General features: G+C 38.2%; 8 protein-coding genes and 1 non-coding gene across 9 annotated transcripts; 3 read left to right on the top strand and 6 right to left on the bottom strand.

The window, feature by feature from the left end:
• Nucleotides 1-8,392: 8,392 nt before the first annotated feature.
• DR1 (down-regulator of transcription 1) lies at nt 8,393-19,863 on the bottom strand. Its single transcript, XM_066325215.1, has 3 exons — nt 19,255-19,863; nt 13,705-13,868; nt 8,393-10,516 (listed from the first exon to the last, which is right to left on the bottom strand). Exons 1-3 carry the CDS (start codon nt 19,472-19,474, stop codon nt 10,370-10,372), a joined length of 531 nt encoding a protein of 176 aa, XP_066181312.1. The 5' UTR covers nt 19,475-19,863; the 3' UTR covers nt 8,393-10,369.
• A 2,052-nt stretch (nt 19,864-21,915) lies between these two features.
• LOC136364981 (retinol dehydrogenase 8-like) lies at nt 21,916-30,656 on the bottom strand. The gene is given in 6 exon segments (XM_066325214.1): nt 21,916-22,506; nt 23,408-23,591; nt 25,327-25,420; nt 26,480-26,655; nt 27,904-28,069; nt 29,197-30,656. Coding segments are annotated over 6 exon segments (951 nt in total). The 5' UTR covers nt 29,294-30,656; the 3' UTR covers nt 21,916-22,272.
• Nucleotides 30,657-31,837: 1,181 nt separating this feature from the next.
• Nucleotides 31,838-54,179, bottom strand: CCDC18 (coiled-coil domain containing 18). Its single transcript, XM_066325213.1, has 25 exons — nt 53,646-54,179; nt 53,370-53,517; nt 53,026-53,176; nt 52,301-52,468; nt 51,277-51,386; nt 50,369-50,497; nt 48,732-48,828; nt 47,887-48,008; nt 46,822-47,131; nt 46,535-46,638; nt 46,265-46,425; nt 45,531-45,751; nt 44,660-44,770; nt 43,913-44,044; nt 43,028-43,162; nt 42,372-42,449; nt 41,093-41,209; nt 39,589-39,756; nt 38,986-39,128; nt 38,364-38,527; nt 37,400-37,613; nt 36,770-36,869; nt 35,641-35,757; nt 35,056-35,201; nt 31,838-32,263 (listed from the first exon to the last, which is right to left on the bottom strand). The coding sequence occupies exons 1-24, from the start codon at nt 53,725-53,727 to the stop codon at nt 35,070-35,072; spliced, it is 3,414 nt and encodes a 1,137-aa protein (XP_066181310.1). The 5' UTR covers nt 53,728-54,179; the 3' UTR covers nt 31,838-32,263; nt 35,056-35,069.
• Nucleotides 54,180-54,314: 135 nt separating this feature from the next.
• Nucleotides 54,315-62,951, top strand: TMED5 (transmembrane p24 trafficking protein 5). The gene is made up of 4 exons (XM_066325212.1): nt 54,315-54,570; nt 56,783-56,880; nt 57,555-57,738; nt 60,059-62,951. The coding sequence occupies exons 1-4, from the start codon at nt 54,388-54,390 to the stop codon at nt 60,275-60,277; spliced, it is 684 nt and encodes a 227-aa protein (XP_066181309.1). The 5' UTR covers nt 54,315-54,387; the 3' UTR covers nt 60,278-62,951.
• Nucleotides 62,952-66,564: 3,613 nt separating this feature from the next.
• Nucleotides 66,565-90,959, bottom strand: MTF2 (metal response element binding transcription factor 2). Its single transcript, XM_066325211.1, has 15 exons — nt 90,743-90,959; nt 81,305-81,503; nt 81,056-81,137; nt 79,423-79,518; nt 78,953-79,053; nt 78,483-78,631; nt 77,212-77,307; nt 76,266-76,334; nt 75,324-75,447; nt 72,047-72,114; nt 71,495-71,665; nt 70,749-70,857; nt 70,525-70,583; nt 70,283-70,387; nt 66,565-69,461 (listed from the first exon to the last, which is right to left on the bottom strand). The coding sequence occupies exons 1-15, from the start codon at nt 90,745-90,747 to the stop codon at nt 69,107-69,109; spliced, it is 1,788 nt and encodes a 595-aa protein (XP_066181308.1). The 5' UTR covers nt 90,748-90,959; the 3' UTR covers nt 66,565-69,106.
• Nucleotides 90,960-108,048: 17,089 nt separating this feature from the next.
• DIPK1A (divergent protein kinase domain 1A) lies at nt 108,049-118,038 on the top strand. Its single transcript, XM_066325209.1, is given in 9 exon segments — nt 108,049-108,216; nt 108,219-108,366; nt 108,368-108,505; nt 108,507-108,536; nt 108,538-108,730; nt 114,367-114,501; nt 114,773-114,880; nt 115,581-115,757; nt 116,685-118,038. Coding segments are annotated over 9 exon segments (1,869 nt in total). The 5' UTR covers nt 108,049-108,089; the 3' UTR covers nt 117,498-118,038.
• A 3,248-nt stretch (nt 118,039-121,286) lies between these two features.
• On the bottom strand, nt 121,287-127,677 carry RPL5 (ribosomal protein L5). The gene is made up of 8 exons (XM_066325210.1): nt 127,549-127,677; nt 126,796-126,865; nt 126,584-126,699; nt 125,038-125,172; nt 124,282-124,484; nt 123,280-123,457; nt 122,055-122,143; nt 121,287-121,450 (listed from the first exon to the last, which is right to left on the bottom strand). Exons 1-8 carry the CDS (start codon nt 127,549-127,551, stop codon nt 121,351-121,353), a joined length of 894 nt encoding a protein of 297 aa, XP_066181307.1. The 5' UTR covers nt 127,552-127,677; the 3' UTR covers nt 121,287-121,350.
• On the bottom strand, nt 123,580-123,676 carry LOC136365261 (small nucleolar RNA SNORD21). Its single transcript, XR_010744317.1, has one exon. It is a non-coding gene; the product is annotated as a small nucleolar RNA SNORD21 (small nucleolar RNA).
• Nucleotides 127,678-131,056: 3,379 nt separating the features above from the next.
• On the top strand, nt 131,057-203,642 carry EVI5 (ecotropic viral integration site 5). Its single transcript, XM_066325208.1, is given in 22 exon segments — nt 131,057-131,179; nt 143,800-144,029; nt 147,964-148,153; nt 151,040-151,264; nt 152,205-152,279; nt 152,945-153,070; nt 153,776-153,919; nt 154,923-155,012; nt 155,120-155,217; nt 156,785-156,845; nt 158,762-158,815; nt 161,156-161,188; nt 161,749-161,895; nt 168,081-168,215; nt 170,274-170,414; nt 170,934-171,092; nt 172,662-172,808; nt 175,586-175,681; nt 185,501-185,596; nt 202,377-202,410; nt 202,413-202,603; nt 202,606-203,642. Coding segments are annotated over 21 exon segments (2,469 nt in total). The 5' UTR covers nt 131,057-131,179; nt 143,800-143,880; the 3' UTR covers nt 202,684-203,642.
• The last annotated feature ends 2,116 nt before the right edge of the window (nt 203,643-205,758 follow it).

Below are 205,758 nucleotides of genomic sequence, written 5' to 3'. Positions count from 1 at the left end.
CCCAACATATTTCACTAGTTTTATTAGTGTTTGAATTTAAATATGGGCACAACTATTTTCAAGATTGCTCTCTGATTTTTACTTTGCTTTTAACGCATACTTCTTCCAAAAGTAGAAGCAAATATATGTATCAGGTACATACATAGAGATGTGCATTTCACCTTTACATAAAAAAAAGTCAATCAGTAAAGATCATAGATCACAATTAGCTACACAGGTAATTGATTTGAAGTCAAGAGACAAAAAACATTTATACAAATTATTGCAAAATTTCGAATTCATGCACTGTATATTAAGACCATATTACTGAAACAAATTTTAATTTATTAAAAATAAAGCAGAAGTCCGAGCAGCATAATACTTACCACTTCAGCTTAGTGAGAAATCTGACATCAGTCACTGTCACCCCCTTTTCCTGCTTCAGCACACTCTTCCCATATAAATCCTGAGCCATGCTCTCCTCCAGTTTAGCAGCTGAGGATGTGAAATGACCAAGCTGTAAGACAAGGGGAAGAGTCTCCCCCATCTCTGTGGGATATTGCCGGATATGTTAAAATTAATCACTTAGAATTTTGACATTGTTTCCATTATCAGGGAATGCAACTGGCCCTAAGCCTAGAAATAATTAAACAAATATTGCCCTAAAGATTTTTATTTTTCTAGTCACATCCTTGAAATCATCAGTTGGAGGAGGGAATGCAACTAAAGGGACTCAAGAACATATTAAAGACATATTCAAGTAATTTTACATGCAGCAAAGGCTTCATGATAGATTGCATTGTTCTAGTATCCTTGTAAACCACTAGCAGCTTCTGGCAGATGATAACAATTTATTTTTAGCACAGAAAATTTACTTTTAGATTTAGCTGTTTCCCCATCATTGACTCATGAACGCAGGCTTTAAAAGAAAACTGCCCAATTCTGCTTTTGGACTGAATCCACACAATTCTAATTATTACTGTAGTTGTGTATTTTGTTAATTCTGTTCACTTTTCAACAGAATCTACTTGAGTTTCCAAGTGTACCTAAGGATATTATCTTGGCAGAAAAACAATCTGAATCATTAATTTGGAGTGGCAGAAAAGCTGTCTGGCACTCCCTGTGGGCACACTTTCTGTAGACAGAAGCAGCTTAGCTTTCCACTGCCACAAAACTCAGCAGGACCAAACAAATTACTTCCAAATATCTCTGTCTCAGTGTGAGATGCTATTAATCCTTTTCTCTGCTGGCTAGCAGTCTCTTTGTCATATTAATATTGGATTTTTATACCACCACCACCAAAAAAAAAAATTACTTTCAGCTTCAAAACCAGAAAAATTCAGCTCCCTCCTTCCTTTACACATGTATTTCCCCCATCACCAGCACTCTAAGTGCTCTAATTTTAAAAAAATATTAATGTTCATAACACTTCCATGTGGTGAGTGGGTAATCATTACTTCACAGCTCGGGGAATACTTTGAGACAAAAGAAGAAGTGTCTTGACACTTCAGCTTGTGCCGAGCTGCCCACAGCCTTCCCGTGTCTCCTAGAGGCTGGTTAACCATAACCAGCAGTATGCAAAGTGTTGGGAGCTCTGCATCTGCCCAGAGACTTCATTCCACTCAGTTCCTATTTCAACTATTAGGCAAAACAGACTTACGGTTTTACTCTGAGTACTGATTTGTTTTTGATTTAAAGCAGAAAATTACCAGGAAACTATATTAGTCCACTCCTGCTTCAAGGCAGAAGGAAAACTTCATTTATTAGTGCAAACTCAGCCACTGCTTGGAATGACCTAATTCTAATTTTTCTCCTATCTCTGAATTTTTGTGGGAAGAACTGTACTTTTACTATCTTTTCCAGTCCAGTTCCTGTACTGAAATGAATTTTATATATCAAAAGGAAGGCTTGTTTCTTTTTTTGCCCCTCTCATCTCAGCAAACAGAAATACATCAACAGTCATTGGATAACAGAACTGAATGGACACTACAAACACAAGCTATAAATAGGAGGAAAATGAGAACTTCCATCTGCTTTTACCAAATATCCTGTGCTCACTTTTTTTGCCTGCACTATAGCCAAGAGCACATCTTTCCATGCCATATATAGCAGAGAAAATGTGTTGTCAATCAGCATCAACTAGCAATATTATAAGTTATTATTTTTATATTTTATTAAACAGCCTTATTTCACAGGAATTTACTTTTTTTTCCCCAGTGAAACAAGACTATCACACGACAATTCAGCATTTCCTTTTGATAATATAAACTACCCCAACCTGCAGGCTGGACAACTACAAAATATCAGGGAACACCCAAAATTTGTTACTTTAAAATATGATTTTCAAATCTCTAATGCTTGCATTGCCTGCTTGAATACAATTAATCCATTTGCTTCCACTGTACATCCCTTCAGAATCATATCAAAACATAGCCATAAATGGCTTTGCTACCTTAATTTCTGTTACCTCCAGTTCACCTAACCCATTCTCCCATCAACCCCTTCCATGCATGGTACTTTAAATTAAAAGAACATCAAGCTGTATCTAATGTGCAGAGTTAAGTATGGCCATGGTGAATTCTGATATTCAAATTTTTTTCATTACCTATTATCTATAGGCATAAAGATTATTAGCTTTTAGATAATAACCAAAAACTTGAACAGTCACTGCTCTCAGCATCAATGGCATCTTTGGCACATACAAGCAGAGTGTATGGATTGACATATGTATCAATAATGAAAGATGGAGACTCTGTCATGGTACTAATTCAAGCTGTAGGAAAACAAATAGTGAATGTGTAGCAAAGGATCAGCAGCACCCATTTTAAGACTTGTTAAGAAATGTTTTACTATCATCTGACTTTGAATTACAATCAGAAACAAATATATGTGCAGTTGTGCAAAATCTGCTTTAACATTTGAACACGCTCGGTATCCTAGGTTACTGTTTAGTCTCCCTTGCGCGTTTAATGTAGAACTGGTTCACACATTATCAGCACAGAGAGGCTCAGGTCGGCCTTAGTTTGGGCACACGCAGCCCAAAGCCATTTCCTGGGCTCGACAGCCGCCTGCCGGCAGGGCCAGCCCCGGCAGCGACACGGGCACGGCACCGCCTGCTGCTGCTGCACTGCCGAGCTGCTGTGCTCTGCTGCTGCTGCACTGCCGAGCTGCTGTGCTCTGCTGCTGCTGCTGTGCTGCTGCTGCACTGCCGAGCTGCTGTGCTCTGCTGCTGCTGCTGTGCTCTGCTGCTGCTGCTGTGCTCTGCTGCTGCTGCACTGCCGAGCTGCTGCGCTGTGCTGTGCTGCTGCTGTGCTGTCGAGCTGCACTGCTGAGCTGCTGTGCTGTTGTGTTGTGCTGTGCTGCTGCACTGCCGAGCTGCTGTGCTGTCGAGCTGCACTGCTGAGCTGCTGTGCTGTTGTGTTGTGCTGCTGCTGCACTGCTGCTGCTCCAGCCGGTCCCGTGCCACTGAACGCCGTGCGAGTTACATCAGTGGGAAACCGAGAAGGCCAACGACCCCTTGATTGTCCTACCTTCCATGCAACTGCAGGTCGTCACTTCTCTCCCTTTAGAGGATTTCATTTCAGTGGCCAGGGGTTAATTTCACGTGTCCTTCCCTTATTTCACATCTGGGGTGGTTCTTCCTTCTTTCATGAGAAAGCTGATGTCCACTGCATAATACCACATTTAAATGATGCATGGAAAAAATTCCAAAGGATCACAATCTGTAAGGAAACTCAAAAGTTATTCACGCCAAAGAAAACTGTCTCCTTCCCATTATTAATCATATTAAAAGAATAGAAATCAGGAAATAAATCGACAATGGGAATGAGAACAGTATGCAGTGCATAGAATAGATATCCCACTAAGCAAATAATTTATCTTTCTATGTCTCCATCTCACATTCATAAAGATAGCTACAACTCAGTTTATCATTTTTATTTCTTGCAAGTGAGATTCTGATCAGAGACTAACTGCAGAAACTTCCAAATAATCCAAGAGGAACAAAACCAAAAATAAAGAAATCACTTATGAAAGAATTTTGGTTTTGTGACATTGCACTTTTGAAGCTCTATTTAACTAAATTCAAAGTGCAATGCTTGCTCTTTGGATTTCAAAGGCAGATCAAAATCAACAGGTAACCAATTGCATCCTAGTAAGAGACTTTTCCTCCACATCCCTTTGTCTTTGTACATTTTTCCCTTTGAGATGAGGTTACATGCAAAGGGAATATACACAACTTATTAAGACTGTTCTTTTCCCTCCCTAACACGCTCATCTTCTAGTAGCCAAGGTTTTTCTCTTTGGATTTACCAGTATCTTGAGAACCCTCCTGTTTAGATCTCATCAGCAGATAAATTTCCAAAAACCAAATACACAGAACATAAGGGTTGAGTTGCGTTGCTACTTTGTGTCCTTAATACCTGACCCACAAAAAGAAATTATGTCACTATTTCCTATGTCCTTTTTTCACATTAAAATATGCACTATTTTCAGCACCAAATAAAAAATTTACTCAATTTGAGGAATAAATTGCCCCTCTTGGGGTGGAATTCCCTCTTGGCTTGGAATATAGAGGCCACTGAGGCAGGTTACAAAAACACATCTCAACAGAGATATGTTTGAAAACTCTCAGCATTCAGAAGCTTTATCCTGCGTCCACAAAGGAGAAACTTTTAATTATGCTGTTGTAATAGTCAATTCTAGAGATTTCATTTTAGGGAAACGGGCAATTCTCAATCCCTTTTGCACACGCGTAAATGAAAACCACAGTTCAAGCAATCAGTGAAATGTCCTCCCTCCAGGCTTGCCTGCTCCTGCAGTTCTTCCCACAGCACCGTGATTCATGCCCCAGATCCTTCATCTTTGGAAGGGACACCTGCCAGCCCATCATCTTCCTGAGAACAAAGTCAGAAGGGTGATTTTACCTCAGAACATCCACTAGCACTTTTTAAAAAAGGTAAAACAATACTTAATTTTTTTTACATATTTTGGAAAAGATAAGTCACTAACAGAAGTGACATTGAGTTTAGACCCATTTTCACATCCTGCAGACAGGATAAATACCTTTTCCTATTCACTCAAAAACTGTCCCTTCATTTTAATGATATCATGTATCAAGATGAAATAAATTTTGTCTGTAACATTTTATTTTGTTCACATTTTTAGAACTATATATATATATATTTTAAATAAAGGCATTTTAAAAACTAAATTTTTTGTAGAAATGAAAATATTATTTTTCCAACATTAGAACATATTGAAAAAAACCCAAGTTATTAATGATTTAAAGGTATTGAATAGAATAGCTAATCTATCAGATAATATAAAAATATATGTAAGTACATACTTAATAAGCAACTGTATTTAAAATCTGATTTTTACCTGCTTGAATATTAATTGTCTATGTGCGAAAATGGCACCAGTTAGGTGTTTACATTACAGTAGAATAAAAAAAAATATTGGCCACAATACTCCATACCTATTTTTTAACATTTTTAGAGAGTGTCTCCTTTATTGCAGGCTGGGATGGTGAAGACTGTCAGATTTTTCTTTACTAACACTGCCACTGCCCTGACAAATTTACTTCTCTTCCATGGATTACACTGCTGCCTAACTGAGAAAAGAAACTACCTGAAACTAAAACAAGACTGAATTTGATTTCTAATTCAGCTTGGATTTTCACTCTGAGCTTTCAGAATGACACTTGAACACATTAATGAAACCAAATCCTAGTCCACAACCAGCAATCCCAAGCCCAATGCTATTACAAATAAATGCTTTCATCTCTGACAATTACTTTTACAAGTCTGTTTTCCCAATTATTTGCTCTCTAGATGATTCACCCTACCATGAAGATAACATCTTTATTGTCTGCATAGTGCACCACCTTTTAGTTCTCTAGTATGTGAAAGTGTTAACTTCAAAGCACAGTGTAACTTTGCACACACCTAATTAATACTTGTATCATGCTTTGAAGATGTAAAAGTTTACAATTACTGAATAGTAAGTTTTGAACTAATACCAAAACTGGATTAATACTACTGAAATGAGTGTGGAAATCAAAGTTACACCATGCAAGATTACTACTGCAATGTTAGTCACCCTGGGTGGGGGCTGAGGGAAAAATCAATTATTTCCTTTGAAACAAGATAATAACAATCTGACGTGTTACAAAAATGAACCACATGAACATTCAGCCTTAAAATTAGGTGCAATCTTTACATAGTTTAGTATACCTCTTATAAATCTTCACCCCAGGTATGTAAAGCATAGTAGCTGTTCCCATTTAAAATGCAGGGAAAAAACCCTAACTGGTTGTAACAAATATGGTCCATCCTTACCTGAACTTTGGTTCAAGCTGTGGGATAGAAATCTTCATGTGTTCCTGCAGTTGATGCAACAAGAAATCATGGCCATGAAGAATTAAAATGAAACGCCTCTTTCCCCAATACATGCAGGAGCATCATCTATTACAGATTTCCAGATTACTGAAATTGCTGCTAGGCTCATCCACACAGCAAAACCTATGTTTACTGGATTTATCCATGACTGATGTATGGGATTAGGTGTATCTAATTGGATTCACTGTCTAATTATTTTGTTGCAAAACCTTCACTCCCCAGGTGTTGGCTTCAGTTGCATTACAGCACAGTACCACAGAACAGAACATTTTCCCTCAATCTGTTTCTTTCCAGAAATGCACAGCTTTAGCACATTTGTTGCCCCACATACCCAAGAACTGGAGTAAGTACTTCCAAAGCTGTTATTAAATTCTCAAAAATCCCTGATTTCTGTAGCAATGGTGGCATGGAATCAAAACAAAAAGCATTCATTTAAATCAGGAAAAAAATTCAAACTAAGCACAAACATATTTTGAAAAGGAACCCACCCATTGGTCCTGATTGCCAGCAAACCTTGATGGGCCAACAGCAAGGCTCACAGACACTCCTCTTCATCACTGAGCTGCACCCACACAGCATCCTTTAGTGTCCTTTTAACAAGTCTGAGGGCTCAAAGAGCTAGTACTGACTGTAAGCAAAATCCATCTGAACACTGGCCAGCATCCCACTGATGTGCTCTCACTGTAAAGCTGCGGAGTAAAATTTTTCCATGTCAGACAGGTAAATAGTGTAATACCAAAAGTAAATTTAACCACGACATGCTTTATCTTTCATATTACACTTGGCTTCCTCCTCCTTCCACATTATTGTGTACATGGTTTAACACAAAGTCACAATTCAACCCTAGGAAACTAAAATGAGGTACACATTTCAGAGTAAGGGTTTGGCTGTTCCACAATGATCATTAGGTCACGACACTTGGCATTGTTTCAAATGCCAAGTCACCTTTACTTGGCTTTGTTTCAAATGAAAACAATCTTCCCGTACAAAATGATCAACCAAGCATTATTACACACAGGCCTCCTCTGTGGTGGTACTTTTAAAAATCTGAGGAACATCATTTATAGTTGTGGCTTTCAGGGATATTTTCTTTTGTGGCAGAAATTCCAGTGTTTCAAAACATAGCTCAATTAGCCACGTGCAAATACTGAAATTCAAATACCATTTTAGGCATTTGATGTTTAGAATCCCTAAAGACACTTCTTTAAAAGTACCTCAGTGTAGTAAATACAACTATATTCATTATCCATAATGTCATGCAGATGTGAACTTTATTAAACAGAATAGAAAGAATTTCATATGAAAGTCACTTGAGCACTCTGAAACACTGTCAGAGTAATTATGGAAAACCCACAGATAATCTCATTAACTCAGTATTTAATAAACAGACACATCCTTATATATGTTTCTTGTGAGACAAAGCAACAATACATTCATTAATCAAACTTTATGCTCTATGTACCTGGTGTACCAAAATCATGAGGGGTACCATAAATTCAGAAATCTGTCTTCATTGAGCAGCTCCTGCATGGAAGCACAACAGCAAAGCAGTACAAAATTTTGTTGAAAGATCAGTGAAGATTCTCCCTGAAAGTGCCAGAGTTTATTTTCATACTTGGGGAAGAATGGCTGAATAAGTGATCTCTAATCAGGACTATCTACATGAAATTAAGGTCTTACTATCTCAGCCTCTGCTTGTGACCTTTTACGTTATGAAAGTATTTCAGCAGCTGGTATACAATCTACAGGGCTTTTGTGCAACTCCTCAGGTGCAGAATGTCAGGTTATAAAAATACATACATACTAAATGCAATTCCCAAAAGGAAAGATAGCAGGTCAAGCCCAGAAATATTGTTTGCAAGCAATAACAACCACAGTGCACAGCAATGCTATCCAACAGCACAAAAAGGTGTTCAGCAAGCCAAAATAAAACCCGGGTTTAAGTAGTTTTTTTTTTTTTTTCTTTATAAAGGAAATGAAGAAGACAGACTGTTCATTAAATATAAAAGCAATTTTATAAAAACACATCAGAATTTTATTGCTTGAAGAATACAGCATATGAAAAAGCACAAGAATGTCCAAAATGAAAGGTCACAAAAATTCAAACATTACATCATACATACCAGATGCAGTAAAATGTTAACCTGATTTCTGCATCAGAAAAGAAAGATGTGAAAAATACCTAGTATTATTTAGAAGGAAAAGACTCATTTAAAATAGAAAGTGTGAAGGTGTTACAGTACAAATTAGAAAAGCCAACACTGCACATTAACATTGTATCACTAGACTAGATTTTCTACCTTTGGTACTTAAACCTTTACAGAAAACCACTTCCTCAGTCAAACCTTGCCTAACATATTTTATATAGTATCCAGGAATTTTTTTTTCTTTTTTTTAAACTTAAACATTCAAACAAATACTCTTCTGAGTTTTCACTGCATTACTGCTTTTAAAGACATGTTCATATTTATTCAATATGCAACTTAACACATGTCAAATTTAAATCAAAAGTCACCATGTGACTGAGATCTGAATACAGGCCAATTGTATCTTGTTCAGATATTTATGTAAAAATGGGCCCACCATTTGCTGTTTCCATCCTTCAGTAAACAGACTGCTGCAGCCCTCCTCAAGAATTCTAACCAGAGCAACTCACTGAGGGTGTAAATTGATAAAACTATCTACCCTGTTAGAGAGCTATGGAGTCATCTACAGCAGCATGCAAGTGGCTTTTCCAGTCTGCTCAGATTAGTGTACCAGAAGATATGCCAGTATTACTTCAAGTAACACATTAAAACTCAGCAATGGACACTACTGTGCTTTATTTCAACACAAAGGACAGCTTCTCATCCATCAAATCAACAGAACTATCCAAAGGACAAGTACATCATTTCTGCTTCATGTATTGCTGCTGTTCACTCTTGGGGAACAGTTTATCAGAAACCTACAAACCAATTTGAGTGAAGAAAATGTTGTCTCCCATCAAGGTATCTTGTTCAATCCAGTGGCAATCTAGTCGGGAGAATGTTAGCATTATGCTGAGAATGACTAATCAAGGTTAAATAAATTCTCTTTTATGACAAACCCGCTGTTAGGGTCAGCTTTTGCCTTCTTGGGCTTGAATACTGAATCACTCCCTTGTCACATCAGCAGAACAAACAATTTTGTTTCTTTAAGTTCCAGCTTTATATTTCAACAATATGAATAAATCTGGACTACAAAATACCATTAACAACAGTTAACATGAAACTGGAGTGAAGTAATAGAAGAGTTAGTTCTTCAAACCAGGCAGTCTTTGAAGTGAAATAATCAGTTAGGACTGTCAAAAGGATGTCATAATAAAACCATGGGTTTATTTTTTTTCACCTCTATACAAAAAAAAATTACTGAATTTGTACAACTCCTATTAAACATACCTTTTCTTAGCTTGGTGAAAATGTTTTATTTTCAAATTTTTAACAAGTGTGATATTTGAGCATATATAATATTTATTGCCATATACATCCTCATTTTAAAAAGAACTAAGAATTCAGACTCTTCTATGCTGAACTCTACTTTTTTCCTGTTAACAGATTATGTCTACTGTACCACTCCCCCAAAAAAACAATTAAAAATTCTAAGTAATATTTCATAGTTTAGTTAAAAGGGAAGAAATGCAAATGTGGATTTAGAGCTTTTTGTATAAATCTCACTATATTTTATAAACATGTTGTTTATTGTAACACTGTTTATTGATCAAATAAATGATGCACTGCTATCTAAAATTTCCATATACACCATTAAAAATCCAAAGTTGATATGATACTGAACCTTAAATCTTCAAGAGTTCAAAAAAGACAGTTTATACATGTACAGCACACAACAGCAGACACCCCTAGAATACCAACTGCCAGTCCACGATGCATACAAACTTACAGGTAAGCATTCATTTCACTGTTTTTGTTGTGCAGGGAAAGTATTTCTTAGTAAGACAACTCAGCTGGTGATTTTCAGATATCATCTTCATCATCCTCATCCTGAGAAGATCCTGCCTGATTGGATGCGCTGGCTGAGGCAGCAGCGAGCTGTGCCTGTTGGGCTGCTTGTTGCATCTGTAGCCACTCTTGCTGTGCCAGTTCTGCTTGCTGTTGTCTAGCCTAGAGACATGAATTTAATTGTTAAGGCCATACATAGCTTGTGAAGAATCTCTAGAACACATTCTCTTTAAACACATTTTTATCTGTACCTCTAGATTCCTTTTTCATATTTTTTTATTAATTGCATATGCAAAACCACATTGAGAAGTACCTTAACTTTTTTGTACCAAAAAGTTTAGATATATTCTCTCTTCTCTGAACGCACCACTGTTTGGAGGCCTTACATTTATAAACAACAGACAGAAACTAGTGTACTTAGGTTCTACTGTAACGACTGCTGAACCACTAACTAATGAAAAATTTAACTGAGGCAAAGCAAAGGAAACTTTAGACACCAGTTTCAAGGGATCTTAACATTTAATCACAGTTCAGAGATGAGAACAGCATTGCTTTCTTGATTACAAATAACAAAACTTCCAATTATGAAATCATCCAACTGAACCACAGAGGCACACACACATTCTCACAAAAACAAAGCAAGCAATTATCTTAGTTTGCTAAGCAATCTTTGCAAAACAGAGCAAGGCAAGATCTTCTCAAATTCAGGTACAGCAACTGAGGATAGCTTTGCTACAGAAATGACTTCTACTGAAGAAGAGATTCTACCACAGCATTTCAAATAGTTCACCTGGTGAATCTTCCTTTTTCTGTCCAGGGTTTTCACTTTTTTCCCGTTGATTTCAGCAATATACTAATTGATTGTGTTAAAGTTTCAAATTTAATTTCTATTTTGAGTGAATATTAAGAAAAAGTTCTCAAAACAAAAAACTTTCCATCTTTTTACTCTTCCAGTTTTACAAGTCATCACTAAGACTATTATAATTTCCTTTCTAGTCTTACTGCACTCACTAAATTTTCCTTTTTTTCCAAATCATCCATGTTTTTCTGTTTTGCAAACTGTAAGATGCCAAAAGATAATATTTAGAGAACAATCAAACCCTGTTTTTCGACTTAACAATGTGAAAAAAGGGGAGTGTTCCCTTATTATTACAAAGTGTCATATTTTCCTCTGTTCTAGCAGTAAAAAAAAATACTTTACAGAAGTAGAAATCTCTTCTCAGTGAAAACTTTTCAGTATTTCAGACTTCAAGTGGCAGCACAATAACCAGGGCTGGAAAACAATTTAAGACGTCATAGAGTTTTAAAGGAAAGGCAGCAGCATCTGCCCACATAGGAAGGCAGCAATATTTATCAGACAGGAGATAACAACAGGGCTCCCTCCTGACCCTGGCCAGGGAAGTCTGCTGTACACAGCTGATACACGTGCATGCTCCAGGAAACACAGCCTCACTTCACACTGGATGTCAGTGCCCACCCTCACTGCCACACCTGCAATGATAACACTTGACCATTTCAGAAATGGGAAGAGAAAACACCCACAGACTGAAGAATTCCATTGAGCTGCATTGACCAAGAAGCTCTATAAACATCTGGTAAACTTAACTCATTTACTGCACAACTCCAGTGAGGAAGCCTCAAAAAAACACCCCAAATCTATGAAGACTCTTGTCTTGCACAAAAACTTAGACATGAATATTGGGATAAGACATTCCCCTGACTTCAAATATTTACAATCATCCAAGCCAGAGGTGTCAAATATTCATAACATTAACAGGCAGGCATTTTAAAAATAGGGCAAGTCAGCATTAGTGTCATGCTCTAGAATATTAAAAAGATTAACACAAATAAATAAGCATGAATAAGCATGCACTTGTGTAACTATTTTTAAGACTAATTACAGTATCTCCAACAGTACATCACAGCTACTATTTTTGAAAAATGAGACTGTCATTCTTGAATCTAAGCAAACATTTTCCATATTACCAAACACTATTTTTAAAAAGCATTTGTACAATCTTGTCAAGCTGGCATGAGTTGTCTTAAATTAGAAGTTAAGGCACAGTAACAGAATTTTAAAAGAATATTCTTCAAGTTGTCATTCCTTAGACAAAGTGCGGTTTGCATAAGGAGGTTTCGGCAATTTTGTTTGGGGTTTGGTTTTTTTTTTCAGTGAGACTCTAGAGTTAGTACTCCCTTAATACACCTTGGTTTTGCTGCTATTTTGTTTTGTGTATCACACTGAATTAATTGCACAAAATGCTAAGCAAAAACAGGTATCAAACTGCCTATCTATAAATCTTCCCCAAAATCCAGAAGCAGCCATATTGGTCTTTCTAATTTAGTACAGTCAAACAAGAGTTAAGCACACATGACTTGATTACAGCTATTTCACTGCAAGAGCTACATAGTATACTGAAACTTTAAATGCCTTAAAATTCATCATGCAAAAAAGATTAAAGTAGTTGGCATGTTATAAGATGAAAAACAACAGTTTCAACAAGATACTAAGGGGAGAGAAGGTCACAGTAATCAGACATTACTGAATAAGCATTCTCATCAGAGCAAATCAAAGTAAGCAAAGAGACAAAATAAGACTCTGGCTTTGGTTAAGAGAAGAGAGAAATATCAGATAACTTTCTCACCTCTTAGTTTAGAGAACAGTCTTGCCAAATTAAGAGAGTAGAGGAGAGAAAGATGATGGAGAAAGATAAATAAATAAAATCGTGTTTTAGTTGAACTGGGAGACATTGAACTATCTGGGAAAGATGGAAGGGGATAAGGGATGAAGGAGAATGTGTGTGTTCATACACTGTTTGCAGACAAATGCTTTTTCTATGCCTCAATGGCCTCTTTAAAAATTTATGCATGAATTCACTCAATTATAGTCTTGCCAAGAATAAAGTTTCTTTCCAAGTATGAGAAATAACATTTGTGCACTGATGGTCAGAAACAGAAAAGCTATTTTCGCTTTTTAATGCTTCAAAATGGGTAATTTCCTATAAACCAGCTGTTATTTTTTTACTTCCTCAACTAATTCTTAATGTATTCTCCATGATAGACTGGAAATACCCAACTAGCAGCAAAACCCCATGCTTTTTAAAGCTAGAATATGAAATATGTTCACCTACAAAGTCCTATAGGTCAAATCACAAAAGTATCAAGTAGCAGTCCTTTATCTGTTGACTTCACATTCCCCAGTTTAAATGGGCCCAGGTCAACAGCACTGTAGACGCCACATCAATTCACATGGAAGGGGATATTCCTTCAGGTGTGCACATGTTCATGTGGCCCTAGACCTACAGCATTAATTATTCCAACCTCATCAGGACATGTATTGCTTCACTTACTTGTGCAAATAATTCCTGTTGCTGCCTTAGTAGCTCTTCTTCCGGAATGCCGAGGTTCTCCAAGCGTGAACTGGCCTTTCTTCTCTTTAGTGCTACTGTTTTGCATTCTTGTAAGACTTCTTTTACTTCACTGATATAGGAGCCAAACCCCAAACTTTCTAGTGCTAGAAAGAAACAGAAAAAGAGAAAAGGCATTGTTTACCTTTTACAAAGCTTCTGATAATAGATATTGATTTGTTTCCTTAAAAGAAAAAAAAAATAAAACTTTTGGTAACTTTCCTATTATCTGGTGACAAAAATCTCTATTCTTAAAAAGATTTGACATCTATTTTCCCTCTCTCTTCTGCTATGTCCTTTAGGAATACACATTTTTGGGCTAAAAAAAATTAAGGTCCATCAAGTACAACTGAAGAAGCTTGCATTTGCAGAGGATTCGGGGCTTTCAGACACACTTTGCTAGGTAGTCATTATTCTCCAGAAGACCTCTCTTTCCCTTCTTTTCTATATCAGAATTGGCATAACTTATACAACTAAGAAGTCTTTCCTTTTTGGATTTCTATCTGAATTTTCTCTCACAGATTCTACCTTTCCAGTTTTTGCAAGTCTTCAGTAGAAGGTAAATTAGCAATCTGTAACAGAGCAGAAGTGATGCATGTAAAATAATCACAGATCCTTCAAAAAGGCAGAAATAAATAATATGTTGGGTTGCTGAATTTTAACTTTTGTCTTTTAGTATCTAAATTCCTATTTATAAAATGCATAGTTCACATATATAAAGCTCATTATTGTTTTATTTCTCAACAGAGCCCCTTCTATTCATCTCCACATTAAAATGTATTCAGAAGCTAAAATCTTGCACCTTTTATCTGCCCCAAGAAATTGGCAAAGCAGCTGTATCCTGCAACAAGTTTCCTTAAAGAATGCCAAGGTAGCATGAAAGGATTATAAAAACCCAGGTAGCACATGTGACAAAAGGCACAGTTCCCTCATGCACCATTTACCATGACATGCCTTCACACACTCTCAAAGTGAGCCTATTACAGAATATACTGCAAACATTACATAAACAGCAATTATACTAGAAACAAGTATCAGTTTAATAAAAATCATGGTCAATTTCCAGCATTTACACAATTCAGAGTTTACAGTACAAGAGTCGTTTTAACCTTTATCTTAGTTTCAAACTTTTGTGACAAGCTATTTCTTAAATAGCACTAAACTGCACAACAGCACTCAACTTGTTATAAAGGAGATCTTACAGTAACTCGGACAATATTCTAACACCACTTTTGTAAACAACATTTTCCTAGCCATAATTATAGCAGCGTGTCATTGTATCATAACCTAAACAATAACCCAAAGGCATTCTCTCTTCTCTCATCAGTTTTCAGCTTCCAGCTTGTGCTAAGGTAGACAACTCACACACTGTCTTCTTCAGCAGGGCTCTGAGTGCTGCTCTCCAGTCGGACAGCACTACCTCCCCCTTTAACAGAGAACATCTGGCAAAGGAACCCACATAACACTTACTTCTTTAAAAAACAGAAGTTAAAAGACAAACCGATTTAGAGATAATCAAATTACTTCAGAGACAGTATGCCAGTTCAGCCTCAGCCCACACACAGACACTGGAAACACTTCTTCCAATTAGTCCACAGTTTCTAGGAGAATTACCAAAAAACTTCAGAAACTTGTTTCATCCAGCCTCAGCAGAAAGGAGGCAAATCCATGTCTCATAGTCCAGAACCGGCTATCTTAATACTCTACAGATATTTAAGAACTCATTCAATTTTAAAATGTAAACAGTACATTTTTAGTCATACTTTTTTAACCAAACTGAAGAAATCTACAAGTGTAACATCACTAAGACAAAAACCAGGGCAAAACCAGAGGTGTTTGTCAAAAGACCAGGGTTGGCAATCTGCTGCATCAGAGTATGAACAACTGCTGAGTCCGAAGTTAGCAGCAAGATGTGTTTTTACAGAAATTTTACATGGTCTTGAAAAGAAAATAAATTAATGGAAAGAACTTAAAACTGTGTATTGAATATAGCACAGACACACAAAAAATAAATTTCAAAACCCCCATGTGATACAACCAAGACAGATTTTTACAATTATTCAAATAACAAAGCTATGAAGAACTATACATGCATGCTAAGTCTACTGCATCAAAATTCTACTGCCTGTGAAACAATGTACAAAGTTTACCACCGTCCTGAAGCACATCAAGGCTTACAGCACACATGAAGGGAAGGAATAGGAATCCCTTTACACCAGCATGGTGCTAAAATGCGGGACAAGTGATTACTGCTCTATCAGAGCTGCTATTTCATCAAAACTCAAAGGATTTCTATTTTTTGAGTCTTAAACATACCATCCTACCCAGACTGGTGAAAATTCAGTATCTTCCTGAAGCTAGAATTATCCCACCAAATGTAAACAGCTGAATTCCAAAAGATAGCATTTGGGGGGATAACACAACACATATTTACAAACACCAGATCACAATTATCCTTTCCCCAGTTTCCTCCTACTCTCAATGACTGCATGAAGGTGAAGGTCTCTAGTAATCAGTGACACATAGCACTACTTTTATTTAAAAAAATCAAGTCATTAATATCTGAGGCTTTTAAATTGTTATGCTCCTTTCAAAGAAAACAAGAACTTCCAAAATACAAACCCAAACATGAACTGTTGTGTGGGACTTGTTTAAAATTAAGTGATAATATACACAGACAGTTTCCTAACACAAAAAGAAGTTACAAGATTTGACACCAATCCAGAACCTACCTTACTGCACAACAGTGCCATGTAGGCCAAGTAATCAGAGTAATTGACATCATAAAAAAGGTGATTTTTACAAGCCATCATTTTCAGAATTCAATGAAAATTTAGTTTCTCATAGAAAGCCTACTTTTTATGAGAAATTAGATAGTCATATAACACTCAAATAATTCTATTTTCTGTTCCAGGATGGAAGAACAGTCATTTGCTTACCAGAGCTGCAAATTCACAGCTGGGTTCCTGATGGTGGAATTGAACAGTAGACATGGAGATCTCCACTTACAACTATTACATATCCTTGATGCCTTTGGGTACTCTCCAAGAAAGCTGTCTTGCATTTTGTTACCAGCAGTGAGTGTTGGCATAGTCTGAGAACATTTATCCAATCAGATCTCTGATGGGATGCAAGCAGCCTCTGCTTTCCCTTCCCTATGCTGTTGACAGCACTGTGCCAGTGCTACCACAAAAAAAAAAAACACAGCAAGGACCTCATCTATCTGAAGCATAACGCAAGGGTAGAGAGAGAGTTCTTACTCAGCACACAGCCACACAAGCCCTTTAACAGTGCAGCCGAGGAAGGGGAGTCCCAAGCACCTCTGTGCCAAACACCCAAGCACAGGGACAAAGCACAGCTTCACCTCACCCCTAGCACAGGCCAATGCAGAGTGTCACCAAGTGCAGAGTGCCTCTTCCCCTCCTCCTGGCCCAGCAAAATACCCTTCCTGCTTCTTGCTCCCAAGCTAAGAACTTCCTGTTTACAGCCCCAGTCAGCCAGCAAACTCACCTGAGAGGAAACCCTGCTCTGCCCTAAATTCTCAAAAGCCACAGGGGCAGTTGTATCTACAATTGCCAGATGCAGCTCTCAGAGGGTATGAGAAGACTCCTCTTGGCAGCACCTTGAGCTCACGCTGGACCAGGTGTGATGTGATGGCCATTAGCCTCATTCGACTTCCAAGCATTCAGAAGGAAAAAGATCCATGGATGACCACAACAAACAGATTTTAACTGCCTCATTTAATAGCATCATTGCCTTGAAGCTGCATTAAGAGGCATTCAAAATAGCAAGTATCTAGAATGGATGAAGTTGGATGAAAATGCTGACATACTCTACCTACACATACACACACACAATGACTGCTTCTAAAACTGGCAACCAAAACCCTCAAACCTCACAGAGGGATCAGCTGCCAACTGACCAGCATCTGAAAGCAGCTAACAGCAATTACAGCTTCCTTAAACACAAGCACAACAGAAAATCCATTCCACCTCTAGAACATGACCAAAATGGATACATTGCAATGTTTTATTAGAAAGTAGAGCTTTAATTTGAAAGTAACTTTTTCTAACTCTAAGATGTGATAACACAAGGACATAGAACCCAGGAAGATACTTGGCATGGGACCATCTGCTGATGTTATGCACGCTCACTTTAGTTTCAATTTCTTTTCCAAAAAACCCAGACTAAGCCTAGGACAGCGACAGGTGAAACCTTTTCTATGGACCACCACTACTGGGCACAAAATAGTTTCATACATAAACCCTTTATTGCCCTCAGCCTTAAAGATCATGTCTCTTCCCATGTTAAGAACTAACCTCAAACGTTTTTTGTGGTGACTTGAAGAAACTATCCATGTATTAAAGAGCACCACACCTAAAGTATGCTTCCAGGTTTTATTTTGCAAGCACAGGTTTTATTTTACAACCTAGGCTTCTGTGATGGACCTACTTTGCTAAACTTTCAAGCTTACATATATTTTATTTAACATTAAAGCTCATAAATGCTGCATACTTTCTTTTGCTGTTCATGACCCAGTCAAGTACTTGAACCTCTTCTGGTGAGCAAGCTAATAAATTTCAAGCAAACCATTTTGTTGTTGTTCCTTCAAAACGCAAATATTGCTAAAAAAATCATGCAATGACAACATTTTTAAACTAACTGGATACCATCACAGCCCTGAAAACAGCTCTACTACAATGCTGCTGTTAATATCTCTACTAGGCAATCGAGTGAAGTACTCTTTTACTGCTGCTATTAATTTGTTTGCAGCAGACACTGGTTTCAACAACCCTGGCTTAAAAAGCAAAGCAAATTAATTCTGACAAAAGATGCCTAATGCAGACTTCAGGATGAGGCAATAAAACTCCTTATTTGCGACAGAATTTAAAGAAAAAACAAACGAGACAGAGAACTCGCCTCTTATTCAAGCAAGCAGAAGTGCAAGTCAACAGCACAGAAAGATACAAGGGCATAGGGCACGCTTAAATGCTTTCTGCAACAGATACGAAGATCCAACATTAAACAATGACACTGTAAAGCCCAAAAGAAATACAGCCTTTAGAGATTCCAGACAAGACTAGCATGGAATAAAGCCTGGGCCCCACATAATCAATCTCCAACAAGAAAGACATTTACTACATTCAGAATCTTAAAACACGCTGCATAGCCATTCGAAAAAGCAGAACTCGTTTCACAGGTACGAGGAAGAGATTCGGTGACTTCACTCAGAGCATCACAGGCTTCTCTGAAGCACAAAACCAGAGCTGGTCCTGAGCACAGCCAGCAGCAGCTCTAAGCACACAAAGACAACCTCTCTCGCAGTGCGACTGGCAAGCTGGACAACACACGCTTCTCCTCCACACCCTTACGAGCCCCTGCCTTTTGTGCTCCACGTAGCCACAAGAAACCGGAGAGGAAAAGGCGGCAGCGGGACAGGAGCGGCTCACAGGTGCCCGAGCCGGCAGCGGCACAGCGCCCGCGGAACCTCACCTTGTATGACGTGCTCCGGGGAGATAGTTTTCTTCTCCGATTTGTTGCAGATCTCGTTGGCCTCGGAGGAGATGAGGTGGATGAATTCAGTGCAGCAGTTGACCACCAGCTCCCGGGCGTCGTTCGCCACGCGGACGTTGGGCAGCGTCTCTTTGATCATCTTGTTGATGGCAGCCCTGGGGATGGTGAGGTCGTCGTCGTTGCCGGACGACGAGGCCATCCTGGCTGCGCTCGGCTCACGGGCTGCGCTCAGCGCCCGCGGCGGGCTCCAGGGCGCGGGGACCCGGCGGGAGCGGGCGGGGCCGCGGGGGGCGACGTCGAGGAGGGGCGGGGGGCGGCGGGGGCCGGACCCGGGGGTCGCTGCCGGGCCGGGGGGGGTGGCGGCGGGGCCGGGAAAGCGCTGCTCGGGCTCAGGGCTCCCTCGGCCGCGGCGCCTGCCACTGCCGCCTCCGCCACATCCTTCGGCCGCCGGCGCCGCTGCCTTATGACCAGCCTGAGGGGAGGCGAGCGGCGGAACGCCCCGCGCGCGGCGCGGCTCGGCTGGGCTGGCCCCGGCCGTGCGGCGGCCGCGAGGCGGAAACGCTCCGACTCCGGCTGAGCCTGCGAGGGACGGCGCTTCCGCCGGAAGCCGGAACAGCTTCCGCCGCCGGGAGCGCCGGAAAGGCCGCGGCGCCACGTGCGGGCGGCGGCGGCGGCGGCGGTGGGGCCTCCTTTAGCCGCCCCCTCGCGCCCTCCCCTCCGTTCCGGCGGTAGCAGGGCATCTGACAGCCCCGGCAAGCTTGGCCCCGAAGCCGGACGGGCTCGGTGCTTCATCCGCAGATTATTCACGACTTGCAGGCAGGGCTAGTTTTTCTCGGCAGCCATCTATGTATTTTACTATGTACTGTATTTTCTGCTTTCACTCACTCCATAACCCGTAGTGTGAGGGTTGTACGAGACAGAATTAGCCAGACCACGATAGTGTTTGTGTAAGGCCCGTTAAACCCACAGCTCTGATCTTGCCTTGCTGTGTGCAAAGGAAAACCCTGCCCGGGAATGCAGCCAGAGACAACCACCGCTGAGGGACACTGGGGGTCCTGACAGACCCGGCCCTTCTGTGGGTGTCTCTGTCCAGTTCCCTGTTCTGACTCTCAGTAGGTGGCGATGGGATCTGGGGCTGCAGCGGCGCGAGTTGCCAGGCTCCCTTCAGCCTCAGCAGCACTCTGCTGACATTTAATTCCTTCCTTCTCCTTTTTGGCCTCGCTGTTCTTCTCACCTCTGTGCCATCTGCCTCTCTGCCCGTTTATGCTGGACTCCAGGCACCCGGTGTGTTTGCAGGGGGTGTGAGTTAGAAATGTACTTGGGGCTTCCAGCTGTGCACAGGGGCTGCTGCAGATGTCCCCTCTTGTCCCCTCAGTCCCCTGCCTGCACGCCCCTGCACCTTGGGCCCCCACCAAAAGGGTCACAACTGCAGAGCAAGCCCTGCTTTAGCTGCAGTGCTTTAGCTGCAGTGTCAATTCTGGTACCTGCAGGTTTGAGCTCCTTTGGGGAGAGGCAGGGCAGGGCCGCTGCAAGTCCCAGCACTGAATCAGTTGGCTTACTGGGACAGTATTGAAGGAGAGAGTAGGACAGTTCCTGCATGGTGAGTGAGCTGCAGCTGGGCTCTGTGGGTGAAACAAAGACAGCTGCTGGAATGTGCTGAGAAACCGAGGCCCCAGGGACTCCCGGCCTTTGCCCCAGTGCGGGGCAGCACCGGCAGGGCTGGAGGTCAGGACCAGCAGTGCCAGAGAGGAACAGCAGGGCCAGGCAGGACCAGCAGTGCCAGACAGTGCCAGCAGTGCCAGAGAGTGCCAGCAGTGCCAGACAGTGCCAGCAGTGCCAGAGAGTGCCAGCAGTGCCAGACAGGGCCAGCAGTGCCAGATAGGAACAGCAGGGCCAGGCAGGACCAGCAGTGCCCGACAAAACCAGCAGTGCCAGGCAGGACCAGCAGTGCCAGACAGGACCAGCAGGGCCAGATAGGAACAGCAGGGCCAGCAGTGCCAGACAGGACCAGCAGTGCCAGATAAAACCAGCAGTGCCAGGCAGGAACAGCAGTGCCAGGCAGAACAGCAGTGCCAGACAGGACCAGCAGTGCCAGATAAAACAAGCAGTGCCAGGCAGAACAGCAGTGCCAGGCAGGAATACCACTGCAGCCCGGGCACCCTGCCTGGCCTCAGCCCACTTGCAGGACCAGACTGAGAAACAGCAAGGGAAAAGACCTGCTCTACATGGTAGAACTTTGTTTTAACACACACTTACTAGGATAGCTTGGAACAAGAGGGCTCTGTATCAGATACTGAAGATATTTAGTGGATTGAGATTTCTTGTTACTGACAATGATTTGTTTTCAAAAAGTAGTACCCAGAGAGTAAGAAGATTTTTAAGATGCTTTAAATAACATTTTATTGTTCACTAACTATGCAATATGCTAGTAACCATTTCATATAAAGGAAGCATTCAAAATATTATTATTAGTATAGATGAATAATAAATATTCTACTTGTTACATTTTAAGATTGATGAGACTTTCTCTTATGTTGCTGATAGATAGATCTGATTTCTGGAAATGAGAATGCTGTTGTGATTGAGGAATTACTATACTGATTCTATTCTATTAAGTAAAAATGTATTTTTATCATACTAAGAATCTAAATAGTTTGCATACTGTACACCTCTCAGTGTGTATTATATTCAAGGGAAGGGGGTCAGGTTAATAGTGAATACACAAATATCAGTCAGTGTTCATGTTCCTAAGAAAACATCTCCGGAAAAAGCAAATACTAAACAGAATAAAACTATAGTCAGAGGATTTTTATTGCAAGGTTCTGCAAATTGTAACATTCAAGAGATACACATTGAAATGAATATATCTTAGCTAAGCTCAAACAAACATCTTGCATGCCTTTTCATAATTACAGAGCAAAGGCATTTGAATAACAACATACTGTGTCATGAGTAGCTACAAGAAGTAATTCCAATTTGCACTATATAATCTCACACTTATTGTGTGGGTTTTCCCAGGTCAAAGCTCTTTCTGCTTCTCCACCGTAGCAATTTGATGAAGTTGAGGCTTGCACTGAAGATTTTGTCATGCTGAAAAACCATTTTGTAGAATATGTCAATGGGTAGATCTCCATTTGGATCTGCATACTTCAGAGTTGTCATTGGAGTATACAAGGTGTTGGTCTGATGGCGAAAAGGTGGATTTTCTGCAAGAATTATTTTTACTGTATGCTGTAGAGAAGGAAAAATAGAATTTTTAGAGAACCTTTACCAAGATAGTAAAGTAAAATCCCAATTTTCAGTTAAACTGTGGAAAAGTAGAAGAATAAAGTGCTAGAATCATATAAAACTCTGTATATAGTTTTATTAGAACATCATTAGAAATTCTTCTTGAAATATTTAAAGGCCATAAGAAGTATTTTTCATTTATTCTTAGTTCTGTCTCGGTTTCTCTGTGCCATGGTGATAGCATCTGACACCTTGGAAAACTGAGTAGTCTTCCAAATTATCATGGGCTTATAATATGCCCACGGTAGGTAGATCCTCTCTTTTGCAGTTCACTGGGAAAGGATCAGGACAGTGCCTTTTGCAGCAAGATCTGGGAATGTTCAGTTGACACTGAAACTATTCCTTACCAGCAAACACCTGAAATCATCATCCCCTCCCACAGCTTGCCTAAACTTGTCTTCCTGCAGGAAGCTCCAAACACCAGAAACATCCGTGTTTCTTTTATTGTGCCTTGGTGGCCTGGGGTGGCTGAGTGAGCTTCCCTTAGTGGTGGGATTGTGAGTGAGATGGAAAGGACAGAGCTTTTACCAGGGTTGGGAACCCCGGGTGGGTGTATGGGAACAATGCAGAATATTCAGACTTCACCAGAGGATGTAAAGGGCATATAATATCTCAGTGGTATTTAAATTACAATTCATAGTTGTCTTCAATGCTTCAAAATGAACATTGCTTTAGGATTTTGTAGACTTTTGCTTAAAACTCTGAAATTTCTTTTGAATTTTTTTAAAGAAATTTTTAATTGTGTGTATTATATTTAATTAAATTCAATGCTTCTGCCGGAAAAACCCACCAACCAACCACTGCATTCATAAACTACAAAGGAAAAAAAAATTTAATGAGTTACCTCTGCAACATCTTCAGCACTTTGTCCCAGGCTCTGGAAAATTTGTTTGTAATTTTTTAGGTAAATATTAGTAAACATCTCAGCTGTTTCTTCATCTGCAGCTGAAAGATCCATTTTCATTCCATCTTCAAACACTTTTCTTTCAAACTCTGTAACCACTGGGCCTGGTTAAATAAAAATTAACCTTTTAAAAAAAAAAAAAAAAAAAAAAAAAAAAAGTTAACTGATTGTTGACTGTCCTCCACGGAAAATACACCCCTTAATTCTTCTCCAAAAGGAACACTGAAGATTTGCACTAGCAAACAGTATATAACAGTACCTTCTGTAAAGGAATCCATACTGCATTACTGCTGTCCTGCTCCTCCTACCCATCCATATACAGCAGTGGAAATTTGTATAGTTTAGTTGTCAGACAAGTGCTGTAAGTTAATTCATGACATTAAGTAAGTGCAATTGTTACCTGCTGTCTCGCAGCTCTGGAATCAAAGGGTGGTTTATTCACAAGGACTTACCAGATATTAAGAAAAATAATGGATGGTAAAAGAATTCATTACTTTCTAGACCAAATCCTACGTAGGTTTCTATGTTTCTCATGGTAGTACTAGAAATAGCTGAAAGAGATGGGGGAATTGGCCAAACATGGATTTTCTTTGTCAGGCTCTTAGTGTTACATAATTTAAGATCCCACCACTATATAATAATACAATACAAAATAGAGATTTTTACTGTGGGTGGACAGATTCTGGCTGCTGCTGTATCTGAAAATTTTTGTTTTGCCCAGTAGCAGATTATAGCAAATCACTGAAATACAGTTACTGGTCAGATTTTTCCTGGTTCTTTTCTCAGGCAGTAATAACTCCCAGCCAATGTGTTTATCAAAACAATCTGTGGGATTTAGCCTCTTATTAGACTTGAGTTCTTCAGGGAATGTTCTAAAGGCTCTTCTTTAGAACTAAATCAAGCTATTGATATTCACAGCTGAATTCCAGCTACTGCTGGAATTAAAGCCTTTTCTCTTGTGTCATTCTTCCCATTAGACCTTGAATTTTTCCTATTATGCTTCCTTTTATAACCTCCTTTTTGCTATGTCTTATACTCTTGAAATCTCATTATGAATTCTGGTATATCCTGTGTATCATTACATTTGTTTTAAATCCCCCCAAACTTTGCAGAGCAATATGCAGAATCACAGTTCCATCTCTGAAATTCCACAACAGCAGGTCTCTTCTTTTTCCACAAGGCCTAAATGCTTAGACACACAGAGATGCAATGGACATTTACCAGTTATTGGAGTTTGCATGAAGAATAGTAGCAGAATTACATGGGTGTGAATATACGTGTGACAGATCAAACCTGATGTCTCACAGATGAGAGATACCCTTAAATACTGTCTACGATATTAGGAATAGTACTCCACACTTCTGACTTTCCTCCCACCTCCCTTCATTACAGGTATCTCACCCTGTGTAACATTCTGATGGATTTGCACTTGCTCAGTGTCTCTGATGAGCCCTTGAACTTTTTATGAATTGCCGAAGAAGGCCAGCATCCTTTCTAAGGGGAAAGGCCACAGGTCAAGGTTACAATTTTATTCCTGTGATACTGTATGTAAGGGTCTGCTTCCAGAAGCATTGCATGAACTGTATTTTATCCAAAGCAAAGTGGCCTTTAACTGTTCAAGAGAATGAGTTCATTTGATCAAGATCTTTTTATCTGCTTTTATATTGCGAGGAGTGTGGGCATTCCTATGCCTTTTGTAGTTTTCAAGGGCTTCTCAGTCTGTTTAGCAGCAAGTTTTAAAGATTTTCTTCCTACCTCTGAATATATTTTAAGCTGTCTAAAATAGGATTGACACCAGTGGATCGATGCCATTTACACCAGTGGATCAATGCCATTTACACCAGTGGATCAATACTTACTGCAGTTTGAACTTGAGTGCTTGTATGGCTAAACTCTCGCAGAATCCTTCCACAGCAAACTTGGATGCAGCATAAACATCATTAAATAAGATGCCTGATGATACAAACAAAACATCCTGAGAATGGGATTTTATCCAACAGACTAATAGTTTGATTTTAAAAACTCATGTGTTTACCCAAAATTTCTAGAGTCTTGCTGCGAAAACGTAAGAAAAGTCCTTGTGCATACTGAATCTAAATACTAATGCTTGCCTATGTTCTCAAAATTGTTTAGTCTAGCAAAGATGCTTGACTAATGCTTTTCCTCCCCCTAGCTGATGCTGTGGTCTCCTTGGATGATATTATTTTGTAGTCTCAGATATGAAAGTGTCTGTACATATAATACCATCTGCCTTATTTATCAGCAAGACTTTAATAGGCTCTAGATGAACACAGAGGCTGAGTGTAATGCAGGAGATACAATTATGCAAGAGATCCAGCTTGCATCTGAGTGATTTAGAAGAAGCACTACATCAACCCATTGAGGTGGAGGGTAAGTGCTGTATTAAGAAAACAATTCTTGGAGTTTGATGGAGGATCCTTGCTCACTAGAATAATCTAGGTAAGATCAATGTCACATTTGTAATAAATGAAAAAAACCCAGCTAGACAGGGTGGGACATGAGGGTAGGAATATCATTGTCTGTCACTAAAATTTGAGTTTGAATGTTGTGAGATGAGAAATTTTACAAAAAGGTGGTGCAGTTGTCCAGGGTTGGATTTTATTCCATTATTATTGTGCAGACTGTAGTAAGCATGTTTGTCTGTTCCCATAATTTTTTTCCAAGTGGAAAGAGAAAAGTAATGCTAAGCCCTATTTTCCAGGTAATAAAAAATTCAATAATATAATTTTAAAAAATTATAGAGCTTAAGTTAAAACTCTAAAAAAATTTACCCTTCAGGTTTTGTTGATAAAATGCTTTGAGAGTAGTTGTGTAACAGACTACTTGAAAGCATAAAGCCCACCAGGTGCTTTTTATAGTTGGAACTTCAGCATTATAAAGCACAAGAGTCAGATATGCTAGCTCCTGCCTTTTTTTTTTCCCCTAAAAAGAGGAACTTTGGATTTTGAACACTGAACTCATAGTTCAAGCAAACAGAAAACCCGACTTTACCTTGTATTCCCATAACACTGCTTATTATAACTATATGCCCACTCTTTCTCCTCTTCATGTCAGGCAAGATCTCCTTCAGGAGTCGGACCAGGCCAAAGAAGTTGGTGTCCATCACAGTTTTCATTTCCTCGATGGTCTGACATTCAATAGGTCCAATGAGCCCCATTCCAGCATTGCTCACTGCACAAAATGGGAAACAAAAGCAAGCAAAACCCTCCATAAACATCAACTTGTAATCGTTACTGGAAAGCATTTGAAAAGAATGTGAAGATTAAGGGTTAAATAATCCTAAATAATTCTTAAAGAAAGAATTAAAATATGTTAATTACTAGAGCTTTCCAAATACATTTGACATTTCCATACATCTTTACTTTTAATTGTGCTTTTATGAAATTTAATTATCTGCTCTTTTGTATTTTAACTAATTTATTTCTAATTAGTCCTTTTTGAAAAGTATAAATGGATTATAGGAAAATTAGTCAAGAATTACTTTTATTTTTTTATAATTCAGTATTAAAAATTGGAAGCTACAGTCAATACCCATAAGAATGAATAGAAATCTTCAAAAAGTGATGAACCAAGCCATACTTTGGTCTGCTTTTTGTTTTATTAACATTCATGTATCTTCAAGAGGATGTAACCCCCCAACAAAGTAAACAAAGCACACAAGTACATTGATTTTTTTTTTTTTTTTGCCTCTTGGATATTTCTAAGTGGGGAATGATGATAGGACTGTCATTCTGCTCTACAAGTAGTATTTCAAATTAGAGTATAATAAATTTTGCAGAAATAGTTGTTAAGTACTGCTTTAATAATTAATCAGTAAAAAGGCAGGTCCATAATTTTCTAGTAGGTAAGATTTAATAGCTGATGGTGTAAGCATTTCCACTAAGATACTTATTTTTAGCAAAACAATATGAAAACACTTCTTGCTGAATGATTTGTAAAGTACAATTTCAATTCTCAATACAAAATGGATATATCCTTTTTTGTTTGTTTGTTTGTTTTTTGGCATTTGTTCTTTTACTTGCTGATTTCCAATGCTGTTGCTTTCTTAGTACAGACAGATGTTAATTGTAAAAAGGGCTATGCTTCATCAATAGGGTGGAAAGCCCTGCTTTTGAAGGTGCTGGTTTAGGCAAAAATTTTCACATTTACTAAAAAAGTATTGTTTTATCCATGACCTTATGTGATCAAGCTTCTCCTTTGTAAACAGAGAACATGAGCTTCCCTACTTCCTGGAAGCAGGGTGAGATTTAATCCATTTATATCTGCATGAAGTCTTAAGAATCTTGAACCAAATATACTATGTAATTATTATTACTTTGATAATTTAAAATATACACTAATGAAACTTCTCCAGAGTACTTGAGACAGTATTTTATAGAAATCTGGTATCTGCTCATAGCACACACATCCTGTACTTGCCTAGGACATCAATCCTTCTGTCAGGGATACTATTCACACAGGTTTTGATGGACTGTTCATCACAGACATCCAGTTGTTTAATTTCGAGGGTTTTGCCCAGCCTGTGACCTGCAGCTTCCTCCAGTGGCTGTTTCTTGGCCAGGTTCCGCATTGTGGCGAACACTGCAACACCACAGACAACAACAATCCTCACTGTGGCAGTCTTACTGAGGAGTATTAAAGAACAGTGCTGTTACATCTGGGTCTTAAGTATCAGTGATAGAAACCAGAGGAAAAACTGAACGTTAAAAGATTGTATTTTCAACATATATTGTCAGTAATTTCCTGGCCTGGTTCTGAAATCTTCATGAAATTCAAAAGAAGAGTTAAACCTCTATGCATAATGAAGAACATGCAGTGTATAAAGATAATACTATCACCAAAATATTAAAAACCAGGTATCAAATTATGCCACTGGATTGTTTTTAGGTACCCAAAACCTAATTCTGGATTCCAGATTTCCCTTTTCTTTCTTTCTTTCTTTTTTTTTTTTTTTTTAATCACCACTACAATATTTATCAGGACAACCATCATTTTATTAAAAAGTGGAAGACACACACCCTTAGGTTGAAAAAATACCTGGTTTTGTAAGCTACTTCTCAAAATTGAAAATTAGTTATTATTGTAGCCTGATTGCTCAGAAAGTCTAGGTATGCATCTAGTCAGTCAGCAGTAAAATACTGTGAGTGACTGAATTGCCACAGATGGCTGCATTCACCTTACCATCCATTTTCAATGGTAGCAAATACCCTGCTTTGCAGCAATAAGACAAATCCCAGCCCGTTTTTCATCTGCCTACACAGGCTTGAAATAATGAAACGTGGTTTCAGGAAAAAATTGCAAATTTAGAAACTGTTTACCTAAATTCATTGCTTTGGTCTTCAAATGGGCATGGGCCTGTATATGCACAGATTTTAGTAGCCAGAAGCAAAGCTAAGCACAGCTGTGATATACTCAGAGCAGCATAATACTACAGATATTTTCAGCTATTTGTTCTGTGCTACAGCCTTTTTTCATTGTGTGTGTGTACACTATTCAGTTCCAATCGTTGTTCCATGTCAATAAAGGTACAGAAATATCAACTGCTTACAGAAAACAGTATATTTTCACTGTATTTTCTTGACAGTAGAAGAGAAAAATGAAACAGAAACAAATCACCAAACTGAATACAACCACTTGTAAAATCACAGAGAAAAAAAAATCTCGAATAGCATGTTTTTGATAAAAATAAAGAACAGATAGATTGTTACCTTTAAATCTTTTCTGTTCATCTTTTGCCATTTTTACAGCTAATGCCAGTCCAATTCCTGAGGAACAACCTGTAATGAGGACATTTCTTCTTGCCATTCTCTTCACTGAGTGGTTCAGTTCTTCAGAGGAGCAACATAAATGTAACTACAGCATAAAGGGACTGGCCTTTAATATTATCTCCACTCTCCCTGAGTCAACAAATCTGAAAATGCACACCTGGACCTTGCAATATTAAGGGATAATCTCCAACTAAACAAAATAGAAGCAGATGCTCCTACATGTGCCTATAATCTGCATTATCAAAAGTGATTAATACAGAATTTGATTTATCTATAAACTGAGGCATTTGTAAACTACATGGATTTTTTTTTGTTTTTAAATGGAATAACCAGCTTGCACAGTACTGGCAGGAAAAGTCTTGGCACAGTTACACTTGGTCTGTAGTGCTAAGTCCTCCACTCACATCAATAGAAAATACACTTCACCCAGAGTAGGATCCCTCTTCTAAAGGTGTTCAGAATTCCTACACTTACAGCACCCTCCTGGTTCTTTTGCAACAGACTGAGGAATGGATTTCTTCCCTGATGCCTTACTGTTGTAAGACTCCTGATAGGCATTATGGAAAAAAAAAAAAAACAAAATTGCAAAATGGGATGTGGATTCTGAGACAAGCTGTTGAATAACTTCCTTTTGGCAGTGTTCCCAATCAAGAACTGAGAAAGTAGATATATATGCTGCAGTGAAGAACTGACAGGCAATGCTGAACAGACCAGATTCACTACATTCCTGCTAAGACTGAAATCTCTTTCAACAGTTTTGATTCTGCAAATTGACACGTCAGAAATTTTAAAAAATAAGAACTAGCCTGACGCTTAGGTTTTGGAGAAAATATTTTTCATATAAACTGTGGATTAAAGAGAGGAGCATTTAAGCTGGCAATTCAGTGCAATTCATGTTGAACATACAATAACTGTAGGCATACTGCATTCAGGGAGAAAGTCAGTCCCTTGTTTCTGTCCTGAGTGACAGGAAAAAGAAACACATTAATAAGCAATTAGCCTTATGAGCAGCATTCAGCTAATTGCAACACCATTATACACAGTAAAATGTTTTCCAAGACTCAACAACCCCATGTAAATGCAACACACTTCAGAAGAATGAACTTAGTGTTCCAGTATTTGCATAGATGCAAACTGGTTAGTAACTCAAGAAAAGTAGGACACTACTTTTAATAAATAGAAATATTAAGTAGAATTTAATTAATTTTAATTAATTCATTTATTAAATAGAAACATTTAACTGAAATTATGTTTTTAAAAACTCAATCCTTTCCAGAAGAAATAAATTGGCTTGAACAGTATAGGTGGAATCATTAACTTCTCAGATAAGCAACAAAATAACAAAACATCTAAAGATAAAATATAATTATGATTCTACTTATTTATCAGGTTTGACCCACAGTTTACAGACATACATACAGACAAAATTTTAGTGCAAATGCTATTTAGCTGATTCAGAGATTAGCAAACTGCTTTTGCTGCTCATGCACTTTTATATTTAGTGCATGTAGGAGGAGCAAATGAGGCTTTATATAATGCTAGTTAGTGGAATTCCACTAGTGTTGTGATGCAGCTGTAATTAAAGATTGGTTATATTTTCCACTTGAAATTCTGGTTTGAAGGGTTTATATATTCCACTGCTTTAAAAAAATCTGTCTGAAATTTGATGCATACACTTCTAGGCTGAAGGCAAAGTAATGTGCATAAAGAGTTAAAAAATAAAAGTAGTTTATTTTGCAATGACTGCACTAGTCAGCCTAATTCTAAGGTTTTCCCTTTACAGATATGTAGAGAAGTAGCTTGATTTAAAACACACAATATATTTATTTCTGTAAGTAACAGTGGTTTTTGTCACATCATAATTTTCATGATAGCAGAATAAACTATCTGAAACTGCAGAAATGATGAGTGTATCTGTATCTTGACTTGTCAATAGTAGCAGAATGTGTGGCTGGTTTTGTAGAACCATTTAACGTAGAACATGTGGCATTGTGGAACGTGTTTACATAAAGTGAAAGAGCCAGTACTGCCCAAGGAGTTTAACAAACTGCCACTTGCAGAGTTTCTGGAATACCCTGGATAGGTTTGTTGGCTAAGATACACTTTCAATATTCAAAACACATTTAACTGAGGCCTGGTATTTAAACTGAAATATATTCAATTCTTTTCCTCTTCTTTACATTAAATTACTTCATTAACTCGATTTCTGAGGTATGAATCACATGTCTTAATGCACACAAATCATGTGTGCATTAATCAGTCTTAGACTGAGGCCTCAAAAGCATATTTGCAGTTTCTGATGCTTATGCAAATATAAAAGTGGGGCCACTAGCCATCCGTACCAGCTAAATTGTGTAGTACTTTTGGAAACCTGAAAATAAATGTTTTAGAATACATAGTTATGATGTAAATTTAATCAATGGGATTTTTTGTATGGATTTTTATTTGATTAAAAATGTCAAAAGAAACAAACTCAACCTTTATGGCCCTGTCCCAGAACCCTGTGCATCTTAAAAACACTGCTTGGAGAAAAGCAAGCAGATTTTTCCAGCGTCTGTGATCAATTCAGTGTCCCAAAACATCCTACAAACAGATCAACTTTAATAAGATGTTGTGTCTGCAACACTGCATGCACACAAAAAAGGATAAAATATTCCCAAACAAAAATTGCTAATAAGATAGTACCATTGTGCTTTTAATTAGAAGTGAGATATTAAACAAGCACACAATTTAAAAACCTTGGAAAAAGATGACAGCTGCAATTATCCCTACAACTTAAAATACATTTTATTCTGAAGTATAAAAGATAAATTAATATGTTATTATATGAAGGCAATAATCTCAGTTGGAAAAACAAGAAGGTTGTCATCTGCTTCAGTACAAATAATTACATTCCTTATTTAGAAATACAACTTCAAAGTGTCCTCTGTGACTGCACAGTTATGGTGCCAGCAACAGCATTCCTGTCCAATGGGCAGCAGCAGTCATTTCTTCACAGTTCCTGCCCCTGAAACAAAAAATCTGATTACCATATCTAAATCAATTTGGACCAAGATGTTACTTTTCATTATTAAATTTTATCTTACAAATTCTAGAAAACTAACTGCCATCTCAAATGCTGATTTATGTTATTAATGCATTTTTGTTCCAGCAGATATGAAGGAAAACATTATGCAGAATATTTCTGAGAAGAAATCTTCATATGCAAATCCCTGTAAAAATTATGCAGTTTAAATGAGCACTGTCTTTTGAAATAACTCCTCTGCATGAAGCTGAAGGTTTAACATTGGATTGCATTGTTGTTCTTAAGTTGCTAACAGTTCAGGAAGTCTCTGTAAAAACCCCAACAACAGTATCAAGGATCAAGAGGGGAAAAGCCTATGATGTCCACCAAACCCGAGCAAGAAAAATACAACATGACTGTAAGCTGTATACAGAAATGAATGCAGCCAAACACAGCATGTTTGAGGTTAGGGGTTTTTTGGTTAGTTTCTAGGCTTTACTACTCCTACCCCTCCTTTAAAAAAAAAAAAAAAAAAAAAGTGTATATTCTGGATCTAATTATACAACAGTTCATTTATAGAAAAAAACAGAGTTTGGGTGTCTTTAGTATAGGATACGCAGCAGCCATGTTTACATTAGCTAGTGTTGGAGCACCACAAGAGACTCTATCAGCCTCTACTATTTCACATCATATTATACTGAGGTTCCTGTTAATTAGAAACTTAAATAGAGCTTATGTTGGCTCTCTGTTTATCTATCCATGCTTAGCTAGGTGCTTCTTCTTTATGAGGAATGCTGTACTGTACAGAAACACTTGGAAGTAACATAGAAGCAGCTTACAGCTAACAAATGAAAGATTGTTACAGTAATTCCTAATTTCTTTTATGCTATGCACGATTTTTCAAAAACATTGTAAAATCACTTTTTTGAAAAGTCAATCATTGTAAGCACTAATTTTTTCTTACTTACCATTTTAATACAATTTTACTTCTCATTTCAAAAGGAATTATGGTCACAAAATATTAGTTTGCTGTAAGTCCAATCTGCATTCTTTTTAAATAAAGAAAATTACTTCAATTTCCCAGAAAGATGAAAAAGCCATTTTTAATGTTCAGCAAGATATTTTCAGTTCCTTTATTTGGACTATTTACAATTTCTAAGGGTAGCTGAGTGCTGTATTGTTACAAAATCTTTACTGCAGATTGAAGCAGAATAAGAACAAAGAATGATTCAACTGAAAACTCTATGACCTGGTTATTTTATGAGTCCCAAAGGGACAGAGTGGACCAGAACACAAATTAACCCTCCTAGCAATTCCTTCCCTGAACTAATATATTTTTTGTAATAAGCAAGGAAGGCAATGTATTAAGAAAACAAAGAGTGAGACAGACTGTACCCCTGGGCAAGATATACACACTGCCTCTCCACCCCTTTGCCCTAGATAGATTAGGCAATTTATTTTTTATAACCAGGACAGAAAATTTCTGTGGAAGACTGGTCAATCAATCTGCATTGTGTTACTAATGGATAAAGCGTTTTCTTACATTATGTTAATATACTCAATTTTTAAACAAAGAAGGAACTATACAATATTCTAAGTTGAGCCAGAAGCCCTCTGCAAATGTATTTCATGTTTTACACAGAATGCTTCCAAAATCCAGGCAGTTTTAATCTACTTCACGGCAATGGAAATAAAATTTCATTTCCTTATCCCAAGTCTTGGAAGGAACACGACCAGAGTAGGTCTATTTTCAAAGCCTTTTTATATCATTCTTAGGCCTCTTCCTACCTGGTATTCCTTAGAAAAAACAAGATAATTTGTCTGGAAAGAAAGAGTCTAGTCAGCAATTGTACAGGGGTTAGCTAGGAAATTTTTCCTTTCAGAATCACCCCTTAGGAAAAGTTGGAAATTGTTAATTATATGTGTGAAAGGTAGCAGCAGTCACTTTCCTGTTCTTGAGGTTATTGATGAATAACCTAACAGAATTCAAGATGCAAGTGCTGACATTGCTTTAATTTGCAGTGAAACAAGCTTCATATTCAGCTGTGACACAGCTAAGCCCTCATGACCTGGAATACAGGCCAAACACCTTTGGTGTTTACACAGAAATGAGGCTCCTCTGATATCTCATCCTAGGGAAAACAAACACAAAAATGCAGCACAACCAAAGTGGCAGAGGCCATCTTGGCTTTGGTGTTTAGCTCTAGCTTGGAATCATCCTTGACTGAACTTATTTCTGCAAGAAAAGTCTTATCTCGGATCCCATTTGTACTTGTAGAAATGGATTCATGGACCAAAGCAAAGACTTGTATAATTCACAGTTAGCTGTCTTCTCGACTCCCTCCACACACTCCCATTCACTAGGCCAAAAAGTTCTCACTTCTCATTCCTCCAAGCATGCTAGAGCTCACTCAGTGGTCTTTGATGCAATAATTTCCACCGGATAGGCACCTAAGTGATAAGAAACTCTCATCATACAGCATATTGCCTTGTTTTGTTTCAAGGAAGACTGTATCATCCATAGCCAGAAAATCAGGTCCCTAAAGATAATTGGTAATCAGATTTCTCCACAGAAAGCCGACAATTAAGAGTGTGCCATTAAATTTGTAATTTTAAATAATTGAACTAGTTTCACTTTAGGAGATTAAGATTCAGCAAACACTAGGATATAAAATACAATGATTCTGGGGGAAGAATTGACACTTACACTAACGAGACAACATATAATTTCCTCTAGGCAGTACAGTAATGGCATTAAAATTTGATAATTTGCTGTCTATCCAGGTATGTTTTACCTTTCCAAGAGCTTCTATGCTATGCTGTTTTCTTTCATTATTCTTTTCTTCAACTGATTAATTTCCTGATCTCTCTGGATCAATTCAAACTCTTTTTTACGAAGCTCATCTTTAGAATGCTGGAGTTTCTTCTCTAAGCTCTCAATCTGAACAGAAAATGCAATTAAATCAGAACCAATATTTTACCAAAGTCAGAACAATTTTATTTTAAAAAAAACCCAAACACACACACACACACAAACCAAAGAAAACGCACAAATACTGTTAGCATTAACCCTGACTTTGGATTCCTCTGTCAATTTTTTTATTTTGTCTACATTTTCCTTTATTAAAAGAGCAGTTTTGGAGTGGTATCATATCAAGTGAAAAATAGGTTTTCGTTTTTGCACTGTTATAGCCTTGCAAAATTTATAGCTTTAATTGACAAACATCTATTTTTATTGGTACATTCCTTCGCTGTCACTACAATAAAAAAGTTTTTATCTTCTAGATTAAATCTGGCTAGCTGTTGTGTCAGGACCAGGCTTTCTCATAGAATTAGCTGCCTTTTGTTAGGGAAATTGTGGTTTTGATATGAAGAATTACCTGTTTATTGCATTCCTTAATTTCCAACTCTGACTTCTCTAAACTGCACTGTAATTGAATTATTTGTTGCTCCATTTCTCCCTTATGCTCACGAACTGTCATATCCAATTGTGTAATCTAGAGGTAAAAAAGGAAGACAAGGAAATATTTTAATTTGAACTAATATGCAGATTCTAAGAAACTATATTACAAATTATGAGAGCAAAGTGAATGAAATTAATCCTTTGTAACTTCAAGAGTATTCTCTTGAGTAGTCAATATAAAGCTACACGCTAGCTATTTCATTTACATAGTGGCCAAGTGTAGAAAGAAAAGGGGAAAATGGGGAAAATGTCCATGACTGAATATGTTAGGTCCTCACATACACACAATGCAAACCTAGTTCTCCTTTAAAAGAAATTTGTGTAGTTTATTATACTAATCCACCTTGTTAGGAAGTGCCAAATTTTGCCAAACCAAAAAAATTCAATTTGTCAAACGCTTTGATGATTTCCTGGGGCAGTTCACACGGTACTGTGGCAAAAATACATTGTAAGATCTGACCTCCTTACAGTGTCAGTTCTTTAAACAGATTTATTCAAATCCCCACTCCTTCTCTCTGAACCTCAAATATTCTTAAATACAAAGACTGGTAACTCCTTCAGGAAGAGGCTTATAATAAAGTGACAGAAGCAGAACTTTCCCACGATCGGAATCAAATCCTGAAGCCAGACCAAAAGACTAAAAATATTTCAATCGAGCTACAGAAATCTATTCATAACAAAGATACCATTTCATATTTAGAGGCTGCTTTAATATGAATCAAATATGCTCAAGTGCAAACAAGGAAAGGAATCTATCATCTCCGAGCACCCTTCAGCACAGATCTTTCCTTCCTTTTAGCAAGCATCAAGATGAGAACAGCTGTCCCATAACTTTATCACTCATGAAGAATCCTGGGACAGGTTATGGCAATAAGGCTTCTGATTTTCCTGCTACAGAAGGCTTCAGCAACATACAGCTGGTCTGAGGCTGGCACTGTGACTGTAGTAACCAGTACAGTTTAAGAAAATACATCAAAGTAAACAAACCTACCACGCTTTTTATAAGTTACCTATCATTATAACAGGAATATTAAAAATTATCTGACCTGAGCTACTCTTTGTTTCAGTTCCCAATTCCTTTCTTTCAGGGCTTGGTCCATATCAAGAAGTTCCTGCTTTTTGTCTTCAATTTCATCCTTGCAATACCTGAAATTCTCATACTTTTAAGTGTTTAATGCACATTTAGCTGCTTAGCTTCAAATATCCAGCTTGAAAATCATGAGATCTATTACCTACTTAAAGCATATTACCCTAAAAGTGAATTGATTGCAAGGAAACAAACCCAAATAGACTTATTCTTTTAATTATATTCCAGGTGGGGAATTCCTAATAACTTCATTATTCAAGTTATTTAATTTGTTATATCAGGATTCTTTAAAAAGAAAGCATCATTCATTTGTGATCAGAAAGACTATTCTTATTACTTCACAGCTTTAGGATTCAGAAAATAATTTCAGCAGATTTTAAAATAGAATTCCCCAGAAAGAATTCAGCACCACTTGTAGAACTTAAAAATGAGCCAAGGATCTCAAGTATCAAGTTATCTGATGGCCACAAACCACCTAAAATTTTTCAAGAGCTGCTAAGAACATTAAAAATCCCATCCAAACTACTTGCTGTTCTTAAGGAATAACCAACATAACTAAGTTTTCATGATGGAAAAGATACCAGCTCACCTGAGCTCAGTAGTCAGATCCCTGATAGCAATGTTCTTCTCCTCCAAAGAGGACTGTGCCTTCTGCAACGCATCTTGCAACTCCTGAAGCTGTGTTAAAGTGATTTTTAATTCTCCACAGGCATTCTGTAATGCAGATTCCAGTTCTGCTTTTTTCTGTAAGGCTTTCCTGTAGCAAGTCTCAGTTTGCAGCATCTTATCTTTGAAATCATTCACTATTTTACACACACACACCACAAAAGAGAATATTTAATCATCAGTACATCAGGATCTTCGTGCAACACCACTACCTACTAGCACTTGTGGTCATAATAAATTTTCAGTATCACTATTTTCAAGGACAATCTAGAAAAACAGTGACTACTCATAAAAAAGGTACCTAAGTATTTGCTAGTTTTATTCAGTTTATAATCAACAATTGACCTGAAACATAAGGATATATCTGGAAACATCTTGCCAAGGAGACAGTACAGACACAGTATAGTAACTGAACATGTAGTGCTAACAAAAAAGAAAGTAAAATTGTTAGTATTTCTCTAGCTTAAAACAATGGTACAATTAAACTAAATGGAAGAAGATGGGTTAGAAAGTTATTTCCACAGAGTTGTGGGGTTTTCTGTTTGTTTCAAAGAGCTGCATTTTTTGAATAACATATGCCTTTATTAAAGCTAAGTGTCTCATTTGACTACTACATTAAGAATGTGCATTACCAATTGACAGGGAAACTACTTAGACATTTCACCTGGGGTGAAGGTATATACCACAAAATTTGCAAAAGTATGTGAAAAATTTGTGATTTTTTTGGGTTGTGGGGATGTTGTTCATTTGGGTTTGCTTTTGTTTGGGTTTCAAAAGATTATCATCTTTTGATTCTCATGTACTTGATTATGAAAGGAGGGGAAGGAAAAATGTCTAATACACACTGAGCAATAGTTTAATGAAAGGAAACAAAATAGCCAAATTACCCTCATTTGCCTTTTTATTGAGCTCTGATCTTGCCTCTTCCAGAGCAGTATCCAACTGATTAATCTGCAGTGCTTTGTTTGCACCATCTTGTTTTAATTGCACTACTTCTTTTTCCATGCCAGTAAGTTCATTCTTGCACTGATCCATCTCCAATTTAATCTGTCTAATAGAAGGAAGAAGAACAAAATTCACAAAATGAACAAAATGAACCATGAAATAACACGAGCAACACGCTCTAAGAGAAGTGTTTGTGAATAAAATAGAAATAAAAGTCATATTAAGTAGGCTTTTCTTGTAATCAAAACTACATCCTTTAAGACTAGCAAGCTCCTGTAGAATGTACCATCTACAATTACAAGCAAGCTGATACGGGTATGATTTGAACTGCTTTATGAAGTGCTATTTAAGGCTAAATAGGTTGCCAGGAGATGCAGTAATTCCATTGGAAAACTGTTCCAGAAAATCATGCCTCTGCTAGCCAGAAGCTTCCCTTCTGATTTCCAGTTGATACTCACAGAGAGACTGAAGTGTAAGCACACAGCTGAACAGCATTTCAGACAGCAAGGGTTCTGATCCATATGCCAATGTGCAGAATACACCTCTCACTTGTACTAAACCTACCTGATTGTACAATTAAGCTCATCCACCTTCTGTCTGTTTAAATCTTCTTCCTGAGCAGCTAGGCACAGTTTCTCCTCCACCTTTCTCAACTCATCTTCTGCACATGCTTTCTGCTTCTGAAGCTCTTTTTCCAAATAGGATACCTATTTAAAATGTCATTTAAAGAGTACTTTCAAATTGCATACCAAAGAAATACATATTCTTGTCTTGCAACTCAGATAGGGAGAGTTTTTACACAACAGATTTCTTAACAGTATGTATGTAATTTAAAACTAAAACTGCACATTTGAAAGACAAATTGTTTCTATTTTACAAACAGTAAATATAACAAGATGCAACTTTCTGAATTTTAAAGCACCTCTCCTTAACTGCAGTCTAGGGCCTGATTTCCCAAGTACCTAGCCACCCTAATGCTAACTAGAATTTTCGATAGCTCAGAACCTGGATTAAGATAAAACAAGCCACTAAACTCTTTATTTTAGATCTAAATAATAATTATCAACTCAGTTATCAAAAAAAATTCAGATTTTACAGGTATTATGAAAACATATATAAGGCTTTTAATTTTCTTTATATATGTAGACACTTCTCACCATACTGTACCTGCTTTTCAAGTTTAATTTGATTGTCTTCCAGCTCCCCATTTCTAATAGTTTCTTGCTGTAACATTTGCTGCTGATGATGCAAAGTTTGTTGCAGGAGAATATTTTGTTCACTCATGTCCTGAATATTCTGACCTTTTATTTTTATTTCTTTCTGTAAATAATTAAGCTGAAAAGACATTTATTTTTCATTACAATAAAACATTTTTATTTGCAGTTGCGTCACCTATTCTCTCTTAATGAGCACACAATCACACTTGTGATTCAATAAAAATTTTGGGTCTGAATTTAGTTTAATTAGAGTTTCAACAGTACATAACAGACCTCATAATTCATCATTGAGTTACGCTCTATAAAGTAAGGAAAGTAGTAACCTCTCAGTCAGTCCCAGGTTTTGATTCTTGCTTGCTAAATATAACTTGTCAGTATTTTAAAAACATACATAGCAGATTTTTAGTTAGAACTACTTTTCCTTCTGCCAGTCATCTTTATTTCTCAGAAAGTCCTGGTTTTCCCCTTGAGATTCTGTTTTCAGGCCTCCCCTTTATTTCTTTTTGCCTATATGACAATAGTAATTCCAATTAAAAAAAAAAAAAAAGCAATTTTGAGCACCTAACTTTTTTATGTTGAATAGTTTGGTTTCTCAGTGTTGAATGCCAGATGGAACTGTTCTGAGGAGAAAAAAAAAAAAAAAAAAAAAAAAAAAAAAGGGAGGGGAGGGGCAGGGGAGAGTGTTCTTGAAAAAAAAAAAGAATCAACAAGAAATCACCAACTGCTCACTCCAAGGAAAAATACTGACTGGAACTTATTTATGAAAGCAGTGGTCACAATTATAAAGCCTCACTTGCTACACTTGATGTTTCACACAGCACCCCTCCCTTCCTATGCAGTATAAGAACAACAGTGTTTAGGGCTTAGGAAGCAGCAGAAAATACCAAAGGTTTGTGTGTGACACAGACCACACAGCTTCCATCAAGCTAATCCTGGACAGGGTCCAGCAATCTCCACTTGACTAAGCCTCTCTCAGCAGGCAGGCCTGACATGATCACCCTGCTAGATAACTAGTTCACCAACAAGTAAAAATTCATTCTAATATTTAAAGTTAACTCTTCCTTGCTTTTAAGTAATAGCGGAAAGTATGATAAAACTCAGGGTCTAGAGGTAAACTTTTTTTTATGCCCAGGACTTCTTCCTCATTAAGACAGTTGAAAAACAGTTCAATTTTGTGCACTTAAATTTATACTGCAATAGTGCTCTCAAAATTTTTTCCAAGATAATGCTTTGTTTCACATTATTCTGATTTTGCTAGTTCTTTCAACAATTCATTTATCTTAATGCTTCTTTTCCCTTAACCTACTCTCACAAAATGTATAATTTTTTCCCACCTTACTTCCCATTCAAAAGTACTGTTGCAAATTTTAGCTGTCATTTCACAAACTTTTAGCTTAAATCAATCATAACAAGTGTTCTCTGCAATACAGAAGAGTTGTAAAACAACCTGTTACCTCTTCAGACCTTTCTTTCAGCTGATTTTCAAACATCTCCTTGTTTTCTTGTGACTGACTCAAATACAATGCAACTTTTTCCTTACATACAGTTAGTGCTGACTCAAGTTGTCGTACCTGGGTGAATGCAATAAATTATTGAAAATTGCATGGCATGGTTTGTATTAACTGATCTAAAAATTGTATTAAAAGACAGCTTTGTGTAAAACATCAGAAAAGCTACACTTTATCATAAGAGTATTAAAACAGTCACGGCAGATTATAGTAAACTTTAAAACTGAAATAGTCTTCAAAAATTAAAATCATTTGTGAAATTCAAAATTATAATGCTTTAGACTGTGTTTATATCAGATGAGACTATCTGTTATGAAAAGATATGCCAGCATTTGTCGGTAGCTACAATTTAAAAGCAAACATAGGGTCAATACCCAGTCATTAATCCATCATGTTCTATTATACATGGAACTGCATAAATAAATTTGGAATTATCACCATAGGTGAGTTGACACACATTTTTCAAAAAACCCACTCAGATCTTAATACAATCCTTTTCAAAAAGTCAGCAAGCAGCATTATTTCCCTTTCTGCACTGAGACAGAGCCTGAGTTTCACCTAAAGGGAAAGGAAGAGCTTTGAGCAGTGTCTACACTGTCAATCTATTTTACACTTTTAACGTTCATTCAGGATTGAGTAATCTCTAACAAATACCTTATAAACTTGAACTGATAAAAAATATAACAAACAAACCCTCAGAAATCTTAAGACACAGTAATTAAGCTTTTCTTAACCATTTGGTTTCAATGCTAGGATTTCTCATCCATGGAAAATGTTTATCAGGCAAACACAAGGAAGAGCTAGAGATGGCTAAAAACATAATCAACATTATAGTATCACATGTATCTAAAATACATGACATATGGAGTCCAAAAAGATATATAAATTAGCTCTATGAGACCGTGTTGGACTTTTAAAAGAATACAATAAGCACAATTTTGCCCTATTTGTAACTACAGTAATTACATTAAGCAATTATGTATTGCATAATATCTTACTGTAGGTTTCATCATATTTCTTTTAATTAAAAAAAGAAAACAAAGCAAAATGAAGCAACAGATAAAAAAGAAATACTTCAGATAAATGACTTCTGGAATATTTACTTACAACAAATTTATATAAAACAGGTTTCTATAAAACAGTTTTTCTATAAAAGACAGAAAGAAATGCACTGTTACTGCAAACTTTAAAACCATTACTTGAACATTACAGAGAGCTTACTAACTTTGATTTTTTCTTCTGTTAACTGACTTTTCAGCATCTTCAATTCTTGGTCTTTCTTGACATTTTGATTTTCCATTTCCTGTTTTGACAGATATTATTATTCAAGAGAACCAAATATAAATATTATGTAACATTAATGTAATGTCATAAGCATTTTAATAAAAGCTCAGAATCAGGAAAAAAAGCAGATCAGTGTATCTAAATTGCTTGCACAATGTATTTCTGCACATGATACTCCAAAGTGATTTTTGTTGCTGAGAGATGTCTCTTCACATTCTGCAGCAGCAGGCATTATTAAAAGGAATAAAATACTATCATACTAGAATATTACTGGTTTTCCATAAAGTGCAAGATTGATGCAATCATTCTTTATCCAGATCTCTTTCCTCTCATTAGGGAAAGAAGCCCAAGGGGCAATCCAGAGGCATAAAGGGAATGCTAAGACAGAAAATACCTAAAGGTCATTAAAACTTGTACAATATATTGTAGCAGTAATTGGTGACTACAACAGATTCAGTCAATTACTCAAACAAGAATTAAGATGCAAAAACATAAACATCTTTCATTTCCCCCATTTTCCCATGTATTTATGGATATGCTTTTCGTTATTTTTAGTCACTTGTTTGATTTGCATTTAAAGTTAAGAGCCAACCTTACCTCTCTGTTTCCTATTAGCAGCCCATCCAATGATTCAATCTGATGCTGTTTATGTATAACCTCTTGTTGTAAAATAGATATTATTTTCTCTTGTTCAATGAATTGTTGATGTTTCTCCTCCAGCTCTTTCTGAAGCTGTCCATAAGTAAATAGTAATTTATTATTTTAATAAGAATTTGTTAATCTAAATATGTGATTCTGTTCTATTCACCCATCATTTTTATAATGAAAATTAAATACCTTACTGCCATCAGCAGTATTGCACAGTCTTAAAATTATCAAGAGATCCCCAGCACTTAATATCTTAAATCCAGAGGAGAATGAGGGCAGACAGTGTGTAATTGTCTGTCACCAGTCAAGACAGTAAGACATGCATAAAAAAGCTTTTACTAAAAGATGAGAAGCTTTAAAACAGCTAGAAATAACCACAGTTGTATTTCTAATCACATGGAGAAACACACTTCTTCTCTAGAGACTGAAAAACCCCCAACAGTTCTCCCTGAACACAGATGCTCATAAGGCTCAGATTGGCAGAGATTCAGCCAATGAGAATATTTTTAGAAGTTGTCATGCTTTAAACCCAGTAGAAACTAAAGCCATACATTTTTTCTGTGTGTTTGGAGCAAAGAACAAAAGTACATTTCCTAAGTCCTTATTTATTCATTTATTCCTTTATTATTCAGTTGAGCAGGATATGAATATTTCAGAGGGAAAGTTGTATAGCTGGTTAGATGGAAAATGTACTAAAATCAGGGAATGTAGGGAGAAGAAAGAGCTTTTAAACATAACTTTTTAAATGGATGTGTCTCAAAATCACAAGACTAATACAGGAAAAAGTTACTGGGTAGAACACTCATACATACTATCACACAATAAAGGTCTTACTAGGCCAATCTGTTTCTCCATCTCTTTGTGCTGCTCAAGGTGAAGCAACTTTTCATTTTCAAAAGCAGAAGTTTTTTTCTCGTGTTCTTTACTGATAGTTGTTTCCAGCTCATGAATGCGTCTGTCTTTTCCCTGGGAAGTTACAACAATAAAAGGACTTAATCAAAATGTTTGGCTGTGATATTAAAGTTTTATTTGATCATCTGGTTTCTAGATTTCATAAAGGAACAACAAACAAAATTCTGAAGTTACACGGAGCATGTGTCATCTCAAAGGATGTTGCACCTATACCACAGGTACACAGTGTCAGTAAATGGAGCCACTACAGAGACAAGATGTCTGCCAAGATGGATTATGGCACAGATAACTCCTGACAAAGACAAAAAGAAATTCTGTGTCCATATGGATAGATAGAATCTTTAAAATACCATTTTAAAGACTTTTTTATTTAAAAAGCTACATGTATTTCACTGAAACAAATGGCAATTCAACAGTACTTTCATTGCATATGTGACCACAAGGAAAACGTAACATGTTCATTAATGACTTACCACTTTCAAGGGCAGGGAAAAGAGGATGTTTTATTTCAAACAGGATTCCATTTTTAAAACCTGTGTTCCTAAAATGTACACCAATTACTTAAGCAAATCTGGAAGTCCACACATTTTGAATACAGGGAATTCTACTGTCAAGTTAAACTTTTAAGTCTTTTTAAATAAGAGTGGTTTCTCACTGAGAACATTTTACCATGAGTTTGTGTTCCAATTCAGCATTTCTTTCTGCAGCAGTGGAATAAGCAACAGTCTTTTCTTCTAGCTGTTTCTCAAGTGCAGAAAGCTGAGAAGATTTCTTTCTTATCTGAAATTAAATATGGCACAAAACAGCATGTAGACAAGTGTTTCAGTTTTATTTAAATATTTGTATGCGCTGTCTAATCACCAATTCCATTTTAGCTACTACAGTAGTATTTCTAATAAATTGTTTGATTTTGCTGAAATATTATATTTTATTGCTTACAGAGAAAAATTCAGGACCATTTACCTACCAATTATCCAATTAATTATCAGTGAAATAGCTTTGCATATTTATAACATTTACATTCATTATTAGGAAATAATGAACGTAAATGCTGAACTCTATAAATACATTAGCACCACAATGGAAACATTAGCAATTTAATTTATTCACCTTGACAAAAGCTGAAACTTAATTTTTTTCTTTTGTGACTCTCTGGTAATAATGTTCATCTCTGGCAACTACAGTAACATTAAATGAGGAAAAATACAACTGTTCCTTCAGCCTGTTTCCTCAGATTACCCATTAATTCAACCACACCAAAGCAACAAGACTGTGCATATTTTCCACATAACAAATCAAATTGTAGCAGAAAAGCCTACTAACACACCAGCTTTAAAAGAGTATTTCACACAACTAACAAATTAAGCCTGCTGAATCTTTCTGCTTGCTGAAAAGTTTAATTTGAGTTTTTCTCAAATTGATCAGATTTTAAAATTATTACGGCAGTTGCAGCTTTTTCATAACTATTGTCTTCACTACCTTTGATTACTGAACTGAAGGAAAAGTGGCATATTCTTTTCAGTGCTATTAAAAAACTTACTTCTCTCTCTAAGCTACTAGTTTTTGAAGCCTTCTTCAATAGGTCTTCCTGTATGATTTGAAATTGACTGGTTCTTTGAGCCATGCTGGTCCTCAAGGCAGAATTTTCATCATCTGCTTTTATCAGTTTAGTGCGTAGCTCCTCTATCTCTTTCTGGAATTTTTGCCTCACCTTTTCAAATTGTTTGCTTATAAGCTCCAACTGTTGACATTTTCTCCTCTCTCAAAGTAGAAAAAATAAATTTAGGATTAATTTATAAAAGAACATGCAAACCTATAATGTAACTGAAAGCAGTGACTCGTGAAAACAAACAAAAACCCCTACAAAACCCCAAGAAACAAACAGAGTAAAGACAGTATAACCATATAGATGCCCTGAGGTAATTTAATGGAGCAGTCCTAACAGTAATGATAGAAGCAATCAGAGAAACACTGACAGCAGGATACAGAGAAAAGAGTCAACAAAAATACAGAGACTTTAGCACAACCTGCATAACAAAAAAACCCCATGGTTCCATTTCAACACATCTCCTAGCTCAGCTATTGCTGAATGAGTAACTTAAGCAGCAAAAGAAAGAAATATAGTGCCTGGAAAACGTGACAGTTTCCAAGGTGGCAAAACATTCTCTATTCAACCAAAGCACATCTGCTGTAAAACCAACTTGAACCTTTGCAGAACATTTCTGTTCTCTGGATTAATGAGACAGAACTGCACAGCTATTTCAGCAAACTTACCTCCTGGATTTCTGATCAATTTGACAGGCTCTGTTTCCAGATCACATAACCTGCTGTTTTCTTGTCCTTCACTACCATTAGAAAGATGCTCAGTTCCAGTACAGACAGTTAAGTTTGCACCAGGCTTTTGAAGTTCTGCTTCTTTCATTGCCAGTTTAATGCTATTATAAAGGAAGAGACAGCTATTTAACATTCCTTCTACATGCTAGTTCTAATAGCACCTTATTATTTGCCTATTCTTGCCATAGTTCAGTAACCAGAAAGTTATACCTTAGGTCTGCAATCAAAGGTTTACTTGATTCACCACAAGATTCAGAGGTAGCTTCTTTTGTTGAGGATTTCAATAGCTGGTGTTTGAAATGGTGCCATTTAAACTAAAAGTGAACAGAAAGCAAAGGTCAATGAAAAATCAACCATTTATTGTTTCACAGCATTAATTCATGTGTTATACTGGCATATACATTTTAAGACACATATATCAGGATATTAAAAGTTTGGATAACTCAATCCTTAAAATTACTCAAAGCATAATACACTGTTAAGACTATATCAATTACCTCTTCAGATGTATTTAAAGACAACTGAGCAATAATAGTTTCTAGTATGCTGAGCTCTTCCCTTGAATCTTGTATTTCTTGACGACATAATTTCAAGTGGTTATGCTGCTGTGCAGTAAGTGCTCTCAGCTCTTCATTTTCACTTATTAGATCGTTTTTCTCCTCAAGCACTATTTCCTTTTCAGAAAGTTCACTCTCAAGCTTGATGATCTTCTGATCAGACTGACTCAGCATGGATATCATTTCAATGTTCTTTGCCTCTAGAGCTTTAATTTCTACTCTTGCACTGTGATTCTCTTCATTTAATTGTCTAAAAAGACATTTAAAAGGCATCCTCATTACTAGAAGCAGAGACTTACTAAGGAAGCTCAAGCTAATGTAAGGGTGTTCATACACTGCCCACTCTTGCCTAAAGAACAACAATTAAGACAGGAATGTGAGTGTGGACAAAGCATGGAAATTGAATAACCCCAAAATATCTGTGCCTCATAAAAATCAATTAATGATTTACCAAAAAACTTCTGAAAGAAAAGGGTCTTCAGCTTGAAATGAAATATACAAGAAACATAAAAGCTTGTAACAGTTGGAGTTGGGACAGAGAGCAGTCAAAACCCAGTTTGACTGTTTTGGTTGTGTGCTGCAGCCAGCATCACAACCTCCACTGAGGCCTGAGTGCAGCCTCCCCATCAGGTGCCCAGAGTACCCCTCATTCCAGCTGCAGGCAGGGAGCCACAGCTGGCAGTGCAAGGGAACCTCCAGGGCAGTGCTAACAGGAGCAGCCAGGGGCAGAGCACACGCACACAGCAAACCAGAGCAGCCCATGGCCCTCAGGGGCAGCCAACCACCCAGGGAACCAGTGCCCCAGAAGGCTTGGGGGGGCAGCTTCTTCCTGGGAATGAGGGTAGCATGTGGGATTAAAATGCTCAAAAATTAGTTACAGAAAATAAGTAGAAATGTATTGGTTTGAACTAATACGAATTGAGCAGAACATTCACAGTGACAACTGCAATATGCAATTTCTTGTAAAACAACTGCGTAGAGAAATTTTAAATGCCTTTGTGATACCTTAGTTGCTCTTCTAGGATGTCTAGATCCTTTCTGTAGCTGATACACTTTTCATTCAACTTCTCTTTTTCTTTTTCACAATTAATTAAACGTTCTCCCAAGACTTTTTCTTCAGCTTTAGCCTTAAAAAGCAATTTTTTTTCATTACTGTACAGCAATAAACTAAGCTTCTATGGTCAAGAGATTATTTTCAAAAGAATATTATGAACACTATGCTCTTTGTGGTCAGTCAGTAGATAAAACTGTTGCTCACTATTGTGAAGAGAAGGAAAGAGGCAAAGAAGTTTTCTTTTTCTGTCATATAGGAAAAAATTAACATAATATTTTAGGGCATATTTGTGGTTGGCAACCTTGTTCCACAGGGAAAGAAGAAGAAAAATCTCTGTAAGAGCTAACTGTATTTTCTCCTCCCACAAGGCAGGAACGATTAACAATTCTGATTGTTGGAACTTCAGGAGGTGACTTCTTTTTCATCTTAGGTCTTCTTCAGCACGTTTCACTGAACAGCTGATACACATGGAGGAAAAAGCTTTTAAAAGGATGTTGTATTTTTAAAATGTAAACTTCCCAGCTGGCAAGCAGGAGACATAAGAAATAGCAGCAGTATTAGGATACGCCAAAGATGCAGATTCCAAAGACACAAACTGTGCAAAGACAGTGTAAAATTATATAACTGAATTTGTCACCACAAAAAGTTGCTTACCCTGTCCCACCTCTTTTAGGACTTTGCCATCCACAAGTGGAAACGATTGACTCACTAATGAACCTGTTGCTATTAGCTGCCTGGCCTATTGCAAGAAACATCTTAACACAACTGCAAATACAAGTGAAGAAAAAACTCCCACCTTTTCTAATTTTTCAGTTATTTCTGCTTTATACTTTGTGAAAGCTCTTGTCAGCTCCTCCACATTCAACAAAGCTTCATTTCTTTGCTGTTGTGCTCTGCCAAGCAAAAGATGCAAACCAATTTTAAAACCCACAAACTGCAGATAGTTACATTACCTACATTAATGTAACTATCCTCTCCAGTTACTAAAAACAGCTACTATAGTAATTGCTCCAGGTACTTCCTTTCTTCTTCCAACTTTCCAAGCCCCGGATATCACATTCTGCTCCAAGAAACAACCCAGACTCTCCACTGCTTCCCTCTATCACTCCACGCCCTGCCCCTTCCCCTGTCATTACTGCTTAGGGAAGAAGTAACCTCAGCACAGCTCAGGGGTGCAGTCTGTTCAGCCAACGCAGGCACACAAGAATTGCTGCTGCTCAATAACATCTCTCCCTCCCACTAAGGGGGCTGGGGATGGGGCAGTGCCTCACCTAAGCACAGCCCACCCTCAGATCAATGCCTCCCAGCATGAGGAGCAGTGTCCATTTGGAGATGGCAAAAGTATTCAGAGAAGGGGATAAAAGCACTTCAGAACAACGAAATAGCATTAGTCTAAAGCACTTCAGTTCCCCTGGGTAAAGAACAGTAAGTTGTTGCAATTACTGATTAAAAGTAAACCATAACAATAGTTGATACTAACCATAACATCATACTTAACACCTGGCAGAAGCTCAACTTTTCTGAAGTACAAAAATATTTGCATTTACAGCTAATTCCAACCCCACATGCTCTCAACGAACGCCAATCATAAAGCAAAACATTTCTTCAACCACCACTGCAAGCCCCACAGTGTTTCAGGTTTTCTTGCCATAAGGTTAGAGTCAATTTCATGAGTAAAGGCACAAGTCAAACAGAGTTTGCATTTAAAAGGTTCAAGAAATGCTTTATCAAGCCATTAATTCAGGTAATTTTTTGCCCCAGGTAATGCAGTGACATTAATAGGGAATGTAGGGATCTTTTTATTTATTCCACTCACTTCTTGAAAATTACATTTTGCAGGTGATAGGAATGTTCATAGCAATTTCCAACAGTCAAATTCCCTAACCCTCCCAGTAGTGACAGGGCAACTAGGCTAAAGGAGGCAACAGGAAAGGGAAATAGGGATTGAGATGGCATTACGACACCTTTTCAACAGTATCATATAGACAGGTGAGATTAAGGATAACATTAAAATGTTCTCTTGATTATGTTGTTCTTTTGTCATTTTCCTCACACCAAGGAATACTACTGAATACCAGCTACTGAGAATACACAGCAGGTTCTAGCAAGACAAAGACAAAAATTAATTCAGGAAAAAAGATATTCTGCACATTGAGACTTTCCACTGCAGTACATCTATTCTGAAGGAAAAAAACCCAGCTGATAAACTGGGTACTAGTGTGTGCTACCAGCCTGCAACTACTATCTGATTTCAAGATTTTACACATACACATTTAAATACTCAGTACCTTCCCATTGAATTTCTCCTTTTTTTAAAAATAACATCCTTAAAACAGAAAAGTAATTTGATTTCACAAAGCAAACAACTGCCAAAGGAAATAAACACTTATGCTCTATTATTCTATGCTCCATTTATTAAAATTAATTCATTACCTCTTTCCTTGCTTGCTTTGTTCAATTAACTCAATTTTCAGATCTTTATAGCCCTTTTCATATCTTTGCAACATGTGTTCTCTTTCCATTGCTGTTTTCTGATTTTGATCTAGTCTATCTTCTGCATCTCTAGCAAATAAACAAATAATAATTAAAAAAAAATTTTTTGCAAATAAAATAGATTTCTGTTATTCTTTAGCACACACAATGTTCCAGAAGTGATAAACAAACATGCTATAATTCAAAACTAAGTTAAGAACACCCATAGTCTCCAGACTCCCCAGGAGTATGTCTGCAGTCTGGAGTGGTGTCTAAGACTTATCAATAGGCACCAGGGGTCACAACTGCCAAGGACCCAGAGAGCTGACTTAGCGTCATGAGCTCTTATCATAGAAATCATATGTTCTCTGCCAAGAGTTGTGACTGGGAAAGAACACTAAAATATAAAGTTAACGTAAGTATTTTTACTTTCTTTTTATGTCTTCCTGACACCTCTGAACAGCATTTACATCAGCTTTATTTGGCCATTTGCCTTGATTAGTGCATTCATGAAGAAAGAATCATTTATGTTACAAAGAACATGGTCATGTTCAGAAATACGTATGCTTGTTACAAGAGAATATGTGGTCATGTAGCAAACAGTCACCAAATCCAGTTGTAAGGGCACATTCCTATTCAGCCCACATTACAAATAGGTTTCTTTTGCCAGTGTTTATTATTTTTTTCTGTTTCTTGAAGTACATTCAGGGCAAATTAACCACTTCCTTCCTCCTATAAACAGCTCTGAAATTAAAATTTCAGACCCCAGATTACATAACCCGCACAGTACCAGAAATTATTCATCCCTAAAAAGAGATTGGACTAGCAGGAAGACAACAATAAAATATTGATTTCAAAGTACACATTACTTCAGAATTTTATCTTGAGCTGAAACTTCTGCTTCCAAATTTACAATCTGTTCTTTCAACTTCGGAATGCTGAATAAATGTGTAGCTAAAGCGGCCTCAAGATATGAAATCTGAAATACAAACATATTTGAGATTTCATTAATATCTGCATATAAGATTAACATGCATTAACATTTGCAGGTGAGAAACAACAGAACAATCTGCTTACTGAATGGCAGTGCTCTCAACCCTACTGTAAATTATGTTTGTTCATCTACACCACTTTAATTCCATTGTTCCTTCCAGCTGCAGTGTGATATCCTGTCTAGCAAAACGATTTCTTTATAGGCTGATATTGTCTCTCTCCAGAAGATTCTGTCCAACTATTCCTCCTTTCAGTGCCAGGCAGTCAAACATTTCGTTTATCTATTTATTTGTTCTGTTTTGGAGATAACATTTCTCAAAAAAAACCCCACTAAGCATACCTATGTTTTGTTAATATTATATATAAACCAAATAAAACATAGTCCTGAAACAAAACTGTACAGACAAGTGTACACTAAATCAGTAATGATTTATTAGTTACAATATTCCCTTCTAACTCACCTTCACTTTTTTCAAATTAGTAATATTAATCCAACCTGAGAGATGAACTATTTTCATTTCCTAGACAAATTACTACTGTGCCATTGTTATTCCTATTAATGTCTCAGACACGTGAATGTACAGTACTAAATGCATTACTGAACTATTTTCTTTCATGGTGTATTTTTCATTCTATGTCTTACTGTCTTTAGACTAAACTTTGGAACATAAGTAGATGGAATTCTTAATTAATATAGTTGTTTTTGCCCATGGAGAAACAGATTACAAACTATTCTGTCCAAGATTAATATTGATTATTTAATATATACTAAATATTAAACTTATACAGATTAAGACAAAACCCAACACATTCTGCTTGGAATTCTAAGCTCAAAAATCATGGTCACTCGGTGTCTTGGGATTTGTGTTTCTCTTTGATGAATACACTAAAAATACATACTTCTGTTTTTGACTGCATCAATTCAAAGTTCATTGTTTCCACTCTGTTCTTTAGGTAGTGGTTCTGAGAAGTCAAAGATGCATTTTGCTGATGAAGGGCATCCAACTTCTCCTGAAGATGTTCATCTTCTTCCACAGTTTTATCCAAAGTTGTGGATACTGAGCAAGACTAGACATAAAAATACATTTGTTTACACATATATATACTTACGTAAAAATACGTCATAGAATCAAAAACAGTTTGGGTTGAAAGGGGAACTTTGAAAGTCATTTACTGCAACCACCTTGCAATGAGCAAGGACAACCTGAAGTAGACCAACTTGCTCAGATCCCTCAGCAGCCTGACCTTGCATGTTCCCCTGGATGGGGGATCTACCAGGGCTCCAGGCAGCCTGTTCCCGTGTTGCACCACCCTCACGAGTAAAACACTAGTTACATCTTGTTACATCTAATCCAAATCATTTGAAAATCGTTACCCCTGTCCTATCGCAACAGGACCTGCTAAAAACTTCATCTTTCTTACAAGCCTCAAGCACTGAAAGGCAGGAGCGGAAACTTGGCGGAAGAAATGTACTCAAGTGAAACCACGTTTAATAGTGCCCACTTGATATCATTGTCAGATGCTACAGTGTATCTACTCCAAGCCCAGCAGCCAAAAATGCTCCAAAACACAGCAAGACTAGAAAGACGCAGTAATAAAAAGAAGCAACAAAGAGAAATATTTACTTTGGATTTTCTTGGGAAATCCTGGCGAGATGTTCTACCAGAATTATTCTTACAGCTGCAAAAGCCTTGACAGTTGTACTTGGGCTGTGCGAAGTCCTCCAGAGGCACGTCTATCACCTCATCGAAGCAGTGGCTGTAACGTCCACTAGTACTAGTGTGAGGAGGGAGAGCAAAGAGTCACTACTCCTTTTATTTATTAGGTTGCTCATAAAGGCTATTCAGACGAAAAGCACAAAAGGAGCTAATTACAGTAATCCATCACACAGAATACAAGAGTCACACAATACAATCCATCACACACAATACAAGGGACAGGAGGGTCTCATTCCCACACACGCTCATACCTGGAAAGCTCTTTCTCTACAGTTTGTAGGTTTTTTTCAGTTCTCCTCAGCTGAATCTGCAATGACTGTACATTTGCCAGCAGGTCGTCGTCAGCACCACTTTTAGAGCAACTCCACATACTACATTCCATTGGGAACATGCATAAGGCTAAAGCAGTATTTAATATTAAAACACTGTTAAATAGGCATGAAAACTGTTTGCAAAAATTTTTTTAATAAAAGGAAAGAAGAAAAAATACTATAAAGAAAAAACTGAATTTCGAAATGTAGACGTACATTTCACACACTGCTCCTTCCTGTGTTCACTAGATAAAAATAACAAGTTGTTTCTTTTGTGAGGACTTCTGTATGCATTCATGAAGTACAAAAAGCTTCATGACTTGCCTTATATGAAAACTGGAAAAACCTGCTGCACATTATTTGTCAAAAATCTCTCACACGGCGTCTATCAGAGATCGGGCAGTCCTGTGCACCCGGCAGGGAGACCGAGAAGCGAACGGTGCACACGCGATTGCGCAAAACTTGCCTCGCTGCCCGTGACCAGCGCAACGAGAGACGAGAGCGAACCGGCCCCGGGCGGACGGGCAGCCTCAGAGCCGGGGCGGATAGCGCCGCGGGGAGAGCCAGGGGCCCGAGCTGGCGGAGGTCTGCGGCACGGGGCGCTGGCGGCGGCGGTCCCTCGGCTCCGAGTGGGTTGGGATTGGGGTTGGGATTGGGATTGGGGTTGGGATTGGGGTTGGTGCCGGTGCCGGTGCCGCTCCGTCCCCGCCGCTCCCGCCGCGCTCGAACCGCGCGGGGCCCTCACGGCGCAGGCGCGGCGCGGCCGCCGGCGCGCTGGGGGCGGCAGCAGCGCGCGCCGCCGCGGTGCAGTGTGGGGGGGCGAGGCGCGGCGGGGCCGGGGCGGCGATTGGTGCGGCGGGGCGGAGGGGGCGGGGCGATGCCGGCCCCGCCCCCCCGGGGCGCTCGGCGGCTCGGTGCGTGCGCGCGCGGGGGCTCCGCGCTCCGAGGCGGTGCCGCGATGGGCCCGCGGCTGTTCCTGGTGCCGCTCGGGTGCCTGGCGCTGCTACTGCTGCCGCCGCCCGGCGCCGCCGAGTTCAGCCCCTCCCTGGACAGCGACTTCACGTTCACGCTGCCCGCCGGCCGCAAGGAGTGCTTCTACCAGCCCATGCGCAAGGAGGCCTCGCTGGAGCTCGAGTACCAGGTCGGGAGGGGGCGGCTCCCCGCGGGCTGTCCCGAGGGGAGCTGGGGTCCCGCATCCCGCCCTGGCGGCGGCGCTGCCGTCTCCGGGCCGTCTGCCCGTGCCCCTGGACGGCGGCTCCCTGCTGCCGGCGGCTCCGTCCTGCCTTCCTGAGGCCGCGGCCTCGGCCCTGAGGGGCAGCGCCTGCCGGGGGACGCGGTGCCCTGCCCCGAGCGGCGGCCGCGGGGCTCCGCCGGGAGCCCAGCCCTGCCCGGAACCTTGCCGGCCTCGGCAGCGCCCGCAGAGCCACGCTGGAACTGCACGCTGTTAGAGGTTCTGCGTTCGGGAGTTAAACATTAACTTACCGGCCTTTTCAATTGTTCTAATACCTTCTTTTGGTGGTTTGAGGGGAGTTTTTTGTTTCTACTTTAGGAGAGCTCAAGTCGCCATCCTTTAAAAGGGCAGAATGTAGAAAGTTCACGGTGGTGACCTTGTGTTGTAGCTGTAAAGTACAAGGAACGTTGTGCTGATGAGAGCCCGAACTTGCCTATCTTTGTGCTGATATTAAACACCTTTCATCTCAATGGTGCAAGTTTTACAGAAAGAGCCCGACTTAACAGACTGTCATAAAGATTTTGGTGTCCTTCTTGAGAAGAGTCGAGTTTCCCAGAGATGTCTGCGGTAGATCTCGATCTCCGACTATTCTTCCTCTTTAAAACAAAGATGTTTTTCAGTAAAATAGATATATTCAGGGAAGCTGCACTGAATATTCTCCCACCCTATTAGTGTGCCTGGAAGCGGGCCAGGATCTGTCTCTTTTCCCCTCTATCTGTTTTCCCGTTTCCCAACTGAAAGACGAAGCTGAAATTCGTGGAGTTTTTCTCATTTCTAATACCGTTACATGCAGAACTGAACAAGAATGAAAGAGAAGTGTTCAGGCTTTGTTTAGAGCCCTGTCAAAGCCAAACAGAAATTTATTCTGCAGAGTAGGATTTTAGTTTGATCATAAGCTAAGTAAAAACATTATTTTAATGAGGACTAATGGGTATAACATTATATATGTAACTTTTCTACTCAGGCATAAATTTTTTAGCACTACTGTTAACAGTAATGATTTGTCTGCCTATTTGAATATGTAGAAAAGGAGCTCTGTTTATTATTGCAAATAGTTTCTTTTGTACTTAATTTTAGTGGCTAAAGCATAGGAATATTTAACATAAGATGCAGGGCATTCTCCAAAAACAGAAGGTAAATACTATGCTAATACAGAGGTTCTTTTCTGGGTGTTTATAGACTGGAGCATAGCCCTGAAAGTATGTCACTATTTATGTTGGGGTTTTTTGGTAAGTCTTCGGTGTCATTTTTAGCAGACTGCTATATTCAGAAAGCTTACTGGAAAACAAGCAAACAAAATCTTCCCTAGCATGGACTTAAGTAATGTCATAAAAATGATCCCTCTCCGCCCCCTTATGCAGTTACTACCTTCCCTATAAAGAATTTCTGCAACACAATAGGTGTGGTGATACATCTCTAGCTGTGTTACACAGTTTTGTAATGGTGTAGACACTCCCTGAGAACTTAGGAAGCTAAATGCCTTCAATTCCTCCTACCTTTGGGAAAAGAATGCCCTGGCAGAATTCAGACCTTAAATTTGCATCAAAAGGTGAGAAGGTCTTGGGGTACAGCTTTGATTGGCATAAGAGGTTTGATCCTGTGTTCAATACTGTTAATTCACCCAACAAAGAGATTTTAGGGGTGACAGCACATAGTGTACAAATATGTAACATGTAGATACAGAAGAGTGACTTGTTAAACCATTTCTACCACTGAAAGGGGAGTAGTGCAGGTACTTACCAATCAGTGACATCTGCCATAGAAATACCAGATTTAGCCATCTGTTGTTGGTATTTTTACAAGTTGTCTAATCCTGCCTGTTGATAAAACTGCATACATTCTTAAAAGCAATTAGGGAATGGTTAATATAATCCCAGCCTGGCAGGTTTAGATTACATTTAGTTTAATATTCTGAAATTGCTAAAATACTTTTAGGTTGAGCCATTTTTTAAATGTTTCCATTTAATTCGGTGTCAGCTCATCCAGACAGAGTAATCTTTCAGATTCCTTATTTGTCTGTTCCCTTACCTAACGACATTTACCTTCCCTAAAAATGTTGCTGTCAACAATGCAAACAGGAATTCCACTGGTCAGAGGTTGGTTATTATTGTTTGTTTCACAGGTTCTGGATGGAGCAGGATTAGATGTTGATTTTCATCTGCTGTCCCCAAAAGGTGAAACTCTAGTTTTTGATGAAAGAAAATCAGATGGAGTTCATACGTAAGTTTAAAATCTTCAAACTCTGAAGTGTTACATAAAGAACTTTACTGGTTTCTTTAGCAAATACAACTAAAGAAGGTTAAGTACTTTTTGTTCCTTATTAGTACAAAAGACTTTCTAATAGGGCAGTTTGAGAATGCCTTTTTTTTTATAAACACTGAATGCTTTTTTACATGAAATGAAGGGTATTTTTGTTTTAATGATAGCTATTAATGTTCAGTAGATAAAAATAATTATTATGAGGTTGAAAAAGGTCACCATATCTAATATCAAAAGATCATGTGAGTCATACAAAGAAGAAGCTCAGAAGCCCTCTATTTTTCCAGTCCTTTTGTCAAAATATGTAATATTTGCTGTAATTTTACTCTACAGCATAAGAATTCCACTTATTGTGTATTTTTTGGTAATGATTAGCAATGAATCAAAATCCCTGAAAAGAAATGAAAGCAAGCTGCCATTATCATTTTGAGCCTTTGGAGTCAGTGGGATTGTTTTGCTGTGACTGTGTAATCTATAAGGGGTCTTTAGAGTTCTTATTTCTATACAAAAAGAAGATTTCATTATTTCTAAGTGCATGATTGTCAATCTTAAAGGGAAAGGTATGCTTACAAAAACTGACTTTTGGAGAACCAGCACAGAAAGTGTAGTTAATCGTGTTTTGCTTATATACACAGGGTGGAAACAGAAGATGGGGATTACATGTTCTGCTTTGACAACACATTCAGTACCATTTCTGAAAAGGTGATTTTCTTTGAATTGATCCTGGACAATATGGGAGAAGATGGTCAAGATGAGGAAGATTGGAAGAAGTATGTTACAGGCACAGATCTCCTAGACATGAAATTGGAAGATATTCTGGTCAGTATTTGGTCTTTCATTCTGTTCAATGTAAGAGCATTTGGAAAAAACTCAGTGTTATGTAGCCATTCTGCCTTGGTCTGTTGTGTCATCGTGGAATGTATTCCAGTTCCATATATTGCTTTTACTAATACAGGAAGTCTAGCACCATGGATGTCTTGTTTACACACAGAAACTTGAAGATCTTTTTAGAATAGTTCCTTCTTCAGCAAGAAGAAACTGCCTGGCTCTCAGTCACTTGGTTTCCAATTCAGCTTCCTTTCTTACTACTGCTAAAATGGAACATTCTTCCCTAGCAGCAATGAAATTAATACTTTGAGCATTAAAGTGTTATTGAATCCTAATCATGTCACTGGAATTACTGCAGAATTTTTATCAATGTTTAAAGATAAAGTACTGTGTTAGCCTCTTCATCATTTCTTTGCAGAAGTATGGCTTACTCTCCCTGTCTTCAGTAAATTATATATTACTATATTAGGGGGTTTGCCCCCAGATTTTATTACATCTTTTCAAACTAATAAACAGATTGAGAGTTAGTTTGTATAACCTACAGGTTCCTCTTTGCAGACATTGAGTGGTTATGTTTGCTTAAACTGTATGCTCCGCCTGTTTGATGTGAGATTCAGACTATTGCTGAGTCAAAGCTGTTATTCTCTTTATGATCATTAAATAGTGAGATTACTCTAGAAGGAAAGGATTGCTTAATGCTCCAGTACCACTGCTCTTAATGCTTGGTATGATGCATGAGCTATTGTTTGATTATAGCTACAGACAATAGGTATCTTAGAAAACCAACCCAAAAACCCCAACCTCTGCACACACTTACTGAATACATTGGGTAGAAAATTACAATGTATTATTTATTGCCATAAACAATGCAGCTTTTTAAATAACAAAACAATATTTAAAATATTTTATAGGCATATGATACACTTTTAAATAATAATAAAACTAAATACAGAATCTGAAAATCTGACCAGATCTTTAAAATTGGCAATCAAGAAAAAGGCAAAACTTATGTGTGAAGTTCTGAAGAAAATCTCACTCACACTTACCACAAGTAATACTTGAATGGATTTGATAGATACTCGTTTCCATACTGGTATCTCTTCCAAAAGAAAAAGAAATGTAGAACTTATCTTTGAGAGCCTTGAAAACCTTACAGAGTAGGTAATTTTTGTAAAGATTAGTATTTGATCCCATTGTTTACTTAGCCAAGTATTACCTTCCCTGTGAGGACTAACAAACACTTAGTAGTTTAATTCCTTAATGAGAACATATTTTCTGGCAAAAATAGGGAATTAGGTCTTATGTTTAAAGCTCTTGTGTGGTGTTCATTTTCCTTATTGTGTAACGATGAACTTTATCATCATAAAATTATTTGGCTCCCCAGAATAACTATTTTGAAATATTTTTGTTAAATATGAAACAGAGAAAATGTTACTTCTGGGTTTAACCTTATGGTTTTGGATTTGTATTTTTTTTTTTTAATTAAGAGCCTTCTCTCACTGCAGATGTTACTCTTCTCACTAAAATTTACTTCAGCATCCATAATTATATCAAGAACATAATTCAGCACTTCATGAGATCAGCTCTTATGTTGTCAGTATCTATTATGTGGTGGATGAAACTTCAACAGATCATAGCACCAGATGTTTACTTAGAAAGTGCAGAATAAGGTGTGAATCTTGAGCTGCTGTTGTCATGGCTGGAGTTTCATGTACTTCCTCTAGTTCTGGGGTCACACACTACGTCCTTTCTAGGGCCTCCAGTTGTCCTATTCAAGATTTATTGTCCAAATTCTGCTTTTGTATCAAAGCTGAAGCAGCAGTTTATAGCAACTACAGCAGAAACACCAGAAGCAGACAGGAGTGCACATTATTGTACTTTTCTTTTGCCACTACCCTGATGGTAGTTTCCATTTTAAATCTCCTTAATTTTATTATGCAGCAGAAAAGCTCTACATTTACTTGCCACGACATAATTTGTTTTGAGACTAGTTCTACAGATTGACTATTTTTATTTGTCCTAATAGGTTTGATTTCTCTCTTACCTCTCTACCTCTAAAAGAGAAAAAACAAAATCACTACAGAACACTAATGCTACATAACTGAAGTCTTTTTGGGTGATACACAATAAACAGGCTAGACAAATTAATGAAAACTGATGATGTGCATATTTTAAAATGAAATTAACTCTTCACTTGTCAAGAAATTAAATTGCAGGTGGTAATACAGTGTTAATAATTTTGTATGTGCTGCAAGCTATACATTTAATTCAGGTGATTTTTCTCTAAAAATATTCTTTCATTACTTACCAGGAATCCATCAACAGTGTCAAAGCCAGATTAAGCAAAAGTGTCCAGATTCAGACCCTGCTCAGAGCATTTGAGGCCCGTGACCGAAACATACAAGAAAGCAACTTTGACAGAGTGAACTTCTGGTCCATGGTCAACTTGGGAGTAATGGTGGTGGTATCAGCTGTTCAGGTTTACATGTTGAAAAGCCTCTTTGAAGATAAGAGGAAAAGCAGAACTTAATATTCATTAATGTTCATACTACAATCCTAACAATATAACAGGTATGGGAGAGGAGGGGAGCAGTATACCACAGTAAAGAAAATAAAGACCTTTCAGAATCTTTTGAACAGACAGTAAAAATCTGGTTTTCAATTCACGTTGGGCTTTTTGGATGTGATAGTGCTGGTCTTGTTTGTGTTTGGGGGTTTTCTGTTGGTTTTTTGTGGTGGTTTTTGTTTTTTTTTAAATATGAACATAATGCCTTCTCCCAAGCTCTCCCATTTTTCCAAATGCTACTAACTTTTTTTATACTTGTAGGATTTGTTAATGACTGTTAATGCCTACCTTATGCATAGCACACCTGGTGCATATGCAAAGTAATGTTAATATAACTGTCATTTGCTTAATTTTCACATAAAAGTTTAGGTAGTAACTTAGACATTGGTTTAGTTGCTGTTAAATGCTGAGTGAACTTATATGTGCCTAAGTTTACAAGATTGGTAGTTAATGTCATTTTTCTTTAAAGTTACATGTTTTTAAAAATCTTCAGTTTTTGTTCTTTGGCATCATGGAGAAACACTGGGCTAACTATGTAAAAACAAAAGATCTCTTTTTATAACAGATGACCAATATCAGCACTTTAAAAAAAGCACCATCAGTGTGAAATTTAGGCACTCTTGAAAAACAGTTGGAGAAAATAGGTACAATTCCTGTTCATAAGTCCTTCTGTTCTCTACCTGCACAATCCTATTTTCCTCTTTGGCTGTTACATGAGACAAGTGACTACAGGGATACAAACAAACACAGGCACACTTTGAAGTATGATTTGCAAATTCTTAGCTACTGCAACCTCATGTAATGGATAATTTTTTAAAAATTAATTTCTCATGTTTTTTCCTTTTAATAAAGGCAGGGGGTGTCATAGTATGCCAAAACAAACATTGTAGTTTCAAAATCCCTCTTATTTTCTACTCTATTACAACTATGACTAATGTAACAGTCAGGTGACTTACATAGACATATAAAACCAAAGCTGTTCACCTCATCTTTCCCTTTTTGCTCACCCTCCCAAGTCTTTCAGCTGTCTAAGTATATTCTTCATATAACCCTTGTTTCTGTACCTCGCTGTTCATCTGAATAAGGCACAAATCACAGGAGCAGTAAGTACAGGCTTTGAGTTTTACGATCAACTGGATATGTAGTATCACTAAGGCAAAGCTAATACCAAATCAGAAGTTTATAGTAGCTGGATGAAGTGGCTTTTAACAGTGTAGTGAGGGTACAGAGTTTTTGCCAAAACCCCTAGTGCATGAGAGTTAACTTTTTTTAGTAGTTTCAAGTTTGTAATTTTTACAATGGGCCAAGTCATTGGAATTTCTTGTACAAATATGTTAGCTACATTTCATCATGAGAGTTTTTAAAAAACTTTATTAAAAACACTTTTTTAAAAAGTGTTTTAAAAAAGTATATGTAGTAGTGTTGTGTCTGTTGTGGGGTCATCTGTATGAATGGCAGAGTTGCAACTTTGAGACTTTCTGTGATTAAATATTGTTTTAGGAATAAAAACAGGGTTAATAGGTACATTGAAAAAATACATTGTTCAAATTAAACAGATGCTAGCAAGGGCTAAAGAACACAGAAACAGAACTTCAGACAAGAGGACCTAGCAATAATGTTTTTAAGTAGTTTTTATAAGCAAAAGTATTATTATTACATAACTTGTTATAGAGGGCTCCAAAGGCTGTTGAGCTACTTCACATTTCTGCAAAGCTGTGTCCAAAATAAGACTGTACCCCTTTAAGGTTTTGTATATCTTACTTCCATATGCTGCTTTCTATTCTAAACTGCCTGGAAGTAGAAAGCTTATTTCTGTGACAAGAACAATGTCTAAAAAAAAGTAATTCTTTCAGCTACAGTAGCAACCAATGCTTTCCTGCCATTTCCCTGTCTCTCTCCCAGTAGCACTATACCACGTTGTTATCTTTGCTTGCATCACCATGTGTGAAGCTCCAAACCATCTGCAAAATGCTGAACCAGCTGTGGGAAGCTGTGACTAAGATGTCTACCTCCGCTCTCCAAGCTGCTAGAGTCGAGATTTCAGCTTAGAATTCCAAGAGATAACCTCTGCCAAGTTTTTCAAGAGCACCTTAAGGGATTGGGTTCCCCAGCTGCTCTGCTGTGCCTCTCTGTAGCTCCACATCAGTGGCCAAACCGTTTGGTGTCCCAGTTTAACCTGCTACTGGCTGCAGCCTGCTCTGATCAAAGACCAGGACTGCTGCAGCTCAGTGTCTCCCGTTACAGTGAGAGAAGGAGAAGGAAAATGCAACCATCCTCAGCAGAGTTCATCTGGAAATAATTCTTGTTTTGCAACTAAGAGCTCTGACTGTATTTGCTCTTCATTCAAGGTCCACTATAGAAAATTAAAGAGGGAATAACTAGAAAGGTTCATTGACTTTGGCAGCTGAAATATGTTTATGATAGGTGAAGGATTAGGCATTCAAACTTGCATTTAAGTAACATTGTACTTGGATTCTGAAGAGTAGATTGCTTTTGACTGTATAAAATTTACAAAGGAGAATATAAATTACATTTTTTTTCTTAATGGACTTTTTATTCAGAATTAAGTGTTTTAAGACTTGCACATGTTGAGTAATTATGCAAAACTGAGATTTTCAATAAATCAAGTTTAAACCTGTGTCTGTGTTTTTTTGTAATGAAGGAAGAATGCTATGAATACCTATGAATGCTGCTAAAGATCAAGGATGCTACTTTAACAGGAAGTTAAGTTTGAGTAACGCAGCTTTTTCATTTATTCCTCATGCAGTGTTCAAATTCTGTTCTTATTCTCTGTAAATATCAACTTAAAATTTACAGTCATCAGATCAGAAAGACACCAACCTCTACTCTAAGAGAAAGTATTTAACATATTTAACTGTCTATTTCAGCAGCAAACATCAACAGGAAATAGTATCACAATCTCAAGCTCACAATTAAGAATCTTATAATGTAAATTACTACTAGTTATTCATATGTAATATTTTTGCATTATTTATAAAATCATACTCAAGATCCCAAGAATAAAGCTCAAAATACTGGAGTATTTTTTGGGGTAATTGAATAATACACAACAAATCCAAGCTCGTTTGCCATTTCATAAGGCTCCTGAGACACCCAGGCCTGTCCGGAAGCCTGCAAACCACATTGTTCAAGTAATGAAACAGGAAGTTCCTGTGCTGTGTTTTGAATCAATGAAATAGATCATAAAATGCTAAGCTGCAATGGTGTGTTGTCAGACCGGGCAGTTAGTGGTAGAAGAAACAGTGATTTGACTTGAAAAAATACATGAGCAGTAAAACCCCTCAAGAGCTGTTTTTGGACACAGACATGAGAAATACTTGGTAAAGTTCCCTTTCCATGAGAAATGACACCTTCTGCCTTCACTTCTCCTGTACAACACAGCACAGTCTTGTGCTTCAGACTGGCATATTGTTCCTTGTGCTCAGCAGAGCAGCACAGCATCCTTGAACTCCACTTGTTTGTCAGGTTGCAGCACCATCCTCATTCCATGATCACGTGGTACAGTGCTAAGACCACATTTTTAAAGATTTCACTTTTTAAGATTTTCACTATTAGACACAACAATTACTTTTTTTCCCTTTCTAAAGTTTTGGAGGCTTTTTAACATTTATATGGCAACCTGTTCTAAAGACTCATTATCTCCAAAACTTAATTAAGACAACCTGAAACTAAGACTGAACTATATCTGATGTCTTGAAAAACTAACAGTTCCTTTCCTGTGTTTCAAAGAACAATTCTCCAGACTTTCATTTGAGAACTCAGCAATTTGTGGTGTAGACAGGGCACATACAACTCTTAGTTACTGCTGAGAAATTGTCCTTGGTTTTCCATGCTTTCCCTGGTTCCAGCAGTACTCTCTAAAGTAGTAGTAAGCCCACCTACACTGCCAGAGTTTCACCAGAAGCACTGAATTACATCTCTCATGCTATCTAGTGCTGTTGACAGCAGTTAATGAGACTTGGAAGAGATACTGTTCACAAACTCCTTTCTTTCCTTGGCGCATACAACTTCCAGAAACTTGGTATCTATCCTCACCTTCCATCTCCTACCTGCTAAATTGGAACACAGCTGCATAAGGCAGGCATAGAGTTGCCAAAAGAAAAGTTCTAGAAGCATACATCTATACGTTTCAACCATATGTTGAAATTAAACATCTAATAAAAGTCCTTTTCTTTTATGCTTAAGGATTTAATGGAGTTAAAACCTTTCCAGTTGTTCATTAATTCCCTTTCCCACTATTTCCAACTATTGTTGATGATCTTTAGAATTTTACCCTTAGTGCTTTCTGGTCTCTGCTATCATGCAACTGAAGTTATGAATACCAAATCAGAGCAAGCAAGTGACACAAAGCAGGTAACCTTAGTAATGTTCATGAATGAGAAAAAAAGGTACATGGCAAAGCAGTAACTATCCCACTGTATGATGACACATGTGAATGCAACAATAGCCAAGTTTTGTGAGTATTCATTAGAGAATGGCAAAGTACAAATGAAGGACTTGTGAATGGTACTTGCAGAAAAACTTTATTTAGAGCAAGATAGAACTATTAATTAGCTTTCTGCTTTAAAGCAGGTTTTGAAATAAATGAGCTTGTTAAAAGTAAAACTGCAGATGTCAGGATTGGAAGGTACTGTTCTGAACATTAAATAAACAGAAGACTAGGAAACTAAAACCACATGAAAGCTGATCAGTGCCAAAAACTAAGTAGCTAACAATGGGAAACAAACTGAATATTGTCAAATTTGAGAAGCTAGAAACATAAATTAGAACAAGAAAAACACACACTGGTGAAATAGTATCAGTAAATAGATTAGAAGAAAGATTGTATTAAAAGAATGCTATGAACTACAGCTGTATTTGAAAAATTAGTATCTGCAGGCAAATATTTTGGTACTAATGAAAACCAGAACAACTGTTGATATTGTGGTGTGTAGATCTCAATGCTGAAATATGTACAAACCTGATTCAAAAAATAGCAGAGATGAGCTAGCTGAGAACATTAAGGGATTTAAAAATGCCAAACACTAAAACATCAAGACAATACAAAAATCTTGTTTCATTGTTGCTGAATGATAAAACTGAAAGACAGCAAAAGCATCATATTTCAAGCTGATTCTTGGACTCCGCACAGCTAGTACTGGTACTTGTCTTCTGCTTTTCTTTCTACTATCCTGCACTACCTTTGCTAAAAGACAGTTGTTTCCCCCTCCAACTTCCCTCAGGGACTCTAAGGGTGACTCTTTTTCCACATCTTTCTCTTCATTACACCTCACCTATCAATGATCCAATATCCAATTTACAAAAAAAAAAAAAAAAAAAAGGCAAACTTTTCTACAAACATTAACTACTTCAAAGTTTAACTCTTGCATTAATATGTTTTTCTAACTAAACCAGGATATCAGTAGATCTGACACCTCCATATGGGTATTTAATCATCAGTTCAGGTTCAACATTGACTGAACAAAACTCAGCATCCTAAATCCTTTTCTATATCTCTGTAAAATGCAATTTCTTCCTATCATGCCCTTAACTGGAGTGTTATTTTTCATTCAGACAGATGTGAGTCAGCTAGAGACACACCTGAACATATTACCTGGGTAGCATTTGCAAGACTCATCCTCTTCCCTCTGTGCACCAAACTGATGCTTCTGTCCAGTTTATCCTTATCACTGTTCTGACTATTGCTCCATCAGCCTTGCTATGTTCCATATCAATTCACCAATTTCCTTTTAAAATATAACACTAAAGATCGCTTTAGTACGATGTTCCAAAGACAAACCATTTACTGTTTATTACATTATCTTCCCCCCTCCCCCTAGACAATAAAGTGCTTGTCTTCACCTTAAAGGCCTTTTAAAATTTATTTGTCTTCACATTAAATCAAAGCATTGACCTTCATTTCATGTATCGTGCTCAGAGGTTTTTCAAAATTCCTTCGCAATCTCACTCAAAATGCCTGTTAAGCATAGAAAAAACATAGTTTTATTCAAAATTCCTGTTGAAGTTTCTGTTGAGAACAATGATTTGACAAAGTTTGCTATGGTGCATATTTTACAGTTCTGACCAGTATTGTGCCATTACTTCTTTGCTGTGTTGTTCATGCGATACCTATATTTTTAGAACGGTCACGAGAGACTTCTCCTACCTAAAGACTACTGTAATACAAATAAAACATAATGGAAAAATATTAAATATACACATAGAAATGGTTCTAAATCAGTGACCACAACAAAGTTGAATTACATATATTTACACACATGCATACATACAATGATCGAGTTATACCAAAATGAAATCATTACATACAGCAACATTTGTCTTTTTCCTTTAGACACACCACTACTACATACAATGAAATTCACATAAAATGAGAAAGGCATTTGTAGGTGTGCTTTAATAACTACTCTAGCTCTATCTTCAGCAGCACTATTGCAGCATTTTCCAGTACATGACACCTTGTAACAAAGCATCCCTCAACCATAGCTGGAACACCAGTTAGTGTCTATGTGCAGGGCGAGTGTCTCCAGGACAGGAACAGGAAAGCTAGAGATCAGGAAATGATGGATGGGAGGATGCCACCAAGTATGTGCTTCACAAGAGTACAGAATCAAAACTCATTCTTCTCTCTCAAAAAATACACACATTTAATGTTGGTCTTTTAATTCTAAGAGAAAAGCAATTCCAAAAATACAAACTGAACATCAGAGTTAAGTTAACCACCATAATAAAATGAAATGACATTCACAATAGTTAGGTCTATGGACAGCTGAAGTTTGACAAGTATTTTCTCCCCATACCTCCCCCACTAAAGTCCCCAAAGTACATTCCAATATTTATCGTTAAATGAATCTTTATGAAAAATACTGCTGGTGTTCAGTTAGAATTAAAGGACTTGAATAAAGTGAAACAATAAAGACAAATACAGATGGTGTGAGTAAGGTTACAAAGGCTTTACATTTTGCATTATCTCAAGATATAAACATTCAAAAAATTAACATGAAGTTGCTGTGTTATCAAAATATTGCAGCTATAGGCAAGGCAACATTAAATTAATAGCTGAGGGTGTGAGAAAAAAACCCCACACATTTTAGTGAAGGTAAACAGAAGTGGGAGCTTTTAATTAGCATTTTTATAAAGCTAATATAACCCAGCCAGCCATAAGCCAAGACCAGGATAAAAAGCTTTCTCTGCTTCCTTTGGCTATAAGGTGACAAAAAAAATTCACAACAAAATCACCTTTTCGAGATGTTCAAGACAAGCAGAAAAAGTCAAATAACCAAGTAATGGAATGAGTAAGTACTAACTCAGGCAGTATACTTTAAACCAGTCTGTCATTTGTTAATGTTACATAATTTTATTTTGGTGGTAAACTGTAAGCATGTAAGTAAACTAACATTATACAGTACAGTGAATAACCACCAAAGTAAAAATACTCTTCTGTTTACTCTTTGGCTAAAACCCCCTCAAAAGTAGCAGACAAAGAAAAAACATCTAATACTGGCAAGAGACTTTTTGACTTTACTTTTTAACAAGTAAAATATTCTCATCAATTTAAAACTTGGTACATTTTATAAACATAAGAGAGGTAAAGTTGTAATAAAATCAGTAATGTTACTTCAAATGGCAACATTTGTTGACCCTGTGCAATAATACACTTCGTTCATACTACATTTATCAAAATATGACTGTTTCTACAGGTATGTAGAAATCCTGCACAACTCCTGTCAATTTACTTTACAACTGGGACATGAAATTTACAATCAGAGTGCCACAAGAACTTGCAAATTGTGATTTCCAGTAGAATTAATTTCAAAATCATCAGATCCTGCATTATTTTTTAACAGTTAATTCAAATGGAAAATAATGGAATGTAGAGTACATGAACACCAATGACTGCACCCATTGCCAGAACACGCTGCACTGGTTGGACACTTTTCCTTAGTACATAAAAAGCAACAGCACCCAATAAGCCTGAGAAGAAATGCTGCTGTGTAAATACTGGCAACTATTCCTGAAAAAAGAATTATGGGATGTGTTCTCAGAAGCTGACCGATCCCATAATCTGTATTGCATAGGTCACAATCACACATCTATATACAGCCCAGGTCTGTGTGTGCATACACAGCTCTGTGTATGCGCACACACCCGCACACACACACAGAGAATATATTAAGAAGACAATGAAGTCTGGTCACAGAGCAATTTACAGGCTCAATATATTTTTTTTCCTTTTTTTTTTTTTTTTTTTTTTACACTTTGTTTGAAAGAAAACTTCAGTATTTTACAGTCTTCAGTAGGCATTATATACACTGCACTTCTGAAATCTAGAAAGTATTGAAATAGAAATACATTTCTGCAAACATTTGGGTAAGAAAACAAACCAAGATTTTTCAAATATTTGTGCTATCTACATAATATTTTCTCTAAATCACAATAACTGTATCCATGGAATGTTCTCTAGAAAATGTCATCTTTTTTTAAACACCATGCACATTTTTAAGCAATTGTAACCCAAAATATCCCAACCTAAAACAATCTAACAATGTTCAGATTAAAAAATTTAAGTCTCAGATCAGATTTTAAAAAGATAAGTCTTTATCACAAAAGCTGCAATGATAACAATTACATGTTAAGGCTAAACTGGTTTTGTTTTGTGGTTTTTTGTGTGGTTTTTTTTCAGAAACACATTTAAAGACCATTTCTCTTGTGGCTCTGCATTATGAACTGTACTTACAGATGACAGTGCAGTGAACATAATGTTCAGTCCTACAGTCAGGATGCAGTTGCTCCTTCCCACTCCACAAGATACTGCACCTTTCCATCAAGTGTCACCCGACGAGCCAACACACGGTATTTTTCCCCACAAGCTATTCTACCTGCTGCACCAAAATAACTAGTGATGGAGTTCTTCAGATGATTGAGCTGTAACTCCTGATCTGCTAAGTTGTTAAGTATCTCTGTATTGAGTTCATCATACTGGTAATCTTCCTTGCTCTCATCATCTTTCACAATTTCTGAATTTTGAGTCTGGAGTGCTTTTCGTGGAAAGCGGCCTCTCCTCCTCAAATGTGGTATTGCAGCAGGCCAAGTTCTTCCTGTACGAGTCCTTTTTCTCGAGTCAGATAAACTGTGGAAAATATAATCCCACAGCATTAACTCCATGGGAATTCAAAATGTATGCTGTATCATTCATTATTTACATGCCACTCATGTAATAATTTTTGGGTTTTCACTTAAAAAATACTTATTGCCTACAGATAGGTAACTTGTAAGTGTGACACTTAGGTAACACTTTCAAAACTCTAAATTAAACATGACCTTTTTGAAAACTGACTATTTACATCAATAATGCACACAAAAATGGCTCATGAAAGCACTCAATAGCATGAACCAGAAAGGGGAGACAAAACAGTAGAATCCATGTACGTCAATAAAAGAGAAATTTCTATTTGCTGAACTTGAGAGGGAGAAAAGTTCAAGTAACAATTTGCTTGCAGGAAGGCTGATTATAGTTAATAATTTATTTATAAACTCTGTGCCAAGATTTCTTCATGTCCTATTGACTGTAGAAAATCACAGCATACTTAGTATTTTATAACATGAATACACAAACCTACAAAAACAAAAGCTGTTAAAATTAATTCAGGTACATCAACTAGTAGATGTGACCACTAGTAGAAAGCTAAGCTCAGCGAATGCTAATGCAGTTTAACTCTCTTCAGTAAATGTCACTTAGCCACATATTTAACATCAAAGACAGTGGTTAGTGAGCACCAAAAAATCCTCACCCTCTGAGCTGTAAGCAAAACTATTAAAGACAAATTTTCATTCGTCCTATTTCTTTGTATTCCCCCATGCTATTTATAGCTCTACTCTAAGAAAATGCTATTAAAATGAATACAGTGCAAATGTTCATCTTTACAGCAGATAGAGGAACTGAGTAGTTACCTATAATGTCTGGAAATGTTAGATGAGGTAGTTTCTTTCATACTGGCAGCACCTGTGGATTCCACATCTGAGGTATTGGATGAATGTGCAGTTCCATCAGATTTCCTGTTTAGCAAGACAACAGGTTTGCCATGTAAAAAAATAATCTTACATTAAAAACTGAGCTGACATTTCAGAAGCAAATAGATAAATTACATGGTGTTATAATGTTTTATGGGAGGGTTGTTTTTTTTAAAATTTACCCAACAGTGCAGGGTAATTCCAAGGCTGGGTTCTCTATCACTGGAACTGGTTCATTATCCTAAGGGGTGGAAAAAAAAAAAAAAGGTACTTCAACTTAATTTTTTTAATTGATTTTATTTGAGAGAAAGTGGGGGAATATAAATTCATATTAACTTGTTTTTTTTTCTTCAAACATTTATGATGCAGTTGGAAGGAAGGGGGAAGGGGTAAGAAATATCCTTACCAGAGGAGATGACTCTGGAGTTTTGTGAATCATTTTTCTTGTATAGGGACCAGGTGGACGACCTACTGATTTTTTTTTCCCCTTTCTTTCTATACCATTACTTAATTCCCTAAGGAAAAAAAATATTTTTATTCTGTATTACTGATGGTAATTTTCATTGAATACATGTTTTCCTTTGGCAATGAATATACAATTAGATGTTTATTTCTAAAACATTGTATTAAATTAAGTCATTCTGGCAAAGCAAAATTTGCAGGTACAAAGCTAGGTGGTTTTATCTTCATAGTAACATAACAGAGTCAATGTATTTCTAGGGACATTACTGATTCCCAAATGTTGAAGAGGAATGAACAAGTGTTGAATATCATTTACTCATAGGATCACTCTTGGTGAAAAAGATTTACCAATACAAGTTACTATTTCACAACATACTTTCTATTGAGAATTCCAGTTAGATTATTGCCTAAGAGATCCAGTAAGGCAAAAGGTTTTGTTTCCCAAATGACAGAAAGGTTGGGATATGTTCTATTGTTCTTACTGCTAAGTTTTATGATGACTTTTTAGAAGAATCCTAATAGTTAACTACCTTTGTTCTAAGACCCCATTCTCACAAGTAATCTGCCTTTACAATTATTTTTAAAATAAACCCATTCTACAAAGAAAAGGCCTTTTTTGTTGGCATCGAAAAAATACCCGAAGTAGCCCCAATTAACCACAACACCGCTAGAATGACTGGGTTATTTTACCTCACATCAGGGATTGGTTTAGACGACTTTCTGCCTTTAATTTTGAACTCATGTGAAGTTCCTTCTGGTTCTTTATCAGCCTTAAAAGCAGCATTCGGTGGCACAGGAGGAACTCGAATTCTCAAGCCAAACAAATGCTTCTTTTTCTTTATTTCTTTTCCAGACATAAACCTAGATGATGTTAAATTAATTGTTAAAATTCTGATCTCAGGGAACTCAACTTTTAAAATAGCAGGGTACATGAAAAACAAAATTATGCAAAGACAATATTAATTCAAATGCTACTTTACTCCCCTCTTTACCCCATCAGAATCCTCCTTCTCAAAAACAGAATGTGAAGTGGAAGGAGGATGGAAGTTCAAACAATTCTCTCTCTTGGTCTTGGGGTTACAATCAAAATAGTTATGTAATGTTACAGTTTGAAATACAAACATTATTTAAAACTTAAAATGTTACATACAGCCAGAATGATTATTACATAGACTGAAGACTGTAACCTAAGTCAGATCAAACAGGCAAGCAACATTTAAAACAGAAGTACCAATAACTTACATAGTCTTGTAATCATTTAATGCCTCCAGGACATGCTCATATCTTTCAGATTTTGGTGTGTCTGCCAGCTGTAAAGTATTAAGAAATCATTTAACCTCTCAAATTCTTTAGTAATAGAAAGATTCCAGATACTCTGACTCATTGTAACTACAGATTTGAATGTGATGTCCATTAACATAAAATTAGCTGTGGGTGCATATTAACCATAATCCCATATATTTCATGATTTATATCCACAGAATTAATGCCAGGATCAAGCCCAGGACATAGAATGAGTTTCACTTTTAAGAAGCACAAGAAAAGTCTCAAAAACATTTAGTAGAAAGAGGGAACATAACACTAGATTGCTCTCTCAAGACTCCTAACTAAAAATCTTCTACATGTACTCCCAAACTGAGGCTGCAATCAGAGGATAACTATATAGACAAAAGAACCTAATTGTTTATGATAATTACAGCAAAATCCTGCCATAGGCCCAATTTCCTTTTTTTTTCAATACTACTCAATACAAAAAAAGAAAGGAAAACACCCAGAAAAATTATTAGAATTAAAAAAACCCAAACCAGTAGATCTATTTTCATGCCCCTTTAGCCAAAACCCAGTCTAATCTCCCTCCATTCACCAAAGCCTGAAGTAACTAGTCCCTACTATGCTTTCAAAACATAAAATCTCTCTGAAAAATTGCATAAATAATTACAGAGAAAAGCAGAACAAGTATGGTGGCGACTATCATGTAGACACAACATTTACGTAACAGAATCCAAAATTATGTTGTTTACATTTATATTTTTATATGAACTTTTCAATTCCAGCAAAACTACCGTTATTTCCAGTTGCCATGCCAAAACTTGTCAACTTATCCTTAATTATAGAGCTGACAGCAGTTCCTAAGTGTCATTACTAATATGACTACTAAGTACCAGACTGTACAACATTTGCAAGTCAAAGAAACCCAACAAAAAACACAGGATCAGACAATTTCTAAAGAATAAAATTCCCACCAAACAAGACAAAGAGAAAAGGTCAAAGAATTCAACATGCTAACAGAAAAAAGATAAGTGAATAAATAGACTCAAACACCAACCTTGTAACATGATTTTGGGCAAGATTGACAGTCTACCTGACTACCAGAGCTAATGGAGGTGTTCAAGTGGTCTTAGCCAAAGAAAGTAACAACTTGTTTTCCATCTTCACCATATGCATTCGATACAGTCCACTGCCATCTAGACGTCTTGCAACTCTGCACCACTAAACTACAGAAAACTGCCACATATTTATTGCTTTCTAAATAACCACATGTTAAAAATTACTGGCTTAGGAGTTTCTGATAACTTTACCATTTACTACTGCCTTACCTACAGCTAAAACCCTTTTCCTCTTATTCAAGTATAAATAGGTAAAGAAAAACTAAAGTGCCGTTTTTAACAGCGCCAATTTAAGATTACAAAACTCCTAAAATCTTTATATTGTACATGTTAGTTATGTCTGGGATTAATTTCTTTCCCTCATTTCCCTAATTAACCGAAGTTTAATCAGATTTTTCAAGCCAATTTTTGCCAACTTCACGAAATACATTTAAAATCTTTGCAGAATAAAGTATTGAAATTTCCTAAATACAGCTTTTATGAATTTATTCAAAACTAGCGCTTTAAAAATGTAGCATTCAGACTTCAAATTAGTTTCCTTAAAGGTGTAAAAATATTAAAGAACGGAAAATACTAATTAAAGAAGTGAATTTACTTATTTTGGCTGTGCCTTTCCTTCCTCCCCCTTAGTTATGTGTTTTTCACAGACTGCGCATGGATGGTTTAGAAGCAGAAAGGAGAAGAGCACAGAGAGGACTGCAGACATTCAAACTTCTTCAAAATGGCTTATGTGCTCCAAATCAATGACAGCTCCACTCTACTCATCCACTGCTCTGACCAGCCAGTCTGACATCAAACTATGTTAATATAAGGACTATTATGTTAAATGAACAAATTTATTCTACATTTCCCTCAATACTAAGAAAAACAAAACTCAAAATTAAATACAGCTTACATACTTGTTGACCTATACAGTAAAATAGATAAAATATTCATTCTGTGGAAAAGATGGTGTGAGAATTACATTTTGTGCAGCCTTTTTTTTAATCAAAGCTCAGGACTTGATATGACAGACTTACTTAGGTAAAAGATGCCATACACACCAAAGTAAATCTGATATATATTCATGACTAATTTTTAGTAATGCTTAAGTGTTTTCTTGACTTTCTAACAAACTATTGACACTGATATTTTAAAGTACATATGCTTAGACTATTTTCCATTATTTATGAAAAATAGTTACTCACTTAAACCAAGAACATACACTTGGTTCTCAAATTGTGTGTGCTAGTAAAAGTGGACTACTGTTGTGTGAATTTCATGAAAAGTACAAAAGTGAGATGTACCGATAGTTAGAAAATTTCAACCCATTATATGCCAAAAATTAAAAAAAACCTTTAAAACCCTAAACAATTTTCATGCACAAGAAAAAGTACTTGCTCTACTAGCAGTATGCCACTTTGAATTTAAATCATAAATTTTTGCATCTAACCTCATATACAGAAACAAAGATCAACACTGGTCCTCTTAATTCAATATTAAGTCAATCTGCTTGAGTAAATGGATTTCCTTTAATGCTAAGATAAATGCTCAGTAATCAAATAGCTGGGAAAATAACTAGTATAGTAGTGAACTAAAATCAAAATATCTTGACAAGTAGCTGAATCTGACTGGAAAAGGATCAAAACCAAACTGGACACAAACTGACCATCCCCACTGTAAGAATTAGGAAGGGAAGAAGAAATTTTTGAGTGCAATATTTAACATAAACAATGGGTTACACCTTGAGAGATACTGAATGCGGTCTTCACACGCAATACACTCTGCCTTCAATTCTACATTTAGATTTTTGGATAAGAGCACACAAAAATATCAAAAGAATAAAAGAATTATGAAACTAAAAGAGAATGTAGATGTGCAACAGAATAAACAGTTAAGTAATGAAAAGTCACCATGCAAGTAATTAGTTGCATAGGTAACTTGAAGAAATTTTACAGTGCAGAAAAATATGTACCACTTAAAAAGCATTCAATTTCTGCAAGAAATCAAAAAATTATTTCATTATTTGGGATTACCAGATTTTAAGGTACTAAAAGACTAAACATCCAGAATAAAACAGTTCACAGGTTGTCAACTTATGACATAGTATGCACTGTGATTTAAAAACAAGAAAGGGTATTCTACTTACTTACCTCACCAGGATGCAATCTATCCCAGTTTTCATTAATGTAGGCCATAAGTTCAAGCTCCGAATCAAAATATTTCTTTTTATGAATAACACTTAGGTTGTAAAGGCATAGATGTGCTATATCTACCCTAGAATATTTGAATAAAAAAACCAGAGAAAACAAGTATTTTTCTTCCAAGTGCTTTCCTTTGAAACAATTTAGTAGAAAATATATTAGCATTATACAGGTGGAGGAACACAAAGCCCAACTTAAGACACTCAATCCAGACAACACTATGAAGCCTCCTGCATTTTCTCTTCAAGTGATTCCTTCTGCTTTACATCTCACTTTCATTTCTGCCTCATCTCATTGTCGTGGTATTTTTTTTAAACTCCAAAACTGGTCTGGACCATGGGATATGTAAGCAAGTCTGAATTCATACTTGATTTTATCAGTTCTGAATTCATGCAAGTATTCTGGTGAATTAACATTTAACAATGTAAATTTCCACCACATATTTGTTAGCACCAGGTATATATCCACAAAATTGAATATAATTTCTATTACAGATTAGTTCCATTAAGACTATTCAAGGAAACTATCATAAAATGTATCAGGATGTGTGCTCTGCTACTTCACTACATTTGCCTTGCATAATACAACAGGATCCTAAACCTGCAAAAAAGACTTAATTTAGATATCTCAATCTTCACATACACAAGTGAGTAGTTGCTTGTTACTTCATTGAATGATCCCAGGATTGAATCCCAAAAGCATGCAACCACAATATATCCCTTAAAGATAAACTTTGAAAGAAATTTATCCCTGATCATACCCACAGCAAGAATACTTGGGAAACAGCTCAAGCTGACAAGCAGATTTCGTTTTTAGCAAGGAGAACCAAAACACCAAAAGCAAAAGCAGAGTATGTATTCAACTCACCCTTCTTTCAAAACTCATACTTACCATCTCAAGGGTAAACGTTTGAGGTATTCTGGTCCAGAACTGCAAACTGAGCAAATGAACGTATAAAACCTAAAAATATATACATATGTATATGTACATGTGTCTGGGTGGTGGGTGTCCATACACACACACAGTGTTTAAACATCCTGATTACAAAAAAAATTAAAGTTAAGGAAGCTAGAAACTCAGCCATATGATATTTGTGAGTCAATTTATCTTACTTTAGTAAGATTACTTTCTGTAATCTGGGCTGATACCTACAGCCCAGATACAAAGGATTTCTTCAATTTCATCCTGCTACCACCGTTTCATTCTGCCTGAGAAAGTCTCTCAACCTGTGACTATATCAGTGAAGACGCTCTGTAAATTTCCTCACCACAATCTCTCAAATGCAAAAACCTGGGCACCAGTGTAAATATGCATGTGAAGGACCCATATATTCCTAACTCAGTTCCTTCATACAAACATTCCAGAAAAATTCCCACATAAAATTATAATAAATAATGAATTAAATGCTCTTTGATTATCTTCTCCAGTTTTCCTCTTTCATCTGCTACAAGTGCTCCAAGTTCCTCTTAAAAAAAAACTCCACAGAGCAACACTCTTTTTCATTTCTTTTTGTCCTAACTCCTCACACATCAACAGAGTACGTAGAGTTGCACCTATTGCATAAAGGATTTCCACGCAGTGAAGGCAGTAACAGCTGGAAGCTAACTCTCCACTGGTCACCACTCCACCACCCACTGCTGCATCCCCTGTTCAACTGAGAAGAACTGCATTTTCCTGGCACCCAAACACAGGCTGCCTTGTGTTAACTACTACTCAAAATTCAACTCCTTTTTCAGAAATACTGTGGTGTTATGGATGCCCTAATAAAAGCTCATATGTGAGACTTCTGTCACATGTTAAATAAATACAACCACAAAGTACAGTTTAATTTTCTTACCTGTCACCAAAAAGCATTGGCTTTTGGAGGCACTGCACACAAGCCTCATGAAACCACTGTTTACATTTGCAGCACTGCAACATCTTTAGATACCAGCTTCAAAAACAGAAAGAAATACAAGATGTGTTAAAAAAGTTACTGAGAATTGTTTCTTCATTATGTTTAAAGTAACAGGAAGAGATCCAAACTGATTTTCAGTTTGTAAAACAGTCATCTCAATGGATATTTCAGTAAGGCTTAGTTCCATAATGAATTACTAGAAAAGAAACTAGGAATTATAAAAGATAGCCTAGTAAGGGAATTAATTATGTTATTAAACTAAGAAAAAGAACATTTAATTTACTCTGACATCCACCTTTTAATTCTCAGTAAGAATTCAGGAACAAGCTCCTTCTGACATACTTGCTTAGCTTCCTCGTTATTTTTTAAAGCACAACACAACTGCATTAAGTCACAAACATTTGTTCTGAGGATCCAACTACTTAAATCCTCAAAAGAAACTTCATAGTTTACACCTCTTTTTTTTTTCAGCTTCTCCCTTAAGAAAAGGAACCATGCAAAACTGACAGCCATGTTTGTTCAAGTCTCAAAAGTCTCAAATCAGAGCTCTGTCCTGGCCTCAACCTCCAATCTTCAACAGTATCTTGTTCATTCACTCATTCATGCAGACACCAGAGTACTCATCTCTACCTGCTTAAGAAGTCCTCTTCTTACCTTTCTTGTAAAAAAGAACCAGCAGAGGACTCTGTAGTGTCATAAGAGGAAAAAAAATCTTTCCCCTGTCAGTGACTGAAAACCAGGATATGATATTATGGTAGAATCAGACAACCGCCTATTCCAACAAAATTTAATAAACTAATCTCTAACTACATCTATTTTCCTGATTTATGAGAGAGCTGAGTTAACATCAGAAAAATTCTGCCTAGAACTGCAAGATCATCAAAAAACAACTCCATCCAAACTCAACACATCAACAGCAGCAGCACAAAACAAATTTTTTGCTCATTACAGAATGTACTGCAATGATCTGTGATGGTCACATAACAAAATTAAAACAAATCAAAATATTTTATGGGAGAAGAAATTAATCTATTTCCCACTATGAGACACTTCAAAAACCTATAGATAATTCAAAATCCCACTTTGCATCCAGTTTCTGATACGCACACACAGAAACAGAAATTAACAAGTTCACAAGAAGTCTACCAGAAAAGAGTCCAAGTTTGTAGCTGCAGTAGAGAAAAGTTCTTACACATTATCCATTTACTTACTCTCCAGGTCCTCCACAATAGCAGTAACACTGCTGGACATTGGTTTTATGACCTGCATCCCACTCAAGGTCTGTTGCATTATATGGTAACGTTTGTTTCATGACTTGCAGTGCTTTGGCATTTGGTCCTTTCTTAAGCGCACCACCTCTCTGGGCCAAAATAGATACATTAGGTTACAAAACCAATAATGTATTTCTGAAACTTTCAAAGCTTTTCATTTGATTGTAGAAAAGTTTTCATAACTTTCAAGTCAAATTTTTTCAGGTGTATTTATGTTTTAATAGTAGTATGTTTGTTTAGAAGTGAAACATGGTCAATTTCTAAAAGCAGCATTACTTCTCAACATACAAAGTTTGCATTCAGATCAAAAGGAAAACAAATCACTGAAAAATATCTTTTTCTTGTTTCAATTTCAAAAATAAAGATGCACACAATATGAAATGCATTAACATTTTTTTCTAGAAACACACCTTTGTCGTTGTTGCAAAGACACACTGTCGACAGAGCCATTTATCATCTGAATCAATCACGCTGGCATCAATATTGGGTGTGTGACACAGCTGATGGTAACCTGTATGAAAAATGATCAGCCAAACTTATTAAAAGGACAACAGCTTACACAGAATTAACTACATGTAACTTTAATGCAACTATAAGGCACTATCCATCATTATGTGCCAAAAACCTGAACAAAGATTGGTAAAACATTCAAAATTGGTCTTTTAATTTTTTTTAGTAGAAAAAAATAATCTTGACTTACAGAACAGGTGTTAGTGACTTTAACACGGATTATCATCTTTCACTGAGCTGTTAATAGCCACTAAGGGCTATAAAATTTAAGATCAGCTGAGCAGTCAGTCATAGCCAGGCAAATATCCTCCTTTGTGAAACAAATCAAAACACCTTTTAAAATGCAGTAAATAGAAAAAAATCTAGTTACCTTGCCCACATTTATCACATATAACCATTTCATTTGGTGCTTCTGAATACTCTTCCTGACATATTGTACAGACCATTTCCCCACTCTCAGTGGCTCCTAGACAAAGATGAGATTGTGATTTTTTTCAGATTATATCTGCAGTTGGAACAGTTACATGTATAGCCTTCTTCATAATTTCACTTACAGATGCATGCATTGTAGAAACACATTGTTACAGTGCCAAAATTCTTAATAAGAACATATTCAGACATTTTGTACAGACTGTGTTATAAATATTTATATCACTTATGACAAGCTATCAGATATTTATAGGCTTTATATTGCCCACTGACTATGCAACCCATACTCAACATCCACAAGAAAAATTCACTGACTGAATAAAGAACGTAAATTTAGGCTAAACACACCTACAAATAAATACTAGCTGGACAATTAATAGATCTTTCGTATTTATATTACTTTGCATTTCTTTCCACATAAATACAGACACTTTGCTTATCTTTTTGACAGATCTGTCAAAGCTGCTTTGAACTCTAACTTTACTTGAGCTATTACTACTTGTACATATCTGCAAGCACACAAAAGCATAGTTACGGTAGAGGAATGAGAAAAAAGTAAGTTTGCAAACTGGAAACAAAACTACATCTTGCTCCATTTATACTGCCTACAAATGTAACAGTTGATTAAAATGCAAGTTTCTTAATTAGTGAATATTCTGAGTTGGAAGGGACCCATAAGGATCATCAACTTGAATTTTTTAAATATTTATTTATTAAATTTTGACAGGACAAATAAATCAGAGATCATAAACTAGTACTATACAGAAACAGAACAGCATTTTTTTTACAAGCTTCAAGAAATAAAGCAGTTGATTTTTTGTATTTTTTGTACAAATACAAAGCTTCTCCTTTAGGGAGACAGTGTTTAGCTTAAACATCAAGAATCAACGAGAGCCAGAGCAGATTTCCATTCCTTTTGTACAATGAGAAAATTGTAACTGATTTTCAGAAGAAATTATCATCTGTGCTTCATTAGAATTAGGTTATAAAAACATTAACTACTATCAAAACGTCTGGAAACCAAAAAGATACTATACAATAGGTGCCTCACTTGATAGCTACACATTTCTTTATATCACATGAATACTCCAAAACCTGTAATGGTTGCTTATGTGCAACAGTTATGGTGTTCCTTTTTTCAATGTCAAAACAATTTTTAACATCTCTGTTCAAACATAAAATTCACCAAGCTTTAGTTTCTTTCCATATTATGTTGTTTCAACTGAAAATAGTACAAAGAATATAAACTTGGTGTAAATTAGGGCCTGAAATTTTCTTTTAAGGCAGAGAACATAATCTACACCCACCCAAACTAACTCAAATGTGAGTATTTTTAGATGTCTTCACCTCACACATGTGAAAACAAACAAAAAAAGCCCAAACCAAAACAGTAACTTCAATGACAGATTTGTTTGACCTTTTTTTTCTTATTTGGGTAATTTTTGTTCCTGGATCATATTAAATTATATTACTTTTTAGAACAAAAGACTATAGTATAATCATGTTTTTTAACAGATAACAGTAATCCAAACAAATAAGATACCAAACAATGACTACTTCATGGAAGTTCTTGCCTGTTTGTATGTCCTTCCAGAGAACCCAGGATTTGGAACTGTCTTCAAATATAATGAAGCAGTTCTGTTTCAGTTTGTTTATCTGAAAGACAGAAACGCAGTGCAAGCCATGAGTAAAAACACCAAACAGAAGAATGTGTTTAATACTACAGAATAATACATAATACTACAGAAGTGAGAAAACGATACTGCAATTTTCAACAGCATGTGACACTTTAAGACTCCAGTGAAGTCAAAAAATGTGATTACCTTTTTGATAGTTCCAAGATAAAACAAGCCATCTGACCATCTAGCTAGGACATCCTGACCTTCCTCGAATTTACAAAGTGGCTTTTTGGCTTTCTGTCCATCACGGATCGACAGCTTGGCCAGAGATGCTGAGCTCTTATGGCTGCGACGTAAAGGAGACCGCTTATGGACCAGTGAGTTTCCCACCGCTGCGGAGTCTCTAGGGGAGGCAAGCAGGAGAAGAGGAAACCAGAACTGGGTTAAAGGAACATGGACTGGAAATACCAGCAGGAGCAACTCCAGAACTTCAGGGAACAAAAGACCTGCTCTTCTTTTCTGACTTTACACACCTTTAGCAGTGGTGCCTCTGCTACTATACAAGTGTAGAAAATCTGAAACAGACAAGTTCATAAAAGAGAAGTGTTCTAGGAAATCAACTAATATAAATGAGGACAGGGATACACAAACTTCCCAGTCCAGTGACTCTCCATAAAATCACAAGAAGCACTGAAAAACACATCAAAAACATTCAATCCAGGATTACTTATGCAAAGGTTTAATCACTGCCAGTTTTCTAAAATGCCAAGGAAGCTAAAAAGGTCCTAAGCCAATTCTAACTGCATTACCTTGGTTGGGAGAGTACAGGTTGAGCATTATCCTGGCTCCAAATAAATACTGAGGTACCTCCAACACAAAATCATGCAATGCCACTAACCATAGCTTAGAACTTTCCAGCACAGGAAGAATTCTATATGTTGAATTTCTTATGTAAAATAATCTTTCCTCTCTGTTAAGAGTATGAGTAGAAATTAATAAGGAAGGAAAACCAACAGATCTTGTAACCTTTCTTCATACATGAAACCCAAAATGGCAAGTTATTTGTATCAATAAGCATTTTTCCTCATACATTCCACAATATATAGCCTATCTACATGTAAGTGTGGATATGCTTTTATGTCAGACTAACTGTCAAACACTACACTTCAATTAAAGCAGTAAAATATAGAAAATTATAAAATAGGACCAGAGAGTACACAAGGAAGAATTTCATAAGTAATACCCAGAATTTGAGACTATGTAAAAAAGTTACCATTTGTATATCCAAATGTATTTTCTCTAGAAACTCTATGTATGTGTAACTAGAATGCAAATACAATTAGGGATCAGGGAATTAAATACGATACAGTCAATTGAAGAGCAGTTTCACCTCACTCAAGATATCTTAAGTCCATTATCAGCACCAGAAACATTAAAACATTATCAGCACCAGAATTAATCACAAAAGCAGTAAACTAATCAGGTCTCATATAGTTTTAGAGTTGCTATACAGGTATTTGAGAAGTTGCTGTACAGCTTCAAAGAGAAAGGAATCTTCTCTCTAAAGAATTTACTACTCAAAATTCATATGACAATAAAACTGGAAAGGTAATGGCTTAAAATATCATATTAAGCAGGTTAAACCACGAAGGTTGGGCACTAGAAAATTAGCTGCTTTAAGCATATTTATAATCAATGTGATATTTAACAATGACATGTCAGTAAGAGCAGCTATAATGGGCCTCTGGCATCCTCATGGACAACTGGGTCACCAATTTAAGTCCTGCTTGATCCCAAACACAAAAGCATTCAGATGGGTGACTAGAGAAGACCAGAGGAACAAAAAAAAATCCTTTGGCTTGCTCTACAGCTGACACCTTGTCACTTCATCACTGCATCAGAAAATCAAACTGTCATTTTCCATCTTCTATCTTCATGGTGCAAGTAACAATGTTCAGACCCACCACCCAGTCAGATTTCTCAGATGAAGAATCTTACTAATGCTGCTGTTTCTTACACAAAAGCTGATTCAAGTTACTGCTACTCTTCCTCAGCTCTACTGTAACTTCTGACAAATGAGACAGGATACATGCAGCATTCAAAACAGGTTTACAGTAACAGAGTAAAAGTGTGGCAGCCCAGGACACTTATTTTCTGCTTTCTCAACACTAACAAGTAGTTGTGGTTTACAAGTAGTTTGACAGAACTACTCTCAGAGAGGTTCAAAGACTTACTTCCCAAATTTTTTCTGGGGTTTAAGACCCTAGAAGAAGCTAGGCTAGCCAAGCTAGGCTAGCCTAGAAATAAGCAGCTATTCCTGCTGCAAGGTAGGAATGTTTGCTCCTCTTTTCCAGTACTTGAAAAAATGTGTGAAAGATCTTGTACCAAATACATAAAAAGACACAAAATAATTTATCATAAACAGTACAGATTATCACTCAAAAAACAACTGACTTTTATATTAAAAGAAGTCTTCAAAAGCATTCAGAAGAATGCGGTACAAAAATACAAAAGTTTGTCCCACAACACCATTAAAATCACAACCAAAAGAAGTGTGAATCATTTTCTGGCACAAAACACTTAAATGGATCTATACATTCACTTACACAACAATGTAAATACACAATAGCAGCTTCACATCCTGAAGAACCTTGATACACAGTAAAAATGTGAGCCAATAAACCAGACACTTCACCATTGTCCACACTGCTCTCTTTGTGAGTGATGGCAGTGCTGAAGTGACAACTAAACAGCTCATGAAGCAGCTCCTGCTGTGGCAGTTTATGGTTTATCTCAGAGACTGAAAATAGGGTTAGTTATTACAATAGGCTGACAGTGACTTAGCAGGTGCTTTCCACATGGATAGGAAGTTTCTCTCCAGGGAAACCTTCCCTCAGTGTTTTTGACTGCGATTAAGTAGGAAGTCAACTGTTTTAAGAAGTTGACTTTAACGAACAGGATATAAGTGACTTAAAGTAGGTGTCTCCGAGGTATCTTCTGGAACCACTAAGAAATGTAAAAGCCACATGAACTCAATGTTACTAACTTGTCCATCTGTCTAGTCACAGCTCTAACTGTTGTAGTGGAATGCCAGAAAGTGACCATTACCATTAAAATAAAACTTTTGTTGAAAGCAAAAATGCAAACTGAATTTCAAAATTGGAAAGCAAGAACGTAAAGGTTCCACATTTTCCAGCAACTTGCTTTCCAATCTTCCTTAAAGTTAGCTTCATATCCCCTTCCTAACATATAATACGGTTACCAACAACATTAGTAACCTTTAAATAACAATTTCCCCACCATCTCAAACACTTCACTCCAAGAACTTAAAATTGCACAATATCCATCAGATGCACTGTTTTTCAAAAAATCTTAAACAATATAAAGATCTATATTATCTCATCTAACTTTCACAACCAAGCTACACTATATCATGGAGCATGTAAGGTTCTCATCGATTACTCAGCGCAAAGCATGTCTCAGTTCACTGATCAGTTTCACAAAATGGTTTGTAAGCACAGCTGAATAAATGCAAACAAGCAACTCGGGACACAAACTCCCTCAACTGGCACTGCCAGACAGCATGACTGAATCAGTCAGGTTCACTGACAATCCATACAATTTCAGGAAACTTTTCCAGAAGAGCTGCCTGATTCACAAACGCGGCAACGGATGAGAGCTGCTCTATGAGCACAGATAGTTTCTTTAGTGCTTCCAAAAACTAAGTTTTAACAACAAAGTACCCAAAGAACATGAAAAGTTTTAAACCACTGGGGAAACTCAAAGTGGAACAAATAGCTCATTTATTCCTAGTAAATACAAACCACCGTGAAGAGGGGGCTACTTTAAAGATTTATCAGAAGGGAATTCAGAGAGAAATCACAAACAGAGCATTCTACTAAGACAATCCACAGAGGTTTAGGATCCATCTCAAAACTGGAAATGTGGTATCCCACAGGAAAGTAAAATACAGTGAAAGAACTTATAATAACTGGAGAAAATCACTTCAGATTGTGGAAGTATGATGTTAATGCTGATTAATCACAATTTTTTTTTTTGGTCTGAAGTTGAAAAATAGCCCCTTATTACCCTTTATTGGAGAAAAAAAATGAACTATGAAGAAGTTGTAAGATGTTGTAAAATACCAGTAGTCTGTTCTTCTCTCCTTAAAACAGGAGAGTTAACATTCACATGGAATGAGGGGAGTGGAGGTATAGCAAGGGCTCAGAACACACAAAACTCATGGCAGTTTCACACATAACTTACCCAATACTGCAGCTTGCTCCCTTCCCAGCACCTCTGGAATAACAAGCTGGCTTCTCCATTAGCTTCCTATTCAGTTTTCTTTCCCTTAATATGGGATTCACTAATTGATATTTAAAACAAATTAAAGTCCCTCATAGAGAGAGCTGGTGACTAAACAAGCCAGGTAAGCAACAAGTGCTCACAACTAGAAGACAGCAGAAAAGGAAAATTAACCTCATCTGAGAGTAATAATCATAGCTTGTTAATCCAGCTCCACATAACCAAACTAAAGCCATGTGGCCAACATTGCCTGTGACTTGGATCTGGTACCTACATTAACAGCTGGAGAGATGTTGGATCCTGGCCACATTTCTTCCTTTCAGCTTCTCCACTGTTTATGAGATCTCATACCAACCATTATCTGTTCACTTTGGCAAACATACTTTCCTCCCCTAAATAAAAAGATTCTGCTGGGGCAAGAAGACAGTCCAAATTAACAGGATAACAAGCCAAACTTAGGTTAACTTCCTCCACCCCAACCCAGGTCCAAACTGCAGATCAGATTGATTCAACTGGTAACAACAACAAAAAAATCACTTTGCTTTTCATAATACCAACATGGCAACAGTCACTTTTCAATGATACATAAACAGGTCATTATATTAGTACATCGTCATTAACTTCTATTCAGCAAAGGGTCAAGTACAGATCCAGATTATAGTCTATCCTCCACACTACTTTACAGACTGAAATGAATATTGCTTTTCCAATGTACCAAATACACTTGAAGCTCCTTATTTTTACAATATTTTGCATTCTGGTACAATCAAAAACCAACTGTACCAAAGAAGGGCAAGGGGACTCTAATGTAGGGATCCCTCAGTCTAGAAAAGTAGAGAGTAATGACTGAGGGATAAGAAATACATTATTAAAATTACTTTCAGTTTAAGTGTTGTTGAGGATAATACAATAATTCAGGGTAGAAAGGTTCTCAGGAATTCTCTAGTCCTGCTTAACATAGCACGAGCCATGAGGCCAAACCAGGTGGCCACACAAGCACCCTGGGCCCGTTCCACTGCTGAGCTGGCCCCTGGCAGGGCAGATGTTCCCTCCCCATCAGAATCTCTTATTCCAGTGTAGGCAGGTTACCTCTTGTCCTCCTGCCATGCACTGCTGTGAAGACATCAACTGCATCTCACTAATCTTCTCATAGGAGCTGGAAGGCTGCAGCTGTGTCTCCCCGAAGCTGATTGAACCTGGTTCCCTAAGGCCCCTCGCACAGGACGAGTGCTCCAGTCCCTGACTGTGCTGGTGGCCCTACACTAAACTCCTCTAGTTGGATGTCTCCTGCAGTGGTAGCACCAAAACACAGCATTCTACTGAGATACTGCCTAATGAGTTCTGTGTAGAAGGAAAGAATCACTTCCCCTCAGTCTTCCACTTCTGTTATTACAGCCCAGGATACCACTTGCCTTAGCTTACAGGACACAGTGCTGGCTTGTATTCTGCTTTGTATCTGTCAGATCCCCAGTCAATCTGGCAAAGCTGAGTCCCAGACAATCTTAGCCCGGAGTTCCTTCTTCAGATGCAGGACTTTGCTTTTTCATCTGTTGAATTTAATGAAGTTCATGTTCCATCTCTTCCTTCAACCTTGCTGAAACTGAGGTTGGATGAGGTTCTCCCCATGTTCAAAACCACTGCCAGTGTTAACACAGAAAGTGGTCAGGTTGTTCAGGTCAGGATTTAAATCTTTGGTGACTGTTACCAGCCATCATCTTTCCATGCATGCAGAAACATCCTCCAGGAAGACTTCATGACTTGCCTAACAACCAAGGGAAGCTAACCAGCCCATGCTTCCCTGGGTTGAACTCCCAGCTCTTTCCAAAGATGAGTGTAACATGTGCAATTCTCTAACCATTATTGACTAGCCCTGTTCTTCACAACCTGTAATAGTGAGCAAGAGCCCTACAAGAACATCACAGTTTCCTTGGTGCCCTTGAAAGCAGCCTGGTCCCATGGGCCTACATGAGTCAAGTTCCTGTACTTGTTCAGAAGTGCAGCAGGCCAATTCATAGGACACTCCTGCAAAGCTTAACAAATCCACCACGGATAAAAGTAAAAATATCACTTGAGGCAGAACAACTCTGTCCTACCAATGATTTCAGGGCAACCGTTCTATATAAGCTGCTCCTTGTCAGTATGATGAGAAATTGTAACCTGCTTATTTTCAGCTTTACCCAGTCAACCCTAATATGATGATCAAATGTGATTTCACATAATACATTACTATCCCAATAGGGTGGTTGGCTTTGGTGAGGGCTTTAATTCTTTCAAAAGGCTTTATATTTTGGCTATGATTTTTTTCTCTGAATTCTTCTGTCTGGTTAGACTCTTCAGGGAACTCTCTAGTTATCACAGAATATCTTTTCATTAATGAGTTTTTTAAGTAGATCCATGCTTTCAAAAGTATATACATCACATTACCTGACAAAAGTAATAAATTTTTGCTTCTAAGAAATAAAAAACTGCTAATAAAAACTGTGTAAGGCCCAGCAGGCTAATAATCTGATTAACAGTAAGGTCTACTAATCTGTTGCATATCAGAAAGAAGTTTAGCCAGAGGACTAAGGGAAGTGACTGTTTGTGACAGAAAAGAGCATCTAGATAGAATACTGTGGTTTTGCTCTCAGACTCTGTGAAATATGACTGTCCTTAATAAGATTGGTGCATATTGTTAAAAAGATGTGCTCACCAGGATAAGTGTACTTCCATGTTCATAATACTACAATAACTTGTGATTTTATTTTTGCTTACATCCTCCCTCAAGAAATCTTAATTAGGAGTGGTTTAAATCTATTTGATATAGATAAGGAAAGTATTAGAGTTTAAAAGATCATTACTGAATAACATATTTAGTATGTAGGTAAGTAGGACAGGACAGTCATGTACAGCAAGAGCCATTTGTTTGCAATTGATCATGTGTTTGCACATGAAGAGGCAGAAGGTACAGGGAGAAAACAATGGTACTGGGTCACAAGACACCTTTCCAGACCGAAATTCCCCTTAATTGTATCTTCAGCAGCTCGGTGAATACAGCAACTGCCTTTTGGGTTTCTACGGTATCCAAATCCAGTACATGCACCAACACACCCTTCTAAGAGAGTGTGAGCAAGCACACCAGCAATGAAAGAAACAACAGACAACATGCTACCTTGCTCTGGGAGAAGTGGGGAAGAAAAAGGATTTCAGAGCTGACCAAAATCCCATAATGATAAGTTTTCTTCTTCAAGATCAGTCTGCAAGAACAGCAACCTACATAAGCATTCCACAGAATTTAAAAAAAAAAAATAGATCTGAAGCATAAGTAAAGTAGTATTATCCTTGAAGCTATTTAGTGAACGAAGTAGGTCCAGACTCAATAGGAATGCTCTCATCATTAGCTCTCCTTCTCCAAGAAAGTTAAGCATCTTGATTTCACTGTTCCATGGAGGTTCTCTCTCCAGCAATACCTGTGGTTTCATAATTCTTCTCCTGCTGGGTTTTGCTCAGACACTTCCCCTCCGTTTCCGGCAAGGAAGGCATGTGAAGGAGGTGAAACCAACTCTGCAGCGAGGCCAGCGGCCACTCAGGCAAAAAACACCATTCACAAACCAAGAGATTCATGCTGGCTTCTGGTCACATGAGCTCCCAGCTTCCTCCTCACAACTCACAAGAGGAGCACAAAATACACTTTAGTGCCTCTGCATTCACATCCATCTCCAGGGAATACGTTAGTCCACTGTCTACTGGGAAATTAACTGGAACTTATTTGTTACAGCTGCTCTTCTCATAAATTTTTCCTGATCTCCTGGTGCAGGGAAGGACAAACATAACTTCATATTAACTACCAATACATGTCTCTTTCACTTATTTAGAAAATATATATACCCTGCTGACTAGCCATATTAAGTCATATGAGAAGCATCTACATCTGATTTTAAATTCTTTCCAGAACAGAAAAGCCAAGTTGTTGAGAAGTCACACACCTGTATTTGACAAAATAAGGGTTAACTGTGGAAAACTTTACTACATTATACTCTCAGTACAGATCCACATTTCACAGCTTGTAGCTCCTTGCAAAGATCCTTCTCATTTTCTCATTTTCACTATATTATGCATTTCCTTCCATATGTTCAGACTCTGTTTTTCTTTATTCTCCTTTAAATGAAAAGCTATGAACTCATTAACCTGTGTTCTAACAACACAGAAATAAAACACTTTTGTCCCCTCTTTCAATCTCAAATGCTTTCAAATTAAATGTAATTCGAGCTCTCAAGAAAAGGGACAAACATTACCACGTTAACTTTTACTAACCTGACTAAGGATTAAAAAAAAAAAAAAAAAAAAACAACCGAGAGAAACTTTTTTGTTACCATCCAACACTTTTGGCAGTTTCAGTGTATGTCATTGATCACATTCCCTTACACTAAGTCAGGAGAAAACCATGTCATTATCCACTACTACGTTTGACCTTTTAAAGTTATGATAAGCTGGGCCTATCGCAAATTCCAGAAACAACCACAATGCTACACTGCTTTCCTGGCAGAGGCTTTCATTTTAATTCTGCAGGCCCTCTACTTCCAATAGCACCCTGATCCTTCATGGATGAACGACAACCCCTTGTATTTCAACACTAATATCAGTGTCCAGAGCATCTAGCACAGAACCATATTGTTCTCCTTCACTAAAGGAGGTATCAGCCCATTCTTTACACAGAATTAAATATTAAAAAAAAAAAAAAAAAAGGAAATTACATTACTGCATTTCCTTTCAGCCAGCAACAGTTACCACATTTAAGTGGAAACATTCAAATCGTCAAGCCCGACAGAAATTAACAAGTGAGGCATTGCAAACAAACAAACAAAAAACCCAGAAAGGAAAACAAAGCCACACACGTGAAAAAAAAATCCCAAACAAACAAACAGAAAAAAAGAAACAAAAAAACCCAAAACCAAAGTTACCAACGGGCACCACTACCTCTTTGTGCTGCTCTCTTCGCACTCGAGCAAACGCAGCCTACTCGGACAATATCCTTGAAGGAGAAGATGAAAATACAGCTGGCGCGGGGCTGATGGCACCTCACCGCTGCAGCCCCCGGCCCCGCCGAGCGGCCCGCTGCCTCCCTCCCTTTGTTTTGGTCACCGAGGAGCACCACTGACCCCCCACACCGGCCTGCCAGCGGCCGCTCGGAGGGCGCTCCCTCGCCTCCCCCAAGGCCTCGGGCCCCGGTGCCGGAGCCGGCCCCTCGCAGCGCTGCCCGCCGCGGCGCTGGATGCGGCACCGGCGGCCCGGGCCGCGGGGATGGCTCCCGCCCCACCGCGCGGGCCCGGCCGCCCCTCCCTCCCCCCCACCCCTCACCTCATTCGGTCTCTCCAGTGGTGCCAACCGCCTCATACAGGGAAATCGGCGAGCTCGGGAGCCTCCCCCGGCGGCGCGGCGCTGTGCGGCCGGGCGCTCGATGCGCGGCGGGTCCCCCGTGCGCGGAGCCGCGGCGGAAGGCGGCGGGGGACGGTCAGACCCGCCTCACGGGCAGCCCGGCCCCGGCGCAGCCCCTCGCCATTTTTGTTTCCCGCGGAGGAGGCGCTGGTGCATTCTGGGAGCACAAAGGGCCGCGGCCCCGCCTCGGCGGCCCCGCCTGCGCCGGCAGCGCCGGGGGCGGGCGCGGGGCGCCGCGGCGGAGGGACGCGGGCGCCGCCGGCCCTTTGCCGCTGGTGAACAAAGAGGGACTATTTTCGGCGTGCGCGCCCGGCCGGATCTGTGCGCGCCGCCGGGGCTCGTTTTGACTGTGCCGCTCATTGTTCCCGCCGCACCTGAGGGGATGCGGGAGCGCTCGGGCATCGCCGCTCCGCGGGACCCCCGCCCGGCCTCGGGGGGAAGCTCCCGGTTTGGTGGGGTCGGCCCTGCCGTGTGGAGTGACCCTGGGCCGCCTTCTCGCCCGGGTGGATGGCGAGGCGAGGCCCGGCCCAGGTAGCGGAGGCTGCCGCGGCCGGCGCCGTGCGGAGCGGGCTGGACAGTGTGCTCCTCTGCACTGATACCGCGGTGCTGCCATTTTAGGAGATGAACTCAGTTCCAGTTTTTAGCAGCAGCTGTATTAGCTAAGCTAGTGGGACAGGCTGCACAGGGAGGTCATGGACTGTCCCTCTGGACACATTGTGAGTTACCTGCTCTAGGTGACCCTGCCTTGGCAGCGGGGTTGGACTAGATGATCTCCAGAGGTCTCTTCCAACACCAGCAATTCTCTGATTCCGGAAACACCTTTTTGTTTTCCATCATTGTGTTTCACAGTTGTTCAGACTCCAGTATGGGCCGGTCTCTATGGTTAAGCACAGCAATTGCCCAGTACCGTGCCAATAAACAGTACAAAGCTGGTCCTGAGCATGTAGGCGCCTTTGCTGTGCGCGCCTCAGCCCTGTGCAGCACCGGAGTGCGAGTGCGCCCTGCATCAGATTGCACCAACAGGAACGGCTGAACTCAGGAGACTGCACGGTGAATTTAGGATTCCAGTCTGTGTCCTGCTCAAACTGCCCAAGTTCTCAAAGCCATCTTCCCTCTTGGGATAAGCTACTGAAACTAAGGTACTGGAGCAGTTTCCGATCCCTGGAAAGGGGCACAGGGAGGGAAGCCTGGGCAGAGCACTGGAGTACAGCTTAGTCTGGCCAGTTCCTAGTTACATCAGAATAAAGTAGTGTTTATGATCAAAAGCCCTTGTTCAGAGTTGTTTTAAATACAAGTTTGAGGGGATAGTTCTCCTATGGATGCACTAAGTAGCCGCAGTTCAGGAGTTGTGATGGTCTGCTAAAAGCAGATTGGACAACACAAAGGGCCCTGTTTGCTCTTCACAGATTTTCATATATGACGAACAGCAGTCAAGTACTGCTAGTGCTGTAGGCAAAGGGTCACTAGCAGGAGAAAAAAATTACTCAACTATATCCACATACCAATACTTGTTTTTAAATCACAATGGTTGTGTGAGAACCAGTGTTCAGCTAAGTTAGAAAGCAAACTTTCTAGTCAGCAACAGAATAAACATCAATAATTGGCTCCATCACAGCTTCCTTTTTTAGTGTCATACTTGGAAGGTCTTAACCAGCCTGTTGTCCTGCTGTATCTTTAAAATTAATTTAATCAAAATTTGTCAAAGTAGAATCACTCACCTAGAATGTAAATTGTTCGTTTCACCACCAGCTCCAAAACCCCCACAAACTCAACACAAAATCTTGTGACAAGGAAGACATGTGCCCTCTCTACACTCCTTGTCCTTAAAATATTGTTCCCAGCAGGAGTTTGCAGAACGTCATTGCAGAATTGCAGAGCTGCATGGCCCCATCCTACCCATAAAGCATCACTTTACACAAAGCTAGGAGCATCTGCTGGAATGGCATTATGTGAGGGCAGCACAAAAACAAACTAAGAATCCCTCCATTAGATAAGAATAATTAGGATTTGTTAAATCGATTTATTTGCTATTATGTGATTTGCATTAGTTAGGCCAGAATGTACCCCATAGCTTGTTACCTTTAGCCTTATTACTAAATGGAGCAGACGATGAATATTTTTGCTACAACTTCGATTCTTTGTAATTCTCCTGTAATATCCAAGAAGAATGATATGAGCTCATAGCCAAACACACACACATACAAAACAAACAAACAAACATCTAAACTCTGTTTCCTCTAAATTCAGCTATTACTGGTAGCTAGAAAGATTCCAAGCTCTATACCTCCCACACAGACACCTCATCCCCCATTGACCTGATTTAGTAACTCATACTATAACATCCTTTTTGATCACTTTATCAAGTCACTGAATTTCCATCTGACAGGAAGCCCCTTTCCAGAGCAGAAGGTGTGTGACTCCTTCCCATCAGCTAGATGAGGTAAACCAAATGGCTGAGGGGTACATAGACACAGGTGACTTAGTTCAGTAACTTGTATTCCAGGACAAGAAATATGCACAGAAAGTGTAACATTGATAATCCCTCCGCACAGCCTGACCAGATTATTACAGGCATGGAAATCTTACTGGAAATGTGCAAATACTTCTTTACAAATAGTTTTCAATTTAAAATGCTCAAACTGGCAAATCTATGTTTGCAGGAGGAGGATCTTTGTTAATATCTGATGTATGTGGGGCAAAAAAATCAACAGCAGTAGTAAAAAATACTGGGTTTAGCAATTTAGAATGTTTAAACAACTTTTTCTAGCATTCCTGTTACTGTACCATGAGATGTGCATGATTAGTCTGATTTGGAGCAAATTGGAATCTTTGTCTGTTTTGTATTCAGTGCCAGTAGTAAATAAAATAACCAGTTATTTCTTCTGTTCATATTCGACAAGACTGTGTGTCATGCCTTTAGATGGAACTTCCTTGACTTACTTTCTTTCTGTCTTCTGCTAATATCTCAAAAGTATTTCAAAATACAGCTTAAGCAATCTTTCCTTGTGTGTTTTCAATTCCACATGTATTATGTCTGTACTTTGAGGCACAAAGTGACCAAAGCGAAAAAAAATTACTTCACCTGCAGTGTCAGTAAGGGCTTTCTTGTGTAGAAGTTTTGGAGAAAAAAACACCCTTTTATTATCTGTCATATTCTGCTTAATAATAGGTATGTTCAGCTTTATTCCACATCGTCTTATAAATAGCTGTGTTTTAGAAAGAAGCTAAATAATAACAACCTAGCGCTGTCTTTACCTCTGTTTATATTTGCCCATATACTGTTGGGCAATCTCTTGCCATAAATACATGCAAAAGCAAAGTGTTGGATTTAAAAAATTATATCCTGCTGGCACAGCAGATAAAAACTAAATTTCATATTCAACATGTAAATTCCCTGGTGCCCAGTGGAGATGAAAAAATTTAAAGAGTGAGAACAATGGCATTTCCCTTAGCCCTTGTCTCAAATGTTAATGTATTTTCTGCAAGTTAGGGGTTTTTTAATACTTTTGTTGCCCCCAAGTCCACATAAATGTTAAACAAGCAAACCAAAATACACAAAATCCAAAAGTGTAAGTCAGCAGTGTATGTCCATGAGAGCACCAACTGCTGCACAGTATTATTTGCCATTACCTTATTGTATCACACAACATAACATCAAAATGATACCCTTGAACAAGACAATACTGTGAAGCTTGTCTTTGTACAGATGGTTGTCATGACCACAATTCAGCAAGGAGGGAAAATTAGATCCCAGGACATTTTCTCTGCATTTTTTAAGCACAGCAACAGCAAGGAAGCTCATCTGGGATCTTCCTATCTTAAATCAAGATAAATATGGTACATCCACTTTTACATAAAGATACTAATTAGTAAGACAATGCACATATGCTGCATTTATTAGAGCTCAACTCAGAAAATAATCTTCAATTTCAAAATTTAAAAGATAGGCAACTGATAAGATATGAAGAATTTTGTATTACAACTAGCTGACAATTATAGTAATTATTCTCTCTTTACGCTAAAGATATAAAAAAAGCACTGAAAACATTTTAAAATCAACATCTTTTAATATTTTTCTAGATAGACAAGAATATTAATAATTTTTCATCCTCACATAACATCAATAGAAAATAAATTAGTATTACGGGTGGTAAGGTACCTTTACATTGGTCTTCACACAAACCCATGTTTTTCCTAGTACAAGCACTTCGCCATTTCTTCCTTTTTTAACCTTCTCAAGGATCAGGAAATTTCTGTTAAATTCAATGTATAGAAAAAAAACATATTTGCCCCACGAATCCTAAGCAATTATTTTTCTATTCTTAATATTTAAAACTCTGCTAACTTTTGAAGATAGAATATCATGAATATTGCAGTCCTATTTTTTATTATTAAGTTTCTAAAGGCCTTCTGCAATACATACATTAAACAGCAATTACTGTGTGGGGTAGTATATGATCTCCTTATATCACAATCTGTATTAGCCTTTGAACTAAGCCACATTTAGACTTGAAAATCATTAGAGGGTTGTTTACCTTCGAAAAATTAACATTTAGCAATGTTATAATTATTCTTTAAATCTCTCTCTGTGTCACTATTACTCAAAGCACCACAGACGCTTTAAGAAAAAACCAAAACAACCAACTCTACTAGCTCTGTATCTAATAGCTCTGTATCTAATTTCAGATGCTTGCAAAAATGTCAAACAAGCTGATACTGAAAAGGTCCTTAATGTTTCGTTCACTTAATATTTTATTCCAGGTGTGTAACCTTCCTGGAATTAGTTATAAAACATAAGCCAAGATTTTGTATGACTGAGTAATCTTTGGTAGGTGGATAGATAGTTCTTCAAGTGCTCTACAGTTAATTATTCAAGGCACTCACAAGCCATTAAATGCTCGCATCATTCTGCTATAAGCCCTTAGTTATTCGTATTTTGTAATTCATCCCTTGCCATGGCTGAATTCTTTTTCCTGGAAGTGGCTGAACAAGAAACAATCCCTCAGTTCTCATATGTGTAACAGTGCAGAAAAAACCCTAACTACTTGTGCACTGAGATACTCAAGGAGAGAAATAGTAAGGGCTTGAGACACAGTGTTTCTACATTATTTACAACACCTTCGGGTATGGTAGTTAAGAGCAGGAAAGGCTTTTATTGTAACAGGTTTTGTCTCGCATCTATCTTAGTTATGCTAACACTTTTTTGTACCTGAAGACAGTGAGTGAGTCTGAAGAAGAAAAAAAATAAGTGTTTGAACTAGGTATGGCCCGGCTGAGAGTGCTTCTGTATGAGTTACTGTGTTTTTACTGCTAATACTGTTTTTTCCGAGTTGAAGACTTATGAGCAAATGTAGCAGTATTTTAACTCCACAAAATAGCTGTGGGTGAATTGCAACTTACTGCTATTCCAACTAGGAGGAATTTTGTGAAGGTATGCAAGTGTGGTTCTAAGTAATATTTTTCTCCTTTTTCTTGTGAGACCAGTTCATAAAAATCTGAGCTCATTATTCAGAGGTAGAATTTAAGAAAAGTTTACTCTCTGCCTGCACTGTCATTCTGCTACTGTGGTCATATAATTGCCTCCTTTCAGAAAATCAACAGCTGCCAAGGCTTGAAATTTTGGTTAATTGCTTGGACCAGAAAGATATTCCGGTTCTCAAACGCCCTGAGAACTCAGTCATGCACCAGTGCGATGCATTCCTTCCCCTCCTCTCTACGCACAGACTTGAAAGCAGTTACTGAAGCTCCAGCTAGTGACTAAAGTTAAAATGCAGAGTCAGCATTTCAGAGCTAAAGCCTAAGCAAGCATTTTATTCTTTCACTTGAGCTCTGCTCTGCAGATTTGCAAAAGTAATTGCAGTCTCAAATATTTTACATTGTGATGGGCTGTGTCATAACTTCTCGAGGACTGGAGCATCATGCTGTTTTACAGTAAGGTTTTGTCTGTCAGCATCTGTGCTCCTTTTTGGACTGTAAAAATGTCTGCTAGAGAAGAATTTCCAGCTCTTTTGTGGTTAAATTTTGTAGCAGTACAGACCAGACTTACCTCTTAACTCTAAACTGATGTTGAAAAATGCTTAACGGCCCCTCAGGACACAGTTCCATGGCAGAATGTTGCCATTTCATCTGCGGTGAAAAATCTGTTCTGGACATCAGTCTGGCTGGAGGGAGAATTAGTACAGCATTCCTTCTGCTCTCCCACCACCTGGAATGTGGTATGGCCCTTCAAACAAGCTTTCAGCAGGTCTGCCAAGTCCCACTCAGATGGCAAATCCCTCACCTTTTTTTTTTTTTTTTTTTTTTTTTTTCCCTACCTGATAGCATCTCTTTATTTATGAAGATGGAGACAAAATGCTTTTGAACAGTGCAGCGTGACTGCAGCGTGACAGGACCCTGCTATCACTTAGTAGGGGCTGAAGAGCTGTTTGCAGCCCAGAAAATTCAGCTGTGGGGGCTGGAGAAAAGGCAGTGGCCCCTTCTGCTGCCAGCCCCAGGGGCTGCACAGAAAGAACTGTAAGTGGTCCCAGGCTGACACACCAACCGAGTCACTAGTTGTATGCTTCATTCTTGCAATGCTTATGAAATTATGACACTGTTACACTTGTTAACTTTGATATGCTTACTTCAAAGGTACAATTAAGTGTCATTGTTTCAGCTAATCCAAATGTAGTAGCTGTTTTCACACACATATTTTGATGACACTGATGACATGTTCTCTCACCCTGACAGCCCAGATTTTGTTCTAATACAGCATTGCTTATCTGCATTCAGCTAAAAAAATATACAGAAATAGGATGAAAATCAGTTCTTATGACATTGGTCACTTATTTTCTATTTTAGCTTGTTTCATACCAGCACTGAGGCACATCCATATTTACACAGTCCTAACTCTATCCCTAAAATCTGGGGCTGCTGTGACAGATTTTCCTTGTTTGTTTGTTTGTTTGTTTGTTTACTTGTGCTATGTTCTTTTGTTCTAAATGTTAAACATCCAGTTATCCCCTCTGCCAGCTTTTGTAGTGAGGTGGAAATGTGAATTTTACAAAGCAGCAGTCAAAAAATCAAAAGCTGGCAGTCCTACTGCTTCCCTGCCAGTATGCTGCCATGGCTCCCACCAAGCCCATGGGGTGCTCCTCTGACCTGCTCCATACCCTCAAAAGTATAAACTGAGCCCACAACTGTGCTTACAATGTTTTCTGCTGGTTCAGTCCCCTGAGCCTACTCCTCCCAGAGGCAAGGGAGGCCTGGGCTGAAGAAGGGGATAGGGAGCAGAACACCAGCAAGGGGATTTAAATCCATCTCTTCTCTGCAGTTGTAGCTGAGGGTACAGTTACCTGACTCAGCCACACTTGTCCAACAGCTGCTGCCATCTAAGGTTGCACTCACTTCTGCTCAGGGACATGCTGGCTTTCCCCTGTGCCAGGAGCCATGCAGAGATGGCAGCTCAGTGAACTGCTGCTGCTGTAAAACATTAATGTATATATAACACATACATGTATGTGTAAAAATAGGTTTGTTTGCAGACAGGTCAGCTTGCAGATTTCAGAGGGCCAGGAGCTGAGAGCATGTACATATTGAAGAGGGAGTACAGAACTGAGGTAGCAGAAGAGGTGATACAAATATTCACGTCAAAATGGAAACGCAGAGAGTAAAGGCTTATTTCCTCCTGTGTTGAAGTTACAGGATGAAACACCTACACAAGACAAAAGGGAAACAGAAACTGACCTTCAGTTTGATCCCATGGGTTGCCAAATGCATGTTCCGTGGCCATGCGCCACTTACAAAGTGAACAATTGAAGTATTTCTGATTCTGGGACAAATGAGCTGCTTCTTGGGTCAGGAAAGCAGAAGTTTGCCAGGCAGGACTGCCAAGCAGGCACACTTGGCCCTGTGAATTCACTGCTGCTGAGAGGTGTGATGTGATGGGCTCAGCCTGACTGCAGTCAGTGCCTCCCTCCCTGAGCAGCACCCATGGCTGTAGGGGGGTACTGCTGGCTTTGCTGTGCCCCCTTACACCCAGCCAAGGTCCAGCCTTCTGCCCATGAGAGATGCAAAAGAGAATGCCCAGACCTGCCATAAGCAGATGTGGAGACAACTTCAGGATAAGAAAGACCACATTCAAAGGGCTTATCAATATAAAAACACCCTAAGAAGCTGAGACAAATTAAAGAAGAGAATGTACAAATGGGAAGGCCAAATAAGCATGTGTGAGGATTATCTATGTCAGTTTGCTATAGATTAATTCTCCTTCAACTCACAACAGACTGTTGTCAGCTTGCCTCTCCCAGGAACTTCATCAGCTGTCTCAAATTTCTCAGGTAGGATCAATTCTAGAGCTGTACTTGCCAAAGATAGGAGGAAATGCAGGCAAGCATTGATAAGACACTGCACTAATGTGCAGGAGGTTGCTAAAAGTAGAACTGATTTTTTTTCAACCTTGCTTGGAATTCAGCAGACCAAGAGGTCAAGTAGTGATGGTCTCCAAGGACTTTTTAATTTACTGCAGGTTCTAGGATGTAAAATGCCTGTGACAGTGCTATCATGGTACTAAAGATCTAATGCTGTATCAGATTACTGGTCTGATTTAATTACCAACGGATAGCCTGTGGTGAAAAGGACACCCTTACTTGCTAGACCTGTAAATCCAGGTCTCATTTTAAAACTTTTTTTTTTTTTAATCAGCTAATTTATTGAAAATGTCATTTTCTTCTGTTTAGAATGCACTTTGAGTCTCGCATGTTGGCTGGGAAGATGGATTGGGGAAAAAAAAGAAATGGAAAAGTTGTACAGTTACCACTCTGTTCTAGTTTAAAACAAATTGTAACCATTGATTCCTGATGGGAAATTATATTTGTGGTTGGAGTTTGATTGGAAATAAAATGAGATATAAACCTATATCCTCAGTTGTGTAAATGAGTCCAGGTTCAAATAGTACTGTGCAGAAGGGTTTTTTATGTGGACAATTGCACAATGAAAACAGGAAACTGGGATAAAACAGGTAAAAGCTGGCATGTTAATACACAGAAAGTCTGTTTGTGTATAAAGAAGTCGTCACAAAATAAGCTGATTGAAAACTCTGTAAATCTCACATCAAGGTCAGGCTAAACTATGACAAATTATTTAATACATATCTAGACAAAACAGAAAATAAGTTTCTGTAGTAATTTGAAATATTTTCATAGAAATCACACTGTTTGTGTCAACTACAATGACTGCATTGACCAGCTACCACTTAATCCTTCTTGGAGGTTTAAAGGTCTGACAAAGACTCTCTGTGTCTTCAGAGCACCGTTCAGTTTACCTCACACACTACTTTTTTTTTTTTTTCAGATATACTCCCAAATCCCAAACCAAAATTGGTGTTGTGGCTTTGAAATGTGTGTTTGTGAATTGTTTCCTTTTGTTCAGCTACACTGTAATATAAAAGATCTAGAAAGAGTCTGATTGCCTGCTGTATCTAAAGAAAACACCTCATCTGCTACAGCTTCTGTCTGAGAGTTGGCGGTGTCATTTGAAAGCTGTGTTTGGAAAGAGGGCGCTGGACCTACGTACAATGAGAACTCAGGGCAGGCACAACAGTTGCAGTGTTCACCATGACACTGAATATATTCAGTTTAGCACAAAAGTTCAGTGTGTTTTCTATGAGATAATAAAAGATTTAATGAACTGCAAAAGTTTATTTCTTATATATTAAGACATTATAGCAATTTTTATTACACTTGATTGTATATAAAATGTAGCTTTGGTTTCTTTTAAACAAAAGACAAAGAATCAGCATGATTTCTGATGTAGATTCATACAGGGCAATCTTAAAATACATCTTTAAGGTCTGTATTCTTACAGATACCATTGTCAAATAACAAAGTTACTTTAGTTACAGTTCCATGATCCATTTTCTTTAGGAGTTGGGCTGCTTTAATAACTTCTGACCACAGTCTGCTTCTTGGGTGCCCTCCACACACCCTTAGTGCAGGTAAAAACTTTGTTCAGCCGTGCTGCAAATTTCATAATAGATACATTCTGGATTAAAAATAACCTCTAATTAAAAACAATTGAATAATATTGATGGGTGGAGGGGCAGAATGGTGTGTCTGTGATACAGAAATGAAATGAGCTGTGAGGGGGCAGTACAAAAATAACTTATTTTATTGTGATCTTCAGTGTTGCTATAAAAGCATGTAGCAGATCAATGAGAACTGCAACACTGACTTGTAGAACCTTGTAAGAACTGGGCATAAGCCTAGCTTGACAGGGTATTTTTTTAGCATATTGCTATGATGTGGTCAATTTATGGTTGCAGTGATACTTACATCGACATTTAATGAAGCATAGAGCTAAAAATAACATTGCATACTATAATAGCCTGAGCTTGGTTATTTTTTAGAATTTTATTTTATTGTATTTTAAACTATTACTGCTCCAAATTGCCTTTTGTCATTCATTTGAGGAAAACACCTTTAGAAATGCTGTAACTTGGTATTTATTGTGTTGCCATTATTTTACTATGTTGTATAGATGGACAAAAAAAATCTGTTGTTCAGAAATATGTACTATTACACAGAAAAGAACCCAGAGAATATATGTGAGACTACTGAATTTAATCTGCCTGGGTATTTTTAATGACGTAAGAAAATTCGTGTGTAAAGGCAACTCCCTACTTTACTTAAAACAGGACTTTTCCTTCCAAAAAATCAGTCTAAGAATAAAATGGTTTTACTTAATTCTAGCAATTATATTTACAGTGGGAACTCCAGCTAGGTAGTGTAGAAATTTAGATGTTGACAAATTTAAAATAATTCAATTACTACGTAATGCTTCCTGGCATTTTCAATCAACAATCCCACAGCACTTTCCATAAAGTAGGCTCCAGGAATTAATCAATATACAATCTATACCTTGCCTACTCCAGGGATTGAAAAAGGCATCTGATCTGTGTCAGGAATATGCTTGACTGTCTGATTGATGTTTTGTTTGTTTAAAGGGAAGTAAAAACTATTTTATCTAGGAAAAAACCCCCAATGATAAATACTTTAAAAGATTAACTGTACATATATTTAGTAAGAGGTTGGAATTTCAGTGATATAGATGCTGCCTTCATAAGCAGTGATAAGCTTTTTAAGAAAGTTTGTCTATTACAAATTACCTCAAAATTAACAACTTCAATAAGCTACTACTAAAAATACATTATTTTTTTTACCTAAAATTTGATAGAACTTACAATTAGACATTTCCTTAGAGGAAACACTTCTTCCCTAGAGATTTCTTCGAATCATTACTGCTTTTTCAAGGGTACTGCCAGAATCTTCTAACAATTCAATTCAAAATTTCTGGATTTCATGTATAGAAGTTTTGAATGTAGCCAAAAAAAGTAAGACGAAGTGTTATGTTTTGATTAATTTTTATCAATATGATGAAGATTGTTGATAAGGCATGCCACTACACTGTACAAATTCTTGCTTATGGGACTGGATTTCCAGCTTCATTAAAGCCTGTGAACTGAAGCAGATTTATTTGTGTATGATTTAAGGCCTGACACAATGATTAGCAGTTCAAATTCCTACATAACACAGTGTTTCATTCATGCTGCTCAACAAATCACTGGGTTGGAGTATGTATTATAAGGAGACATCAGTTTTAGGGCAGACTTGAACTGTTTTTCATCGTATCCCATTTTAAGTAGTTCCTGTTTCTGCCACTTCTTCCAAATGTCAAGCTATTCCTGTGTTTCTGAGTATGACACTCTGCAGTGGCATGCAAAATCAAAATGGAGAACTGATATGGCTTTTTTCTTTTGCTGTGTTAGTTTTAATTTGAGTTCAGCAGACAGTTCACCATTCAGCTACACAAAGAGCTGCGTGGCAGAAGTGAGAGAACAGCATGGGAGTAGGTATAAGTAGTAGAGGATGAGCGAGGGAAGGGCTTCACACGGCAGCTCTGCTATCTGTAGCTGTTCTGCACATTTTTCTCTTCTCTACCATAGCTGGCAGAAGGCAAGGCAGAGCTGTACCTCACTGGCTGAGGTTCACAGTCTAGCATGAATTGACTTCTCAGGCAATTAAAGCAAATGTGCTCGATTGTGAACTGAAAGGGTTCTGTTGTGGAAACGTCCTCGGGCAGAGGGGATGGCAGGACAGCTGGATGGCTGCATCCAGCCATTGCAGCTGTTCTCTGCTTTGTGCTTAGGTCAGAGCTCTCCTAAGTGCACCATGTGTTGAAAAATGCACTACCCTGCTCCATGATTTGCTGCAATACTATGCTTCCTTAGGAGCTAAAAATTAGCATCTTCTTTCTGAATTGAATTCTGCTCATCTCCTTCTCATCTTGACCTTCTTGTATCAGTATGTACAAGCTTCAGTACTGAAATCTACTATTTAGAACATAAGAGGATTTTTTTAAAGAGTGTGGGCTAGGACTTGGATTTCTTAGCTCTGTGAGCTATCTTATAAAGTAAGGAGGAAGGTGCAATTGTTAATTCAGGGGGATAAATTTTGGGAAAAGGGAAGAGGGCATGAAGAAAATGCCAACTAGACTGCTTATTGGAAAGTCCATAAATAGGAATTAAGACTACGATTTCTATTATATAAAGGTTTGTGGTTTTTAACAGATGACGACCACATAAAATAACGGAACAAAAAAGTTTTTTACTTCAAGTACAGCAAACAGAAGTTCAGAGTGGATTGTAACTTTATTTGCCTCTAATTCAAAGAAGGAAACAGACTGGATAATTAGATAAAATAACCATGCTGAAAATAAGTTATCTGAAAATTATAAAAGGCCTTCCAAACCAGAAATAGATTAATGCTAGCAAGTGTATTTTGACCATGCATTTTAACATATAACCTCAATTAATCTTGGGTAAAACTCTTGAACCTCATAACTCCAGCAATTCATAGAGGAAGTAGCCTTGAAAGCACAAATATGTACAAAGGAAACCTAATTTTATTGGTTGATTGAATCTGAACTTTGTTGTCTTTGTAGATTTTGACACAATGCAAACATAAATGCAAACTGTTGCTTAGCATTTGCTTACAATTGGCTACCTTTGAATCTTTTCTTCTCAGCACAAATTTTCTGGAGTTTTCTTAGTCCTCTAATGTATACAGGATTGTAACATGTAAATCTTTCTATTCTGGACTTTTGAAGACCTATTTACTCTAGATATGTTATGTTATTTAGACCTATTTATTGTAGTCGCTTTTAGTACATTTTGAATTTTAAAAAATATACCAGAATAAAAGAGTAAACATTGTGTCTCTCAAAGCAAAGACTTGTGTGTCAAATTAATCAGTATCTCTGAATGTTTAATAATAGTGGTTGTATCTAATCTCAGTCAAGAGCTACAAATGTATAATTATCTGATGGTAAAACGTGATCTTTTACAAGGATTTGTGTTTAAATAAGATAAAGGTTTTGGTGGTTACAAACAGCCCTTCTGCTCCCATGTAAGTCCAAGCCACCGACGAAAGGAATTGGAGTGCCTCTAACCTAGCTCAGAGGTAAAAAGATTCAAGATTAGTTTTTAGTTCAGATCATTGATCTAGTCCTTTATACAATGACAGAAATGTTTGTGCCAACCCAAGAGAGAAGGTGGGCACCAACAGCAAGAGGTGACACCATCTGTTTCAGCAGCAGCGTGGATTTATGTGAGATTGAAGTGACCATGTAAATAGAGCCTTGGAAATGAAACCTGTTGGCTGGAAGAGTCTGTTTCCTCAAATAGATTAATGATTTGTTTACAACAAGTTAAGCCACAAGGGAATCCTTAACAGGCTGTGCCTGCTTTCTGGGTTAGAGATGGCTCCACCTACTCATGCAATAGAAGCACTAGCATTTATAAGAATCTGAGTAGGAAATAATAGGAAATAATCTACTAGGATAAAATTAAAGGTAACACACTGATTAAGTCAGAGTTCACAGAAATTTGCAAAGGGGAAGGAAACAGTATCTTTCTCTGAAGGGAACATGAAAGAAAGTTTATATATAGAGGCTAGATGAGTGCCCAGATTTTCATCTTCATCCGCAAAGACAGGCCTAAGAAAGTACAGTCTGTGTAAAACCAGACTCCTAGATAGATATGTGAGCAAGTAGATGACCGAGTAGCACAAAAAGAGAGAGATCTCTAATTTTTTCTAGACTTTATTTTAGGAAATGCAGGTAATTTTATTTTAAATCATATTATATATTGTGTATATGCACTTACGAAATTTAGCTACAAACCCGGGCAATGGCAAATGCTAGGGCATTACATTCTACTGGTGCTGTAATACTTCAACACTGCAGTATCTGCTCAGGATCATGGAATATTTCTTAAGCATATGCAGAGAAAAACAGTAATCTTGGAAGCCATGCTAGGCAGATTGGAAGTTGGTAAAGCTGCTGTGAGAAGGAGAAGTCTTGTGATAATTAACATTAGCCAGAGGCTCCCTGCATATAATATGATGGTAGGGAGAGTTGGGTGAACCCTGAGGATTTCCCACGGAGTCTCTTATGACAGCATTTGAGTTAAATCAGTATATGGGTGCAGCTGCTTCAGGAAACTGAAAGAAGCAAGTCCAGCACCACTGCAATAAGTTACTGTTTAGCTTTCATGTGATGTTAAAACCTGTATTACTTGCTCAAATTATAGAGACTTGCCTTCAAAAGAAATTGGATAAAATAATTTATTATATTTTAAAGGGGCACATTACACTGACTATTTTGAAGAACTCAGTTTCTTCTCTGTAGCTTTTCAATATTTTAATTTGTCTCATATATTCATTCCTTGTATATCCAGAATTCCTGGATGCTTCAGTCTTTCCAACCATTTTTTGGTTTTTCTGAGTTATGTTCAATATGTAATAATTGTCATGGAACTGCAGGTGAATGTAAGAAGTTATAAAACCACATTTACCGTTTGACATAGTGAGTGACAAACACTGCATTGTAAAACTAGCAGTCGATTTCTATCTTATACAAAAACCCTGCATCACTGGAATAACAACATGTAGTGTTGTTATAGCTGGATAGGAAACTTAAGAATTAATAGGTAGCAATAAATCAGCATAACTTTTACTGCTTGGACATTTAGATATACCAAGGCTTTGGTGTGGGCCTACAAAAATGGCTGATGTGTGAACTGCAGAATGGAAACTTACGAATGGAAAGGCTGTACAGTAAATAATACATCAATATGACTTATGTTCTACCTTTTTAGTTTTTCTGCATCTGCCCCCCAGTCTTTAGAATATTTCCTTGCATTTCCACATCCAGTGAATACCAAGTCAGTGCACGTTACATGATTCCTGTTACTGCTCTGGCTTATGTGGCCTAGCTTTTCATGGGAGTTGCCTCTTCTGAGGCTTAACTGGGAATTTAACAGGTAACTGAAAAAGGCTGAAATGGCCTTATTTTTTAGCATTTAGCAAAGCCTGGGCACAAAGAGTACTTGAAGAAGAACTAAACATTTCAGTTCTGGAATAAAGCACCTGCTCTCACAGATGATGAAGATCTCATGTTCTAAGTGAAAAATATATCCCCTAATGAACATATGCCAGGAACTGTTTGGATCTAGATGTAACAGGAATGAAACATTTAGATCCTTGCCAGCCATATGGGACACCAACATTTCACAATTACTCCCAGCCTGCCATTCCAAGTGTTGGCAGAGAACACTGGATGAAGTAAGGGCTTGAGATTATTCAGCAAAATGTTAAAATATTTTGCGCTGTGGCCTCCTCTTTTGTTGCTGTTCTGTTGCATGCCCATAACCCAGCTAAACTTGTGCAAACCACTGAACTGTAGAGGGAGGTGATGCAGAAAGCACAGCCATCTGGGCCTGCTGAATAGGAAGAGAAGAAAACCCTGTGAGAGTCACTGGCTGTTACTAAAGCCAGGATTGCTTTTACAGGAGTGCCAAATCTTACTAATTAATTTTCAGATTTATACTTCAGGGTGACTCTGGCAGTGATTATATTATTCAAAAAACAGTCACAGACTGTTCTTGAATCTTCAAGCATAGATCTCTAAATTTTTTGTGAGCTGCTAACATTTGGTTTCCATACATACATCTTTCCTTAAGAGTAAGCCCTGCCAAAGAATAGCAGCTTATCCTTACAGTAGTATTTTGTGACTTGTCTTTTAAGGAAAGCAGTGTTCTTTGGTAAGTTCACTGAACACCCAAAGCACAACATGGCACGTTTGTCTCATTTTTATCCCACTACCTTGGCGTAACCTTTGTGCCTGAAGTTTCAGAGACAAAAAGCAGCAGGACTGGAGACTCTCAGCTTCTGGCTTTGACTCTGTTAACACACTGCATTAAAAGAAGTCACAATCAAACCATAAACACAAGAAGGCTGGATAAAACCCAAACCTTGCGTAAAACAAGATGATTTTACTTGGACTTAATAGTGTTCCCACAAATTTCAATTGGACTGAGGCTTCCCACAATGCCTGAAGGGCTGAGAGAGCCTCTGGTGAAGAATAGGCAACTTTCCCCCACTTCATGGCACTAATATAGAATTACAGAATGGCTGGTGTTAGAAGGAACCTTAAAGATCACCTTGTTCCAACCCTCCTGCCATGGGCAGGGACAACTCCCAACAGAGCAGTTTGCTCGAAGCCTTGTCCAACCTGGCCTTCAACTGGGGCGTTCCCACTTTCTCTGAATAGGGCAAACTATTCAGGTTGTTCTCACCAAGCCTCACGGTAAAATATTTGCTCACCTGTGTTCATATGGGTCCAAGCAAACGCTCCTTCCTTATTTTGGAGGAACTACTCCTTTTTCGGTTTTGTGGGGGGAGTTTTTGGTTGTTGGGGTTTTTTTTTAAGACTGTAAGGAGCTCTGCAGCTGTTTTTAATACCCTGCCCAGTAAATGACAGGAGCCTGTTCGCAATCAACGGCACGCGTTATTTATCAACAGATTTTTCCATGATTGTGCCCAGACAGCTCCCCGAGCACTTTCGGGCAGACACGAGGGGAACTCGGGGGTGGCTGTCGGCTCCCCCGGCCCCGGAGGGAAGCGGGACCGGGACAGCCCCAGGGGCTGGGGGCAGGCGGGGCTCGTCCCGCCGCCTCAGCCCCGCCTCGCTCCCCGCAGCTGCCGCCTTCGCCCTGCCGAGCGGCGGCTGGGGCGGGAGCCGCCCGTCCTGCCCGCTGACAGGCGCCGCGCCTCGCCGGTGCCCGAGGCGGCTGCTCCCCGCCGAGCCGAGCGGAGCCGGCGGCGCGGCTGCGGCCACAGGCGGGGGGGAGCGCTCCTCGCCGCTCCGCCTCCGACCGCCGCCCGCTGCGGGGATGTGTGATTGCCATGGCGAGGCGGCTCTTCCCGGGGGCCTGGCTGAGGAAGCCCCACTCCGCGCAGGTAGGCCGGCGAGGGGCCGCCGCCGGCGCCCGTCCCTCCCCGCAAAGTTCCCTCCGGAGCGGCGCCCCCCGCAGGGCTCTCGCCGCTTCCCCCGGCCCGGCGCGGCCGCCGTTCCCCTCACGCCGGCGCCCGGCGGCGGCCGAGGCTCGGCTGCGCCGCGCTGCCGCTCGGCCGGCGGGAGGCGGCGGCGCCGGGCACGGCCGGCGGGGCACCGGGAGCAGGTGGCGGCGGCCTCGGGGCCGCGGTGCCCGTCGCCGGCCGCCCGCCGCTCGGCTCGGGCCTCTCCCGCCGCCTCCGGGCGGAGCGGCCGGCGCAGGACCTGTTACGGGGCGGGCGGCCCGCGGCTCCCCGCGCGGCCGGCGGGGCAGCGACACCTGCGGCACTGCGCGGCCCCGCTGTGCGCCGCCGGCCCGCGCTGCAGCCATCCGCCCTGGCCGCGCATGGACCGCGGCGGCCGCGAGGAGTAACTCACGCCTCTTCTTGCGTGTCTTCTAAAACATGCATGTCGGGCGCTTTGCTGCTCCATGCATGTCCTTATATGTTCGTAGACACACTTTTGTGTTTCTGTATGCAGGTATACGTTTGCGTTACTTCAGGTAGATGTTTTGGTTCGAAGTGCTGTGGCTATCGTGTCGTAGGAAGTTCTGCGGTGAAGCGTTAGTCAGTCATGTTGTGGTAGCTTGATGGTTTATCCGCTGAGCTTTCCCTTATCAGCTGGGTTGTATTTTAACTAGATTGTAACTAAGGTGAGCTTTAGAGTTGAGTTGGAGGAGATAAATAATGTTTGCTTTTTTTATATATGCTGCCTATGTGTTTGTCATCTGTTGATATGCCTGATGATCATTGGATTAAAAATTTTTAAACTCCATATTGTTGCATTTTAAAATCTCGAATATTTAAATTTCTTCTCATCTGGAAAAGTTCCAGTTGAGGAAAAATCTTGTTCTCTTTCTGGAAGTACCTGAAGTAAGATGTAATGATTAGTGAGAGGCATACAGATAGAATTTTACCCTCTTTAATATTTGTTTCATGGTATGTATTTGCAACTCGGGTCCATATCACTTGGATTTTAAACCGAAAAAGATTACTCTAGATCTATTTACTGAAGTAGACATTTCTGCAATATTTGGATTCCCATGGCATCAAGCCTTCCATACAAATAAACATGAATTTGTAATCTGTACGCTACCTTTCAAATTAGGAGTCTCCAAACTGCCTCTTTTGCCTTGATAGTCTCCTTCTTTTCATCATATAGCGATATCTGATAACATTCTTCTCTATCTTTTTCTCAAAATTTAACGTCTTCCAACCAAAATACATTATTTTAAAATCTGCTAAGAAACAAGAAGAGCACAAAACTATGTGTTAGAAAAGCCAGATAAGTTAAATATTTGCTTCTATTGTAGATTAAAAAAAAATCTGGTTGTGCTTGCTTATACTGAGAGCTGATTTTGCATATTCTAGGGATTGTTTTAGGAGATTTGATAGTGGCTTTGTGAACATAAACATATTTTTCTGTTAGTGAATGTATGTTGATATTTGATGCTTCCATAGAATGGCAAGCAACTATCAATATATTGACTTACTTGTCACTGCATGTTACTGTTGGTACATGACAAATGTAGTCATGATGTAACTACACTAATTGCTGAGTGCTTTATTGAGATTTGTCTCCAAAGAAGCCCGTGCTCTCTAAGTGATAGACTCAACCCACTGAGGGCTAGGAGCAAGGTGGAAAGACTTGTGCAGTGTTTCTATGTAGCATTTCAAGTAGCACACGGGCAGGGAGATGCTTGTATAGTGCAAGGTTATCACTGAGTGGATTCCAGCCTTTGCTGGCTGGTGTTCCAGACTTCTCGAGCATTATATTGTGAAATGAATTGCCAGAACATCAGGTTCTGTGAGACAGAGCTTAATACTTGTTCCAGCATTTCTTGCCCTAATGGGGGCAGGATGTTATGAGCTGGGCTGCAACAGATATTCTATGGCAAATGTTCTTACTTTAGACATGCTTTAACTTTTGTGCAGAATGCAAGACCCACAGGTAACCAGTTGAGCCTAAAAAAGACATCCTGCCATGTGTCAGCTCATGTAAAAAGGGCTGGGCACACTCTTAGCTGTCTTAGCTCAGCCCAAAACTTAGTGTTAGGGCCTCCCTGAGTAAGTGTTAAAGTCCTGTCAACTATGAAGAATAGTAACTCTGAAGTACAAAGCTTTGCCATTGTTTAGACTGCAAATCATGTCATAATAGTAAACAAAACAACAAAAATACCCTAAAACCTGACAAACTTAAACACCACTAAAGACCACAAAAATAATTTAATTGTATTTATAGGATTTTACAGTTGAGTGATTTACACTGGGATTTTGTTTGACAAGGGGAGTTAGTGTCCCAAATTTAAGGGACATTGCCCTGAAGTTCTTTCTGATAGCTGTAGTTACCAATTGTATTGTGAGGCTGAGGACTAACCAGCAGGATTGCTTATGACAATAATCATGTAAAAAGCACCTGCAAGTGTGGAAGTTTGACTTTATAGATTTTGGACCAAGTTTACAGACTCTTTAAAGATGGCTCATGAACTTCAGTAATGTACAAGAGACTGAACTTGCTTATTCTTCGTCTCTTCAAAGACAAAGAGCCATAAAACAGAAATTTCCTAAATAATCTCTTTGCTCTAAGATTTAATCTCTTCTGCTTTAACATTTAAGGAGAGATGTCCCTATTTCCATCTTGGTCATTATTTTATTTCAAAACATACCTCAGCTCTGTTCCCTCACTTTGGTTACTCAGGATACAAAATAATTCAAGACACTGGCATAATCATAGGCATGCAGTGTCTGCTTTTAAAGATGTGAATGTGTCCTGTTCACGGCATCCAAAACAGTGTGGGCTAATGCTCTCAGACATCATGTCAGCCTACCTGAAATGCCTCCTGTGATAGACAAATCAGCCTCAACAGAGAACAAAACAAAATTGCTAACATGATTGGCCTACTTTTTTTCATCTGTCCTTTTCTATTGCAAGCATGTAAGACAAATGGAGTGAGCAACTCTGATTTGGAGATAACCACAGTGTAGTAATGTGTAATACTTTCCAGAATTAAGCTCTCTGTACTATTAAACAAAGAAACACTTTCATACTCTTTAACCATGAAAATGCTTTGAATAAAAAGTACACTCACCAAAAATCTGTCAAGTTATGTTGCATGTTGATTCACTACTCTCCATATGCTTTGGAGTGCATCCAGGCTTGAGTTTTGCCAGAAGTGGTTTTCCAGTTCTATTTCAGGGGATGAATGTCTAATTATTATTCAGTGCTCATGACTTAGCAGAGTATACAAGTGATGGAAGAAGTTTAATCTGTAACATCAAGCATTGCAAGTGCTTCCCTCATTCTTGTTTTTCTGCGCTCATATAAGTCTGACTGAAGAGCAGAGTTGAAAAAAGAAACTGTTTCCTTGTTTTGAACACTTTCTTCCTTTTTTTTTTATGATTTCGAATTTCTCAGTCTTTCTGTTGCCCTAAAAATCTTCTTATGACAAGTTTCCTGGCAGTTTGTCACAGTTTCAAACAGAGTCCATCTACGTGTGTTGTTCCCTAAATGCTGTCTGGGACTTCTTGCTCAGAACTGTTCCAGTGATCGGCACAGCTGCTGTAAGTCCTTGTGTTCAGGGTCCATCCCCTGTGTGACCAGACGAGCTCAGTAAAGCCCTGGCCCTGCTTTAGGACAGCCTGTGCATGTACCAGGTGAAGTGACCTTAGTGTGTCTGTGCTTACAGACCCATTCTGGGGAGAAAATGAAAATTTGGTAGGGCAGTGTATGGGAGGAAATGAAACAATGATCAGGCCTTTTGTTGATGAGGAAGTCCGTATTAGTAAACTAATTCCCTTTGAAGCAGAGAGTGGAACCTTGGTTGTCTGTAAGCAGTGAGCTGCTGTTGTCCATGCTCTAAACTGGCTGGGCAGCTTTTGCAAGTCCAAAGTGCACGACTCCTTTGGCACAGTGCTGAGCTCAAAATAAATCTAGCTGCTCTGGAACTTCCTGCCAAATACATGATGTAGTCAGATGGCATTTGGGGAGGATTTTTGGTCTCAAGTACATTCTCTTTCTGCCTAAGGAGGACAATATTTACAGTATCTGTACCATGAGGATGGTCAATATTCTGCAGTGGTCCTGAGGTCTGCAGGTTGCTGCTGGTCTCTGAGGTTGTATTAAATGTATACAATAAAACAAAATTTCGTTAAACAGTACTTTGGTTTAAAGTGTATTATAAAGATTCATGGAATGATTCAGAAAGAAACACTGAAGAAAGAAGAGGGTTTGTTGTCCTAGCAGCTTTGGTTCTCAAGCAGTTTTTACACATGAAACAGCTTTCCCTAAAATTGTCAATTTTATTTCTGTTGATCTTCCCCAGATTTTACCAGTAGTTTTCTGTGCTTCCTGTTCTGCTATACAGCAGAGTTACTAGAAATAGCTTTAAAAAAACCCAAAATTAGAAAACCTGTCTCTAAAAAAAATCACTGGAATAAAAAGTTAATTGTAGCTCTCTCATTTTTTTTAACCAGGTAGTTTTAAGGTTGTCAAGTAAGTGTGTGTGAAGGCATGAAGGAATAGGGATGCACAACTGGCAGGACCACAGCTTTATGGATTGGAATCACCTTTGGGTCTTTTGAAACTGACTTTTTCTGGATTTTTTGTTTCCAAGAGAAAAGGTAGAATGCATGCTGGTTGTTTGTTATATTTTAATAAATACTAATAAATTACTGCAGTCTTTCTGGTTAAAAAAAAAATTTGCTTATTTGCGTCTGCTGCAGTTCTGTGTATGTATGTGATGGCAAAACTGCTCATCATTACTGGCTTTCTTGGAACCTTTTCCAAACACATGGAATAATTTTTCTATGATGAACAGTCAAGTTAGGACCTGTCGATTTGGAAAAGAGATGACAACACAGGGAGGTATGTTATAGTGGCCTACAAAATCATGTCAGATGGGGACAGAGTGAACAGAGATTGTTCACTCTTCTCTTCCAATACATGAACTAGGGGGTCTCAAACAAAGCTAATATGAATCAGATTTCAGAAAAATAAAATCTGGTCCCTGGTCTTGGTAGTGGATAGTAGACTTAGATAGTTAAGTAATTGCTTAAGTTTATTGTGGATGCTGAAAGCTTATGTAGATTTTTAAGGGAATCTGGGTATTTAGTGAAAGAGAAATGATTTGAGATTTACTAAATATAGAATATCACATCTGGCTTAGCAAGTTCTTCTAGAGGTAACTGGGAGCACACTTAGTATATATAATAGATGTAATCAGTCTTCAATAGTATCTTCTATAGCTATTGCTGAAGATCTTATACTGACCAAATAGAGCTGCTCTCATGCAATTTCCTTATAGCCTGCTGCTAAAGCTGATCCTGATCTTCTAATTAGTTTCTGATCCTGATGTGAGTGTCAAAATCAACCTGTGAGCACACCAGACTCTGAGGAGGAGAAAAAAAAAAAAGGAAGGAAAAGTTCAAAACATCCCTCCTACTTTATAAGACACTTACCTCTCCCTCAGTTCTCTATTTATAAATTAATAAATTAATTCTGCCCCTGTGAAAACTCTGTATGTGAGGCCATAGAAACAACAGGAAAGTTGTGCAACTTTCTGTTGTGGAAAGTCCACAACAGTTGTGGGAAGGTTAAGGTGAGGCTAGTACAGAAGAATGTTCTTTGCATAATTAATGGAAGAATTTTATTTGCATAATTTCAAGGAAGGAGTGGGAGACTTTAGCACATGGAACTTGACCACAATAGCCATACTTCTCATTGTATCTCTATCTTACATATTTACACATTAACACAGATTTTTATTATTTTTTTCCACCAAATTCCTGGTCTGTTGGATTGAGTGGAACGTAGGTAACTGGTCTTAGAGAAAAATGCACTTAATTGAGCTCCAGTTTATGATTTTGATCAAACTGGTTCCTGCAGTCTGGCTTGCCCTGGGAGGGTCTGACACTTTTTCTTCTAATTATTTATATCCCCACTTTCCTTCCTCTTACCTCCCCTGTCAGTTTCACTCACTGAAAGAAGCAAGTGTTCCATATAATGCAGTCTGCTTATTTTATCACTGTGGAAGTCAAATTCCTTAACGATGGGACAGTAAATGATGTTTACTGCTGCTCAGTGAGTTACAAACAGTATTTTCTGTTTGTGTGCTCCAGGTCCGTCTGTCGTATGTGCGGATCAAATATCTCTTCATCTCCTGGCTGGTGGTGTTCATTGGCAGCTGGATTATGTATGTGCAGTACTCCACCTACACAGAGCTGTGCAGAGGACATGACTGTAGGAAAATAATAGTAAGTATATCTAGTATAGCTTTTTGAAGTGTTTAACTAATTCAGTCAGTGCCACATGTGATTTAATCAAATTCTCATATTCCATCATGCTGAAGTAGGATTACAACTCCAGTTTCAGATAAAACCAGTTGTGTCTCTTAACATTATTTTGGCATAAGGTTATTAAAATTTTTTCTTAGGTTTTTCTTTCAAGACTCAGGTGTTGGAAGAGATAGAGTTGTTGCCTCCTTTCTTTGGCAATTTGTTAAATATTTTTCTCTTTTTGTTTCAGTGTGATAAATACAAGACTGGTGTTATTGATGGGTCAGCATGTAGTAGTCTTTGTGCTAAAGAAACATTGTATTTTGGAAAATGTTTGTCAACAAAGCCCAATAACCAGGTAAGGCTTTACTCATCCAACCTAGTTTTATTATTTCCCACTGAAATGTCATTGTCTGGAGCATCAGGTAGACCTTAGTGTCGGCAAGTTGAACCTGTTTAATCCAGATTATTTAAAACTTTATTTGCTGTGACAGGCAGAGCATGTGTGTGAATGTACACACACACACACACACACACACATATATATATACACCCCCCTATACTGAGAATATATACTCTAATACAAATTAATATATCTAATATGCACCTATATACAGTAATATAAATTAGTCCTGTATGTAGAGGGGTATATGGTTATTTTATATGACATATATTTTGGAAACATATTATATATATTCTAAACCCTTCCACAGTTTGCCAGAGTGTGCATACTTTGTACAGCATGCTGCTTCTCTGCTATCCTGCATCACCAACAGAAGCAGCAGCCTTATTACAGGCCATGCAGAGGTGGCAGTGATGCCAGTGTGTTGTTTGGGAAGCTCTCTGTGTTTTGGCAGTGCAGTGTCTCAGAAGTGCCTGCAGCAGTGAGTCGTCTTTGAAGCTGCCATTGTTCAAATTGCCATATTCGTTGTCTGCACACAGGATTCAGCGTCTGATCTGTGTTGCTATTTGACTCTTGAAGCAGTGGTTGGAGGACAGGTGGTCACCAGATGGACTTCTACAGTGTTTTGTACCTTTTCCCCTCTTTTTCTGCATAGATCTATTTAGGAATCTGGGGAAATCTGCAAAGTGTTATAAAATGCCAGATGGAAGAAGCTGCTCAACATGATTTTGGTACTGACCCAGAACCAAGGAAGGAAATAGTCCTATTTGATAAACCAACAAGAGGAACCACTGTTGAGAAATTCAAAGAAATGGTGTATGGTCTTTTTAAAGTAAGTATATTTTTATTTGTTCTATTTTGACAGAAAGACTCATTTTCTTCAAGCTGGAGAGAATACCCTGTTGTATTAGCCTTGTTCAAGGGTATGCTAGAAAAATAATCAGCACAAAAATAGTTTTCCCCAGAAGTGCTTCTCTTGAAGTAACTAATTACTTGGGTTTTTCTTTACTCTTTAAATGATGGAAGCTGGCATTCATTTTGTATGTCTATAGATTTTCCTAGTATTGGTATAGAAAACATGATGTAAGGCTGATGTCAGTTGTCATGCATTACAGCAGCTTTGTCTCTTAACAGTGAGCAGCAGGTGTGTTAGGGTAGTTTTTAGGAAAATTTGGAAAAAGTTGATCTGCCTAATTGAAAATGGAACAGTTCTAATTCCAGCAATGGCTTCTTACTCTGTAGTCCTACAGAGAGGTAGGTGGAGGTGGTTACATCAAATAACAAAATCAAGCATGGAATTTGTACTAGTTTTGTCTTGGTACGCTTAATAATTGGACAAAATGTAGTTGATAACATTATTCCTCTACGTTTGTAAGGTCTAATCAGCTGAAAACTAAAACTGATCTAAACTTCTAAATTCTGAATACTTTTTCTTAGAGAATATTGAACAAGCTACTTGATACAATTTTCCTAAAGACTGATCTGAACAAGAATGGTGATTTTAATATTTGCATTTTGAAGTGCAAAGAAAGGTAGGGCTTTCAGGGGATTGTATGCTCAGTGCCTATGAAAACAGAACAAAAAAGACGCTTTACAGGCACCTGCTGGCAAGTCCTGTTAAATCCATAACCAATGAAAACCAGAACATACATAGTTATTTGTATTATTCATAAAAGGAGAGTTACAGGAGGAAGAGTAACAGATGGATTGGGAGTAGTTAAAGAAGCCATATTTAATCTTTTTCGTTTGTTGCTTTTAGGCAAAACTGGGTGAACAAGGAAATCTTTCAGAACTGGTTAATCTCATCCTGTCTTTCGCTGATGGAAACAAAGATGGAAGAGTCTCTTTGCCAGAGGCAAAATCTGCATGGGCACTCCTGCAGCTAGAAGAGTTTCTGTTAATGGTCATCTTGCAGGATAAAGAGCATACTCCCAAGCTGATGGGTTTTTGTGGGGATCTCTATGTGACTGAAAGAGTTGAATATACCTCTCTCTATGGAATCAGCCTTCCATGGATTATAGAACTTCTCATTCCCTCTGGCTTCAGAAGAAGCATGGACCAGTGGTTCACTCCATCATGGCCAAGAAAGGCAAAAATAGCTATAGGGCTTTTAGAATTTGTGGAAGATATTTTCCACGGACCTTATGGAAACTTTCTTATGTGTGACACAAGTGCCAAAAACTTGGGATATAATGATAAATATGATTTGAAAATGATAGACATGAGAAAAATAGTGTCAGAAATTAATTTGAAGGAAATAATTAAAGATCGTCAGTGTGACTCAGATTTGGACTGCATTTATGGTACAGACTGTAGAACACTATGCGACCAAAGCAAAATGAGATGTACCACTGAAGTAATTCAGCCAAACTTAGCAAAAGCTTGTCAACTCCTTAAAGACTATCTGCTTCGTGGTGCTCCTTCTGATATCCATGAAGAACTAGAGAAACAACTGTACTTGTGCATTGCCCTTAAAGTCACAGCAAATCAGATGGAAATGGAGCATTCTTTAATACTTAATAACTTAAAAACTTTACTGTGGAAGAAAATTTCTCATACAACTGACTCGTAGCTTCTCCACCAGCAGAAGAGAATATTGATGCCTGCCACTAGAGGTGGCCTAAGACATTTGATAAAAACATTCTGCACCTTTTTAAAGATATTTCTTTACTCAGATTTTATTAATGGTTCTTTCAGTCCTGCCCTTCAGTCAGTAACTCACGACAGGGCTTCTCAGAAAATTAACATGGCACTGAATGATCAGGCAGAGGCCACAGGTCCTTCTGGTGTTCAGTGATGTGTTACGGAAACAAGAACTCTGCATGCTTGACTGTTCTGTGCACTTTGTCAGATCTTGAACAGGATGAAAGTGTTCACTGTGCAACCACATCAGCTGAGGGAACATCTTCCATTTCTGTGACAAACATTGCTCACCTGTGAAATACCTGCAGAGGATTTTTTTCTTAAGCAGTTCCATGAAGAATCACCACTACTGCAAGTAATGTGTCCAAGTCCAAGCTGCTGTTTTGAATAAACTGAACTGTGAGATTGAAGTTTACTAATACCTTGGCATGGCAGAATTTGCACATTAAATAATTTTTAACTGCGGAAAATTAGAATTTTATTCTAGAACGGATAGGTTGTAATATGAGACAAATCAGATTCTGTTTACACATTGTTACCTCATGTTTAGGTCTTGAATGTTTAAGTACTTCCAATATTTTTAATTAAGTCATTGTACAGTGAGCCCTGTATTTTAGAATATTATTTCTTAAAGTCATCTGTATGGTTTAGCAGCAATACCAGCACCTGTTTCAAAAACTTCAGTGGAAACCTTTAACCTAAATTAAGCTGTAGCAAATAGTGAAAAGCAAGGACTTTGTGGAGTAAGCTACAGTATGAAAACTGAAGTTAATTTTTAAAAATATTGAATAGCAGAGATGTCCAAAGTAAGCATTTAGAAAGGAAGTTTGTGTAGTGTAGGAATCTGCTGTATGACATGAGAAACAATTAACAGTTTTGGATAATCTTGCCTCTTACTGTCCCTCCACATTTAGCTACAGATCTGTACTTCAATCTTCTTAACTACTTTCGAGGAGGGTTTCCTCACCCGAGATTTAGGTGGTTTAAAGTCCTTGACCCTCTAAAAGCCCCGAGTCGCATTGGTATAAAAAAGCAGTCTTCAAGGTTTGTTTTCAGGTTTCTCGTGTTGTTTATTATTTGGTATCTCAAAATTTTCTCTGCTCCCAGCTGAGGTCTGGACAGCAGCTGGGACACGAGGCGACTGCCCAGGATGGGACGTCCCCTAACATTTATACAGATAACTACATGTGGGTTATTTACTATTGTGTACCAATGCCTAGTGCCCACACTAAATGTCATTTCTACTTTGACCCAATCCACTCTAACTACTTTGTGCCATCACCACCCCAAAAGATGGAGAAGTACATGAGGTACCACCCAAATTCCACCATCTTTCCCCATTTATCTCTATTCTATAAACCCTAAAACTACTGAATTCTGTATCTTCTACTGCGCTAAACTACTGTTTTCACATCCTGGTGGTTTGCAATTCCTCTCTCTGTGTCAAAAACCTCTCCCATGGACTAAAATCAAACCTGCTGTTTTCGTGAGCTCTGTGCCAGGGTCTCCAAGCCCCCTGAACCGGCTCCACACCCCCCTGTCCAGGGCTCAAATTCCCTTCTGCAGGTCCCAGGTCATCCAAGGGGATGTCCTGGATTCCAACAACTACTGCAGGGAATACATAAGCAAGAGCTAGACCTGAATTTTAAGACAGAAGCTGGATTGTTCAGGATTGTACAATATTGCTCAAATGGGAGCCTATAAGAGATTTTTCAGCTCATTCCTAGCTGTTACTAACTGAGCTGCAGTGTGTTACTATTTTTTTTTTTCTAGTAGCATCTATGAGTCACTGTTAAGACTCAAGTCATGAGTAAATAAACATCACTTGATCATGGCACTCCACAAAGCATGACCACTCTCCCACCTTTAATCTGCACCCTTGTATCTTTCAGATTTACATCTGTGTTCATAATTATGCAGAATTGGATGCCCATAATACACCTGAATACATGCTCAATACTTACCTGTTGAATGTTTGATTTATAAATGCTTTAGGTATAAAGTTGTTCAGTCTTTATGATTTTAATGGCAGCTATCTGTATACTTCTGAATCCTGGCCCATTAATTCCTTTTCAGCAGAGGTAAGAACAAGCTTTAAGTATTTGAAAGGTTAACTGCTCTAGGTATCCTGTCTTAAATGCGTTCCTAGAATGACGACACTGGAGCACAGGATCACAATGAAGTAATTTCTCTATACCAGATGTAATAATATGCAGCTTGGGTTAAGATTGTTCTGTGAACATCAGCCTTTTAGTTGAAGAAATACTATGCTCATGCTAATTATTGTCTTGAACTTGCTAATGTGCTCCAACTATGAACTAGTAAGTATTGTAACCAGCAATGCACTAAAAGTGTAAAGTGGTCATGTTCTTGGTGAAAAAAATCTGACAGTGACTGCTATTTGGGCAGAGAGTACCTAAAATACCCAGCCTCACTGGGTATCTTAACAACTGGAGAATATGTTTAATAGTGCAGTTTGTTGTATAGAATCTTCATTTTTATTACTGTGGCATCAAGTTGAAGATTTCATTGGAAAAAAATACACTTTTGTTTACAATAAATCACAGGCCTCCTTTTTTTTTTCCCCAATGGCAGTATTTACACCAACCAGCAGTATCTTAGAGCAAAACCTTCCATGTAGCCTACTTGACTCATGTTTAAACTGTGCAAACAGTTTGAGTCTACTGGGAAACGAACGGGCACACAGAAATGCCTATGAAAACAAGAGGGAGGAGGCAAAGAAACAGGGCAGGACAAGGCTGGTGATGAAGGAATACTTCTCTTCCAGGTGGCTCAGCCTGCAAGCTGCAGAGGAAAACGGACTGGGCTCTGGGTGGGAGCTGCCCTGTGGGATAAGGGGATCAAAGCTGGTGATTGGGGAGGTGGATGGACATGGAGAGGGGAGGCCGGAGAATACTGAGGAGATGGAGACTGGCAGCAGGGGGAGGGGTGTGAGTGCAAGGTATAAAAGCCCAGGGGTGCTCCTCAGAGGGACCATCTCAAGTCGGTCCTGCATGAGGAATAAACTGCTTTGTGGGCTCTGCTAAGGGAACCCCAGGGGTGAACTGGAAGGGAACAAGGTCTGGCTGTGTGGTGAGTCAAGGGGAAAGGCTCTGGTGTGTAACTGCCAGGGAGTCTCATTCATATTTCCCTAACAAAGCCTCTGTACCTACCCCCATACATGCAACTTAAAAGTGAATTCTCTTATCAACTAAATTATGTGAAGTATTTAGCTCAAGACAGTACCTGTTTCAGTAGCAGCCAAAGCTTGGAGGTGCCAAGTGCCTGAAAGCCTTAGGTTACTTTTGGGCAGAGGCTTTAGAACCTTCTGTGACTACTCTTGGTTTTTTCCTAAGCTACATCCAGATTCCTAAACATGAAGTATGCTGAAAGAATTGTGAAGGACAGATACAGAGCTTTAAAAAAATTTTAAATCTTTCTCTAGTTAGAAGAAGCAAGCTTTTATACTTATTCCTTGATACTAACCACAATTAATTAATCACACTGATTAATCACACTGACTTACTTCTCCATCTTATAGAAGTAATTCTGATGCAGCAGCCTTGGTCTTTGAAGTGTCACCTCTCTTCTCTGAGAAAACTCAATTCACACAGTACTTTGAGAAGGGAGGAAAAAACCCTTTCAGGTACAGATATCTAGATCATAAAAAATATCCTGTTATTTTTATAAACAATATAAATAAGCTGGTCTTACACAGTTGCTTCCTCAATAAATTTATTGCTGCTTTTTCGAAAGCTTCACAGAAAACTGTGGAAGTTGTCTTAACTCTCAGTTCTGCGCTCCTGGGCCCTGAGGAAGCTGGCCTTCTTCTGAGCAACACGGTCCTTCTTCTGGGCAAGGGACATCTTGGGACAGTTCCATCTGCAATGCAAGCACAGTGGGCAGTAGATCCAAAGCAAACAAGTAGCAGTGCCTCACAACTGTGATTGAGAGTGCAGTGGAGTACATATTCCCACTTCTGTAACATGCTTTATTTCCTCATAATGATCTAAGGCTGTAGTTAGGGCACCACAAGAAGCATGGCTGCACAGTTTTAATTTCTCTAGAGGTAAATCCTGTACTCTCTGTGACTGAAGTACAGACATTATCAAGCCCAGTGCAAAAGCTGTGTCTTGATTTCTTTGCTCCCACACCCTTTAAATAGTTTGGTACTGACAAAATAGTCAATGAGCTCTCATCTGGAGAAGCAGCTTTCCCACTGAAAACACTGGGACCTGAAGGCAGACCCTGTTCCAGCTATTCAAGCCACAAGCATTCTTCACTTTGATTTTTTTAAATACTTAAGAGCTCTTGAATTTTATATTCCTACTGCTAAAGTTAACTTCAAAGTTATATAGAACTGCTTGTATCTCAATCTGGTCCAGAATACGTGGCTGGTTGACACAAGTGCATTACTTGTTTTACTGTAAATAAGATATCACCAACAGAAAAGTCTCACAAATGTTAAAAAGAACAAGAATTTTACCTCTTTTTCTTGACTTCTCTCTTGGGTTTCTTTTCATGGACTGGATTATCCCGTATAGCAGCATGGGCTTTTTTATACATTTCTTCCATCTTGTGGGGGGGGAAAAATTAAATTAATCATAGTGGTCCTGTTGTAGGATTATCAAAAATCCAAGATCCCTGTGCCTGCATTGTCCCCAGGCATGCAGTAATGCTGCTCTGTCCCTAAGGCAACTCTGGCTCCATAGTGGCACAAATGTTAACAATATTTTGCTGGTGGTTAATTAAGACCACTAGATCTCAGCTGTGTAAAACTTTTTAGATGTACAAAGCGCCAAGTGTCTGTCTAGTGACCCGAGTCCTAGACTCACTTCATCTGAATACAAGCTATAACTGCTGTTTGCTTAGAAAAGAGATGAAGTTGGCATTTATGTTACTTTCTTTTTAGAATTTGTCAGAAAAAAATAGTAACTAGTTAAATTTATAAAAACCTCAAAACCCCACTGAAATGAAGGGATAGAGAATGAAGTTTGCTACAAAGGGGATATGAAGGAGCTGTGTTTTAAAGCTCCAAGATCACTCACTAGGTACATCAAGCAAGAATATTACAGGCGGCAGGACAAGCCAACTGGAAGGAGTTTAGTACTTGGAAAAAGCAGAAGCAGCAGCTCTGTATTCTTACCCATCTTCTACTATTTTATTAATGATAAAATGAGAAGCAGTACTAAAATATAATGTTTTACAGTCTAGACTTTGATGAAATGCTACCTTGGGCTCTCTCTATTCACCTGGAATAGCACAATTCCCTTCTGGGTCACACAAACAGCACCACAGATTTGACCCACAACCACATGCTCACTCACAGTTACAGAGCATGACAAGCACTACACCTACAGAAATACAGGCTCTGGGGCAAGATAAAGAAAGAGCAGAGTCTGTACAGAAACCTCTAATTTAGTTTCTTTGTTGTGGAGAGGGGAAAGTGGTCCAGCACAGATTTAGGTCCTGTAAGCCTGGATTTATAGACAGAATATTTAAGTTTAACAAGTTTGGCAGGCAACAAGGTCCCACTTTCAGAAATTCTACACTATATTATAGAGCCCTTAATGAAGGAAAAAAATTTCTTTGCACAGGTAATATACCACATGAGTCACATAACTTTACATATCAAACTTATTTGCATTATTACAGAAGTCCCTATCAGCATATCTATTTAAGTTCCCGAGCTCCAGCTGGATAAATCTTACCCCGTCGGGTGTTACATTGTTCTTTATGTACTGGGAGAACTGTTTCTTGTAAGCATCTTCATCCTCCTCCATCAGGTACCGCATGTAATCGGCCACGTTCTGGCCCATGATGTGCTTGCGGTGAACCTCAGCATTGAACTCTTTGCTCTCCGAATCGTAGCCAGGGAAACGCTTGGTGCTGGGAAACCAGGGACAGTCACAGTAAGGCTCTAATTCACAGGCAAGATGCATACTGAGATTACTGATACATCAGCTTCTCCTACAGATAACTGAGGGATAGACCCTCTAAAGTTCATCTCAGCTGCCATCAGTCCCGTCTTGAAACTCTGCAGTACATCAAATACACACCATGGACCAACAACGGTGTGTTCAGTCACTGCAAGTATCATCATGTAGCAGCCAAGTCAAAAAAACTGGACAATTAGCCAAGAACAGGACAGCATGGGAGAGGGTAGGTAAGGAAAACACAGATCTCAAGATTTCTTTCCTCCACTGCTGCTAGCAGAAAGTAGCACTGAGCTGTAATGTCAGCATTACATAACAGTCAAAATATCCACGTGGAAATTTTAAATGAAGGTGGACTACTCAGACTGACTGCTGTATTGACAACTGTAGCGAGTTTGTACCTGGTATGTAGTTTTTTCACAGTGAAATTAATACCTGCACACAACTTGGTGAAGACTTAAACCAAGCAAATACCCTTTCAAGATCTGATGAGGGCATTCACTTGATTTTTAGTAAAAGCAACATGATAGCTCTTTAGTTTCTACAAGTTTCCTAACATCTCTTGACAGTTTTACAATTCCCAGCAGCACTATAAGAATTGCATTTGTAGATTAAAAACCAACCAACAAAACCCCTCCAAACCCAGAATCTAATTACATAACCATTACCATGTCAGTACAAAATTATTTCAGTATAAACTGATTAGTCTAAGTAGACTGTCACATATAGAGGCATCTCAGGCTAACCCTGAAAAAAAATCTTTGTAACACACATTACCTATGAGGGATAGACAGCCCCCCATCCACTGCACCCTTCAGAGCACCAAAGACTTTGTTTCCAGTGGTAGTTCTGGCAAGACCTGCATCCAGGTAGCATGTAAAAGCACCAGGCTTCCCATCCACACTCTCCACATTGTATTCATCACCAGTGACTTCAACTTGGCCTTCATAGATCTTATCGAGGCCAAATTTATTCAAAAGCTATGGGGAAAGAAAATGCACTTTTGAAATTCCCTCCATTAATTGATAATAATGTAGAATTACCACTACTTTAAAATGTGAATTTGCAGTAGAATCATGTTTTAAACAAATTTCTTTACAAAAGGTATGCACCCAATACTATTAATAAAGCTTTCTAACAACCACCACTGTAAGTGTGCCTGTTCAGTTCCAACCTTCTGTTCCTACAGGTACACCACTAAACTTACAACTTAACTCATGAACCCCTGTGGAAAATGGATGGCTGCTGTTTACAAGTTCTTGGACTCTACAAGGTGCATTTCTTACATTTTTGTCCTCCCTCTCTCCAGCAAACTTAAGGGCTGAGACATAAAAGTGAAGCTGAGGCTGCATGCTGTCATACCTCTCACCGTGACCTGACGATCACAAGACACATCAAATCTCTAATGGTAAAGAGCAGAAGTTACGATGTGGAGCACCCCCGAGCCCCAGGTGTGCTGACACAGGGCTGTCAGCCGTGGTCCCTCCTTTCCCCGAGGGGGCAGAGCAGCAGCCCCGGCCGTGCCGTACGTACCCTGCGTGCCAGGAGCAGGCCGGTGCAGTAGGCAGCCGCGTAGTTAGTCAGGCCAACCTTGACACCGTACTTGGGCAGCTCGTGGGCGTAGGCAGCACAGACGATCATGTCCCCCTCGATTCTGGCATAGGCGATCTGGCAACAAACACACAAACGTTAGTGCCCCACCCCTGGGGCTCCCGGCATTGCCCCTCTGACACATGCTCAGGTCAACACCAACACTGAATCCGAGCGTGCAAAAGCCTGCCAACCTCTGCGTGCAGGCTCAAGGAGTGCTGCTGCTTTGGTTTGTTGAGGGGTTGTTTGTTTGTTCCCCTCCCCTTGTGGTTTGTTTTTGCAAAAGAAGTAATCAACTCCTCAAATAAAGGTATAAAGAATTCAAATCTGTATTAGGCCAGCTAAAATGTTTGTCAGCAACAACCCTTTCCACACAGATCAAGAACCCAGAAACTGCCTATAAAAGCAACCTTTCAAAGAATCATTACGAACGCAGATGAATTCTGTCCCATTTCCTGATACATCTCAAAAAATACAAGAAGCATGCAGCACTTTGTGGTAATACTGTTAGTAACCTTATGGAATGATTTTATCAATCATGGTGTGAGGCCATCATCACCCCAGGGTCTCCTGTGGGACAATAGAACTACCAGATATGTTTCTGCTGCTCCTTTCATGTACAGAACCTTTTCCTTTTGACTCTCACACCTCCTCTCTACATCCAAACGTTGTCCCTTTTTTGCAGGATTCTGACATACTGGAAAGGCACTATCAGTCAGATGTAAGCCCCTGTCACCACTGATTTTCATTTTGAGTTTCAAAGATAAAATTACCTCATTAATGACTGAACTGACTGTTCTCAACAGATAACTACTCTATGAAAAAAGAAGCTAAACTTAGCTGTTTCTTTTTTGAGCTCAACAACATATACTTATGACACAACAAACGTTCCTAGGTTATTTAACTTCAAAATTAGTCAAAAAAATATGATGCTACACACAGCCACATAATTAATGACCATGAAAAAGTGCCTACTGTTCCTGTTCACCAGTCTCCTTTCATCTCACCGGAAAGCCATCATAATGCCTCAGTGCTTTATGTGAGCCACATAACATCACAGAAATAGAAGTCTCAAACGAGAAGGCACCTTCAGATACAGCACAAGTCAATGCAGGTTGACAGGTCACACTATCAACTTGGCTGTCTTCAGCAAAGCAAAAAAGGCCTCTTTTTGAAGCTCTTTAAATATGGAAAAAACTCCAAAACCAAGACGTCTTCCCTCTCCCAAAAATGTTCTACTTATCCCAGCACCATTAAAGCAGTACAATCCTACACCGCAAATAACCTCACAGCAAAAGTGCTAACACTTGTAAAACTTCTTTTCTACAATGCACACCGTTTCCAACTGAAGTTGTGATAACAATGAAGATTGTCCTCCTCTAAGGAGCTGTTTTACAATACAAACACTGTGCAGATCTGGCCTAAAACACCCCTGGTGCCCCCAGCCTCCCTCTCTGTGCTGCCCTCACGCAAACACCGCAGGCCTCACCTGACAGATGATGTCTCTGTTGGTAACACGCACAATCATCCTGTATTTAGGAGTGTTGTACTTGTTTTTATCTTGAATTACCAAACGTTTCCGAGCATAGTAATCAGTTTTCCCCTCTGAAAAACAACAGTTGCAGCGTGCAAAATGCATGAACAAAGTAGGAATATTCATCAAGGCCACTTAATTGTGTGTTACAGGGAATTTAATAATACCTCTCCTTCTCCTGAATTTCACTTGGTATCTCTTGAAGTACGCCTTATTCTTGACAACTTTCACAAACCCCTTGGATAAGAAACATAAACTACGTGTTATTAACATATAACCCTGTAAGCCAAGACCATTCTAACTAAACGTGCCGTGAATATAATTCAATCAGGATTTAAACAGATTTTTCTTGTGTTTAGATAAAAACCAACCGGCACATTAAATCCCATAAATTCTACCCCTCCCATAGGAACCAGTGTTTTAATAAAAAAACAAAGCGTATCTTTTACCAAAGTATCTTTGAACTGAAGGCCCGTCCGCACGGACCGGAGCAGGGACCGTGCTCATTTCCTGTCACTCTCGCACAGCCAGTGACTTCTCCGGCACGTTCTGCCACGGCGCCGCTTCCCCCGTAGCCCCCCGCCCTCAGCCAGCCCGACACGCACACCCCGGCGCGGCTGCCGCAGGGCACCGAGGGCTCTATCAGCCCCGGCCCCGCGGCTCGGCCCCGACCCAGCCGCCGCCGGCGGGACCCAGCGGGACGCAGACCACGGAGGCAGCGCAGCCGGTAACGGGGCCGGGCCGGAGCCCCTCGAGCCGCCCGCGGCGCAGCCCCGGCAGAACGGCAGCCATTGCCACGCCGGCGCCGGGCGGCCGCCCCGAGCCCGCGACAATCGGGCTTCATCCGTGCGGGCGGCGCGGTGCGGCGGACGCGGAACGACGGACGCGATGCCCCCAAACCCCCCCGTGCCGGTACCGACCATCGTGCCAGGCACTGTCCGGTCCCTGAGGCCGGGGCCCGCTCCGCACAACGACTGCTCTCCGCAGCAAACGGGAAAAGGCCGCGCGCCCCGCGCAGCCGCAGCTCCTGCCCTGCCCGACGGGGCGGGGCCGCGCGCCCGCCGTGCTGCCCCCTGCCGGCCCGGCGGACCGACCGCGAGCCGTCCGAGCGGCGCCGCCGGCCACGGGCGGCTCCCGCCGGGAGCGCTCCCTGCGCCGCCCGCCGAGTCCCGGAGCTCCCGGAGCACGGCCCCGGGGCCCCGCCACACTTCCAGCACTGCCTGCCGCCGGGGCCCGTCACTTCTGGAGAGACACTGAGGTGCTGCAGAGAGTCCAGAGAAGGGAAACGGAGCTTGGGACTAGTCTGGAGAATCGATGGATCCAGTGAGGAGCGGCTGAGGGCGCTGCGGTTTAGCCTGGAGAGAAGGAGGCTCAGGCGAGACTCTTTCACTCTCTACGACTGCCTGAGAGGAGGTTGTAGCAAGATGCGGGTCGGCCTCTTCTCCCAGGCAACCAGCAATAGGACAGCGGGACGCAGTCTAAAGCTGCACTCTAGGGGAGGTTTAGGATGGATGTTGGGGAGGATTTTCTTCACAGAGAGAATGATTCGACGTTGGAATGGCCTGCCCAGGGAGGTGGTGGAGTCACCCTCTCTGGAGACGTTTATGACTGGAGGTGGCACTCAGTGCCATGGTTTAGCTGAAAGTGGTGTTTAGCCTAACCTCTGACTCTCAGAGGTCTTTTCCAACTTAATTGATTCTCTGGTATCAGAGAAACACAATTCTGAGGAAAAAAATAATATTGCTATCATCTAATGTCTACACATAATGCATGATGAAGTCTCATTATGTTAAATGCCTGGGTAGTTATTAGCCAAGGATATATCACAAAGAAGAGGTTCTTAAACAGAAAAAATCAATAGATTTGGTCTTTTAAAAAGTCACCAATCACTTATATGTTACAGGATTTTAATTCCCATCATTTTCTAGGGAAAATTCTCACAACCAATCAAGCAGCAAGCAATTAAAAACATCAAACCAACCAAAATCTCAATTAAATACTCAATTATAGCTGCTTGGGATTATTGATATTTGATGAATTAAAGCAAGAGTATAGACTTGCACATATATACACACTGGATCAAACAGGTGAACTAGTATCAGGTTTCTAAACATTGTCAGACAATAGTGAATCATCATTCCTGATGTATTTGTCTGGTTATGCTCATTCATTTCACTAAAAAATACCAACAATCCACTTTGCTAGTGATACATAAGCCAATATTTTTAAAAAATATTAATTTGATAGAAATAACCAAGAAAATGAAAGAAAAAATAAATATTTACTGCATCAAACAAGTACCAGTGTGGTTGCTACTTGGCAGAGACCTGCTAGGTTCAGAAGTAATTTGGCTGTCTGAAAAGATGTTGTAGCAATATGGAGATTGGCCTCTTCTCCCTGGCAACTAGTGACAAGAGAACATAGCCTTGAGCTGTGCCAGGAGAGGTTCAGGTTCAATTGCAGAGAGAATTTTTTCACTGAAGAGGTGGTTAAGCTTTGGAAGTGGCTGCCCAGGGAGTTGGCATGGTCAAGATCCAAAGAGGAGTTCAAGAAATGGCAGGATCACTTAGTGCCTTGGCCACATCGACAAGGTGGTGATCAGAAGTTGGGCTCAATGATCTTGGAGATTTTTTAACCTAAATGAAAAATGATTCTGTGATCTAAGAATGAATTTTAGAAAGTTCAGAATTCTATGTGCTTTTCAATTTGTTCAGTAAGTATCTCTAGCAGAGCACGTTGTTTTTTCTCCCCTCTGGTATATAAATCCATGGTCTTCAAAAAGTCTGCTGCTACTACTGGGCAATTGCTTCCATGCCAAATGCCTCACAGACAATGGTATCATAAGCAAGACTTATTAGTCTTTTTGTTAAACAAGGAAAACCAAAATCCATTTCTTGCTCTCTGTAAGAAGACTTTTTACTCCTTAAATAGCTCACCACAGCAAAAATCAGCCTGTTAACCTACCACACCCATGCGCTCATTGCCACCCTGCAAAACGGAGACTCCAGCTGGGTTTATTAGCCCCACCCCCAGCCTCTCTTACAAATTCAGGGTGAATGGCCATTTCTCCCTCTGGCTTTTAGTAACAATGTTTGTTGGAAGGGTGGCTGCTATTCATGCACACTCTGAACACGTTAAGGTAAAAGCTAGTATTTTCCATGCTTTAATGAAGTACCTTTTATTCATGACACATTGATAGGGGAAAAGTACAAGCCTTTCTTTTTTTCCTTTAATGCTATTTCTCAATTTCTCTTGTATGTGGTACTTTTACTTAGGTGTGTTCTGGAGAGCAAGGTATCAAGCAGGGGTTTTAGAGCAATGTCTAGTACTTGTGAGTCTCTTGAACTAGCAAAACTGATGCTTGAGCAGAATCTCCTGCAAGCAGGGACTCTCCCTGTTTGTAGAGGATGCAAGGCAGCAAAGCTGTTGTCTGTGATGGGACCGACCCATGTTGTCACTTGTAGAAATTGTTTTGGACTTTTTTGCTATTGCTTGCAGGAGTGACAGCCTTACTTCAATGGAAAAGAGTTTGGCTGAAGGTCTGGCGATAACCTATTCCTGCTATTGCAGTATGCTTTTTTAAAAGGGTATTCTTTGCATACTTGGCTATAAGGCAGTGTTGTAGAGTACTGTATGCATTCTGGTAGCGTTGGAATAATTTTCATAAATATTTTTAAAATAAAAATTATTTATTAAAGCTTTTGTTAGAATTCTCCCAAATAAAAATTTCTGGATGGTTTTGTCTAGGAGTCTCTACTCACTGTAGAAGGACAATGGCGAATGTGCTCATGATTAGATGGGGAGCTGCTCCGGGCAGGCAGTCTCTCAACTGTTTGTGTAACCTAATCGGCATCTGGCTGAAACGTGTCTGACAAATGTGTGCAAGGACGAGCCCGTCTAGCCCGAGGCGGCGGTGCTCCCGGAGAACGCGTTACTGTACGCAGCTTCTAGCGTCCAGACGGCGTTGTGGAAATGCCTGGGCAGACACTGATGACACCACATCCCCAGCTTTTCGCCGAGCAGGGGCTTCACCTCGTGTGGCGGCGGCGCGGTGCCTTGGTGCCGCTGCCGTAAGGAGCGAGCGCGGGCGGCGGGGACGCGGTGCCCCGGGGCCGTGCGGGGCTCGGCTCAGGGCCGGGGGGCGGCAGCGGTGACACAGCGGGCGACCTGCGCGGGGGCGGCACGCGAGCGACCCGCACGCCCCGGGGACGGTTCGGCGCCCGGCCTCCCAGCGTACGGCACCGGGACCCCCGAGACCCGGGGCGAGGAGCAGTGGCGGCAGCCGGGAGCGGCACCGGTGGGTTCTCCCCGGCGGGCCGGGGGCCCCGGCCGGCCGCGGGCAGCGCAGAGCCGCCGCCCTCCCCTCCCGGGGGGCCTGCGGGGCCGGGGCTGCCCCTCGCGGCGGCTGCGCGCCCGGTGCGCCTGCGCGCGGCGCGGGCAGGGACGTGGCCCGGGAGCCGGGGCCGGCGGAGCGGCGCGCGGGGCTCGGCGGGGCGCGGACGCCGATGCCCGCACGCGCCGCCGCTTCCCGCCGCGGGCAGCGCTCCCAAGGTGAGGCGCGCCGGGCGCGCGGCCCCGCCGCGGGGGGCGGGGGGCGGCCGGGCCCGGGCGGGGCGCGGAGATCGCGGCCGCGCCGTCCCGTCCCCTCGGGCGGCGGCGGGGCCGGGCCGAGCCGTGTCGGGGCAGCGCCGGCCGCCCCCGCCCGGGCCCTCCTGGCGCGGTGGGCGGCGGAGCGGGCGGCGCCGCCGGGCAGGGCGCGTCCGCGCCGGGCGGGGTGAGGGGAGGCCGCTGCGCGGCCCTGCTCGGCTCGGGGGCCGCGGGGCCGGCGTGTCCCGGCCCCTCCGCCTCGGCCCGGCGGGACGCGGGTGGGCAGCGGGCGCGGTGGAAGCGCCCTGAGGCGCCGGCCGCGGGAGGGGCCGCGGCCCGGGGCGCCTCCGGCGGCTCTGTCTGCAGAGGGCGAGTCTTCCTTGGCTTATCGGCGTACGCCGAGCCGGGAGCCCGCGGGTCTGTCAGGCTTGGGCGAGATAATTTTCAATTTTCAATTGCGAGAACTCGTGCTGCATCGGCCTGAACGTGATTATATAATGAGGGCAAAAAGTCGATAATAATGTCTGGATATTTGATATATATTCCAGGTTTAGTTATTCGGTTATGGCCGTGCTTCTGTGCTTCCATGTAACACCTGCTAATCGTCCGCATTGATAAAGCAATTTTGTAGCAAACGAGAAGTTGGTTTATACGATTTCAATTTCCAGACTGAGCTGCCATTAACACTGCCTGCATCAAAACGTTGCATTCCACATCAGTCTAGGATAGGTCTTTCTTTTTCATAGATCATATGCAAAAGATGTAGAAAGGAGACACTGATGCAAAGGAGGATAAATAATATTCAATATGTTTTACTTATCTCCAAAAATATTTGCAAAAAAGTCAATTTTTTTATAATTCACTTTGCTTCGCATGCCTAAAAGAGATGGCACTTTGCTCTTGTTTGGCTTACTGTAGATAGCATTAAAATATTTTGTATAAATGTGACTTTCCCAATGTGAGTTGTTAGCTTTGATCACAATTGTACAGCACTCTATGCTTATAAAGATTTAAGGCTTATCTTGAAATGCATAGATATGAGTTCTTTCTCAAGTAAGGATTAGAAGAGGAAATAGAGACAGCCAGTGAAAGAAGGGCATGATCAGGAGGAAAACACTCAGTATTATGAGTCAGCATTGCCTGAATTTTATCAAGTGGGCTGACAGCAGCTGTAGTGATTGTCACCGAGTGTCCATCCAGCCCCACAGTACATCAAAGAGGAACAGATGTTTGGAGAAGAAAGCTACAACAGAACAGTCCCACTTCCTTCCCAGATTTCTCCCTGCACTCCTGCAGGTTGAGGCTTAAGGACTTCTTGAGCTACAGCTGGTGACTTGGATATTTTGCTTTGGTTATGTTGGTTTGTTTGGTAGGGTTTTTTCAAATTGCTTCTCATATCTTTGTCTTCTGTGGACTTGTTTAATTGCTGTTGAACAAGTAAGCAAGAGGTGGTTGGAGTAGTTGAAAGGAAGAGTCAGGAGAAAAGCCCTTCCAGATTTATGGCAGAAGAAGGGATGGAGAAAGTGACATGCCTAAACAGTTACTGTCAGTTTCTTTTCTGGGTAAGACTGATAGTAAACAGAGAAGTTTTAAAAATGGGAAGACAAGTCCTTTGTCAGTGAATTTTGGAAAACAGAAATGCTTACTTTGCTATTTCAAGGTTCTAATATCACAATTTAGAAGGGGGAAAACAGCTGAGTTGGGGGTATGCATACTTAAAGTTGTTTAATCTTTCTTACTGTCAAGTTTCCTTAACTTGTAGAAAAAGGAAATTCTAATGCTTAAGAAACAGACAGAATTTAACATTTTGCGTGTAATTTTAAGTGTCAAGTGCATAGTTTATAAGAAAAAACATTTTCTGGTTGATCCAAGAAACAATAATAAAAACTAACCCTAAGTTTATGAGTGTTGCTTTCTAAACTAACCTATACCTGCCTTGATTGTAGTCTCTTATTTAATTCTTTTTCCTAGACCAAATTATAATAGTAATAGTTTTAGAAAAGGCAAATAGTAAATATTATAGTAATTTGTAATTTTGTGTTGTTAAATGAGTTCCCCGAACTTCTTGAATGTCACTGAAGTTAGTCGGCAGCATGCTGAATTCAAGCCTTCTGCCTTCTGTGTTTGTAACACTTGACATCACGTGTTGCCAGATTTGGATTCCTTTAAGCTGGGAATACTGTCTTGCTTTCATGGTGTGATCTCTGCTCAGGTTTCTGTGCAATGTAGTGCATCCTTTCCTTCTGCAGCAGGTGGTGGTTGCAAGAGATGGTCGTTGGTGCTGGCAGTGCCTGGGCCCTGCTCTGCTCGTTTTACACATGGTTGTGACATGGTTTTGTTGTATGTGCGTGCACAGGAACCGTCTGCTCAGGGCAGCAGAAAGGATTTAGTGAATTGTCACTTTTCCATAATTACTTTTAATGTCGTCTGACTTCTGTGAACTCTGGGAACTATTCAGTTTAGCCATCAAGTGGTGTTTTGGGAACAGCCTAGGAAGTGTTGAGGCTGCTCTAGGGTTCAGGCAATGGATCTCCTTTCAGTCATGATGACAGGGATGATGGTGACAGTGTGACTGTCAACTTTATTTGCTAATTGTCTGTAGAAGTGATCCTTCCCAGCCAGGCAGTTGTGTATTTGGAATTGAAGCAGAACACTAGGATGGGTTTTTATTCTGGACAAGAAGTAAGGTGGTGTGATAGAATGACTGTGGACACCTATTTTGTTCTAATTTCCAACCTGGAAAGCAGCCAAATGCCATCATCAAATATCTCTTTGTTCTTTTGCCTGAACAAACTTTACCTGTCTCTGATGGGTTATGTTACATTATCATCTGGTCTGACCAGTATTGCTTTTGCTTATATGGTTCAATCCTTTGGGGAGGAAAAAAAAAAAAAAAAAAGGAAAGAAAAATCCACACTTGGTGTTTTGGTAGTAGGCTGTGTTAATGTGTTCTGCTATATGGTAAGCTACTGATCTTCCCAAACTCCTGAGTTTTCTTATGGCCTATTGTCATGACTAAGTCTTAGTGATGCTTAGTATAGCATTAAATACCTGTTTGATGACATCATAACATGTTCTTAAAATTCTGACTTATACTGCATTTAACTATGTGGGTATCTTTCATTGTTTTCATCAGGCTCGTAGATGGGGTCAGTCTTTCAGTAAGATTGTTGCTGCCATAAATTAACTCTGCACTTGTAGCTAAAAAGATGTTAGAAGAGATTACTGTTAGTTTTTGTTATAGAAGGCTAAAACGGTCCAATATCACTTAAAATGCGTGTAAAAAATTATTAGTTGGCCAAAATCTAACATTTTAAACATGTACTGTTGATGTAACTATGGTGTAGAAGTTAGTTTTATGTCTCTCACTTTTCATGCATTCTTCTTGATTATACGTAGCTCAAGCAGTGAACTACTTCTAGGCATAGTAAAAAGAAATTCCAGCCTCTATGCTGTCTGAAACAGCAGAGCTAAAACTCAATATTCATTGAGCAAAGTAATTTTTTTCCTCCATTAGAATGCATTACTGGTGGAACTTTATGGATTTGGCTGAATTCTTCGTGTCTTAGTAAGTATTTCCCAGCCCTTTGAAGAAAGAATTTTGCTTGGTCTTTCTAAAGATAAGATTACAAAAGCAAGTTTAAATTCCATAATGAGACACATGATGTTAAAATGGACTTGGGATTTTTACATTAACTTTTTGGTTTCAGGCTGACACAAAAAATCATCTGTGTTTCGTTCATCTCCTCTGCCTTCTTCCCCTAGTAGGCTGTTTTGAAAGAAGTAAACAGGCCCTTATTTCCAAATAAAAGTGCAGAAGTCAGTGGCCAACTAATCAGAACATAACTGACTTCATTTGATGATGAGCAGATACATCATTTCTCTGAAGAGCCATTTCCCTTTTCTTTATTAAATATCTAAGGAATATTAGATTTCTTTGTGCTGTGCTCAAAGGCTGCTGGAGCTCTAATGTAGACTTGAATAGCATGGAGGGAGACCCTTCCAGAGCATAAAAACACACTTCATCCAGTTAAGCTGTGAGTGCTTCTGAAGGCAAGTCATGGCTAGGGTAAGTAAATTAGTGGGCAAAATGGAATATTTCTGCAGGACCACAGATGCTGGCATGGATTGTGTTAAAAGAATTGACTATTGATGTTTGCAGCTGTGTTTGTATCTGCTCTGTTTACAGGATGGATTGGACACCTTTCCTATGTGGAAATTACTAATTAGTTATGCTTCGTGCTGCTGAAACTTTTACATTCCATTTCTTGTCTGTCAGCAATTGCAGGTTGCAATGAGTTGTAGTTCACAAGGAAGGCTGGTTACCAGTCAGTCATTTAGAAATTGTTTCACTCTTGAGTGTAACTGATAGAAAGTTTTAGCTGATCATTTGAAGGAGAGGGATATCCTGAAGGTGAGCGTCTCACCAACCTCTGTCCTGTATTTTTTTTTTTTCCTTCTAGGAAGTAGTTAATAAAGTTTTAAGTGTTATCATATTGCATAAGGTATGTGCTTAAGTCCTTGCGTTTCTCCATTAAGTCTCATTTCATTCAGCTCTTTGGGAAGGGAGCTCTGCACAGCTTGGTAAATGAGAGATGAGCATTTTGGTGGTAACCTGCATGTTGTGACGTAAGTTTATTTGGTCTCTGTAGAAAGGAGAATTAGACTTAGAGAATTCTTGAGTTACTAGTACATAAACAAAGTTGCATGGAATATGTTTTCACGTGTCAGATCCTAAATCCTTTGAAACATACCAATTTAACTGCTTGTAAATTTTGTATCCTTTTTAAATGAAGAGTTGTGTTATAAACACTGATTTTGATTCAGGGTCAGTGAATGTTTAAAAATAGGACTCAATTGCTTCTCATTTAGAAAATCTAAAGCTTTTAGTAAATTTAACTGCATTTGTGTACTTTTGTGTATTTTTGTCCTAATGTAATGTAGATGCTAGACCTGCCTCCTTTCCAGGAGGAAACTAGGCTTTGGGGAATGAGTAGGGAAAAAAAAAAATCTGTAGAAAGTAGCTACAACTATAAACATGTGTGATACACTTTTGTAAGTGCCAGTTAAATAATTGAGTTGCATTTTACTGAAAATACAACCCCCCTAAATCTTCCAATCTATTGCATAAAAAAAACTTGGCATGGTTGATTTTATTTTAACTGATTCATCTGATTGTTTCCTCTGTTTTGTTAGCCAAGGGGATGGTCCTTCAAGTACATGTGTGTGCCATTGACATGCTGAACCTCACATACAAAGTTTTCCAGACTGAGGTTTAAGAGAACAAAGGAAGTTTTTTGTTAAAGGTTTTTACTGTAGTCCATTGGTATTTTCTCTTGCAGCTCTGAGGAACTCTCAGCCATCTTTTGCATAAAAGCACTGTATCTAATTCTTTTTCATTGAAAGAAGGCCTCAGTTTCTTGAAGGATGTTACATTCCCATGTCAGATGTGAAACTTTTTCTGATTTTCTGACCATCTCTAGATGAATAGAAGGTAGTGTCAGCAAAAGCACTGTAGTTTGTCTTCTCAGCACACTGACAATGCCTGACAGACTGTAAACCACATGGGACTGCAGAGGTAATTAAAAACCTGAAATTGGTATTGGAAAGAAATGAAATTCAGTATAATTTGGTCAGTAGTGGAAATGTTGCTCATATGACTTTGAGCAATGGTTTCAACCTTTAGTGGGTTGCTACAACATTTCTAATGAAGTTCCTCTTTAAAACTCCTCATATATTAGTTGTACATGTGAATGGCCACTTCAAGTTTCTCTGGGATCATCAAACCCCCATGACATGTTAATCAGATGATGAGGTTTAAAAAATGATGCTGTGCAAAGCTTTGATAGCCTAAATTTTATAAAATCTAAAATATTAGATGGCTTTATTTTTTTTTGTTCCAGAAAGACTTGGAGAGCCAGTATGTATCAAGTGAAATGGACGCCAGGGAATGGTAGCCCTGATATTCCTGACTGCTATTAGGTGATATTACAAGAAAAATTTGAAACATGAGCATAAGTGAAGACTTCTTACTCACGCTTTGGCAGGAATGAGTTATATGGATTTTTAGTGTAAATGACCCAAATGAAGTTTATAGCAAAGCCATGTTTGAGCCCTGAATTAAGACTTTAGCTTGTCAAGGAACATGATAGCAGGCTGACTCACCAGCTGCATCTCCTGCATGTGTCATTGACTGACTTGGTTTAATTTGTTCTACACATATTAGAATGCTACTAACTTTGAAGCAGGAAGGAGACTGGGTCTGTGGAATGCTATAAAACTAGCTTGAAAACCACATATACAATTTCAGACCCAATTATGTCAGACTTCTTTTTGTATGTTGAGTAATATGGAGATTACTTCCTGTATTCTGGAAGTTCCCATTTCTTTCTCTTTTCGTGAAAAGAAGAAATCGTTGGAAGCAAATGATACATACAGTAGTGTTTGTGTCCATGTGGTAAGAATAGTTGAGACAGTGTTTCTAGATAGCTGTATCTTTTGGGTAATCAAGATATAATTCTTTGATACAAACGTTCGTCAGGGAAATGCAGAAAAAAGGTAGTAAGCAAATTGAACATGTACAGTGAAATATCTTTTAAAAAGAAATCTAAATAGACTTTCTTCAAAAAAAACCCAGATTTTTGTCTGCAAATGCAAATACATGGAGTGCTAACATAATTAGGCCTTCTCTAAGGTACTGCACATTACCTGAGTATTCTCGGGGAAAGAGGTTTATATGTTTGTATGTAATGTGGAATGTTGCAGTCTATCTTTAGCTGGCCTTACTTAATATTATATATATAATTTTATATGCAGACTCATCGCAGTATTCCTTTGAGTAATTTGGAAAACTAAACACAGTATTGTAGTCCTCTTGATAATAAAACCCTGTAATCATCAGCTAATTAAAGATACTAAGCACAAAGTTGAAATCATGAATTTTGTATATTTTAGTTGGCATATATATATGCTGCATACCATGCATCTGTGTTTAGTATCAATATAAATACTTACTCTCTTTGTGATATCTTAGAGGATTTAGCAGACAGGTCTGTGTCTTGTCTGATTGACTCATTAGGTGGCCAAGAATTGCTGGTAGTTCTGTTTTCCCAATGGAAACTGCATAAGAGTACAAAGTCTTTGGTCATTAAGTCTTGTGCTTTGTGTCCCACTAGCTTTTTAAAAATCATTGTGTTCAAACTCAAGTTTCACACATTTCTTTAGGAGGTATCTGCATGACCTTTCAGGCAGGCAGATAGCAGTGAATTGTTCCTGTGCAGTGGCAAGGCGGGAGCAGTGTAGCTGTTAATAGGACTGGGAGCCTGAATGAGTGCGCCTGCTTTGGAGCTGGGAGATGCCTGCTCAGTTCCATGTGTCCTGCACAGGGTAAGGAAAATATGCCTCTGCCTGCTGGTCTCCAGGCCTAGCCATCTTCAGTGGAAGGGGTTGGTGTCCCAGGAATGAGCTACAAGTGGCATTAGTGTTTAAAATCTTGGATAAATTGGCAGGTTCTTGAGTGACTCCCCTCCAGAGAAAAAGCACATCTTAAAAATCAGTTGATTCTATTTTTAATCACACATCAATAATGATTAGTAATAGCTTGAGCATCTTGATGGTGTTCTTGATCATTTGGCATACATCCCAGCCAGTGTAGGTTACCTTTCATCCTCTTTAAAGGTAACTTGGATTTCAGCATCTGAAAAATGCTGGGAATGACAAGAAAACCAATTCTCTTTACAGTGTTGAAAAACTGGCTGAGGTGAGTTGAGCAAAGACTCCTGTTCACTGGGGCCTTCCAGCCTGGTTATCTGAACGGGGGTGGAGAGCTCACCTAGATCTGGGCAGTGTTGGGACTCAGGAGCAGCTTTGCGAGCAGGAGGGCTCCAGCAGTGAGGGGAGAGCGGCAGAGGTGCGAGAGTGACGGCAAAAATCCTGTCTTGTGTAGCTGGATTGACCACTGTGCCCTGGCTAAGATCAGAGGAGGGGCCCTGGTGTGTGTGGCTGTCCTTGTTACTGATGCAAACAGCTGAGCACATGGCTACAATTTCTTTGCCACAGCAATGAAGAGTAGCAAAGAAAAGGATGCTTTGTACCTAAGTGCAGCACACCCTTCTTGCAGGGGAAAGGCAGACACTGCTGCAGACCTGCAGATGTATCTGTTAATAATAACCAGGTTTTTAAAGAAACACTTGTTTGGGAAAGCCTTGAGGACACTGTCCAAAAAACCCAAAGATTAAAGGTTTAATGAGACTTGTTCTCTGGAGTCTTTCCAGAATATTGTGTTAAGCAAAATCACATCTCTGAAGAAAGGAGGTTAAACCAGATGCTCAAACAGATTTTCCTGCATTTGCTGGAGTTGGTGATGCCCAGTGAAACTATCTGTTGCTCATACTGAATGTATTCTCATTGCTGTCCCTGTGATCTGTAACTGGGGGAGCCCCAGTTTCTCTGTGAGGGCTAGAGTGAAACCTGTAGTTCCCTCCTTTGTGCTGTCAGAGCAGAGGTACATCTCTCCAGGGAGTCAGCAGATTCACTGTGCACTGTGTGTATGTATTCTCTTGGTGTGTGACAGATCTCTTGTTGCAGGGGTTGTCAGCAGAAGGGTGGGAGGCAGCAGTGGTGGTTTAGTGATGGCCAAGTCGAGCTGTGCTGTTGAGTGGAAAAGTGTACGTGGAATTGGAAAGCTGGTGACGTAGCGGGGATTTTCAGGCTTTATTGAGAGGAGGGTAAAGAGTTGAAAAGGTATACTCAATGTGTCCATAGGAATGCTGGTGCATTTCTTCACAGGAGGAAAAAAATGATTAAAACAAACTATAGATTTGCAGCTTAAATTTGGTAAAGTAAGTAATTCAAGTAATTGGATCTTTACATGTTAGTATTGGTATTCCATGTTTTCCACACCACTAGAATCATCTCAACAAATGGAACTGCTATTTCCATACTTTCCTGAAGAGAATCAATGTTACTAATAAACTACCATCAAAATAATTTACTGTATTGCCAGTGATTTTTTATTACAATTTAGACTAAGTTTTATTTGCATGTTAGTATTTGAAGGGAACCAAAAAAAAAAAAAAAAAAAACACCAAAAAAAAACCAAAACAAAACACCCCACCAAACCAACTTAAAAGAAACAAGCAAAACCAACCCCCTAAAATTACTAATAACAATATATACTCACTTTCAAAAATCCTGGTATTTTATAATTGACTTCCTGCACATTGTAATTCCAAATTAGACTATTTTATTTGCATTTCTCAACAACGTACCAATTTGTTCTTAGATTGAAGTAAAACTACACAGAGGAAAGAAACACTAAAAACTGTGCATATGACTTATTTTGCAATTAATGTTCTGATGCATACTGGGTTCTGGAGGGAGTTTGCTAGAGCCATAGATATAAAAAAATACAGAATTTTCTTTATTAATGAAGTATGCGTTTGTTCGGATCAGGTTTCTTGGGATTTTCTCATTTTCAAATTTCAGTGACCTGTTTTCTAGAAGATCTTAAATCACTCTTCAAAGATTAACTTGATGAAATCTTCTGTCACTGCTATAAATTTTGAAATTTAAGTGGGTGAAATGATGAAATATGAAAAATCCTATTACTGTATCCTACTTAGGGAAATGGATGATGAACACATAGCTAAATACCTTCATGTCTTGGTTCAGGAGACTTCACTGATGCTAACAAGTTAAGAGAGCTGGCTTTAGATATTTAGGTAACCTGGAAAAGCCTGGCAAAAAGGATGTAGTTGTGACCAGTTAGCTGTTAGATCAGTGTTGTGTTTTTCTTGATTTTGCTTGGCCCTAGGTGAAATCAATAGCTATTTTCTCCCAAACGAATTCTCATGTGTTTTTGATGCAAATTTCACTGTGAGCCTTTTGATCTTCAAATATTTGCTTTTGACAGTTGTACACTTTGCCTCCTGTGTGTGTCAATGTTTCAGATAGCTGGCTAGAAATGGTTTTGGGGTACTATTTCTCTGATACATTCTAATGCACCTCTGAGCTGCCCTGAGAAACAGTATTGTTCAGCACATTGTTTTGACTGACTTAAATGCTGTCTTGCATGGTTTTCTTGACCATAATTTTTGCTATTTTTCACATAATTGGCTTCTTCACACTTGTGAATTAATTTTTTTAATGCCCAGTAATATGTTGGTGAATGAATGTTGGCAAGATTCTTGATTTCTGTCCCTACACCACCTCCCTTCAGCTCTCTCACTGGACAGGGTAAAACTCATCATTTATAAGCCAGATTGACCATAAATTTTGTTTTATGCCTTAAGTCTTCCCAGTTACTTTAATTTGTTAAAAGATAAAAATTGAATGTATGTTTTTTCTTTCTGTTTGTACGACGTAGGGTATTATTGAAAATCATTACTTTTCTAATCCTTATACCTAAGGTTCTTAGAGCGGGTGACTCCTAAAGCCTGCTGCGAATGGCAGTAACTTTTACTGTGTTAACATTGGCCTTGTTTCTGCCAGCATTTATTTTTGGAATAGTTGCATTACTTGTGATATTTTAAGCCGTTTAAAGCCTTTGAGAAAATAATCAGTCTTAAGTGACATGTATGAGTTACCTTCATTATTATGTGATTTTATTCAAAGTAAAACAGCAGTAATTTATCCTTTCATAGCAATAGTGAATGAAGGATATAGACTGAGTGAAATATTAATGCATGTTTTAAACTTAGAAATTTGAAACCTCTAGCAATTTTCATTCCTTTCTTTTATAAAATATGGTCTCAAATGCTAGTGTTGGAAGCAATTTTTTCCCAAGATTATATTTAAAAGATATGTGTTGAGATTTTTGTGGTTTGGGTTGTTGTGGCTTTTTTTTTTTTTTCTTTTTCCTTCACTTTATATACCTGACTTTTGCTGTCCAGCTGTGACAAGAAACAACTGGAACCTTTCTGATGCTTATGTTGGTATCTTACTATCCCCAGCTGTGGTTAGCATCCCTGCCTCTGAAGACTTCTAGCAAAATTTGATACATTTTCAGAATGAGTGCTAAGCATATGGAAATTGGAAACTTCTTCTAGGAAAGCTCTTGGATGTCATGTTGTTGTTGGAGAGTAAGTGGGAAGGTTGAGTACAACTTGTTTGGGCTTGGTCTGTGTTGTTCCTTTTGTTTTCTGAAGGCATTCAGTGTGTCTTCTTTTTGATATGAAGTGAAAATAAAATACTGCTGGATTTAGTTGACCAGAAAGTTCTTTGTAGCATTGTATCCAAATAAAAGCTTCTGTTTCAGCGATCAGTCTACATATTCTGCTTCAGATAAATGCATAGTGTGATAAGATGGAGTTTTTAATTTCAGTTGAAATTTTGCTTTATTTGGGTTCTATTGGAGGATCTTGAGAAGGGATTTTTTTTTTCTCTCTAGCTCAGTGTCTTTAGTATCTTAGTAACTATTTATAGGCTGTACTGCAGAATTGTTTGTGGCATTGAGTAAGTCAGTGTTTTGAGGGAATCAGCAAAGTTCAAAATAAATAGTTACCAGCAATACCGCTTCAGAAGTTCCTCTTCAGCCTTGGTTTTGCCAACTTTTAACATTTGCTAGGTAGTTAGCTCTTCCTCTAAGGTGCATCTGGATTTCCTCTGAGTTGGGCTGGGGAAAGATTAAACTCTGAGTTACTGGGTGTCAAAGCCTCTTTTATTTTCAGATGCTGAAGGGAAGCTCTAGTGAGGGGTTCACTGGAAGATGCTCCCAACAGCTGCTCTTCTTTCCATAGCAGTGGTGAAGAAGTTGCAGCAGATAATGATCAGCAGTTAACCTTTGCTTTCCCGACCCCACTGCTTCCCTGTCTCTAGCAGCACCTCTTGCTTTTTCCCCCAAACCCTGGGGTCTGTCCAGACACTGGCAGTGGGACTGCTGGGGATCAAGGACACTTGGTGTAGGAGTGACCTGAAGAGCAAGTGAGGAAAGAAAAGAGGCAGCAGTGTGGTGCCTTACTGTGAGACTTTCAGGTGTTGTAGATTGATGGGCATAGATTCTTTGTGACTTTTTTCTGCTCACTCGCTGTGCTACAGGGTACTTTGCTTTGGTGTAAATCAGAAATGTGGTGCCCCTGCTCCTCTGTCCTGGCACTATAGGGACTAGTGAAGGTGAGCAGTGGGTGGTCTGGGGGGGTTACCCTGATATTCTGCTTCAGTTTCTATCAGTAGTTGATTGTTTCTATAGCTATATTTCTACAGTTTCTGTGCCATTATTTTAGTTTCTCAAGATGTTTTAAAATAAGCTTTTATTTCTATTTATTTTTATAATGAGAAGTCGGAGCTGATCCTGGATCCTGTGGTATTTCTGTACTGCAGAGATGAGCTCTGTGAGTATACATCAGGAGTTTCTCCGGGTTTGTCTTTGTGGATTAGCAACCTACTTGCATGTTACTTCTATAATATTGTATTGCTGGTGATGCTTGTGTTACTTCTGACAGCCTTGGGGTCCTGGAGAAATAAATAATCTCAGTGTTGCTTTGTGCATATTGTATATTTTTTCCTTTGTTCAATGCAGCAGGTTTGCTGGAAAGGAGGAGTTTATAAAGGACAACTTCTGCATCCTCTACTTTCTGTCAACACAGGTGGCGACAGACAAGGTTGCGGGCAAGCTGAGCTCCACTCTCTCATGGGTGAAGAACACGGTGTCACACACCGTCAGTCAAATGGCCAGCCAGGTGGCGAGCCCCTCTGCCTCCCTGCACACCACATCCCCCTCCACCACTCTGTCCACACCCGCCCTCTCACCGTCCTCACCAACACAGCTCAGCCCCGACGACTTGGAACTACTGGCTAAACTTGAGGAACAGAACAGGTGAATGGAAACCTTTTTGCTCTTCCAAGTACAGTAATGAGACTGAAATTGGTTTGTTGCGTTTGTAGCATAGAGGCTGTTAAAGGGGAATTAGTTAAAACTTCATGGCACAGCACTTCAATTTGAAAGCCCAAAGGTTTAAGAATTTATATTTTTGTGCTGTGTTTTTACAAGTTATGTTTTTGTGGCACTCTAAAAGGTGTTTTTCTCTCCTAGTTTTACAGGAGTGTTTATAGCTGCCTCTAATAGTGAAAAATTATACTGTGATTTTTAGTATCCAATTTAAAGTAGAGTATATCAGGGATGAGAGACTTATGTATAACTTACTTACCTTCTAAGATCATAGCTACAATTTCTAGTAATTTCTTGGAATCTTAAATATTTCTCAATTTTTTTTTTTACTTTTGTCCAGTTCTTGTTCCAGCTACATAATCTGCTATGTATCAGAGATAAAACCGTGTTCAGTTACTTCTTGCTGTTACACTAGTGGTGCTGGATGCATAATAGCTTAAATTAATTAAAAGTAAATTCCTAATCAGTTTTATTCTGTTCATCTTGCCTTTTTATGTATAGTAAGTAACAGTTTTCATGGTAGCCCTTCCATAAATGCCTATTTATCTGCATCATGTACAATTCAAGATGTGACGTGCAGGTGGATCAGTTGCTCTTGATGTGCACAGTGATGCAAATTCACAATATCACTAAAAAATGAAATTGGACTGTGTAATTTCTTAATGCTGAATTTCCACAAGCCATACTCATTTTCACTTTTGAGGCAGGACTCCCAAGTCATCTGTCCTTTTGCAAAATCTGGTTATATTTGACAAGCGTGTTTCAATAGTTTTTGAGAGGTTGGCCGTAAACAACTTGAGCTCCAAGTAGATTTTTAGACTTGGCAGGTAGCTGCAGGGCTTTGTTACCTGCTGGAGATGGCTATCCCTGAGCTGTAGTGAAGTGCAAGGTTTGATAATAAAGGTCAAACTAGCTTCTGTTCCAGCTTCTGACTGTATTGGCCTTTGCAGTGAGGCAGTTGAGGTACTCTGTTTTTGATTGGGCTGGATTTTGTTTGTTGTTGTTTTGGGGTTTTTTTTATTGGTGGGTCTTGGGAGAAGGGGTTGCTATTTGATGGTTTTCTTTCGGTGGTTTTTTTCGTGTGTGTGGTTTTTTAAAATATTAATCTTATTCTTGGTTGGGAGGGTTTTTTTGGTTTGGGGTTTTGTTTTTGTTATTGGTTTGGGTTTTTTTCTCTGCTGAGTCACTTCTGAGGGTAGTAACTTCCAGTGGAGAAAGAGAGTAACTGGGGGGAGGAGAAGCAATGCCTGTGTGTCACCTGGCATGTCTTCTCTCATGTCTGCATTCTGCAGCCTGAGAGCAGCACAATTTGAAGGGAATTTGATACATCTGTCCAGATTTTGACAATAGAAGGAAGCTTCTAGAACCACCTCATACGCTTTTCCTTGTCTTTGAAGATGAACTCCATGTATTTTTTGCTGTGCAAATGGAAAATTAACTTTTTTTTTTTTTTTTGCTTCTTTTGATAAATGGCACTCCTAAGAAAATGAATTTTCATTTATCTGAGGCTTTCTAGTCTGTTCATGACAAAGCAACTAACTTGTATTTGAAAAGCAAACTGTTCTTTGGACTGCTTATCTATGTTGAAGTGTAATGTCTTTACGTCTAGAGTCTTCTCATTAAGGCCTGCAGTCAGACTACCTGGCCTGTTGAAAGAAGAATGTGAGCTTGGGCTTTCTGTCTCAAGTCAGCTTTCTTAATTTAGTAAGTAAACTAGCCAATCTGGTCTGGTTTTATTTCATTTTAGCCAGACGTGCTGTTAGTCCCACACTAGTCTTGTTTGTGAATTCTCTTTAGAGGCTGCCCTATCAAGTGTATCTTTGCCGGTGAGATACTGCCCTTTAATACTGAAATTCGATGCTCTTACGCTGGCTGCACTGTAGTTTCAGAACAGTTTGCATCTGCAGTTTAGCACAGTGGCACTTTGTTGACAATTGTACTCTGTTCACAGGGAACCATTCTTTCTGCTTGCTGGAAGAACTGCTGCTGTGGATGTTTGTAAAGGTTTTTTGGGTTTTTTGTAGGCTTTTATGGCAGAAGGAGAATATGAATTAGGTAACAGTTAGAAAAGGGAAGAACTCAAATTGTTCAAGCTGTGTCTTGTAGCATTCTGTAATCTAATTATACTGAAAGTCCCCACAGAATAAAGAGGAAGCTCAGTCCAGAGTCCTGGTGGAACTATTTGGCATTAGTAAATCATTTATAAAGTTTTAAATGAAAGAAAACAGTGACTAAACGTCACAGAACTTGCGACTTACTGTGAAAAGAACTTCCTGTTTTCAAATCTAAGGAGAATGAGTTTATCCAGGTAAGGTCAAATTATAGAAACTTAGTATAACTTCTACAGAAACCTGTGAAAACTGGAAGTGTCTCATTAGAACGTTGTTTTTATAATCTTAATGTTTATTCTATGCCTTTTCCTCTGTGATTACTTTGAATTTGGTGTTTAGGCATTGTCTTGTATTGCGAGGAGTTTCAAACGAAGTTTTTATCATGGATCAGTATAAGCCAGGTTTCTAAACATTTGAAGTGGATTTTGATGTATTTTTTCAATCTTATACATTCCATTAATAAATGGAAAAGTATTTGATTTTTTAAAAAATAAAATTCCAAATGAAAATTTGTCTTGCAAAGGCTTCTCTTATTTCTTTTTCCTGAGATATTACCATTTAACACTTTTCCAAACAAGATACTCCTGCTGAAACTGTATTATTTGTCTTCATGAGTCAAATTACTTTTTCCCTTGCTTTTGTAAACACCAGTAGGTGAAAGCTGGCAGCAGGGAAAGCTAGTATAAATATCTTTATTGTAGCAGAGAGCTTAAAAATTGTAGGTATGCTGAGATTTCTGTACCATCTCAGATAAGATATGCCTTGGGCTATAATTTGTTCAATATCTAAAACATAACCTGACCTTGCTGAAATGCTGCGGATTAACTTTCACACTAATTTTTGAGAAAATATTCAACCACTTGGCTCTGATGTACTGATATTGGAATTCTTAGAAGTTAAAGCATGAATGAAACTATTGGTATGGCAAAACCATAATTCAAGTTAATCTGAATTCTTGCTCTTACCTAAAACATGGTCTAAAAAATTTCCCCTGCTTTTATGGGGCTCAATGTTAGTTGAGGATAAACAAAGCATTGCCTTTTTGCCAAGTCCACAGCCACAGCAATCAGGTCACAGGGAAATCTCCTCAGGACCTTGTCTAGCACTTGACACATCTTTATTTATACTTTGCTGCTGGATAACCCCAGAGGTTCTCACGTTTGCACTCCTCACTTTAATTACACATTCATTAGCTTTACTAATCACTTCTGTTGCCTTGTCCTTGGTCTGTAGGTTTGTAATTTCTCCTGTGTATTTATAAAACACTGTGTTGATTTGTGAACAGTTGTCAGCAAATGTTAGTTTTTTTAAAATTACTTCAAAGGTTTTAATTGTTCTGTCTTTATTTATACTGTCAATTTTTAAAGTATAATTGGGTAGGCTTCTAGGAGGCTAATTCTTTTGTCTTTTAAATGACTGTAATTTTTAAAGTTCTTTGACATTTGATGTTATCATTGAGGATATTTAACTTCCTTAGGTTTTATTTGTCGTTCTGATGTATGACAGCTGTGGGTGACATTTTTATCTGTTTCTTAAAATGCTGCAATTTGGACTATTCTGTCTGCAGATTTACTTGCAATCTCAAGAGAAAGCAGTAACATTGAACAGTTGTTTCCACATTTAGTCCAAATGAATGCTGGTAAAACTGTTTCACTGAACCTCTGGGTGCATTCTTTGCCAAGAAAACAATTAATAGTATGATCCTTTGATTAAAAGAACTTGAATTTGGTTTTTGTGTGCTTATTCTGCAGACTCTTGGAAACAGATAGCAAATCCTTACGATCAGTAAATGGGTCAAGAAGAAACAGTGGGTCTTCTCTTGTATCTAGTTCATCAGCTTCTAGCAATCTCAGCCATCTTGAAGAAGACTCGTGGATCCTGTGGGGAAGGATTGTGAATGAATGGGAAGATGTACGGAAAAAGAAAGAAAAGCAAGTTAAGGTAGTAATTGGAAACTGGTTTTTGTATATATTTTTAATGTGATCTGAGTGATACTGTTTTATCTTTGTGATGGGCTTATTCTTTTTGAATAAATATGTAATACAAACTTCCAGTTGAATCTTTCCATCCCTAAGCCTTAATGCTTCCTTTCTAACCCTCCTATGTGCTGTCACCCAGCAAATGTCTCCTGCTGAAATGAAGATGCATTTATTGTATCTTGAATACTAAAGCTTTCAGTTTACACAGGAGATTTCCATAAGTATAGGGATGATTAGCTTTATGTTTCCAAAAATGGAATTGCTGAAAATCAACTTAAGGGCATCTGATAGCTCTTTGCTATGATTATGTATATGTGTGCTGTGCCGCTATATAGTGAGCAGCTCTCTTTTTAAAGCATTTGTAATATGAGAGCTGATGATTTTACTCAAAGGCTACAGTCAGTTTAGATTTTTGTGCTTGCCATTATGTTAACCCCAGAGATGACCTTAGACTGAAGAACACACTTTCCAGATTCTGCATGGATTGGATGAACTTTGACCAGGGTGTCCAGTCTGGGTTAGTTGTGGTCGTGTACGGAAGTGGAGTTCAATTACACTTTAAATTCAAACTAAAAAGCATTTAGTGCATTTGAACATTTTCATGTTTCAGTGGCAGCAAGCACAGCAGCATGGAATTTTTTTGTTAGTAGGCAAGTCTGTTCTGCTTTGGTTCTTTATTGGCTGTAGTCTGTAGTTTTATGTGCAGAATACAAATGCGTCAGGGTCTTTTGAACAGTTTGAAATGTGTGTCTATGAATAGGGTGTGGGAAGGCAGAACAATAGGCTGAAGTAAAGTATCTTTTATACGAAGCAGTTGTGAAGAGAGAACATGACTTGAGAGAGGAAACAAGGGAAGAAAGTGAACTAAAGATTTCCTGCTCGCATAGGGAAAGCAGTTTCTGGAAAGGTGTTCCAAAAGGCCATGAAGAGAAGGCCACAGGAGCCTGGCAAGAGAAAGAAAAAGTGAGATAGTACTAAGAAGATCTGGTTAGTTAGCATTTGTTTGAGCATTTGTTTGAACATTTTCAAGTGTCACAAGTTTCACTTGCTTTTACAGCTGGCCAAGTACAATTTGAGGAGTTTTTGACTATTTTTCAGGGAATATTTAATTATATTGCAGACTAATATTATATTGAAAACTAGCCAAGTTTTCCTTTGCTGTTAAATAATTCTCACTAGTTTTTTGTCGAAAGTCAACATTAACTGAGTTTGCACTTATGATGGAGTATCAGAACATCCACATCTATTCCCTGATTGTGCCAGTAGGTACATGGGTAGCAGCATAGATGTCTCTTTGGCTGTAAAAGCTGGTCTTAGGTTATTAGAAATCTGGTGAGTTTTTAGGTTTTTAGACACCTTCCTCCAAAGATATGTTCCATCCTTTACATCTCTGTCCACTTCAGAACTTGCTTCTTGTTTATGGAGCACTTCTGATGGGTGGCTTAAGTCCTGCTGCTCATTTGACATGACATGCCTAGTTAGATGTGTTTTCCTGCTCTTCCTTTTAGGAAAGTTGGAGAGGTTAACTCAATTATTCTGTCAAGCAGGTACATTAACAAGAGTTAATGTAGGCAGTACAAGAAGTTTCTTGCTGTCTTAGTAGCCCTTGAGGCTTTAGATGGCTGATGTACAGTCCAGTTGTGTTGTTGACAAAGAACAGATAGACAGTTGTGTAAAGCTGATGTGTTAGGGTTCTTGTCTTGGAATTGGGAATCTTTTAGGAGAAACACTCTGGTTTTGTGTTGTAGACAGGAGAAATAGTTGGAATGGTGTTACTGTGGGGTTCTGAAGAAGGATGGATTGAGAGCTTAGGTGTATTAGCAGATATAGGTCAGTGATGCAAAATTCCTGCAGCAGAGGTCAGTCTTAAGAAAAACAAAACTTGAAAGCAAGAGTCTCTTTGAAAGTTATCAGTGCTGCATTAATTAGTTGTAATGCTGGAGAAGTAGGAGAAATATGTGGAACAAAAAGGAAGAAGAGGAAGCTTTGCATAACAGTTCTTAAGGTACAAAAAGGAAATAGTCTTGAAGAGACAATCTTCTAGGTTAGACTGATTCTAGTTGCAGAACATACCACCAAGACACTAAGTTAAATTCAATAAAATCTGCAGTTTTCAGATCAAGCAACAAGATTACTTGTCCTTGTGATTTCTTAAAGGACAAGTAACAGGTTCTTAGGTGTACTCATCTAGGCATATTTGAATCCTATATTACCTAGCAGGTTGTTTTTCAAAAGATAAAGTAAATGTAGTTAATTTAGTGGGTGTAAACTTAATGTTTTCTTGGTCCAGTGTCTGAAACTGCATTTGAATACTTTTTTAGAAGATAACTTGGAAATACTGGCACACCAAAAAAATTAGATACAGCTTGTCAAGTTTGTTAAATGATAGTTGCACTGTGCAAATTTTTTGTTGCAGTTGACTGTGCTACAGTCAGTTCTACTTTTTGTCTCTTACCTACTTTGGAAGTAATTTCTAGTTGGTGATTTCTTAGTTCTCAATTACTACAAATATTACAAAGGGTGTTATCTTCAGTAATCTTTCATGAAATATACACATAATTATATTAAATGCTGTTTAATAGAAGCTCTTGCATAAAATTATTTGAATATTCAATTTTTCTCATAGCTTGGATAAGCTCATTTGGCCACTAAAAATGATTCAGAGACTGCTTACTTTAGTGGACTTAATAATCCTACTAAATTTGTTGTTATAAACTGTATGAGTAGTTTATGCCACGATGTAAATTTTTTTCTGAAATTGTGAGAGACTTGATTTGAAGTTGTTTTTTCTCTGGATTTATTTTTTGTAATATTTTCAGGTAATATAAATTGTCTTTTTGTGCCTTAGGAGCTGGTTCGAAAAGGGATACCTCATCACTTCAGAGCAATTGTTTGGCAACTTTTATGCAGTGCTCAAAGCATGCCAATTAAGGATCAGTATTCAGAGCTTTTAAAAATGACATCTCCTTGTGAAAAATTGATAAGAAGGGACATTGCTAGAACCTACCCTGAACATGATTTTTTCAAAGAAAAAGATAGCCTTGGGCAGGAGGTCTTATTCAATGTAATGAAGGTGAGTTGGTGTTTCAGCCCTTGAAAATATGAGCAAGAACATGCACCAGCTTGGATTGTCTTGTATATAGAGAAGTGGCACCAGTTTCATGTGTTGTAAGGTTTTTTTAAACCAAAGACACTGGAATGGTGTAACAAATCATATTTTAGTTTCCATGGCATTCCTGTAAGTTTTTTTATATCTCACAAAGTAAAACCAAGTTGGCATTAAAACAAAGTCCCATACTAACTGCTGATAGTGTAATGGAATGAAGTGTGCTATGGATTAAAATAAGCAACGTTGCCCAAGACAAGAACATTGGCAATCATAACTAGTATTCAGTCTGCAGGCATTTCTGAAGTGCAGGTGGCAGCGGCAAATGGCAGGTACAAGCTCATGTGCAGTTTTTCCAGTGTCCAAACACAAAATAAAAATGCCAGTGTAGCATTGTTTGCATTACTTAGTCTTCACTAGAGGTGAAGGTCAGACTTTTCCATAGAACATAGTTTCAACAGAAAATCATAGTAATTTCCATAACTCTGCAACAAAGATGCCACCTGCATGGTCATCACCACATTTCATCCATCTGTAAATAAAAATGCAACACATTTTTTCTGAAGACAACTTGGTTCGTTGTCTGGTCTGTCTTATATAAAAGTAGTACTTTGTGAGATTTGTGTGCCCGCTGTCTGTCTTGTCTTTTGGCAAATTCCTGTAGATGAAAACTGCTTGTATTTTTGGTAGGTATACCTTAGTTTTAGCTTTGTAGGTGCTCAGAGAGCAGTTTGTAGCAGCAGGTAGAAACTAGAATGTCTGACTAAAACTTCTGGATGGGATGCCTGTCTTTGTTGGATTTGGGGAGAGGCAGAATAAGTTATTAACAAGATAGCAGGATGAGCTATGATTACGTTTTGTTGGTAATGAGGATTTAATTATTGAGAGTTTTTACTTTATTTCCCAGGCTTACTCTTTGGTGGATCGTGAGGTTGGTTACTGTCAAGGAAGTGCTTTTATAGTTGGATTGCTGCTTATGCAGGTAAAAATAGTTAAAAATACATGAACCTTTAAAATTCATGCTAGAATGCATAATATACTGTGGTGGTTTATTGGGAATTTTTGCAATGGTTTTCCTTCATCATTTTGTTACAATGGAGTTGTCAAGGGTAGCTGTTTAGTCTGGAAATTAAATGAGATTTACTTTGTATCATTCTATTTGCCAAAATACTGTATTGGAGTGGGAGAATATTTGTTTCTCTAAACTAAGGTAGGATTGCAGGCTTGCAAGCTATTTTGGTGAGTGATAATTTCAAAAATAAATGAACTTCTCATTTCTCTATTACATGGAATCTCTTCGGAGTTCAAATGGAACTGTACAGTTGATTTGATTATCTTAAAGCTGCCTTTGTATTATTGGTTTTTGGCTTATGGCAAAGTAGGGTATATAATAAGAAACTTACAGACTTCCATTTCAGTTTAGAAATTATTTGCTAGAATTTAATATATACAAAAGCTCATTGGAGTAATTGGCTGTAACAAAAGGAAAACCTCAAAGCAAACAAACCAACAACCAAAAAAATAACTCTGTTGCATGCAAATGCACACACACACAAAACCCCAACCCTAAATCCTCCCAGGCTTTTACTCTGATATATTGTTATATTTGTCCAGAGTTTTTACTGTACTTTTTTATTTTTGATTTAGATGCCAGAAGAAGAGGCATTCTGTGTGTTTGTTAAATTGATGCAAGATTACAGACTACGAGAACTCTTTAAACCAAGCATGGCTGAACTGGGCCTTTGTATGTACCAGTTTGAATGCATGATACAGGTACATACAAAATCTATCAAACTTGCTCTTCAGTAACTATTAATAAGGAACTTGGGACTTACAGCTCAAGAGCAGGAACATCTGTTGGCTAACAGGCTGTACTCTTGACAATAGAACTTCAGAAGTAAATGCATGTGGCTCTGTGAGCATTTTTAACCTTTGGCAGACAGTGACTGGTTTTAAACACTGAAGCACGAGGATTTCTATTGCTGCAGTTTAAATATGAATATTCAATTCTGTTTGGTGGGTACCCTCATATACAGAATTGAAATTGTTTTCAGATTTGGAGTGCAGGTTCTTCTGGTTAGGCTGATGGAGAAAAATAAGTTTCTGTTTTGTGATCCAGTTTCTAACATGATGATCAGGGGTGAGATATCACATAGCCTTAGATTTTGTCAGTTCTTTTTAGTAGCCTATTCTAGACATTACTCAGGGATTTACAAACTTGACTTCCCTGTAGGATCAGGAAGTGTCTTTGTTACCTGCTTTGCAGGGTAGACATTCTGTACAATATTCTGTATTATTGCATAGTTTTGATAATGATGACTCATATCTTTCCTAGTCCTGTTGCTAGTACAGACAGCTGATATGTGTGCTAAATATTAACTATTTTCTTGTTTTCAAAATTTATCAAAACTATGTCTGCACTAAAACTACAAGCTGAAGCTTAACATACTTATGTATTTTATTCCTCTTCTTTTCCAGGAACATCTTCCAGAGCTTTATGTGCACTTTCAGTCTCAGAGTTTTCACACTTCTATGTATGCATCATCATGGTTTTTAACTATATTCCTTACAACTTTTCCACTACCAATTGCAACAAGAATATTTGATATCTTTATGTCTGAGGTAACTACTAAATTATGACTAGCATAGTCATATGTTATATCTCAAGAGTAGCTGTTGAAAGCAGTTATTTAGGTAGTGGTATAAATCTCATCATGATGGACAAATCTCATAGTCCTGCTGTTTATTTCTTATGCTGATCAGATTATTTTAAGGAAAGGTGTCTGTGTGTGCAGTTTTGTCAAGGAAGAGCAGCTAAATCACTGAATGTTGATATTGTCTGTAGCTTTGTGCTCTAAGCCTGTTGAAGTGTTCCCAAATCTGTTCTTTCTGGATGCAGCAAGGACATCCATTCCTCAGTATTATGGTGAGTTTGCAGTGGAAACTAATTCTGCTTTCAGGCCCAAGTTAAAGTTCATTGAGGATACGCAAGACAAGAAGAGGGAGTGTTAAGTCCTTTTATTGTCCAGATGATGATCGGTGCCAAAGAAATTTAGGGACTTACTCAGTGTCATTATCACAAAGACATCTATGCTGTGCATTAGGATTAGAGCTTTGCATAATTGTAACCAGTAACAAATCAGAGCTGATGTTTGCTCTGCTGTCAGCTTTTAGAAGGCAGTAAGTCAAAGGTGGATCCTTTCAGCTTGCCCTCAGGAAAGTCCAAGATGGGATATATAGTGAGACGTTATTTCCCTCCCCGCCCCCAGCAGTTTAGCTGCATTGTACTGTGTCTGACGTTAAAACAGCTTTTTTTGAGAAGTACTGAGGATTTTTCTACTAGATATACATAGAATGCTTGATAGAGCTGACCTAGAGAATTCCTGTCACTCAAGGTTTTGCCTAATCACTAACTTCTCTGGGGAGATGTCTGGCATCAGGACAAATAGCCAGACTGCTTGCTCTTGGAACAAAAAAAAGAAACACAGAAGCAATATGTTGAGAGATTTTTTCAGTACTTGTGCTTACTTGGATGAGATTTCCAATGTTAGTAAATAGTAGAAAAACTCTGTACTGTTGACAATGCCATGAATAATTGTTGGATATTTTTTCTTTCCTTTTTCAGGGTTTAGAGATAGTATTTCGAGTAGGTTTAGCATTACTTCAGATGAACCAGGCAGAATTACTGCAGCTTGACATGGAAGGAATGTTACAGGTAAGCTACGGTTATAATAATTCTAAGAGATATCTGAAATGTGTAGTGTGTGTATATTTCCTTTAAGCTGTTAATTATATGTAATCTTGTGCTCTGATTGCTTTTAGCACTTTCAAAAGGTCATTCCACATCAGTTTGACAGTGGTCCAGACAAATTAATCCAAGCATCTTATCAAGTCAAATACAATGCAAAAAAGATGAAAAAGTAGGTATTACATTTTGAGAAAATGGATTATGCTGTTGCTGAGTTACTGTTTATTTGTCCTCAAGAATTGTTATTCAGTGTTTCATTTTGAATTTTCTATATATTTCCCTGGGGTTTTCAGTTAAAGCTGAAGTTCTGCCTACAAAAAATTATTCTAAAGTAGTATTTGCTATTTTTCTTAAATACAGTAAAGCTGCATCTCATTTACAAAAATAATTTAAAAAGCATTTGAAGAAAACTGCAAGTTATGGGGAATTACAGCACTTCTTAAAAAAGGAACTGAATAGGAAGGTTGAGTAGGGGGTGGTTTTCTGGTGGGACGGGAGATTGCTTTTGTTTTTTTCAGGGTGAAGCAGGGAAAGGAGATGAAACTTTTATGATCTGGCCTAAATTTTAAAGATTTTAGTTCTCAGAAACTGAAAGAATAATCACGGTGCTAAAGGGTGCATTTATAGTCAAAATTAGTGCTGTTTAAAATATAAATTGATAAAACTTTGTAGTAACATTGCCAACTTTGATTTGGGGGTTGAAATCTTGAATACCACTACTTGTTATTGTTGCTAAGATTAGTAGCATGTCTCTTCTGCCTTTGGTCAATTCTGTTTTGATTAGCCAAGCTGCAGATAGTGTGATTTGCCAGGGTTAAGTTTGATGGGTCACTCATTGGTTGTAAAGTACTGTGTGTTCATTGTTGCTCCCTTTTCCCCCCTTTTCCCCCCTTTTCCCCCCTTTTCCCCCCTTTTCCCCCCTTTCCCCCCTTTTCCCCCCTTTTCCCCCCTTTTCCCCCCTTTCCCCCCTTTTCCCCCCTTTTCCCCCCTTTCCCCCCTTTCCCCCCTTTCCCCCCTTTCCCCCCTTTCCCCCTTTCCCCCCTTTCCCCCCTTTCCCCCCTTTCCCCCTTTCCCCCTTTCCCCCCTTTCCCCCCTTTCCCCCCTTTCCCCCCTTTCCCCCCTTTCCCCCCTTTTCCCCCGCAGCCTATGATCAGTAGAGTGAGCAGTCTTCTCTAAAAAAGAAGTAACAACAAAGCTTTCAGGAAAAATATTTTCTTTGCAAACTAGTACAGGTGTATGTAGTTGGAAATCCTACCATTCCAAGTCTGAACTTCCTGATCTGCCTTCTGTAGGGGCGTTGTTGTTTCAGCTTATGGGTTTTTCTTGCTGCCTTTTTCAATTGGTTTGCTGGGGAGAGGCTAAAATTGGTTTATACTTAAGGTATTTTTCTCAGATTTCTTTGCATCTTTTTTCCAGGCTTTCCAAGGTCTGATTTCTTTTGGCTGAATCTACTGAATTGATGACTGTATTACATAATGTTATTACAGAGTAGCTCCAAATTGCTGCCACTGTAAGGTATCCAAGCAAGCTCCTGCACTTCAGAGTGCTGGTGCAGTCTGTTTATATCTACTGAAATCTGAGTTTGGATTTAAGGTCCAGTCTAAGCATTTACAGGAGTGCATTTCAGAGGAAATATCAATAATCTGTTTCTCTGTTCTACTGTTATTTGTTAGGTATTACACCAAAAAGTAAATTATTCACAGTGTTTCTGATCATAATTTACTATTTCTAATTTTTAGGCTAGAAAAAGAGTACACTACAATAAAGACAAAAGAAATGGAAGAACAAGTTGAAATTAAAGTAAGGAACCCTCAACAAATTTACTTATGAATAAATTTAACTCCTAGATGGGGGGGTTACATGTTTGATCTCTGCATGTAGCATGACATAATTAAGGTCCCCAAATTCTTTTCTTTCAGCATTTATATTTGGGATGTCTGTTCATAAAGGAGATCTACAGTGAAATTATTGAGACTTCTGGTGGACATTAAAAAAAAAAAATCTTTGGGGACCTGCTATACTTGTTTTTTTAGTATTCCCTACTGACAGAAGTTTAATAACAGATGCCCTCATTTATCAGAGGTTCCAAATATGCTGGTTTAGATGTAGGTGCTCCATACAGGAGGTCTTTATGATGCATATTAAGATAGACTTCATAGAGTGCATTTGAGGGGTTTGTCTTTGATTTTAAGATCTTGATTTTTCTTATGCATTGGACCCAAACTGTAGTATCTTCTGTCTGCAGTTACTTTTTCTTTTGGAGCTTTTGCAGTTAATACAAACTGGGGGATAAAAGCCAAGCTGCCAGTGGAATTTTTTCCCTTTTTACTAACTGACCTACTTCCTGTATGTACTTAATCACTGCATCTTTTTGCTTTTGTGACATAAATAGGCTTTTGATGCCTTTTTTTTCCGATTTTACTTTTTTTTTTCTCCACAGCATGTTGCTTGATCTGAATTTTCTTCCTTGTGTTCTATGAGAAAAACAGTAGGAGAAGTGATATGCAAGTGTATTATATAAAGCTTTGTTGAGGGAGTTAGGTACAGCCTTCCTTCTTTCTGTCCACTGCTAGTCATTTTGCCTATCAGTTTAAGGTATCAGTTCTTCAGAAAAATGACTGAGAGATGCACCTGGGAGCACAAAGGTATTAGGAGCCTTTTCAGGCAGTTTGTTATTGTACAAGGCAGTGAGGCAGTTAGCTGCATGAATACCTGCTGTACAGCAGCTGAAATCAGATTGCAGGGCTCAAATGACAGCTCTCTGCAGAACAGGACAAAGTAAAACCATATGAAAAACTGTAACTTTAGATTCTAGTGTATGAATTAATTTCAAATTCTTTCCTGCTTCTTGCCACCATACCCCCCCACAAAAAAAAAAGAAAGCAAAAAACCTCCCCAAACCAAAACCCACAAAGCCCACCCCAACAACAACAACAACAAAAAAAACCAACAAAAAACCCCAACCAAACAATGCAGTTACCTGTTTCTAGGCCCTACTTTGGGACATACGTAAATAATTTCTGATTTAGCAAAGCTTCTTAGCAGAAGAGACTATTTTAGGGGAGATAGAATACCAACTTTATTTTGAGTTTGCCTTTTAACCTGGCAGAATAAAGCATTTACTGAACTGATAGCCAATACCCTGTTCTGAGGGGTATGGATCTCTTCTATCTGAATGCTGACTGCTAAAATTTACAGGAGGTGCACTGGTAAAGTATAGAGTTCAGTACAATTCTTTCTTATTTCTGAGATATTTGAGATAATTCTCAGTGAAACCTTACAGATTAATGTAAATTCTTGTGACAAAAAGGAAGAAAACATTGTAGCTGCCTCATTAGCCTGTGCTAGTGCAGGGGGTGCCCTTTCATGTCCCTTAACCATGAAGACTGACTGTTTATGAAGGGGAGGCTGTCAAGTCTGGTGTGGGGTTAAGCCCCCATGGTTAACCTGCAGACATAAAGCTTTCAGCTAATGCAGCATAGATGCTTTCACATAACATGAGAGCTGTTCTTGTTTTTGCTGTACCAAGCTGTTTAAATTCATATTTTGAGCTAGTATGTAATATCAAAGGATGTTAAGAAGGTCACTAATTATTTTTGTATTTATGCTGATTTTCATGGATGTAATGAGATAAAGATGGTGTAAGTTCGCTTTGCTTTCATCAGACTTTCAATTCATAACTTGAGAAATGGATTTGTGAACTGTTTGCCTTCCAGAGGTTACGAACTGAAAATAGACTCCTAAAACAGCGCATTGAAACACTAGAAAAAGTAAGTATGTTGGGGAGTAGATTTAATCTCTGTTAATTTAGACTTTATTGATGGTGATTTCATTATATGCAGTTGGAATCTCAGAATTACAGTTTACTGTTTTCCTGATATTCTCTGGTGTTTACTAGCAGTGTTTAGCCAAATAACATGGCTATCACCAAGCAATTAAGGTTAATGCTTTAAATATGTAAGGTTGTATCTGCTTCTTAGTGATTTTAAAATCAAACATTTTGACATACCCAGCTTTTGTTGTACTGTTTTCTTTCTGAATCAGAAGCATATGTTCAAAGTCCAGAAGACTCCATGAAATAGTGGGCTGGTTGGTTGGAAAAGAGGTCATTGAGAGAGAATCCTCAGTTTTGAAAACCTGGAGTTGCTTGGTGTTTTTATGTAGGAGCAAAGTGACAGACATGTTGCAGCATCCATATTGAGAACAGGAACACTACCATTCATTTGTTCTATGTCGTTTTGAGGGTTTGTGCCAATTTTGGGTACATGGTGGGGAGAATATCTAAAGACTTTTCTCATATGTTTAATCTGGAGTAGAGTTTTCTTGGTGTGTTTTTGTTTTTTTTTTTTTTTTTTTTTGGGGGGGGGGGGGGGGGGGTTTTGTTTGTTTGTTTTTGTAACTGACTGAAACTTCAAAAGTATGCATGAGGGCTGCTGTAGATACACTGCCAACTGTTCTCCACTGGCCTCTCCTGTATCCTGGTATCGCACTTCCTGTGGCACATTGCATCTGAGCTGCTCTGCTTAGGAATGAGAACATACCTGTCCATCTTAAGCACAAACAGGGACCATCTTTCAACAAATGGAATTGCATGCTTTTGTGAGTTGCAAGCAGTTGTTCACATTTCACGGGGAAGAAAATGGTAACCTTTCAATTAAGAGTGACATGATTGAAAGACATCACACTTCAGGTGTTAAACCCCATTGCAATTTCTTGAAAAGCAGCCTGTCTATGTCAGATTCTAATTAACTGATTTCAGAATTTACTTTGGAAAAGATGACCAGTAAGGACAAATTGTGAAAACCGTGACCAAAAATAGAATTTTATGAACTTTTTTTGTTTCTAGTATTGGAGATTAATAAAATTAATGGAAAAGAGAAGGCTCTCTTTAAGATGCTTGAAGCTGTAATGAATAATTTCAATGCCCTTGGCAAATATAGAATAGTTAATATCCTTGTTTTATATTTAACTTGTAGAGGTTTGAAACCTTTACTTTTTATAATTATGAAGTCCATGTTGAACTGCCATTTGCAAATTTTATACTTAGAATTTCAGAATTCACCTTCAGACTATCCCAATCTGATTGGAATTGAAGCAATTCTAAATTGGAAAATAGTATCTATTAATAAGAATTTCTGAAGATTGTTATTGCATTTGAAAAGTATCAAGTGTGAAAAATACATTAGGTTCTTCTGTTGGAAACTTACTTTTAAAATATTTTTCCATCATTCAAACCCATCTGATTTAGTTGTGATTTCCTTCGTGTACCTTAACTTCTAAGTAATAGCTCTTATCTACTAGTTTGAGCTACAGTTTTAATAGAAGTCTCAAGGACAAAGAAGGTCTATTAATAGATGTGTTTCTCTGTTGTAGGATTTTCAAAAAATGGAGTGATTTCAGGGGTGATAAAGTAGAAATTAACTGAATGCAACTGCAGGATGGTAGGGCTTGTCAGTGTGCAAAAATGAAAATTTTTCTTGCAAAACTTTGGCAAGGAAAGAGGATCTATGAACTGCTCAATGAGTTACTGCAAGAGTTCAGTAAAACAGAACATTAGCTGTCATAGTTGACATTTCCTACTTATCTGTCAGTTAGCACCCTTTAACTTCCCTGCTGCTTCTTAGTGGAAGCTGTAGTTCTGCATGAGTGCCTCAGTGCTTAGTGGAGTTCCCTCTGTGCTCAAATTATGCCTTTGTTTCTTGTTGTGGGGGGCCCGTAGATCGTGTCTTGTACCTATCTATTCAATCATGTCAGATAATGCTGCGGTAACTTTCATTAATTAGGGAAGCAAGCCATTAAAAAAAACCCCACCCAGTCTCCTGTAGGTGAATTTTGAATGTTATGGAAATCTGGCTTTGAAACCTTTTTGTATCAGAGATGGACTATGTTAAATCTGTTGCAGAAAAGGCTGCTTCCTGGGACCTTTGGGCTGAGTTGCCTGAGCTGCATTTTTATGAAGAGTTGTTAATTTTGCAAAAAGTTTGCACAGAAAATGGGTAGAATTTGGGCATTTTCTTTCTATCAGCTCTTGGTCTTTTTTGTCACTATTATCAGCCCCTTGTATTTTGGTTTCCCTTTTCCTCATTCCTATCTGAATTTTTCCTTTGTAGGAAAGTGCTTCCTTGGCAGATAGATTGATACAGGTATAGTCTTTTAGTCTTTTACTGTATGACTCTCTTCCTACTCATTAAAAAACCTCAACTTTAATGCATGCATATTTGCATGCTGTATTCTATCCCTGCTTTGCTGATTTGGAATAAACACAGAGCTAATATATCTTGCTAGAAACTTGTTTAATTTTGTTTACTAAAAATATATAAACCCAATACCTGCACGTTCTAGTAATTTTCCTAACCTATTGTAATTTTTTGTACAAATTCCTGTGGCAAATGCATTCTATTACCCTGTGTTAACAATGAAATTGAATATTGTGAACCTCAATCTGTGCATGTACAACTGAGTAATAATGCATGAAAGGAATTTTATTGAATGCAAGTACAAAACTGTGCTTGCTAAATGGATGCTGAACTTTGTAATAAAGTACTAAAGCAGCTGTTTAGTACTACTTTGTCCTAAAATTTCTACCAATTGTACTCTGTGCTGTTTGCAAAACCAATCTGGTGAAATAAGCAGCTAAGCATCACAAAGGCAGTTTTCCTTGGATTTGTCATCAAGTGCTTAAAAAAATAAATTATGTCCTAAGGGACAAGTGACAAGGGCCCAGGAGGCTGAGGAAAACTACCTCATAAAACGGGAGCTGGCCACCATCAAACAGCAGAGTGATGAGGCCAATACTAAACTGGAGCAAGCTGAGAATACCATCAGGGAGCTCCAGCAACAGCAGCAATGGGTAAGGAGCCTGGCAGCACATCATCTCATCTTTTTCACTCACATGTGTTTTTTTTTCCTCATCATTTCATGACATGGTCTCTGTGCTGTCTTTGTAAACCCCTGTTCATTGTGATTTGCATTCTTAAAACTACATAAATTGGATTAAATGAAATTTTGCTCTGGTCTACTGATAGATGAGATTCATAACCCTAAATAGGTGTAAGTTATGAGTTAAAAAACCTAAACAACATACCCACAATGAAACACACCAAGCAAAAAACTAAAAAAACCCCCCACAAACCAACCCAACCCCTTCCACCACAAAAGAAATACTAACAAAAAACCACATATACAACCTCTGATAGCTCTTAATGCTAAGAATGTAGTCATAGCAGGTTGTGTCATTCTGAATACTCAAATTTGAGAATTGATTCACAGTGCCCTTACCTAGTGTATAATTTAAGTCAGTTTCTTTCATGTTATTGTTCTTCTGTATAGCTGTATTTTTTTCTGAGTATGCTAAAATTTACTGTTCACTGAAGTAGAAGAGTATTGTCCCTGATTTTGTAACTACTGAACTTGATTTAAAAGTAGGAGTTTATATGCGTATGGAGCAGGAAAATAAATTTTAGTAGCCTTTTATAGTGCTGTATTTGCGTGTACTCTGTGTTTTAGGTAGTAAAATGTTCAAGACTTCTGACTGTTGCTGTAAGACTGAAGTTACTTCCCCTAAGACACTTTGAAGTGTTCAGTATCTTCTCTTTGGAGGGATGGGGGAAGCATTTTAGCATCTTCACTTGCTAAATTAACTCTGCACTACTAGTGTTGATGTGAATATCCTCATATTCTTTTAAATAACTAGTATCCAAGTACTTGCCTGGAGTCTTGGGAATTTCAGGTGTATGAAATATGACTTAATAGAATTAAGTATACTGCAGCTGCTTACCAGGTTTCTTAATGTCAGTATGGCAGTTTGTTTTATGTGTCTTCTTCCACCAAAGTTCTAGAAATACCCGTGTCTCATATTGGAAGGTAAAGATGAAATTTACTGTTAGAGTGAAAAGAAATCACTACTTAAATGCAATATTCCAGAACTACTTTATTGCATCTGTTTAATGCATTTCAGTGTAGAAAAGATACATATTTTAGTTGTACGAAGTGATTAATGAGCTGTTACCCTCTCATGTAAAATAGTGGTTTTTATAGCACTTGAACAATTTCTTTAGGGGGAATAATATGCAGAAATTATGGTTAGGAAGATGGGGATGGTCTAGTAATGCTTTTCAACATTTTTAGATATATTGTAATCTTTCAAGTGAAATGCAATGAGAAGTATTTATAGACTTTCAGATATCCAGCTGTTTGTTGTCTGGTTACAATAGTACACACACCTTTGGAATGTGTTTTTAAAGGCACCCATATTAATGACCTGTATGTAGTTAGAACAATTAGAAGACTAAGATACTACATTTATTTATTCATTAATTGGTGGGAATATGACTTTTAAAGCTAATACCTCTAACTGTGCTGGGGACCGTACTGAGTGGCAATGACCGGGAGGCCTGACAGTTTGCCTAGATATGGGAACTGATCCTGAGCAAAACCTTAGATAACTGTGGATTGCAAATTTGGCTGGGTTGGAGCTGTGAGTGCAGACAACTGGACAAGTACTGCAGGAATGGAGAGTAAAGTTAAATTATGAGCGCTCTTCCTTCTTTCCATGCTTGCAACATTGTTTTCCTCCACTTAAATTAGGAAGTTGTCTGACTGCGTGTGTGGAACTGAGGCTGTAAATCCATATGGTTATAGACAGATTTGTGCCTAATCGCTGGTTTATTCTGAAGTGCGGAGAATAGCACTGTGGCTTCGAGACTCTCAGGCAACGTGACGAAAGGGTTAAAATGGTTTGAGTGAGGAGCGTTCGCTAGATTCTGCTGCATCAGTAAGACGTTTAATTGAACAGCCTTTTGTTTTCAAGCATGGAAGTGGGAGCAACAAATGTAAGCGGCTGCGTGCGTTTAGGACGCCACCTGGTGGGAATGCATGGATTGACTTGGAATTTTGCATTTTACTGTACAACACTGGTAAATTTTTTGCCACTTGCTAGTGCCAGTAGCTTTGTTCTTGGCAATACTCCTTTTCACTATTGTATTGCAAGTATCTACCGAGTTCTTCTCTAATTGTTTCAACTTTGTTTATTGTCAGCAAAAGAATTGCACTGTAAACTTGTAAATCACTGCATAGTTTATCTGTGCTTATTTAAAGAAACACCATCTATTGTATATATTTTATCATCTACACCTTTTTCAGTCTTGAATCGTCTCAGCATGATAAACACTGTAATGTTTGGATGTGAATCTCAGACTAGAAATGTATGAAAAGAACTGCCTAAGGCTATTTGCAACTGCCTCTTCTGAACAACACTGTGGGATTAAAATCCCCACTGTTTTGTTGGTAGCTAAGAATTATCTAAAGAATAGTATTTTTAAGAAGGTTAATGTATCCTTTGTAAAAAAATTGTGCATTTGTATTTGAGCATTATCGAGGGTTTATGCTATCTGTTCTATGAGTTTGGATAATATAGGCTGGATGGCTTAAGGGTAAGTATTGAAGGTACTTACTGGATTTATGTCTGAAGAAATTCACCCCTGCAGCACTTCTGAATGCAGATATGGGTAGAGGAGTGTTCTTTTGATTGAACCAAACACCAGAAGCCCAAATTACATAGCATAGGAAAAAATAAACTTCTAAACTATTTATAGGGAGCTTTTAGTTGAACAAGAATGACTTCATCATGGTATGGAGTCTACTTAAAGAGGTGTTCATTATACTAATGAATGATACTAATCTCTCTCTGGCTTGTCTGATCTTTAAAAGTAGAAGCTTGCCAAAGGCAAGTCGTGGTTACCAAATGATTAAGAGGAAGATGGCTTCTTCCTCAAACTGCTAGTAAATCAAGAACTGCATAGAGGAAGTTGTGCTTGCCTTGAATGAAATACAGAGTTTTCTTTTGAGGCATGCTAAGAGCAATGGTATTTGAGGAGATAGGGCAAAGGGTAATCAGCCTGTTGTAACTTATGCCTGATAATTATGTGCTGAAGGTTTTAATCTCTGTTCTTTTCCCCATGTGTTTCTAAATGAAAAGGGTAGCTTCTTGCTGGATGTAGACACCTCCAGAATGCAAATCATGTCTTTCCCTGTGACATTGTAATTGTCAGTGATTACCCAGTTCATCAGTCTGAATGCCTTAAAATTGAATCTGATAAATTGGAGGTTAATCAAGCTAAAATTAGTTCACATCTTATTTTTAAATAGGCTCTTCAGCTTTATTATGTGAAGATAGAATTTTAATTGACTAAACATTCAGATGGAAGCATATGCATTTTGCAAGGTAACTTAGAGTGATGTATTTGGTTATTGTAATAGCAACTTCATAATGCGTAGTTTCTTTTCGGGAACTCATGCTAAAATGACTGATAATAATTAAGAACATAGTAATTGATATTGGGCATATATGCCTCTAAATGAGTATTGCAACTTTATGGAAGGCCTCACTTTATTTTACAGTATGCTTTCCTAATCCTGTGTTCAGATTTGCAACAAAAAAGCAGAAATGAAGAATACTGTATTTAGGGAACTACTACAGTTAGTGCTTAAATGTATAAACAAAGTTAGCTGGGAGCTGCTGAATCATCTGTTAATTGCTCTTCAGTATAGTGTACTGGAGAAACATTGTGTAATTATATTTGTCATCAGCCAAAATAATATTTGGTACGGTTATGTTTAAGAAAAGTTGGGTGGAAATATATCCAGTTGTATGAAGCCAAGCAAGGACTTGTTCCTTTCAGAATTAAAAAGCTGTAGAAGTACAGTTTTAGTCCCTTATATTACATGTCTCTTCAACATAGGCAAGAAAGTGTTACTGTGGTTAAAATGTTTGGTGGTGCCTGAAAGTCTGTATTTGCATTGTGACTTTTGTCAAAAATTCTAGGCCTTAAGGCAAATATACAAAAGTAGATCTTTTTCCTGCAATCAACTAAAGAGCAGTTTTCAAACATTGTTTTAACTATAAATTTGTGTTACCTTTGTATTCTAAATTATTGAAATTGTGCTTTGTTTTACTAGGTAGCAAAACTTGTAACTTTTAGTTTGTGAATCTTGATTGCTTTAGTCTTTTTTGATCTTGGCTAGGTTTTTTTGCCAGTGTATCAAGACTTGATTTAGAGTTTTTTGTGACTAAGTAAATAAGTACTCGTAGCTTAGGCAGGCAAAATCTAAAGACAGATTTAAAGAAGGCATGACTCATGCCTGAAACTGGATTAATAACTTTTCTTACATTCTCCATTACTAATTATTTGATAAACATCAATTAGAATTTTATAGAATACACTTACATTAGAGCAAAATCTGCATGTATTCAATTCTTCAAATCTGTTGTTTTCTTTCAATGTCCTGGAAAACAGTGGAGAACTTCTTGCCTTACCAGAGAGAGAACACTGCATTTACTCTCATTCCGGATGTAGCATAGACAGAAATCTGCAACATGAACTGTACAGTCTGTCTAAGTTGCTGTGCGTATCATGGAATGAACTTGTGCAAACAGGCAGGGAAAAAAAAAGAGTGGTTGCTTCTTCTCTGCCTCTGCATGGTGTTATGTATGGTACTTGTGTTGCTATGTGAAGCAACTGTAGAAATGAATCAGCATTGTCCACCATCCTCTTCCTTACGCTAAAGTCAGGTCTGCCTCTGCTGCTCGCTGAGGTAAAAACACTGTGTGGGTTGAGAATAATGTGAATTTGATTAGTATTGTATAAGGGAAAATTAATATTAATGTACAAGGATTATATTCTGTCTGGGTTCTGTGTGTGTTCACATGCACATGGTATGCAGAGTGCTTAAGTGGACAGTGTCGATGACACTAAAAACTGCCTTTGCCTTTTAATGCTTTGCACATGTCCCCTCCATTACAGCTTCCTGTAGGCACATACAAACAGGAAATATAGGAACACTAAGAGAAGTGTACATTTTGAATTTGGATTGTACTGTAAGTCATGACAAAAGGTTTAGCTGGCATACAGAAATATAAAAGCAAATGAAAAAATTATTTCCTTGACCATATAGTTCTATTTAAAGCCTTGTCCTAATTGCCTTTTATTTGTGCATAAAAAGTCAGGGAATGTCACACCCTAACAGAAGCATGTGGAACTGAAGACTTCTGTTCATTTTTAACTGTTTGTGGATGCAGAAAACTAAATTGCTTGATGCAAGTGTAAAGTAATCTTCTAAAAGTTGAATTGTTAATTGAAGGTTAATCTCTGCATCCAAGCATAGTACTTATATTTCACAGTGTAGTTAATGACCTCAAAAAAATATTACATTTTTTTCCTCTAAATGTATTTTTCAGGGTAGTTATGTAAACACAGTAGCTAAACAACTACACTTTGAGGATTTCAACACCCATTTTTTTCTTCAATCAGAAATTTAAAGGCTGATTTAGGTTGGTGTTGTCCATCAAGCAATTTTGACAATCTGTCAAACTGACAAGTCATTTTAAAGTGACCCAGGAAAGAAATAAAATGTATTTTTAAACTATTGATTGGGGGGAAGTTAGTGAGTCTTTTGAATATAAGTGCTTTGCTAGGATGTATCTGAATCTCAGAAGGAATATGTAGTGTGAGCAAATGAGAGCCAAGAGCTGGAGTGAAAAAAGGGGGAAACCCAAGTCATTGTGCATTGAAGCATACGAATTTTATTTTAAATCCAAGATTATGGAAGGATTCTCTTGAATTGGAGTTCAAGTGAATAGGGATTGAGTGATACTTGTATTTTAACCTTGTAATTAGCTAGTCTTTCCTGAGCATTTTTTCTGCAGATTACAAAATATTCACAGATTGTTTGAGAATCTTTCAGTTGGTTGGGAATGAGAGAAAAATGTGTGTTGTTGCTTGTCAGTATTAGTAGGGGGTCTCAGTTTTGTCAGACACATTCAGCTGTGTGGAGGTGCAGTTGCTTGAGAGGCAGAGCAATAGGGATACATTTGTTGGCAGTCTGGATTGATATTAGTAGATTTGTATAAGGTAAGCACTCATGCTGGTATTCCTGATCTTAAGCATTTGAATGTACTTTTCCCACCAAATCTGGTATATAAAACCCCTTTCAAACAATCTGTACTTCATACTAAACATATTTCTGCAAACTTTGTAGCATAAATGCAGTTCACGATACAGTGAAGACTTTGTGCTACAGCTGGAAAAAGAGCTGGTCCAAGCCAGGCTGAGTGAAGCAGAATCCCATTGTGCCCTGAAGGAGATGCAAGATAAAGTTCTAGAGATGGAAAAGGTAAATCAAACCAGGACCCTCTATATAGAACAGCACTAGAGACAGACTACAGGTTTCTATCATTCTTTGCAGAACTGTGCTCTAGAACCTTCTCTTCTATGCTTCTGTGATTGCAAGATGCTTTTCAAACCTGAAAGTACAACAATAAAACCATGGTCTGTTTGCACTGGGAAAGGTTTGTGAATAACCGATAACTTTTCTTCTATTCCTGAAGCCTGCTGTAGTGGAAAACTTGGATTCTGGTGATGTCTTGACAGGAAACATCAATTGTTTCAAAATTATATCCTACAACAAGAGCAGTGGGCTTAGAGTGAGCATTGAGATTATGTGAAACTAAATAGTTTGGGAGGGGAAGAAGAGGTTCAGTATTACCATTCCCATCCCATTATGTGCAGGGAAAGAATCCCTTCACTTCTCAGTATCAGAATCTCTACTGCTTTTTGGGTGCCATGCTAGCTTGTAACTTATTGATGCCAGAGTTCAAGCTGTGCTCAAACCTACTGTCAAACATTTACCTTCCTTTGAAGCAAAATTTAACTGCAAGATAAAATAGCAAAAGAAAAAGAACTGAGTAACTGAGCTGATCTAAAGCATACTTTTTAGATCCTATTGTAATGACTTTGGAATTAGTTTTCTTAGGAAATTTTAATGAGCTATATACCCCAGGCTTTGGCTAGAACTTACTAGCTAATTAGATTAACTTACTGGAGTCAAGATTTATTTTTCAATTATCTGATTGCTTTAGTATTAGTAGTGTGGTAGTTTTTATGTATTGACCATTGGTAAGAATTCAGGATATAAAGTATTCCTCAAAATTCAGGAGACCACGTAATCTTCATCAACATGGAGACAGCATACAATGAAAATGTATCTTTGAAGAAAAACTGGACTAGTGGGGTCAGTTCCAGTGTATCAGGCAAACTCAGACATACAGTAACCTTTCAGTCTATCATGATGAACTTATGTACGTGAGAAAGTGGCTGGAGTGAACTCCCTCATATTGCTCCAGTATAGTTCTTTACTGCTGATAGTGATGAGTCTTCTAATCTGGAGAGCTTCTGCTGAATAATCTGGGACTTGCATGACCATAATGATAGTGCCATAAACATTCAGAGACATATCCTCTCATTTCCTGTGTTTGCCAATGCTCAGATAGCATGATTTTGAAACATGGCATACTAATCAAAGGCTGTTGTGCTGTGTTCTGTTAATCATGTGCCTCAAGAAGACCTGACAACTGTCACAGTATTATACATCTGCAAAACCACTTGATTTTGCTGAAAACAACTGGGAAATAAAGTAGGAAGTGGTGAAGAACAGGTCAGCTTTGAATATTTAGTGACCAATGATTTGTTGTAGGGATATTGATTGTTGTAGGGATACAGCCTGTCCGTTTTCTTATCCGCTTGTATTTTTCCCAGATTTCCATTATTAGGATTTCATCTCTGTTTTGCTTTTCCTGGTGTCTTCATGTTTTCTGTTTAGCCTTCTCTCACCCTTCTGCTTTTTCCTCATGTGTCTTGCACTTTTGTCTCTAAGTCCTCTTGACTGGTTGTTGTTTATAAATATTAACAGATGGTTCCTTTGTCAGCATATCTGTTCTCCTTTTCAAAGGCTGGTGACCTACTTCCTAAAAAATAAAGTTTCCTTTATTGTTTTTCCTGTAAACCTAAATAAAAGTTATAGCTTTAAGGTGTAATTTCAGTTCCTTGTTAGCTTTACTTTTTATCAACTAGATCAAAACCTTTCAGACTACTCTCCATATTTTTGATGATGTGTTCAAATATTGTAAATGTAATATTTTGTTAGGGATACCATTCAGGTAAATCTTGAAGTCAGAATACCTAGTACTACTACATTATATTTTTTTTTAGTTGGCAGTTTATTTATACAGAGTCACTATATCCAGAAGCTTAGATTTTTGAGGGTTTTTATTTTGCAGAGGATATGCATTTCAAGGTTTTTTTAGTTATTGTCCCATGTCTATGTTCTTGGACTGGGTTTCACTAAGCACAATTTTATTAAAACACATATTTAAGAGGATGATCCTTGTTGCAGAGGAACAGCTCCCTTCCTGATGAGGAAAATGTTGCCAGACTACAAGAAGAACTGATTGCAGTAAAATTAAGAGAAGCAGAATCTTTGATGGGTCTCAAGGAACTAAGGCAGCAGGTCAAAGATTTGGAAGAACATTGGCAGGTATGGGTAGCAATACGCTTTTAGGAATTTTTATTTTCAATGATAAAGCAAAAGACTATAGAATTTGGAGATATTGAGATCAAGTAGAAACTAATGATTATGGATCAAATTGCTGAGGTGAGAAAATCCTTAAATTCAGCTGTTACAAGAAACTTGAATTTAACTTCTAAAGTATGTTAGAAATTGGCACCTAGTTGTTACAGATGGCAGAGGATCTGTGCTACCAGCTAACTGTAATGGTAGGAGGGAAGTACCTGATCAGTACTCCTACTTTGCTAAATGTTTAAAAGGGCTAGAAATACACAAGAGTCTCAGGATATAATTTGCAATTCACTGATTTACTGTAGTTGGGAATGAATGTGTTCAGTTTTGTAATTATCCTTAAAACCAGTAAGTCTCCATGGGTTTCTAGCTTTTAGGATTACCAGGGGAACCTTAGCTATTTGTCTTCATACAACTCTGAGACCTTAGATGAAGTAAGGGAACAGCAGGAATGATCAGGCTGGGCTGTTTTTCTAGCGTCATCTGGCTCGTACCACTGGAAGATGGAAAGACCCTCCCAGGAAAAACGCAGTGAATGAGCTACAGGATGAGCTGATGACAGTGCGGTTGAGAGAAGCAGAAACTCAGGCTGAGCTGAAAGAGACCAAACAAAGAATGATGGAGGTGGAGACACAGGTACGTTATTGAACACTAGGATGTGTGAATTGAGCTGGAGGCTGGAAGTTTGGTATTAAATGGTAGACACCTGATGATGATCTTCACTGTCTACAGGCAGGACCTTAGTTGCAAAATGTGGAATGTTTTTACTTCTGTTAGGCGGGGATGGGGGAATCTAGTCCATACAGTCCAACTTTAATGTTTCTTCTTTAATCTTTTCCAGGACTATGCTTCCTGAATTTCTGATTTGGGTTAGTTGGTAGACAATGAGTATGTATGCATCTCAATTCATTAAAATTTAACAGGTGTAATAACAACAAAAACATGTTTAAGGTGTTTTAAATTTCACAAATCTGATTGGCAGTTCTGATCATAGTAATGTTTAGATGGCAGTATGTGCTTTCTTGTGATGACATTGGTGATTGATTATCTGCTAAGGTAATTAATCTGGTTATTAAGCTGCGGACTCAGCAAAGCAGCTGTGTATTGGTCAGGGGTTTTTAGCAGAAGGTTTGCCTTTTACGTGCCAGAATAGAAAAGCATGGGTTGCTCCTGCTGAGTTACTACTCCTGAGGTTTGTGCAGAAAAGACAATCATACCTTAACTGCCAAGATTCTTTTTGTATAGCTAGGGAGTAAGTTACTAAGCACCTCAAATTAAAGTGCACTGAAATGGTGAGTTCCTATTATATTAGTAAACTTTCGCTCAAGATAATAAGCACAATGTGCTGATGATTGAGAAGGATTTGTAATAGATTTCTAAGAAATCTTCCCATTAAATACCTGCTAAATGTTACTTTTTTGAAATAGATCTATGCATCCTAAAAACTAAACAAACAACAGCTTTACTTGGCAAGGTTCAGTAATTCCAGAAACTAGGAGAGCATGTAAGGACCTGCTATTAACCAACTGCAAGGCATATGAAGGCTTCTTTCTGACAGAGGCACCAATTCGTCTATACCAACTGAGCAAGTTTGCTCTGGCCTCACCTTTTCAAGTTTTCACTGTCGTGTCAATATTGTTTTGGTCAGTAGGGGGCGCAGATATCCTGCTGTCTGGCTTACATGTATTTAGGTACTTCAGCGTTACACGTGGAGTCTTTGTATGTGCTTAGACTGTTCAGCTGTCATCTGAGACAAATGGTGTGCACAGCTTCAGGTACAAATGCTGTGACTTGTACTTGTGCACTGATCTCAAGTAAGGTGCCATGTTGCTTTCAGGAATTCACTGGATGGGGAAATGTGCACAGTATTTCTGACATACCTGATCTTTCCTGGATGCATAATGTAGTTGGGATGCAAGTTCACAAAATCTGACTTACTAGGCAACAAATTGGGAAAAACAGATCCACTAGAGCTTTGCAAAAATGTTCTTACAATGAGTCATCTGCTTAAGAACAATTTGAATATCCTGGTCATAAACAAAAAAGCATGCAAACTCTTCTGATTACACTTGGAAAACTGCTTTTTCATCACAAGGTTTTTTATGGTAAATGATTACTAAGTCTGTTTTGTCAGACTTCAGGGAGTTAGATTAATATCCTTTCATTAACGTGTATTTTGTTTCCTTTTTTCATCATAAATTTCAGAATCAGATCAATAGTAACCACTTACGAAGGGCAGAGCAAGAAGTTACCAACCTACAGGAGAAAGTGCAGTATCTTTCTGCACAGAACAAAGGACTTCTGGCTCAGCTGAATGAAGCAAAACGTAGACAAACAGAGATTGAATGCAAGGTAAACAACATCCTGAAAAGAATACTTATGTGCTAATATATGTACATTTTAGTCTTGTCTACCATTGTTGGATGCTATTGTCTTAACTGAGAAGCATAAATCATAAAACCAAAATTCTTTTTACTGATTTTGACAATATCTTGAATTTACCGTCTCACAAAAACCACTTGAGGTTTTGACAGAGCTGTTTCTTTGTGGTCCCATGAAGATAAACGTTTACTTTAAAGCATGGTTCTACTTAAAAAAGTATCTGTATATAATATAAAAAGGTATACTTCACAACAAAAGACTCTTTCAGGTTTTCATTTTTCTTACTGTCTTGCTGGTTCTATTTGTTTCTAGTGGGACTTGAATGTACAGTGCAGCAAAGAAGTAGGTTCTGCTGACTCATCAAAGTCCATCACAAGCTTTTAGGAAAAAGACTCTTAATCTTAATTAGAAGAAATTGCTTCTACTGACTTTCTTCTTTGTCATACTCTCTGGTTTCCTAAGTACTACTTTTTATGCTGAGATTATTTTTACGTATTTTTCTTTTTTAAAATAATCACAATCTTGGTGATGTCTTTTTCATGCAACCCATAACTTATTTTGTTTCATTAGTTTTTGATACTGAAAGTGCTCATTAATCCTTAAGAGATTGAGGATTGAGAGTGTCTAGTCAATATTCTGTTTTTATGTTGGCTATATAAAGAACAGTATGCCTTTAACCTGATTCATGACTTAGTACACATAATTATTCTCAGTGGGATAATACATTTGTAGAACAATGTTCTAGCATTGGAGACAAGTGTGACAGTAATAGACAGAGCACCAGTCATATTCTTTAGAAATTCTGTGAAATTCTGAAAGTAGCTGTGGTCAATAGCCAATGAAATATCTTCACTGATGTACACTAACATTAGATCCTGAAACTTGTTTTGCAGCTAATAGGAAAAAAGGTTACAATTTACACTGTAAGATGTTTTACCAATATTTGATTATATATGAGAAACAACAACAATTTTTCCTAATTCTATTAGTAACTGATATTGGAATTTTTTTTTCTTCTCTTTTTTCAAGTTGTTTGAAATAATTCTTTAGCTTTATTTTTGTCTTGGCTCGGTAGCAATATTTCTACTGTCTGAAAAAGTATATATTTGGATTTTCAAGTCCCCAGTTGTTTCATGCATAACTAACTGGTATGTTATTTCAGGAGCTTGTTTTTTTCTTTTAAAAGATATCTTGAAATGCTTAAGCAGAAATTAAAATTTTTGTAGCCAGTTGCATCTTGTACCACATGTATTGCGACTGTTTTTGTTACAGGTGGGTATTGTTATGTTTTTCCCTTTTTATTTGACTACTGCTTCTACAGCAAGGACTCAATTTCAATTTGTTTCTTGAGACTCACCACTGATCTTTCTAATCAGTGGTGCTAAAGTATTTACAACTTAAGATTTGTACCCCCACCCAGTCTTGTATTTCGTACTATATCAATTTCTGTGGTAATTATTGAGAATGTGTTCTGTTTCAGAGATAAAGCATCAGTGCCATCTAGAGCAGCACTATTGACTCATCTCTGATACTAAAGTCAAACCAAGCCAGTCTTTCCTTCAGCTTTCAGTTAAATACATGCAATCTTGTGGACTTGTCGGTTTGGCTTCATTTGAGCAATCATGCAACAGAATTTAGCAAGAAAGGCTAAACTTTGGCTAGCACATGATAGGTTTCTCTGAAATGGACTCCACTGATTACAAATGCAGTTAATTGGGTCCTGTAGATTATATACCTCAGTTACAGGAATATTTTAACAAAAACATAACCAAACAAATAGCATGTTTAGAAGTAGCTACTATGGATAAGCTTTGATATGTTTGATTTGATCTCAGCTGTACTGTCCTGTACTGTCTAATGAAGGGTGATTGAGTACTGTTAGTCTGAAGCACACATTAAAATAACTGAAGTACTGGAACTGATTTGCGGTAAATACAGTTTAGTTGCACCAGTCTTCTATAAAAGTAGGTGTACCTGAGCCTAATCTGTGTCTTCCCCAGAGCTGTTTGCTCTTCAGCTGATGGTACTGCTCACTCATTATCTAACACTGCTTTTTCTCTGTGGTCGTACCAGGCTGCTGACAATATAACATTGTTTTGTGCTCTGAAGTCTTGAGGATTTGCCTCATAAAACAATTCTTTCTCTCTTTTTCAAACTCAAATTACCTATCATTTATAGACAGACTTGAAGGTTAAACTTACAGGAGGAGGCCAGCTCTAGGTTATGTGCATTAGTATTTTATTCTAAAATGTCTTTGTTATATACTGTGACTAAGCTGGACTAAATGAGGTTGAGAATACATTTGCTTTTGTATTTAATTTTTAAAAATTATTTTTTAGGACAAAGGAAATTATGAAATAAGTAACTATTGTGTAGCTTTGCTGTTTCTATAAATGTAAAGTCCAAAATTAAAGCATGAGCTGGTTTCTTTTATTATGTTGATTCTTTTTCTTAATTTACGATATAATATTTCTGGAAAACAAGAGAGTAATTTTCTGAACCTTGAAATTGATAACATTAAATTTTCAAAACTGCATAGTTGTTTTTTTTTTTTAGATTATTATAATTTAGAGCTTAGATTATTACATACTCCTCCTATGGATTAAAATTAAATTTTACTTCTTTAGAATAGTGGTAGTTTGCACAGCAGTGTATTAAGTTTTCTCAGAATTTTGGGTAAAAGCAGTGCATAGTGTTTAATCAGCTAGAACTGGTACTAGTTAGCTCCCATTTCTGACTTCTTTCAGAGTAAAGAAGAAGTGATGGCAGTACGGCTCCGTGAGGCAGACCGCATTGCAGCTGTGGCAGAACTCCAGCAGCATATTGCTGAATTAGAAATCCAGGTAACAAGTGATGGCATTAAATGTGGAACTTGATACTGATTAGATTTTGTACTTTGTGATTTTTTTCTTCCTCTACTGTGTTTCTTCATTAGCCTACTGTGAATACAAGACACTGCTTTGCTAAGTGGGATAATGCTGTATTGCTGAATTCCTGCATAAGCAAAACCTTAAATCTAACTTGGGTGCATACTTGTGAGCTGTTAATAATTCCTTCTGTACAAATACCATGTTAAAGGCAACTCTTTTTAACTCTGACTTCTGTTTTGTTTTGTTTGTTTGTTTGTTTTTTTCTTGTAATTGGTACTTCTTACTCATTAATAGATGGGATTGAAAACATCCTTTGTCCAAAAAAAGATGCATACAATTTTGATTCCAGCAACCACTTTTTTTCTGTGCTTACTCTTCTGCTATGATCAGTATTGAAGGATTTATTGTAAAACTCTTACTCCCTTTATGTAAATCTTGAAACCAGAAATACATACTGCTACCACGTCACTGTAGGATCTCAAGATAAATTCCCTGGCGTCCGTATTGTTCCTTACACTTTCAGTTCCTTTCGGAGCTTTCACCATCCCATGAACTTGCTGCTTCCTTGATGAGAAAACCAGAAATTGCTGGGCATTATATTTTCTTGGCTTTGGGAAATCATGATGTCTTACTGCAGTCTGACCTTTCTATACTCATATACTGCTGTCCTGTCTGAATCCCGAGGCAAAGTCTTTAATGGTTATTTTTCCAAGTTACAAGCTAGTTATTTTCTAGTTTACTTTTTTAAAACCTGGTATTGCCATCGTGTTTCTTCCCTCTGAGATCTTTCCTTTGAGGTGATTATTTTATTATATTGTTTCAAAGCCACCTTTTCCCTATGATTTCTCAAGTAGTTGTATCTTTTTCATTTCTTCATATATGGAATGTACAAATAAATTTCATTGAGTTTGCATAAGTAATTTTGTTGTACTTCCTCTAGTGCAGCAGGCACTAAATTTATTGAAAGTTCAAGCAATCATTTCTTTAAATCATATAATGCTTAGATAATGCTGTGATCAGTACATTAGAAATACCTAGATAAGTATAGTAAGTGTTGCACATGAATCATTTATCATCTAGTCAGATAACAAGAAAGTAGCTGAGTTAAGGTCAGCCTTCTGCTTAAATTGACATTTAAGGAAAGAGAGAGGGCATTTAAAGGTTACTTCAAACAATGTGATTTTGTAGGTGAGAAGTGAGTACTCATTTTGCATTATTTTTACTTTAGCACAGACTTCAAATGCCATCCTGTTTCCATTATTTGATTGACACATAGTTCTCAAAACGTAGTCAGTATCTTATGAAATGATGAATTCCCTAAAGATCAGTTGGGAATATTTTGATAGCTGTCACACAATTCAAATTATATTAAATTTTAATGTAAATATATCTGACTTGGTTCTCTGTAGTTTGACTGATCAAACCATCCATGCTCCATCATTTTACTGCTCTCTCTTATTCTCTTAACATATTTCTGCTTAACGTAGGGATCCCACAATTACATGTGGATTTTTATAATACTTTGTCATGAGGCAGAAAGAAGTGCAGGAACATAATCTATTTTATGACCCTAGCTAATACATCCAAAGATCATACCGTTCCTTTCTTTTTTGTTATAATATTGCACTCTCTCAGGTTCAGTTGTTTATCCACATCATCTCTCCTTCCTTTTCACAAGTACTACATTGCACAATGCAGTTTTTAGTTATGCTTTTATTATTCCAGGTTGTTTCCTTCCAAACTGCATATCAACTTCCAGTCTTCAGGGTATTCTCAGATTATCATTTGCTAATGATTTCGAGTTTGTTCTTAGTAAGAGTCTTGATTTTCTTCACTAAAGTGAGTGGGGCTGTGCTTTCTTTGTATGCAGTGTGGAAAATTAAGTCATTTTGTGGCTGAGGTTCACGTTCATTTGATGAGTTTGCTCTGTTAGGTTTTTGGTGAACATCTGATCTCAAACTTATGCTAGCAGGAAAGATAGCATCTTCAGTTGTGAAATACAGATTTTGAGTGTGAAGTTTATAGTATTTAAAACAAATGATTTAGCAGAAAAAAGTTCTGCTAATGTTAATTCATTTATTTTTGACACTGTAGACATTACTTTAAATGCTTTTATTGAGCTGCGATAGATGTTTGGTTTTTTTTAAGAGTCTAAGCAGATATTTTTGACCAGAGTGTTTTGCCAGCAAATATGAAACTTATGATCAAAACTTCCTTTTTGGGTATTCATGCTCAAAAGCCTTTGAAACACCTGCACCTAAAAAAAATGTAATAATGGAGTTGGAAATCCTGAAGTCCCAAAGCTTGTAAACTATAAAACATGCAGTTGATAATAGGGCTTAAACAAAAGCAAATTTTTTTAGAAATTTAAAATCTACATAACTTCTTCCTCATTGGAGAAAGAGCTACCTCCCATTCTCCTCTGTTCAGTTTGTTGCTGTAATTGCTGTCATCTGATGTGGGGAGGGAGGCCCTTTTAATCAGGACTTGCCTTAATGACTTGAAATGCAATATTTTATGCCAGAATACATTTAGCCAGTCTTGGAGCACAGGCACCAGGATTAAAGTACAAATGCACAGAGCATCACAAATAGGTCTGCTTGTCATGCTGTTTCAAAGCTGATAAAAATGAAGGGAGGAAGTTAACCTACCACATAACCTTCCCTTTTCTTTGAGGGGGGTGGTGCTTTTCTAAGAAGCTCAAGGGATTCATTGCCAGGTCCACATGGGCCATAGCAACACTTAACCTAAATTGCAAGGTTCTCTTTTTAATGTTTATGTAGGTGTAGGTGCAAGACAGTGATGTTAAATTTGTAACGCAGAGTATCACTACTCCCACATAAGAACTGATCTGACATGACACACACACACACATGCTAGATTTAAATCACAGTTTCTGGGTCTCTTAGTTTTGGTTAGTAATAATGACAGGGATGGAGAGTGAACTATCATTCAATAAGGATGTAATTCTGCAACAGGTTGTCAGTTTGTTATGATGTTAAGAAGTTATTTCTTAATATATTCTAAATGTCACCTCATCTTGTTTCAGCATTCATTTCATCATGCTGAGCTTTTAAACTTTTGTGTATGTATTTTTGAAATGCAATAAGTTGTCCAATACATGATGGATATTCTAAGTCTTTCCTTAGACTTTTCTGTGCAAAAACAGCATGGAATTGAAGTATAACTGAAGTTTAACTTATGTTGCACATACCTAAGCCCCAGAAGTGACAAAGAAAAACCCCAATGTTATAACCCTGCTATGTGGAAACAAAGGTTTACTTTGTCAGCATTTGTCTACCTCTCTGTCATGTCTTTATTTTTCCTCTTACTTGCCAGTTCAGCTTATGTTTGGGAGGCAAACATAGAATCACAGAATGGCTTGGATTGGAAGGAACCTTGAAGATCTTTTTCCAATCTCCCTGCCATGGACAGGACAGCTTTCCCTAGACCAGGTTGCTTCACCATCTTCACAGTAAAGAATTTCTTCCTAATATCCAATCTCAATCTACTCCGTTTCAGTTTAAAGCCATTCCCTGTCCTGTGACTATATGCCCTTGTCAAAACTGCCTCTTCAGCTCTCTTGTAGCTGCCATAGAAAGGGCCTCTAAGGTCTCCCTGGAGCTTTCTCTTCTGTTGGTTGAGCAGCCCAAACTCTCTCAGCCTGTCTTCCTAGAAGTGCTCCAGCCCTCTGATCATCTTAATGGCCTCCTCTGGACTCACTACACCAAGTCTATGTTTTTCCAGTGCTGGGCACCCCACAGACCCCAGGTAGGATCTCACAAATGTAGAGCAGAGGGCAGAATCCCCTTCCTCGAGCTGCTGCCCACACTGCTTTTGATGCAGCCCAGGACATGTTTGGTTTTCTGGGCTCCAAGTGCACATTGCCGATTCATGTCCAGTCTCTCAGCCACCAGCTGAGAGAATCAGAGGCGAGGCTGCTCTTGATTCTTCATCCCTCAGCCTTTATTGATACAGGGGTTTGCCCTGATCCAGGTGTAGCGCCTTCCACTGAGCTTTATTGAACCTCATGAGGTTCCCATGGGCCTGCTCATAAAGCTTGGATGGCATCCCTTCCCTACAACGACTTGGACATACTTAGCAGGTTTCTGGGCTTTGAACAGGACATTTGAGCAATTTATTAAGAGATGAAGGATGGATTTGTGGATGACTGGTCTGCTATTTTTTGTATTTCCACACTGGGGAGAAGCTTACATAGAATCATACAACCATTTAGGTTGGAAAAGACCTTTAAGATCATAGAGTCCAGCTGTTAACCTAGCACTGTCAAGTCCACCACCAAACCATGATCCTAAGTGACGCATCTACATGTCTTTTAAATACCTCCAGGGATGGTGACTCAACTACTTCTTTGGGCAGCCTGTTCCAATGTTTGACAGCCCTTTCCATAAAGAAATTTTTCCTGATATTCAATCTAAGCCTCACCAGAGGTAACTTGAGGCCATTTCCTCATGTAATTTCACTTGCTAGCTGGGAGAAGACCTTGCTATAACCTCCTTACACGTTAGTAGAGTGGTGCTAAGGTCTCTCCTCACTCTCCTTTCCTCAGGACTAAACACCCCCAGCTCCCTCAGCTGCGGCCTGTAAACCTTGGGCTCCAAACCAGCTCTGTTGCCCTTCTCTGGACATGCTCCAGCACCTCAATGTCTGTCTTGTACTAGGGTCCAAAACTGAACACAATATTCAAGGTGCAGCTTTTACTGTAGGGAAGTGGCTATCTAAGAGGGGTCAATCTGCAGCTGGATAGCAACAGGATGCTAGCAGCCCTTATCTTTACTGTAGCCCTTTTCCTTAGAGACATTGTGTCTCTGGCATCCTTGAGGGTGCTTCTGGACAATATCAAATGTGTAGCAGAATCCATAGGAATGCAGATGTGGTTGTCAGATTCGCACTTTTTCATTTTAACCAATAGAATGCTTTCTTTTAGTTTTATGCATGAGCTTATTAGGTGCACTATATATTCTGTAAACGCTTCTAATAAACTGAGTTTTGCCATTAAATCGTATTGATTCGTGGCAATTTCTCCCACTGACCACGACATTTTACTTTCTCACAAAGGTTAGAAATTTACACCCTACAACTAAATGGCTTGTCCTAGTCAGGTTACACTCAGTGTGATCCTGTTTGTCTCATCCTTTCCTAAGTACCAAAGGGCCAAGGAATGCATATTGTCTCTCTCTCTCTGTGTATAGTAAATCAGCAAATCTTCAGGTTTGCTTCCTCAGGAAGACAGTCTTTCTGGTTTTCAGCTGAACCAAGAGCTTCAAACTGCAGCAAGCAAATATTTCTGGCCTAATAATTAACACGTGTTCCTTCTGATTGTGTATGGGCAGTCCTGTTGGTCCATTGATGTTGTTTTGGTTTTTGTTTTTCAAGATTTTTCCCTACAGTAATCAAAAGAAGAATAGAAAATTCAGGCAAGATTTAATCAGTTACAAGCTGCAGTCACTCAGCTGCCTGGGGTGAGGAGCACTAGACCAGTGGAAGTGTAGGCAGGTTGAGGAAGCAGACTGGGGTAGCTGTAGCCTCTGCTTGGCAGCTTAATCCCTTTCCCTCCATTTCCATGCAGGCTGGTGACGTGTACTATCCTCTTAAAATTATCCATGGCTGGCTTGAGTTGGACAGTATAGAGCATACTTGTAATATGGAAAACTAGTTTTACATCTGAGTAATCTTAAAGCAAAAAATATCTATAAGAATTAATTCTTCTTTTCATTAGGTTGATTTGGACAGACAATAACATCACTTCTTCCTGCTGTATTTCCTGGCAGATTCAGAGAATTTTGTCACATTTACCCTATCTCTAACCCAGTCAAAGCTGCTTTGAGAACAACTGTAAAGGAAATCCATGATTGTGCTAGTAATCTCCCCACAGTTTAAACTTTTAGCACTATTTCTTTAGAATGAAGCCTTTCTGTGACCTCTGTTTAATAACTTTTCCAAGTACTGACTGTTCAGTAAAGAAATTGTTTCCATCTTTTCAAATTACAGGAAACCCTTTTTTACTCTTATCAATAGTGGTGTGTGATGTTAGTGATGTGTTTTTTGAAAGTCTAGAATGAGTCACTGTGAAGTCACTGAAAGGACACTAGTTACCACATCTACCCTTCTGAATATACTTCATTTACATTTTTAATGCAATGGCTTTTGCCACAAAGTAAGAATTTTAGAGCCTCCCCTGAAAAGAGGCTGAGGCAAGTTGTTGCTAAGTAAATACTTCTAAGTCAGAAAAGATTAAATTAAGGGTGTTAGGGAAACATCCTATCTTCCAGTAATTTTTAGTAAGGATGTTATCTGAGGAACAGCAACTGTTTAGTGTGCCTGGATTTTGACTGCCTATGTAAACATTTTTTTGTTTTTCTGTTTTTAATTTCAGCTATTAAAATTAAAGCAAACACTTAGATGTTTTGCTATTTAAGACAGCTTTTTTTCTTATTGATGTATATTTCTTATCTGATGTGATAATTGAGTGTTTTAGAAAACTTATATTCTTCTTGGGATGAAACACTTGCAATTGGAATTTGATTACCCTGATCTTCTGTATCTTACATTTTGATCAAGCAGCAAAAGGTGGTTTAAGGCCTCCAGTGTTTTTCAGAGGGTTTCTGGTGATTTATTTATTTGCTGTATAAATCCTTTTTTATTATGAGTACTAAACTTGATTTTGGGATGCCATTATACAGTAATGGTTTCAGGTATTTTAAATCAGCATTTTTCTTAAGCAATCTGTCCCTACTCTCTTGTGTTGCCAGCTATATATCCTGGCCTGATGCTGGTTGAGTTTGAAAGATCTCTACATGTTCAGGAGTTCTCAGTAGCATCAGGTGGTTTTTTTGAGACTAGCTGTTCCTTCTTTGCAAGATGCTTTTCCCTTAGAAAGCCAGACAACAGAGGATTTAAGTGTGATATGAAAACCAGGATTCTCAGCTGGTAGTTTTTGGTGGACAGAATTTTTCCTTATTTTAAGGAGCAAATTTTTGGAGTGCAGATTTTTCTTCTCAGGTGCTCTCAGTGTAACTCTTGGTATGCACACAAGTACAGTCACTCTACCACTTCACAGCAGGATGAGAGAGGTGAGAGCCTCCAAAACTGTGAAGGGGCCTAAGTGAGTTCTGTTTTAGCAGCCGGTTTTTTTTGATCTACAGAGCTCATTTCCTGCTTCACTGCCCGTGCTACTCCCACTATAGACACAACCTCTTGGGCAGGGGGTTGGATTGTACTGTACTGGCTGTGTACACTGTACTGTGTACAACATGTACTGGCTGTGTACACTGCTACAAGCACCTGTCCCTAGGCTAGAGGTGATCCCTGCCACAAGGGTGTTTGGTACCCTGATACAGATTTCTAATCATGGCGGTGCTGTTAAAGCTGGTCTGTCAGAAGAGACTAAAAAGGAGCAGTTAAAAATCTTCAAAAGCAGTGAAATAGAGATGATGCATCTTTAATTACAGCGTAACACCAATTGGCATTTGCTTTTCTACAAACCCTTCTGGGAAGAGGAGGTAGCACTGCAGTGGTGCCAATACACAGATGCAGCATGCCAGGGATATGGGTGTAGAGATTCATTCACATGTGACTGCAGGATGTTTTGAACAAATTCCTACATTCTAGAAATTGGCTTTTATTATTTTGCAATTCTAATAATACTCCCACTTTGCCTATTGATACGTTCTCTTATTTTTCTCTGTATATTAATTTTAAGTTTAAAATGACTACAGTGTGCCTAGTGACCAGCTAGTTTTTGTGTTGTGACTTCTCCAAATATCACAGATTTGCTATAAGTGCTCCCCTTCACCCCCACCATCAAAAACGAAACCAGCAACCCACATCCTATTGTATAACTCTAGATTAAAAAATTAAACACTGAGATTACTAATTGCTTATGCTATTCCCTTTTAAAAGGTGTGACATTCATACCTGAAAGACTTCTAAATTATAAGTGGAGTCTTAACATTTAGTTTTGAACCCATACTGTTGATCTGAGTGCTTTCCTCAGAAGTACAAAGCTGCTCAAGCACAGTATACACAGAGTTAAATGTCCAGTTCCTACTAAAGTAAATGCCACAATAGGAAGCATTAAAGGAAACTAGGCTGCATGAAAGCAATATAAGTTTTGTTATGTCAGTGTGACTGTGTAATAACCAGTAGCATGGACTCACCTTGACTACTGTGTACAGTCCTGGGCTCCACTATTTCAGAAGGATGTGAAGGATACTATTTTAATGTATGTGTGTGAATTTGGCCATAGGTTACCTTGGAAACCAGGTTCAGTATGGAATTATGCATTAAAGGATCTTGTTCTTCATGTTCAGATTGTGGGAATTATTAGTGAATATGTCAAAATTATTTTTGAGTAATTTTGTAATGCATACCTCACTGCAAATAAAATAAAGCCTGAAAAAAAGAGAATTGCTTTGATACTGCCAATACTGACTGTATTCTAGATTGTTCTCCTCACTCAGCAAAAGTAGCATGTCATCTACTGGAAGGTAGCATGTTATCTCTCCTCATAGTTTTGTCCTGGGGTTTATATTTCAGAGGGGTGTTTTAAAGGAACACCTTAAAGCTTTTTGTCTTAAACTTCGACTAACACGTAACACTTTTCATTCTAAACAGTATTTAACCTCTCTTTGCTAATGGCTTTCAACTTGGCTGTTGAAGTAAGTTGTTTGTTTTCTTCAAATGTAGTTAAAACTTCAGTAAAATGAGCTATAGGTGGAAAAACAACATATTCCCAATATATTTGTATTTCTCTAATATACCGTTCATATGTGATTTACAGTCAAGGTGAAGAATTACATAAAGCCAAGACACTTGCATTCTCTAGAGCTGGTGGCTGCTTCAGAAATTGCTTAGCTGGAAAAAGGCAGGAGCAGAGTTGTTCTGCATGTAATTAGTAGCAAGTAGAAAATATGGAGTGCATTCCTCATCAGGGGGATTATTTATCTCAGATCTGCCAAGTTTGGCTCAGTCCTCACATGAGGATTCCCTTTAGGGACAAGATGGAAACCAGTGCTGCAGGCATTCAGTGCAAGCCAAACCTTTCCAAGCATCCTGAAATGTAGGAGCTGCATTTGATTGACAAATGAGGACAAGGTCATATTCCTCTTAATCTATTTTGTTTTGTTGTTTTGGTGGGGTTTTTTTGGTTTGGTTTTTTTTTTTTTTTTTTTAACTTGCCAGTTTTTCTGTATACCTCTTGAAGGATTGTTACTAGGGGACATTCCTCTCTTCATTTATACTCTCTGAAACTCCTATGTGACAAATACCACAATATTTTGGGTGTTAGAATTCTTCCTACAGGACAAAAGTAGCTTGGCTTGTCATATGTAGTGTTTCCCAGTGTACACCCACAACATAAGGAAAGAACTGTTTTGTTTGCTTGGAGACAAAAGGAAATGTCTTGTTGCCAAATGTAAACTTTACGTTAGTGAAAATAAAATATACTAAGATGTGTTCCATGTATTGATAGTATTCTGTGGGAGTGGTTTATTAAAATGCAATCTCATGTACATAGGATGTGGATTCCACCTGTGAAGCTGTTAATTCTTCATGATCCTCCATAGAATCTACTCCATACTATTGAGAGAGGTCTCTTGGTCTGATCCACTGTCACCTCTAGATACCTGCTGTAACTACAGCCAAATGAAAGTGCTGGATGGTGTCTGGGGATAGCTTCTGTTCAAAAATATACAGACAGTTAAAAAAAGATTTTTAATATAGTAGATCTTTGAATAATTTGAATATGATTCCTTTTTTTAACCAAAACAGAAAGAAGAAGGAAAAATTCAAGGGCAGCTTAATAAGTCTGATTCTAACCAGTACATCAGAGAACTGAAAGATCAGATAGCTGAGCTGCATCATGAGGTAAGTGATACTATACTACAGTCTCTGATCACTTGTACCCTTTGTCTTTTCACCTGGGGCAAGTTTTGCTTACTTGATAGCATCTTCATCTTAATAGGTACATCTTCAGTACCTGTTTTTGCTGAAGTACATTATTTTAAATGAATGCAATAAATGTCTTATACATGAATCTTGCCTTTATCTTGGAATGTAAGAGAACAAAATAGTCTTTAGTTATGTGATTTGATGTTAAATGAGAATGGCATTTATGTTCCATCTTAGCTGTTTCCTTAATTTCATGAGTTCATCATGTTGCATTTACTCATTTGGAACTGCATATATGAAAATAAGTCCCTTTATGTCTTTATTTGCTATAACTGTTCAGGCTACTATAGTTAGAAACTAAACCTCATTTGTGCAAGTACAAGAATCCATGCATAAATTTTCTGGGTTTTGCTGTTGCGAGGACAAATTTTATGTGGTAGTACACTGAGATTGCTTAAAAAAAAAAAGGATGCTTGCTTAATATCAGTTAACAGATTTTAAATTTTTAAACTGCCAAAACCTTCAATCTATGAAATGTCTGTCTTCAAACTTCCTTGCTCTAATAGTTGTAGTAACTTTCTGTTAGTTAAAAAGATCAGAAGGTCTTGAAACAGAAAGGGCTTATGTAACTCCTGTGCTCATTGGCTCCCTTCAGTTCATGCTGCATTGTGAAGAAATGTCTTTACCTAATACTCCATCCTGTGCAAAATGCCTGGTCATCTTTGCAGTGGAGTCTCTTAGCCTTTTCATACACAGCTCTGAGTGTTGCTTAAATCCATAGGATTACAGAGCAATTCAACTTAATTGTTGCCTTTTTGCTTTTATTAAATAAACACATCCTTTCTTTAAGTGTAGACAGTGTTTTCATAACAATTGAGTTAGATCCAAGCTTTTAGGATCAATTACTCGAGACTTACAACACAGTTGAGGATCTTGGAATGTTGTCTATGCTATAGATCACTATGCTTTAGATGGAGGATAGCCTCCAGCGCCATTGTCCAGCACCTTTACCAATCATTAAGCTCACTTAAAAACAGATTTAAAAATCAATAACATGACTTTCTCCATTAAAGCACCCGAATTAGTTTTCTTTGTTGCTTGCTTGAAGAATTCCCAGAAAGCCAGATATTTAGTGTATTTTTGCATTATGAACAAAATAAGGGACTGTACTCCCTTTCCTCTGCTCACTGTAGGCTTAAAAGGTAAGGAACACTGCTTTGGGGGAAAAGTAGAATTACTCTTGGGAAGCTGTTGCATAGTTTTCTCTATACAATCATTTGTTATATGCCTGGCTGAGCAACTGAATTGTCATAAAGGCTGGTGATATTGTACATCTTTATTGTGTATAAGTTAATGTGAACAGGTTGGAAAGAAGATGAGGTTCATAAGCTCACAGAATAATGATAATTCTAAGTAAAACCAGTGATTACCTTAACAGTTCAGTCTAATCAAATCTTTATCAGCATTTCAATTTGACAGAAAAGAAATGCTACGAAGAACATGAATTTCAACAATAGCAGAGTTTGAGTAATTGCATGTAGAAGAGCACTCCTCTTCCAGATATATGCTTTGTGGTGGCTCAAGTTTCAATTTCCAAACTAGGTAAACACTATAGAAAGGAAATCATTCGAAAGAGATACAGGAACAGTAAGAAGAAATGGTTTGACTTGATGATTTTACAGATCTTTTCTGACTGTGGTCATTCTATGATTTTATGAAATCTGTATGTAATATAGACGTGTGCTATCTTGGCAGCATTCTGCATGTTTCCTTAAACAGACTTTATTCAAGCCTGGAAGTCTTTGTTTACTAATGATGACTTCTTCCCTTTCCCCCTTACTGTTACCTATCTATTTGTCTAGTTTTTAAATAAATTCTCTTGAGAGGGAAAGCAGTGTTTCCTGCAATGTTTCCTCAAAAAGCAAAATCTGAAGAAATGGCAACAGGAAGAGGCAAAAATGTTTGCTCTCAACTGCTAAATGTTAGGATAAGTATAATTCAGTCAATGCCAGTTAAATAAACAACTTCCTTAAATCTGCACTGAAGTGTCTTCATGCATACATCCATTAATGACCATGTTCTTTGTTTTTGGCTAGTTGCTTTCTGATTTTACTTCTGCAAAAGCTAAAAGAAACGTTACACATTTGCAAATGCATCTTCCTGAAGATAGGGTGATGGCGTATGTGACATGCTGACCACAATCTCCCAACTGGTTAGCATGTAAAAGGCACTGAGAAAAGGAACAGAGCTCTGTAAGGTTACCTTGTAATACATTGTAATTGTGTAACTTTAAACTGCACAGAAATGCAAATGTTAATTAAAGCAAAAGTTATAATTTAAGGTGGATGTGACACGGATATGTGTGAAACAAGATGAAATGTCTTGGCCATCAATGTTGATTCTGCTTATTGAACTTTTTTCCTCTCCAGCACTGCATTTTTACAGATTTTTACACCAGAAAAGTTGCAGATTATCCATCTGAAGGATGGGAACAAAATAATGACCAAATCCTATATTGAATACAAGTAACTGCAGACTAAGTCCGTATTCTGGCCTTTGGATAAACACTATTTCATGCCTTTGGCCAGCAGTGTGACTGTAAATGGTTTTGTGTCAGTGGAGCCTGGAGCAACTATTATACTTCAGTTCTATTCTGTGATATCATCTATCAGATGCAATGGTACCGAGTTGCACCAATGATCCTTCCTGATTGCAGAGTTCTTGTGAAAGGTTGACTGTTCCCTCAGTGTTTGCAAGCCAGGTTAATAGCCAGACACAGGGCAAATCTAGAATATCAGTGAGGGACACCAATGAGGACAGCAGAGAGTCACTATTACAGCCCAGTGTCTAAAGCTGAATTGTTCACTGAAATGTGGGTTGAGGGTGGGAGTTTGCTATGGCACAGGTGCAACAGCTGCTGCTGTACCATCTCCTGACTTTCTGGGTGAGAAAAATTTGGCCCTTAGTATTCAGTTATTTCTCTCACTTGTTCCAATGCGGTAACCTAAATCAGCTATGTGTTGGAACTCTGCATGCTATATCAAATGATTAATCAATGGATTCATAGTACAAAAGGCAATTGATTGGAAGTTTTTGTAAGTATAAAAAAAACCTTTTAAAAAAATCAGATTAATTTCGGTCATTTTTTCTGAGCTGAAAATTTTGAATGCTTCTTAAGAATAATGCAGCTTGCAGCCTAAGGAATAAATTTCAGCTGCTTTTATTACTCATCTAGGAATAGTAATGCTACAGTCAGTCTTCAAATAATATTATAAGAAGACTTATTTGTAGTAAATTCAAGCATTGTTCCTGTTACTGAATAAAACTGCACATACTGGAAATCGGTTAGTATGGCACCCAAAACTGAATGATGAGCCACATTGATATTAAATATATAAGGTAATTAAATAGAAAATATGCCTATTTTCTTACTGTTCAAATGCAGTAAGAAAAACTATAAATGGGATTATGGGGAGTTTTGGCTTGTTCTAACAAGCTGCCTGCCTGATTCCTTTTATACCTAACCAAAGAATTTCTATAGCATGGTAAGCTGAGCTGAATATCGACTACTTCAAAGTCTTAAATGTGTAGTTGATGAACACTTCGGAGAACAAACAGACAAAATTTGGAGCTTTGAGAACATTATAACCAGAAGTTGTCAACTTCTGCTCTACTACACTCTAGAATTCTATAAACTTCTGCTTTACTGGTGAATACTGCGGTGTTAGGTTAATAGCTGAACTCTGTAGAGGCCTCTTCCAGCCTTAACAGTTCTATGGTTGTATGCACATTATCTTAAATCTATTTACATGCACCTCCTTCTTTGCACTGATTTGAACCACCAAATATGGATTGGAATATAAATATAAAGTGAAATTTTTAATGTTAAGTAAAATAGTGAATTAATTCTCAGTGCAACCATAACTTCACTCAGAGATCAAATACATGTAGATCAATTATTACTTACTTGTGTTTTGAACTTTAGTAAACATATCTGGTTTTATGCTCATTCCCTAGAAAGTTACTGACAGCTGTCCTGTAATCTTTTACAGCCTATCAGTATTTAAAGAACAGCTGATGCATAATGAAAGGACACTCAGACTGAAGTATTTCTAGTTAGCCTGTTGCTAATCCTGTGATCAGTCATGTATATTAAGTGCTGTACTTCCTTTCCTCCTTATTGGCTGAGTTTGTGATTTATTTGGCACAAAGTTGGTGGCTGTGACTTATGACTTTATTGTTCAAGGCTGAAACTAGTGTGAAAACTTGAAATGTTGAGGATCATCACAAACAGGAAGTCATGATGTAAACTCCTTTGAGAGCTTTAATATGCACTGGCCTTAGACACTCTGCCTTTTCAGAATCTTGTGTTCAGTTGCAGTTTGTTCTTTTCATTAATTGAAGTCTTTCACCTAGCATTTTCTTTCTTCTTCCATTTCCCTCCCATTCTTAAAGCTATCTCTGCAGCATTCTTGACTTCTAGCTTAGTGGGATTTTAACTTCAATGCTTTCTCACTGTCCAGCCCAAACAGGCTGCAGCTTCTGTGAAGGTGCATTTGTTACTCTTGTCAGTAAGTGCAGAAGCTTGGTTGCCCTGTGTTTGGAACAGCAAAATAAGGTCTAGTGATCAGTGTGCCACTTGACCTTCCAGTTCATGTGCTTTAACTGGTGTAACATAAATAGTATGAGCACACAGACACTGTAAGATTGCACCCTGGTTAGATACTTTCAAGCTGCACAAGGATTGCTCCTATTTCACAGAAGTTGCTCTTGATTAGCTACAGAAATGTTAAGTGAAAGCATTTTCTGTGAAACATTTTACTGCTCAAGAGAATATCTCACTAAGTAGGCAGTACTGAAGTAAAGCTGTTAAGCTATGTGGAAATGAATACATTGGAAGTTTGGCCTGCTACAAGTTTCCATTAAGTAAATTTGGGTTAAGAAAACTATGACTATTGAAGAAGGTGTTGTTCTTTTAAACACAAATTATACTGGAGAAACAAGGAGGAGTTGGTTGTAGTTTCCCACCTTTTCCTTTTAATTCAAACTGAATGGAATTAAATGATTTATAAACTGTTGAAGTTCTGCATTTCATGCACTACCTCTCTGTATATGCAGTCACTTTATATATATTACCCAGCAGCTGCTTCTGCTTCCTGTTGGATGTTGCAAGGCTTGTATGTGTTACCTAGATTACAAGGGTGGTACAAAAGATTAGACTTGATGTGCTTACCCACAAACTACACTGGCAGACCACAAGACACCTTTGGGACAAAAGCAAGTGGTTTCCAGTCTTTTAGACTTTGTGATTTAGGACTGAAGTGCTTAAGTTGTTTCACATGAAATTTTACAAAGTTTGCCTTTGTCACACTGTTAGGTGATCTTTGTCACTCTTGGAATCCTTTAATGTGTTTGGTTTGCTGTAAAATTTCAGGTTATCTTTATATACTATAGTATTTCAAATGTGGATTTGGTTTAATCTTATGACAGGCAGAATTCAGCTTTTAATATAAAAACTAACATGTGTTGCTTGTACAAAACTAAGTAGCCTCTAAGTTTGGGACTGCAGATGTGTATTGGCTATCTGTGTTAGAGGACAGCTTTATGAAGCAACATGCAGAAACAGCGCTTCCTTCACTTAAGGCATTTTTTCCTTAGAAAGCAGGAATATGGGTGTTGAAGAAAGCCCATGTTTCAGGCATATGCAGGGACTATTCTGCCCCCCATGAATTTAGAGAGATGATTGCTGGAACTTTGTCCTTTTTTTTTTTTTTTTTTTTGTGCAAGCAATCTGCTATTGACCGGTGTCAAAGGAGAATACAGAGTTTTCTCATAGCTGCTTCTTTCTAATGAGATCTTCCTTAAAAATAATGAGTTGCAATATTTGAGAAGAAGCAAAGATGATGTGCAAATCTTATGCAGATGAGTTTGACATTTGAATGAAAACCAAAATTCTGGTGTTAGTGTGGCATACTGGTCCAACATTTAGAAACTGCAACTTCTCTAGTTAATGATGTCTCAGCATGGCTGATGGCAAGTAACTGGAGCATTACTATTCTGTCAAAATAATTTTCAGGCACTTAGAAGACTTTATAATAGTACCTTTAAGTGAAATTCTAGAGATTAAATTCTTGCATATTGACAGTGCAGAAAATGAGGTGTTTTTTTAAAGGTATTTCCCATTTCAGTGTCTGAAAACTTGATGACTCTTCAAAGAAGTAGTGAGCATTAGTTTACTACTCTTCCATTTCCACATACATATAGTTATCTAGGAATGGATCTGATATATGTTTTAAGAACCTAATGCAGTCAGTGAGATTCTGATATAAGTGTTATCTCTTGGTCTGATCATGCTCCTGGTAAGCTAACATTTTAAGATTGCTTAATGAAAAGAGATATAAAGTTGGAGATTGAATACTATGCTTTTAAAAGATTTTGCTTGTGTAAATAAAATTCAAGACACTTTAAGTAATGACTTTGAGGATAAATAATGTATAAGTTGTGACCAACAGAGTAATTGGTTATATGGCTGAATTAAGGATACATCTTGCAACTCGCATTAGCTTTCTAGGCTTTCACTGCTGAAATTAAAATGGAGAGGGAAGTGAACTTGTAGCCCATCAGTGTGAAGGATTAAAAAAAATCCACCTATATGGGCCACACGATTAAATACCTAATGAAATTCAATGCACTATAGTACACAGAATGAAATATTAATCCACATTAACAGTTCCTTTAATCTTAAATATCATAAACTTATATGGTAGATAAATTACGTTTTAAAGCTTTCAAATTATTTCCTCCTTGCATTTTTTATTATCAGCTAATAATCTTAATCAGTGAGTGGTTCTGGGCCCTGACACAGATTGATCCAGGTTGTCCCCTGAAGAGATGAAGAAATATCTTTACAAGCAGCTAAATGATGATTCCTGCACTGGCCATAGATGAGAACAAAATTATGGTGCTGCTTGTGGCCCATTGCAGTAGCACAAGATGAGCTGGCCACTTCCAGCAGTATTCCTAGCTCCTATTTCTCTCACAATACTTGCATGTGGGTTGATGTCAGGATACCAATAGGAAGCATTATTTCTTTCATCTGTTAATTTTATTATTAGGCTTCCATTGAGTCAAATTCAATGCTTAGCAAATCAAATGTTCTCTCATCTGATGCACCACTAGACTACATTCAGAAGCAGAGCAAATAACTTAGAGTGAATAATATAGTTTTGCATAATGGAGATGAGGAGTAATGGGGAAGGTGAATTCTAGTTAAAGTTCAACCTACCAGAAATTTTTTCAAGTTCTCTGAAGACATACTTAGTGATGGATAGCAGCAGATCAGATCATACACACAAATGGGAATGAGAGAAGAATCAGATTTATCACCATTTAAATACCTGCAGAACAGAAATAGGTAACATTTCTTCCATCAGAACTTAGGCAGACAGCAAGGCCCAAAAGGCTTCATCCTCTTTCTGTAATATTTGCAATTAGATAAAATGTTCTTTTACTCAGTCTCACCAAGTTATTCCCCCACCCCCCTCCCCATTCTTCTGGAAGAAGTGTTCTATTGCTTTTTCATGGAGTACAAGCAGAACTAATTTGTCTCTTAGAAACTGTCATTTTACTTGCTCACTTTCATAAAACCAGCTAATATTTGTGGGATTCATTCCAGTCAATTTTTACTTCAGTCAACTCCTTTTTCTTCATAGTTCTCAGTAAACATAGTTCTCAGTAATGTCAGTTGAAAGTCTTGGATTAACTCTTGTAGAGCACTTGTTTCTCAGTACAGACTAGGCACTTCAGACTAGGCACTACAAACTCTTCTAATAGGTTTTTCTTCTAGACAAATCCTTTCAAAATATGTGACTCTCTATAAATGTTTCTTACTTGATAAGAAATGTTGTCCCTGAAAGGAAATATGTTAGCCCTCAGATTTACAAAGTAAGCATTTTAGCTTGTGGTGGGAAGTTTATAGCACAATAAATCATGTGCTTTTCTTTTACCGTATCTTGCAAGAACAGTTGGACAAGAGATGATCAGATTTTTCCTTCCCCACAAGTAAAGCTCTTGCAAGGACAGCTAAAGATGTAGTTGCTTTACTAGTATGTGTCAAAGTTACAGAACTTCTGTGCTGGCAGAGTCTGATTAAGTGGTTGTGGTCAGTCTGAGGAACCTGTGATGTGATAAGATAGCGTTTGTGAGGTCATGTGGTTTGCAAACACCCAATATAAGTAGCAGCTTTGTCTTCACAGGAGAGTTAATATATACTCTATACTTAGAAAAGTGAATTGCGTTATTCCTTTAACTCAGCTTGTCCTTAAAGAGTTAGAGATGTTTATACTGGCTTGATAATACCCAGATTTATTACTGAAAGACTGACCTGATTTGGAGACTTAATTATCCAGTAACTTTCTCCACTTTAGTTGCCCTTAATAAAGCAACTAGCTTTACAAACTATCTTGCTAAATAAGCAATCAACAGACAGATGGAAGATACAATGGAATCCTGTATATTTTATCACCATCATTTGTTTAATTCAATTAACTTTGAGTGGTCACAGTGTAATTAACACAGACATGTTACATTTGCCCAAAATGACAGTATTGATTCCGTAATGATGGTACTTCACTCCATGAATCTGTCATCTTTGTGTCAGATAAGGTTGATTCCTCTCCCTTCCCCTGTGGTAACACCATCAACAAAATATTTTCCATCCCTCGTTAGGGTGAAGAAAACCTCTAAATGTGATCAGTGTAACCAGGACAGTGACGTAGTCCCTTAAATGGAACAGTTATGACTTTGTTTATGTGGATCAGGGCAATGGTTTCTGGTATAAATGTTAACTGTTTCACTGCCATTAGTGACAGATTGAATTCAGTGCTAAAATAAATGAAGATTGGCGATTGCTGGTTTTATAAACATTCCCCCCCCCTTTTTTTCCCTGACTATAACCTACACATCACAGCTCCAGATCTGTCCTGCTGAGCAATGTAATAGTTCTTGATTGCAGAATTAGAGATTTACATAGCTAGCTATAGTTAATTCCACTGTGTCCTTTAAATTTTGTGTGGATTTCCAAACCAAATAAACTGATTCAAGTCAGTTAATTATCATGGCATTATAATGTTCTTGGTTGTTGAAGCTGTGTGACCTGTCTGCTATACTGATTAGAGCTATGTCAGCGTCTGTCACATTTTTCTGCCTATAAATCAAGTTTTGGGGATTGAAAAATAGAGGTTCTAATGGTTTATCTGTGTGGTTGTTCCTTTCAAAAATTGTGTGTTGGCACCCATACAGGTATGGGAGAAGACACTCAGGAGAAGATGGCTATATATGAGTTTATAATAGGTCTCTGTAAGCTTATCTGAATATAAGCAGGCAAACAATGGAAATGTGGTGGAAACACCTCCTAAAATTCTTTTATCAATTTGAGTTGCAGTCAGCAGAGATGAAAGTTGTTTCTGCAATCAGGGGCAAAAATGTTACTTAGACCATTTAAAAATGCTGAGTTTAAGTCCTGCTTTTAAAGGACAGAGTAAAAGTGTGAAATGTTCATTTCCTGTAACTGTTGCCTGTAATGGTGCATTTTCAGTCTCTATCAGCCAGTACGTTCTAGTTAATGCTTGAGGTTTCAGTAACATTTGTACTTACAGATGCATACGATAGGGAGAAGGAGTATTGAGATTTAGGCATTTTCTTGAATGTAATAATTGCAGTACAGTAAGTGTGATTATGTTGCTATTTTAAAATATTTTTGCTGCTGTGTCCTCACTTCCATTAGAGCTTCTTGTGGAAGGAGTTTCTGGGAACTTTCTATAAATAACTGCCTAGTAGGCAGAAGGAAAATTCCTAGGCCTGTTCTCCTGGAATTCCTTTGAAATTGTACACAGTCTCACTACAACAAACCTGTCAGCTCTTGGAAAAATTCCCTCAAGAAATAAACCTGACACAGTTACCAAGTACTGACGACTTTTCAAATAGCATAAAGTTGGGTATTCCTCAGTGCTGTTGCTATTTCATTGTATATTTGATACCTAACTTCAAAGTTTAGCTTGATTACACTGCACTAGATCAAAACCTGATACTTTAGCCATATAGTGCAGTGATCAAAAAGTCATGACCCTCCATTGATCGCTTTATTGGTTTCCTGTTCTGATTCACTGGAAACCTTCTGGTCTGAACATTTGTTGCTGGTTTTTCTTTGTCACGTTTACAATGCAGCAGACTTGTCTATGGTAAAACTGATATACAACATATATTAATTTAACATCATATTTCATTTTAGCTCAAGTACTCTCAAAATTATAATATTTAAAAATCCACTTTTTATAAAAAACTCAAGTCAAGAACTTTAGAGTACATTCAGAGCAGTATGAAATAAACAGGTGGAGATGAGCTTTCTTTTAATGTATTAAAATTGTTCCGTACATTTTATTTAAGCTTCCTGACAGCTATAGGGATTTTGTAACACATTTGTATTACTCTTAGACTGAATAGGGCTTACAGAAGCTGGCATTTAAAACAGAGGCCAAATATTTAAATGCTGTTTAAAAAACCCAAAGCCTGAAATTACTCAGTCTTGGAAATTCTCTGCTGCTCTTTTGCTTTTCACTTACAACACACTGGAGGGGTTTTCTCTCTTTTAGTGGTGTGGTCAGCAAAGTTCATTTGAGATAAATATTTCAGGTTGTACAGCAATATGTGGTGATCCTTTAGAAGTATGAGTTTCAAAAACAAAGGTAATAGTTTCCTTAAACAAGAGACTTTAGTAATTAATCGCATACATAATCAGGGTTTCCAAAGAGCTAATGATGAGTGGCGCAGAGTCAATTAATGTTGTAGTACCTCATGACTGTTGCTTTTAAGTCTACTATAGATGGTCGGGGGGGGCGGGGGGAGTCCAGAGATTCTCTGGGTTTTTTAACTTTTGAGAATAGCAGCCATACTGGCACAGCCAGAAAAAGGAGCCTCGGTCTGTTCAGGTATTTAATATTGTCATTCAGCACTGCTTGGCTTGCTGAAAACAGCACTTGAAGTACAGCCTAACCAGTGCTCAGTATACAGAGGAGAATGGCTTCTGCATTGTAATACCTGCTGGATGTAATATTTGTCTGAACTGATATTTTGTGTCCTAATTGCAACATATTTCCCAATAATTATGTTGGGAGATGCTCCAATTACTGATTTGTTGTAATAAGCATTTTCCCAAAAGAAGTTACTGGGAGTGTTTTTAGAGAAGTGATAGTGTACTACTGTATGCCTTAAGTGAATTCATGTGTTACAATGGAGAGTCATCACTAAGTAGCTGTTAAGTATGATAAGGATTCCCATTAGATGCTGTGGACAGTCTCAGGAATTTTAAAGAACTCCAATTAATTTGCTTTTATTGTTAAATGTGATTATAATTAATAGATCATAACTGATTTTTTAATTGGCTTGTAATTTTCTGAATCTCTGTTTTCATGGTGCCAAGTTGACAATGTTTTTCTGAATTACAGGAAAGGTATTTGAAAATCCTTATTACTTGTCTCTTCAGCTAAATGTGGTTAGATCATATTTTCAGCAACATTCTAGTTTTCCTTTGAATCATGTTTGGGGTTTAAGTAGGAAATCTTATGAAGAGTTTCAACTGTTAGTAAGGTTGGAACAAATAAAGAGGGAACTCTGATTTTTAGATTCCTCTTCTTATGAGTAAAAGCACTGAGAAATCAGGATCTTTATTCTTAAATAAACATTTAAATTGACATACTGTCTTCTGCCAAAACCAATTTATTCACCCAAGGCAGTGGTCATATTTTGATCCCCACTTGTGTATTTCTTGGTTATCATACTGTGACTAGATTTAATATTTATTGGCAAGTTTTGTTAAACCCTGTCTTTACTACTTTGGAATTGAGTAAATTTCAAGAATTAGTTACTGAAGCCTTTTAAAGGCAGCAGACAGTAGCATTTTAGTTTGACTTTTTCACCACTGAACTCCTAGCTTAAACCTCACAGGTTACAACACAAAAATGTCTCCCAAAGCTTAAGTTAAACTCTTTCACAAAGTCCCACTTGAAAGTTTTAACCTATGTTCCTTACTCAAACACCCCAAAGGGATTTAGAAATATAACCTGCTTGCAACTGACTATCACCCTTCAAACTTGATTCTGTAATTTAATATAGAACACCTTTTGAATTGTTTAAAACTTCTAAATTTCTCTTTACTGTTTCTCCTTCATGCCTGGCTTGATGAGGCAGTCAGCATCAGTAAGAAGTTTATTCTAAGGTTCAAGGATCTGATTGGTAGCCGTTTTTCAGCTCTTCTATATTGTGGAATACACTGTTACCTGTAAGAGTATGTTCAGTTAAGTATTTTCATATGTTGACCAGTAGGCATACAGTTTGTCTTGAAAATGCTGAATTCTTTAGACACAAGAAGGTATAAAAATGCACACTTTTATAAAGATTTTGTTCTTGATTCAGATGGGTTTTTGAAGGGATAATGATGATATGTATTTGATCACATAATGTTATTAACCCTTTGAAATGTCCTGAAGACCCTGTGAATGTGCTGTAGTGAAAACTGGGTTGAAGCTACAGTCATCTAGACAATATGACCTGGATTTGAGAATTAAAAGCAAAGCACATGGGGTTTACAGACCTGTTTTTTATTGGTTGCATTTTTTTTTAGCAGATGTGATCAGATTTGAGATTCTTGCCAAACTGAAGCAGTAAGAAACAGGTTCCTTTAAATGGTACTTGGAGTGACGGACCTAGTTCCCTTCACATGAAGGAAGGCCAGACCCAAAACTGAAAGCCTTTAACAATATCGACTGTACAAAAGAGAACAGAAACTAAAAGACCCTGGGGTGCAAGTCCATACTTTGGTCAACATGGCTGTAGTTCCTTCAGGGATAAGTACAGAGTAGAACTAGGGTATGGGGGGAGTGCTTGGGTTGGGTCCAGACATCCTGCATTCCAAGCCCTTAGCTGGATTCCTATGTCTCAATATGCTTGGCTAGATGAATGGCAAGATCTTGGCCTAATGCTTTAGTTCCTACCTTAAGCTCTTTTTCCATGTTCAAATGAAACACTGACAGAAAGAATCTCAAGTCTGTCTTAAAAAGCTGACAAATTAGTTTTATTGTGAATAAGGTGATTATTATCTATTGCAAAATCAAAGCATACCTACACAATGGCAAACATAGAACTGGTAGTTACTAATCAGGAAAGATGTTTTCACTTGGTATTGAGTCCTCTGACACTGGCTTAGCATGCAGCACCAGCCAAATCACACAAGGCAACATTGGGCCTTAATAGGAAATACATTAAAAACAAATAAAGGGCGTTGTATTGCCACTTGGTATCTAGATGGATGTAGAGAGTTTAAAGAAGGTCTGTAGGGAAGCTGAGGGGAACTGAATGTTGTTGTCTTGATTGCTGCCTGTTATGGAGGCTAAAATGGATTGGAACTCATCTGCTCTAGAGAGAAAGCTGAAGAAGGTACTTTGCTGTAAGTTTGAGAATAATGGCCACAGAACTGCTTTTACCACTTGTTCCTGCATTATTAGCATTTGGGGGCAGTTACAAAACAAGTAGATTAGTTTAAAACAAATAAAGGAATTTTTGGAATTTACTGCCACAGGAAGATAGGGAGATAGACAGCAAATAATCTACTCAGTCATGGATATCTGGTCTATAAATGTATGCCAAAGCATCTAGAGAAAGATTTCACTCATATTTGCTACAACAGCTTTGGGACAAGTGAATGGAGCCTTGGTAATATGAATGTCCTGTTGTCACTGTTGGAGGGACCATATTAGGCTGATGGACCTCTGTCCTGAGCAAACAGGACAGTAATGTTCCTCCCTTGAAAAAAAGATGCTGCGTTTCTTTTAGAAGTGTAGAGCCTCACTTGCTAGATTGTAAAGTTATGTGAGAGTACAAAACTTCATTTAGGAAACCTCCATTTTAGAGCTTTATGCTGGCATTGGCCACTGGTATTTAATTGCATTGGAGTGCAGGCTGTCTGCAAGTTGTTTCAAGTGCATTGAGAAGCCATACAATGTCTTCCTATTGCAACCAAAATTCCAAATAATCAAGCTCCTTCAGAATGCTCCTGAACAATTATTAGGTTGAAGGGCCCCTGAACAATCTTCAGCTATGAAAGTACACTTGCCCTTGTCAGCCAAGTATGCTGTTAGCCTTCAGCACTGCCCAGGGAGTGTGGATTCGAGCTTAGCCTCTCATGTGCCAGGCCCCATTGTCCTCTTCAGCAGTGTTGCTCTCCAGCCTGTTGATCCCCATAATACAAACAAGGTCTGTGCCCAGTGTTCTGGCTGAGGTGGCCATTTCTGAAGCAGACAGAAGTTCTGGAGTTCTATGACCACTGACAGACCTGTAATGACTATTTTCTCCAGTATGTTCATGTCTCTTCACAGCAGTCTGTTTGCCTTTTGGACATGAGGAGTGCTTAAGAAAAAAGGCAGGCAAGTGTAAAGCTGCAGATCAAAAGTGTTTTCTGGAAAGTCAGAGATTTGTTATTCTAATGAAAGGATGCACAAAGATAACACAGTGTTTTCTGAGAGTCCTTTTAGGAACTTGCAAAGACTGTGTCTATTTATGATTGTTTTCACCAACAGCATTTTCCACAGACTCCCATTTGGAAAGGTTGCTGCCTAAACTGTGAAACCATGATTTTGTCATGTTACCTAAATAACTTCATTCTAAAGGTATCACGTTTAAGTCTTCAGGAAAACATTTGAGGTCATTGGCTTGGCTTTCTGAGTGTTCAAAACAACTAACATGAGTATCAGCTTTATAACTTTAGGTGAACCAATGGCTTAACTGTACAGACCTAAAAGCTATAATTTCTTACTCTAATATGAAGTTTGTAGTCACTTGTACAGCAGTTCTTTTCTTTTTCTCCTTTTTTTTTTTTTTTTTTTTTTTTTTTTTTTTCCCTGTGGTGAGGGTGGAGAGAAATTGTTGGGTTCTGTGTTTTATTTTCTTAGTGACTAAAATTGATAGCTGTTTTGGAAAATTCATGTGGTAGCTAATCTGATCGTATTGCAGGATATTTTCAGGAAAAATATTTCTAAATAACACAGAATGTCTGTACCAGGCTTTCTGCATCTAGGTATATAAGCTAGTAAAAATTATCTATTTCAGATATATTTATATTTGGTATAAGCTGATTTTGCTTGCATCATGAGTTATGCTGTACAAGTGTGGAGCTCTGTTTTGCTTGTCTTTATACAAAGTCTTCATGAAATAACAGCAGCCTTTGGGTATGTGAAGACAATGCAAAAACTAATGTTAGTATGCACAGTAACAACAAAGGTTTAGATTTACATCATGTACCCCTATTCCTAACAGGGATTTTTTTTTTTTTTGCTATAACATCAAAAGCTGGAGTTTTTACATGCTAACATAAATTTAATGCTTCTAGCATGATTATGACTCTTGTAATCTTTCTTCAACTCCTTTCTTTTTCTCATCTTCTACACAAGCCCATGGTAAGTACAGAGATTCCTTCTTCCCCAAATGGACATTGCTGTCAATACCAAGGATATACAAGCACTTCTTATTTATCAAAGTGAATATTGCTTCAGATTTCTGAAAAACTGAACAGATTTTGGGAAAGAAACTCTTCAGCATTTTATTCTTCTATTCTCCAGGTCTCTTACTGTAAAAAGTCACTTCCAAAGTAGTACTTGGGGCATCTTCCTTTTTAAGCTTTTAGAGTGACATCTGAAATGTTCTATAATCCAGTTTTAATGCTTATCTGCATGCTCAGGGTTTTTATCTCAATACTCTTAGACTGTCAAACTGACCCTGAGATATTTGCTGCTAAAAGCTAACAAAAATTAAATTCTAGCTCAAAAAACCCAAAACACCACAAAAACAAACCACCCTCCAGAATGTCTTCCATGAGTTGCAGTTATTTTTCATTAAATTATTAGGGGACTTGCCAGACCTTAGTGCTTTGCATTTTAGTTTTGAGTAGCTTGAATGCATGGTTGAAATTGTGTATCACTCTGCAGCCACATTAAATTAAAATGTTATCTGTCCGTGGTCAGACAATAATTCTTATCTTGTTCAATCGTCTCTTAAAATTGCAACTACAATCTCTTTATGCTGTACAGAGATGTTTCTCTCATACTACTTGATCTGAAATCTCATTGGATCTGAATTAGATAATTAAGACACAATGTTACAATGTAGACAGAACTAAACATTCTCAGGATTTTTTTCTGTGACTGTGAGAAGCTGGCAATATTCACTTGGGACCCTGTTCTTTGAAGAGGGGGCATTCTCAAGTAAGAAATCAGACAATACAAGAAGAATGAGCTGTAAAAGTAAAATGTTAAGTCCAAAAATGCTGTCAAACAAATAGACCACTCTAGAAAACAGAACCATCCTTGTGGGGATATTAAAGATGCAGTAAAAGAGTAATCTCAAATGACTGATTCTAAGTACCTTGATTATTAAGCCTTAAAACTGTAATACTTGAAGCAATCATCAAATGTGCTACTTTCAGATCTTTCATTTATCCAGTAATAATTCAATGAGCATTTCTTGAAATGGTTGGGGTTGTTTGTTTGTTTGGGGGTGTTTTTGTTTGTTTGTTTTTGGGGTTTTTTGTTTTGTTTGTTTTTGTTTTTGTTTTTTTTTGGGGGGGGTGGGGGTGGGGGGTTGTTGTCTGGGGTTTTTTTTACTGCTGTACTCTTGAGCTCTAATTAACTGTCAATTTCTACTTTTCTAACAGATCAAATGTCTAAAAGGCCAGAGAAACTTCTCAGACAACCCACTTTTGATGGGATTCACATTGTCAACCATTTCACAGGAGATGATGAATCATTTCATTCTTCTGATGAAGATTTTATAACTAACTCCATACAGGAGAGTGGGGTGAACTTTCATCTTCCCAGGAGGACTGGTCAGATGTCTTTGGATCACACACTTGTAGACAGCAGTGACAGTGATACAGAGGAAAGAGTGCCCTTCAGACTGCGAATTCAGGCAAGATGGTTTCAAAGCAGAGAAGAATGGAATCTTACTCTACTACTGTGTGATTATCACTGTGACTAGCACTGAGGACTTCCTAGTTTCTTAAGGCTGAGATTGTGAGGGAACTGAAACCATCCAGCAGTTGGTTTTAGGTAACTATGGATTTGGTCTGGCCTGTGATAAATATATACGTGTACTGTTATCTGCCTTCTCTCTTTGCCAAATCTTGCTAATGACATACCATTGCCATAAAATAGGCTGGGAAAAGAAGCTGATGGATGACAGTTTTGACAGTATTACTGAATGTTCTTTGGTTTAGAAACTGCAAATCTATTATTTCTTAATGTGTAAGAAGCATTTTTGCTCTTCACAAACACAGGAATTATTTTCCTCAAAAGAAATTGCTTTTGTGCAATATTTATGCTCTGAACAAATGTGTATGTTTACATTGTTATCCTTTTGTGATCAAGATGGGCCCTAGTAAACCATCTGATCATGACACATATATATATAATTATCTTATGCTTCTCAATTAGTTTTGGTTTTTTACTAAGTTATTGGATGCCCACAGAAGGCTTGAAAGACAAGCCTTTATCTGTACTACTTCATTATATGCAATAATGGTCACTAATGTCATAAAGGTGTTTTTCACCATTTCACTTAAATCTATGTGCATCTGCTTTTGATGTTGCTAATAATAACTGGTCTGAATATGTTAATTACAATAATGTTATTTTGTACATATTTATGTATCTACACCAAGCTGAAAATGTACATTACTCCATTTTATATGAGGAATGTAAATGTTGCGATATTACTGTCTCTGGTATTCTAACAGGAAAATGAATTCTGTATATACACACTAAAAGTGAATTACTAAATAAAGGCAAAACACTAACTTTGCATTAAGTTTCAGCCTAGCAACACTAACAGGCTCATGTCAGAAATGCTTGTTCAAAACACTATTGACTGAAATCTTTTACCTTCATGTATATGTAATGAAAATAAATTTTTCATGATTTAACATGGTTGCAGCATTACTGTTAGCCCTTCCAAGCTTATAGTCCTTGGTTACCACACAGTTACTTGCAGGCTCTAGCTAGGTTCAAATAAGGTGAAGAATTATTCATGTCTTAGTTTCAATGAATACATGGTCAGTGCAGTGGAAATACATACATTCAGTCCTCTTACAGTTTATATGACAGAACTATCTAGGAAATAAGCCATTGATGCCATCACCAAATAGCCGTGATGAGCAGAGCAGTAAGAGCTGAGCATTCTGTTTCCAGTCTCCTGAAACTGAGATCCAGTCAAACAGCCATAGCTCTTGAACAGAACAACATATTCTATTCTTGTCATATGAAATTTATGTGCACTTGCAGCTGCATTCTAGTCAAGAATATTCTGTTATTGCCATCTTAAATAATTAAGCAATCCCTAAGACTTCTATTAGCAATGTTTGCAACTGTTCTGTTAAATAAAAAGTAGCACTGCAGAAGTGTGGTACTGATAGGCAGTGTGTATGTTAACTGGTTAGCTACCCATGAGAAGCAGTGTAATTGTTTAAAATTGCAAAAAGTGTGGAAGCGTTCTGCTGAATGCATCTGCTAGTCCCATTAGGCATTTCCTTTTCCTTTATTTCAAATATGTTTTTGAAAAGAAAGTAACAGCACAACTAGGAGATAACAAGGGCTCAAAGAATAATAGAAAAGACCATATGGAAACAGCACATTATGGGCATCTCAACAGTATCATCTGCCCAGGTGCAATCTAATTAAAATCTTTAAGCATGTAGGTGACAAATTCCAAATTACTGATTTCTGCAGCTCCTAACTTGGTTCAGTATTTCTGCCAAATTTCCCCACATCCTACCACTGAATATGTAGGTCCAAGTACGGCCTGTGGTAATTGCCACTTCTGAGTTGGATTAGCTGAGTGATTCTTACTCCTGTTGAAAACATCATGCATGCAAAACCAAATCAGGAGCACTTTAGTTCACAAATAAGTAACAGTTGTCTTCTTCCCTTCCAATGAGCATCTGCTAACTTATGTTTGCACCTGGATCGTTGTTGCCCAAGAGGATAGGTGACAAATGTCTTGTTGCCTGTCATCAATACCAGCTGCAAGCCTCTCTTAAAGGTAATGTTCTGTAATAAGTGGCAGGCGTAAAATTCAGTTGGAGGGCCATAAAAGCTCTGTCTGTTTGGATAGTGAAGTGTTATGATTTTGCAATAACTGCCTCACTGTTCAAGTGATAGCAAATGAGATTAGATGCCAAGGGTTATTCCTGCACTTTTGCGGTTTTAAGGATACAAATAGAATAAATACTGATACTGAATAACAGCGTAAATAAAAATATGCAAAAGTCCTTATCCAGTATCTCTTCTAGTAAATACAAGTGAATCGCTGAACATACTGCAGTTTCAGACTTGATTATACACACACTATCCTAGAAAGACAGCCCAGGATAGGCTCTTCAGGATCATCCTGCCTTTTCTCCAACTCTTCTGGCAAATAAAGGACACTAATCTCTTTGCGTATGTATATTATAATTTGAATATACATCAGAATAATGATAAATCATTAACATAATAGACAATATATGTGTCAATAAATAAAACATACTAACTATGCTACACACCATGACCTTCCTTTCATGACCTTCTAACAAACATTACTATTTGCTTAGATTTGCTCTTGCATCCAGAAAGCTCAACATGAATACTAAAAGCATAACGTAAAAAGCATGTAACATGAAAATTCAGATTCCTGAATATGCAAGTGCTACAGCTGAGAAAACAGGTGGAACAGAGAACTCTCCTCAGGCCCTGCTCTATGTGGAGTTTCTGTGCAAATTACATTTTATGTTTGGTAGTGAAAATGGTTCTCATTTCCCCAGTCTGATAATCAAGTGTCTTTGCTAATCAGCGAATCCTCAACATTTACATTTTCTTATTTCTCCTCACTAGAGGAGTGAATATTTTAGGTACTAAAAGCATTTACCATTAGACCTCTTTTAAGTAATTTCATTTCATGTGTTAGGAGTTTGTAACATTTATGAAAAAATTGTAACGTGACTAGTTGGGAGAAAGTACATCTGTGCAGTTAAGAAACGTGTATTGCATTCACAGCTCAACAAC

This window comes from Sylvia atricapilla, chromosome 9 (assembly GCF_009819655.1).
Source record: "Sylvia atricapilla isolate bSylAtr1 chromosome 9, bSylAtr1.pri, whole genome shotgun sequence".
Lineage (NCBI taxonomy): Eukaryota > Metazoa > Chordata > Aves > Passeriformes > Sylviidae > Sylvia > Sylvia atricapilla.
This window is presented reverse-complemented; position numbering and strand designations above follow the sequence as displayed.

Bases quoted from the DNA above. Each gene is read 5' to 3' on its own strand.
- DR1 (XM_066325215.1), bottom strand. From the start codon at position 19,474: ATGGCCTCGTCGTCCGGCAACGACGACGACCTCACCATCCCCAGGGCT. The intron at 13,869-19,254 runs GTGAGGTTCCGC...GTTTCTTTCTAG, and splicing joins CCCGGAGCACGTCATACAAG to CACTAGAAAGTTTGGGGTTT. The intron at 10,517-13,704 runs GTAAGTGAAGCA...TCATGTCTCTAG, and splicing joins AACAGGAATTATTTGCACAA to GCTAGACAACAGCAAGCAGA.
- CCDC18 (XM_066325213.1), bottom strand. From the start codon at position 53,727: ATGAATGCATACAGAAGTCCTCACAAAAGAAACAACTTGTTATTTTTA. The intron at 48,009-48,731 runs GTGGGAGTTTTT...TTGCTTTTTAAG, and splicing joins TAACTGAAAAATTAGAAAAG to GCTAAAGCTGAAGAAAAAGT. The intron at 38,528-38,985 runs GTAGGTTTAGTA...TCCTTCTATTAG, and splicing joins GAGCTTAATTGTACAATCAG to ACAGATTAAATTGGAGATGG.
- TMED5 (XM_066325212.1), top strand. From the start codon at position 54,388: ATGGGCCCGCGGCTGTTCCTGGTGCCGCTCGGGTGCCTGGCGCTGCTA. The intron at 54,571-56,782 runs GTCGGGAGGGGG...TTTGTTTCACAG, and splicing joins CGCTGGAGCTCGAGTACCAG to GTTCTGGATGGAGCAGGATT. The intron at 56,881-57,554 runs GTAAGTTTAAAA...TTATATACACAG, and splicing joins AAATCAGATGGAGTTCATAC to GGTGGAAACAGAAGATGGGG.
- MTF2 (XM_066325211.1), bottom strand. The intron at 79,519-81,055 runs GCAAGAACTTCC...ATCTTTGTCTAG, and splicing joins CTGGAAGGACATACAAACAG to GAGCCACTGAGAGTGGGGAA. The intron at 69,462-70,282 runs GTAACTACTCAG...TATTTTCCACAG, and splicing joins AACATTTCCAGACATTATAG to TTTATCTGACTCGAGAAAAA.
- RPL5 (XM_066325210.1), bottom strand. The intron at 126,700-126,795 runs GTATTATTAAAT...GTTGTTTTTCAG, and splicing joins GAAATTCAGGAGAAGGAGAG to AGGGGAAAACTGATTACTAT. The intron at 122,144-123,279 runs GTAAGATTTATC...CCCCCCCACAAG, and splicing joins ACAATGTAACACCCGACGGG to ATGGAAGAAATGTATAAAAA.